Source organism: Cebidichthys violaceus, unplaced genomic scaffold, assembly GCF_023349555.1.
Source record: "Cebidichthys violaceus isolate CVI_PGR_0920_01 unplaced genomic scaffold, fCebVio1.0.p SCAF_28, whole genome shotgun sequence".
NCBI classification, from domain to species: Eukaryota; Metazoa; Chordata; class Actinopteri; order Perciformes; family Stichaeidae; genus Cebidichthys; species Cebidichthys violaceus.
In genome coordinates this window covers 1,407,501-1,612,500 of record NW_027176461.1, presented here as the reverse complement: position 1 = coordinate 1,612,500, position 205,000 = coordinate 1,407,501, and the positions used below count along the sequence as shown (strand labels likewise).

At 40.3% G+C, this 205,000-nt stretch overlaps 17 protein-coding genes, 3 long non-coding RNA genes and 1 other non-coding gene across 30 annotated transcripts in view; 7 read left to right on the top strand and 14 right to left on the bottom strand.

Annotated features, from left to right (window-relative positions):
* tmx1 (thioredoxin-related transmembrane protein 1) overlaps window positions 1-712 on the top strand; it is a 6,358-nt gene extending 5,646 nt beyond the window's left edge. The window contains exon 8 of the mRNA XM_068721835.1: window positions 1-712. This exon is cut by the window's left edge and continues 1,436 nt beyond it. The gene's annotated coding sequence lies outside the window, so the exon portion shown is untranslated.
* A 12,745-nt stretch (window positions 713-13,457) lies between these two features.
* Window positions 13,458-17,208, bottom strand: LOC137880423 (uncharacterized). The gene is made up of 2 exons (XR_011103808.1): window positions 17,095-17,208; window positions 13,458-15,290 (listed from the first exon to the last, which is right to left on the bottom strand). It is a non-coding gene; the product is annotated as an uncharacterized lncRNA (long non-coding RNA).
* A 23,046-nt stretch (window positions 17,209-40,254) lies between these two features.
* Window positions 40,255-65,336, top strand: frmd6 (FERM domain containing 6). The gene is made up of 14 exons (XM_068721815.1): window positions 40,255-40,392; window positions 50,192-50,487; window positions 50,964-51,054; window positions 53,213-53,292; window positions 53,659-53,735; window positions 53,874-54,060; window positions 55,570-55,725; window positions 56,000-56,065; window positions 56,404-56,472; window positions 59,609-59,783; window positions 60,244-60,552; window positions 60,851-60,982; window positions 61,281-61,372; window positions 62,070-65,336. The coding sequence occupies exons 2-14, from the start codon at window positions 50,389-50,391 to the stop codon at window positions 62,379-62,381; spliced, it is 1,845 nt and encodes a 614-aa protein (XP_068577916.1). The 5' UTR covers window positions 40,255-40,392; window positions 50,192-50,388; the 3' UTR covers window positions 62,382-65,336.
* Window positions 65,337-71,055: 5,719 nt separating this feature from the next.
* LOC137880353 (guanine nucleotide-binding protein G(I)/G(S)/G(O) subunit gamma-2) lies at window positions 71,056-86,224 on the top strand. The gene is made up of 4 exons (XM_068721681.1): window positions 71,056-71,337; window positions 80,625-80,701; window positions 84,491-84,609; window positions 85,287-86,224. Exons 3-4 carry the CDS (start codon window positions 84,523-84,525, stop codon window positions 85,413-85,415), a joined length of 216 nt encoding a protein of 71 aa, XP_068577782.1. The 5' UTR covers window positions 71,056-71,337; window positions 80,625-80,701; window positions 84,491-84,522; the 3' UTR covers window positions 85,416-86,224.
* Window positions 86,225-87,849: 1,625 nt separating this feature from the next.
* On the bottom strand, window positions 87,850-87,932 carry trnal-cag (transfer RNA leucine (anticodon CAG)). Its single transcript has one exon. It is a non-coding gene; the product is annotated as a tRNA-Leu (tRNA).
* A 163-nt stretch (window positions 87,933-88,095) lies between these two features.
* dusp23b (dual specificity phosphatase 23b) lies at window positions 88,096-114,101 on the top strand. 4 transcript variants are annotated; one of them, XM_068721619.1, is made up of 3 exons: window positions 88,096-88,275; window positions 112,217-112,496; window positions 112,974-114,101. In XM_068721619.1, the coding sequence occupies exons 2-3, from the start codon at window positions 112,227-112,229 to the stop codon at window positions 113,157-113,159; spliced, it is 456 nt and encodes a 151-aa protein (XP_068577720.1). In that variant the 5' UTR covers window positions 88,096-88,275; window positions 112,217-112,226; the 3' UTR covers window positions 113,160-114,101. The 4 variants fall into 4 exon arrangements, with proteins under 4 accessions (XP_068577720.1, XP_068577719.1, XP_068577717.1 ...); XM_068721618.1 differs by lacking the exon at window positions 88,096-88,275 and adding an exon at window positions 90,943-91,031; XM_068721616.1 differs by lacking the exon at window positions 88,096-88,275 and adding an exon at window positions 111,242-111,321.
* LOC137880308 (coiled-coil domain-containing protein 106-like) lies at window positions 89,875-92,689 on the bottom strand. The gene is made up of 6 exons (XM_068721615.1): window positions 92,605-92,689; window positions 91,744-91,812; window positions 91,543-91,608; window positions 91,167-91,286; window positions 90,850-91,050; window positions 89,875-90,304 (listed from the first exon to the last, which is right to left on the bottom strand). The coding sequence occupies exons 2-6, from the start codon at window positions 91,772-91,774 to the stop codon at window positions 89,997-89,999; spliced, it is 726 nt and encodes a 241-aa protein (XP_068577716.1). The 5' UTR covers window positions 91,775-91,812; window positions 92,605-92,689; the 3' UTR covers window positions 89,875-89,996.
* On the bottom strand, window positions 113,480-124,164 carry LOC137880305 (afadin). Its single transcript, XM_068721613.1, has 23 exons — window positions 123,978-124,164; window positions 123,547-123,653; window positions 123,327-123,454; window positions 123,118-123,221; window positions 122,877-122,951; window positions 122,583-122,782; window positions 122,337-122,482; window positions 121,772-121,866; window positions 121,372-121,643; window positions 120,942-121,085; window positions 118,449-118,647; window positions 118,244-118,335; window positions 118,071-118,157; window positions 117,897-117,962; window positions 117,705-117,778; window positions 116,805-116,923; window positions 116,554-116,712; window positions 116,333-116,427; window positions 116,037-116,177; window positions 114,707-115,606; window positions 114,118-114,196; window positions 113,975-114,023; window positions 113,480-113,657 (listed from the first exon to the last, which is right to left on the bottom strand). The coding sequence occupies exons 1-23, from the start codon at window positions 124,147-124,149 to the stop codon at window positions 113,564-113,566; spliced, it is 3,597 nt and encodes a 1,198-aa protein (XP_068577714.1). The 5' UTR covers window positions 124,150-124,164; the 3' UTR covers window positions 113,480-113,563.
* LOC137880310 (uncharacterized) lies at window positions 119,661-127,713 on the top strand. Its single transcript, XR_011103805.1, has 3 exons — window positions 119,661-119,734; window positions 126,948-127,050; window positions 127,624-127,713. It is a non-coding gene; the product is annotated as an uncharacterized lncRNA (long non-coding RNA).
* On the bottom strand, window positions 126,561-130,617 carry slc22a3 (solute carrier family 22 member 3). The gene is made up of 11 exons (XM_068721614.1): window positions 130,219-130,617; window positions 129,959-130,062; window positions 129,701-129,855; window positions 128,695-128,863; window positions 128,142-128,280; window positions 127,944-128,032; window positions 127,634-127,848; window positions 127,385-127,493; window positions 127,175-127,287; window positions 126,940-127,039; window positions 126,561-126,647 (listed from the first exon to the last, which is right to left on the bottom strand). Exons 1-11 carry the CDS (start codon window positions 130,615-130,617, stop codon window positions 126,605-126,607), a joined length of 1,635 nt encoding a protein of 544 aa, XP_068577715.1. The 3' UTR covers window positions 126,561-126,604.
* An 831-nt stretch (window positions 130,618-131,448) lies between these two features.
* LOC137880503 (uncharacterized) lies at window positions 131,449-132,201 on the bottom strand. Its single transcript, XR_011103812.1, has 3 exons — window positions 132,113-132,201; window positions 131,833-131,926; window positions 131,449-131,671 (listed from the first exon to the last, which is right to left on the bottom strand). It is a non-coding gene; the product is annotated as an uncharacterized lncRNA (long non-coding RNA).
* Window positions 132,202-132,962: 761 nt separating this feature from the next.
* txlnbb (taxilin beta b) lies at window positions 132,963-138,561 on the bottom strand. The gene is made up of 10 exons (XM_068721936.1): window positions 138,461-138,561; window positions 136,544-136,780; window positions 136,137-136,228; window positions 135,878-136,048; window positions 134,703-134,897; window positions 134,354-134,473; window positions 134,174-134,248; window positions 133,990-134,082; window positions 133,677-133,772; window positions 132,963-133,552 (listed from the first exon to the last, which is right to left on the bottom strand). The coding sequence occupies exons 2-10, from the start codon at window positions 136,764-136,766 to the stop codon at window positions 133,037-133,039; spliced, it is 1,581 nt and encodes a 526-aa protein (XP_068578037.1). The 5' UTR covers window positions 136,767-136,780; window positions 138,461-138,561; the 3' UTR covers window positions 132,963-133,036.
* An 829-nt stretch (window positions 138,562-139,390) lies between these two features.
* On the bottom strand, window positions 139,391-156,994 carry hivep2b (HIVEP zinc finger 2b). 2 transcript variants are annotated; one of them, XM_068721846.1, is made up of 8 exons: window positions 156,806-156,994; window positions 156,439-156,545; window positions 145,786-149,756; window positions 144,883-145,040; window positions 144,532-144,707; window positions 144,040-144,138; window positions 143,167-143,951; window positions 139,391-142,055 (listed from the first exon to the last, which is right to left on the bottom strand). In XM_068721846.1, the coding sequence occupies exons 3-8, from the start codon at window positions 149,650-149,652 to the stop codon at window positions 141,642-141,644; spliced, it is 5,499 nt and encodes a 1,832-aa protein (XP_068577947.1). In that variant the 5' UTR covers window positions 149,653-149,756; window positions 156,439-156,545; window positions 156,806-156,994; the 3' UTR covers window positions 139,391-141,641. The 2 variants fall into 2 exon arrangements, with proteins under 2 accessions (XP_068577947.1, XP_068577946.1); XM_068721845.1 differs by lacking the exons at window positions 156,439-156,545; window positions 156,806-156,994 and adding an exon at window positions 152,160-152,374.
* Window positions 156,995-157,055: 61 nt separating this feature from the next.
* Window positions 157,056-164,760, bottom strand: LOC137880468 (plasma alpha-L-fucosidase-like). The gene is made up of 7 exons (XM_068721851.1): window positions 164,428-164,760; window positions 160,906-161,093; window positions 160,391-160,727; window positions 160,091-160,301; window positions 159,265-159,455; window positions 159,025-159,133; window positions 157,056-157,863 (listed from the first exon to the last, which is right to left on the bottom strand). Exons 1-7 carry the CDS (start codon window positions 164,616-164,618, stop codon window positions 157,726-157,728), a joined length of 1,365 nt encoding a protein of 454 aa, XP_068577952.1. The 5' UTR covers window positions 164,619-164,760; the 3' UTR covers window positions 157,056-157,725.
* A 1,174-nt stretch (window positions 164,761-165,934) lies between these two features.
* On the bottom strand, window positions 165,935-170,861 carry fuca2 (alpha-L-fucosidase 2). The gene is made up of 7 exons (XM_068721850.1): window positions 170,531-170,861; window positions 169,760-169,947; window positions 169,267-169,606; window positions 168,967-169,177; window positions 167,922-168,112; window positions 167,682-167,790; window positions 165,935-166,755 (listed from the first exon to the last, which is right to left on the bottom strand). The coding sequence occupies exons 1-7, from the start codon at window positions 170,719-170,721 to the stop codon at window positions 166,618-166,620; spliced, it is 1,368 nt and encodes a 455-aa protein (XP_068577951.1). The 5' UTR covers window positions 170,722-170,861; the 3' UTR covers window positions 165,935-166,617.
* LOC137880472 (TatD DNase domain containing 3-like) lies at window positions 169,986-174,825 on the top strand. 3 transcript variants are annotated; one of them, XM_068721860.1, is made up of 10 exons: window positions 169,986-170,003; window positions 171,207-171,239; window positions 171,314-171,387; window positions 171,463-171,547; window positions 172,262-172,324; window positions 172,427-172,536; window positions 173,000-173,055; window positions 173,136-173,248; window positions 173,572-173,652; window positions 173,812-174,825. In XM_068721860.1, the coding sequence occupies exons 1-10, from the start codon at window positions 169,998-170,000 to the stop codon at window positions 173,953-173,955; spliced, it is 765 nt and encodes a 254-aa protein (XP_068577961.1). In that variant the 5' UTR covers window positions 169,986-169,997; the 3' UTR covers window positions 173,956-174,825. The 3 variants fall into 3 exon arrangements, with proteins under 3 accessions (XP_068577961.1, XP_068577960.1, XP_068577959.1); XM_068721859.1 differs by lacking the exon at window positions 169,986-170,003 and adding an exon at window positions 171,049-171,124 and having other exon boundaries at window positions 173,575-173,652; XM_068721858.1 differs by lacking the exon at window positions 169,986-170,003 and adding an exon at window positions 171,049-171,124.
* A 663-nt stretch (window positions 174,826-175,488) lies between these two features.
* coq8ab (coenzyme Q8A, genome duplicate b) lies at window positions 175,489-185,403 on the top strand. 2 transcript variants are annotated; one of them, XM_068721848.1, is made up of 15 exons: window positions 175,489-175,721; window positions 176,116-176,312; window positions 177,365-177,655; window positions 177,782-177,848; window positions 179,829-179,906; window positions 180,203-180,328; window positions 182,002-182,087; window positions 182,166-182,306; window positions 182,411-182,492; window positions 182,629-182,722; window positions 183,425-183,623; window positions 183,761-183,868; window positions 183,970-184,035; window positions 184,494-184,580; window positions 184,930-185,403. In XM_068721848.1, exons 2-15 carry the CDS (start codon window positions 176,178-176,180, stop codon window positions 185,221-185,223), a joined length of 1,854 nt encoding a protein of 617 aa, XP_068577949.1. In that variant the 5' UTR covers window positions 175,489-175,721; window positions 176,116-176,177; the 3' UTR covers window positions 185,224-185,403. The 2 variants fall into 2 exon arrangements, with proteins under 2 accessions (XP_068577949.1, XP_068577950.1); XM_068721849.1 differs by having other exon boundaries at window positions 183,425-183,566; window positions 184,930-185,402.
* A 37-nt stretch (window positions 185,404-185,440) lies between these two features.
* Window positions 185,441-190,848, bottom strand: LOC137880469 (proton-coupled zinc antiporter SLC30A2-like). 2 transcript variants are annotated; one of them, XM_068721853.1, is made up of 8 exons: window positions 190,761-190,848; window positions 190,443-190,651; window positions 189,676-189,822; window positions 188,811-188,964; window positions 188,475-188,697; window positions 187,581-187,686; window positions 187,360-187,494; window positions 185,441-186,025 (listed from the first exon to the last, which is right to left on the bottom strand). In XM_068721853.1, the coding sequence occupies exons 1-8, from the start codon at window positions 190,814-190,816 to the stop codon at window positions 185,931-185,933; spliced, it is 1,125 nt and encodes a 374-aa protein (XP_068577954.1). In that variant the 5' UTR covers window positions 190,817-190,848; the 3' UTR covers window positions 185,441-185,930. The 2 variants fall into 2 exon arrangements, with proteins under 2 accessions (XP_068577954.1, XP_068577953.1); XM_068721852.1 differs by having other exon boundaries at window positions 185,451-186,028.
* A 160-nt stretch (window positions 190,849-191,008) lies between these two features.
* On the bottom strand, window positions 191,009-197,268 carry dnajc5gb (DnaJ (Hsp40) homolog, subfamily C, member 5 gamma b). The gene is made up of 6 exons (XM_068721861.1): window positions 197,104-197,268; window positions 196,039-196,168; window positions 195,496-195,709; window positions 195,231-195,384; window positions 194,183-194,251; window positions 191,009-193,269 (listed from the first exon to the last, which is right to left on the bottom strand). The coding sequence occupies exons 2-6, from the start codon at window positions 196,149-196,151 to the stop codon at window positions 193,217-193,219; spliced, it is 603 nt and encodes a 200-aa protein (XP_068577962.1). The 5' UTR covers window positions 196,152-196,168; window positions 197,104-197,268; the 3' UTR covers window positions 191,009-193,216.
* A 585-nt stretch (window positions 197,269-197,853) lies between these two features.
* On the bottom strand, window positions 197,854-202,408 carry tp53i3 (tumor protein p53 inducible protein 3). 2 transcript variants are annotated; one of them, XM_068721855.1, is made up of 7 exons: window positions 202,314-202,408; window positions 200,717-200,791; window positions 200,383-200,556; window positions 200,008-200,275; window positions 199,068-199,280; window positions 198,534-198,730; window positions 197,854-198,384 (listed from the first exon to the last, which is right to left on the bottom strand). In XM_068721855.1, exons 2-7 carry the CDS (start codon window positions 200,768-200,770, stop codon window positions 198,166-198,168), a joined length of 1,125 nt encoding a protein of 374 aa, XP_068577956.1. In that variant the 5' UTR covers window positions 200,771-200,791; window positions 202,314-202,408; the 3' UTR covers window positions 197,854-198,165. The 2 variants fall into 2 exon arrangements, with proteins under 2 accessions (XP_068577956.1, XP_068577957.1); XM_068721856.1 differs by having other exon boundaries at window positions 199,068-199,169.
* A 2,068-nt stretch (window positions 202,409-204,476) lies between these two features.
* cenpo (centromere protein O) overlaps window positions 204,477-205,000 on the bottom strand; it is a 3,157-nt gene continuing 2,633 nt past the window's right edge. Inside the window, exon 6 of the mRNA XM_068721857.1 lies at window positions 204,477-204,676. Within this exon, the coding sequence (XP_068577958.1) occupies window positions 204,567-204,676 (110 nt within the window). The 3' untranslated portion in view covers window positions 204,477-204,566. The remainder of the gene's footprint in view (window positions 204,677-205,000) is intronic.

Genomic DNA, 205,000 nt, shown 5'->3' with positions numbered 1-205,000 from the left:
CCCAATGGGATATATTGTTTTATTTTGTGTTAGTCTACTTGTGATTCTCTATTAGGGGGCGTTTACTTAAATAACCCAGATGTGTTGTCGACTTGTCAGCGGGTCTACAGAACAGTATTTGCATGCAGTAATATAATTAAAGGGGAACAGTTTCGGGACACCCTTCTCTGAATTGTTGAAGTCTGGCTCTGCTTTGTGGAACAGTATGAGGACCAGGAAGAAGCTCCGCTCGACAAATGGAGGCATAACTCAGCCTTCTGTTGTGGACTTGTTTTAGGCTCAAAATGTAAAATTAAACCTGAACTTTTGAGGTTAATTTATCTAAATGTGTGATATTTTGTGTTAATTGGTTTCTCATTGAGATCTGGAGCAAATTATTACTCTTATGCGTATTCTTAAAATATTCATGCCACTCTCAGCTCAGCCTGTATCCTTTTCAGTCCTGTAAAGCAAAAAGGGGAAGTGTGTGTGTGAGTGTGTGACCAGTGTTTTTAATACACATTTCACTCTGTTTTGATCAGGCTTATGACTGGTATAGACTTTGATTTCTTTTTTTGTTGCTGTTTATTCCAAAAATAAAGCTGATTACTCATTTTGGTGACGGTTCATATTTTTACCTGACCATTATTAACGGCTTGTAGCATTCACTCTTTACTCTGAGCTTTTATTGTTTGAACATTTCTTTTGAATAAACGGTTAACTCTGGAAAAAAGTCTCACTTGTGTTGTTTACATTAGCACAAATATGCACTTACAGTATTTATATTCATTAATTCACAAAGGAAATAGAATGTTTTTTCTTAGCTAAAAGATGTTTTAATTGTAAACTGTGCTGAATCCGCTCCAGAAACATCCTGAAAAAAACAAATATTTGGAGAAACATCTGCCAAGACATGTCATAGTAGTACACAGAACATACTGCAGCAGTGGTGGGAGAAGTATTCAGATGAAAATTCTAATACAACAATGTAACAGTACCCCAAGTAGAAGTCATTATTTCAAGTAAAAGTCCTGCAATTAAATGCTACTTAAGTAAAAGTATGTAAGAAAAATGTGCTTTAAATATCAAAAGTATTAACTGCCTCGGCAGAAAAAAAATGTCCACTAATACATATATATTTTACACATTACAATCATTTACGCTACATGATATTAGATTGACTCTAATGTGGATGCATCATTGTGTCAGCAGTATTTTACTGTTGTATCTGCTCGTAACAAACTCAAATTCAGATTTTGTTTTATTAGCATGACTCTCATTAAGTTGTAAGCAGGTTCTACAAAGTGAACAATGTAGGTATGATCATTCAGAATTTTTAAGACACAGGACAGTAAAGGTTATGTACATATAGTCTAATCATTGAAAACTAAATTCATAGAAATATTAATATAAATGGAAATATATTCTAAACAGCTCCGGTCTGTGCCAGCAGATGTCACTCTTGCACTCTTTTTAGTTGATGTTCAAACAACACAATAAACTAGAAGGCAAGTTTATTGTGTTGCAAGTTTCAACAACAAAGCAATTCAAAGTGCTTTTACATAAGATATGAAAAGGCATTAATAGAAGAAAGAGGCAACATAAAAATACACATTTAAATAGGATTTAAAAGAGTAGAAGATTAAAAAAAATAAAGAAGAAGAATAAAGCAGCTACCAGTTATTAGTCACAGCGCTGCACTTTATGGAGCAGGTGACAGGAAATTTACAGTGGCACTTAATGTGTGTTGTAGCAAATGTAAAGCTACAGTTCATTTGTTCTCCTGGGCCTTCCCGTTTCCTCCGTGGGAGCTACATCCACCCTCTACATCTCCCCCTGGATTAAGAGGGGACCCGGTCTCTGGAGTGGATCTCTAATCAGTCTTTGCAGCTTGAGTGGCCTTCTGCTCCTGCTCTGTTAAGCAGAGTTTAACCTCTTCGAGGGTGGAAGGTGTTTCCACCTCCTCCACCCTCCAGGGATTCCCCCTGCTGTAGCGGCCCGCTGCAGGCCCTTCTGATGGTTCAGTGTGGTGTGATTGTAATGTGTGTGCGTGTACATGCAGAAACACTGAGCAGATGCAGCCTGGCTTTGATTTATCAGGCGCATAGATTCATCTGCGCTGGATGGGCAGTCGGCTGTTTTTATGTTCTGCAATGTAAAGTGAACGCAGATGGCACCACTGCTGCGTTAGTGGTTTATGTTCTTGTTAGTTTAGCTCACTCTGGTCCATGTGGTTTTCTATTGTCTTTGTTTTCACTTTTAACAGCGAAGTTTTGAAATGTTTGCATCGATGGAACGCTTGTTTTCTGTATAATAACACAATCAAGCCTCATTTGTAGAGAAGAATTTTATCTTTGTTAGCCATGCTAACGTGGCTGTATAGACGTTGGACCACCACTTTGTTCCAGACTGAAATATTTCAACGACTTTTTGATGGATTGCTCTAAAATTTTGTTCATACATTCATGGATCTCAAACAAGGAATCTTGCTGACTTTGGTGATCTCCTGACTTTAACTCTAGCGCCACCATGAGGGTGATGTTGGTGGTTCAGAGTGAAATATTTTGGCGAGACTCAAATGGATTACCAAGAAATTTGCTACAATTCTAATCAGTCTGTGTGAGCATGTTCACATTAGCATTCAGCTTAAATTACCATAGAAGTGCAGCCTCACAGAGCTGCTGGCATGGCTTTAAATCCCACCAAACAAAATATCATTGAAAAAACATCTTTTCATCAACTCAATTTGGTCAAAAATGAAAGATGAAAAGGTTGTTTCTATGACTTATGAGTAACATTTTACACCTTAAAAACATTCAAACATTGTTAAAGTTCCAGTTCAATCACTAGCACCACCATTGCCGCACTATAAACCGAGCAGTTTATATAAACTATAAATTTCTTTGCTGCTGCTATCCATCTCAAGCCAACTGGCACACGATCTTGCAGAGTGCTGGGTTTCATTATTTACCTTCACTCACCTTTCTGTCTGTGTCCACATCAATCATGTGCTGTTGTTCTGACCTCTCAAAATGGAAAAATGTAGCTGCATGCTGACATTTCACTATTTACATTGAGCCAGTTTGTTGGGATCAGAGAAAGTGTGACTAATGGCCCTTGTTTGGGACAAGCATGTTGTCCAAATGCATGCAATTCTAAAATAAAATGTAATAAAACCCTTGAACCCACAGAACTTTATCAAATCCTAGTTTCCAAAGTTACCAAATATAGCCTGAATTTTGTGAACATTTCTATAAGACGAACAATATATCTAGAATATGTTTGTTTGATGGAATGGTGCCGCCATAAAAAAGATGCCTTGGGTACAGAAGGATACAGAATAAACAGTACATTATATGACTTATTTTAACTGCTTTTAAGCTACATACGGGGAAGCGAAAAGAGAAAACTGTCTGCATATTGACGAGTTAAGATTCCCTTGAGGCCCGTGAGATGGAAATGAAGAACTATCCCACTCTGGAGCTCGATGACAATATCAGGTACAAGATCTACAGTCACGAGTGGAAGAAGTATTCACATCCTTTACTTAAGTAAAAGTAGCATTAGTACAATGTAAAGATACTGCGTTATCTTTGGAGAGCTCCTGTCAGTTTTCCTCTCATACCTGTGCAGGTCTAATCAGCCACATAATTGAAAACACCTATGCAGGTGCTGGTCCTTTAATCTCCAGACCTTCTCTTGCAGCAGACACAGAAAAGCACAGGTGAAAACGATAACGTTAACGATGGCTCCGTTCCTTTGAGTGTCCCAGTAAACTATCAGTGAGCCAGCACCCACAATACCAGGAATGCCCTGAAGTGGAATGCAGCACAATTAATGTTGTTGAATTAAATCTATTGTGATGCTTGAAATTTTATAAACAGAGCACGTGTTTATATGCAAAATCAGGGAAACTAACTGTAAGTAAAAAGTACAATATTTATCTTTGAATAGCAGCTGTTAATTCAACTTGTTGGTTCTTTAATGCATTTTACTTTATAATCTTATTATATGTTGTTTTAATGTTAAATCTTAATCTGAAAAGTAACAAGACAGATAAATGTTGTGGACTAACATTTATCTCAAAATGTAGAAGAGTAGAAGTACAAAGAAGCATAAAATGGAGAAACTCAAGTAAAGTACCTTAAAACTGTACAGATGTGCAGTAGTTGAATACTTGTATGTGGTTACTGTGGACCACTGTCTGTGGTAGAGACATGACCTGAGAGTCTCTTTATCTGCTGACATATTTTCCACCTCAGCAATGTGCAGCCTGCTTTCCCACACTCCTGTTTCCAAATCCATGTTTCTCAGCGTAAATCAGATTTCCATTTTGGCAACTTCATGTTTTGTTAAATCTCATAATGGTAATGGGGGGGACGTACTCTAACAAATGATGAATTATATAAACTTGATTGGCAAAATGCCTTATCTGCTTGAAAGTTTTATTATATAAGAATCGAGCGACTCTTCAGTATGTAGGACGAGGCAGAGACATTTTTGGATTGAGGTCTTTTTTAAAAATGATTATTTAAATCCCCGGGCCAGCGGCCGAGAGGGTTTTTCCTCAAACCACAAAAATCCATGAGAAAAACAAGGCAGTGTTATATGATCCGGCCTCGCTCACTGAGCTACTGGACGCCGGCGAGGTGCGAGTTTGAGCGTTTAACAAGGCAGCACTTGTTCTCTGAGCTGCTGTGTCCCCTCAGTGTCCTCCGTGTGGTTAGACCATTAAAACCTATAAAGGAGATGAAGAGATTGAGATTCCTCTGTTTGGGCTTGTAACGATGATTTATTCATCAGTCTGAAATGCTGCTGGAGATAACCAGGGGACTGGGACAATGAGTTTTGTTCTGTCTGTCTCCCTTCCTTCTAAAACTTTTCTTCTCACGAACAAGAACTCACAACATTTAGCAGATCAGTCAAGTTGGTCTCAAATTATGTATTAACAATTATGCTGCAGTTCAAAATTAATCAAATCCTTCATATGTTCAGCAGTCATCTAAGGAAAATCTTTCATGCACTGGAAACAAATAAAATCATGTTAATCGCCCTGTTTTTAAACTAATTTAAATTTTCAACTCTTTAATAGTTTGTTCATAATTTCAAAGATATTGTACACCATCGTTTGACCGGGACCAACTCATGGCTAAAACATGCAGAAAGTCTAAATCTACTTGTAGAATTATTCAAATATTTTCTCTATTTAACATGAACTACATGCCCTTCCATTGTAAATGCGTCAAACTTAGCAGAATAGTTGAGTGATTCCGAAGAAACTGTTTACCCGAACAAATTGGAAACCTTTGAATTCACCTTTTTTTAACCTTCATGACTAATGTAGAAGTCTGGCGCCATATTGCAGCTATAATACCTCTTTCTTCATGTGTCCATCCATCAGACTGTGACTGTGTAGTGACTAATTGTTTCTCCACCATGATTACAGTCCACCGAAATGATTTTTTTTCTTCCATAAACACCGCCCTCTGCTCACCCCTATTTACATCTATGAGCTGTGTGTCACTTCCTCGCAGGTCAGATAATTACATGGTGGCTCAAACAGAAATAAAGAATGAACACAAAGGTTTGTTGTTGTGTCTCCCCTCCAGTCTGCAGCAGGTACATTTTCAGGAAACCGTTGTGGTCATGCCAAAGAGAAAAACCCTGTCTCCTGTCTTCGCCTGGATGCAGACGTCTCTCCTTCACTGTATGCAGGATACTAAAATAGCAGCACATGATCCCTGAAGTATAAACACAGGAGAATATACTGGCTGGGTTTGCAGTGTGTCGGCTAGTTCAGGATAAGGGCCGAAGCAGAGAGCGATCCCATCAGAGCAACGCGGTAAAAACACACTGAGGTCCATTTAAAGAATATTACATTTTAATTTTGACTCATGCGCAACTGAAACAAAAGAAGGTTTCCTCTGGTTTAATAAAACCATCTAAAACAGCCTGCTTTGAATAAAAAATGTAATAATCATAACTGCATGTGTGAATTATAAAAGAGGGGGCTTTCTCAACTTGCTTAATCAATCAAGAGCTGCTCATAAATAAAACCTAATAAATACATTCGTCATCGTTGGAGATACATCGCATTTATTGGGCTTTATGTTTATGTATGTGCTTTGTGGTTTGGATCGGTGTAAAGACAGAAGTCCTCTGGTCAGGAGGAGGTTTACTCAAATCTCAAAACTTTAGACTGAACTCAATGAGTGGTGCAGCCGTTTCCATGGATCTCATGGTTTGTTTTGGAGTGCATCACCTGATGCGAAAACACACATCCGATCCTAAAAAGTCCCCAAACTAACACATGAAACACACTCACCAGTTTGAACATTATCTCAGGTCAGCAGAATGAGCTTGGGAGTGAGTGAGTGAGTGTGTGTGTGTGTGTGTGTGTGTGTGTGTGTGTGTGTTTAGACAATTTGCGATTCAGTTTTATACGTATTAAATCTCCTTACAGGAAATGGATAAATGGAAAAAGGAAGGGACGGGATGTGGGTTTGCCTTAAAATGTGACAAGTGATAACTTTAAGCTGCAAATTACCTCGTGTATATCCGTAGTTTGTCATGCTGTTAGCTCCAGTGGTGTAAGAAGTACTCAGATCCTTTACTGAAATAGAAGTGTTAATAAAAGATTGTATACATAATTAATTAAGTATAAGTCATAAGGGGTTGTGAGATGATTAATGGGGTAGGAAAGAAGAAAAAAATAAGTTATGAAACAGAACTGTAAATATAAAGTATATTACTCTGTTGCAAGTAAAAGTCCTACATTCAAAAGTAAAATGTACATAAAGTATCAAAAGTACTTATTATACAGAATGACCCCTTTCAGAGTGTTATAAAAAATATACATTATTGTATTACATTATTGGATTTGATGATGGCCTTAACATGTAAGCAGCATTTTAACTTTGAAATCACTTTGTTTGCTGTTGGACGGTTTAGTCTGTAACAAACCATCATAATGTGTTATGTTGAATAATAATGAATCCCCAAAGTAACTAACTATAGTTCTCAGATAGATGTAGTAGAGTACAAAGTACAATATTTCCCTCTGAAATGTAGTGGAGTGGAAGTATAATGTGGTATAAAATGGAAATTGTACAGTACTTGGTTACTTTCCATCGCTGGTGAGGTCCTGTCAGGTATCTGAGTCTTCAAAGCTGATTTAGAGACGGACACTGCGTCAGTTTGACAGAAGCTGCATGTCCGACCCATTAAAGGCTGATATCTGTGGCTCTTGAAGAACAGCAGCTTACTACAAACAGCCAGATAACAGCCGGGTCAGAGCCTGGAGCATCGAGCCTGGCATGACTCTGTGAAGGTTAAGTCTCTGCTGTCGGTCAGGGTTAGCATGTTTCCTTTCAGATTGAGTTTATATGAGTTAAACTGTGTGCAGCAGATCATCATATGGTAATGAAAACAAACTTACTTCACTGCTGCAGAAACAAAATGTCACAGTATGGATATTTTCTTATTTATGAGCACCAGTTACAGCGGTTACATAATACGGGAAATAGTAGCGATGCCCCTAAGCGCTTTGTGTAATCGGCATGCGTGTGGCGGTATTATGGTTGCACAGTTAGATGTGACATCAAAGCGTTTCCTCTAACCAGTTGTGACAGGTTATTTTGGCCTTTAGCCAGTAACATTACAATTACCTTACCATGAATAAGAGGGTACGTTGAAGTCTGAGAACTCATCGAGTTTTAAAACCTTTAGCAAGAAAGAAATCCACCAAAAACACAATGACATCATAGAAAAAGATTGACAAGAAAGTCTACATGCACTCGTTGCTGAATATCCTAGTAAATTAATTAAAACAGATAAATCTAAATCCAGATCTGAAACACATCAGGTATGCTGTTCATGGGTAATATAATTTCCAGTGGATGAGACCCAGCGCGACCATCATTACATACAGTTGTGGTCAAAAGTTTACATACACTTGTAAAGAACATAATGTCATGGCTCTCTTGAGTTTCCAGTTATTTCTACAACTCTGATTTTTCTCTGATAGAGTGATTGGAACAGATACTTCTTTGTCACAAAAAACATTCATGAAGTTTGGTTCTTTCATGACTTTATTATGGGTTAACAGAAAAAGTGACAAAATCTGCTGGGTCAAAAATATACAAACAGCAACATGAATTAGCAATTTTGGTGACTTAGAAAGTTGTGTCAATGAAATGAGCTTCATAGCATGGCCTCTTAACTTCTTGTGAGTGATTATGAGTGACTACAGCTGGTGACTTCTCTGAGGCCATTTAAATAGGGCTCATTGGATACAAACACCCACAAACGCAACAATGGGAAAGTCAAAGGAGCTCAGCATGGATCTGAAAAAGCAAATCATTGACTTGAACAAGTCAGGAAAGTCACTTGGAGCCATTTCAAAGCAGCTGCAGGTCCCAAGAGCAACAGTGCAAACAATTGTTTGTAAGTATAAAGTGCATGGCACTGTTTTGTCACTGCCACGATCTGGAAGAAAACGCAAGCTATCACCTGCTGCTGAGAGAAAATTGGTCAGGAGGGTGAAGAGTCAACCGAGAACCACCAAAAAGCAGATTTGCCAAGAATTAGAAGCTGCTGGAACACAGGTGTCAGTGTCCACAGTCAAGCGTGTTTTGCATCTCCATGGACTGAGAGGCTGCCGTGCAAGAAGGAAGCCCTTGCTCCAAAAGCGGCATCTTAAGGCTCGACTGAAGTTTGCTGCTGATCACATGGACAAAGATAAGACCTTCTGGAGGAAAGTTCTGTGGTCAGACGAAACAAAAATCAAGCTGTTTGGCCACAATGCCCAGCAATATGTTTGGAGGAGAAAAGGTGAGGCCTTTAACCCCAAGAACACCATGCCTACCGTCAAGCACGGTGGTGGTAGTATTATGCTGTGGGGCTGTTTTGCTGCCAATGGAACTGGTGCTTTACAGAGAGTAAACGGGATAATGAAGAAGGAGGATTACCTTCAAATCCTTCAAGATAACCTAAAATCATCAGCCCGAAGGTTGGGTCTTAGGCGCAGTTGGGTGTTCCAACAGGACAATGACCCCAAACACACATCAAAAGTGGTAGTGGAATGGCTAAATCAGGCTAGAATTAGGGTTTTAGAATGGCCTTCCCATTGTCCTGACTTAAATCCCATTGAGAACATGTGGACAATGCTGAAGGAACAAGTCCATGTCAGAAAGCCATCAAATTTAACTGAACTGCACCAATTCTGTCAAGAGGAGTGGTCAAAGATTCAACGAGAAGCTTGCCAGAAGCTTGTGGATGGCTACCAAAAGCGCCTAATTGAAGTGAAAATGGCCAAGGGACATGTAACCAAATATTAGCACTGCTGTATGTATATTTTTGACCAAGCAGATTTGATCACTTTTTCTGTTAACCCATAATAAAGTCTTGAAAGAACCAAACTTCATGAATGTTTTTTTGTGACAAAGAAGTATCTGTTCCAATCACTCTATCAGAGAAAACTCAGAGTTGTAGAAATAACGGGGAAACTCAAGAGAGCCATGACATTATGTTCTTTACAAGTGTATGTAAACTTTTGACCACAACTGTATATATCAGCTAAATGAGTACTTCGGCCATTTAGCACACAAAGTTATGTAATATATGCAATAAAATAGATTAAAACAAGATTCCATGATGCAGAGATTGAGATATGCATATTTAAATCCTTGCTATAGAAGTATTGATCAATCTCCCAAAGCCCTGGTCCTACCATAGACTGTATTTAAGGGTCCTACACTTCCCATAATGCAACTCTGCAGTGTCTTTCGTCAAATCGCCCAGTTTCACCAAATTTATCTGTGTTTTGTAAAATATGTGGTTCAAGAAGCTTGTTGACTGATAACAGGGCTAGTTAGTTTGTTGGCTAATAGTTAACTATTCCCCTGACTTTTTGTTCTCAGTTCTATTGTACATAATTTTATTAAATGAGTTATTGAAGAGGGAAAAAAGTTCTTTGAGCAAGTTTAACCGAGTTAATAAGCTAGCTCACTAGCTAACGAGACTGTAAACCGTTCACAGTAGAACATTTGCTGTGGCTTGAAGAGGATCAGAACACACCTGGCTGAACACACCTTTGTATCGCATGAAGCTTTTGTTTAGTCAAACAAAACCTTTATGCTAACTCACTGTTGGTGCAGATTAAAGAGATCTGACAGTGTGTTGTAAAAGAGATGTTAATACAAAAAATGAGTGTCAGCAAAGTGTACATGTACAGGACTTATCTCACTTATCTGCAACAAATATCAATCAGGTCGATGCAGAGACCATTTCTCTAACAGTCCACATCTCTTTAGATGATGTTCAAAAGAATAAACGACTATAACAACATCTCTATTACCCACTTATCCACCATGTAGAACAGCCAAATCCTCTGATCCCAACCTCATCAAGGTGGCCTCGACACTTCCCCTAACCCTTCACAACACACTTCCTGGCGCAATTTCTGCCATGCAGCTCCCACATCCTGTTTACGTTTGAGACACAGTGTCAGGAAAATGGCTCGAGTCGCAGAGCAGGACCATGACTCCGGTGTTTCTCTGGAAAGCTGCAGCTGTTGGCGGAGGAGGAGTAGAAGGAGGAGGACGGACTATTTCTGCACAGTCCTGACATCCTCGCGGAGAGAAGATGCCTCATCACCATGAGGTAATTACAAGGTTTATATGACAAGGGAACAATTATTGAACTTCGTCAGCAGTCACTGTGTCTCAGAGGCCATTTAATTGCAGGTCTCTGGTGTTTGTCAACACGTATTTTTAGTGGAAGGCTCAGGAACAATAGAGGGGTTCATGTGACTCTATCGGATGTTGAAAATCCATAACTTGTTGACCCCCTGCGCATCAGAAGACAGTGCCTGTGTCCTTTTTTGTCACTTGTGTCTTTACAGTGATTATTTAGCAGATAGTCAGCAGATCTGAGGTCAGATAATGTAATTAACCTCCGAGGGGCTCATGCATAAAGAGTCCTTCGCTGCATGTGAACCAGAAACACTTGACGCTGAGTCATTCGACACAAAACAAACTGCTGTCAGCTGTCAAAAATCTGATTAATTTAAAGTGTAACACACTGCACACCATCGTTCTTTACACTCAGGTCACAAATGCATAGTATCGTAAATAAATAAATGTTTTCTTCTCCTGTTTGTCAATGAAATACTTTCAAACGGCCTGGTAAAATTTCTTTTTTTAAGTGTTACGTATAATGTTTTTTCCCTGTGCTGATGGAGACCATGAGATGCAGTTGAAAGATCTGGGACAAGCTAGATATCAGATCACAAGTCAACATTATTTGTCAAACTACTGTTTCCAAGGTAAATAAACACAGAATAATATCTGAGGTTTACGCTGCACTGGAGCCACGGAGAGTCTGAGCAGGATACTGTGAGATAGTTGGACTACACAGGATGAAATGTGATTACAAGTATAATAATATTATCTTAAAATGTCCACTGGCCGACAAGCTGAGACTGTCTGACTTTGAAGGGAGGTTGGAGTCCACAGAAGAAAAAAAGGACATTAGGAATCAGTCGTCCATGACCATGAGGGAGGAGAGATTTTATGACCTCCTAATCATAATTCAGGGGACGAACACAAGCCTTAACTCACCTCAGTAATGAACTTATCAGAGGCTGCGCTCATGTTTCATGTTGTCTGAACTCTACTGCAAGCGGTCAGCTGATGAATATTAAAATGAACCCATTCTGTCTTGTGACATGTTCATTACTTTCCACCCATCAAGTATGGATTGAACCCTGTGCGAACACGAGAACGGGTCACGACGTCGTCTTTACATTTTTCGAGTCCTGTTTGTCCGCTGAAGGACGCTGCGTCTCTAAGTTAATCAGTCGGTAGGTGTTTCAAACTAATGTCCTTTGGAGGATTATATTAATCAGGTGGCAGTTAGCGAGCTATTCAGTTTAAGTATACGATACAAATAAAAGTCCTGCATTTTCAATCCTAGAAAAGTTTAATCAGCAAAATGTAATCAAAATTAAGTTTAAAAGGGAAATGTCGCTTTGGTGTTGCTACTAACGACTCATAGACAGCCAAAGTATTACGAGGAAAAGATACTGATTTAACCGTGAATAGATTTATTTTATTTTATAAGCTCATGTGTTTTATGTGAACTACGAATCTGAAATGGAGCTAGTTAGTCCATCTGTCACATAAAAGTAATAGAGTAAAAAGTACAATGTTTCCCTCTGAAATGTAGTAGAGCAAAAAGTATGAAGTAGCATAAAAAGGAAATACTCAAATACCTCAAACGTGGTCCAAAGTACAGTACTTGAGTAAATGTACTTTCCACCATTATGACAAGTGAATGTGCAGCTCCAGGAAAATGATTCAGCCAAACATTATGGATTATATAACACTGTAGGATACTGTACAGGCTGTGCTTATAGCAGAGAGATGTGAGAACACAGTGTGACTGCAGCGAGAAAAGATTTTTTAAGTTTGAAAAATATTCCTGGCAGAAAATTTGCCATACAAAGCTATGGTGCAGCAACTGAAAGTGCTCACATGACTCTCTTTTTGAAGTAAAAGGTCTGTTTACTCTTCTAGTTGTTTCTCTCTGTACTTGTCTTGTGGTCGACTAAATGATTTATGATGTAAGTCAAACAGTTAAATGTTCACACTCTCATCAGCTACTTTCATCTCTCACCAAAGCTACTGCTGTTCTTTCAATATTTGTTTATCACCACCATCTTTTCTGGTTTCATAGATCACAGCTTCCTCTTTAATCTTCTACACTGGGGCAAAGTGCAAAAAAACTGTTTGTAAGGTGATGTGTCTAACCACTGGCTTTTAGTGCAATTTTTCACAAGATTCAGACCTGCACCATTTGATTTGTGGTTAGTGCAACAAGCTGTAAATACTTGTATATTTTAACCCTATATACTTAATATGGTGAACATCTTAGCAAATAATGTCTCTCCTCTGTTTTTGGTCTCCACCAACTCCTGAGTGAAACATCTGGCTCCTGCTAAATGCTCCACTACAGTATGTACACCAGTTTGTTGCTGAGCAGGTAGTGTACGGCAGGTTTTTAGAGCTTTTTTTCCCCTCTAAAAGCAGTCGTCCGTTGGTTGTGTTTGAGTGCATACAACTATTTCTGCAGAGACCTTTTTTTTCTCTGTTGTCATTCATGAAGTGGAGCCACGCTGCTTCAAAGGTTTTGCACACACAGATTATGAAATGTGACACCAACACGTTGTCCGGGCTGCAGGCACAGTTGACACTGATTCGACTGTGCAGCACATCAAAAGGGTCCAGTTTTGTCGTCCTGTGAAGTTCACAGACTCTCCTCTTTAAACTCCAACCACTGTTCTAATATGAAAAAACTACTGTAGTCTGAGGGCGATAAAACTCTGCTATGGTGTTTGATGTGGTTTATAAGGTGTTTTAAAAGATCCCGTGTGTTTTCTGGAACACTTGTGCCTTTCATCACATCTTACACGTTCATTAATTTACACTCACTTACATTTTATTGATAGACACATACTTACATATGTTCTCTTTTAAAACTGTTCCAGACCGACATTAAACCATACAGGAAAATATTTCACAGCAGCTTAAAATATAAGCTTTTAGTGTTTTTTAGTTCTATGGATAGAAAAGTCGATTGGTCGATCCACTGCTTTTGTCCTGACTGATATATCTCAACAACTGTTGGCTGGATTGTGATGTACACATAAATCCTACTCAAATAAACCCTTTTTTTTCTCTCTAGCGCCATCATGAGGTGCACATTTGTGATTTTAAGCGAAATATCTCGACAACTATTTGATGGATTGCCATTTGTACAGACGTTAACTTTTCATAGTGCAATCATCAGGTCTTTCATTTAATTAGTCCAATAATTTGGTTAATGACCAAATAGCTGCAAAACTAACGACATTCCCATCAGCCTCAGCTGTTTTGTGCTAATTAGCTAATGTTAGCATTCTAACATGCTAAACAAAGACGGTGAACATGATAAACGATATACCTGCATGTTATTGTCATTGTGAACACGTTAGCATGCTGATGTTAGCATTTACAGTATGTATATTTGCTGGTACATTAATACATACTTTTACTGTATGTGAAAAAAAAAAAGTTGTCTAGCCCCAGCTTATTTTTTGCTATGGAAAAGAGGCCGGTCAGTGACATAAAGGCCTTCACACAACCCAGCTGGCATGACGAATAAACAGCACGAAAATGCAAAATACTCACATACAAATATTATATGTCTTGGACTTTCATTTTAAAAGAACAGAGCAGTGGATCTGGTCTGCACTTTTCTCTCTTTTCTTTAGACTTGAAATAAAGACATCAGTACATTAAAAAAACGTGGTGAATTAGTGTTGATGGCTAATTATCTGTCGATAGCAATGCGCTTTCCTTAGCTGTGACAAGAGTGTGTGGACGAAGCGTTAAGTGGTTCAATTTTACTCATTTAAGGCCTGGTTACTTAGCTAGCTAGCTTTATAATTCCAGCAAGCTTACTTACTTAAAAATGTAGCCCACCTTGTTAGCTAGCACGCTTTTTAGTATGATTATAATTAGGTTAGTGCTGTTAAGGGTCTATTATGGTGACAAATACAATATAAACTCTCACAAACATTTGTGGATTTGAGTTTATATGCAAGACTGGGATATGTGTATACTAATCATTAGCATAAGCTATTCAGAGGCTAATTGAAAGGCTAACTCTACTACTCTAACTCTACATATACAGCCTCACAGAGCTGCTAGCATGGCTGCAGCTAGTTTGTGATACAAGGTGATGAAACCTTAACTCAACTTTTCCTGCATTACATTCAGTCACTGTTCGCTGAAAGTAATTCACATCCATTTTTAACTAAAAAGAGAGAAAAACTACAAACAGATGGTGAGAAGGTGGTTTTCACAGCTGCTGAACACCAAACACATGTGGAAAACCTCATTGATTTGTTTTTCCCTCGCATGAAAGACAAATCAAACATCTTCCTATTCTCTACTGGAGGTAGGGAATTAGGAGGGTTGACGCCTCCACTGAAGAGACTAAAGGGAATTTCACAGGTGCCCGAATTCCTAAACTCCCAAGGGGCAACTCCGGACTGTCTGGACCGTGACATTCCTCCTGCTGCATGCAGAAAATGAATTTCTCCTGACTAAAGGGGTTCGCCTCCAGCCCTCTGGTACCACAATCGACTCCACAGCAGCCGCTGAGGGTCAGTCAGGAGGTGAGAGGTTGAGTCCCAGGCAGCCGAGGTCAGGAGGGTTCACGCCACGATGACTGCTGTTTGTCTCCTCGAAGGATTCCCTTCCTGTCTGATGGAAAGAGCAACTTTTACACTGAATCACTACTGTTCTGGCTTTGTTCATTAATAAGAGATTTCCTGTCATAACAAAACCTATTGTCTGATGTGTCGAAGAAGCTACTGAAAGTATGTGAATGCTTTAAACTTCTTGTGAATTTTGAGGCTGTTAAAGGCTTATTTATATTCATAATGTTGGTAAAATGTGAAGCATACCTATAGGCTTTTGTTTTGTAAACTAAGCCCAATATAGAATTAACACAATGAAAGAAAATGTACGTAAACTGTCCAATGTAGACTAAATACAACTAAATATTTTTAGTTTGGTTTTAGTTTTTCACTTGAGAATAACCTGGACCTTGTGATCACATGATTTGAGTACTATATCACACCTGCAACCTGTTCTCCTGATGAAGCGTTCAAAACATGATGCCCGCCCCTCAACTTGCAGAAAATGTTCATGTTTTAAATTGGAGTTTTTTGTAAAATGAACCTATGAAGCTAGTACCCCATTTGCAGTATTTATGAGGTGAAACTCTGAGTACATAATATAGTAAATATAGTATATATCTGCTTATGAAACTGAAAGTTTCAGTGGAATTTTTGATATGTTTAAACCGTATTTAATGAAAACAGGAATTCTACAAATGACAACAGCAAATGAATAAATCCAACTCAAATAACATATTGTGAAGACATCCATAAACTTTAAGTTTAACGAATCCAGGCCTGAATCTTTGAGAAACATATGTTCAAAATCTCACACTGACGTCTGTTTATTGTTCTCTTTCAACATACCTGGAATTTAACTACCACAGTCACAATATTACTACTTAAAAATAAAATTTGAGCTCTTCACGCCACACAAATCGAGACTGTTTTTTTCATCTTTTGGTCATCGTGTTTGAGCTTACAGAGCAGATTGCATTGCAGCGATTTCACGCTCTATATGGAGACACATTCCTTCATGTCAGCTTGGATCCAGCGCTCTAAATGCAGGACAGGCCGTAACCTGTTCACAGCTCCCCTGACATCCTGCTACCTCCCTCACAGCAGCGTAACCCAATCACCCACCTATGCTCTTTTTACTTTTTACTGGTCACACCAAACTGGCCTTGTTCCACCCAAAAAACAAAAAATTCTGAGATGCATAAATTCCTCTTTTGAGCTTTGACCTTTTATCTTGACTAGTTCTTCAGCATCCCATTTAAAAAAAAAATTTTTACGCTTGTGAAAGAGAACCAGAAGTATTTAAAGAAGCTCAAGTTGGAAGAATCCCAAATGAAATACCTTACAAAAGAGTCACGAGAGATTAGCTTATTGGTTTGTCAGAGTGCCTGTGTTTGAGGATGCGGCTCCGTTCACTCCTTCAGTAAAAGTCATCTGCAGGTCCAGACATGTCGAGCCAACATACAGGTTAAACAGAGTGCCGGATTTGAAAGATGCACTTTGACAACAGTGTTTGTCTGACAAATATCAGTCGTATTGTCTGTGTGTCACTGACATGTCTTTGCACAAACATTTACTCGCTGAAACAAAGCCTGGGTCAACATTCATACAACAAGAATGTTCTTCCAGGTTAAGAAACAGTTTTGTTTGAGGCGGAATGTAAATTATGTTTCACTGAAAGGCATGCTCTTTCCTACCCTGAGAACTTGGGCATCACTTTAGCTAGCAGCAGATTCTTATCCCGTCTTAATGCTTAATTAAAGGAACAGTGTGTAACATTTAGGGGGATTTATGGGCAGAAATGGAATATAATATTATTAGGTATGTTTTCTTAAATTTGAAAATAAACTTTGTTGTTTTTGACTTACCTTAGAATGAGCCGTTTATACCTACATATGGAGTGGATGCTCCTCTCGAGGCCGGTTGTTTCCACAGTAGCCCAGAACGAACAAACCAACCTGTTTCGGCTTTCTGATCACGATCGGAAAACACGGGGGGGGGGGGGACACCGTTGTTTTGGTCTCTAGGGCCGAAAAACAAAACACAGGAAACCTTTGTTGGTCTTGAGGAGCTGCAGCATTTATTTCTGCACAAACTGCAACTTCCACTGTACATTCACTTAATTCACTGATATCCTACGAAAAGATACTCCTCAAGAGTTTTCCTACAAAATTCTTCTCGTCTTTTTGTAAAACATCCCATCTGGATAACTCGAGAAGAAGAAGCAACTAAGAAAACAGTGTAAACATCCTTCTGACACTAAATATAAAATGGAAATCTTCCCTTTCTGACCACTTTGTTTTTACCAATGTCATATGTTTATGTGCATTCCCACATTAAATGACATGTGGGGAGTTCCCACTACTGCGTCTCCTCAACAGAGTGCAAATTTAAACATCATCTACTTTAACAGCCGGCTATTTTGAGAAAAGGAATCTGGTTCTCTCTGCGGGCGACTCAGAAACTATCAAAGCCTCAGCATGGACGACAGATGCATGAGATGTTTGGGGCGCCAAACGACTCTTGTTATTTTTGTTGTTCTGTGGGCCGTGCCAGCGCGTCGGAACGATAATAGAGGGTTATTTGAAGATTTATACGCCAACTAGTTTGGTTGGAGCGTTATCACAGCACAGTGGGATTTGTACAAGGCTAATTATTTGGCATCAGATTTGCATTCTGGCCTTTCAGCTCATGGCTGATGACAGACATATTGGCTGTGGTGGGGAACAAACTCGTGACCCCTCTTGATGTGGGACGATGTACAGTATCAACGCTGCCGCAGCTATATGAATTCACTCGAGCGTTGTTATTGGTGGTTTGTGTCTTAACGATTAGGGGAGAACATGGTGAGGACAAATGGAGGACAGCGTTGAAACTGCGGGAGGCTCACATTCCTTCACTGCACTTACAGCTTGGCTTGTAGGACTCTCTATTTGACACAAGATACGCCATCAAAAGCTGATTTCCCACAGTAACCATAACCACACTTTTTCCTTCCCTTGCATTGCTTTGGTGTCAAACTTTTAACAAATTTCACACTTCCTGGAAACTCATAAAGCTGCGCAATTGTCACATGTCATCCAGACGTCTCTGTCCGCTTGGAAACCTCTGTACATCATACACAAGTTCAGTAAAGTCAGTTTTAGTCTGAGTCTAGTGAAGGAAGAGCAAGCCTTGGTAACTTTGCTGTACAGCGGCCAGTGGATAAATATGGTATGACTGGATAATTGTATAATTTTCAAGTCAGTTACTTTACTCATGAAATTTGTTCCACAAATCATATTGTACTGACCTTAAATACAGGCACCCCAGTGGGGAAAAGCGTAGATATTTGTAACAGAGTGCTGCAGGGATGCTGTATTTTTGTAGGCCAACCAGGAAGTTAAAAAGCCAATGGGATTTTTCCTTTGGATTTTGGATTATTACCACGTTTATGATACCTACACCTTCTGTTCATCAAGTTAATCTTCACAAATCAACACCTTTTTTTATTATTTTTGAAGTATAAATGCATTCGCCAGAAGTAAAAAGCTAACTCATGACAACTTGCTAGCAACCGCCTTTTTAAAGACATGTAAAGCCTTTAAAATTCACGAGAGGGTTTTTCACTGGGCATTTATTTTATGTCTTTGAACAAAATGTTAAAATCTCTTAAGCTTGAGTAATCCACAGACCTTATTTCAGGCATCTAACCAAAAACGCATTCAAAGAAACCCATTTACTTCCTGATGAAGGACCAGGCAGCAACCTCAGGTAACAATGTGTGTTATTCAGTATTCGGTTGTTCTTAGCTCCACCCTCTTGTGTCAAGATGGCGACGGCCAAAAATCAAGATAGCGACACCAAAAATGCCAAACTCAAGGCTTAAAAACTGTAGTCCAGAAACTAACGGGTGACATCAGTGACTACATCCACTTTTTATGTCCAATTTTTTCGAGGGAATGAATGTGAACTTGGAAAATCTTTTCCATTGATCCATTCCATATGAAGTACATGTGGCATGAATATACTAAACGGAAAAATTTAAATATGAACATGATTGCTACACAGCCACATGTATGAGTCACAGGGTTTGGCTTTTGCTGAGAGCTGATTCTTCATCATTTACTGTAGCATGACAAAGCTAAAGTTTTGTTTTTTACTGTAACTCAAATGGAATTCTGTACCACAAGCACAAATGAACGGCTTCATTTTGAGTCTAATAGATAGTCTGTGGGTTTGGAGGCTGAGGTTTGACCCGCGGAAAGTGCTGCGTATGTAGTTAACATCAGCATGTCCGTATGCTGCTTTCCAACCCACCAGTTGTGTAACAGCAAGCTCGAAGCTGCGGCTCTAAATCTCAATTTGAAGGGAATGGAGGCGGTTTCCTCCCAAAGAACGAGGGTGGATCCAGTCAAGTCTGTACAAACTGGATGTTCGCTTTATTTCAAAACTTCATCCTGGAACAGAAAAGAAAACTGAACAAAAAAAAAAAAAGCCAGACTCCACCCAAGAGGAAAATAATTTGCATCATCTAATAATCATCATCTAATGCTTGTCAGATGAATAAATGATGCTGCGGAATGTGAAAATCTGTTGTTTTCAGAGAAAACATACATGGGCCATGGAGACTAATCCCACAAGGTTGTTGCCTCTCCAAAACTTCCCCAGCCCAAGTTTTGAGTTACAACAAAAGCATGTTTCCCCTGCCAAGAAAGCCATCAAGGTTTTCATCTCAAATCTTTTATGGACTGTCATTAGAGCCTCAGGTTCACAGTCTTATAAAATATCAAGGGCCTTGTTGTCTCCTTAAGACAATAATAACTTTAAACTCCTACCAACCCTGTCTCCCAGAAACATTTAAATACTACGAGGAAACTTTGACTCCTGGAATACATTCGACGTTATCAAGTCCATAATCATCTGCCAAAAACAATCAAATATTGACATTTTCAATAATTAATATTGAAACTAACTCAAGATCCTTCTCTCACCATAACTAATTCATTTGAGTTAACTCAACACATTAACACCCTAAATAATGATCAGTTAAGCATAATAAGTAAGCACAAGTTAAATATGTTGTCAGTGAACATTTTGCTGATTTTCACCTTAACTGACTGGATGGCAAATTTAGTATGGTTGGGCCTCAACTTTGGTCCAGACTGAAATATCTGAGCTATGGATGGATTGCCATGAAATTATACGTGGCTCCTTAAGGATGGATTGTAATAACTTCAGTGATCCCTTAACATTTCCTCTAGCGCCACCAGCAGGTCAAATGTTGTTTATTTATTTGTCCAATACTTTATGACCAAATACCAGCAGAACTCATGACATTCCCATCAGCCTCAGTTATACTTTGTGTTTAGCGGTAACTAGCGAATGTTAGCATGCTAAGACGCTAAACTAAGATAGTCAATATTGAAAACATCCTGCCTTTACCGGTCTTTAGCATCATGGGCGTGTTAGCATGCTAATGTTAGCATTTAGCTGAATGCACCACTGTCCCTCACTTACTCTTAGTCTCCTTTCTTTCATTCGTGCGTAGGTTAGAATCTGAGTTTGTCATCCAGCAAATATGTCGGTCCAAGTAAAAGAAATAATTGGAGACTACAGCTCAGGCCACTTAAAGGCTAGTTACACACTTCTACTGAAGTAACAGACCCTGGAGTCAACAGGTCACTTCAAAGATACCACTTCAGTCGCTCACAGCATTAATATCCTCTAAATTGAATGCATAAATCGCAGAATAAAGGGCCTCAGAATAGGAATAGTTGCTCATGTGAGGCACAGGAAGAGACCTGTTTTGCTAAGGCCTAAAGCTGGAGCTGGTTTGCCTCGGTGACGCTGGGGAACAGCCCAACCCAGAGCCGGATCACAGCGCTCTCCGCTTCATAGCTGGAGGAACATCTGGTTCTGTTTAGGAGCAGTGTTTATTCCACGCGTCCTTCCAGGGGCTGTTTGTAAGGCGTTCATGTGTCTGTAGAGTCAGCGAGGTCCCAAAGACGGGAGTTCAGCCATGAGATAGCAAATGTGATGCAGGATTGTCCCTGAGCCTGGGTTGAAATGGAGTTAATCTGCCCTATCCTTGACCATCAGATAAGATCTTGTACTTTCTACCCTCAGTCTGCAGTTTTTCCTTATTGTCTTGTGGCTGTGTTTAGCTTACAGGCAGGTGGTTTCGTTCTGCATTTAGACGGGGAATTTCCTCATTCAGCCAAGCAATCAGGACCACTAGCGGATAACACTACCATTTAAAAGCAGGCTTTCGTTTTAGGAGGAGAAAATTGCACCGTTAAAGCCCTGAAATAGAAAGTGGACAGCATGACACATCTATTGCTCAAAACCTATTTTCTGTTTGCTTCAAAAAAATAAAGTTACAGAGCCATAAAAAGAGCTGCACAGTTTATTTTTAAGCATTGGAACTGAAATGTGGATAAGGAAACCAACAACATTCCCAATGCTATTACCACCATCTCCACCACCATGATCATTTCCACCTCCAGGCCTAACCATATTCCCAGTCCCCATTGGCTCCAGCTCCACTCAGAACTCACAGTCTACCAGTTTCCTGTCAAAGTTTATCACAACTACCACACTGATTTCCCTGACAATTAGCAGGAAGTGGATGACCTCAGCCGGCTTCAGATCAGGCATTGTGACCTGCGGGCCGATTATCAGGAGCAGCATGGATACAATGAAGTGTGTTTTTTTTTCCTGAGGAAAAGCTGTAAACATATCTACAGGCGAGGATTGTTTACAGAACCCTGTGGTGTCCAGATTTGGTGCCAGACTGGCTGAAGTAAAAACCTCGACTAGTGTTGCCTGGAGCAAACAAACAATACTCTTTACCACATATTGAGTTGAAGTGATTGAAAGGAACCATTACAGGCAACGGTAGCTAAACTGGTTCTGTAACTGGTTCATGGGCCTGTAATGTTCCAGTAATCTACGACAAATTTCCTGGACGGAACAATGTAATCTGGTAGCCTACTTATTTTCAAGAAAAGAGATAGTGCTTGATTAGAAAACTTCTAATTTATTAATTCCAATTAATTACTAGCAAGAGTCTTTTAGTCAGAGCATAGCCAATCAGTTTAACATATATATATATATATACAGTAATAAATGAGTTAGAAATGATTATCTCTTTTAAGAGATTCTTCTGGAAATCAACTACACAATCCAACTATTTACCCTACAATTAATGGAATATTAAATCAAAATTATGTAAAATATAAACAAACATTACCAGTCATTTTCATGTCTATCTTTCCTTCCTTCTGACCTTTCTTGTCCTCCATTTCTTTCTTTCACTGATCTGAAATTATGCAAATCCTAAAAGAGAAGCTGAATGTAACTCATAATTTGAAAGCATGACTTTTTTTGTTACGGATGGTCTTCCACATGTGTTAAAGGTTACTTAAAACATAAATGGAAGTAGATTTTAAGAAACTGTTGTTAGGTGTTACAGTAGGTAGGTTGTTTTTTCAGACATCAAAGGTTCTCATTAATACTCACTGGTTGAGAAAAAGAGTCTGACAGCCAGTAAGAATCAGTTTTCAGTAGGGACAGACAGGTTAATGTGGTTGTGTGGAGGGGGGAGTTGGTCTACAGGTGCTTTGAAGCCGAAGGTTTGATCACTGAAGTATTATATTGATGGTGGGAGGAGGAGGGGGCCGGGCTGAACGCACAGCACGAGATCACACAGCGACAGCCAGAGGGGGGGGGCTCCCAGAGAGGAAACAAGGCCCCAGCTAATCATTGCCTAACCTCTTTAAAGAGGAGAAACTACAACAGGCCCTTAGAGTGACAAATCACAAGTAAATATACAATATACAAGTTACCTCAGGTGTTTAGATTCACTTCTGATTAAATTCAACTTGAAAAACAATGTTTGAAAAACATAGTTCACTTTTGGACAAGACAAATAAATATAACCAGAACTAACAGAGAAATAAATTAAAGAGTATTTGGCAAATACACAGAATGCTAGTCCTCCTGTCTTCTGATATTGTCGCACAAAAGTTACTGCAAAAATAAAGATGATTTTAGTAAATTTCGACAGAATCAGTAATGACGACAGTAACAATGATGTTGCAGCTGATGCTACACTGTAAATAATATCCAGAAATTCACAGAATTTAACTGTAATATTTCACAATAAATTACACCTTCACAGGCTTGAAACAATCTTTTTTCATAAGTTTTTGCTTTTGCTAATTAACATTAATTAACCCATTTAAACTGAGATCACCCTTTCCTAGTGGCGTCTAATTGATAAAGATTATTTTGGAAACCTGACCCAGCAGTTTGTTCAACGTCATCAACATTAAAAAAAGAAAAGTCTTTGAAGCATACCTCCTAATATAGACAACAGGTATGGTTCACACAAGGTGGGTGGCGCTCCCGCGGGTTACTGTTGTCCTTAATTAGCCCATTACTGGATGACAGAGAAACAGGCCGACCTGCACGGGATTAATAGCTCACAAACTTCCCTTTGTTGATCTTTGTATCCCACCAACAACCAGCCTGCCAGATACCGTAAAGCACATTTACAATGAAGGACAAAGCTGTAAAAAAAAACAAGCCTTTAAAATGAAATAAACAGTTAGCAGGACTATAATTACAGCCTGCCACACATCTAAACTGGGGTGTGTGGCGGCAGTGTAGATGCTTGCGAAGCATGATTGATCAGCAAGGCGGGTAAACATCCTTATCACCTGCTTCGTCCTAAACTTCATACCACGCAGGAGTAACTGATTCAAGTTAAGAGGAATGCGTTGTCTTCTCATGTCTTGTCATGTTGATATTAAGTCAGAGGAAGGCCACTCAAAGCAGCGTCACTGGGACAAATAACCTGGAGAGCCAATCAAAAGCCAGGAACTCCAGCTTTGGTGATAAACACCTGACGAGCCTGCAGCGCTGACTCAACACCAGGATGCTGTTTAATCACGTACGGGGAATGTCCCCTCAGGTGTGTTTTTCTGTTTTGAAACAGGGACCTTCCTTTGGTGTTTTGCTTCATCGTAACTCAGTCGTGTGCCAGGGTTGTCCCAAAGTTTAGACTTGTTTTAATGGGAAAGGAGAGGATTTACAACTGTAATAAACTCTTAGAAAGTCTTAAAGCCTGCGATCAGTGCTCTAAAAAAAGTTTCTCTGGCTTTAAAATGGGCCATATAGTGCTGAATCCACCAAGAATTCTCACACATCTCTGCAGTTCCCCTCTGACCTTTGAGGTGTCTTTTAGCTATCAGTCTCATTATTAGCATCGTTTTCATGAACAGCAGGCAGTTGTTTTCAGCAGAAAAAAAGAAAATGAGCCACTAGCTAGTGATCACAGTGGAGCATTTAGCAGCTAAAGAGCCAGATATTTCCCTCAGGAGTTGGTGGAGACCAAAACTGAGCTAAAAAGAGTGTATAATGGACTTATTTTCATCAGAAACATGATTTAAAATGATATTGTATTGCATCAGCTGGATGTGAAAATACACTGCAAAACTGTTTGCTAACAAGTTTGCCATATCAACTTTATAAGGTTATAATATGTCAATGTTGTGTTTACGCCTTATTTCTGTTGCCCCCTAGTGGTAAAACAAAACAGGTAATGCAGGTTTGAAATTACTAACTGGGGCATTTAGAGGGCCAGTGGGTCGGATTTAGCAATATCTTGGTGGTAAGGTTGCAGATTGCAACCAGCTTCTTCTGTGTGAGTGTAAGAAGACTACAGGGGCCTGCACAAAAATGGGAAAGGCTCTCTCTGAAGCCAGTGTTTGGGTTGTCCGTTCTGGGCTAATGTAGAAACATGGCGGTGAAAAATGGCAGACCCGCTCCCTATGTAGATATGAAGGGCTCATGCTACGCTAACAAAAACACAGCAAGTTTAATTTTCAGATGATTATACACTAAAGAAAATATTCGTATTAAAATTATATTCCATTTATATCAATAGATTCCCCTAAATGCTACACTGGCGGTTTGAGAGAAAAAACGTGAGTTTTTGACCATTAGTTGCATGATATTAACGTCTGGAGGTGACTTGAACTCAATAGTAAGAAGTTTTTAAATATCCTCTATGGATACATGCTTAATTTCAACCCATTTGTTATATGAATATGTAACTCATCCTCTGAAAAGACTACAAGACAATTTCCCTCCCAAGAAGTTTTTGGAAAGTTGGAGCTAATCTGCAGGACGACAATATGTCTTCCTGATGGATTTTAAAAACATAAGCAGTTTGTGGTTGCGTACAGCGTGTTATAAATGTTGTTTAGACAGAGAGACAAGCAGCTGCTGTGCTGGGCGAGCCTCCTGCTGGCTTCACTTATGGAGGCAGAGTCACAGCATGAGTCACACAAAGCTCATTTCATTCACTTGGAGAATCATAACTCTTCACTTTGTTCATTGCGTTTGACGAGCAGCCAGGAAACTTCCACTCATCAGTTTCTTAATCACGCTCTGTTGTCATGAGCGTCTCCGCTCTTGTCTTCTGAAGCCTGTTGCTCATTTGTATGAAGCACAAAACCTCTGAGAGATCAAGTCGATCAATGGGAAGGTCTTCAGATGTGACGTGACATTGAGTTTCTTTCAAACAGGCCTTTTGGGAAATTTGAGTAAACGGGGTTATAATGAGGGTAAGATCAATGGCATTCAAAATTAAGTCCGGATTTATTTCTGAGGCACTTTAAACAAACATCAAAATGTGTTTTTACAATGAACAAAGGCTGCAAATAGAGATCAAGGCCAACGATAAAACCACAAGACAGAACAGGACCATCACAAACTCTCTAGTAGGAAGTCCCAGTGTGTGTGTGTGTGTGTGTGTGTGTGTGTGTGAGTCTCTAAATGAATGAAAAGGCAATCTTTTCCAATCATTAGCTCTAGTTTTTTTTTGTTCTAATAGAGGCATCCGGTGATGGAAATGCAGATTTAACAGGGAATTCTATTTGTGAGGGTAATGACAGGTGAAATGAGAACTGAGGACAACAACATCCCACGTATCACCATCTGGAACAAAGAAAAGTGTGCTGTTCCCCTTCCTGCGCCTCCACCATTTTGTTTTTCCAAAAGGCTAAAGAGGCTTCTGAAAGCTGACTATGAATAATTTAAAAAAGTGATTTCCCGATTCTAGTACTTTCATTGTTTGATGACATTTACTGCAAATGATATGAACACAATTATCTCCCACACTGAACCGTATAAAACAAATTAAAGGACCAAAACAGGACGATGAATTATTCTATTTGCTCAAAAATGTCAAGCCGGCAAAACAGAGAATCCCTGTGGAAGAAAATAACAAAAAAAGTTATGCTGAAGATGAAGTTGTAGTAAAAAAACATCAATGAACGCAGCTGTAAAATATTCCGTTTAAACAGATAAAGCTGTTGAACCACTCAAAGCAGAATAACTTAACTCTGAAATCTCACAATTAGCAAGTGCAGTGTTTGGCTGAACAGTGGAGCTCCAGTCTGACTCGTTGCATACAAAGTGCCTGTTTATGCCTCATTCTGTTCCTACAAAAAAATCCCCATTTCATTGTTTGGTCTGATAGTATGTGCATTTGCTGTATAGCAGAAAAGCCATTTGTTTCTCTAATTAAAATAGAAACTAATCTTGGCCAGCGTGGGATAAACGCTCTGGTGTACCTTTTCACCTAAGAATTCATTTTTAGTCAAATGACAAACTTAAATGTTGCCGTGTTGTCATGTGTTTAAAGATAAGGTTGGTGTCCCCAAAAAAGTCCATCTCTCAATACTTTCTGACTTCACTACTCTGTCTGCCGCACTAAACCCAAAGCCCATTTGTTCATGCTGACGATGTAAATCTATAAAGACAGATTACAAATATGTAGTTTCATTTAACTCAAAATAAATGATGGTAGCCCCGTTAGTGGCTCTGAAAGAACATGCAACCCACTACAACGGTGTGGCTCCCCGATGTGTTTAGCCATGCTAGCGGCATGGTCACGACTGATATATCTCAATATCTATTTCCCACAAAATTCTCAGTGCTCAGACATTCATGATCCCCAGAGGATGAAGCCTATCGACTTTGATGATCTCCTAAGTGATCCTGTTGTCCCACCATGAGGTTTGGAGATTGTGAATGTCTCAAACTATTTGATTGCCTTGAAACATTTATATTTGTACCTTACCTTTGGCTTATGACCAAATACCTGCAAAGCACCTGCACAATAACACACTCGGCTGAACATCAGAATGTTAATGCTGCCTGACATGACATCTAAGCACCTTTCAAAACCAACAAGCTTAAATAAAAACCAGCTTCATTGATAATGACGTTAATCATGCTCAGATGACCCGTGCGTCACCATAGCGAAACACTCTGGGGATGATTTGAGCTTATTACATCCCACTTAAGTAGGTGAAACCTTACCTGGAGGGTAAAAACAGGCTCAAAACTATGCGAGACACATGATCAAAGCTCGGCTTCTTTAACCATTCTTGTATTTCATTGCTTCAGTCAATCTTAAGATTACTGTCTGCAAGTTAAAGCCGTTAACTTTGACTGAACTCTCTTGCAGTGTTGTTGAATTTTAACCGTGACAGTGGCAGATACAGACAGACTCAGAGACAACAACGGAGGGGGAGGTCTTTGCCTTTTCACAAAAGCTCCACAGTTTATCTAACGGCAGCTTGGACTGCGGCATGGACAGGATGCTACAGCAGTGGACCAATCATGAGGAGACGCTGGGATGTCTCACCAGTCCCAGTGGGAGATGATGTAATCAGATGGTGATGTAAATGAGGGGCAGCGGGGTGGGGTGGGGGGTCCACAGTGTAAACGTTAACCCCCACCACCACACCCTGATGTCAGATATGAATGAACCTGCACTCTGTCAATGTCACATCGCCTACAATTACTGAGTGTAACAAGCCATCAAGTCTTTAGCTCACTAAATGTATAGACAGTGAGCGTGGATGACCTGACTTATTTATTCACTCAGTGTTACGCCACATGAAATTCCCAGTGAAATGTGAAATCCACTAAACCTTCCGTGGAAGAGATTTAACTTCTTTATAGTTAGATGTAGTTTTGACTCGACACATTGCAGGAAAAGCTCAGGTGTAATGAGTTACAACTGGTAAACCTGAGTGGAACGCAGTTGTTATTAAATGTATTAATTTTACTTGTGTTTGACACAGCAATACATTTGCTGTGAAAAGCTCATTTGCGTGTAAAAAATAACTAATTCATTAAAGACATGATTTTGTCTTTCTATTCTTTCTATTGGTATCTATTTGTTGTTGAGTTTGATTAACTTGAAATCAATAAGAAGCAGACCTGCAAAATGTCTTGCTTGCTGCTGAAACACCATTAACTTGAAATGACAATTTACTAATTTTTCAAAGCATATCTTAATCTTTTTTCGAAATAATTCCCCTAATTCTAGGCAGACATTGATTCTCATTTTATTTCAACCCAGAATGGAAATCAACTTGGAGTTACTCAGACATGATTTGTTCTCTCATCATATGTAGAATTTAATAATCTTTCTTAGCTTTGTTTTTAAAATGTTGTTTTCCTTTCTGAAGTCTGACCTATCGGAGCCCTTGAACACACAAAGAAGTACGATTTTTCTAAATTGTCTCTGCTCACAACTGCATTACCGTACTAAATAATTTAAATAACTACAGCTGAATAATGTTTACTCAAATGAATAACTTCATGTAATAAAGTTTGAAATTAAATTTCATGCTAACTATGCATAAACAGAAAATAATGCCTGCCTGGAAGGAAAGAAATCAATCTGAAAATACAATTTGTTGTAAATTAAAGTATGGAAAAAAACATTTGCACTCATTCACCTCACTGGTAAAGCTGTTCTTCTTGTTGTCCTTTTTTATGCTCTACACAGTGTTCCTCATATTATTGCTGTTTCATGGGAAAAAATAGTACAAACCTTTAAACCTTTAACAGGGAGCGCACAGGAGGACCAATGTGCCTCTCTCGCACAACCCCGAGGGCCTTGAAACATTTCATCCAGCCTGCTATTCTTAGCTTCTCTGTGGACGGGGTGGGACGCATTCAGAGGGATGCATAAGATGCAAACATTGAGCCTTTGTGTGAGCATACGATGCTGCAGAGAGCAGACCGGACAGGACGGTCCCTTCACTCAATACGTCCACTGTTGACCTCTGCTGTCATTTTTTCTGTTGAAATGTCCTATAAACCACATAATATCTTCACAGATAATTATTATTAGTATAGCATTATGGGTATAATGCAGACAAAATCATTTACAGTAACTTTTTGTATTTATTATATCTCCTTACTAAACTCTCTACCCTCCCTCTTTCAGTGTTTAAAGTGTTTTTTTCCTTTGTACTTCGTATTGCCTCAGCCTGCTCCCTCGGTTTTGTCTCCTGTCATTTTTTTTTTTTTTTTTTTACCAGCGTTTTGTTATTTACCTTTTGTTCATTTTACCTGCCTGCCTGGTGTTTTGCATTTGGGTCCACCTTTTGAACTGAAACCATAACAGAACAGCTCTATCCTGCTCTTTATTGGATTACGGTGAAATTTACACTCCAGCAAACCCAAGCCAACATTACCCATTAAGTTTACCAAAACAAACCAGTTATAGTCCTGCTCCTCAAAGCCTTTTCCCTTTGTTGGGGTTTATAGAAAACAAATATCTAAGCTTATGGGTTATGTTACAACAAAATAACAGTCTGATTATAATTTTTTTTCCTTTCCTTATTAAATCCCGAATAACTTTCATACCTTGATTCATCATCTGGATGCTAACTGATAAAATCTTTTAGTAACAGTACACCTCGCAAAATCACAGATCGCCGGCTAGAGACAAGAACTCTGAAATCAAAGAATTTCAAAGGTGTTTTCACTGTAAACTCCATCATGTGCTAACAGCATGCTTGAATGGATGGGAACAGTAACAGTGTTTAGCGGGCGGTCAGTTGAGGACATACTTCTGTATGTGCACTACTATCCTATATTGTACTGTGTACTATGTACAGAGTATGAAAAAAAGTTTCAAATAGAGTCAAGAATTCAGTCCTCCTAAGAATAGCACTGAGCAGTGAAGATTAAAAGCACTAATATTTCCACTTAGGTGTCATATAAATATGACAAGTGTTATATAAATATAGCGCAGCAGTATTAACACTAGGACTTAAGAGTTGTCTTGTATCAGTAATTGTGCTGAGTCATTGTGTAATCCTTGAAGACGTCACACACCCACACATCGAGCTCGTCCCAGTGAATTTAATCCAGCTGGCACTGCCGCTATCTCTGCCTGTGGAGACACAACACACGGGGAGTCCAACATGTGGGAGGACAGCGGGTCCGTCTATATCGGCTTGCGTCGCATTTCTGAGAGGGAGACGGTGGAGAAGCTTTCCCAGCCTTGACGACATGCGTCAACAGGATTTATAATCCTCCCCGCAGACAGTCCAGGCATCATAATCTTTCTTCATTCTAGCAACAAAAATGACATGCATGTATAGGAATCCAAGGTCAAACAACACCTGTGGGGCCAGACTTCTCACTTGGGGCTTATGTTTACACTGGCTGGTATTGCCTGTTTCGGTTTCGACTGGCAGAGAGAGTTTGGGGAAGTGAAGTTTTAAGTTTCTGGACTTTGGACACGAGGTGCTCGAAACCCAAACAGCTCTCCAGTGAGGGTAAATATTTGCCTTTACTCTTTTTCCTTTTCCTCTACACGGTATTCTGTCTACAGCCTCTTTGTCTATTTACAACAGCAACATGTCCTCTATTTCATCCTGTTTTGTCCTGTAGCGTAGATTGTGTTATACTAAAGCTTTTAGTTTACAGGATACAGTCAAGGCCTCTGATTTAGACTCAACACAGATAATAAAAGCCACCATGCTCAAGGATGTTGTGCCCTACGAGGCCTCTTCTGAGAGCGTGGGGTCACGGCTCAGCGTAAGCGAGTTAAGACACGAAGACGACACGACGGGATTTAAGCTTCTCGTTTGATATTGTGCAAATCATGTCAGCTTTGCTACCGCAGCGGAATACAACGGGACAGATGGAAGCGAAAAGGAGACAGAAAGAGACAGATTTACAGCAGAGCTAGAAGCATCAGATCTGATCTGATGTTATAGTGTAATGTGTAAAAAAAGACACAGTCTGTTCTTTTCATTTGTGATCTGATCACATGTGCTTCAGATCACTGTCAACTGAATTCTGCATGGAAAACATAAAGAAATTGTTAAATTTAGCCACGATAACCAAACGTCAGAGATGATTTCAGGATTATAGTCAGTGAAATGGCTTTGGCTGTTTTCTCATCTCATCTCATCTTCAACCGCTTATCCGGGATCGGGTCGCGGGGGCAACCCGATCCCGATTTGGGGTCCCCTGCTCCAGCAGGGGACCCCAAACTTCCCTTTCCCGAGCCACATCAGCCAGCTCTGACTGGGGGATCCCGAGGCACTCCCAGGCCAGTTTGGAGATATAGTCCCTCCACTTGGTCCTGAGCCTCCCTCGGGGTCTCCTCCCAGCTGGTCGTGCCTGGAACACCTCCCTAGGGAGGCGCCCAGGTGGCATCCTTACCAGATGCCCGAACCACCTCAACTGGCTCCTTTCCACGCAAAGGAGCAGCGGCTCTACTCCGAGTCCCTCACGGATGACTGAACTTCTCAGCCTATCTCTAAGGGAGATGCCAGCCACCCTCCTGAGGAAACCCATTTTGGCCGCTTGTACCCGCAATCTAATTCTTTCGGTCATGACCCAGTCCACATGACCATAGGTGAGGGTAGGAACGAAGATTGCCCGGTAGATAGAGAGCTTTGCCTTGCGGCTCAGCTCTCTTTTTGTCACAACGGTGCGGTAAAGCGACTGCAATACCGCCCCAGCTGCTCCGATTCTCCGGACAATCTCACGTTCCATTGTTCCCTCACTTGCGAACAAGACCCCGAGGTACTTGAACTCCTTCACTTGGGGTAAGGACTCATTCCCTACCCGGAGTGGGAAATCCACGGGTTTCCTACTGAGAACCATGGCCTCAGATTTAGAGGTGCTGATCCTCATCCCAACCGCTTCACACTCGGCTGCGAACCGATCCAGTGAGTGCTGGAGGTCACAGCCCGATGAAGACATCAGGACCACATCATCTGCAAACAGCAGCGATGCAATCCTCAGCCCACCCAACTGTAAACACTCCTCCCCACGACTACGCCTTGATATCCTGTCCATGAATACCACAAACAGGATTGGTGACAAAGCGCAGCCCTGGCGGAGGCCAACCCTCACCGAAAACGAGTCCGACTTACTGCTGTTTGGCTGTTTTCATAACTTAAAATATGAGTGGCTTAAGTTTCAGATGACACATATTTCACTCTATAAACTCCACCTATAAGTATTATGCAAGCAGTTTACAGTTTTGTTTTGTTTCACCCAAGTCACCAACACAGAATAATTTATGCTACTTTACAGACTACATTTACATTAATGTGCATCAGACAGCCTAAATCCTTTGTGTTCACATATTTCCACAGTTCTTGCATTTGGCCTGAGGCTTTGGATTATCCAGTCACCTGTAAAATTGTTTTGCTCTTGATCACTCCACCTGATAACCCGAACTAATGCCCTGTGAATCCTGCAAGACTGCAATGAGCAACGTAAAACATTCTAGTAAGGGTTTGCACATTTGTAACCCAAACTGGAGCTGCTGTTCAGGTGTATAGTTCTGTCGTTCTGTCCCCACTCACTTTGCACTCAACCCCCAACTCACATATTCAGAGAATGGTTTTATTGCAGTCGTAAGAGTGTGTGTGTGTGTGTGTGTGTGTGTGTGTGTGTGTGTGTGGGGGGGGGGGGGGGGGGGGTGTGTGTGTCATGCTTCAATATCCTGCAGATACCACAGAGCCATACTGACCTACCTGTGTTCAGCATGCAGGCACTGGACCATTAACCTGCGCTTGTTGACACTCATCCTTTGGGATGATACACTAGCCGGTGCAACATTTTGTGGTGCAGACCCTGAGAGTTAACAGCGGGGGTCCGGAGCAAACATACATGCACATTCCATGCAGTGGGGGTGGGGAGGAGATGAAAGGGTGTGTGTGTGTGTGTGTGGGGGGGGGGGGGGGGGGCGCGCTGTTTGTTTTGTTGCCTCTGCTCGGCCTCCTGCTCTGTGACCTCTACGACCGGGAAGGATCAGTGATTACAATCAACACTAATCCCTGATACACACAACAACAGATATTCCAGTCCTCGCTGTGACTATCCTGGTGCGAGATGTTGGACGAGGTGATTTATAACTCGGCAACAACCAGTGACCTGTGTTGGGACAAGACAATAACCCGCTGACGGAGAGCTGCTGATTTCACCAAAAGGTAAACATCTTAATTCACGTTAATGGCCTCCGGATGTGCTGCTCAGGTGAGGAAGTAACAATCACGTCTCGTCTTTCAGAGAGCAGCTAATCGCCCGTGTCTTGGGTAACGGTAGCTGAGGCAAAAAGGGTTTTCAAGGTGTGCTGTGTTTCAGCGCACAACATCAGTCACAAGGTATCTGCTTGCTCAGGAGCTTTTCACTGACACACTTTAACCTTGACTGCCAGACACACATCATTTTAAAATATATTGTCATTATTAATAGCACAAGTCACGCCCTGTGCACCCGCCCCAGGTGTTGAGATCTCATAGTTCAGATGTGTGCTATTTTTATTCTTCTGTTCAATACATTTTTACAATAACGACATGCTGCAAGGACGCATACCGACATGGAGGAAATTTATTGTCAGCCCAAGCAGAAGTGAAAATCTGTTTTTTTGGCCGTAAACTCTGTTGAACTCAGCTTGAATTTTGCCAGAGGAAAGCCACCCATCCATCCGTTCCTTCACTGACCTTGCTCAAAGGCACAAAGACCAGCTGTGACGGACTAGCATCAAGTCCTCGATCTCTGGCTCTGGCTAATCGCAGCGAAGTTGAACCAGCACTGACAGGCGGAGAAAATCAATAATTGTTTACGATTGTTATAAAAAGGTCCATTAGCCATCTATCTCAATAGCTCAATACTCTCTTGTCCTGATCGCTTAGTGGTCCGAGAGGCCACACATCGGGCAAAGCACATTTAAATCTTCCATCACGCAATACTCAGAATTGCATTACCTGCAATTTATAATTTAGCACATAAACCAATCAGTGATCTGGTCCCAGTGCCAAGTTCCAATCAATGTTTGATTGTTTGAGATGTCACCTACTCTGACAAAATGAACCGTGGTAAAAAAATGAAGGCAAATGTTACAAAAGGTTGTTAAATACACTATTAGAAGTTTAAGTGAGCCTCTTAAGACCTTTTAATTGCCAAATTATTCTTCCAACTACAGACTGGATTGAGATTTCAGAAGTATTAGATTAGAAATCTCTTAAAATGCATGCTGCAGGATTTAAAAACAAATCTCTTAAAATGTTTTATAAGGATGGAAATGTATTCAAAGTGTTTGTTAGAATTCAATGAATACACACAAGTCTCTGGGAAATGTAGTGCAAGAACACCATAGTTTTACTTCAGTGAGTAAAGATGTCTCCATAACTGATTTCCTTAAATTAAGAACATGTAGCGATCTTCTTTAAAATAGACGTTGACCCTATGAGGGATGCAGTGTCCCCAGCGGAGCTGACAAAGTGCCAGGTGACTGTGTGAATGCACGGGGCCGAGGCCAGGTATGACAGCTGGTGCTTGGATCTGGCCCGTATTGACTCACAGCACCTAGCACGACCCCGTGTTGCTACATTAGCCACGTGGATGGCATTTCAAAACAAAGCAGCATGCCTTTGCACCCAAAACATGCACAAGACATTTACTGTGTGTTGTATCCTGGCTCATATTTCACACTTCAGGGCACACGGTGAGATGAAACACTCAGATGATTCTGTGATGACAGTCTGCAAATTTACAACGTGGCGTCGGTATGAGGACAAGGTAGGAAATATGAGAAAATGTCTCTTTTGTATCAGTGGGTTGGATGCTGACAAATGTTTTATCCTGACGCGTTTAGATTGTATCATTCAGTACAGTAGTAGAATATGGAAAGAAAACCTCATGTCATGTCTCAGCATTTTAGACCAATCACCATAAAGACCAATGACAGAGACCCACTAAGAGAAAACTGATAGAGGAACATAGGCTAGCTAAAAGAAACTGTCTTTTTGCCGTATTTCTGATATGCTTTTGTTAATTATTGTGTACTGATAAATCTGATGTTGTGTTTCTTCTTCACAAGAATCTATATGAAAAGTGAGAAAGAGTGAAACATTTGAGACGTGCCTATCTTTAGTTAACTATAGGATCATTCTTGTTTGTTACTTAGATTTTACTTCTTTATGTTCGGCCATCTTTTCTATGTCCGTGACGACATAATCACCAAGTTAATGGCTGAGCATCATGACGGTATCACTTAAAGACAGTTCAACAATCATGGTCAGATTATTGGTTTTGAATAAAGATCCAGGTTGTCCAAACTTAATTGGAGGTGACAGTGAAGATGAGCGGTAACTTTATTACCTAGTGTCTGTTAAGGTTTACAGACCGACCTTCTGTTTAAACTCACTGTGCTGTACCCACCGTACGAACTGGAGTTGCACTCATGCATTCTTTTTTTTATGCAATGACGGATTATTAGATTGTTAACTTTCTCTTTTATGTCCAAATAAATTGGTTTAGATGATATGGATAAACTGTTGGCTTGTTTACATCTGGGCTGATCATCTGACTGCTGGCGTTTCTCGTCCCATTGGACTTCATCTCAGCTTTGCGTTAACGGACCTTACTGCAGCATTTACTTTGGTGAATGCACTATTATCATGACCAATAATAGGAAAAGCAACGCACATTAGACCCAAATGGTTTCAGGCTTTTTTTTTCTTTTAAAAAAGGGTACTAAAATATTAACATAAAAATGTTGGATTAATACAAATATCTCCTAAACCCATTGGCCTCCGATACTGAATGTCAATATACAGTATCTCTTTATACATGTTAATAAAATGCTATGATGATACCAACGTAAGGCTACATTCTGCATCTGAGCTGCGCGTACTATTGTATTGGCTTACATAAACACAGTGAATGAAGCCAGTGTAGTGTTACCATTGTGTATTCTTTTCACTGTACCATCTGGTGACTCACACTCCTCCACCCACCCCGTCCTTTACTCTCTCACTCTCTTCCTTTGTCTATGTTTTCCTCTCTCTCTCTCTCTCTCTCTCTCTCTCTCTCTCTCTCTCTCTCTCTCTCTCTCTCTTGCTGCCTGTGCATTGAGAAACGAGCTGGTGACCGTGCAGATGTGCGTGTGACTTGAACGTTGTAGCGGCGAGTGCTTGGCCATTTTGTGTCAGCAAATACAGCCGCTATTGTTTCTGCTAAACAATGAGACAAATAAATAAATAAATAAATACAAGTGCTGTTGGTGAATCACATTTTATTAACAATGAGAACAAACAACGTTCAAATCTAGAGGGAAAATGGGGAAAAATTCTCAGTGAGTTACTGACATTTGTTATCAAAAGCTGCATCGCAACAGTTTTCGTGTGTATGATAATTACACAATAGAACAAGCTGTCTAATCACTGCTCCATTATTTCTGCTTACTATGCCATTTCTGGTGCCACAGAGAAATTAATGGATTCTCAGACCGTATGTGAAGAGGGCTCTGGCACAATAACTCAGATCAATGCCCTCATCTATCTGCCTGCCTGCAGGGATCTTCCACGGTACTGTTCTTCAGATAGCTTTATAGCGCACCAGGGCTTCAGAATTACGACTGCCCTTACCTGACAATATTGCAAGATGAAGAAGTTCATTCTAAAAAGTTTTAAGTGACCTGTTTCATTATTGCTCTCCAATAGAATTACTGTTCTCTGGAGTGTAGACTTCCTCTAACTATAACACTTTGTAATTCACCCTTCCCCCCGATTCCCTGATATTTCCCTCAGGGGTGAGGATATTGAATCATGCAACTGACCAGCCATCTGCCTTAACGGCCTCACAATGGATCTACCTTTAAACTCGTTCAAAGAAACTATATAAAATCAACATGACCAGCAACATCGCACAGATACTATAGTACTTTTTAATCACTCAAAACCGAGAAGCTTCCACCTCTCTTGGCCCGACATTGCTCAGTAATTTTGGTATGTAAGCACCAAATGAGCGCAATGAGACAACATCTGCCGCGCTTTGACTGAATGCACGGCTTCTTAGATTTCACGTCCAAGCTCCAAGGACACTCAAAAACACATGCTTGTTGTCAGATTTAAACTTTAGCAATGTACACGCATTCTTTTGAAGGCAAAGAAAGAAAATAAATAATTAAAAGGTTAGGGTCATCAAGTTCAGTTCAGATAGGCATAATTGTTGTAGTGGGCAAACAAAATAAAGTTTCCAGTACATCTGAGGAACGCATTACTTCCAACAACACCTTCCAAATGCAGTAATTGTTGCCACAGTATATACAATTAAGTTTGAACTGAATAGATGATGGGTTGCAAAGGGTGCAACATGCTCACTGTGATCTCTGCAGTCCGGTTCCAAAATCTTGTGAAAAGCAGGAACCAGAAGAGTGAACGCTGTGATAGCAGCATATCAATGCTTCTTTCAACAAAAATATATACATGGGTATAATGTTTGGGTGGCCACGTGCTTTTGACCGTATAGTACACGCTGCTTTCGTTGAACATTCTTGCTGCTGTGTAACATAGAATATTTCCTCGCTGTTTTTTTTCAGCTTTTGTACATAAATGGTTTTAACAACTTCTGTGTTTCTATCATGCAGTGTTACAGTGCAGCAAAACAGGAAGAAGTGTTGTTTTTACCTCGCTTTGGGGGGTTGGAGTAGCTGCATGTGTCACATTAAGCTAAGAGAAAGGGCTGATGGCAAGGACTCTCCATGATGACTGAAGTCTGGTGAGGGGGGGGGCAACTCATCTTCCCCTGGGGAGACAGAAACACAGAGGGAGTTATTTCAATTAGTCAGATACTGCCACAACCAAAAGCCCACCCTGATCCCCGCTGCACCTCCACCACCGGCCAGAGACAACTAATCAAATCAAGACCGGGGAGATGCAGACAAAAGACTGGAAGCACTCTGCGGTATGAGAGGGAGGAAGAGGGGGGGAGGTGTAAGCTGTACAACATGTCACATGTGTCATATTTGGAGTGGCATTCTTTACAGTGGTTTTGGGTTGTGTTGAGAAAAGCTTTTTTGTGTATTTTAGCGGACAACGAGCCTTTATTTGAACAGTCCACAAGGAAGTGGTGGGCAGAGTGAGAGAGAGCGGAGAAAACTGCTCAAGTATCCAAAATGATGAACAACGCTGTTTTGAATATAATGCGTTAACTTTATGCCACTCCCAATTATCCACTATATGACATTAAGATTTATATTTCGACTCTTTTCTGAGCTTCAAACATGACAGTAACCTTATCAGTTCGATGTCTGTCATGGATTGTGGATTTGTGGACTACAGTTTCTTTTCCTTTTTTTCTTTTTTTGAAGATAATGGTCTCTTGGTAAAGCTTTGTTGTTCACAGGTCCCTTTCTGATGTCACTTCAAAGCCGTGTGCAATGCCGGCCAGAGGGGGTTTATCCTGACTTGACCAGGCACACTTCCGCGCCCCTTTTCATGTTTGGCACTCCATTTCTCTCTCTGACAAGCAGTTTTGAGCAGAGTCCCGGCCCCCGAACACTAATTACAGGTCACCATGTCAACTAAGAGGGGTGCTCCCCGCTTTTAAACCAATGGCTGACATCATGAATAGGGAGGACGGGGCTTTAGGGAGAAACATAAGGGTCCACTCTGATTAATCTTAATAAACATGGAGATGAGGCATGTGTTCATTTGTTATCAGCAGGTGTCCACTCAGAGCCTTACTTTCTTCAAGGTTGGTGGCACTTTAATATTAGAGCATCCTCTTGGATTCCCACATTCCTAGTTTTCCTAACTACTTGCTGGCTTACTACAGGTTTTAATTAGAAGCACAAAAACACAGTCTGCAATTGCTTGTTTATTCTAGACCATCAATGATTCAGTAGCCTTGATGTTGTAATACTGTACAAAACAGACTTTTACAACTTCTTCATATTTCTTATAATATTGCTATTTGATTCATGATTCTTGACTTTTGTAGTACTTGCTTTTTCTTTTTAATATGTTCATTGTTACGCAGCAAAATACAAAATCCTTGTATGTGAAGCATACTTGGCAATAAACCTGATTCTGAAATAAGCCAATCAATAATAGCAGATTTGATGTGCTATCATTGTGAAGTTCCGTCTCCTAATTGATGCTATTTAAAAGCATTTAATTTGACTGACATTTGGTTTAAAGTCAATTTGACTTTGACCCATCAAAACTCACTTAACCTGCTACAATATTTAGGCCTTTACATAGGCAGTTCAACTTTTACTTCTCATTAAGTTCAAAGTCATCTTTTGGTATTATGATAATTTCATGTCTTATGATATCATATGATTGGGTATTTTATAATGGGGACTTGGTATCCTTCCTTTACCCTTGTTAAAAGATGTATTACAGAGGTTACGACATTTTTCATAATGGTCCCGGTCAAAAAAGGGCATATAAAAGAAACCCAGCTGCAGACGTTAAAATAAACTGCCCTACATCTCAAAACTTTTAAAAATACATACGCATACGGTTGACGCCGTTACTATTTCTCCCCGCCGACTTCCAAAATGAATGCGGCAGAGTTCCAGTACAGCACAGTCTGGAGGAATGGAATGAGAGGCAGCCGTGGGCGATACCAAGTGTGGATTTCTTTAGGGAGGGTGCAAGGCTATTCTCGAGATTAGAGGGCATAAATACACACACTAATAAGGTGAAGTATATTAATGAATAGGGTTATTCTGTATGAAATTATATTTTTTGCCTTTAACTATTTTATATCAGCGTCGTTGATCTAAAATCTTCCTCCTAATCCCGGTTCCCCCTCCCCCGCTTCCACCCACCGCACATGTATTCCTATCTACTTGTTACAGCTCCAGCGGGGACAGAATGTGGCTCCAGTCGAAAAGGCGACACTCATCCGAAAGTTGTTGAGCTATTTCCAATCTGTGGATTTCTGTTCATCCTGTTTTCTGAAAGAACGCCAAAGTAACCAGTTCGGATTAACACTTTTTAAAAGGAATAGTTTGTTTTCTCATTAAAAAAAAGGTGAGTTTTGCTTCACTGGTTTGATACTTTATATCCCGTTTTTTTTTTTTAAATCCTTCACACTCTTACTGGTTACGACAGGGAATGTTGCCATGAAATATGACACATTGTTTTATTCTGCTAGTTGAGGCATTTTTCTCTTTGCATGGTGTGACACAAACATATTTAACGGGTAAGCGACTTACAACTTTAAATGTTTGCCCACTTCTTTTTTTTATCGTGTTTCCTACGGACTTCATCAAATACCTTTTGCCCCAAAACTAACCTGCTGCCCTCGTGGAAAAAGCGAAGAATGTCGTGTTAGGGTTAACATTATTCTAAAAAAGCTAAAGTAAGGAATTATTTAAGAAACGTACCATGTTATTGTTGTGTAATTACCATGCCAGCACTGCCCTGCTCATCCACCACGTCAGCTTCATGTCTTGATTGGCACAAAATGATGCGTAACCCATGCGTAACGACCCTGTTTGGAGCTGCAAATCCCCCCTTTTCTTTTCCTTTGCGCAAACTGCAAAGTTGTTTTCTTAGCACTCAGGAATGTCAACAATTTCCCCTCTTGTTTAATATTAGACCAGAGAGCAATCAGGAGAAAAGGGGGGGGGGGGGGGGGGGGGGGGGGGGGGGTGAATGGGTCTCCTCACGTTTTTCTACAAAGTTTCAGCTTATTTTAGGGAATTGTTTGGGTCTACCTCTTTTCTATAAGATTGGATTGACCCATGCTGTGCATTATCACAATACTTTTACTCTCATGGAAATGTATTCTCTCTCCAGAGATGTCAAGTGTTAAGCACTCCTTGGGGCTATTGGAGACGGTGTGTCTTGCTCAAGGACACTTCAACAGAGAGGATGCTTTGCTGTTTCGACTTGTGTCCCGTGGATGCTTGTTTTAATTACCATGTCACTCAAATGCCCTTTGCCAAGTCATAAAGAGGTTAATAATATAATATAGTAATATAATAAAAGTTGCACACTAGATGTTGCCAAAGATGTTTTTTGCTATTTACAAATGAAATCAAAAGAATTGTCCAACTCAATCAGTCGAGGGATCCCCCTGTATGGATTGGTCACACTTGAAGCTCATCCAGTACACATGGTAGGCTAATCAGCTACCATGTGTGGCCCATTCCCACAGCATACAGTGTGTGAGATGTCAGCCGGGTCTCTGCCCCCAGCTGTGGGGCAAAACGGAAGAAAAACAACTTGTGTCTTCGTGATTGCGACGCTGTCCTGGCTCTGTGTTGAAACAAAGTGAATGGGAGAGAGAGAGAGAGGGGGAGATGGTGCAGGTGTTGTCTGGACAGGAAGAACACTGCCTGAATAGGAAACAAAAAGGAAACGTGTGAACAAAGATGGTTGGTATGTCGGTGACTCATTCAGATGCATCTGTGTTGGAATGCCCGATGGGATAGCCCATAATTGCACAAGGCAAACCCCCCCCCTCCCACTTAAAACTTAATGTGAGTAACGACTGTGTTTTGGTGGCACTTTTAACCTTCATTTAATTGTACTTTCACTCTTGAAACCCCCCCATGACATTACTTGTTACGTCCACGTTTCAGTGAGTGCTGGATCTGTTGTTCTTTTGAATTTATCAGACTTCCTCTATTAGACTCTGCATCAAAAGCTCAACTGAATCCCTTGCCTGGGGGCTGGCTTTCTCTGATGCTGGAACTACGCCGTGAATACAAAAACTATTCGACACGGTACCTGAGCCGAAGGAGAAAGCATCTGTGGTGCTTTACGACTGGAGATAACCCGTTATATTCCTTTTACATTCTAGTCTCCACGACATTCAAATTCTCCCAGGAAAGCCTGATACACGCTAGGAGGGGATTTTCACTTTGTTTCAGATCTAGTTTATAAAATGCTCTCTCCTGATTTTATCGCTCAATCTGCCATGCTGCTAGAAGATAACGTGTGAGAGGAAACATATTATGAGAAGCGGGACAATGTCACAGAGGAATGGTGATGGATGAGATTACTGTTATTGCCATAAAGAAGGAGAAACTCTATCTCCTACCGTCCGATTGCATGTGTTATCTCCACTGTGTCTACTGTATGTGGGTGTGTACACATACTCTTGGTGTAAGGCATACAGGTGCCCTGGGCTCTCCACTCGTATCACTCCACGCTATCTAGTCCATGTAGCTGCGTTTGGATGCAAACCTTGTTTCTCAGGAAAGTCGGCTTCTAAATAGTGGAGGAAAAACATGCACATTTCCAGAGAGGTGGCCATGTGTATTTAGAGATTAACCGTGTGTTTTTATGGGTGGAATGCACAACATCATTGCTGCATGCCTTTTCTGCAACTGCGGGGATGTTGCATGACTCCTCACATCCATGTCTCAAGTGCACCAAAGGGGACAGAAGAAAGAAAATGGGTCAGTTCTTCCTGCATTTGTCTCCCTTTCTCCCTTTTCCTGGGATTGTATTTTTCCCCTCCCTCTGCTAACTTGGTCTTCTTAGTGAAGCTTGAGTCCCTTCAAGGAAGCGGACCAGAGAGATTTAACCTGCCAGCTTCCTCCTAAGGAAATTATGGGCTTATCTTGCGCTTCTTACTTCAGCTCTCGATGCTTCCTGTGGGATATTTTGTTGATTTTGGTCGGATTGGTTGCAGGTAGGCGTGTTACTGACACCCAGGATCAGTCCTGGGTCAGTAACACCAGATACCAGAGTTTAGGAATAGCTCCGCCTCCTTGCAGTATATTTATACCTTAGTATCACAGCTGTTAGTCCAATTGTAAGTCTTTTTGGATTTTTGGCCAAATTATGGACTTGCACTATCTTTACTTTGTCTCTCCTTTGAGGTCATTTTCAGGCTGTGACTAAAGTAAATGGTAGCTCAATACCAAGTAGCATCTGTTGAAATGCTTCAGTTAACTTTATGCACACAAAAAAAGAAATACCACGTTTCAGTGTTGTGACTCTCCTCAGGTTTGACAGCACTGTAAACGGATCGAATCACCTGCAACAATCCTTTTTTGCTCTGTCAAAGCGGAAGACACAAAACAACAGGGTTTGGTTGGGGTTTGCTGTAATTGCAGCTCATTGTTTAACCCTCTCCTTTAAAGGCTGCTCGCTCTATTTCCAGCATACGTAATGGTCGGGTTGACGAGTCCGTGGCGTGTTGCACTGCGATTGCTAGTTTTGTGGAGTTACTCATGCTCGGTCCAAGCCTGAATGCTGGGCGGGGAGGGAAGGGAGCGACTGCTGACTCTGTTCTAACATGTCTGGCAGTGCCGGCGGTTGTGTGTGTGTGTGTGTGTGTGTGTGTGTGTGTGTGTGCGTGCGTGCGTGCGTGTGTGCGTGTGTGCGTGCGTGTGTGCGTGTGCACGCTCACTCCACATGGAAGCCAGATGTTGAAATAATGTATTCCATAGGTACCAAAGCTTATGTTGTTCTTCACTGAGTTCTGAACTTTGCTGCTCGAGCTCTCTGATACATATTTGTAACATATTTCACCTGATCCTTCCTTACATAATAAAGAATGGGATTATTTAAGAAAAAGGGCGCGAGGACGAAGTTGATTCTTACAGGCAGAGGTCACCACTTTAGAAAAACTTCCAGCCGGCTGTGATCGGACATAAAATAACTCGGTCCAAACTGTTTTACTTCCAGAGGACCTGTACCTTTGTGAATGTCAGTTAGTCAGTAGTGGTGATCAGTGTCGCCATGCCGACTGGAGCCTGTTAAAATCCTAACGATACCCGTCCCTAATGGTTTCACACTGGTATAAGAGGCTGAAAATAGTGCCTCTTTTTTCTTTATTGAGCAGACAATCCATTTTTGAACCCACAATAGATGAAAGATTCCCATCCTTTATTTGAACATTTATCAGTCCATAAAGCCTTTGCCAAGAACGAGCAGTGGTGTGTCTTCTCTCTCTGCTGATGGCTGCTGCCGTGAGTCTTAAACAAACGGCTCATCTCGAACAGTTGGCAGGGAAGCTGGTGTGTTGGCTTATGGAAGGTTGTCATTGAGTAAGACTTTCGCTGTCACTTTCATAATTATATCTCCATCGAGAAGGAGAGTGATTCATCATGCACAAGGCGCTGCAGCTTCTCAATCCGGAGTAATTCCTGGTTAGAGGATGATTGAAAGTCAAAAAGCTAAATGATGTGAGGAGTCTTCAGAACTCATTTCCAGTGAGATGGCCTCTCCAGAGAATTCAGATGATGTACATTTACTATGCGAGTTGTGGTTCAGCCCAAGGCCACCCACCATCCAATTCTCTGACTTTTCTTTGTGAATTACGTAACACCATTACAGAGCCATGCTGTGTGCAGGCCTGACCTTCAGGGGTTAATGAGCGAGACATTTGATGGAGGAGGACATGCAGGCATTTACTCTTCAGATGTTGGATTTGTATGAGCAAACATCTCGATTATACTTAGCGTGAAAGAGTATATTATTTTTTACTGGATCTGTGTTGAGGATAATTACCATAATTCAGATCCTACATTTCATCAAGTTGAGATAAGTCGTTAAAATCTGGTTGAGGTTCTCAGACTTTTAGTTTGACTCTGGGCCAGAAACAGATTGTTTGTCCTCCCTGTCAGCTCAGTGGAAATAGATAAATATCTGTTAGATGATCTTATGAGCAAGGGATCATGGGAATCAAGGTCCTAAATAGTGCAGTGTGTTTTCCCTCTGTCTCTCAGATTAGGCTTAACGGCTAAAAAAGACACACACAGAGCATCCAGGTATTTATGGGGGAGCAGCTAAACATGCCTCCAGGCTCTATTAATATCAGTCACAGTTATTTGTTTACACCATCTGTCGACAGTCAAATGTAAGACAACATTATCGGAGTCAGAACAGCTTTATTTACCGAGTGTAACACACGTACGAGCACGTTTCCGGGAATGACAGCCACTTCCAGACAGCACGAAGAGCCAGCCAGAGTCCAAAATAGACATTTAGACGATCCAGAAGTTATCGGTTTGGGTGGTCAAGCATGTCGCCCCACGCTCGTGGCTTTTCCTGTTTATTTTTTTAACACTCCGCTCCTCCTTTTAGTGTATCAGTAGGTTAACCAGAGGAGGCTAATTCCATCTTGTGACCAATGTGATTTAGGAGCCACTCGTCAGCTCAGCAACATTTCTCATCAGCTGAATAAACGGATCTCTTGGCAGCGGACTGAGGGCGCCGAAATTCCCATTCAGTTCCAGTCGTTGGCACTATTTATAAAAAGTCGTGCCCTTTGAAACGGCGCCCTTTAAATATTTCACCAGGGCAGTTTGTGTCAGCGTCTGTAGTCCATGAACCAGGCTTCCTCCCATATGATTGTGCGCATGAAATTAGGATTTGCTCTGTCTATTTGCTGAATACACCCGGCCCATTGTAAAGTCTTTTTTTTTAGCTCAGTCAGTACCATAACTTTTTAGTTTTTTTGTATTCTTTTCATCCGTCAGCAGGAAGTGTTAAATGCTTACAGGTGCTGTTCAGAGGTTTGGGTGATGTATTAGCTTCCATTGGCTGGCATCAGGTATCCCTACGCAGCCAAACAGTTATTGCAGTAACCTATTTTTAGTGTTCTTTAAAAGATCTAAATATAAGTATTGTTTGGTTAGTTTTTAGTTCAGTCTGTCTCAACGATTATTTTCCCTGTCACTTAATGAGCTGATCATTTACTTGATTAATCAATTAATAGATTTGTCTGAAAATGTCAAAAATACTTAAATAAAGGACCAGCACAGGTTCCCAGACTCAAAGTAAGAAATTCAGAGGTTTGTTTTAGGTTTTAGGGTAAAAAAAACAACAAAATATGGTTAAAAAAGCAGCAAATCCTCACACTTGAGAAACTGGAATCAGCAAATGTTTGACATTTTTACTTTATTAACAGATTCATTTAACAGGTGATCCAAAGTAGTGCTGCAACTAATGATTATTTTGATTATTAATTAGTCGCTGTAAGACGAAGACTAACAATAGAGAAGCTTGAACCAATCTATTATCGGAATAGTTACCGATTATTCTACTGTTAATCGATTATTAATCTATCTTGCTGGTCCATGCAGTTCTCAAAGCAGGTGAAGCCAAACAAAACCGATCAAGACTTGTGCACAAACCCTGTTCAGCCCCAGATCGGGGATCACAGTGCACGTGTGCTGTTCCAGCTTTTTAGGACGCTGTCAGAGGATGCAGTTTGTGGGCGCATGGAGACGGCGGCGGTGCTGCTCGTTGTGTGCATCAGGAATCAAAGGCCACCATTGTTGGAATGAGAAGCAGATGTTAGTGAGGAATTCTCCTGACTGCAGCAGTTTTTTTCTCTTTTTTCGTGCCCTAAGCCTTGAAGCGCTGCCTCTCTCCATCTCCCTCGCTCCTGCTTTCTCTTCCTTTACTCTTCTCTTTTCCTCTCTTAGCTTTCACACAGGCTGTACCTGAAGCTATTCTTAAATCAGCGTGGTGACAGCTGCCTTCAGTTCCTTTTTTCAGCTCCAAGCACAGGAAGTTTTTTTGTTTTGTTTTGGGCTCCATCGACCAACAGTTGGACGCAGAGACTCTCCACCCCTCTGATGTCAATGGAGGAGGGAAAGAATGAGAACGATAGAGGTGCAGTTGTGACAGAGGGCCTTTCTCTGTATCCCACTGTGGGATTTGGTGGCTCTGAGGTTTGCCACGTTGACAGAATCACTGTTTAAAAAGGCCGGAGGACGCTCAGTCGGCTGCTCTTTGTGCGTGTGCTGCTTTAGATGGACTTTGGTGTTGCATCACACTTTGCACGACAGCAAATGGGGGGGGGGGGGGGGTGGACAGCAGCAGTAATTTCATTATCCAGCACTCTCTTCCCTCGCACAGTGTGTAAGAGAATCAACCCTTTAATTTCACAGTGGACATATCCTCTGTGGTGATGTCTCATGTTCAGACCAGACATGACACAATCCACCTTGAAACCCATCAATAATGACTCTACTCGGTTATGTCTGAGTCTCTACCAGAGAGCAACGCGGGCGTCCACTTTCCCCGTTAGCAGTCAACAATGTAATAAACGAGTCGTAAGTGGGAGGTATGCGTGGAAGTCAGGAGTCATATTTCTGGCTGAAAATGCAATATGATATGACTTCAGCTGAGCCCACTTCAAGGGCCATTAACTCTTCTACATCGATTTCCAAACCCAGGCAGAAAAAAAATCACCCAGGAGAAATTGTTCTTAAAATGCACCTTTACAGCTTCAAGTATTTTCTCAAAATGCCTAAACTATAAGAAAGTGATTAAATCTTTTCTTCATATTCCTCTTTTCTAACAATAGAATTGTGTAGCACAGCCATCATCAGGTAAGAAGTGAGGCAGACTTGGTTTGCTGAGTCGCAACCTCCGTTCTTCCTGCCCACCATCATCACTTAAAGCAGTTATAATATAATATAGCCAATATAAAAGATGACATTAATCAAGTTATCTGTCCATAGGTTACAGTTGTTTAATCTGTGCAAATACATTGCTTACTGTTTAAGGAGGAGGATGGAGTATATGCTGGACTAAAGTAGAGTATTTCTACACTTCGGCACGATACGGCCAGATACATACAATACACACGTCTAGTGTTGCAGCGGTGCAATCAGCTGGTGAAATCCAACGCTTAACTATGCTGTAAATAAAATGACTTATACACCCTGAGTATCCATGGCAGTTTACCCGTTGCATCAAGTCTAAATCCAGCTTTAGTCGGGACATTCATTTTTCCAATATTCTTTATTGCTTTTCTTTGCCAGACACCATCAATACAATTAAAAAACTATGTATTTTCTGCAAATACTATATCTCTCTGTCAGTGATGTAGAGAAGTGACCCAATTAGATGGATCTCCCTTCTAATTAACCCCGCTACCGTCACACAGCTGTTTTGAAGGAGCACCTGACATATGGTCTTGGCTAGAGAGCAGGAACACACCGAATGTGCTCGTGGATATCTGTGGGTCTGATGCACGTGTGTTGTATTGTGGTCCACATATGTGTGCATGTTTGTCTGTCTGTGTGCTCACAGTGCAGCGGTGATGTGTTTTAATCAAGGTCAGCCGCAGAGGAGGGAGCCGTCGTGGCTCATCAGCAGACTATGCTGAGTGGCTCGTTGTCGGCCACACTGCACATCCAATGAGCAGCTTTAATGAGAACTGATGCTGTACGTCAACAGCATGTGTATTTATGGCCGCTCTGCCCACAATGCTCCCTGTCTCTGCTACAACAAAGCAGTGTTATATGTCGACAGCAGGCGCATTGAATGGGTACTTAGTCCGAAAAGCACTTTGTGACTTTGCAGCAGAGGTCCAAGCCCACAGTTAAAGGTGTTGTTTATCGGTATCACCGCGGTCAGTAATTCTGGTGTTGTTTCCACTGCTGCATGCTTTGTTAAAGTAACAATTTACTGATTTTACAGCTGGTCTTTCACTTTCATGATTATTCTCCTAGTTCTTAAAGGCAGAACAAACAATGTTTGACTTGAATCCTCTATTCTAACAGCTGCCTGACTGCAGTGAAACCAGAATTTTCGTAGTTGCGTGTGGCTAAAGCGGTTTACAAAAACTGACTCGGAACTCAACTCAACTTTTCTATGTTGTGAATAAACTGTTAACTCTCTAATGTAATCTTTTCAAATGCAAATGGATTCTCACTCTGTAATGTGGTCCGTCCTATCTGTTTGTAATGACAACATGGCTGCAAGGTGAGTGACTTTCAACAGGAAGAAGTGATAATCTAGATTGATTGTTACTTTACATTCTTTTGTCTGGTCTGAGACTTCTCACACCCTCAGAAGGGCTCACACGTCCTCAGGCTCAGTTCATGCTGTGAGCTTTCTGCTGCTCACAGGACAACTGGTTTGAGGTGTGTGTGTGTATTCTCTCTCTAGTGTGTGTGTGTGTGTGTGTGTGTGTGTGTGTGTGTGTGTGTGTGTGTGTGTGTGTGTGTGTGAGAGAGGGAGCGGTAGAAAACAATGGGAACACATTGCTGTCATGTAACAGAAGCAGAATTGTGAATATTTAACCTGACTTGGGCTAAGGTGCGGGATAAAGTCTAAATTTCTAAACACAAAAATTCAGTGTGCAGATGTTCTTTCACATTCTTGTAACACTGCTTTGACAATAACAGATTCTATCGTGTGAAAAAAAAGTAAGCATTGCTTACAAAACAATGCCACCACAAAAGAGAGGATCAATTTAGTATAGGGACATTTTAAATACTTGCATTTCCCAAACTCAAAGCCACAGTCTGACTCCTTCCAGCAGACAGTGAAGAATTCAAATCAAACAGCCAAAAGTATGTCAACAGAACTGAATGAGTTGACTAAACCCAAAGCCAGGAGGAATATGTGGAGCTGTTTGGTTTACAGAGCCAACAAAGTCACACCCAGTCGACATCTAAACCCTTGTGCACAAGTGCCTCAACAGCTGTTAAAGTCAAGCTTTGTTTTGTTTTTACTGCATTGTTTTATTTCTGGTTTCTTCAAGTCCCCTAAAGTTGAAAGTATTTTAAGAGAAAGTGGTTATGAGTCACTCGGTGTCTGTGTTTTCTTCATGCCATCGTTGCATTTCATCAGTTCTCCTCTAGACAGATGTTCACTCAGGAGTCGCCGACATTCCCCTGAAATCATATTCATGAACACAAACAGGAATGCTGCCCTTCTTTTTTCTCTGCCTTTTGTTTTCCTGATCCTGTCAGACTCTTTTAGTGAGAACATATTCTTCTGCAGATTTGCTGTTTTTAAATGATAATTTAGATCGTCTAACAAACTCATCATTTTAATGTCAACCACGCAGTGATCGCACATCTTCATATGCTTTATCTTCTCTTGTGTGTCTCCACAGTGGCTGACTGCCGCTCGGGTCCCCATGCTCTGCCCTGTGAGGGCTGCTTGGCCTGCTGAGCCCATAGGTGCTGGTGTGTCTGTACTGGGCTGCAGCTGAAGCAGGGATACAGTGACTGGTGTTGGTGGTGGTGGTCATCAGAGGGCCCAGAGCCCCGGTAGCAGGCGGAGGGCCTGTCCTGTCCGAGCCACACGAAGATGAACAGACTGAACTTCCACAACAACAAAACCATGCAGGACCGCCGCTGTGTCTGTGTCTTTTTGCCCAATGATGACACACTCAATATCATAGTCAATGTGAGTGCAAATGTAAACCATATTCATAGCAATGCTGCTCAGTTCAACTTTACATCAAGATATGAAAAAAGAAACTTGAAAAAGTTAAAGAAATAGTTTTTGAAATGCACTTATTTTGCTTTTTTTATTTACTGTCACATCCACTTCCAGTCTTTATGCTAAGCTAAGCTAAGCATTGAGAGGTTTTTCATTTCATAATAAATTGTGGTCGGTGTTTCTTGGCAGCTGTCAGCTGCTATTTATGAAACCGTTCTTTGTAGAAACCATAGGAATTTATTTTCATTCTATAATAAGTGCTCCATATTTAATTTTTCATCGCTGGCTCCTTCTTACATTAATTGAAATATGTTTTGTGGTTTATAACAACATGAGATACATACCAGACATTAGCAGTGGGGTAGCTTGTGTGTGACTATTTATGTTTGTGTGATTAATATAATGGCTAACAGATGATCCTCCTCTTCTCTCCTCCCCAGGTGAAGACCTTGTGCCAGGAACTGTTGGTCCAGGTGTGTGACCTCCTGAGGCTGAAGGACTGTCACCTGTTTGGACTCAGCGTTATTCAGAGTGAGACTTCTCATTTCAGGGATTCATTTCGGGGGAAACAAACAAATCTTGTGCAGTTCCGTATGTTGTTTTTGTGATATGACGCACACAGTTTATCTATAATTTAACTTGTTTACCTGTCAACTGAACGGAACGGCTTTTATTTTCTGCCGCTTCACATTTCCATCAAGCGTGCACAATATAAATTATATTCGCTTTTATTTCTTATTATTATGTATAATCAAGTGGAGACTGAACATTCAGTTGAGTCATTCAATTTGTGGAGTGAATGCAGTCCCATAGAGTGAGAGAGACTCATAAAAACACTGTAACTAGGCGGTTGCTTTTCCTCAGACCAATAACTTGGCTGAGAAACATGAATCCACCCTAAACGTAGCATCTCTCACCTACATGTCATGGCTGTCTCCCAGGAACCAGGGCCTCCTCGTCATGACTGACTCCCATTGTGCAGCGAGGCTAGCGTTGTTTTTATGGTGACGGCGCGGTGAGGGTCGTACGCATAGAATGAGTCACTGCGTCGGCAGTATGGCGAGGCAGACAGCGGGTGACAGTCGTAGGCAGCTGCAAAGAGAGAGTATATTGCCCAGGCAGTGTTTTCAGACAGCTGGCCCCCAGATGAGCCAACGATGGCCCAGCAGGTCAGTTGAGCAGGAGCCAATGGGTCTGATTGTGGGACATTCCTGAAGTGCTTGTCTGAACAGCGTGAAATCCCCAAGGCAAACAGAGGCCACCCAGTCCCTGTGTGTCACCCACTGTCCCCTGGACCAGAGTGTCCACAGCCAGGGCCATCACACACGGGTTCAAACATGTCTTTGTTTGCTTGACTTTTGGAGGATTTAACAATATATCCAGCGTTGATGAGTGCAGAAGGTGTACACGGGTGACCGTGGCTAAGTGGAGAGCAGGGCTGCCTTTCAATCAGAGGGTCAGTGGTTCGATCTCCGGCTCCAGCTAGTCTCATGTCAATGTGTCCTTGAGCAAGACAGTTAACCCCAAAAATTGCTCCCGTAGCTGTGCCTACGGTGTGTAGATAGATACTGAATTGTAAGTCGCTTTGGATAAAAGCGTCTGCTAAATGACGGTAATGTAATGTACTTTTCTGTAACTGTTTAGCGGAGACTGTGGCTAAATGGCTAGCGGAAGCTGTGTGGAGCTGAAAAGATGAATCGATTAGTCGGTCAATGGAAAATGAATGCAACTATTTTCAAAACCAATTAATCGTTAAAGTAACACAGGTTCTAGCCTCTTAAATGTCAATGTTCAAAGTATTTTTAGACCCAAAACAAGCAAGAAGACGTCATCTTGGTCTCACTGTTTTTTGGCTTCTACAAACCAAATGATTAATTGATTCATCAGGATAATAATCGGTAGATCATCTGTTAATGAGAATAATGGCTAGTTGCAGCCTTAAAGCAGCGTTGGATGCTTCACTGTTGTTGCTCTGTCTACTTTTCATCCAAACATCTCATGACATCCCTCCACATTTTATAGCAACTATATAATTTAGTAGTTCTTTTCTTTTATTCTTCATGCAATCTGTCAGAATGTATGTGTCCGTCTTTGTAAATTGACATGATGCCCAATAAAACCAAAACTATCTTCATGGAAAGAAATCACGCTGCTTTTTGTTTTTAACTGAACAAACAAAAACAAGCATTAACACAAATCAGAATATTCAGGACATCATAGTTATGTGTCGCTACTTTTGTCATAGTAAAAGTCTTCATTACTGTTTACTAATGTGATTTAAAAAAAAAAAATGCATTGATGTTCAGCCAGAGGGCTCCTGCTCCTCATTTTCTTTCGCTTTTCAACGGGTTTTCATTGTATAGAAACTCCCGAGTTGTCACATCAGCAGGCCCGCAGCTCATGAAAGGCGTCACTTCAGGAGCAGATTAATGCATGACAGAGTGAGGTGTAGAAATGAGAAGGAGCACCAGAGACTCTGAGTACAAAGGGAAGTGCAGACGGAGGCTGTCTGATGTGACGGCTCTGAGTCTTGAGTCTTTGAACAGGACGCATTCAGGGGGGATTTCTCTCTGCGCTGCATACACATGAAGGCCCTTATACATCCACACGTATACACACACACACACACACACGGATGACACGCAGAATGAGTTTCAGTACCTAACGTGTTCCTCTCCTCCTCTGACAGATAATGAGCACATCTATATGGAGCTGGATCAGAAGCTATCCAAATACTGCCCCAAAGAATGGAAGCGAGAAGCTAGCAAGGTGAGAAATGATGTGCTGGATTATTGACTTTTAGTCAACAGTTCAACAGTGACAAGATGACCGTAGGTCTCCATTATTAAGCTTCACGAGGCAAGATTTAGTGTATCACATAACTTGCCAGCCTAAACTATGAACCTGGACTTAAGATGCAACTGGTGAAAATAGTGAATAGATCTCTCCAACACTTCTGTGCTGGGTTTCAAGCTAAAGACCTCACTGTGACGTCAAAACTACAGGAAGTCACTGCATAATCACCAGTGTCCAGCTCGAGACGGAGACATACAAAGTTTCCTAGCTGCTGATATAAATGTTAAATTCTTCCTGTTTTAGAAAGTAAACACGGATTTCCACATGTTTCTTTTCCAGGGCATCGACCAGTTTGGACCTCCAATGATCATTCACTTCAGAGCTCAGTACTACGTGGAGAACGGGAGATTAATCAGGCAAGTAAAGCCCCTCAACTGTAAACAACTTAGAGTCACAGCTGACATTAAACACCTGTACAAACTGCTCTAGCATCAAGCAGTTTAACACCAGTTAACCTATAATCTGGTTATTTTTCTTCTTCTTATGTCCTGCAGTGACCGGGCAGCCAGGTACTATTACTACTGGCACTTGAGGAAACAGGTGCTGCTCTCACAGTGTATCCAAAGGGAGGAGGCCTACTTCCTCCTGGCAGCCTTCGCCCTGCAGGCTGATCTGGGCAACTTCAAACGTAACAAGCACTTTGGGAAGTACTTTGAACCCGAAGCCTACTTTCCTCCATGGGTGAGTGTGTCCAACGAGTACCGTATGTGGGCCGAGCCCTCGCGTGTCAAACTTTTCAGATGAGAAAAGATGATTTATGATGGCTGACCGCCATCCTGCGCGTTCCTTTACCTTCCTGTTCACACCAAACAGACTCTGGATCCTCCCTGTTGTGCTGCGCCTGCACCTGATCACATCTTGTTTTAATATCACATGGACATATTTTCTCTCTGGCTCTTATTTAAAATAGCTTTGTCTGGGTGCTGTGGCTAATGTACACTTGCTCTCCTGGCTTTGGGTTTTTATTTTCTTGACTTATTAGGCTATAGCAGGGCTTCACAAGTAGCTCAGATGTTTAACTTGCCTGATCACCAAACTCACTTGTCCAAAATGTAAAATGTAGATCTATTAAAAAAAATAGATAAAATCAACACGGATTTCCACAATTATTAAAAGTTATTAGCGTACAAAACATACAATTAATATGCTCTCCTCAAGTCCACAAGACTCCAACGACAGAAAATTTTAACTCGACGATTGCAAAACACACTTCAAGTGTCTTGTTTTTCATTATGATACATAATAGAAAAACGCAGCAAATCCTCACTCTAGAGAAGCTGCAATAAGCAACTTTTGTGAGGAAACACAGGCATATAGATAGGCTTATGACTGTTATGTGGCTGTTATGTGGCTGTTGTACTATATTTTGATTGCTTTCTGGTGCGGCATACATAAGAAGCTTAAAAGTTGTGTTAAGTATGAGTATCATAAAGTAAACATATTACTGTATTAGACCGTTAAATCCTTCTGTGGTAAGTCTGTCTGATACTCCGGTGAGGCACAGTGACATCAGTGACTTAAATAGGTCTCAGCTGAAAAAGACCAAAAATACAGTGCTGTATCACTGACTGAGAAACAGTGTGCTTTAGGCCGTCGGGATGTGTTCGGTGTCCTGGCCTGCGGTGTACAGTATGTGGGTCTGTAGCCACCTTCCATTAATCACACTGGCCAAACACTTAACGACAGCTCCACAGCCGAGCATGTGGAATAGTGAGAACTGGGACACCACGTTTATTTTTGTCCCTGGAAGGAGCGCATGCTGTTGTTGTTTTATTTATTTATTGAGAAATGCTCCGACTGATGCTCAACTCCACCTCTCTGGCTACGACTGCCACACCCGTCTGATTGCCCCTCACTTCCTGTAATTAGCCTCCTTATCGCCACTTGAAACCGGCAGGGACAGGAAGTTGTTTGATGATGAGCGCTACCCGACAGTAAATCTTCCACAGATTTAGGTGCTTAGAAAGCTTTCTTAGGAAATCCTCAAAAGCCACATGCAAGGCTTAGCGAGCGCGTTTCCAGTTAGCGCCTCTGGCTCTCGTTGAGTCTCTCCAGGTTGACATCTGTCTGCCCTGCGGCAGGAAGCTTCATTAGCCTCATTGGCAGACTGTCCTGCCAGTCTGCTGTAATTGTTCTGTACGACTTCAGGGCAGCCGATCGTGACTCTTCCCTCTTTCTCTCCCCGCTCAGGTGATAGCCAAGCGCGGCCGCGAGTACATCCTGAGGCATATCCCCAACATGCACAAGGACCAGTTTGCTCTCACGGCTTCAGAGGCGCACCTTAAGTACATCAAGGAATGTGCCCATCTCGATGACGTCACTGTCCACTACTACAGACTCTACAAGGTGAGATATGTGGAGTACAGGATCAGATGTACTGTAGCTATCACTGGTTATTGTCTATTCCAACACAGATCACATTATTGTTTCGGTCCAAGACAATTTATCTCTGCGTGAAGATGTCAATACTGGCGCACAAATTTGGTTGCTTTGCTAGTTTTGTATTTGGCTAAGAGAGCATTTGATGCATTAACTGCTCATTAGATTTCAGGTTATTCTAGTATAACCGATGTGACTTGATCTCTGCCTGATATTTATTTGATCTTATCTCTTTCAACAGGACAAGAAGGAAGTAGAGGCATCTCTTACATTGGGACTGACTTTACGTGGTATCCAAATATTTCAGGTAATCCACGTTTCTTACGTAACAATGGAGGTTGTGTCTAATGTGATGAGTCTTGAATGTTTTGCTGTTTGTTTCCTGATTTATGAATTTATGAAAATAAGAGGACTGCTATCTTATCAAGTAATGTTTGTCCATTGTATTGAATCATAAAAGTCTTACATTATTATAAGAAGTAAGTCTCTGTTTTCTAATGTAAACATTGTTATTAAACAGCAACTTAAACTGAATACCTCTAAAGTGGGCAATTTCTTTTGCACTGTGTTGCAGCAGTGTTGTCTTTTTACTCAGCTGATCACCTGTAATGATTGACTTCATGTGTCTGTGCTTCTGTGTTGAAGAATGTCGGGTCTGTGAGGCAACTCTTGTACGACTTCCCCTGGACCAACGTGGGAAAACTGGTGTTTGTGGTGAGTCAGAAGCACCACAGCCTTTTTTTAATAGTTCGTTTTTTTTTTACTCATTCCAGCGATGACAAACCCAAGCATCCCTTGACTAATGCCGATGTTTTTGAAAGCCTAGCTCTTGCTCAGGGTCGTGGAAATTTTTACGCAAGGCTTCCTTTCTCCACACTGCCGTTTTATCTTGGCCCCGCAAGTCCTCTGGAACTAATCAGGGATTTAGGAAGACTTTCCTTATGCACAGACACACATGGGCAGACACTGTATACTGTATACATACTTTCATGTAATCAGGAGCAGTATTTTCTCTTATATGATATACGTATGTCTTGATTTATTCATTTTGTCAATTATCACTGGTGTCCCTCTGCCTTTTTAAAGGAAATCCTGTTAAATCTTCTCATCTGGGCTCTGAGTCAGCCTGTCGTTAAGCTGAGCACAGCAGTCGGTTAATTTGATTCCATAGGGTTTCTGTTATCGCAGAAAGGCAGAGAAGCTTACTATATATCTGTTTCACTCTGACGGCTTCACGTTCACCGCCAGTCGGCTATTAATCACAATCCAGAGAGGTCGTTATTGCTTATCACTGCTGTTGCACAAAAACAAGCCCTTGCAACTCTATTTTTGGCTACTTTTTATTTGTATTCAATTGAAGGGACTTTATAAGCAGGTTTCATGACTGCAAGCCCCCCCGAGAAACTTGCTTTGTCGTCCCAGAAGGTTTTGTGGTCGGCTTCGGCCTAATTTTGGTGCAAACTACCGTCGCGTCTCCCACACAGTCCGCGCTAAAGACATCCTGTTTTCCTCATTCTTGTTTTTTCGGTGGTTTCCTCGCGTCTGCCGTCTGCAGCATCGTGAGACTGAACCGCTGTGGTTTCACTGTGGACGTGAAGGGCCTCTCGTGGCCCTGTCCCACCCTTCTCCTGAATAACAGGCTTTCTGCTCCACCCCACCCACCAGTCACGTCATCCAACACCGCTGCCACCACGGCTGCAGCTACGGGCCGAGCGAGCCGGAGCGAGGAGCAGGGCGGAGGGATGTGTGGGTCAATAAACACCAGATGTTGCAATGGTTTCAGGGGGATTTTCTATTCAGGATATTTGGCCGGGATGACTTAAGCTCGCCTTTAAACCAAGGTTTAAGGGAAGGACGGGATACATAGAAAAGGTGTGTGTCAGTGTCTCTGATGCTAAAAGAGAAAACAAAGTTGCATATATGCTTCCATGAGCCTGTAAGGGTTTGTTCTAATCCCACTGGAAGCTGAAATGAAGTAGTCGTCCTCGTGTCCCGTGACGTCGGATCTGAGACTCGACCTCGCCAGCGGCCTCTCTGGTTGACGCTGTTCTTTTTGATGGTTTAAAAAACGGCAGTGTGGGTGATGTGGGGAGTTCTCCAATGTGTGTGGCCTCTTGGGGAGGTCTTGTTGGAAGGGAGAGAAAGTTGTCCAGCTGTCCTGAGCAGAGAGCATTGATGGAGTGAGCATGTGTACTGCATGACACAAGAAACTTTTCTAAGTGGCGTCTTAACACCTTTTAATAACCTGCCACTTGACACCAGTCTGCTGCTGGGTGTATTTGGTCTGAAATAGAGTTCCCACCAGCAAGGAAAGCCATGGTTGAATTTTAAATTATCTTTAAATAGTTAAACCCTAAGAGCCTGATAGATGTGGTTGCATGACGGGGGAATTAGTTATGTGAGGGTTGCAGATACTGTGCTTTGCCAATACTGCTTTATATCCATAACATTTGGGTTTAATTTCCCTTAATGATGGAATGTGGCTCATATGAGTCATCTATGTTTGTTTGGTTGTCAAGCAGGTCCATATTGTTTGATTTATGACTTGGATGTTTAGATTTACAAGTCAGAAACTGATAATTACTGCAATTGTGAAATGACATAAATGTGGCAGAAGGATCAAGGTAACTGGCTCGCTTTCTCAAATCATATTTTGACGACACTAAGACTCATCACCATTGTTCTTTTATCCCTGGAACACCGGACATTCTCCTCTATCCTATATATATAATAATATCATTTTTAAACATGCAAAACAATTTAGAAATGCATAAAACCTACATAGAAATGCCCTAAAACATGTTAAGTACCACTCACAAGGCCGGTTATGACATTTCTGAATAGTGTAACTTATCCTGAAAATAACAACATAATGTACATGCATATAACAGGCTAAAACATGCGGTAGGTAAAATTAGTGTAAACCAATCAAAACCAGCCGAGGGTACAGAGAGTTCAGATCACCAGGGACAGTAGAGATTTCCTGCAGCAGTAACCAGCCTTGCCTCATTCACACTTGGTCGCTGCCCAGTATGGTTTTTACTGGTGGCCACTAGAAGCTGCAGGGAAGCAGTTTGAGGTTGAAGACAAATACTCAACTTTATTTTTCCCACCCAGAGTTTTTCCTGCAGGTCCAGGGATTTGAACAGGAAGTCTTTCAGCCTCAAGGATACTTCTAACCAGAGAAAATTATATTTTATAGGAAAGCCACTGTCAATGAGCAAATGTCAGTTGGTTTTTGTGACTCATTTCCTGATAGTACAAAGCTGAATACCTATGATATACTTCCCTTCCCATGTAGGCTTTAAATACTTGGATGAGGCAGGTTTCTTTTTTTCTGGTTAAGTAAAACGAAGACTCAGTCTTGTGGTCCGAAATGTGCAGGTCTTTACATTTTCCACGGCTTTAAACCCACCCGTTGCCTTTGAAAGTCCAAACCCACGCACAAATGTTTATAGGTCTGTATAGAAAGCACCCCGCTGACACTAAAGACAGCTGTTATTGGGTCGAGCCTTTGCCAAAGCGCGGGAGAAAGCACAAAACCACCATCTTAGTTTTTCCGTGCGTTCAGCCAACATGTCCTCTCCCTGGAAAATCATCAGAAATGCTCAAAAATGTTCAGTTTCAGTCTCTGTTGGAAGAAATGAAGAACAGACACATGGACTGATTGTTCCATTGTGTTTGGCTACAGAATATTTTTCAAGAACAGACTTCCCTCCCCCTGAGGTTTGCATTCGGGCCTGTCTGGCACTCAATCATGATTTGAAATCCGCATTCCTATTTCATAATCTTATATTATTAACTGCTATAATTCCTGTAATCAACATTTTTTCTCCTTCGACTCTCGCAGGGGAAGAAGTTTGAAATCCTTCCTGACGGTCTGCCCTCGGCCCGTAAACTCATCTACTACACAGGTTGTCCCGTCCGCTCCCGCCACCTCCTGCAGCTGCTCAGCAACAGCCACCGGCTCTACATGAACCTGCAGCCCGTTCTCAAACAAGTCCGCCGGTTAGAGGAAAACGAAGGTATTTTATAGCAATTTTATCTTGTTCTTGCATTTCTTATCATTGTGTGTCAAAACACAATTGCATTTTGGAGTCGCTGCTCATGGAGCCAAAAAGTAGTCTGACACAAAACCCTCTGCAAAATGTCAAATTGTAATTTTACTCTTTGTTTTTTGTACTAATTAAACAAAAGAGACATACGGTGTTAATTATTGAGCTTTAGGGGTGCTGGTAGGCAGATTTTGTTTCCTCTGAACAGAGACAGGCTAGCCGTTTCCCCCTGTCTACAGTCTTTGTGCTAAGCTAAGCTAGCCAGCTCCTGTTTCCATATTTTTAAGACAGATATGAGAGTAATATCGATCCTCTCATCTAATCCACCAGAAAATGTAGAACTCTTGCTTTAAGGGTTATAATTTAAGATAATATTTCAATTTTTCACACATGGAATTCTTATTTTGAACTCTATCTGATCTGATCTCAGAGAAGAAGCAGTACAGGGAGTCGTACATCAGCGATGCTCTCGAACTGGACATTGACCAGCTGGACAAACGTTCCCGAGCCAGCGGCAGCAGCGCGGGGAGCATGTCTCATCACAAACGCCTGTCCCGCCACTCCACGACCAGCCACGGCAGCTCTCACACCTCCGGCATCGAGGCGGACAGCTTCAGGGCCTCGGGTCAGGCGCCACACAGACCCCTCCGAACCTGCAGCTCGTCCACGACCAGCCACGGGAGCTCGCACACCTCCGGCATCGAGAGCAGCGGCAAGGAGCGCATACTGGACGATGACGGTAAGAGCGGGGAATTGATGTTGAGTTAATGATTCATCCCCCCCAAAAAAATATATATGTAATAAGAACTATACAACATGAGGGGTGTTTAACTGAAAAATAGACAAAGACACTAACATGTCTTATGAGTAGAAGTAAACACATGGTGGTAATATTATGTTCTTAATTCATTGTTTTCAGTGTTTAATTTCCCACAACTGTTTCATGAAATTTCTGCTTTTCTAAAGAATCCACATTAAGTGATGTATTTGACAGTTGTGTCAACGGATTCAGCAGTTTGTTCAAAATCCTCCTTCAGAGATCGAGATGCTTGTGGACGACCCCAAAGACTACGAGGAGCTTCACGAGATGGTTCTGGACCAGGAGCTGTGTATCCACATCACTGAGGACATGTTGACCATGTCGCCTGATCAGACCAACGGATACTCAGGTACAGATGCTGTCTCACTGTTTCTGCTCTACTTTTATTTTACACTTTGAGTGAAGTCTCTTGTTCTACAATATCATGAGTGAAAAGTATTTGGTGAACAACAGTCAAACCCATCGTGTACAGACAGAACAGAAAGCAGACAACCATAAAGAAGGGGTTATAATAAACCCAGAGTGAATTATTTCTTTGTCTGTGGAGTTATTTCTAATGGCTACCATGAAGCAGGTGCACACTGAGCCGAGTGAAGATGAATAATTATTTCATTCTGTGGCTGAATGTTATGATCTGTTCTCCCCAGGGCTGATAGTAAAAGACGTCAGCTCCTCCACCTCCAGCTCCTCTGAGACGGTCGTCAAGATGAGAGGACAGAGCATCGAGTCTCTGCCACAGGTAACTCAGATTTAACTTATGGCTTTCACAACAGCATGTGTACTTGTATTTGCACAATACACGAAAACATCCAAAGACTTCAAGTAACTCTTTGAGAAATGCATGTAAGAAAAACTGTGGTTAAAAAAATGCTGCATGATCTATGTTTATTTTATCTTACTCATATTAATAACTGGTCAAACGGTAAATGAAGTTACATGAATGAATGAATGTCATATAATGATATTAACTGTGTAGCTATTTCATCAACTGTTTTAATGGTAAATGTCAAGTTTCTGCAGGATCAAAGAATCAAATTTGTAGTGATGTTCAACAATTATACAGGGAACTGCTTCTCAAGAGATCAGAATGTAAATGTTTGGTTTTTTTTACAATTAATTATAATTATAATATTATAATTAATATTTTAGGAGTCGCAAAGGATTTATACTTGAGACGAGTTTCCCCCACTACAGATATATACCGCTTAGGTTTTGATTCATAGTTCAGCATGGGATTGACGTTACCACCACGACACTTTGTTCATTCATTCATTCATTGAGACTCAAGCAGCACGTGGGACAGTCTGTCTCGTTTCATGACTGAATAGGAAACTGTTAATGTTACATTGTAGCTGCCGTAGTCATGACACGTTGTTACATTTTAGAGGAGGAAAAGCTTCTTTCATAACATTTGATCTGTTGCTTTCCACCTGCAGACTTCTGTGTGCGGGAAGCCTCAGTCCTCGACCGACCGACACAGCCAGTCTCTAGACGACGTCCGGCTCTACCAGAAGGACTGCCTGCAGTGGGCGGAGCTCTGCCAGGACACCGCCCACAGCTACACGTTCGGCTGCGCCCAGGAGCTGAGCGACGGAGGCGGCGGCGGAGGCGGCGGCGGCGGCTATCAGGGCCTCGCCGATCAGCGCGCCGGCATGCTCAGCGAGCAGCACCCGTTTCCCATCAAGAGAACCAACAAGTACTTCTCCCTGGATCTGACCAGCGACGAGGTCCCAGAGTTTGTGGTGTGAAGGCAAGGAAACGAGGCAAGGTGACCTTTTTTTGCCCCGACGTAGAGATGCTTCAGCCCTCAGGGAACGAGACGAGAGAGAGGAGCGTTGGAAGAGGTGGTCGGCTGTCCCTTCACTTACCACAAATAACACATATTAAACGAACAAACATGGAGGACTGTGGCTCAAAAGGGAACTGAAAGAACCTTGGTTCAAAGAAATCTGCATCTTCACAACGTAACCTGAGCTGCTCCCCTGTGGGAAAGGAAACAAAAGGGATCGTGTCATCTTTTAAAACAACATTTTTATTCAAATCTGTCTCCTCCAAACTGGTTTCAAGAACCACATGTCGTGTTTTGCCTGCTTTATAAAGTCATAAACAGACTGTGTGTGCGTGCACGTGGGCTTACAGCAGACAGAGACTCGTGCACAGACATGAGCAGCATATCAAAGATCTTCTCTGGAGGACACAGAGGACGAAAATCACTCTTGAGCTACGAACCAAAGACAAGAAATGGAAATGAACTATGTCCAACTTTTTCTCAGTGTGTAGCCATGATGAAAAACATTTCAAAGTCCTGCTGGGAGGGAGGAAGAACCCATAATCCTTTGAGAGGAAGCAGCCTTGGTTTCTTCTTTAAAGCCACTTCATTTGACCTCAGCAGGAAGTGCAGTGTGCCAACTCCCCCCCCCCCCCGCTCGGACTGGACTCTCAATCATGTGAACACACCCCCGATGTGCCTTCATCACACTATGCAGGTGTCAAACCGTCGCCTTGACAATCACACACCCTCATCACCTGAGTCATTTTTTAAAGATTCAAACATTCAGAATTCAAAGCTCGACATTGTTTTTTAACCATCGCACACACACCACAAGATGGTTCTTCAGCATCTTAAGTGTCAAAAAGACTCGATTTTAAACTGTTTCATGTCCTGTGAACTCCGACGAGTTTCCCGGGAGGAATGAGGTCGAGTGAGTTCCAACATGTCCTGACTTGTGTCGAGTTTGCAGCCACAAAAGCTTCCCTGTAATCTAAACTCAAAATGGAGCCCGGTTGGCTGCCGGCCAAAACAAAATGTACATTTTGATGCATACATGTGCGTCGTCCTTTCTGCTCAGTGGTCTTTCACTCTTGTTGTCTTCTGTTTTTCGTTTCGTGCATCATTTTTTAAACTGGAATTTGTTAAATTTTTTATATTTTTCATCCTCTCGTTTGACCTGAAATCTCTTCACATGTTGTATTTTTGTATGAGCTGTCCAGATTTGTGTATGTTGAACAGTTAATCTGCGTGCGGTTGATGTCATTCAGTATTACAAGCAAATATATGTGACAGTATTAAGGACAGGTGATGTTTGCGGGACTGAACAAGAAATACTGGTTTTATCTTTTTTAATCTCACAGTAAGATTCAAGAGAACTGAAGCCTGTTTTAGCTGACTGGATGATGTGTTGCAAGCTCTTATTTCATGACAGGAGGTAGTTGCAGGTTAAAACAACCAACCTGTTTTTTTTGGGGGTTTTTTATTCCTAAATCATGCAGCTCAGATTCAAAGTGCCACATTTACCGCTTTGTCTGATTTAAATCAATAATCTCGTGCTTTTTTAAAGATACAACCATAATATTTGTAACTTATCTGTGTTGAAAACAGGACTCTTCCACTCTTTTTTTTTAATCATGAGGAAAACATTGCACCATGACCTTTATCATGACCACAGAATTACAGTTAGTTATTTCTCAAGATGATTACAACTTTTCAAGTGGTTAAAATGATCCTTTGAGTTATTGGGAAATAATAAAAATAGACTGTATTCTGCTGATATTAAAGGATTAGTTCATAATTTTGGGAAATACTTTAATTACTATTTATTTGTGCCGAGTGTTGGACTAGAAGCTCAATACCTCTCTCGATAGCATGTAGCTACAGCCAGAAGACGATTAGCTTAGCTTAGCATAAAGACTTGAAACAGGGTTTTTTTACAGATCAAACAAACAAGATTTAACATGATAAGAAGTGCTGTTTGGTGGATTTTGTTACCTCTGGACAGAGCCTGGCTAGCTGTTTCCCCTTGTTTCCAGTCTTTATGCTAAGCTAAGCTAACAGACTGCTGGTGGTAGCTTCGTATTCATCAATCTTCTCATCTAACACTTGGCAAGAAAGTGATTTGGCGCATTTCCCAAAATTCCAAACCTTTCCTTTAAATGTTTAGAGTTCACTGTGTTACATGTCCTTTGCAGACAGGACGTCATACTTTAAAAAATGTAAACATGTTTTTGGTTGGCTGACATCTTGAGCTCGCAGTGTTGTTTTACAAGATGTCAGTCAGCAAAAACAAATGACGTGATTAAATGTAAAGTCAAACTCCAGCTACTTTTATTTACTCGCCAACTATGTAGCTGAGCTGATTTTATCATTTTAGATGTTGTTTTATCCATGTAGCACCATGTCCATTCAAACCCACAGTTTTTTACAACCTGCAATACCATTGCAATAACATCTGATCAAGGTTTTAAAAAACACAGTACAAATTCACAAAGTTGATACTGCTATGTAATTAAAAACAACTTCTATGTTTCTTACAGTTTTTTTCTTTCACTGATTTAAACTTGTAATTATTTCTACTCATTAATGGAAAATGTCTAAAGTCATATTTTGATGGACAATGATGTTTCTTATATTAAAACAGTATGTGTTAAGGTACATAGCCATACAGTCATAACCCATGTCCTTAAACGTCTTCATAAGTTGTTCTAACTTTGTTTTCTGACTTCAATATATGGTCATACTTACTTCAGTATGAGTCTGTATGTCTGTGTCCATAATCCTTTCTGTGAAAGGATCTCCCTCTAGGAAAAAGATTTTTTTTTGTCCCCCTATAGTTAAAAAACATGAGTTGTTATGATGAAGTCTGGTCCGTGCCTTCTTGGTACTAATGCCCTCAATATCCAATAAAAAGGTACACTTATTTGCCAAAGTTCTGCTGTTTTTGTGGTGTTTTCAAAGTGGTGCTAAATAGCAGTTAATTTGCTTTTTTGGCATTATAAAAAATATTAAAGGATGTGGATTTTCCTTTTCTCTTACCAATACCAAACATAACATCATTATCTGTATATTGCGCACAAAATATTTACCAAAACTACTACTAAAATATAATCAATGTGGTTAATAAATAAGAATACTTCTGTTGGTTCTGAGTGAAGGTACTATAGCTCATCCCTAAAATGTTTCCTTAGTTTGTGCTGCCCTCTGGTGTTCAGACACGTCCATGTAAGTATCAGTTTGGCCTGAAGGTGGCGGTATTGTCCGACACATGAGACATCAGCAGAGGTGTTCTTGTTTCCAGTTGTCCTTTTGACTTTTTACCACCTGTCCATTTTAGATTGTATGTATCCACTCAAACACACAAATAACTTTATTAGGTCAAAAAACAGAAAATATGTTACATAAATATACATATAACTTAGATACTATGTAAATGTGGTATTTAAAATCCTGCTTTTGGACAATAAAGCACACATTTTAAGCGCGTAACCGCTTTCATTTAATCATGGAGTAACGACATTTGTTTTGTTTTAGAAGGTTATACCAGCATAACAATGGAAGGAACAACTCAATGCTGATGAAGCAGATATTATGTTTCCTCGCTGGCCTTGTCCCTAAAGTGAAGTAGGGTTCCTCCTCATCTGTTAAAGTACCTCATAAATCTAGGTGACACTATTGACCTGGCATTGACTCTTGATTTATCCCCGTTAGCTTCTCTAGCAGAGGGTCAACATCTGGCTTATTGTGTCTCTCAGACAGAGATTCATATTAGTAAATGTGCTTTTATTTCAGTCTAGACTGGTTGTTTTCTGTCAACCCATCATGGTAAACTCAAAGATCTGATGTGACACCAGGTCTTCATCAGTAACGTTAAGGTTGAGTAGAAACACCATTAATCTGCTGAACCACAATCAATGATGGCAGGAGTAATGAGGCTACTAATCAATCATCAATCTTCAGCCATTTATGTTTGGAAGAAAACTGTTAAGCAAACCTTGTATTAAGATTTTTTGTAACAAAACAAAAAACATGCACATTGAGGAATATTTATGAATGTGAAATGGGCAATATCTACAAAAAGGCGATACAACCCAAACCGTTGTAATCGCACTCTGACATAGTCAAGTAGCCTTAGTTAATATTCTAGAGCTAAAACAAGAGCTAATGCTAGCTAACCTTTATTAACGTGATAAAGGTTAACGCTAGCTAAACTTTATTAACATGCTCAAAGTGAACGCTAGCTAATCTTTCTCTAGCTAGTGCTAGCTTACCTTTAATAAGCTAACGCTAGCTAACCTTTAATAACTCGATAAAAGTTAACGCCGTTAATATTTCGCTATTTAACGCTAACTAACCTTTCATAACTTGCTAACGCTAGCTAACCTTAAATAACTTGCTAAAAGTTAACACTAGCTAATCTTTCGCTATTTAATGCTAGCTTACCTTTAGCAAGCTAACGCTAGCTAACCTTTGATTTGTTTGTTTGTTTATTTATTTTTGCAGGGACAATGCACACCAATCAACAGTGAAACTGTAAGTAAGCCAGAGTTAGCCAGAGAGGCCAGTTTTCATCTGCTGTCCCCGGCCAGATGTTTGAAGGCTGCCTAAAAATTACAAAATTTCAAATAAAAATTTAATTAAAATTCCTAGATAGACAGTAACGTATAGACAAAACCAATACACATATAAGCAAAAGAAAAGTGTATGACACTAGAGCAGAGCAGACATAACACAGGCTGCAGCATGCCTCAGGCAGAACAAACCTACCTACAGTACAAGCACATATATAACACTGAGGCACATAACATACATGTCAAAAATGGAAAATAGCAACACTGAACAAGACAAATGCACATATAGGCAAAACAAGCAGGCACGACAGACAGTACATCAATGCTTGCACACACGATTGGCAACAAGCCATTCCTTAAGGCTGTGTTTGAATGTTTTGTATGTGTTTTGTGTGAGTATATGTGGTGGCAGAGCATTCCACGAGTGAGCTGCCTTCACAGAGAATGTAGATTTGCCATACCATACCATGTAAAAATGAAAAACCAGACACACATCAGAATTTGATGAGGTTCTCCCAACTCAAGATATGGTGTTTGATGAGGATGTTGCAGTGATGGTGACTTTTGGGTTTTTTATCAAGTGTTTTTAGAGCTTGTTTATGGAGAATATGAATAGATGTTAATGTTGTGTAATAACTTGCTAACGCTAGCTAACCTTTAATAACTTGCTAAAAGTTATTGTGTTAACATTTTATTTTTTATTTTTATTGTACTTAACGCTTACATTCTGGCCAGTAATGGAACAACAATTTAGATCCCTTACTTAAGTAAAAGTAGAAATACCATAGTATAGTAAGTACTCCACAAACGAGTCTAACAGTACAAAAGTATTGTCAGTAAAATACACTGGCTATACCTTGAAGGCCCTGGCATTTTGCCACTGGTAAAATAAAAGTATCTATTATACAGTAAAAAGTATTTATTATGCAGTAACACGCCTTCCTGTCATATCATTACATTGATAATACCTTGTATTATTGGATTTATGGCCTAATGTCAACGTATTTTATACAATAATGCTGAGTTTAAAAATATAGAACTGCTTCGTATTTCATAAGCTACTTTTTTGCATTTAAAAACGTGATCCGTCAGATGGAGTAAAAGTACAGCATTTTTCTCTGAATTGTAGTGTAACTGAAGTAGGCCTATAAAGTGACATAAAATGGAAATACTCCTCGGTAGTCCCTCAAAATTGTACCGTACATTTCTTGTCTAAATATACTTAGTTACTTTCCACCACTGCCTCTGGCTGCAGATTGTAAACAATAACATTCCAAATCAAATAAACAAAAAGGCAAAAAACACACTTAATAAACATGGAGGCAGAAAACAGGAATGACTAGAGAGAGACTGATGATGTACAGTTTAAGAGAAAACATGGATGCCTTCCTCAGTGAGCTCCACCTCCTTCCTCCAACACAGATAACGTGCCCACCCCCCTCCCCCCCTCCGAGCTGCACAGCTGTACAGGAAATCAGTCATCCACCATCCACTGCTGTCGCCATGGCAACACAGAGGGGGGAAATCCATTCTCTTTCTCCGTCACCTCCCCCCCTTTCTTCCACTCTCCTTTCCTTTGCCTTGTTGAATTAGGTGTTCAGATAATGTTCATGTGACGTTTTTTAAAATTTAAAACAAGCTGATGCTTAATGATAATTTGTTGCATCAGCATCGTTTTTAATTTTTACACTCCTCATCTTACAGTGTTCGTTCTACAGGTTTCCTTCCTGACACCTCCATGTATTTTATGTGTGTGTGTGTGTGTGTGTGTGGGCGATCATTTGAGCTGATTGTTTGAGAGTATTAGGTGACAGCGTGTCTCTAGCAGCAGTGGTGACCTCTCCGTAAATCCCATGGGGCATCGGGGCGGCTCTGCTCGGCTCGGGCCAGCGGCTGCCTGGAGGAGCCAGATGGTTGCAAATCAGAAATGAAATCCAGCCCCACCCCCCCACAACCCCCCCTCAGCCAATCTAAATAACCCCATCCCTCGTGCACGCAAACACACACACACACACACACACACTAAAATAAACGCTGCTCTTACTCATTCAAACAGCCTTCATCCTCCTCCGCCTCTCCTAAAATTGTGTGAAAACCGTGTTAAATATGGTCATGTTTTAACGTAACATGAAGGATAACGCTCTCTTGTAGGTGAAGCAAAAACACATTGGCAGTTCTCCTAGTTCCTGAAAAGCTGACATGTATATCAGCTCCACCCTTATACTATTCATCACACTAGGAAAGTCAATTTAGTTATTCCAAGTCACCTGGTCTGCTCGCGTCCTCTTAGAAGTGGATTAACAGCGCTTAATAAACCAGCCTATTAAACAAAACAGCTGCACCGACACCACAAGGTTCAGAGATGATCCTCCAGAGCCGATAATAAAACGTAGTAATCAGATTACAAATCTCTGGATTTATCTCATCTCCAGTGAGTGTGTTGCTGTCTCTGCTGAAGCACAACGAGGCCACAACATACTGTCGACGTACACGTGAACAGTTGTGTGCGTGGCGACTAGTTAGCAAGTGAGCAGAGAAGTTGAAATTGCTAAAAGTAATGGGTAAACAGTTCAAATATTAAGCTTGTAGTAATAATAAATGGTTGAAATATTAACATTGATGGATGAATGGTGAGTAAATATATATCTGCAACAATAACCCACTCTGTACAATTAATAATCCTGTTTATATTCCATTCATAAGGACGTATTTGGATCATGACAGATGACGGTGTACTTGAGCTCATCCGATCGGCCTGTTGGAGGACGTCAGGCTCAAAAGGGTGGACAGCACTGGCTTAGGGGACCCAGGAAGGGCTTTCACAGATCACTGTGGTATCCTGGTGACAGAGGCTTCCTGTGTTCGCCTCCACAGGAACCATGACTCACTCATTCTCCATCTTCCTCCTCCTGTGTCTCTCCGGCTCTCCTTGGATGCACACCGTTGCCGTAAGTTTCATCTGCCTGAATGAAGCCGAGGAAAATGTGATTCACAGAAAACGTGACGTTCAGCTCAGACAGTAGGGCGAAGATGAGTAACGGGAGCTGAGTTTACCCTCAGGCGAAGCACGCACGTGCATGAAAAGCAGATGTACAGTATGCGCTTACAAACACGAATATGTGAATACAGAAATATACAAGACAAACTAGAAAGCTCTTTAAAGGAGTACAGTCCTCATTATTTATATAAATTGGTCTTCTTGGTGTAGATTTTTGAATTTGGTTGCAATTGTTGTAATTTATATTATGTTCACCCGTTACGTTTATTAGCATTCTAACAATTGCTAATTAATTTTACTGATATCTTGCGTCATTAATCAAAGTATTGGACAAATTACAATTTTGACCTGAATATGGCGCTAAATGAACATGAATTGTCAGTACCAAATTTCCTGACAATCCATCTGATAGTTTTTGAGATATTTCACAAAAAACAAGACACATAAACATACGCATACAAACATATGGGACCAAAACACCTTTAGTCAAGGTACTACCACCCGTTCTCACATACACACCAGCTGCATGTATACACTCTTGCCTTTGTTGAGTGGATCCTGTACATGCAGAAAAATCCAGATGTGTTGGTGCACAGTTGCGGGGACGGTCTTTCTTTTTTAGTTTTAATCTTTGATGGTTTCACTGTAATACACAAGTGGTTTAAAGATTAAAAGCCTCAACTCTGGCAGGGCACATGTCGTGTGTGCAGTGCAGCATGTTGTTGTTCTCGTGGGTTGAATTCATTTTTGTTTTGTTCTCATGCAACAAACACAGTAGGCTAAAAAAAAACTTAAAAGTGAGTTACGAGGAGGGAAAATGAGCAGCTGAAACGTATGTAGGGAACAGTATGAATATTTATCGGGACAGAAATCCAGCTATTCCAGACTGTCCACTGTCCTGGTATGCATTTGTTTACTGTAGGTGTTTAGAGAGACAGTCTAGGCTTTTCCTGTGGACCTTTGGGAGACGGAGGGAGTGTGTCCTGAAAGCAGAAAAGAGATGGAGGGAGGAGGAAGAGGAGGAGGAGGAGGAGGGTAGTTTCTTGCAGCCGGTTTGGCTGAAGGGTGGAGACTCAGAGCAGCAGTGAGGAGGGAGGCAGGGAGTATCTCAGCTGGAGCAGAGAGAGAGAGAGAGAGAGAGAGAGAGAGCGAGAGAGAGAGAGAGAGAGGTGTACAGAGAGAGGAGTGTGTGTGTGGATGTACTCCTGCCTCGCTGACTGACTGACTGACTGACTGACTGACTGTGTGTGTGTGTCTGTGTGTGTTTGTGTGTGACAGAACGAGGGGAGGACGCGTGGATACTACTCCACAGGACTCAATGTGTTTGGCGTCACAGAAAGAGACCACGCATACACCCAAAAAAGGTAGGAATTTTTTATATTTTCTGTGGGGTGCGTGTGATTATTATTATTTTTTCTCCCTGTTTTGGTGCCATCTGGGTTAATGACATCAAAAACAGGGTGTGTTCCAGAGGAGGAGGCTTTTTTTTCCATATCAATGCTGTCGTTTTGTCAGCGCTCGAGGGGCGAGATTGATGCCGCTGGCTGGTTTACATCATGGAATCCCCTGCTCCCTCTAAAATCTTTAAAAACCTTCGTGCTGTCAGGTGAGCTGCTGCTTTTATCCCCCCCCACCACCCCATCTTGCACCTTGTTTCATGTGAGGGGAAAAAGAGAATGGACCTTCTTTTTCTTCTTCCTTAAGGATTGTTCAGATCTTATAATGTGGAGCCAGAGGAATTCAGGGCATCTGTTTCGAGGGGGGGGGGGGGGGGTATTTTCACAATGAAGAAGAGACAGAGAGCACGGGATGAAAAAGGGGGAGATGTGGAAAAGGAGACGGAAAAGACAGAGGCAGCAGCAAACCGGAGAGGAATCCCTCATGCCATCCATTGTCAACTCTCACCCTCCATACCGTGAGGAGAGAGCAGTTGACCACACACAAGCTCCATGTAGCGGTTGTATCAGGCAGATGGCCGGGAGAGGAGGAGGAGGAGGAAGAGGAGGAGGAGGAGGAAGGGGGGTTTGGTGTTTTTATGTTGCTCATAGAGAGATACAGTCGCTGACAGCAGCATGCGTTCACAGAAAAAACAAAGACAGACGTGCTGTTTTTTTTCCCCACTCTTAACTCGTCACACGCAGGCATCGTCACGTACAAACTCAAATTAAATCGTCCAATCATGTGCGTTGCACATCCAGGCCTGTTGCAAACGCACACAACGAGTCACAATTACGCAAGAGCTCAACGTCCGGGCGTCTCGTACTGTATCTCTTGGGCAAGCTGCTCCAAGGCCACAGATGGTTTCACGCACACGTCGAGGTTGAGGCAAGAAGAGCCGGCGATAAACAAGACACATCAAAAAACCTTGACGGAAACCGTTGAGTTAAACAGATAGAAAGCAGAGAGGGAGTAAGGGAGGAATGATTGAGCAGCCTTATTGACCACTTTAACCTCTCCACTCCCCTCACTGCCTTCTCCCTAAAAAAATCCATCCAACCCTGGGCCGAGCTTCCTAAAAGCATGTTGGAAGTAACAGGAGGTATGAAGGATGTTGTCGTTCTTAATGCCTCGACCTTTGTACTGCACCGCACTTGTTTGCTCACAGTGTTGATTTTGGGTTTCAAGCTTTTTTTTGTAATCTTTTGGAGACAGCCAAAGTTAATCCAAATCTTGTCAAACCAAGTCTCCCGTGAAAGAAAGTCCAAATCGAGTCACAAGTTTCCAGTCAAGTCTTTAGACCAAATTCATGTGGTTGGACATAGTTGTTTTCAAGTCTTTCGGGGCAAGTACAAGTCAACCTTGAAGTCCAACCAAGTCTCAACTAAAGTCTCCATTCCTTGAAGTCAAGTCTCCCAGCTGCCATGTCCAAGTGAAGGTCCAAGTTCTCTTTTTTGCGTGACTTCAAGTCAAGTCTCCAGAAGTGTTTTTAATTCTTTTGAGTCAAGTATCAAGTCTTGTCCAGCTTACTCTCAAGTCAGGTTTTAAGTCCCCAATGGCCAAACTTTGAATGTTGTTGTGAAGCATTTTGGGAATCAAGTCTTACAAAAATTCCAAGTTCTCTTCTTTGTGATTTAAGTCAGACTTAAGTCAGTATCTCAAGCCTACCAGAGCTTTATTTAAAACCTCTTGCCATGAGTCTTGTCCAAACAAGTCTCAAGCCCTTGAGGGTTAAGCATGAGACTTTTTTTGTTTTTGTTGTTGTGTTTAAGGCTTAAGTCAACTCAAGCCTTTAGGTAGTCTTGTCTCAAGTAAGATAAGTCTCAAACCAGGCAAGTTTGACTTAATTTTGAGTGAAGACCCAAGTCTTGTCCAACCAAGTCTTTAGACAACCTGCAGGTCCCTGATGTCAAAACATGAGATTTGAAATGTTTTTGCTTTGAAGTCCCAATTCAAGTATCTAGGAGTCAAGTCTTTTTATAACTTGAGTCTGACTCAAGTGCAAGCCTCAAGTCCATGGTGCGTCTATGTTTTTTTTTAGTCAAATCTCAAAGACTTGAGGGCAAAACATATACCTTGAATGTTCCTGCTTTAAAGTCTGTAGTTCTCACAGCACTCAGGAGAGAGTTTTATGTCCTCCATGACTCTTAAATCTTTAGGGAGTCAAGTCTTCCAGCAGTCAAGTCAGAGTCAAGTCAGCATTTTTGTGACGTCTGGCTCGAGTCCAACTCTCAAGCACCGGCTACTAATGGAAGTTTCTGACAGCTTGAATGAAATCACTTTTATGACTTTCGGCCAAACCTGCAGTTGGAGAAACGGTCCGAGCAGCTCACTCAAACTCTCAGCAGAATCCAAACAAGCCCGGATGTTTGTAATATTGTTAACAGCCCAGGAGTCTGGTCGTGTTATTCTTGGCATGCTGATTGATTCCAGAGGAAAAGTATGTTTATGCCTCCTCACTCAAGGCAAATGCAGAAATCTTGCTGATTTCTCACAGTTGAAGCACGGAGAAGAGAGCTTGAATGAACTTTAACGCTCGGTAAAACTACCGTTTGTGACACACGGGACGGGAAGTTAACCTTTTAAATTTGGCGGCCACTTTTAAATATGATTTCCAGAGTGGAAAGGAGGGACCACAGGATGGCCAATTTCCTGCCAAAGTGTCCAGGGGAATATAAAACGGCCCTTTCACTGCACAGCCAAATGTCACCAGCTTTATATGGCAGGTAACATGAGTTTTTATGTACGCTCCTAAAGTATGTCGCTGTTCCTCTGACAGCCGTGTTGGGCATCGTTTCTACCCCAATAACCACATTGCTGTTACATAACACGCATTTCAAAGGTTTTAAATGCAAGTCTTTAAACGTTTGAGCAAAAAAAAAACACTCGGCCACTGCTTTAATCTGACAGAGAAGAAACAAGCCGGGCCTTGATCGTTTGATTTGATAAACATAATAGACCACATTTGTGCTCCCTGGAGCAATAAGCCTCTTCCCTGCTGCCTCCTTGACTCCCAGAGGATGCATCATTTCCTGGGCCACTGCCTTCACCCCTCCCCCCCTCCTGGGACCTAGATTCAACCCCAACACACACACACACACACACACACACACACACACACACACACACACACACACACACATATCACACCACAATCTCTAAGATGGCAGGATGGGCAGGGCATGCTGAGGGTGGCACAGATGTCCGGGCTAATCGAATATTCACGGGTGGTGGTGGTCTGACCGAGAGGCACAAGGAAGGAGAGAGGAGGGGAGTTATGGTTAATGAACGATTTTATAGCGGCTAATACATGGAGAATCAAGCGTTTCATGTCAAACGTCTACTTTAGGAAAACAATTAGAAACACACAATGTGAATGTGAAATAAGTAACATGGTCGTACAATCCAACTGTTAGAGGCCAAAATTAGAAAGACGCTGATCCTGTGAGTTTTGTTTCTGGTCTCTTCTCACTGGTTTGAAGTGGGCGGGCTCTGTTGGAAAAACAAACAGCTTGATAGTTGAGCTGAATTGACATTTAATTTTACCGAATTCATTCAGCCTGACATCATATTCATGTAAGCCTATTTCTTCTTGGGGGACGGGGTTATTTTGTCTTGTTTTGTCCCGACCAGTCAGTAGCAGCTTACAAATCTGTCCCATCGAGGAGCAATCGATGCTTCTCATGAAAAAGAAAAAGACGATTTAAAAGTTGTTATTTCTGTAAGTTCACTTAAAACAACATCCACACTTGATAACCATGTTTTTGTCATGTGTGTCGCGAGGTAGCTAACTACTTATGTGGGAAGATAATTGCGAAAAGCATCAATGAGCACAACACCAGATCTATTTTTAATGCTGCACCGGACTAGAAAACAACTGATCTCAGGTTGCACCTTGAATAGATGTTCCAATAATCAGCATCTGATAACAGAAATATATTTGTCTAAAACTTTTGTTTTGTGTAATTTAAACTTTAACTGTTTGTTACATATTTAGTCACAAATATGCCATAATATAGAGACATACTTTTATAATTTTATTTAATTATCAGTAATTTAAATAATAGTGGTATTTAAAGTACATAGGGTTAGCATTTTTAAAAGAATCACGAATGAAACAAAACCACAAACCTCCCTCTCACACACAGTATGGATACACATCACTGAGTATGATCAAAACATATAAAAACATGACTCTCAAGGTAGTCGATGCATCATAATTACATTAACATGCTGTAAATACTAAATGTACGGCAATGATAACATTTTCTCCTGATGTATGTACAGGTTTATTTCAGGGATAAGATGCCAAATAATTAATCTCACAAAGTAGTAGTTGATGGGAGTTTTAGTAGCATACTGATACAAGTTGGCAGAGACAAAACAAATAAGTTATCTAGATAGTTTGACTACACAGGATGAATTAAAATAAGAATAAAACAAGAGACAAAGTACGATGATGAAGAAACAACCTCTACCTCTTCTGTTACTAGCATTATTATTAATGATAAACATTATTTTTGACTTTTCACTATATTGTACGGCATAAAACAAAGTCAATGTTAAACAGATATTAGATCTGGTAGTTGTCATAGAAGTAGCATTATTGTATAAAATAAAAAGTATAATTGAAAATATGTACAGAAGGATTTATTTTGTTTTAACTTCTAATATCTATTCTTTTGACATGTTTCTATGTTACTAGAACATACTATTGTGGGACCAAACTGTTTGATATTCCTGTATAATGCATGTTAGAGGCTGTTTAGAGCCTGGAGGTCGGCTCCAGGTCTCTAACAGAAATAGTGATGGAGAAGGACGCTCAGCTGTCACATCGGCGTCATCTCCCCAGACGACAATCGCCTGACAGCTCTGCTCTCCGTGTCCCATCTCTTTATCTGTGTGTGCAGAGGGAGGGCCGTCCTTTCTCCTATTCAAGGGCAGGGATCCGTGCTATATCACGTTCAACTGTCAATATCCATCTTGATTGTCTTCATTAATAACTTCGGAGGTCAGTTTTATGTTACTCCTCCTTTCCTCGCTGTAAAAGCCGCTCTGAAAGAAGATATTACCGTCACACCTCGGCCTCTTTAATAAACTTTATTCCTATTTATTTATACTCTGTGCAACCTCTCCAGTCAGTTCACGACTCTGTTTGCTGAGCTGAATGTGCCCTTCACTGCGTCCTGCTTCGCGGTGACATCGCAGCCTGTACCTCATTGTCCGATGACACACTGAGGACGGTTACAGTCGCTCGCTCACACGGTGACAACTGAACTTTCTGCACGCGTGCGAGTGCTTTTGCATGTACATGCAACCATGCACCATTTAGTTTTGTAGTAAAAAAAAACACACACAGAAAAGAAACGACTAGCACAGAAACGTATCATGTCAGCTTTTACAGTTACAAAATTGGAGTCAGGAGGGTTTGTGTGATAAACAAAGTCGCATCCCGGTTTGTTACTGGAGCGGGATCTCATTCAAAGAGTCAGTTCACCCAAATTACAAGACAGACATCGTCTCTCAAGTACAGCCAGTGGTATTTAGTCATGTCCTTGATTACAAGACCGGAGATCTTTTGAGTGGTAAATTTGCTACTGTTGTCATTGAAAACTTGACATGCATAGGAACAGTAACTGAGGGGGGTGGGGATTAATGGCCTGCAAAACTTAGCCGGGGTTATCTCTGCGCAGGGGTCCCATCCTGTCTCCTCGCGTCCCTGCAGACCCTTGCAGGCTAATCACTGGCTCGCCAGACTCCAGATGACTGAGCAAGGGACAGATTTTTAATTACCACGGTCTGATTTCACACCCTGGGCCTCACAGAGGACAGAACACTCCCTGCCTGGCCACCTTTATTTATCTCTTTGGATGGTGTAAAAGGCGATAAGGTGTGCACTACAGAAAGGGAACTGGGGAGAAAGGGGGAGGGAGAACCGAGCTGGGAGTCAGCGTATGTGAGAGTACGGTAGAGATCATCACTCTCGACAGGCCAGGAATGATATTTTCCTCCCCAGGATGTTTCCCGTGGCGCTTAATCACCCTTTAAGTCAGCGACACTCAGAGTCGAGCATCAACTATAATCACATCTGTGGAGGGCCCCGTCATGAACACAGACCCCCCGAAAAGCCGGAGGACAGGTGTTCAAAACAGCTCCAAATGGCAAGGGGAAGGATGGTGGAGGGGGTCAGATTGATTCGGTGGTGTTAGCAGCAGGACGGCGCGTGCTGGAGGTGTTTCAGTCTCATCACTGAACACCTGTCAGCCACAGAGGGAGGGACGGGAAGCAGAAGGCTACAACACAGGAGAGAAATGGATCAGCAGTTACGTCCCATAATGCACCTCCAACCCCCCGACAGTGCAGTTCAGTTCAAGATGCCGAACTTGCATAAAAGCAGAGAACAATATTGCCAAAGCATTAAGACAAGTTTCAACATTCACTGTCACTTGCTGCTGCTCTGCAACATAAATATGATGACACAAACAGTTCATGGGGAAATCTAATTCAGCAACTATTATTTTTTAAGATCTGTCGGCTTTCTTGCCCTTTTTGCAGCGTACAGTAAACTGATCTAAAAATGGAGAGAGAGAAAACAAAAAGTAGACAGTGAAGGATGGACTTTGAATATAACACGTTGACACTTTGGTGCTGCCTCAGTACACAACCTTTTAAATATCACAGTCCTACTTTTTAAAGCTTCATCTTCTTGGATCAACTATATAAATCATAAGGAATATATATATATATATATATATATATATATATATATATATATATATATATATATATATATATATCATAATTCATTAAATATAAGCGATTGTTAAGATTTCTTAACTTACAAATAATGTTCCCTTGGTCAATCTAATGTCAATTGTTGGCCACTTGGTGGCAGCAGAAACAAGCTATAAACAAAACACTGACATATCACCTTTTAAGTTGATATTTTAGAAAAAGTGTCTTTCAGTTCTGGTTGGTCCCAACAAAAATGCTAACGCTAACTTTGTCTGTCTGTTGTTTGGTGCTGAGCAGGTAGAACAGTGGGTTCTTAGAGTTTTTATGAACCAGACCAGCAAAGTTTCGGGCTGTAAAACCAAAACAATGAGATGAAAAACCCTGAAATACCCCGTAGAGCTGAGAGGACACCTTTCACACACATGAAGTCACTAGATGCATTAAGTTAAAAACATTGATAACAGCGCTTTAAACACAAATCATGTATAAACATTTTTTCCCGTTTACAGTTTTTGATTTTCTGATGTACTTTTACAGACGGCCATTAGTTTCTATTACTTACGTCTTGAGTTATGTAAACTTTCAACAGTGTATTAATAGATTTGTATATTGTGTGGCAATGATCAGAAACCAGCACAAACTGCAGCACACACAAAAGTGTGGAATCACTCCAATATTATAAAACTTTTAACCTTTACTTTCATGACCAGTAAGACACAAACAGCTGATGAGTGCGTAGTTTTCCTGGGAAACTCCCAGATGTAAATGTGACTCTGATGAGTGACAAGCAGGATGCTCTGAGCAAATAACACGCATCTTGACACAGTCACAAGATGCCGGTCATGTGACTCTGAAAGGTAATGTCAATAATGGAGGTTAGTTGTTTTTACTGAGTCTTACATATTAACCGTCTATAAGACCCAAGAAACGCCTCCAGGGCCTTTCTGGCAAAGAAGTCATGCAGGAATATGTGAGTAACAGACACAATGTGAGCAGATGCTTTTATTTTCCATTTGGCACATGAAACATTATATATTAAGTACTGACAACATGATTGATGAAGGAATTCTTCTCTAGTTCCTCTGGCAAAAGTCAACTTTTTCAGCCTGAAACCGAATGCAGGTTATTAAGCCTCAATACATTTATAGTGCTGACCGAAATGTGTCTTATCAGCACCATTTATTGAAAACTGTCAGGTTCCAAATGGTAACAATTTTCTTATGAAATTGTTCCAGATTTAAATCAAAATATTGCCTATTATAGGCAGACAAATTTCTTTGGCATAATGTAGAAGAATAACCCTTCCAGAATTTAAATTTATAAAAATAGATGCTTTTGTTTTGTGAAACACCCCAGCTGACAGTTAAAGAGTCACTGTACTGATAAAGCGATTATACAGCTTGCATAACACCGAGTAACAGTGTAGATTAATGGCTCCAGTGAATCAGGAGAGGTGACAGTAGTACAGTAAGATCTCCTGCTCCGCTTTGGTTCGTTTTTAAAACTTGAAGCAGTTTCAACGTTGCTAAAATACTCTGTCTCAGGGGTTTTGGCTGCTGTTGGCGAGTTTTTTTTATTATTGGATGCCTTACTGTAACGTTGCTTTAATGTTGCTCGCTGCCATGATTTACGATGGATGGAATTCCCTTCCTCTGCAGATCTGCTCATGCAGTGTAATTGGCCCATTTATCAGAAGCGGCCAAAACTGAGCTGCAGAGTCAGAGACAAATGAATCTATTGAACCAGAGAAAGAGAGAAAAGGGGGAAGATAGTGAGGAAGAGGAGGAGAGGTGAATGGGCCAGCACCAACAGAAGCTCAACATAAAGAAATAGTTGCAATAACAACAACAATTTGCAATAACAGATATGAGAGTGCTATCGATCTTTTCATCTAACTCTCTAACGCCAGAAAGTTAATTAAGCTGCAAATGTGACACTATTCTTTTAAGAACAGAACTGAGATAAAGTTTTTGGTTAAAACATTGCCATTAACTGATCTTGAAATAGTCCCACAGATATCCTCCCCTTGGTTTTTTGCACAGATTTAAGACATGTTAATTAGTGAGCCTTAGAGGAGCTGGTAAGTAGATTTTATTAGCTTTAGACAAGGCCAAGCAGGCATTTTCCCTTCTGCTTCCTGTCTTTATGCTAAGCTAAACTAACCAGCTTCTGCCTGTAGCTTCATATTTAGTGAATCAATCTTCTAACTCCATCTACCAACATGTTAAACTATTCCTCATTTGTCCCCTCAATTATCTTTCACTTACTTCTCCTTCATCAGTCCGCTGTGGTGTTTCTTCTCAGTGAGAGTTTGTAAGAGCGAGCTGTGACATTCTGACACGCAGTGATCAGAGGACACGAGACTCGGCGTAATTTATCAGGAATGCGGGAATGTGGGAATGGAAGCGAGCAGCGCTTCGGCCTCTGATGCTCATTCTTCTCTTCAACCTCTCTTTATCTCTTTTCTGTCTGTTTGCAGAGAGTTGGGCGGACACAACGTGTTGACTAAACAGCAGACAGACACCAGGGCAGAGTGCGGAGGAGTAAGCAGACAAGGTAAGTCAAGACAAGTAGAGGAGGAGGCATTGGAGCGTGTTAACATCAGCCACTTTCACAATATTACAGCATGAGTGGTGTTACAACTTTCCCAGAAAGCTGTCGACAGCCGACACAGTGAAGGCCTGCGTCCATCTGAATGTATTATTTATCAGCGCCTGTTGGGATGTCACCGCTATCAGCATGTGAACACCATGTGCAACATCTCAGGCAGGGTGGTATTTTGGGCGGCTGACAGATAGGAAGAAAGGAAGCGCAAGAGGTTCCGTGAAATACAGAAGAGCAGAGTAGAAGCACTAAAATGAGAGGAAACTATTGACTCTCATTATTATTGCCTGTAAGGAAGCAGCTATTCTTCCTGGATTCACATACACGTGGACATCCTCTACATACCCCTCCCCCTCCAGATATGAAAATGTCAGTGTGGCATTTTCGAGCGCTCCAATGACAATAAGCAGGACAATGACTTTGTCGACACAGTAACAGCTCTGCTAAATAGCTTATAACGTCTTTTGTGTTCTGCTTTTTTCACATATTTTGCACAACCAGATGAAAATATAAGTGAACCTAACACAAAATGAACAGAGGTGTCGTTTAGATGCTAACGCTACACATTTCTGGAATGATTTATTTTATTTTATTTTTTTTTGCCATTCTAGCACCTCTGGGAATGGCAATATCTGTTTGTTAGTATGCTAACATGCTAAGACTAAGATGGTGAACATTATACCGGCTAAAACATCAGCAGGTCAGCATCGTCATTGAGAGCATGTTAGCATGTCAACGTTAGCATTTAGCTCAATGCAAAGCTGTGCCAAAGTACAGCCTCACAGAGCTGCTGGTATGGCTGTGGAGTATTACACATGAAGCAGTGTGTATAAAAGAAGTGTGAAGTCTCTCATGATCACAAGTATTTCATTTCAAAGGAGTTCAGCAGGTACGGCAAATCGTTCTATGTGCCCAAGTACTGGGCCAACTCTCTAAAGTCATCAGAGGTAACACAATCAAAATTGGATGTTTCGTTCTTTCGTCTTCCAGAGACACATTTGCTTTTATGGTATTTATTTAGAAAACCATCTCTCTCTCTGACAATTCCACTCAAACTAGGCTATTGTGTCACAGTGTCTGATAATTTTTTTGTAAAGAACAGAGCCCTACTTTTTGCTTAAACATCCCAGAAACCTTAAAGAGTGACATCTCTTCCCATCAATAGTCTGGTGATGTACGCTGGCCTGTTTTGACGTTTCCCCCGAGTGTTGAATATTATGGCCTCGATACGAAAGACACCAAAGACTAATTTCTACTTGTCAATCACACCTTTGTAGTAACTCTCTGGCCTATTTCTATTTTGCTGAGGGACGAAAGTGAGGTTTGTGTGAAAAGAGTCCCAAAATATTTGTACATAACTCTCGCTTAAAATGTTTTAAAAGTACACAATTCATTATTATCTTGACATACATTACAAAATATGCTGGACAGGTCTTAAATAATAACCAGATAAAAAAATATTCATAAAATGTCCAAAAATAAGTTAAAAAAACCTGAAAATATGTAACATGTTCAAAATATATTTCGTAAAATGTCCAGGAAAGAAAATAATTTTTTATGTAACGTTTGGGCCTGCCACTTACTTTTCTAGTCAAACTACATGAAACTGATTTCCTTTCATTACTGACACCAATAATGTTTTTTGACTCCCACCTGAGTTTAAATTTAAACACCTTAAAAGGTGAAGCAGTCCTCAGAGTGAGAACATCCAGGATCTCTCAGCTGCAGTGACTGTAAAACATAATATTTATGTTACACTGTTTATACTGTGCAGTGTGCAGTGTGCAGTGTGCTGCATAAATCCTCCTCAGATTGTCCTTTGGTTTCATCTGACAGTGTCGAGATCTTCCAGACCAGTTTGGAGGAAATCAGTCCTGAAAATGTGTGAATTAAGTGAATACTGTCGATTTTCACTTAAACCTGTATTTTAAAACTATAAGCGGTTCCCACTGTAACGTGTGAAGATATCCCCTCCAGCTCTGAGAGAAAGTGATCTTGCTATTTTTATGTAATTTACTGATATTTTATGGAGTACGCAATTATGCAATTAATCTACAATGTATGTGTCAGTAACGAAAGAAAAGGGAAAAAGACGATTTTAAACCCGATATATTGTCACTTCAGAATCTCCTGGTGCATTTGTTTACAGTTAACACCAATAAATTAAATTATCATGTGAAACAACTGTAACCAGTGACCCTGTGCAGGTTTTATTTGATGTGGGTTCAGGTCGGTGTGAGCGCAGCAGTTCGCCTGATGAGCAGGTGTGCCACCGTAGACCATCAATATTCATGCTGAGCTCCAGCACCTCGCTGAGATCAGTCCTAACCCCACACTGAGTCACTCCACAGTGCGTACAGACGGATGACGGAGGGAGAGATTGATCACACGTTAAGGAGGACGCCGTTATAGAGCGCCCACAGCTTGATCCATTTAATCAAAGAGGTTATAAAAGACACAGGAGCATCCGAGGACACCGAGCTGAACCTGTGTACCGACACAGACAGGTGACAAAGCTCAATAGATTGGTAAAGAAATGCAGACACACAGAGATCACAAAGAACTGTTTGATGAGGATGAAAACATTTAATAACAAGTATTAGTACTGAAATTTAAACCATCAAAAGTAAAAGTACTAATTCTGCGCAATGGCTAATTTAAAAAAGATATGTATATGGTATATTATTTGATTATAATTATTGATAATCTAAATATGCAAATTAACTAAAGCTTTATACCACCACTGTAGAACAGACAGTTTTACAGCACATTACAGTAACAAATATGGAGACTTTGTGACATCGGCTGCCTGTGAGGTGACCTGTCTTATTCCTCACTTATTCCAGTCTGTTGATTTATCGTCCTTCACACAATGTCGAGGGAGGTGTGGAAAAGTATGAGAAGGCTTAAAATGAGCAGTATTTAACACTCAAAGCATTAATAAAACAGCAAACAAGTATTTGCTGCGTAAAGATATAGTGGAGTAATGTCTACCTGAGTAGAGAATGAAGTCACTCTCCCTCTGTTGTTGTTCAAGCATCTTCTTGCTTTGGCCTGCCGTGCGTGCTTTTAGTGCATGTTAGTGCATGTTAGTGCATGTTAGTGCACGTGACTCCCATGTGCCCCAATGGGCTAGCTCATGGCCGCTGCTCTGCACAGCTCTCATATGGTGATTCAATTTAACTTTGTCATTGCACACAGGAAGTACACAAAATACAGTTTAGCATCTAACCAGGAAGTGCAAGTGCTCTAAAAATAACTTCATGTACTGAATGAACAATAAGACCAATGAAGTAGTGATAGTAAGAAGAGATCCAACTGTGATGTAAAAATGTTTTAAATATATTAAAAATGTATATTTCTCAGATATTGCACCTTTAAGAAAACCAGCAAAATGCATGTTTTTCTACTGTTGAAACCAGTAATGTTAGTTATCTGTTTATCTATTTTTAATATGGTGCTGGACAAAGCAGCACCATCCTCCCCCCTCACTGTCATGGGCTGCCTAGCAACTGACACCATAAATAATATGCTTTTGTGTGTGTGTGTGTGTGTGTGTGTGTGTGTGTGTGTGTGTGTGTGTGTGTGTGTGTTCACAGGCATGTGATAATCAACAGGGTTATCTCTTACTAGCACTCCTCTTTGCATGCTTGCTATATTTTAGCGCTGGTCTTCATCAGTGGCACACTGTGGACCAACTACAATGTTCAGGATTTCTGAATGTCTTTCTCCTCTTCGTAGGCAGAGCACACAAGACCTGACCGACAGCGGCCATGGCGAGCAATAACACAGCCAGCATCGCACAAGCCAGGAAGCTGGTCGAGCAGCTGAAGATGGAGGCCAACATCGACAGGATAAAGGTGAGCAGACACACGGCATCAATAACAAATTCATTTTCTTGTTGGTTTTAGTCCATTAACTGTCAGTTGCAAAGCGTTTCACACAATTTCCCATCATCCAAGCAGACATTGGTTACTGTTTAGGCCGGTTGCAACTTGCATATTTAAAACTTTACTGAGATACTACATGTAGTCAATAACAGTGAACATTCAATCACTGTTCATTTACGCAAAAAGCGACAGTTTGAGGTGTTACATGCTTCCAATCGTTATGCTAAGCTAGGCTAATCACTCCCATAGCTCTAAATCTAGACGCAAAGGAAAAGTTTAACTTATTAGGAAACATTTAATATGCACTTTCTTGCAGAGTTAGATGAGAAGATTGACATCACTCTCATGTTTGTTCCGTTAAATATGTAGCTGGATCCAGCAGGCCGTTAGCTTAGCTTAGCTTAGTGTGCAGATTGAAAACAGCGAGTTTGACTTTGCCTCATGGTAAAAAAAATCGGCCTACCTGCCCTGATAAAGCTCACTAATAAACATGTTACATCTCTTTCATTTAACCCGTACAAAAGGGGTGTGTGAAACAGATGTCCACTTTAATGGCATCCTCCTCGGCTGAGCTGTTTCATGAACTCCCTTTAGCTTTATCTTCGTATACTGACGCGTTGTACCTGCGTGTGTCTGTTTGATTCCAGGTGTCAAAAGCAGCGGCAGACCTAATGTCCTACTGCGAAGCCCATGCCAAAGAGGACCCTCTGCTATCACCGGTGCCGGCGTCAGAGAACCCGTTCAGGGAGAAGAAGTTCTTCTGTGCCATCCTGTAAACTCGGCATGGCCCTTCAGCAGTCTGCTCAGTGTGGGACTTTGAACGCGGACGTTCAAAATACGTAGAAATCTTCTAGTAGGAGGGCACGGCGATTATTGCCTCCCTCCCCCCTTTTCTCGGACGGCACCTAAATAGTGCGAAAATTAAAACCCACAGAGTTTACATGTAACTATTAAAGGGGTTGTGGTTGTGATTTTTAAAGGGGTGTTGCAGCATGTTGAAGGGGTCTGTGCTTTTAGATGACACAAAATGAAAGGATGATGATGATGATGATGATGAGTGTGATGATAACTCAGAGACGTGACGGACAACCAGTCAACCTACCAAGTCTTCAGGCTGTGATGTGTACAAAACAAACAAAAAAAATAGATTCAATAAAATGATTTGTGGTTCTTTTTGGGACTTCCAAATGTTCTGTTAAATGGTTTGTGGATGGGTCGAGTGACTAGGACAGCAAACCCAAATACGCCTACCACTAAATGCCACCTGATTATTGTTTTTTTAAGTTGTTGTTTATGTTTATTTCGACTTTACCTATCACCTAGATATCTTTCTATAACTGTACGTGGAACAGCTCTGTTTACTTTTTATTTGTTGTTTTTACACCAACAGGTTAGTGAAAGCTTTTTAATGGGATGTTTGAAACATTCTCTGCGATTCTTCTTTACAAACACCTGTCTGAATATCAAGCCTCTGTGTATCAACATCTATCTGGCAAATGTGATGCAGTTTGTCTCCTTCAGATACAAAACCCTCTTTCTACCGTTTGTATAAAATGACTAGCAAGTAAAGTGTGCTGTGCTGTGAGTTCTGAATGTTTGTGTTTGTATCATTAACTATTGCATGAAATGGACAAACAGTCTTCTCTATTTCCATTCATGTGGAGATTGTATAAAACAGGGGCGTCCTCCATCTGGAAGTGCCAAAACGTTATTAAAAACAAGAATGATTCAATATGGACTCAACAAGGACATCTCTCACATATAAATCATTCTGGAAACATTGTATTGCAGGCTAAGAAATCACATTCGGGTACTAATTAAATATTTAAACATGACATCAGATGTTTGGACTGATTTGGTGAAGGTTGGTTTAGATATTTTCTGATATATTTATATGTACAGTATTTATGCAATCTAAAAAACTTGAAATATTCCCTTATGTTTTATGGTATGGGGCAGTCTGAGTCCCTGTAACACTGACCCAACAGGAAAAGCAATGATTTTACCATTTTATTTTACTTTTTTAACCGCCTAAATTAATATACCGGAAAAATTAATTAGGCATAGCTCCTCAAATATATGGCTTATACACATATATCTGGTCTCGTATGAAAGGTAAGAAGTTAAGGAATATGATTCTACTATAGGTTAACGAAACAGGAATTGCCATTTCAGTGAAAATAGAGAAGCAATGAAGAAAAAAATTACATTTTTATCCTCACCTAGTTTAAAATTCTAAATTCCAGAGGCAATAACATAATAATGCAACTGAATGTCTCCTACTCTTTGACTTCAACTGTAACTATATAACACATAACTAGTTCTTACTTTAGTTATTGAAGTTAGTTAGTTAGTAAAACGCACTATTGGCTGCATCCAGAGTTTATTTCCTTCCCCCGTTCAAGTGAATGAGCCCAAGAACGAGGCTGAACAAGTGTGCCAGGAAACGGGGGTAATGAAAACGCTAGTGCGCATGCTCTGTGGGCCCATACATGCGAAAAATCCGGGTATTTACATCTGAATTATAAACTCGGAGGTTTTTGCTTCATATTCCTCCGATGAGGAGTCCACTTCTCTTTATTCATTCATCATCGTGGAGCCTCTCCATAGCTCCCGGAGGAGAGCAGCCAATACTTTATTTTAATGTAACTGAGTTCATAAATGTATAGCAGTAATCTCCTCTCTGTCTGGTAATCCAAATTACCACTACTGTTTTGGCAATAAATAATAAAAAAAAAAAAGTGACAAGACTCTGTGCTCAACTTGACAAACTGTGAAAAATGTGTTTTTTCAAAAATTGTGAAAAATATTGAGTGAGTAGAAAACTGTGAATTTAATTTGAATATTTGATTTGTAAAGTAAATTAGATTTTCAACAGGATATTAGGAACTGTAAAGTCCTCGAAACTTGGGCACCGTTCAACAATGACCTTTTTTAATATACAGATCTGACAGAACAAAGTGTGTCTGTGACGTCCCTGCTCTTTAATATAAAATGTGAATTTCAAAATGTGGTTTTGGGGTTTAGTTACCCTTTAAAATCACTGAAAGCAAAAGTGATGACATTTATTGTTGATTTCTACACACAATAAACACACAATCCTTCAGTAATAAACACATGCATAATAATACATTGAAATCATGATAATCACAATTTAAAGACATGTAAATGTCGTGTAGATGTAGATAACAAAGAAGAAGAAAAAAACTTTGTCAGAAGTGGGATTCGAACCCACGCCTCCAGAGGAGACTGCGACCTGAACGCAGCGCCTTAGACCGCTCGGCCATCCTGACTTATTCTAATTACGTCGCCGAACGTTAATATAAACCTCTCTGCTGTTGCAGGTACTTCAGACATTTTTCAGATTTTCTGATTTTTAAAGACAGCTGGTTTCCACCCGGATGAAAGGTCAGCTAGGATTAACTGATCGCCCCACCTAGTGTTGCGACAGCTAGCGTTGCTTATGTAAAGACTGCTCCTCGTACTGTTCCTGCTGTAGGGCTAGTCAGTTAGCATGCTGAAGCAAACGGGTTGTTCTGGCTCCGTTAGCAGGAAGCGTAGCAAGTAATTGAACGGTTAGTAAGGTAGCACCAGCTCGACAAGTAGCGGAACGTCCCGTCCTCTCAAAGAAACACTGTAAGTTATTAGGGCCCGAGCCACCGACAACGTCGGGCCGCGAGGTCCCTATTGAAACTGTAGGAATTATTATTATTATTATTATTATTATTATTAGGGCCCGAGCACCGACGTAGTCGGAGCAGAGGACCTATTGTTCTTCTAATGTTTATTATTAGGGCCCGAGCACCGACGTAGTCGGAGCGGAGGACCTATTGTTATTCTAATGTTTTTTATTATTATTATTAGGGCCCGAGCACCGACAACGTCGGGCCGCGAGGTCCCTATTGAAACTGTAGGAATTATTATTATTAGGGCCCGAGCACCGACGTAGTCGGAGCGGAGGAACTATTGTTATTCTAATGTTTTTTATTATTAGGGCCCGAGCACCGACGTAGTCGGAGCGGAGGACCTATTGTTATTCTAATGTTTTTTATTATTATTATTATTATTAGGGCCCGAGCACCGACAACGTCGGGCCGCGAGGTCCCTATTGAAACTGTAGGAATTATTATTATTAGGGCCCGAGCACCGACGTAGTCGGAGCGGAGGAACTATTGTTATTCTAATGTTTTTTATTATTAGGGCCCGAGCACCGACGTAGTCGGAGCGGAGGACCTATTGTTATTCTAATGTTTTTTATTATTATTATTATTATTAGGGCCCGAGCACCGACAACGTCGGGCCGCGAGGTCCCTATTGAAACTGTAGGAATTATTATTATTAGGGCCCGAGCACCGACGTCGGGCCGCGAGGTCCGTATTGAAACTGTAGGAATTATTATTAGGGCCCGAGCACCGACAACGTCGGACCGCGAGGTCCCTATTGAAACTGTAGGAATTATTATTATTAGGGCCCGAGCACCGACGTAGTGAGCGGAGGACCTATTGTTATTCTAATGTTTTTTATTATTATTATTAGGGCCCGAGCACCGACGTAGTCGGAGCAGAGGACCTATTGTTATTCTAATGTTTTTTATTATTATTATTAGGGCCAGAGCACCGACGTAGTCGGAGCGGAGGGTGAGCGGAGAGTCCAAATAACTCTAAATTAAGTCTTTGTTACTTAGAATATGTTCCCCATACTAAAGTGACATCTTGATCATTACTAATTCACTAATAGTTGAACACTTATTAACCAACACATGTTCCCTTATCTAAAGTTGCCTCCTTTTCACAATTGGTTAATATATTATAGCCCATAACTACTGCAATAAACAAGTGATGGGTTACACCTTTGAAAAAATGGATCTATCTATAGGTTCCCTCTCATTCAGTGGTAGAATAACAAAGACAGCATAAGTACAAATACCTCATTTATTAAACCACTGGTTCAGGTTTTCCCAAGGCTGACAACAAATACTGCTCGAACAGGTAATGGGGTCATCCTGAAATTTCAAACACTGACAACTGTATCAGTGTATGTAAATATGTCATACAATATGATATCAAATGTATAAGCAGGTCATACTGTATGATAATACAGGTACTCTATTGTTGAAAAACACTGCACAATATAAAGTACAAAAAATTGAAATATAAAAAATATAAAACTTGCACAGCTCAACATGACTTGTCAAAGATTAGAACAAATGTACTGAACTGTACAAACGTTGCACTTCCACAGCCTAAACTTGCTCTATAATTACTGCATCAGGTGATTTATTCCCCTGTGCACAAATATTTCACTTTTCTCATACAATATAACAGAATTTTAACTGAACAAAGAAGCTCACTTAAGTCTTAATATTTCATCAACAAGGGGAGGAGTTGACATTTGGCCTTCATGACCTCTATAATGCTCTTCTTCTCAGGGGTTATGTGCGTTGCACACCTCTTAGCAAAGGACTGCAGGGTCTCAGTTGCAGGATCATACTTCAGGGTGTTGAAGGTTACAGGATCCACAATGTTGAGCTCTGCAATTGCAGCAGTCATCTTGATGGTTCCCCGGTCCACGCCATTTATTCTGAAGGCTTCGGTCATGGTGCGGACTTTGCTTAAGCTTTTCAAGACTTTTTTATATCTGCTGATAACCTCAGCTGGCCCTTTCACTGAAAAATATATAAACCAAAAACAAAGAACACGAAAAATGAGCACAAACCACGGCTTAAGGTCAGCTGAAATTGCTTAAACTGGTCACTTCTCTTTTGATAAAAGTATGAAGCATATTCTCGGAATTGAAGAATCTGCTCATCTCCTGATATGATTCCACGCACAATATGTGGTTCAGAATTCAATACAAAAATGATACTCTGTAAGATCTGTTTAGTTGGTAAGTCTTATGGTTCCGAATTATGTTTAATTCTGAGAGACAACTCTTTCTAGCAATACATTTAATGATGGATAATAATTAGTGTGAATGCTGCAAAATAAAATGGAGCTTTATTTTTGATGAAAGCCAAATTTTTGACTTTAGACATTTAATTTTTATTTATCATCAGATTCCTAGTATATTCAGAATCTAGAACTGAAGATCTGTATTTTTGCCTCATAATTACTTCAGGACATATTTATAACAGCTCTTCCAACGCTTTTATTAATACTTATTTTTCATAACCGCTAACAGGGCAGGTGGTTCAAGTTATGCCATTCTTACCTCTTACATGAGCTTTTCCAGGCACAGCCACAGTTGCAGATGCAGGTGTCTGTGTCCGACGTTTCTTCCTTCTTTGGATGAGAACATCACTGTCCGAGGACTCACTGATGTCTGGAGAAGATGGGGGAATGACGTCATCTTCATCCATGTTGCCATCATCATCCTCCTCGTCGTCCTCCAAAGTAAATACTTTAGGTTGAGCTTTGATCAAATAGAGGATAGATGAGACAAAGATCAGATTGTTATGAAAATATATCACACCGTTCATTACAATTACATTATATTTTGCAGATACAAGTTGCTCCCAAATCACTCACATGATCTCTTCTTTCCCATGATTTGCTCACGCAAGAAATTGCGCTCTTGCTCAAGATCCTTTATTATTTTTTCTTGCCATTGGATCCTGGCTTCCAGGAACTCCACTTTGGAAATTGATCCTTAAAAACAAGAGAGCAGGATACAAAAAAGATTATGATTTGACAGTATTAAATGAGTGAGACAGAGAGAGAATGACATGCATGCAACAAAGGTAGTGGACCAGATATGGTGTGTGCCTTAATTTGATTTGTAAGCACACACATGTATACTGACAAAATCTGCCAACAACTTTAATCTCAGGCGGAAAAATCACGCAAGAAATGAAACTCATTTTAGACAACAAAGATACACTGCTAGAAAATGAGAAATCATTACCTGATCCAATGCTGCTTATGCTGCTGCAACTTGGAGCAGAGCCTTTATCTCCATTATCTTCAGGACCTACAGTATGGCATAGGTACAACAAAATGTATACATATAACATATGAATAGATGACTTTAAACATTTAAACACATTTGGACAAGATAATTATTTAAGTATTACAGTTCCTTGAAAGTTAACAAAGAAAAATTTACCATCCAGATCATTTTTGGTCACCTCTGTCATCGAGTCATCTTTAGGGACATTTTCTTCTTTGCCTTAGGCTGTAAAAATATAAATAAATTAATGTAACTTAATAATAATCTACACAAGATTCAAAAGCTCTTCTTGTTCAATGACTGCATAGTGCATAATTTATTTTTCATTATAAAATGTGGTTCATACCAGAGATGGGACCAACTCACATGTGCAAGTCTCAAGTAAGTCCCAAGTCATTTTTCTTTGGGCACGTCAAGTCAAGTCCAAGTCAAGTCCTGCATAGGTCAAGTCAAGTCACCTTATTATTGCAAATTCACCCGCAGAATCTAATCTAAATAAAGTGTAGACAATATATTAGAATAGAAGAGAAGAGAAAATCTATTCTATCATGACAACACCATTCTCAGTCTGTACTCATACCAAGTAGTTTTAGATAATAATTTTATATTTTATATTCAATCCCCCCGCTCCCTCTCTCTCCCACTCCCTCTCTCTCTCCAGCGGTCCTTTCAAAATAAATGCATAAAAAGTCCGAAAAAAAAAAAAAAAAAAAAACTGAGCTGGTGCCTTGCCGGTGAGAAATTCAGCGGTGGGCCGGTGGCGTTATTTTTTGTCAAGTCAAGTCAAAAGTCATCAAAATAGCGACTCGAGTCCCCATCTCTGGTTCATACTAAGTTAAAGCATTACGCACCTGCACTCAGCTAGCTTAACATTACATTAGCTAATTAGCCTCGACACTGCAGATAAACGGGAGGGTTTACTATTCTTTAACTATGTAAACGGCCCGGGGACGGGTGTGATGATGTGCTTACAAAACTCAGGGGGACTTTCAATTAACAGGCTAGCGCTTAACTTACCATTTTTGTTACACGAATTTCCCTCTTCACTCTCCAAGCGGTGAACGAAACGGCAAACAGCCACCTCTCACCTTCTCCGAGACTGACTTGACTGGTGGCTCCCTTTGGATGATTGGATGAGGATGTCACATGACGGCAGAGTAACAGTCAATGATTGGATGAGAGCAACACATCGGAGGAGCACGGCTACGGATTGGTAGATTCTTATGTCAGTCATTACTCTACAAAGTGGGTCACTTTGCGCCTTTTTTGAAGCAGGACTGCGAGGTTGAAACCCATTCCATATATAATAGGAAGAAAAAAAATCGCCATGGTATGAGATAAAAAACAAATGAAATTAAAGCTGCAAGCAGCATTGATCGGGCCCTCGCAACGTCACACACGTCGAGGGTACTGGCAGGACTCTGGTTGATGCGGCAATGCATTTCTGTGACCATCATACACTGCATGCACAAGTTAGATGATATTTCCTGCGTCGACCAGCAGCATAGCAAGACCATGTTGCCAGGTCTTAAGCCTCAAATGTTTTGAGTGTACCTCCGATACAATCATAAATGTAAGCCTGTTAAGATCATTACGAAAATGAACGTGTGAATGTGCTTCAGTATTTGTAACATAACAGACTGTCAGGTTACTGGGATGGAGTTCAACTCTCTGCAGTGTCCTACTGATTGTATTTGGACTTACATGAAAGTTAACAGAACAGCAGTGTCATTTGTTTTTACTTGAACACTTTAATTTGACACTGTTTTCATTTTAACCTCTTCTGTAACTTTAGATTGTAGTGTGAAGCATTCATTGTAACATTTAACCTGATTCTCATGTAGAAGCTCTAGACAGATCATTTATACTAATGCCCACTGACATGGTTTGAAAAACACTGTTGATTAACTTTTGTTCTCCAAGCATCTTAGTTTGCACATATTTAGATCAGAGAAGTCTTTTTCTCATGGTGTGCCCACAAACCCTGTTTGGACCACTGTTATTATAGAATTCTGTTTACGTCCGTGGTTGCCAGTAGGTGGCGCTATGACTATGAGTTAATATTGGCATGCAGAAGTCCTAAAATCACGACAGCAATCAAGCATGTCAAGTTTGGGGCAGTTTTGACAAAGTAAGGTTGAGTTACAAAAGCTTGATGGATGATGGCGAATCATGTAAAATTTCCGCGACACCAAGTCCATGTTTGATGAATTCTAAACTTTTAATCACAAAGGTCTTTAGATTGTTCTGACCAAATTCTAAGCTGATCTGATTAATTATCTAGGACTAGTTCGTAGTACAGCACCTGGAAATGGGAAAAATACACGAGAAATTCATACAAAATTAGAAATGGCTGACTTCCGGTTGGGTTTAGAGCATGGACCCCTACGACTTTTTTTTAAATCCACATGTGATACATCTGCTTACCAAATGTTATACATCTAGGTGAAACGTACTGCGAGGGCTGCATCGTCAAAATATTGTAGGGGGCGCTATCGAGCCGAGTTGCCACTCTGAAGCATTAAAATCACATCAGATAACTACATTCAGGATTTTAAATGTGTGTGACAAGTTTGATTTTATTTTGAGTATTTTTAGCCCCTCAAAAACACCTTTGTTTTTCATGGCGAGGAATGCGTTGCCACGGCAACGGCATTTCACGAAACAACAAGCTTTGAGTAACTTTTAATCACAAAGGTCTTTAGATTGTTCTGACCAAATTCTAAGTTGATCTGATTAATTCCCTAGGAGGAGTTTGTTAAAGTAGAGCACCTGGAAATTGCAAAAACGACACTAGAAATTCAGACTAAATTCAAAATGGCTGACTTCCGGTTGGGTTTAGGGCATGGCCCCAAGAGACTTTTATTTAAGTCCACATGTGATACATGTGCCTACCAACTTTTGTTAATCTATGTGAAACGTACTGCGAGGGCTGCTTCGTGGAAATTTTGTAGGGGGCGCTATTGAGCCAATTTAACACTCTGATTGATTAAAATCATATTATAGAACTACATTTTGGCCTTGTGATCTGTGTGTCAAGTTTGCTTGTGTTTCAAGCTTTTTTTAACCTCTCCAAATGACCATCGTTTTTCACGCCGAAGACTGCGTTACCACGGCAACGGCGTTCGACGAAACATCAAAAGCTTAGAGAACTGGCATTATGAACTTCTTACATTTGTGTGGAACAAATTTGATGTTGATCTGATTTTCCAACTAAGAGAAACAAGCCAAAGTATAAAGACTTTAACTTACTGTTGCCAGTAGGTGGCGCTATGACTATGATTCAAAATTGGCCTGCAGATGTCTTCAGGCCTGGAGTCTAATCAAACATGTGAAATCTGGTAAAGATCTGATGATGTGGAGTCGAGTTACATCAGTTTATTCGTTCATGGCGAAGGATCGAAGTTCGCCGAGCCGCCACGTCGCCGCCCTTCGACAACTTCTTACAATCTTCACAATGAAGCATTATCAACATCTTAAGGCTTTTCTGACAAAACTTTAGAGGGATCGGAATAATCTGTGAGGAGCAGGATGTCAAAGTACAAAACGTACAACTTCCACTTGCCACTAGGTGGCGCTATTACTATGATTCTAAATTGTCATATACATGTGTTCAGGGTCAGGATGTTATGACAGCTGAGAAATTTTGAGCGGATTAGGCAATGTACAGCCGAGTTACAACAACTTCCTGTTTCATGGCGAATGGTGTTTTTTTGCCGCCACGCCACGGACACATAGTTCGATAACTTTTTGATCTTTGAGTATCGTTTCACTGCCAAGGTCTCAAGAGCATACTGACCAAATCTGAAGGCAATCGGGTTTAATCTCTAGGAGGAGTTTGTTAAAGTACGGCGCCTTGAAACGGTCCAAAAACGTCATAAAATTCAAAATGGCCGACTTCCTGTTTGGTTTAGGATATACCTCCTTTTGACTTTTTTGTACGTCCCATCACGTTCCACATACCTACCAAATTTCATACAGCTAGGTGAAACCCAAAGTTGGGGCTACTCTGTAGGTGGCGCTATCGAGCCAATATGTCATGCTGCAGCTGGACACCTCAATAATACTGGAATTTTCACCACGACTGAATTTTGTGCCAAATTTCAAAAAATTCCCAGTCTCCCAAGCACCTCCTTTTTGCGATGAAACTGGTACGATAATAATAATAAAAAACATTAGAATAACAATAGGTCCTCCGCTCCGACTACGTCGGTGCTCGGGCCCTAATTAGAATAACAATAGGTCCTCCGCTCCGACTACGTCGATGCTCGGGCCCTAATTATCAGAAGAAGATGTTGGGTTACGAGTTTTTGAGTCGAATACATTTTAGACAGTGCCCCAAAGAAAACTACAAATTCACCAGATGGTTAATGAGAGAAGGCCTACTTCGAAAATGGATGAAATGCCCCTCTTGCTCTCATGTTATGAAGTTGAAACGGACCTACGACAAAAAGGAGGCAGCATGGTGAGTAGAACAACTAGACGTGTGCCTTATTTATTCATTTTCTGTGTGTAAGCAAAGGGGAGTGTGCAGCATGCAGCCATCCAAGATCTGCTAGAATTCAGTGCCAAATCCTATATTTTACGACAATGTTTTTAATACAGGAGCTATGAGTGGTGTACACACAAAATAAATATAAGTCACATCTACAAAGTCACAATACAAATCACACACAGCTGCAAATTTTTAAGTAAGCTACTGTTTATTAGGTAGAGATAGGGGTGCTCATGTTTCCACAAAGTTCTACATGTGTACAACATCTGAAATGAAAAATGCCTCTTTTTTTTTAACAGTTTTAGATCACGTTCCTGGTCATATTGTTCACCTATTTATTATTATTCAATCAGCTTGACTTTAAACTTGTACATGCACAGGGATTAATTAATTGATATCACCCTTTTCATGCTGTGGCACAGTGACAAGTAGAGTAGAGTAGACACAGCTAAATTTACTCAAATGTCTAACCCGATTTAAGGTGTAACAGTTGTAGATATTACTTGTCATGTAGGCCTAGAAATGGGACTGTTCTGTTGTGCTTTGAGATTGCATGGGGGGAGGGAATCACAAGGGCTACTAAGAGTACAAGTGCACCTTGTCCAATCCCAATCTTAGCTGTTTCAACACTTATACGTAAATATCTATGTCCCCCTCTTCATCTTCATTTATGTTACATTTTTTATTTAGTGAAATCAGTACAGTATCATGGTTTTTATTTTTATAAATTAACCTTTGGATTTAATCATCAGGATTTGCCGAGATTCCTGTCACAAAGGGAAAACGGTATCAAGGTCCATCCGAAGTGGCTCCATATTTGAGAAATCGCACCTTCGACTTCATACGTGGATGCATTACATCTACAGGTGCGTGGTTTTACATTGTATAATAACAAAAGCCATCAAAGACAAACTCTAACTCGGACCCTAATGTTTTCTTTCAATGTTCTCACTATACTGTTGCTTGGGATGGGTCCTATAAGAGCCAATGCTTACAAGACATGAGTTTATACAGTATATGGGAAGAATTCTGAATATCAGTCGAATTTATCAAGTATGTGTAATTGTATAAGTGCTGGGTTGCGAAGAGTCCAATGTAGTACAAAGGTCTTGTGGATTTTTAGATTTTAGGTGGTTCCTGGAAATTGTCTCAAAAGAACTTAACTTTTTTAAACAGACACTTCACTGTGCTAATTTACTCAGTATCCATTTTTTGTTTTTTTCTTTAAACTCTTCAAAGATACAGCAGATTTAATTTGTTTTGGGGTTTTATTCCATTCCTCCCCTCATATAGGGAATGTTCTTCACCCTACTTTGCTTTTGAAATTTGTTGTTTCAGGTTAAATACACTCTTATATTCAGGCTATGAGTATCTGCTGTGTCTGCAAATGGGACTGCAAATGAGAAATTATGGTTATAATCAGGGTGCGATTTGCCGGTGGGGATGGTGGGGATTTTCCCCCCCTCTGGTTTACACGTCCTACCCTCTGCTGAATTATTTTTATCCTCGGTGGGGACAAAATGTATCCCCCCCCACCCAAAGTATTTCACTTTTTACATCGTAATTATTAACAACCAAAATACAAAGGGTCCGTGTTCATTTTGATTGTGCTGTGATTTTGATCTACCGGGGCGAGTCAGAGGCGTCGCGCTCGCAGAAAGCAGTTGAAAACCAACTGGATTTTCTTGCGTTTCACAAGTCCAACTTCCTGTCTGCGTCATCCGCGCCAAAACAAAAGCTTAAATCAAATGGAGAAAAAAATTAAAAGAATCCAGAGCAGCATATCGTCATATTTTACAGGACTACAACAAAAAATTCAAAGAAAAAAATATAACAGAAGATGAAACAAGATCTGACATTGCTGATCGGATGGTGGACAGCAGCATCTCCCTGGCTGAGGAGAGCTCCCAGGCCGCGGGGTCACTTGCTAATCCCTCGCCCCCCGAAACTATGGTTGGGGGCTGCATTGAGCCGGGTCGCTTCGCTAAATGGCGAGAGGGTGAAGTGAGTCATCAGAGCAGACTGTTTTCATAGTCTGACCTATAGTCTATCCGATTAACCATTAAAAAAAAACAAAAAAAAAAACCCATCTTGACAGCACATTGTGGTATTTCATGTTTTCTGTTGAACTGATATCGGGAAAGAATTAAAATTTTATTTTTATTTGGCAAATTTAAAAACAATATATTGAGAAAATATTTCTGCAAATGCAGTGGTTACGTTCACGTTCAAAATAGGCCTACCACCTACGTTATGTAGCCTAAGTGTAAGGTTTATCTACACAAGAATCAACAGTTTTCATGTTTTCACACTGTTGTGTGGTAATTTTTTGAATAAAATGTTTCTCAAAATTATCCCCCCTCTGGTTTTTTCACAAATCTCACCCTGGTTATAATTATGGTTATAAAAAGACTAATGACAACTTAAGAAATTGGTTTTAACCACCCACTTCTAAATTGTGTCATTGAAATATTTATCTGGTTGATCTATTACAGATTTGCCCAAGGCCTTCGACTGAGGCAAGTGGACATGCTGCAGGAACGAATTACTCGGAGTTCTGCAACTCTGAGTAAACTTGCAGACAAGCTGCAGAGAGTTTGCAAATCAGGAATGAAAAGAATGAGAAGAGGCAAGCAGACTGTTGGACAAAGAGCAGAGATTGTTATGATAGATGAAAGCAAATTTGGCCATAAAAGAAAGGTATGAAAGTTACACTTATGAGTATTACTTTGATGCCAAATATATGATTTTGTGTCTAAAAACGTGTATTTGATGTTTGTTAAGTCTGTGCTAAACTCAGCTACTGTCACTAGAGACAATATACAATATAAACCTGTTTTTGCCTGAGGTGCTTGGAGGTGTACCTCCTGTATCTCGAGAAGTAACTACTGCATTATGGAATAAGATACATTGTAGTTCATTGATGCAATCGAGGGGAATGTCGGTTTTAAGAAACTACATTATTCCTACACCCCAGAACAGTTCAATATTTGTAAACATGCACCACTACTCCAAAGCTAAAGAGAACTTTTGAATTTTTGACTTATGATTTATTCTCTCCCATTTCCCACCATTATTGCAGAATCATTACCCTCATTTTTAAGTATTTTAAGTCTTGTGAATTTCAGTACAACAGAGGACGGGCAAGCAACAGGAGTTCCTGGGTGTTCGGAATGCTAGGGATTAAGGATGACAGGAGGAGACCCATTCTTAAGGTTGTGCATCACCGTTCAGCCAGGCATCTCTTGCCTCTAATAAAGAAGCACGTTCGTCGTGGAAGCTCCGTCATTTCAGATGGGTGGAGATCTTACCGCCGTCTTCAGGATGAAGGTTACAATCACCTGACTGTCAACCATCAAGATTTTTTTGTTGACCCTGTTACAGGTGCACATACACAAAACCTGGAGAGATTTTGGGGTATTTGCAAGTCAACTATCTGGAGACAAAGAGGGAACCGCACACAAAAACTGTTGAGGGATCACTTAGATGTAATTGAGTGGACTTATTGGCGTGGAAACCATCACAGTAACGGAACACTTGGAATGCTTTTGCATGACATTAGGAAAAAATATCCAGTATGAAACCTGTCTGAAATGTAGATAAAGATATCAAGTTGATATTTATACTACCACTCAAAAGTTTTGACACACTAAATGTACTGTTACCACTGAGAAAAGGCTATTATCATGGACATGAAGGCCAAATGCCAACTCCTTCCCTTGTTAAAGTATTAAAATTCAAGTGAGCTTCTTTGTTCAGTTAAAATTCTGTTATATTGTATTAGAAAAGTGAAATATTTGTGCACAGGGGAATAAATCACCTGATGCAGTAATTATAGAGCAAGTTTAGGCTGTGGAAGTGCAACGTTTGTACAGTTCAGTACATTGGTTCTAACCTTTGACAAGTCATGTTGAGCTGTGCGGGTTTTATATTTTTTAGATTTCAATTTTTTGTATTTTTGTACTTTATATTGTGCAATGTTTTTCAACAATAAAGTACCTGTATTATACAGTATGACCTGCTTATACATTTGATATCATATTGTATGACATATTTACATACACTGATACAGTTGTCAGTGTTTGAAATTTCCAATATGTTACTAATTTGCATGTTAATAAGCAACTAATTAATGGTGAATAGGTGTACCTTAAAATAAAGTGTTACCAAAGTTACTAAAAGCTTGATGTTTCATCGGATAACATGGACTTGGTGTCGCGGCAATTTTACATGATTCGCCATCATCCATCAAGCTTTTGTAACTCAACCTTACTTTGTCAAAACTGCCCCAAACTTGACATGCTTGATTGCTGTTGTGATTTTAGGACTTCTGCATGCCAATATTAACTCATAGTCATCGCGCCACCTACTGGCAACCACGGACGTAAACAGAATTCTATAATAACAGCGGCCCAAACAGGGTTTGTGGGCACACCATGAGAAAAAGACTTCTCTGATCTAAATATGTGCAAACTAAGATGCTTGGAGAACAAAAGTTAATCAACAGTGTTTTTCAAACCATGTCAGTGGGCATTAGTATAAATGATCTGTCTAGAGCTTCTACATGAGAATCAGGTTAAATGTTACAATGAATGCTTCACACTACAATCTAAAGTTACAGAAGAGCTTAAAATGAAAACAGTGTCAAATTAAAGTGTTCAAGCGGAGGACCTATTGTTATTCTAATGTTTTTTATTAGGGCCCGAGCACCGACGTAGTCGGAGCGGAGGACCTATTGTTATTCTAATGTTTTTTATTATTATTAATATTAGGGCCCGAGCACCGACTGCTCACAGATTAATCGGATCCCTCTCAAATTTTGTCACAAAAGCCTTAAGACCTTGATAATGCTTCATTGTGAAAATTGTAGGAAGTTGTCAAAGCATGGCGACGTGGCGGCTCTGCGAATTTCGATCCTTCGCCATGAACGAATAAACTGATGTAACTCGACTCCGCATCATCAGATCTTTACCAGATTTCACATGTTTGATTAAACTCCAGGCCTGAAGACATCTGCAAGCCAATTTTGAATCATAGTCATAGCGCCACCTACTGGCAACAGTAAGTTAAAGTCTTTATACTTTGGCTTTTTTCTCTAAGTTGGAAAATCAGATCAACATCAAATTTGTTCCACACAAATGTAAGAAGTTCATAATGCCAGTTCTCTAAGCTTTTGATGTTTCGTCGAACGCCGTTGCCGTGGTAACGCAGTCTTTGCCGTGAAAAACGATGGTCATTTGGAGAGGTTAAAAAAGCTCGAAACACAAGCAAACTTGACACACAGATCACAAGGCCAAAATGTAGTTCTATAATATGATTTTATTCAATCAGAGTGTTAAATCGGCTCAATAGCGCCCCCTACAAAATTTCGACGAAGCAGCCCTCGCAGTAGGGCACATAGAGTTTCACATAGATTAACAAAATTTGGTAGGCACATGTATCACATGTGGACTTAAATAAAAGTCTCCTGGGGCCATGCCCTAAACCCAACCGGAAGTCAGCCATTTTGAATTTAGTCTGAATTTCTAGTGTCGTTTTTGCAATTTCCAGGTGCTCTACTTTAACGAACTCCTCCCAGGGAACTAATCAGATCAACTTAGAATTTGGTCAGAACAATCTAAAGACCTTTGTGATTAAAAGTTACTCAAAGCTTGTTGTTTCGTGAAATGCCGTTGCCGTGGCGATGCATTCCTCGCCATGAAAAACAAAGGTGTTTTTGAGGGGCTAAAAATACTCAAAACAAAATCAAACTTGTCACACACATTTAAAATCCTGAATGTAGTTATCTGATGTGATTTTAATGCTTCAGAGTGGCAACTCGGCTCGATAGCGCCCCCTACAATATTTCGACGATGCAGCCCTCGCAGTACGTTTCACCTAGATGTATGAAATTAAGTAAGCAGGTGTATCACATGTAGACTTAAAAAAAAGTCTTATGGGTCCATGCTCTAAACCCAACCGGAAGTCAGACAATTTGAATTTTGTATGAATTTCTTGTGGTTTTATTTCCTTTTCCAGGTGCTGCACTACGAACTCCTCCTAGGGAATTAATCAGATCAACTTAGAATTTGGTCAGAACAATCTAAAGACCTTTGTGTTTAAAAGTTACTCAAAGCTTGTTGTTTCGTGAAATGCCTTTGCCGTGACGACGCATTCCTCGCCATGAAAAACAAAGGTGTTTTTGAGGGGCTAAAAATACTCAAAACAAAATCAAACTTGTCACACACATTTAAAATCCTGAATGTAGTTATCTGATGTGATTTAAATGCTTCAGAGTGGCAACTCGGCTCAATAGCGCCCCCTACAATATTTCGACGATGCAGCCCTCGCAGTACGTTTCACCTAGATGTATAACATTTGGTAAGCAGATGTATCACATGTGGATTTAAAAAAAAGTCGTTGGGGGTCCATGCTCTAAACCCAACCGGAAGTCAGCCATTTCTAATTTTGTAGGAATTTCTCGTGTATTTTTCCCATTTCCAGGTGCTGTACTACGAACTAGTCCTAGGTAATTAATCAGATCAGCTTAGAATTTGGTCAGAACAATCTAAAGAACTTTGTGATTAAAAGTTTAGAATTCATCAAACATGGACTTGGTGTAGCGACCATTTTACATGGTTCGCCATCATCCATCAAGCTGTTGTAACTCAACTGTTCTTTGTCAAAACTGTCCCAAAGTTGACATGCTTGATTACTGTCATGATTTTAGGACATCTGCATGCCAATATTAACTCATAGTCATAGCGCCACCTACTGGCAACCACGGACGTAAGCAGGATTCTATAATTACAGCGGCCCGAACACTGAACTTAATAAAAGGGTTTGTGGACACACCATGAGAAAAAGACTTCTCTGATCTAAATATGTGCAAACTAAGATGCTTGGAGAGCAAAAGTTAGACAACAGTGGTTCTCAAACCATGTCAGTGGGCATTAGTATAAATGATCAGTCCAGAGCTTCTACTCGAGAATCAGAATAAATGTTGCAATGAATGCTACACACTACAATCTAAAGTTACAGAAGAGCTTAAAATGAAAACAGTGTTAAATTGAAGTGTTCAAGTAAAAGCAAATGACACTGCTGTTCTGTTAACTTTCATGTAAGTCCAAATACAATCAGCAGGACACTGCAGGGAGTTGAACCCCATCCCAGTAAACTGACAGTTTGTTATGTTTCAAACATTGAAGCGCATTCACGCACATTAATTTTCTTAATGATCTTAACAGGCTTACATCTATGATTGTATTTGGGGTACACTTAAAAACATTTGAGGCTTAAGACCTGGCAACATGATCTTGCTACGCTGCTTGTCGACGCAGGAAAAATCATCTAACTCGTGCACACAGTGTATGACGGTCACAGAAATGCATGGCCGCATCAACCAGAGTCCTGCTAGTACCCTCGACGTCCGTGAAGTTGCGAGGGCCCGATCAATGCTGCTTGCAGCTTTAATTATTATTATTATCGTACCAGTTTCATCGCAAAAAGGAGGTGCTTGGGATACTGGGAATCTTTTGAAATTTGGCACAAAATTCAATCGTGGTGAAAATTCCAGTATTATTGGGGTGTCCAGCTGCGGCATGACATTTTGGCTCGATAGCGCCCCCTACAGAGTAACCCCAACTTTGGGTTTCACCTAGCTGTATGAAATTTGGTAGGTATGTGGAACGTGATGGGACGTACAAAAAAGTCAAAAGGAGGTATATCCTAAACCAAACAGGAAGTCGGCCATTTTGAATTTTATGACGTTTTTGGACCGTTTCAAGGCGCCGTACTTTAACAAACTCCTCCTAGAGATTAAACCCGATTGCCTTCATATTTGGTCAGTATGCTCTTGAGACCTTGGCAGTGAAACGATACTCAAAGATCAAAAAGTTATCGAACTATGTGTCCGTGGCATGGCGGCAAAAAAACACCATTCGCCATGAAACAGGAAGTTGTTGTAACTCGGCTGTACATTGCCTAATCTGCTCCAAATTTCTCATATGTCATAACATCCTGACCCTGAACACATGTATATGACAATTTAGAATCATAGTAATAGCGCCACCTAGTGGCAACAGGAAGTCACAGGTTGTGTACTTTGACACCCTACTGCTCACAGATTAATCGGATCCCTCTCAAATTTTGTCACAAAAGCCTTAAGACCTTGATAATGCTTCAATGTGAAAATTGTAGGAAGTTGTCGAAGCGTGGCGACGTGGCGGCTCTGCGAATTTCGATCCTTCGCCATGAACGAATAAACTGATGTAACTCGACTCCGCATCATCAGATCTTTACCAGATTTCACATGTTTGATTAAACTCCAGGCCTGAAGACATCTGCAAGCCAATTTTGAATCATAGTCATAGCGCCACCTACTGGCAACAGTAAGTTAAAGTCTTTATACTTTGGCTTGTTTCTCTTAGTTGGAAAATCAGATCAACATCAAATTTGTTCCACACAAATGTAAGAAGTTCATAATGCCAGTTCTCTAAGCTTTTAATGTTTCGTCGAACGGCGTTGCCGTGGTAACGCAGTCTTCGCCGTGAAAAACGATAGTCATTTGGAGAGGTTAAAAAAGCTCGAAACACAAGCAAACTTGACACACAGATCACAAGGCCAAAATGTAGTTCTATAATATGATTTTATTCAATCAGAGTGTTAAATCGGCTCAATAGCGCCCCCTACAAAATTTCGACGAAGCAGCCCTCGCAGTACGTTTCACATAGATTAACAAAATTTGGTAGGCACATGTATCACATGTGGACTTAAATAAAAGTCTCTTGGGGCCATGCCCTAAACCCAACCGGAAGTCAGCCATTTTGAATTTAGTCTGAATTTCTAGTGTCGTTTTTTCAATTTCCAGGTGCTCTACTTTAACGAACTCCTCCTAAGGAATTAATCAGATCAACTTAGAATTTGGTCAGAACAATCTAAATCTTGTGTTTAAAAGTTACTCAAAGCTTGTTGTTTCGTGAAATGCCGTTGCCGTGGCGACGCATTCTTCGCCATGAAAAACAAAGGTCTTTTTGAGGGGCTAACAATACTCAAAACAAAATCAAACTTGTCACACACATTTAAAATCCTGAATGTAGTTATCTGATGTGATTTTAATGCTTCCGAGTGGCAACTCGGCTCGATAGCGCCCCCTACAATATTTTGACGATGCAGCCCTCGCAGTACGTTTCACCTAGATGTATAACATTTGGTAAGCAGATGTATCACATGTAGACTTAAAAAAAAGTTGAAGGGGTCCATGCTCTAAACCCAACTGGAAGTCAGCCATTTTTAATTTTGTATGAATTTCTCGTGTATTTTTCCCATTTCCAGGTGCTGTACTACGAACTCCTCCTAGGTAATTAATCAGATCAGCTTAGAATTTAGTCAGAACAATCTAAAGACCTTTGTGATTAAAAGTTACTAAAAGCTTTAGAATTCTTCGAACATGGACTTGGTGTAGCGCCCATTTTACATGGTTCGCCATCATCCATCAAGCTGTTGTAACTCAACTGTACTTTGTCAAAACTGTCCCAAAGTTGACATGCTTGATTACTGTCATGATTTTAGGACATCTGCATGCTAATATTGACTCATAGTCATAGCGCCACCTACTGGCAACCATGGACGTAAGCAGGATTCCATAATTACAGCGGCCCAAACACTGAACTTAATAAAAGGCTTCATGGTCACACCATGAGAAAAAGACTTCTCTGGTCTAAATATGTGCAAACTAAGATGCTTGGAGAGCAAAAGTTAGACAACAGTGGTTCTCAAACCATGTCAGTGGGCATTAGTATAAATGATCTGTCCAGAGCTTCTACATGAGACTCGGGTTAAATGTTATAATGAATGCTTCACACTACAATTTAAAGTTACAGAAGAGCTTAATATGAAAACAGTGTTAAATTGAAGTGTTCAAGTAAAAGCAAATGACACTGCTGTTCTGTTAACTTTCATGTAAGTCCAAATACAATCAAAAGGACACTGCAGGGAGTTGAACCCCATCCCAGTAAACTGACAGTTTGTTATGTTTCAAACATTGAAGCGCATTCAGGCACATTCATTTTCTTAATGATCTTAACAGGCTTACAGCTATGATTGTATTGGAGGTACACTTAAAACATTTGAGACTTAAGACCTGGCTACGCTGCTGGTCGACACAGGAAAAATCATCTAACTCGTGCACGCAGTGTATGACGGTCACAGAAATGCATGGCCGCCCCAACCAGAGTCCTGCCGGTACCCTCGACGTGCATGAAGTTGCGAGGGCCCGATCAATGCTGCTTGCAGCTTTAATTAGGGCCCGAGCACCGACGTAGTTGGAGCGGAGGACCTATTGTTATTCTAATGTTTTTTATTATTATTATTATTATTATTATCGTACCAGTTTCATCGCAAAAAGGAGGTGCTTGGGATACTGGGAATCTTTTGAAATTTGGCACAAAATTCAATCGTGGTGAAAATTCCAGTATTATTGGGGTGTCCAGCTGCGGCATGACATTTTGGCTCGATAGCGCCCCCTACAGAGTAACCCCAACTTTGGGTTTCACCTAGCTGTATGAAATTTGGTAGGTATGTGGAACGTGATGGGACGTACAAAAAAGTCAAAAGGAGGTATATCCTAAACCAAACAGGAAGTCGGCCATTTTGAATTTTATGACGTTTTTGGACCGTTTCAAGGCGCCGTACTTTAACAAACTCCTCCTAGAGATTAAACCCGATTGCCTTCATATTTGGTCAGTATGCTCTTGAGACCTTGGCAGTGAAACGATACTCAAAGATCAAAAAGTTATCGAACTATGTGTCCGTGGCATGGCGGCAAAAAAACACCATTCGCCATGAAACAGGAAGTTGTTGTAACTCGGCTGTACATTGCCTAATCTGCTCCAAATTTCTCATATGTCATAACATCCTGACCCTAAACACATGTATATGACAATTTAGAATCATAGTAATAGCGCCACCTAGTGGCAACAGGAAGTCATAGGTTGTGTACTTTGACACCCTACTGCTCACAGATTAATCGGATCCCTCTCAAATTTTGTCACAAAAGCCTTAAGACCTTGATAATGCTTCATTGTGAAAATTGTAGGAAGTTGTCGAAGCGTGGCGACGTGGCGGCTCTGCGAATTTCGATCCTTCGCCATGAACGAATAAACTGATGTAACTCGACTCCGCATCATCAGATCTTTACCAGATTTCACATGTTTGATTAAACTCCAGGCCTGAAGACATCTGCAAGCCAATTTTGAATCATAGTCATAGCGCCACCTACTGGCAACAGTAAGTTAAAGTCTTTATACTTTGGCTTGTTTCTCTTAGTTGGAAAATCAGATCAACATCAAATTTGTTCCACACAAATGTAAGAAGTTCATAATGCCAGTTCTCTAAGCTTTTGATGTTTCGTCGAACGCCGTTGCCGTGGTAACGCAGTCTTCGCCGTGAAAAACAATGGTCATTTGGAGAGGTTAAAAAAGCTTGAAACACAAGCAAACTTGACACACAGATCACAAGGCCAAAATGTAGTTCTATAATATGATTTTATTCAATCAGAGTGTTAAATCGGCTCAATAGCGCCCCCTACAAAATTTCGACGAAGCAGCCCTCGCAGTGCGTTTCACATAGATTAACAAAATTTGGTAGGCACATGTATCACATGTGGACTTAAATAAAAGTCTCTTGGGGCCATGCCCTAAACCCAACCGGAAGTCAGCCATTTTTAATTTAGTCTGAATTTCTAATGTCGTTTTTGCAATTTCCAGGCGCTCTACTTTAACGAACTCCTCCTAGGGAATTAATCAAATCAACTTCAAATTTGGTCAGTACAATCTAAAGATCTTTGTGATGAAAAGTTACTCAAAGGTTGTTGTTTCGTGACGCATTCTTCGCCACGAAAAACAAAAGTGTTTTTGAGGGGCTAAAAATGCTCAAAACGTAACCAAACTTGTCAAACACATTTAAAATCCTGAATGTAGTTATCTGATGTGATTTTAATGCTTCAGAGCGGCAAGTTGGCTCGATAGCACCCCCTACAATTTTTTGACGATGCAGCCCTCGCAGTACGTTTCACCTAGATGTATCAAATTTGGTAAGCAGATGTATCACATGTAGACTTAACAAAAAGTCTTAGAGGTTTATGCTCTAAACCCAACCGGAAGTCAGCCATTTTGAATTTTGTATGAATTTCTCCTGTTTTTTTCCATTTCCATGTGCTGTACTCCGAACTCCTCCTAGGGAATTAATCCGATAAACTTAGAATTTGGTCAGAACAATCTAAAGACCGTAGCGATTAAAAGTTACTAAAAGCTTGAGGTTTCATCAAACAACATGGACTTGGTGTAGCGGCCATTTTACATGGTTCGCCATCATCCACCAAGCTGTTGTAACTCAACTGTACTTTGACAAAACTGTCCCAAACTTGACATACTTGATTACCGTCATGATTTTAGGACTTTTGCATGCCAATATTAACTCATAGTCATAGCACCACCTACTGGCAACCACAGAAGTAAGCAGGATTCTTTAATTACAGCAGCCCATACACTGATTTTATTTAAAGGGTTCGTGGGCACACCATGAGAAAAAGACTTCTCTGATCTAAATATGTGCAAACTAAGATGCATGGAGAGCAAAAGTTAGACAACAGTGGTTCTCAAACCATGTCAGTGGGCATTAGTATAAATGATCTGTCCAGAGCTTCTACATGAAAATCACGTTAAATGTTACAATGAATGCTTCACACTACAATCTAAAGTTATAGAAGAGCTTAAAATGAAAACAGTGTTAAATTAAAGTGTTAAAGTAAAAGCAAATGACAATACTGTTCTGTTAACTGTCATGTAAGAATGTCAGCAGGACACTGCAGGGAGTTGAACCCCATCCCAGTAAACTGACGGTCTGTTATTTTATAAACACTGAAACACATTCACACATATTCATTTTCTTAATGATCTTAACAGGCTTACATTTATGATTGTATCGGAGGTACACTCAAAACATTTGAGGCTTAAGACCTAGCAACATGATCTTGCTACGCTGCTGGTTGAGGCAGGAAATATAGTTTAACTCGTGCACGCAGTTTATGATTGTCACAGAAATGCATGGCCGCGTCAACCAGAGTCCTGCCAGTACCAGGAAATACTGTTTAACTCGTGCACGCAATGTATGATGGTCACAGAAATGCATGGCCGCCAGAGTCCTGCCAGTACCCTCGACGTGCGTGAAGTTGCGAGGGCCCGATCAATGCTGCTTGCAGCTTTAATTATTATTATTATTATTATTATTCTGATTTTTATTTTTGTACTTTGGGCGCATATTTGGGATACTTGCCATGCATGAAAACTCACCAAATTTTGCAGACTTGTCAGGCCTGGTGAAAATAGAGGTATGATATAGGTTTCATATATGTGTGAAAAGAAATGTCTCTCTAGCGCCCCCTCAAAGTTGGACCGGCGACGCCCCTCGGCCAGTATGTCCGATTTACTCAAAATTCGACACACATGTCCAGATCCACTAGCTCTACAAAAAAGCCTCTCAGACCCCTAATCTCCGCCTGGAAAATTTTTCCACCATCTTCAATTTTGTGAAAAACACATTTTTGAGAACTCCTCCCACACACTTGGTCCTATTGCTACCAAATTTTCTGTGGATCATTATTGGATCAACATCACATGAAGTTATCAAAAGCTTGTTGATATCTTAAAGCGTTTAGAAGATACGGACCAATGAACTTCTTTGGGCGTGGCTTGTTTATCAATACACATAACTTCTCAACCGTGTATCCTAAAATCACCAAATTTGCAGTATTTGTGCATATTGCATGGTGGAACATACCCTGCAATTTTCATTCCATTCAACCCATAGCGGGCGCTACAGTAATTCACTCAATTTCAGTTTTTTGGTGATTTTTCGCGTTTTCAGCCTTTGTATTTGAACGAACTCCTCCTAGAGAATTCAAGCGATCGACTTCAAATTTGGTCGGGATGCTCTTAAGACCTTTGTGATGAAAAGTTATCAAAAGCTAGAGTTTTCATCAAAGAACCTTGACGTGGCGGGGCGGCCATTTTGCCTCATTGGCCGGGAAGAAAGATGTTGTTATAACTCCAAGGTACATTATTCAATCTGCAAGAAATTTCTTATGCATGATGCTACTTCAACTCTTAGCACATTTCAATTGAAAAATGTTCAATAACTCATAGTGCCACCTACTGGCAAAAGGAAATGTCATATTTTATACTTTTATTTACTCCTCCTAGCCAGTTCACCAGATCTGTCTGAAATTTTGTAAAGATAGTCTTAACACGTTGATGATGCACCAACATGAATATTGGGAGTTTTCGTTGAACGCTGTTGCCGCGGCAACGCATCATTCGCCATGAAAAAGTAGGCTGATGGATCAGTGGCTTGCGATGCTCAAAAACTCATGGAACTTTATACATGTGTTATAGGTAATGGGAGGACATATTTTATATGGGTGTTTGGCTTGGCCATTTTAAATTGCCTCCATAGCGCCCCCTACAATATTTCAAAAGAGCAGCCCCAGCGCTACGTTTGAGGTACCTGTATGAAACTTGGTAGGATTATGTATCTCAGAGAGACTTACAAATAAGTCTATTGGGACCATGCTCTAAGTCGGCCATTTTGATTTTTGTGTCATTTTTCAATGGATTTAGGCTCATTTCTAGTCGCTATACTTTAACGAACTCCTCCTAGGCACTTTGTCGGATCCACTTCAAATTTGGTCGGTGCAGTCTCAAGACCTTTGTGATTAAAAGTTATCAAAAGCTTTACGTTTGACAGAATGGCTTAGCCGTAGCGGGCGGCTACTTTACGTGACTCCCCACCAAAGAAGCTGATGTAACTCAGCCGGACTTGTTCCAAACGCTCCTAAACTTCCCATGCTTGATAACACTCATGGCCTGAGGATGTCTACAAGCTCATTTTCACTAATACTCACAGCGCCACCTGCTGGCCAAAGTAATTCTGCGTTTTTTGACAACTGGCATCCGATTTACATGACTTTTACACAATGTCGTTTACAGTTGTTATAGAGCAACATAAAACATGTTTGTGCATGTTCTGTAGCACCACACAGCGGATACAGGATGCTGTGGACTATTTGCATTGCATCATTTCCTGCGTCACGTGGTCCAAGTAGAAAAAAAGCATGGGACTCCTAAGCGCGTTGTCCGACTGTCGCAGACGATCTCGGCTGCATACGTTGGAGTCCCACCAGCACCCCCGACGTGCGGGAGGAGGTGAGGGCCCGTTCATCGCTGCTTGCAGCTTTAATTTTGCGAGTAATTTGTGGGAGAGACGGGACATTAATGTGTGCTAAGATAGACGGTGAATCACTTCAGCTAACGTAGCTAGCTAGCTAAAACTAGAGACTCAACTCTAGCATTATTCTTCTAATCCTTCAGTACAACTAGGTGGAGTCTGGTGAGGCCTGCACATCAGGTCACATCAGGCACGCCCTATTATGTTGAAATATGTAATGTTATTATTAATGTTAATCTCATGGTCCTCTGGTCTAACCAGTGTGCTGTTGTTGGCAAGACAAATAGCCTTTATAGTCAATGTACTTTCTGCACTTTCTTATGACATTTGAAACCAATTTATTCAACCTGTTGGATAGGTAATATGTACTAAAATGATATATATATAATATACATTAAATATAATATTTATATAATACACACATCTGCCAATTTACCTTGTAAAAGTTTTTGTTATGGTGCTCTTGTACAGTTTCTATTTTTTACTTCTATCTTATTTTAGTACTATATACCTCTTAGTATGTATGCTATTTATCTGTACTTATTACTCAGTAACTCTTAAAAATAATGTTTTTATATCTGTTCTCTGATTCTGTCTTCAATGCAAATCTTTTCTGATGTCTTACTCCTCTATGATAGAAAACATCGTTGAATTGTGGACAAAACAAGATATTGGAACAACAGATCAACAATGAAAATAATCATTAGCTAAAGCCCTATATCCATGTGTGTTTTATTTTCTTTTACCAAAGAAGAAGACATTTTCATGGCAGGTTTTCACTGTTTTATTTGATGTAAAGCATATCAAGAAATAAAGTAGTTTATGCAAAGGCACTGGCTTGACTTCACTGGTGTCCTTCTCTCCTCTTCTCAGCTTGACTAGCATGGCTTCCACGCCGCCACACAATTTCTCCTGGGTCGATCCAGGCAAACTGGCCGGACTGGCGCTACCCAGGATGACATCAGAATACCAGTACCTGCTGGACAACGGCGTCAAACACCTGGTGTGCCTCTGCGAGAGAAAACCACCTTGCTATGACTCGTGCCCAGAGTTACAGCTGCACCACATCAAGATAGTGGACTTCACTCCTCCTTCACCGAGTCAGATTGATAGATTCCTCTCTATCGTGGAAGAGGCCAACTCCAAGGGAGAGGTAAGCTATAGATACTGGATAGAGTGTGCTTTATGGATGGTAATGATCATAAAATACTTTCAGGACTCTCACAAGCCACAAGTACTGAAATCTTGTTTGGAGTGTCTGATTTTCTTCTTCCAGTTGTTAGACAGGGTCAGTATTCCTGTTTATTTTTCAGCAGTTCTTGCAAAGACAGTTGCAATTAATGATAATTTTTACTATCCATTAGTCTGCCGATTATTTTATCAATTATAAGATTCATCATTTGTTCTATAAAATGTCTGAAAATACAAAAAAAAATCGTAAAATCCAAGATGATGCCTTCAAATTGGTTGCTTTGTCTGATTAAAAGTTTAAAACCCAAACATATTCAATTTAACATCACAAAAGACAAAGAAACAAAATGCAAATTCCTGTCTCATAGCAGTAACACAGGATGAGTGTGCTGTGTTACAGCTGAGTGAACTAAATAAACACTGTATTGTTCCTCTTCAGGGTGTGGGAGTTCACTGCATGCACGGTCACGGGAGAACGGGGACCATGCTGGCCTGCTACCTGGTGAAGACCAGAAAGATGTCCGGGATCGACGCCATCAATGAGATCCGCATTCTGCGGAAAGGCTCCATCGAAACTCACGAACAAGAGAAAGCTGTGGTGCAATTTTATCAGCGCACAAAGTAGCTTTTACAGCAGGAATAAAGTCACAATGCTACTTCTGCTATGAAGCAGAAGTAGCAGTGTTTACTTTTTACAAATAATAAGCATGAAATAAGTGGAAGAAGTGCCTCATCTTTATTGCTAAATGAACAATTTATTATCTATGAATAGAAAAATACAAGCATTTAATTAATGTTTAAAGAGGTGATTAAAAAGAACTGAATGTCCTGGAAAACAATACTGAACCCAGCACTGACATCACGCACCGGATGCCTCTGGGACGTGTGACAAACATTTCTACGGTACATCATCACATTGTCTTTTCACATGGTACTACTGTATACTGTCATTTTGCTTAGCAAATGATTACTCTTGTTTATAAAGACATGCGCCTCCTCTGAGGCATCTGTTGAATCTTGAACCTTCTCTTATGCACTGGACGCCAGAGAAAAGAGACGCTGACGCTCCTTGAATGTGAGCTTTTCGGGAGCCGACGCCCTCCTGGTTTTCTCCTCCTGGTTTCTGTGAATGAACGATGATATTAGATGATATTAGCATGAATACTTGTGTGGTTTTAAAGGGGAATCACTTCCGGGGACACAAACAGTAGCCTGTATTATTTTCAAATGTATTTATAGAGTAAGTAAGTAAAACTGTTATTTTACTCATGGATCTCTTTCAAACACTTTTTTTTGTAAGAATTAAATCGCAATAATTTAACTATTTTAAAAATAGACGTAATTAAGAAGCTTGCACTAAGTCACTATAGGTAGAAATGCTGCATAAATAGCTGCTTGTTAGATTTAATTGAATTTCAATGTTTTACAGTTTAAACTCACACTTTTGATGACATGTTAAAGTCTTGACTCCGTCCATTCTGTCTTTGATCTGCCAAAAACATGGAAATGTTTCAATGTACAATAAAATAAGATGTCTGATGAGCACAGACTCTTTTGAATAAATGAAACCGACAAACAATTACCTGTCTTTGCCTTTGTCTCTGCCGGCTTTTCAAACTCTTTCAATTCAGTGTTGACGTTCCCAGCAGAGCTTCTCTTGTTCTAAAGATGGGAAACATGAATAAATACAGGTTATTATGACTTTTTAAATATCAGCTTCATCATTCAGATTGATCTATAGTTCACACATGCCATATGTTTCCATTTAGTTTGGCAGAAACTTTACATTTAACACTTAATTTTAAGCAGACGTACACACATTTAGTGTTTCAAGAGAAAGTAGACACATTTATATTTATTGGTAAAACACTACAATGTGGTCCAATCGTGTAGTAATAATCTATAGCCCAAAGAGTGTTGTAGGTGTGGTCATAATGTCCCACAATCATAATTATTAGTGTTTGTATACAGTGTTTGGTCGAAATGTGTACTTTTTATCTGTTATATATAATTTATATGTGATCATGTACCATGTTTGTTGTACTCACTTTCCTTCAACCCACTCAACCTACTGTAATTAGGGATTTCCTTAATTTCCCAGAATGCCTTTTGGTAACATAATTTCATTAGGATCTTTAAGAATTTAGTGAATATATCTTTCCTTTAACTTACACCTGCATGGGTCTTCACCTGTGCTCTGTTCTCCAGCTGCTGTATTGTCACCATCATGTCCAAATCCTCATCTTCCTCCTCATCCTCCTCATCCTCCCCTCTCTGCTGAACCTCCTGCAGCCTCTTCTGAAACTGCCACTCCAGGCTGAGCCTTCGGAGCCGGTAGCTCTCCTCCACCGTGCGCCTGGCTTTGCCCTGGAGCTCCTGCACCTCCCGCTCCAGGAGCTCCACCGCACGGAGCCTCTGCTGCTTCTCCAGCGTCTCCTGGGCCTCCCTCCTCCACGGGTCGGACCGCTCCTGGGGGTCTTTCGGCTTTGCGGGACCTGCGCTCTGCTTCTGCTGAGTGGGGGGTTCTTGGAAGGAGACGTGTTTTGTCGGAGTGATGCTCATCTGGGGTTTGGCAGCTTGACCCCTGTGAGTGGTGGACCTCTGCTGCTGCGAGGGCTGAGGCAGCTTCTTGGTTGCAGTAATGGCGCATGCGTAAATATAATCCGCTCTGTTTTTATGTCCATGTACTTTAAGGGTTTGGCTCATCCTCGCCGCCAGCAAAGATGAACTCTGGAAGGTGGTGAGTGGAGGACTTGTGTGTGAGTTCACCGCTCTGGTTACAGGGATGTCGATGCGTATGGGCTGGTTGGAAGGTGTCGGTGTTGGATGTTGCGAGAAAGGAGTTCTCCAGACCCCGGCGCCACTTGTGCGGCTGCCCTGCTGCTGTTTTGCAGGAGAAGAATAATCTGAGAGGATGTCGTGACTAGAAACACTCGAGCGAATTGGGAAAGATGAATAGTGGCTCATGGTTTGCTTTGCACGCTGCTCCTTCTGCTCCCACAAGTTCTGCCTTGTGTCCAGCAGGGGGTCTCCGCTGTCCGCACACAAGTCCTCCTGGGACAGAGCTTGGCGCTAGAAGGATAAATATAGAGATTTTTGTACCATTTAATGTCTTGCATTGTGTGTATTTTGTCATTTTATGAACAGTCAGCAGTGGAATAATCTCCCACATCTATTATCTAAAACCCTAAAAGTATTTAGTTAAAGTACACAATACCAAACGGTACTACAAGTACTGTATAAAGAGTAATTAGCATTACAGTTAGTACAGGTAGTTTAATCCTGTGTTTCAAAACCAAGGGGTCAGGCCCCTCCAAAGGGTCAGAAGATAAATCTGAGGGGTTGTCAGATGATTAATGTGGCAGGAAAGAAGAGAAAACAAAGTTCTGCAACACAATTTTGTATGTTATTAAAATAAAAGCATACTGAAAATTGTCTATTCTGTAAAACTGCTACAAGGGAAGAAGGGCCACTGGATCAAGACTCTTTAATGAAGACTTACCATGAAGGTCCTCTTACTGGAGTACTGTCCATCTAAAGGCCTCATAGACACTTTCATTGTTTGCTGTGGTCGACTGGTTTCAGACACGTTCTTGTTCTGGGATTTAGGGGTTGGAAGTGTCAAGTATTCCCTGTGAACTGTCTAAATACGGACATAAAAAGGTAATTTTGTCACACAAATTCAGTTAAAAAAAACGATTTCTTGTTTGAATATTTACCCAACATTTGTTTTTATAGTGACTGAATGTTTAACAAATGTTACAATGAATTAAATGGAGAAATCTAGAATAATCTCACATCAGCACAAAGGTTGACACTGGAGACAGCAGCCGTGTTGTTTGCTCTCACATCAGCTTCGACAGGTTCATCTCCATCCTCGGGGGAAAAACACGCTGAAATAAGGAGAAAATAAAAAGTTGTTCTTATGACTCACCCTCAAGCATTAAGCATATTTCATATCAAGGTATTTACTTTATGAGCCCAGCAATGATAAGTGATGATAATAGAAGTGCACCCACTGTTCATCTTGGGGTTGGAGCGATACAGTTGTCTGTTTCTCTGCATTATCTGGTCTTTCGACCTTTTGCTGCCTCCATGGAGCCGTTCTGACGGACCAGGATCCACAACTCTGTACAGCATGAGCGCTTTACCGTTTGGCTTGGTGTGGCTCGTAACGTCTTGGGAAGCAAGAGAGGGCCTTAATTAAATCATGGAGAGCAGAAGTGAAAAAAAAACAACAACAATGGTTGACGTTTTATGGTGTTTTCACCTGTTGTTCTCTCTGATGTCGGTTCACTCAGCAGAGCTCCCAGTCCGTGGTGGCTCGCTCCAAACTTTGCAACCTGTAAGGTCACAACGGGGCCGGTTTGCATCATGATCGCTGCTGCCCTAAATCATATAAGGATTATGTTTTATTATATATTAAAGACTGTATACCCTTTCATACTTTTTATTAGATCTCTTGATCTGAGAGTAAAACACATAACTCTTTCATGTTGACTGAGTTTTGAAAGTGAGGATTACTCCGCTATCACTTGGCTATTTGAAAACTGTTCCATGCAGAAAAAATACTTGGTATTGGTTCAGTATTTGGACATCAAGATAATATTGTACAACCAAATACACAGTTGTGTTTTTTATCACTTAGAAAAACAAGAAGAGTCTACAGCAGCTGTGCTAGCTGCTCTGTGGGGGTGTATTTAGCATGTTTACCATGTTCACCATCTTAGTTTAACATGCTAACACATGCTAAACATGTGCATTAAACACGGTACAGCTGAGGTCGTTGGGCATGTTACTTTTGCATATATTTGCTCATAAATCAAAGTATTGCACACGTTAAAATTTTGACCTGATGATGGCACCAGATGAAAAGTCCTCACCAACGTTATTACAATTCATCCTGAGGAGAGCATGAATGTCTGGGACAAATTACATGGCAATCCATCCAAATGTTGGTGAGACTTCACACAGAACCACTAGAGGAAAAGTCGTGAAAGTTATTACGATTCATCCTCTGGGGGAAATGAATGTGTGTTGCAAAATGTCATGGCAATCCATTAAATAGTTGTTGAGATATTTCTGTCTGGACCAAAGTGGTGGAACGCCAGACTAACAGAACGACAACATCACAGAGTCATACTGATCACATGGCTAAACCTTTATGTACCTTTCTTGGCTGAGGCCGACCACACTTTGACCATCCACACTCAGCAGCTGGTCCCCAGCTGTTAAACTGCCATTCTGCACAAAGTAGAGATTTTGTCTATCAGTTCAATCAGTCCTTGTATAATTCCATTAAATTATTCTGTACACTGCACATCTCAAGGTAGTATGATGAACAAAATATGTTAGATCTCACCATCTCGGCTGGTCCTCCCTTGACAATGGATTTGATATAAATCCCAAGGTTTTCTTGCCCTGCTCCCTGTGACAAAATAAGAGGGAGGGCATTCATTCGTTGAGACATTTAGCAGATAGTTTTGGTATTTAAAGAGAAAATTTTTCCCTTTTTTTGCAGAATCGAGGCACTCACCTTTGCAGCCACAATGCTGACCCCCATCCCACTATTCAGAGGTTTGTTCAGTGTGATAGTCACAATGTCTGGCTCTCTGTGTGCTGCCTATTGAGGGAAATTCAAATAAATTACATGTATCCTCCAAAAATGCTTAATTTGATGTTCAAATTAAATTATACGTTTTTGCTTACCAAACATGTGCTCTCTGCAGAGGAAGTTGGTTCACTGAAGTATACGGTCCAGTCACCTTTAGAGTTTGGCTGGGATGTCAGAGAGCAGAGACCTGGAAGAGAAAGAACCGATTTTAAGTGTGTTTATCTAAGATACACGCTATTCCTGGTATTCTACAATATTTTCACATTTTGCAAATATGACAGACTATTCAGAATCCCAAACCTTTACGGCAAATTGGCTCCAAAAATTCCCTAAACCCCAGCGGGATTCCTCTCACAGTGTCACAGGAGTATCCTCCCTCCGGCAGCAGGAAGGGCAGATGTAGGTCGAGGCTCTCTTCCAGCTGGACGTCCCGTCCTTCGCTCCGAATCAGGTTATCTGCTGAGGCCTTCGCAGCCGTCACTACGGCATCGATCAAATCCTGCAGCGAGGATGACACGTGGATCAGACGGCGGAAATATTTCAGGAAAAGGTCGTTCTAGTGTATGGATTGGCATTTGTCATTCTGTGACAAGGCTTCAGGGAAGCTACATCCAATCTGCCTGCTGTGACCCTGAGCAGAATACTGAAGACCTTCCTGCAGATGATGCTGACCTCCCTGGAGAGGTGGAAAAGTACAACATTAAAGTAATCTTGCACTAATATTGTCCCTAATATTGCAGTGGTACCAGTTGAAGTAAAAGTTTCAGTATTAATGTTGTGTAGTGTAGTAAAAGTCTGGTGGAAAGTACACAGACTTTCTCTCAAGGACTGTACTAGTAAAGTTTTGAGGTACTTTTACTGTGCTTGCCTAGTTTCACTTGTGATACTTTACACTCCTACTTCAGTACAATTACTTTCCATTAATTCACTTGAACTCAGCTATTAATTTAAAGATTTAACTTACAAAACTTATGATAATTTTATAGAATATAAAACTTTGTTACTGCTGAGACTAACCAAGAGTATAATGTAGCCAAAAGCTCCACCACTAAATATTATTAATATACATAGAACATACATAGAAATGAATCAGCTTATAGCCAATAATATATAATAATAATAATAATAATAATAATAATAATAATAATAATAATAATGACATTCTGCTGCATATTAAGTACTTTTGCTTTTGATACTTAAAATAAAATGTGTTGATACTTTTAGACTTGTTATTAAGTATTTCTGGAGTGTATTGACATATTAAATACTTCCTGTCATCAACTGGAAGTAGAAGTTTGCTTGTAGTAGCAGTAAGGAACATTAGTAGTAGTGATATTGTAACAGAAGCAGTATCTGTACTCTAGTTGTTGTTGCAGCAGTTCTCTTAAAAGTAAAGTTTAATAGCCCATTGCTTTAAATATTTTTAGGGGTTCAACTTAGCTTTTACACAACTTGCTAGGAGGCTAAACTCGCAGCTAGTTTATCTTTATTCACGTCGACAATGCCCCGCCCACCACAAAAGAGGAGTCTGGAGTTTCCTGTCCTGATGTCGACAACCTGTCTTCCGTTTTACTTCAGAAAGCTAAGTATGTGCAGCTTGCTGCTAATATCAGTTAGTTATTGTTTTGGTTGATAATGTCGTTTCTGTTGCACCCACCTTGCTGGCTGCTTTATGCTTTTATGCTAAAGTTACTATTTGCACCTAGTATTTGCATTGATATCACATGCGAATCAATTTCTTGCTGCGGCTGAGCTCATTTTCGTTTTGGTTGTTTGACACAAACCAAAAGAGTGTCTTTTTATTCATCCATGCTATAACATTAGCTTAATTATCTTTAGCATGAGCATGAGTAACACTGTTTTGAAGGTATTACTCAGAGACTTGTCCAATTAAGGTAGTTGTTAAGTGCATACAAATAGTTTTAATTTTGGATTGTATTTATTTGTATATTTCCCAAGTTACAACTATTTCCTGAATCAAACAAAGATGGTAGCTGGAAATGAATTGGCTTTCTCCTTGCTTGTTTTGTACGACTCAAGAAACATACAAATGCATTATTGTGTTTGTTCACTATTGAAGTTTAGTACAATTAAGTCAATATAAGAGACTCTACATGAGAGGCACACAGTGGGGACTCATTTTAGCATGTGCACAATGGAGCTTTCATGCTGATGGAATTCATAGTGATGAAATATGATGTTTCTTTGAGTATATGTTATGGGCTGAGTTGGTTTTGAGGCATTTGTCCTACTCAGTTGTTGCTGTAGTTTCGGATGGTAAACCCAGGCTCTACTAGAGGGCAGTATTGTAAGGCTGTGGTTTTGCACACAGCCCATTGACAAAATTAATTCCCTGTAATATTGACTTAATGGGAAACTCAACATGTCTTTTGTCACACAGAGTAGGTAGTCTCACACACACACACACACACACACACACACACACACACACACACACACACACCTCATATCATGCAAAATATAAGAGAAATATTTCACTCAAAGGTAATGGGTTTATGTGACAACTCACTTTACTATTAGTCATCTATAATTCATGATCCTATTCATCATAGTTAATTATTCATATTTTTAAATCTATACTGCTGAGCTCCTGTTCTGTAGTTGAGGCTTGTTCCTGCTTCAATGCAAACCATAATCCTATATGCTCTGATTAATAGTAGTGCTTACATTTCGACAGGCTATTTGTCAGACAGGATTTTACCCAAAAAGCAGCACCACAGTAGTAGTTTCAAGAACAACAGAGGCGTGGAAGAACGGATGAAAAGCACTCACAGTTGGAATGCGAGGTTCATTGGTTGCATAGAGGTAGCCGGATAGCAACGTCTGCAGCTGCAGTGAGTTCATCTTGAAACAGGTATTCTGGACGGCCTTCACGTCTTGCATCGAGTACTTGTTCATGGTCAGGAGCATGGTTGCCTAGAAACAGCCAGGCTATTTTAACAGCTTGTACTGACTGAAATATGTCCACTGATACGTAAATAAAAGCTGAGATAAAAACTGCAAACCATAAACAAGATCAGAAATATATTATCTTCTAAAGAAGCTCACATTATACATATAGTCAAAATGGTAATTTAATTCAGTTTTGAGGTAGAAACTTCTAGAAAATTGGTGGTAGAAGACACTAGTTCCATATTTCATAAAAGCCCATTCTTTGCTTTTTTAAATTTGATTTGGACATGTAGTGCAGGAAGGGACTGACCTGGATGATGTGTCCGAGGTGGCAGTCCGCAGCCAGCTCCAGGCCCTGCCTCTCCGCCCAGGCTTCGATGGCCATGAGCCTCTGGCGGAGAGCGGCTCCCCAGTAGTGGGAGCGCAGGCCTGGAGTGTTGGCCTCTGGAATCATGAGCTGGTTGAAGAGCCAGACACTGATGAAATGAAAGAGTTGGGAGAAGAGCTGGATGGTGAGGGCAGGGTTGACCCGACAGCGCCGTAGAAGAGACATGGTGTTCATCAACGTGTTCAGCACCATCTCTGCAACAGGCAAGACAAAACGTTTACAGTATGTGAACAGGGAGGCAACATCCGCTCTTCCAAGAGTCTTAAATTAAGTGGTGAACTCAGTCAGATAATTATTACTGTACTAATAAAGAAACATTTACCTATTCCAGCTGGCAGTGCGCCATGTTGCTCAGGATCAATCAAAAAAGTTGGCAAGTGCTTCCTTAACTCATTCTGAAGACACTGTAGCAGGCAACTTAGGGGAATAAAACACACACAAACAAATTTACGGTTGGATGCCTTTAGCCAAAAAGCTGCGTATTTCTATTCATTGGATTTGTTAATAGTTTGTTCTGTTGTTGCATATCTTATAAACACATATCTGATATATCTGCAAAAAGGGAATTATCGGATAAGACATTGTCCACAGACAATATTTACAGACATAATAGAAAGAAGAAATGCATGTGGAAGTAACACAGTGTTGAAGTCGTTCTTGTATCTGTATGGTTGGGATTTGGGAGTTCAGGGTTGCTTTGCAGTGGATAAGAACCTATTTTAAAGGGGTTTGTTTTGGTGGCTAAAGATTTGTAGTGTTTCTAAGAGGTCAAAGACGACTGGGTAGATGTGATTTTAGCTGCACTTTTGAAGACATGTTTGTAGTGCAGTGACTCTGCTTGGATTCACAATCTCTGAATCTCTTTGGTCAGGTCTCGTCGTCTGTACCTGTAAGCTTCGTGCACCAGGCGGGACAGATCCAGCTGACTTTGCCGTGTTAGCGAGCTGAGGTCTTTGTCGTGCTTGAGGAAGTTCAGCAACTCAGAGGAGTTGGCCATCCAGAAGGCGAGAGCACCGCCGATGGCCTGCTGCCTCTGCAGGGCAAATATAGCAGCAGTGTCATGTAAACTCACAGAAACAGAATGTTTGCTTAATAGATTATATATTTTATTTAATGAGGTTTCTTGTGCTTGCCTGGATGACCTTCGATGTCATGGCCACCATTTTGCTGGCAGTCGAAGTAACACTGTGACCACAGAGGAATGTGCCTCGCCTGTAAGGTCGTTGCAGAGCAAAGCGTCCCACAGCATAGAGGATGTATGCAGGGGAGAGCTTGAAATGAACTGTGGAGCTGTTGGTGTAATTTATGACTGCGGATAGGAAGGCTTCCTCGGCTGAAATGTAAAAGACGCCAGCAGGGGGCAGGAGGACATTATGACAAGTATCGAAACAACACTGGAAGAAAAGCTTTTCTTGTTTCTTACTCACAGCTGTCACAGAATTTAATTCCAATTGGTAATCCGGGTTGATCTGAAAAATCTGGATTTTCTGTGTGCTTTCCTCCTGTGTTGTAGCAAACAGAAGTCATCAGCCACCCTGTTTATATCATATAATACAGTTCATATTGATTGGAAGTTAAATATACTGACTGAATGGGAAGTACATGGTCTAATTCATGAGACTCCACTGGTCATCATTTCTATTTTTCTATAATTTGCAGATGACTTACCCGCGGCAGCCTGCCTCTGTTGCTTTTTGTTTCCTGTGCAGCTCTTTTTCTTCTCATGGCCAGACACACGAATGCTGTTGTTGTTTAGTAGCTTTTCAGTTGACCTTGATATTTATTTGAAAAGAGTAGATTTTATTTTGACCATTAGGCCGGCCTGAAGCAAACCGTCTGGACAATAATAAAGTGATTGTGAACATTGAACATTTTACCAATTCTCATCAACTGAAATCCTGTCCGTTGCTTTAGTTTTGTTCTTTTCTTTCTTTTTTTCTTTTCTTGACAGTGTCCTCTTGAAGCTTTGGATCACGCCTCCCTTTTCCTTCTCGTGACAGTTTTCCTTTGTAACACACATTAAGTATAATAACATAGCTGTGAGATTATGTGAAGAGAGAGGGAAACTGCAGGCTGAGTTAATGGTTTGAGTGGTACCTCCAAACTCTCCTTGTCTTTCTTCAGCACAAAACGTCCTTCTCTGTTGTCTGTGTTCCAGTTTAATTGTACAACCAAAGGTCTCTCGTCCGGATCCAGTTTACGTTCTTATTCAACATGCAAAACAAAAAGAAAACGGTCAGAGCATGTTCTTAAATCAACTGGACTTCCAACACCACCAACTAAAGATGTGACTAACAAGTCTTTTCTATATCAAGTCATCTTAAGAATACTTTAGGTGTAGTTCAAAAGCCCCCAAATATTGAATTTGTTAATAACAAATAACACAGTAAAGCATGACATCTTCATATTGAAGAGGATAGAAGCAGCACATTTGGTTGAAAAATAACTTGAAACGATTAATTGATTATCAAAGTTGTTGTCGATTTAATTAATTCATTAAGAATATACAGTATGAGTCGAGTGATTACCTTTATTTGCGTGGATCTCATACAGGGAATAAGTAGTAGTCAGCATTTTCATGTCAGGCCTGAACTTCTCTGAAAGAGTTTCAATCGCCTCTTGAGTTGAAGAGTTGCTGCAGACTCGCAGGCACTTAGTGGCCACATTTCCTCCAGCACGATCCTCAAAGTAGAAGCGCATCACTCCATGAAACTCCAAGTTCTGCCAGAAAACAGGTTGAGTTTTTAACTGAGCCCAGTGTTTTCTGCTCCTTTCATTTCTCCCTCTCATAAAGTGTGGTGAGACCATATCTCTGAATAGGCTTTTACAATGAAAAGTCCAATCGTCCCTTTTTATAAAATACTGCTTTGAATTTAGGAATTTATTAAGCTTTCAAGAAGTCCCTAAAAGACCTAAAAACAGGAATGCAGATCAAAGTGGTAAGGAATATGTAACTTGCACCAAACACTTAAGTCAAGACCGTTAACTAATAGCTTCCTAGTATTCAAAGTAGTAGTATTTCTATTACTACTCTCAGTTACACACCTTAAACGCTGTCCACAGTGCCGTGAGTTGATTTCTGTAGGGCAGCAACTAACCTCTAACTAATATCTTCATTATCGACTAATCGCTGCATCAGTAGATTTCTGTATTTACGTGTCAGGATAGTGGTGGAGGTAGGAAGGGAACATAATGTCGCCCTGTAATTGACCCTTCATGTTGTGCAGAACTGTAGAGGACTTATTCAAATGATACACTATAGTGTACAACAACAAGGAGGCTCTGTGCTCCGTTCCAAGATAGCAAACTTTACTCCTTTCAACTTTGCCAAAGCAGCGCATACCAGATCAACTTCTTACGTTCTTACCTTTCACAATAAAAGCCCTAGACATATACACAGCATAATTATTTCCCACCCGAAAATTCGCACTAAAATAGCCAACAGTGGTTTTGACTATACAACAATTTGCCTCAGACACTGCGGCCTGTATGAATAGTTTTGATGCAAAATATTCACAGGCAAGTATTTCATATTTTTGTGTTGTTAATTTGTCAAAAACCTGGTACGTAAAAGGCCTTTAAGCTACATCTAAATCTGTGGAATTGACATTTTTAACAGAGATTAAGGTTAATATAAAGGTAAACAGATAATTTGTATGGCGTATGAACCCTGTCTGATGTCTGCAGGCGACTCACCTCATCAGGTTGACTTATTTCAAACAAGTCCAGTCTGTTGTTGTTCCAATGTCTGATGACTTCGGCTAATTTCTCCCGTTCGGCCTCCTCCGGCATTTTTCACCAATTAACCTCAAAGTTTCTACCCGACTGGCTGCTGTAGAGTTTCTCCAGAAAAAGACAGAGAGGAAGATTCTGTGACAGGAAAGTTTGTATCTGTCTTGGGTATTGTATCTATTAGGACCCCACCCCTTCTTCAATTTATTCCCCATTAGTTATAAACTCATTGTACTGCGCAGTGAGTTCTCACACATAATTGCCTGCTTCGTCCCCACATCCACATCCCCTCTCCAAGCCCCCCACACCCCTCTTGCCTCATTTAACGGGTCAGTGGATCTCCGTTATGTGAGGCAAACAGTTTTTCTAATCATAATCCGTCCCAAATGATTCCCATCTCTATAGTCCACAACTAAATTAAATCTGTCATTTTCTTTTTAATCTTCATCATATCGTTTCCATGAGCAAAAAGTGCATGTTTTGATTTCTCAAGAGGGCTTACTTGCACAACTTTTTGCATGTATTTTATTATAGTATATTTTAACCATGCTGCAGAAGTCATCATGCGATGCTGACACCATGAGAGATTTCCATCCTCAGCAACACAGATATTTACGCTTGAGGTAATCCAACTTCTCATGCATACCAGTGATTTTCAACACAATTTATGGCTACATGTCTTCCCATTCAGTCAGTCCTATGAATGTAGGGCAGCTTTTGTTGGTTGCTGTGATGCTTTCTGGGTGAACATACAATGGAACAAAAGCCTGACCAAAACCAACCCTCAATTAGATATACAGTATACCATTTAAAGATCTTAACAATCAAGGGTATTGTTGTCTGGATGTTGGGCTACAGCCCATCCACTTTATTCTTTTTATTTGCATCATGAAGTTGAAAGAACTCCGAGAGTGCTGTGTCAAAGTTACATAATCTTCAACATTTAGTTATAAAAGAAAAACATTTTATATGTTTTATAAAAGAAAAACGGTTGAGAAATCTTACAGAAGAAAGACAGTTAGACATTTTAAAAACAGCATCTGAATCTGCATTAAATTGATTGATGTGGCCATGATTTCTGGAGGATGAGTAACAATAGTTATGGCCATTTCAATTTAGCATGCTGCTGTAGCGCTACATACTACAATGAACATCCTTGTGAAGTATGCAGGGTTGCTCTGAGTTGATATGTGCATGTCATTTAAGTTTTGGAAACATGTGCATGGTGTGTTGTTGCAGTTGATGTCAGACCTCAGGTTCGCCTAAAAAAATCTTTCTCAATACTTTTGGACTTTTCTGCTAATGATACTGATGCTAAGGATCGGTTCAGGACATCCTACTTGTTAGTAGAATCAGTTCGTTTCACAGGATTTGTATATTTATTTGAAAATATGTACAAAAAAGTAATGTTCCAGGTCTTCAATCATATAATGAAGCCCTCTGCATCCTTGGACTTGTCTTTCCCTCTGTCAGAAAACAAACATACGCAAGAAAAACACATTAAGGATTAGGCATGAACCTGTCTAATGCACCAGTCCAATTGTAAATCTATGTACAAGCATATTCTTCTCAGATTCAGAGATATTCCCCTTTCCCTCCCCTCTCTTGACTCCTTCCTATTGTGTCATAACACTTTTCTGCTTGATGTATTTACCTCTTTTCTGTCATATTCAAACCTTTTTGAGAAATGGGGTGTTATATTTGTTGTCTTCTTGTTGTTTTTGCACTAATAACATGATTTTGAAATAATCCATTTACCTTCTTAGATTCTCCACATCCTCTATGGTCTCTGGCAGGGCGACTCCGTTCATCTCTGGCAACAATGTCACCAATCCGCTGTACAGCACCGACATCACACCTGGAACAAAGGTAAGGCACTTTTTGCTATGGAACTGAAAAGGATATATCTTGGTAAGTTTGAATTTTCCCTATGTATTGTTTGAGAGAGCTAAGAGTATTGAAAGAACATGGTTGCAAGTATACTGAAATTTACCGTAAAGTAAAAGAGGCAGATCCTGCCAGATACTGGCCAGTCTGTAGAGCAGAAATGGGGCCACAATTGCTCCGAAGTCGCTAGCTGATGAGCACACGGACACACCCAGATTTCTGTGAGAAATTGAAACGCAAATCAAACCACAATCAGGTAGGACGTTCAGAATTTCTTTTCCTTTTAGCAGGCAGATATTGATCATTGGATTCGCACCTCAGAGATGTCGGATACATCTCAGTGTTTGCAAAGTTTAAGGTCTCAAATCCAATGGCAACAGCAAGCCTCCCAAGGATCGCAATCGACTTTTTCAACCAAGATAAATCTGTAGGGAAGACAAAATCCAAGTAGACGCATGGTCACTTCACCAACCAATAACTATTTTACCTATGATGGATCAGAAATGATCACAACCCATTTACATTTCTCTCACCTGATGGCACCTGCACCTTCAGCTTTACCTACCCGTGGAGATGAAGGGGATTACGAGGCAGGCGATGCCACCGGTTAAGTTGGCGATGGACATGAGGTAGCGCCGACCGACTCTGTCGACTAGCAGGTAGAAGATGAGGCCGGTGGGAAGCTCCACCACAGCAGAGATAAAGAAATCCAAGAAGACGTTGTTGCCTGTGATCCCCAGCCGCAAGATCAGGCCTTGAAACACAATGGTACTTGTAAACCTGGATGAGAGGAATATTAAGAAAATTTGAATTAGCAGCACATCCTCCAGGAACGAGTATCATGCAGCAGGAAGTATCTTATCAAACCAACTTACCAGGCATATGTTAAGATTAGTGTGTTTTTTCTTATTCTTGGTGTCCTATACAAATCCATAACTGATACAGGATTTACAACTTTCTTTTCCTCCAGAAGAAATATCTGAAAAATAATGTATTTAACGGTTAATTCGATTTCCAGATTTGCATTTGCATTGACAAAGGCAAAGGTGAAGACAGATTTAAGCAGGATATACAGTGATGACAAACAGTTGTACCTCCGGAAGATTTTGTGGTAAAGATCTCCCGTTGCATTTTGCAATTTCCGCAGCAACTTTCATGGCCTCTGTAGTTCTTTTTTGTGAGAACAGCCAACGTGGAGATTCAGGAACAATCCTTTAAAAACAAACGCACGTCTGTTGCTTTTGATATCATCATCAGAGCTACCTGCCTATTAATACAACTGGCATATGACGCTATACCGATTCATTCCGTATACGTTTTATTTTATTTCTGTATTCTTTACTATGCTGCAGTTTGCACAATAAGAATTGTTTCATGCATTCAGATGTCTTTGTATATTGTATGATTTTGCGGGGACAAGCAAAAAGTTGAGTAATTAAAGCCTTCAGTATAAACATATTAAAATGTTTTTTTTATATTCTATGTACTCCTGAATGTAGAACAAGCCACCATAAACCTATATTAAGGCCCAGCCATGCAAAAAAAAAAAATATGATAAACTGTGAAACTTTTTTTTGGCCATACCGCCCAGCACTACTGGCATATTTGAGGTAAATGTAAGTATACCAGTGGTATAAGATAAACAGGATGCAGGGAAGACTCATGACCAGCTGCAGAGTCCTCCAGGAGGACAGGAAGTAAGCCAGACCTGGCAGGATGACCATACCGGTGGAGTAAAACGTCCGACTCACCATGGACACAAACTTTCTGTTGTTTGATCCAAAAAACTCTATCACTGTAACAAAGAAAGATTTTAGCAGACAGACCAACCTCTTCCATATATATATTTGCCATAACACAGATGACAGACGGTGGTTATAAGATGTTACAATCAGGCAGTATGAATGACATCAGTGAATAGAATAACAGGGTTTTTCCTGGCTCAGAATGGGCCTTTGGGTGAACAGTAAGCATGATTGGTCAATGTACAGTGAAGGCAACGAGTCAGTTATAGAGCCCGGCTGATACTGGACATTAGGGGACAATACAAACATTAGGGAGGTAAAAAATCCCAATATCACTATGTATGTATATAGATAATTATAAAAATGGGCCCAATGACCCATTTTAAATAATATATAGAATAGGCCTTTGGATTATATTTATTGATACATAAATGCGTTTATCACTTGTTGCAGCTGGTAAAGGTAGAGATAATTTTAACTACTTTGTATACTTAATATTTATGATATAGACTACATAATGCTACATTATATTATATTATATTTAATTCGTTGATTCATATTTTGTATTAAGAATCTTAATCAGCAAAGTAACCTAACTAGTAATATTAAATATATAATATGTAAAAGTAGTGAAGGTAAAAGTACAATATTTCCCTCTGAGATGTAATGGACTAGAAGTATAATGTTACATAAGATGGAAATACTCAAGTAAAGTCCAAGTACCTTAGAATTGTATTTAAGTATACTACTTAAATAGCCTAAATGTACTTAGTTACATTTCAACACTACTAGAGCTCAAAATTGTTTATAGAGCACAACGTTCTGCATAGATGTTGCCTCTTATTTTGCTCTCAAAGTGCACCAGAATGATCCATGTTTAAACATACCAAGGACATAGGTGGCCGTCCATGCTCCCTTTCCGCAAAACCCTTGTAGAAATCGAAAGACGAGCAACAGCGGGTACCATGGGGACAGCATTACCCCTATACCTGAGATACCAAGGCCAACCATCGATGCAATGAAACATGGCTTTCTGCCAAACCTGTGGAGAGACCAGTATTAGTATTATTTAAACACATTTAAAATGCTGGTCAGTGGAAATTGTAAAGGGGGGACCTATTGAAACTAAACCGTGCATAACAAACCTGTCCGCTAAGTAGCCAGTGACAAAAGCTCCAATGAAATATCCACATGCCAGGAAAACTTGATTCAAATCAGCGAGCCAGGATTTCTCACAGACCAATGAGAACTAAGAGGAAAAAAAACGTAAAGACATTTCTTCAAAAAACAAATCTAATCTTAATTAATTAGAAGAAAAAAAATCTATTGACATTATAAAATTAACCCCCATATTTCATATTTCTAACACTCTTTATGTTAGTAGGTAAAAAGGAAATAGACCTACCTCAGAAACAATAGTGCTGTGGCTTTTATCAAACACCACTCTGCCATCACAAGACTCCAGCTGGGTTGCATTATGATCCAGCAGCCAATCAAGTTCATTGCATTGGCTTTGGATTTTGCTCCAGTCCACTTCAAACCTCTGACAGCTGCTGAAGGATCCCGACTGTTCAGACTGGGGAACAGTGACTTCTCGCACCTCCAAATCTGTCCAGCCACATTGCTCCTGGAGGAGCTCGGATCCAGGACTCCAACACCAGTGATTTGGAGTGTGCCCAAGGAAGACAACCCCGACAAGTGTGAATGCAAAAAGTATCAATGGAATTGAACCAAGTGTAACAATCTTCTTCTGAAAAGGCCCAAAGTCTCCTATGTGCTCAATGAGTTTGTCTACATTTGCCATATCTGCTAATTATATAATGTCTAAAACAAGATGCTGAGCCTGTTGAAGCAGCTAGGAAGAGACGGGTCTTTAAAGAGACGAGTGGAGAAAGTGATCAAAGTCCTTCTTTCTTCCTCACTTCTTGAGTTAACTGATCATCTATTCAAGTAACTGAGCAAGCCTATCTTACTTTATGGACCCTGTGCCTGCAACTCCAGGAGTTTACATACATAATAGATAAAATACATAAGCTATGAAGAAATCCAACTGTGGCACAAGGGTTTGTTTAAACTAATGCACCTTCCAAAAATGCTTTGTCCTTATTCCTTTTTTCTTCTCTTTTTATCTCCATTGCCATGACATTTTTACAAGCATTTATGGTCCACAGAAGATGAATCTTAATGACTTGGTGAACCCTTGACATTATCTCTAGCACCATCAGAAGTCTGACACTTTGATTTTAGGGAAATATTTTGACAACTAATTGATGAATTGTGATGACATTTGGTACAGACCTCCCTGTTCCCCTCAGTATATATTATAATAACTTTGATGATCCCAACTTTTCTATGTCGCTCCATTATCAGGTCATTTTAATATGTCCAATACTTGAGTTCAGTTCATAGAAACTGAGTTTTTTTTTTTGATGAATGCATGCACAGGGGGTTTATTGTTGCACAATCAGGAATACTCTCATCAGATTTTCACTACATCAGGGTGAAGGTGACTTCATTGAGTCAACACCCTCTCTACAGTAAAACATGCTGAAATACATTTAAAAGGCAGATAACAGAAGTTTAAGCTGTGTATTTTTAATGACTTATTGATCACACATATTTTAACAGTCAGTCATTTCCTCACTTGTGCCAAGAAATTTAGTTTTCAACAAAATGTTGATTTATTATCACACATGACAAAGAACAAATTATCACAATTAAGATGCTGAAATATGATTTGAAAAACAATAAATTGCTAAATATTTTCCTGTTGATCAACGAATTGTTTCAGCTTTAGCTCTTACTGATATTTTTTTCTCCAGATGTCTTCTGCATCTTTGTTCTTCTTCACAGACAAACTGTGAAATTAGAAAGAAAAAAAAATAGAAGTAAACAACTCATCTCTGCATGTCTAAAAATGCCAAGCTGAATCTGTGCTGCTATGAAGCTATGTTTGCTTTTTATTTGAACAGAAATTATATTTATAGACTGCTCATGTAATGTGTGTATGGCTCATAACCTTCTGTACAAAGCTGCACCAGCTTCAATCAGACCCAGCACAGACTGTTTTTGCTCTACGCGGATTTTCTGCCAGATGAATAGGTGGTGAGAGCCTGCATGAGATAAAGTAAATGTAGTTAATGTCTGACAGTCTTTAGCTTCATTCTTTAGACCTAATGATTGACTGGCCTCCTGCTTACTCCGACTCATGGTACAACCATAAATCATGAGCCAACTGCAAAGCACGCTCTCTGCATGTTCTTATGTGCAGTCCTCCGTCCCCACGAAATGCTGCCTACCTTCTCTGCTCTCCTTCTCGGCGAGGTACAGCAGAGTGTTTCCTTTTTTAACAAAAGCTGTGAGCGCTTTCACTGCAGCACGGTCTGCTCTTTCAGCCATTTTTGGTCTTTGTTTGGTTTGTAATAGTTTCATAAGGTATGCAGCTTCTTATCAGTGCACAGTGGTGAAATAGTCTCTGCTTTCTCTCAAAGTCTACTCTTGTTAAAAGTGGAAACAATAGACTTTCTGTTTGAGCTCATTTTAAAGGGTACACCACTGTTTTAAACGTGAGGATCAGTTACCTAGTCATAAATATTACAGTTCGTGAGAATGGTTGTATAATATTTTATGTGGCTCTGGAAGGAGCTTTGTCAGGTCTGAGAAAGTTAATGATTTGATAATACATCTACTACACAGAATCGATGTAAAAAAAAAATTGTGCAACACAAAACCAGCTTGTTTTAGCTTCACAAATTGTGAAAGTGCAGTGGTCTTTTGGGGTAAAATACCTCAACCAGAATAACATAAAAATGGAGCTGAGCAGCTATAAGTCTTTCCCCACATTTTTGCATTGTCATTTCAATTTTTTCTTTTAACAGTAATCACAATGTTATTTTGAAAAATTCCCCTTGGGAGTCGTAGTTAACTTATTACATTGTGTTTTTAACTGCCTTGCACCTTTTTACTTTTTGTATCATAGAACCAGATATTTTCTTCTACAGTTGTTAATCTTTTGTATTGATGATCAGTCATGACAATCTATGCAGTGGAAGTGAGTCAAAACTTTTGATCTGTGAGTTAGAAAAGAAATAAAACAGTTGGACTTCTCTTAAATCTTGAGATATCTGGATCAAACACTGAAGACAAAGCCAACATTGCCATTTTTCTTTTTATTGCTGTGAATCTCACACGAGCCAGATTTCTTTACCATGTTAGTTGCAGCATTAATCAACTGACTCCATTTCCAAATCCCTCTGTTCTTGGCATCCGTCCTCCTCGACCTCCTGGAGGTGTTCGCCGTTGATCTCCTCTATGTGGTTCTCTTCTGGCTCCTGGACGCCCTCAGAGAGTCCTTGTGATTGGCTAACGACTGTTTCTGTGGGTATAACGTGAGAGATCGTAAAAGAGCTGGCAATCTCCTTCAGGCGGCCCTGCTCAGCCTTCAGTTCAGCCAGTTCCTTTGTCATTGGAGTTTCGGGTGTTGGTGTCCCGGCGGGGGCAGCAGAGGCAGGAGCTGCAGTTTTCTGGACGGGGTCTTCGTCTTTAGGGACTTTAGGGGTCTCCAGCTCCTCTGGGCCCTCCTTCTCTGTTGGTTCAGCACTGTTGTTGTGTGGTTGACTTCCAACTCCCTGCACCTTCTCATAAAGACTCTTCCTCTCCTCTTGCAAAGCCCTGCACAGATTCTCAAGCTTTTGGTTCTTGCTGGTGATGAGCTCAAACTCCTTTTCCTTGATTGTTTTCTGTAAAGGATTAAAATGCATGCAAAGCATTTGTAAAACTGGTAAGAACTTTGTCTTTTCTTGCAAAAAGATACCAATGACCAAATAATTGTATTGGGCTATAAATGACTGAAATGTTTCTTACATCTGCCACCATGTCAACGAGACTCTTGTTGCAGCTATCAAAGCGACTCTTCCATGACTGGCACTCTTTATCCAGCTTTTTCATTTTCTTGGCCATCTACACCACAATAAAAAAATCACGTTACACAGAACACAATCAAAGCCACTTCTAAAAATAGCTGCCACAATAGAGTGTAGGATCATACAGTTTGTCAGATTTAGTTTCAGCGTAAATCTCATGGGAATTTCTTTTCCTCATTTCTGTTTTTACCATGTTTTTATTCCCAGATAAACTAAATAACATAACCAATATCATGAAGCTGACTTTTTCTTACTTTGTCCATGTCCTGTTTGAAGTCGCTGTAGACACTGTTACTCTTTGATACCGTGCCCTGGAATTCATCAAACTTCTTGGAGTACATCTCGAGCTGAGGAGAGATGGTGAGAAAAAACATTATGCGTGTCTCTACAGAGGTCAAAAATGTTATCAATTTGGCTCCTGATGCCCTGTCACTGTACCTGGATCCTCATATCATTTTCTTGCTCCTTCATGACCTTCACTTTCATTTTAAATGCTGCCAACTGTTTTAGCAGCTGTGGAAAATTAAAATAAATCGATGAAAATGAGCAGATAGGGAATCAAAAATGCAGATATATTCTTAGGAAATACTTAGAGCACATGACAAATCTGATACGTACAAGCTCTTTTTCCAGCTTGTGCTTGTCCTCTGTCTCCTTCAGTATCAAGTTGGCCTGCGTGAGTTTGGTGTCCAGCAGCTTTTCTTTCAGGTCTCTGTGTTTGAAGACCTTATCCAGGTTCTGAAAGGCAATTTATTAGAGAAAGCTGTTTCATTTCTTGCTCAGGGAGGCTACATGAAACCCAAATACTGTAACTAATAAATGTAAGACCTGTGAAATGTGCAAATATTTCATGTGTTTGAAACTGACACAGAGGCCAAGATGTGTGAGATTTTAGCTCGGTTCAGGTAGAATTGCATGAAGACCTGTTTTGAACCCATGTGTGCTCAGCATGTGTCAGGATCCATACCGCCTCTCGCTGGTCGTATTGTGAAATGAGCCCCTTCAGTTTCTCTGCCAGACCGCTGTTCTCCTGGCACAGCTTGGTGTTGCGGCTGCTGTGTTCCTCGATTTGGGCCTGAATCTCACTCAGTGTCCCCTGGAAATGGGTGGTGATCTCTTTCCTTTTCAGGTCGTCCTCCCTGCACCTCTGCAGGGTCTCTTCCTGCATTGCAGAGATGGATGTTTGAGCTCAAAACAACCTGGTGTATAATACAATTAGTCCAGTGACAGAGAGCTAGGGGTCATTTTTAGCTTGTCCTCTGATTTTATACAATTCCCAGCAGTCCACGCAACAGTGGAATCTGTAAAATCTCTGTGGTTATACCCACTGTTTCTTTCCCACCTACAACTGAACAGCCTGAAAAATGGGAAGATATTAGAGCTGCAACAAATAATTTTAATTATCGATTAATCCAAGGATTATTTTCTCAATTCATTGTTTGGTATATGACATGTGAAAATGCCTTTTACAATTTTCAGATGTTGATGATGTCTTCAAGTTGCTTATTTTTCCGACTAACGGTCCAAAACCTGAAGATATTAATTATAAACTATAAGTTTATTGTCGCATTAGACAAAGAAAACAGGAAACGCTCACAGCTCAAAAGCTGTAATCAGATCATGTTTGAAATTTAAATTTAATGGTAAATCGATTATCAAAATAGTCGCTGTCGATATAAATATTACATTACATTTCCTTTTAGTTACACATAGAGCAACGGAATTTTCAGTACGTTTGTTCTCAATTAAATTTGCATCATGCGTAAAGCTTGGAGGGAAATGTCTGCTCCCTTTCATGCAGTGTAAATATATTGTAGATGTCATTCACTTTGTGAATTGGGACGATCTCCACTAGACGAAGACATTAAATTATCTTGGCTTCACAACATGAGTTGTGGCAGCTTGAGAGGTCAAACCCTGATCTTTGACACAATATTTGATCTTTGGTGCCAGCTGATGTCACCTCCTGTTGAGCACAACATATGGTCACAACAGCCGGCACCGAAAATCAACCAACAACAAACGGCAATTTTAGTAGCTCAGGTTGGATACCGTGCTTTTAAGACATTTGGTTTTTAGTTGTTCTTAAATATTACTTCCACTACTGAGCATGAGGAGCAGAAAGGACAGGAGCTGCAGTACCTTTAAGGTCTTGTTGTGCCTCTGCAGCTCTCGGCAGAGCCCCTCCAGTTTACTGCGAGCCAGCACGGCCCGGCTGTGCTCGCTCTGCAGCTGGTCCTTCTCCTTCATCACCTGGAGCAACTTCTTCTGCAGAACTTTAAGCTGCTTCTGGTCACTCCGGTGCTCCTCCAACTGTAGAAATGCACAGAAAAATAGGGTGAAGATGCACACCACTTCTGTTTTCTCTTTCTATTTAATTTTTTAATATTCATCCACTCACCAGCTCAGCGTGCTTCTTGATGATGGCTTCCAGTTTCTGTTCTGGAGTGTTGAGTTTGTTCAAACTTTGCATCAGCAGCATGGCTTCTTTTCCTGAACAGCCACAGATAATTAAACATCACTAGTCAGTCACAAGTCAAGTTTGAGCTTAAATCATTTTGACAACCCTTGTATTGAGAATTTTTTTTGGTATACAGGATTAAGAGAAGTCTGTCGCCGATTATAAAAGGCATGTGGAAATACTATTTTACCTGCTTGTCTGTTGCAGATGGATGCACTTACAAGCATTGCAGCTCTACTTACAGACCTATCGGTTTCAGTGCAACTTGGACTTTTGCTGACGGAGCTGAATGAAACCCACCTCAGCTAAAATCAATAAAACATTTTGAGATATAAAAAAAGAAGCACCTAGGTTTTTGAGCATCTTCTTCTCCAGTTTCTGGTCCTTGCGGGTGCCTGGTTCTTTGATGGCTGTGACCTCCTCTGTGTCCTCTGGCTCAGCGGGAATCTCGTCAGCCTGGTAGGTGCTAATGATGTCCTCCAGCTGCTGGGCCAGGTCCTCTGTCAGGTCAATGTGCTGACCCTCGGCTGGCGACGCCTCGGGACCCGTGGGTGCAGGACAAGCCTCCATTATTCTGAGCCGTACTGAAAGGGAAACAGTTGGTTTCGCTCTATGAATTCTGACAAACCGGCGTCAATCCTTATACTGCGTCCTGGTTACTTTTTGAAGGACAATCTTGAATAATACGAAACTCAGTGAACTTCTGTTTAACTGAAAGACAGATTTACACTTTTCATCATGCAAAAGCTTTAGACTTTTTTCACAGCAGACATTTCGACTTCTCATAGCAGGAAAACACAAGTGTGCTACGAATAACATTAACGTTGGCTGTGTTCTCTTAAAGTGTCCCAGTAAGTGACAGCTTGCACAATACCAGAACCCTGAAACAGAGTCATTTATTTATTATATACACAAGCGCCTTTCCTACCGTAACCGTGAAGAAGACCTAAAAATCCAAACTGATACATCGGCTGATATATAGGGCGATATTAGCCTTTTGCTGATTAGAGCTGCAGCGATAAGTCAATTAATCGAAATATAGAAAATTAACCAGCAATTTTGATTACCACTTTAATCATTTTTCAACCACAAAAGCAAAACATTTGCTGGTTCCAGCTTCTCAAATGTGAAGATTTACAGGTATTTCTGTAATATATGCCAGTTAACTGAATATCTTTGGGTTTTTGACTGTTGGCCGGACAAAGCAAGGAATTTGAACACGTCATGTTGGACTGTGGAATTGTAATATAGGAATTTTTCTCATTATTTTCTGACACTACTGGACAAAACGATTAGTTGAGAAAGTTATCAGCAGATTATTCATATTTTTTAATAATGAAATGCATAATATCATATTTTTTTAATCGCCATGTTCCTCAGCAGATACCACCATGGTGCCTTTTAGCAAGGAAAATTAAACCAGCTGTATATTATGTGCTGAAGGAGCTCAGTGATACATATTAGATGCCTTTTTGTAAACAATTGTAGCTGTTAAAGACAGCAATGCATGGTCTTGACAGCACCTAATGTTTTTTTCTCCTAAGACAAGTTTAAGAAAATGTTTTCTTTTTTTGACTAAGAAATGATTCAACCCCAGTCATTTAAATCGATAGCGAAGCTTATTATTGTACCACAGTGATTGTGCCTGTCTTACAGGCTCACAGCCAGAGCCTGTTTACGTGCATAAAATTAGTGCAGCCTTCACACTGCTTTCACAAGCAGAGCGCATGGCACCTGTTCCAGACCCCACAGGCTATTTTAGGAACTTCTTAATATGGGCAAGTTATTTATTTATTTCCAATCCACTCTTATTGATGTCAATGTCAGTGGTTGTGCGTACAAAAGCTGCATTTCCAACTGTGAAAAATATCTGTATTACATAAGTGACCTCATATATGTTCAATATTTTGAAGGAGACAACTTGAAAATTCAACTTGAAATAAATAACAGGAAAAGATAGTGATATCTTCACTGTCCAAAGAAACAATAGTGGTGGTGCACAATCAGAGAATCTAAACAAATATTAAGTATTGTTGCCATTCTGTTAACAAATGACCCGAGCAAGTCTCAATTGAGTCCCTCTCCTTCTCATTTTCACAAAGCTTCAGAAACCCATCAAATTCAAACAAACGGTTATTAGTAGCTTTTAAGAGTAAGAGAAGGTTTGAAAACCACTTCAAGCACAGAATTAAATTTTGTTTTTAAATGCAATTCAAGTGTAAATGTCCCTGAAGAAGCAGGGTAGCGAGCAAACAGGGTCTTACCAGGACCAAGGGCCAGAGTGGGAAAAGGAAGAGTGTCGAGGGGCTCGGGACAGGCTGCCACCACAGATACAACAGCTGTGATAAGACCACCTCAAAATAAACCAGAGGAGCAGAGCTCACTCTGAGCAGAGAGAGGGAGAACAGAGACACTGTATGGCTCTGTCCAGGACACCCATAGTGCTCTGATTGTAATGCAAGCAGGAAGTGAAACACAGTCGCCATGTGTATGAATACAATCAAAATACTTCATCATTGAAAGGTTTTTTCCTGATCTTCTGCAGCCATTTTGTGCGATGCCTCTGCTTGCTTTAAGCCGTCACAGCACTAACTTTATTTTAAGCTGCGATGCTGTTAACAGCCATATAATTATTCTAACAAATGGGCCTGACAGGCATAGTCACTGAGCAGGATAGAAAAAAAAAAAAAAGATCTGTCTATGTGATTGGCCAGAATTAGAACATACCTCCTCCCAAACCCAGAGAAGAGCTGGCATAATGCACCACAAAGATCACAGTCATTTCCTCACTTAATACATGGTTCACACATGCAGTCGAGTGCAGTGCACACTGAATGTGCCGTCAGCATTTTGCTGAATTGGACGCAACCTGAAAGCGGTTGAATACTATCTACAAGGTGAGAACTATTTATGGAAGCATTCATTTATTTCTCTTGTTCCTTGTTATGACTGCAGTAATCATTTTTCACCAGAGGATGGCACTGGTAGGAGTCTCGAATTTTTCACTCTGAAGAGATTTCTTTTTTTTTTGTGTCCACACTCTGCCTGAAGGTAAAATGTGAATGATTTAATCTGATTCCCTGCGTGCTCTAATTTAAACAATCCTGAGTTATGCAGGAGGAAAGGCATGGAGGCCATTTCGAATAATAAAGCAAAAGAGGAAAAAACTGTGAAATAAACTGCAACACACATCCTTGGGTTAGAAGTATATTCTTTTAAAACAATTTTGAATTTAATCTGAAAAAGTAGAGCACCAAACAATAAAGTCCCCATAGCATAAAAGAGGCACTCCGTCCTGACTAACCAGTTTTGATGCAAATAGCTAAACAACGGGTTGGCTACTGAGGTTTTTTTCCTCAAAAGATCTTAGCTGAGAGGTAAAGTGATTTGTCCTCTGTGTGTTTTACAGGGAATTTCATAGACATGAGAGGCACAAAGCAGTTCAGTAAATATAAGTACACAATAAAAACAAAACACAAACACAATCTGAATACATACTGTATGCCAAAGCAAATGGAAGGCTTCACTTTCCCTTCACATTTTATGAGCATTCTGCACCGTCACGACAAATAAAATTACATGAAATCAAAGCTACGTACATCTTCAGAAAAGGGAAACACAGGATTAAAGCAGTGCACCTTTTAAATTCTTTTATGTAAACATGAGTGAACAAAGTGTTTTCTGATTTTTGAAATTCATTTTCAAACTGGTAACATAACCACTTGAAGATGTAAATACACTTTATATATTTATTTTTTTAAAAGATGAGACACACGGCGTTAGCGATCAACACTGTGCTATTTTTCGCCCTCGTTAAACCTCCGTTACGTCAACTGCAGACTTGTTACCTCTTAAAGAGATATAAAGAATCCACATAAAAAGTTCTCAGAATTCAACACTGCAAAAATAGTTTAAATCATAAAAATACACATATATGTACAGAGAAGAAGTAATGCATTTGGTGAATGATTACTTACATTTTGAGCCGAAGCACAGTAATAGTCAACCAACTCACGCTGTTAACATCATTACTTTAGTATTACTTACAGTAAAGTGATATTGATTCATCCAGTTACACTTGAAATGCAAGAAAACATACTATTGACTGATCATCATAGCCCCTTGAATTAGTGTGCAACATGTTTCACAAAATGAGAAACGTGAAAAAACGACTGGAATGTTTCAAAAACCACAAGAGAACATAACATGTTTTACTCCCTTATTTCCACTGACCACGTCAGTTAAACATCAAAGATGAAGGATGAAAGTGCATCGTCAAAACTCATAAAATGCTTATGGTCATCTGTATAAGAGAGAGAGAGAGAGAATAAACGCTGTTTAATCAAAGCAAATACATGAGATCAAAAGCAATGCCAGCGTGGCTCACTGCATAACTGCATCACTGCTGCATAAGTACAGATATACCATATAAATAGTAGTCAAATATTTACCAGTATCAATAAGTGCTCACGTTCTAATATATAAATACATCTTACAGTATTCATAATTACATATTAACTTCCTCTATTTTTGTGCAATAGCAAATCCCATGCATTTTTACCAAGATAAAAACCACAACATTTAGAAAAATGCAACATAAGAAACATTTTTTTAAGATTGTTTCACATAAATCAAGCTGCATCCGTCTGTCAGCATAACTGATGGAACAAGAAAGAAAAAGCTTTTCTTTGAGCGAACTCTTTGACAGCGCTGACACTTCTGAATAAAGCCTACCTCGACATATTTCCTCATTCCACAACAACCTTCTCATAACAAAATGATGAAAAGCAAAATAAAGGCACAGACCCTTGCCGCTTGATTAGAAGCACCAAACTGCACAAGAAGCGTCTACTTAAAATTTGGTCAGACTGTTTCATAATACACATACTTTTCCCCTTATAAATAGTCTTTATTTACTGCACTACTGCATCACACCTTGATATGATTACATTAAACAACAGTCTATTTTCAAAGTACACATACAGTAAAATACACTGTTTGTATGCATCTAAGAAGGAGTATATGTTAAGGACATTTGTACAGAATCCATAAATATAATTTATGTGCAATAGTACGCAAACTACTATGTCAAACAAAGGCATATTAGCATAATATCTTTCCATATTGCACCTGCACCCAATAATGATTCTCCACCTCGCAAGACATCCTGCTGCTCGTCCAATCATTTCAAAGAGTCTCTGAAGAGAAGAGCACATCAGACAGGGTGGGTTTCTTCTTCACTGTGAAGGTTTGATCTCCACTCAGATCTAAAAGGAGCTGTCTGGAGTATGTGCAAGACCCCGAGGAAGTGTTATTATATTGCCTCTAATTGGATAAAGATGAGGTTATGTGCCTAAAGGGCTGAGGACGACAAGGTTGCAGGTGTAGCGTGGGGAGGGGTTGTCTGTTCCTGGGTCAAATCAAGGAGACCGAAAAAAGGGTGTTTCAGTGAGGGTCCTCTGTGGTGATCTTCAATGAGGCGATGGCTTTCAAGCAGGTCTGGACGTTCTCCTCCTGTCCGCTGACGCCGGGGTCGAGGCTTTTCTCCTGAGAGGCCTGATGGGTGGACAGCTGGTTCTGGCCTCTGGTGTCCTCTCCTCCAGACTCGGGCCCGTGGACAGATCCCTCCCTGCTGCTGCAACGCTGGCCCTCGCTGCTCTGGGGGCTCGGCGCCGAGGAAAGGGTGACATCAGTGCTGGAGGAAGGCGGGGAGTGTAACATCTGGAACCCTCCGACAGGAACAACGGGGAGCAAACTGTGGACCTGCTGCTGGGAGTGAAGAGGGAGGTGGCTGAGGATGTTCTGGTGATGAGAACTGGCAGCACCAGGCAGACTGGAAGCCAAGCTGCTCCTTTGATCCTGAAACGACACATTGGCAGCGTTAGGAGCCGTTTCAACATTGCCAGGATCATTGCTCATGTGAAAATATATTATAGTTAGCAAAAAGGCAGAAATGTGAGAAATATGTGAGTAAACTTCGCTTTGAGAACACATAGCTCACCACGACTGCACATCCATTAAACCATAAGGATTGTGGTATTCTATATTTCTGTTATTGTCAACAAATCCAAAGAAAAGACCAAAACCAACAATATGTTGGTGTCTCACTTCACAACTTACCTTGTCTGTGTTAATCAGCTCCAAGATGGTAAATGTACTTGTACAGCGCTTTCCTAGTCTTCCGACCACTCAAAGGGCTTTTAACACTACATGTTCATTCACCCATTCACACCCATTCATACACTGATGGCAGGAGCTACCATCTGCCCATCCGGACTCTTTAATCATTTATACACATCGACATGGACTAGCGAAGCCGGGGATCGAGCGGGAACCGCTCTACCACCGAGCCAAAGTTGCCCCAATTGAAAAATTCCACTTGAAGAAAGAGTCATGAATAAACACTCTCATTTTTAAAAAGGGCTAAATAACTTCCTAAAACAGGTGGTCACGATAGTATTTAACAAACGTGACTCAAACAGAGCTACAAATTGTATTTGTTGGAGACTATTTTCAGCTGCGGATGAATACATATTTGGTGAAATATCACAACCAGCAAGCAGCAAGTTGATGTGTTAAAACAATGCAGCACTAATGCATAGAGGAATACTATATATATATATATATATATATATATATATATATATATATATATATATATATATATATATTACATTACAGCTATTCATAATTTATTGTTGATTTTGGTCTTTTCATGAGATTCGTTGACAATAACAATCACCAGACTTTTTAACAATCATAGGACGTATTTTTTTTTTTTTCAGGTATGTTTGGCAGTTCATAAGAACATTGTAAAATTTAAATCTAAACAGATCTATCTTCAAGTATTCAGAAATCCTTTAAATATTGTGAATCTGTACCAAAACATTGTCACCTTTGCCAATGGCCGACCCATCAAATCTAAAACCCTATTTGGTAGAGGTGCAGTTGAACACTTCATGATACGTACCATCTCCATTTCAAAGGCTCCATATTGAGCCATCTCCATCTTTGCCTGGTGTCGGGTTTTATCACCACTCCCTTTGTGTTGGTGCGAGCCTCTCCGTGGCGAAACCGCCCTCAGCACGACTCTCTGCCGGCCTCTGACTGAGGACTCTCGCTTTCCAGCCAGCTCTGTTCCAGGAGACACGGGTCGCTCAATGGAGACCGGAGAGAGGTGCTGAATGGGTGTGAAGCCGGGCGAGCCAGGCCGCAGCGGGGAGGTGTCCCATCTGGAAGAGGAGCGACCTCGCGGAGAGAGTTCTCGCCTCGGGGACGGGTAACGCAGATGTGAAGGGGAAGGCTCCCTGATGGGAGACTCCCAACCAGGAGAGAGCAGGCAGGAGGAGTAGGGGTCAAATAGGAAGCCAGCCTGGTCTGGAGACAGCATAGTCAGAGAGTCTTCATCCACAGACTTCTCTTTCTGGTCGGTTGCAAGGACGGGTCGATGATCGGAGCTGGTCTGCCTGTCAGAGGACTGTTGGCGGACATCGGCGCCGGGCAGAGAGGTGAGAGAATAGACGTGGAGAGCGGCGGTGGCTGTGACTGCCAGAGAAGTAACTCCACACGACTGAGGACTCGAGCTTCTTGAACGCAACTTTGGAGTGGAGTCGCCCTCGTATTCGTCGTCCTCGTCATCGTCTTCGTCAATTTCATCGACGTCTTCGTCCATGCCGTCAGAGTCCTCAGCGTCCGAGAACTGGTGTTTGGCTGTGATTACCACTTCTGTCTTGGACTCTTGTTGGCCGTCGTCCACTTTAAAAGAAAAACGCATCTGTTTAGTCTGATTTGTTCTGCCGTCGTTTATGAATCTGCATAGATATTTGATATGCTGGTATCTTACCATGTTCCTGTATCTCCGTGTCATCCATCGTCACTGACACTCCCAGTTCAAGACATTTCTTCATGTGTGCCTTTGACTTCATATGTTTAGTCAGGTTTCCTGTGAAAGACGAAAGAAGTAATAATTAAGTTACCATTTCTGACTAAAAAATAGCTACAATTTTATTACAAATAGCCCAGGTTTTATTTTATGTTTTTACTAGTGAACATGCCAGCCAAGTCCAGCTCAGAAAATTTCCCCCAGAAATAATAAAGAGGAGAAAAGGAGGAGACAACTGCTAATTTTGCAACATTCATTAGTGGCTCTAAATAGCAGTAAAAACTACAGAGAATTCACTGCTGCAAATGTTTTTTTCAAAATCTGATATGCACACATTTTAAATATATTTATTTAAGTAATCTTGTTTAAAGCAAACACTGTAAATAGTGAGTCTTTTGTATCATCTATAAAATCTGTATTTTTTTATTCTATATAAGCTTAAAAAATACTCACCTTTAGTTTTAAAAGCAAAGTTGCAGACCCTGCAGATGTACGGTCTCACGTCTGTGTGGGTCCTGATGTGTTTTTTCAGCATGCTCGGCTTCTTACAGCGAATACCACACTCCTCACAAATGTATTTACCCCGGCCTCGACCTCTGACATACACGTAGTCTTCATTGGACTTGTACCTGAAAGACAGAAACAGTATTCTAATGAACAAATACATAAAACAGGCCTCAATAGCTAAAAACAGCATTGACAGACAGACAGACAGACAGTGAATGCACTAGCATCCTAATATAGCTGCTGTATTTGCTGTCAGCAGAACTGACAAGTGTTATGATAACTAATATCTTGACTGACCCTCCCTCGAAGATCTTAATACGTGTTGGCACTGTTTGGGTTGTGGAAGCCTCCCTCTCTTTCCACTCCTCCTTGGCAGTTTTCACTCTGCAGCTGATGTCTTTCACCTTCTTCCCGTAGGTGATGTCCACCTCTTTGGGCTCCGGTTTCCTCTGCAGCTGAATCAGATGAACAAACATTTTGTTAACATCCATTTTAAGTCGACACCGTATCGACACCGTAACGTGATGCTTCCAATATTGTATGTCACACATGGTGTTACACAGCATGTTTTGGAAACATGAATTATGCTGCTGCTACTGGTGCCTGGGGGAAAACGGTACACATAACTCAAATTTAGTGGATTTTCATGTTTCTATTCTGTGAAAGCTACACTAGGCATGATTTTTTTTTTAAGTCATTATTCATCAATCTTATCAGGCTAAATCCAATGCAACAGGGAAAAAACATCCCTTTGCCAAGACACGATATTTACTTGAATATAATTTTGGTTTCTGGTATTTTCACTGCGGAGACATTTTTTATTCAAACTGTAAATGTAGAACAAGTAATGAATCAAAGCTTATAACATCATAACTAGCAGCAGGCAAATGATTTTCAGAAACCTGCCAATAGTGAGTGAACCTTCTGCCAAACGATTCAATGTGAGCCAAATTCTGTGTAATAAGGTCCTTTTAAACTTTCTACATTTCAAACATTTATCTCTCACTGACACGACGGGCTACCAAAGTGGAAAACTGCACAGTGCAGCTCGACTATATGTATAGTGATACTTGCAAGACCAATTAAATATGTCATCGATAGGGCTTTGCTCTTAAGGGCCAGAAAAAATCTTTTTTTTTTTTTATGTTTTAGACAGTGGTGTGCTTTAGAAACGATGCAGAGATGGGATTCTTTTCTCACCTGTTCCATGGTCTGCCTCCACAGGATGAGGGATGACACCAGTTTCCCCGTGCCAGGCTGACACATAGCTGCCACGGTGTATATAACCTTGTCTCCCCTCTGTTTGGACCGCAGCAGAGCCAGAGCAGTGCTGGTACTCAGCTCAAGAGGGTTCGGGTTGTGGGAACTCACACACCAGGTGGTGTACACGGAGGAGAAAGGGGCGTTGCTGTGAGAGCAGCTCGGCTTGGTGTAATTAAGATAACACCAGCTCACTCCTGTCGTCGTACGGAGACTTGGAAACTGAGATAGAAGTCTTGAATTCTCTGTGTCTGAGATCAGGCCGTCTTGACTGGTGACCAGCTGTGACACCATGTCCATCTGCACTCGTTTCTCCATGCCAACTTCTTTCACTTCGCTGAAGTAGGGAGGTGAGCTGGTTTCCGAGGAGCTACTTTCCATAGCTGACTCAACGCCGTGTTCAGAGGCCTCTGTCACTTTCTGTTGAAGTGTGATAAATTTACTCATACGTGAGTCATCCTGAGCATGAAGTGTGGATGCGCCCTGCATCTCTGACCTGTGCCCCTTCTCTTCGCTCAAATTACATTTTCCCAACTCCACAGCACTCAGCTCCTCTACTATCTGCCCAAACATTCTTTCCTCTTTCACCCGTTTTTGCTGCTTGACCTCCATGAAAAGGTCCAGGCTGCTGGCAGGGGACAGCATCCGTTTGTTGGTGCCACCACTGGAGGCGTTTGTGGTTGAGATAGTTCTGGAGGTCAGGGAGAGCGGGATGCCTGTCTTGAGCTTAGCTGAAGACAAATCAAGGGCTTCTACACTGAGGGTGTGCGTCGAAGGTGGTCTGGTATAAGCTAATACGTTATGAGAATCAAGATTTCCAGACAAACGGGAAATCTGATTCTGAGAGGAGGACGTGGTGGAGCTAACACTGTCATACTGATTGTCAAAAATCTGTGATACTGAAGTGTATGTGATACTGCCGTAGGATGGCACATGAGTCTGTATTCTTACGGGAACTAAAAGGCTCGGATGTGACAGCTGGGGGAATGTATTCCCCGTGGAGAATATTGGCAAAGTCTGTGGCAGAACAGCAACTGCTGTGAATGGAGGGGAGGTGCTGCTGAGGTGCTGCGGAAACACTTGTGATGGGACTTGTGTTACCTCAGTGTCCATATTCAATGACTCCTGCCGCACCAAGTTTCCCCTCCTTCTCTCCCTCACAGCCGAGAGGCTGATGTCCACCGGTCTAACTTTGGATGTTGGAGAAAGGCTGCCATAGTCAAATGATATGCTGCGTACCTCTGGGAACTCCTTGCGCAAGTTACACGGCGCCTGCTCCGAGGAGGAGCGTCTCATTTCATGTTGTTGACGCTGGCTGAGCACAGAGAGGGAGTGCCCACTCCCTGGCACTGCTAAGAGCTCTAGCGGTTTGCCAAATTCATCCTGCCTGGCTGGAGAGACTGACTTCAAACTCTCCTCCCTGTCAAAGGAGAAGGCGGAGCAATAAGATAAGTTGCTGTCTTGGCTCGGGCTGCGGGAGAGACTAGTGCAGGCAGACTCGAAACTAGATTCACCAGAGGAATGCTCGATATCAGCTAAGCGTAGCCTTTTCTTCTTTGGAGGGAGCTTTTCTGGAGGGAATTGTGCTAACGTTTCACTCCTTTGAGGCCACTGAAACTCCTCCACATGCTTCTCTGGCTCCTTCACCTGCACCTCAGGAGCTTTTTCTGGACTGTCAGGCTCTACTGTGACCCTGATTTCAGGGACTTGTATGTTGGGCTGTCGCACAAGTTTGGGGCCCAGTTGAAATGATTGCCTTAGCCTGCTATCACTCCTTTCCAACTCATATGATTCACTCGCCTCCATAGCTTGAAACAAAGAAATACTATCCTGTCTCTGCCCATGATACTTGTATGATTCTGACTGTTCAGAGTGGGGCCTGTTTATTGAGTTTGTGTGCTGGATAACAGAAATTACATTCCCTAAAGTTTTCCTACCAGACATTTCAGGGCTCACTGATATGTCCATGTCACACCTGTCCAGCTGCGTTAGCATACTTGAAGAATGTCCTTTTCCTAATGCCATGAGGCCCACAGCAGCTTGTTTTGAATCATAGTCCTTACTTGAGTCAAACATTTCTTCACACTGTTCATGATGGCCCTCATATTGACCTGGCAAATCTTCCTCCTCCCTCTTCTCTTTCCGACGCTTCCGCGTTGCCAGTTCCATTGCGTGTCTCTGATGGCTCATATTAGATGCCATGGAGGGGTAATTTTCCATCTCCAATCCTGAGGGTGAAATGCCACTCTCGCTCATCTTTCCGTGGCTGTCTGCGTCTGCGTGGCCGTCATGTGCGGAGTGTTCGAAAGCAGCTTGCCGCCTGAGCCTCCTCATGCCCCCGGTGCTTGTTCTCTCATCAAAAGAGTGGCTGCCTCTGAGGGCTTGAGGCATAGTCAGACACACTGCCGAGGATGTTGGCATTGAGTTGCTTCTTATCAGAGTCCCTACATCAGAGCCAGCGTCTAACTGCGGTTCTTTTACCTCCTCCCTCGAGAATGATTTTGTGTTTATTTTGATTGGCTCAACGGTGTCTTTTTCTTGGGTGAAAACACGGGAAACGCCTCTCTCCGAGCGTCTCCCTGTGTATTCATTTGAGTCAGTGCTACAAGCCACAAAAGCTGCTGTCTGTTTAGGGCTTGGCTTGTAACACTTCCCAAACATGATTTCTTGATAGGACTTTGCGTTAGTGTTGGGAGGACCGGTCTGGTGCTCGGTACTCTCGGAGCGCGAGAAGTAGCCGGAGTCCGTGCTGCCCTTGCTAGACTGACTCGGGAGGGACAGATTGTGGTCCGAGTCGCTGCTTCTTTTTTCAGACAGCCGAAGTGCAAGCCTCTGTTTGATCGTGCAAGATTGAATTGCACGGCTAGCCTCGGTAGCAGCTGGAGATGCATTGATTTCTTGGGGCTGGGATGAACCATCCTGAGCTGAGATCGACGTGGCTCCCTTCTTCTGAGCAATGAGATTTAGTACTTTTACAGCAGTGTTATCTGATCCGTCCACTGGAGAGTCCAGCAGCAGCAGCGGGTCGTTAAGAGTGTCCTCATCCGTGTCCGTGCTTTGCTCAGCATCAGAGAATAACTCTCCTTCCCCTTCAAAAGACCCCTGGTCTGTGTTGGCATTGTAAGAACCAAGTTCTGAGAGTGGCACTGTTCCAGCTTTGACCGAGTGAGCGTGGGACTTTCTGTGTTTGTATAAATTACTCTTCGTTTTGAAGGAGAATCCGCACGGGACACATGGATAGGGCCGCTCTCCGGTGTGTGAGCGAATATGTTTTTTAAGCACGCTGGGTTTGGCACATGCCCTTCCGCAGTAATCACAAACATACTTCCCAGGCTTTTGTGGTTTCTGCTCCACCTTAGACGCAACTTCTGACAGCTGATCCATCCCTGAATGGAAACACTGTTGTTGGACTTCAGGTGAACTGGTGGACTTCCTGTGAGACACAGGTCCTGGGGACTCTGCAGAAACTAAGTGACCTACAGCTTTCTCTCTGCCAATGGGAAACAGTTTCGTGGGCTGTACTGGATACGAAGACACCTCATGGTCTTGCTGGCTTGTGGACTGAGTTTGGGAGTGCTGATCTTCTAATTGCAGTGATTTCCCTGAGTCAGACATTTCTTTAAAACCACATGTGTCTCGGCTCTGACCTTCTTGCAGTTGTTGGTGCCACCCTTTGCCTTCCAATTCGACTGATGGACTCCTCCTAGTCTGTGCTGCCTCCGAGGTGCATTTTGTCTGTGCAACAACATTTCTGTCCTGACCCTCAGTGGAGCTTTTCACCCCCGCAGTAGTTTCAAGTGACTCCATAAATCCAATGTCACTTTCTTTGGGATCGATTTACAAGGACACTACCTGTTATGTAACCGTAGTGATATTAACATACATGTGAACTGATTGCCGGGAAGGGTCACCTGGAAGAAATCAGACAGAAACTACAATTAGACAAATATGGATGCATGACAAACAATCACCTAAACTAGGACCACATACAGATGCACAAGAGGGTAATCTAGTTATAAAACTTCTCCTCCTATAAATCCTCTCCTTGAGAGGGAGAGCGAAACTGTTTCCCAAAAGTCCTTCAAATAAAATTGAAGTATAAAATTCGTAACGAGCTCCTTCACAGCAGGAATGGAAAAAACATTATTTTCTCTTTAACAGCCTCTAAAAAGCCAAAGGTACCTCATGTCAATCGTGACAGATGCCCATGTGAAAGTGTAGGTATTTAAGGCAAATGCTTTTACTGTAAGTGTGTCATGAATGGTTGTATATGCTTATTGTGTTAGAGTGAGAGAGAGAGAGAGAGAGATAGACAGAGAGAGAGAGAGAGAGAGAGACAGAGAGAGCTGAATAGGAATCAAATCCTTTATCACAGCAGCTTCTCCTTTCAACAAAAATTCCCTTCAATGTGAATTCACTTTTATTAATATATTTCGCAAAACAACAAGGTAAATATTCACAATATATCACCCATTTACTTTATCCTATATCACAGATTTAACTTTTCAATTTCACTTGTTCAGTTTTTGTCAACAAGGCTTTTGCAAATGCCAAAAAAGTGAAAAGTATCTACACAAAAGAAACTTGTAAAACTCTGCAGAAGATGGGGGAATGTCAGAAAAAAAAGTATGATGGTGTGTATGTGTCGCTGCATGCCAGCACACACAAGTGGCAGACAGTTACTGTAGATCATGTTCAATGAGTCCGCAGCTGCACCCCTTTCGATGTGATATCTACATAAAATATCAAAATATTCTGCTCACGTCTTTATTCCAATGCCAGAATCACAGTATAACACCTTCAGGGTTCTCGTCTCTGGTGGGATTGAAACCCTTAACCTGTCTGTCTCTGTAGTGTCATCATAGTTTACACACTGAGCTGCATGGGACGACGTGCCGTCCTGTACATAAACACGCTGGACTCCAAGAAGAAACCTCATCATCCCCCGCGGTTAAAGTGAATTGCTTTTGTCGCTATACTTTCGCTTCATGCCATGGGGATGGGTCTCTGAGGGCACATCATTTCCATCTTCTCAGTATCAAATGCTGTGTCCTCCCTAACGAGGTTATGTAACATTATCTGGTTCAAACCCTCTGAGTTCCCCTTAATTAGGACATCCTCCGACTCTCACTCTCTTTCTCTCACTCCCTCTCTTTCTTTGTTAGCGCACCACACTCTCCTCAGGCATTAACCAGAGGATACGAATCCAAGGTGACTCAAGAGATGCTTGAAAACAGATGTAATCTGTAATAATCTCCCCTTTGTTGTTTTTTGTTGTTGTGCAAAAGCCCATTGCCTCTTTTGGCTGTTTATGGTTTAGTAGCTCTGCTTTCAGACAGATTTGAGGGCTTCTTCCAGAGCAGGATAGAGGAAAGATAATGAAGGATGGCGAGCGCCGCCTCAGATTGGAATGATCCATGTTTTAACAGGGAGGTTTATGGAGGTGAACTAAGTGGGGTGCCTGGGGGTAAATAAATTCAGAGGCCCGGTAGGGAGCTCCCCTTCAAGGTCGGTCTGACCTCATTGCTTAGTTTTCCATCCTCGGTGTGAGCTCCGAGTGGAGGGAAGGGGAATATATGTGCAGAGTGACAGCGAGATAAGACCCTCAGAAACAATGCATACCTTTAGACTAAGCACGATAGAGAGGGAACAGAGCCGACATATTCAGAGTCTCATTGACAAATCTCTCAACAGATTCATACTTTTCTTATTTGGATATAAAGGCTGTACCAGCAGACATTTTACTGCAAATTTCTCTCGCTCCCAGCAACAAGCACTAACCTATACGAAAATATATGACACAGCAGCAATGACGTGCAACAACAGGAGGCAGGTGGGAGGCAGTAGGTGTGTTTCGGGACGACTGTGGGCTGACTGTGGTACAGTATGCCCGCATGGATGGAGAAATGACTTCATTGTGAGATTTATTTGAACAGCAGACATTCGTAGAGCACATCCCTTACTGCTTTCCACACACGAAAGAGGACAATGAGAAAACAAATGCAGGCTATGGAGAGCACCACTATGCCGCTGCATTACATCATATAGAGGCTAAGTTGGCCATTAAAGGGAACAGGCGTGAAGCCTCACGCTGACAACAAATCCATAAATATCATACGGAGATGACTTCAGAGACGCTGGATGGTAAAACCCTCTGTGGTGCTCTGACAGCAACGTAGCACATAGCATGCAAAATCAATCAGCAGCTCTCACTGTGATCAGAATGACATAAAGCACACGGTCTGATGGGGAAAAAAATCCTCAGCTCATACGGCAGCTGACATTCAGATATCAAATATAATCCTCATACAAACCTGACATTTGAATAGTCCCCTGTCCCATATCGACAGTCACATGTGACATTCCTCATGCTGCATAGTCCGTTTCTCCATTCTCCTCATGCCGGGGTAACAATACTGAAATAAATTAGCAAGGTATAGTCCCATCAGTCATGAAGCTGCTGGCTGACTGGGTGTACATTAGAAGATCTATTGATGCGAGCTAGTCACCAGAGAAAATACCCAACCGTGACGTGCGGACCCAGGCACAAAAATAGCAAAGGGGCCCTGGGAGGGATTACACAACAGCCCACGTTTAAGGACGCTTTTCCTCTCTCTCTCACTCTGTTTCAAAGCACAGCGGGAGCTGCCTCACTCTACACACAAAGTGGGGAGTCAGATATTGTGATGCAAAGAGCTAAACAGCACCTTTCTTAGATAGCAGGAGTCCATTCATCCCCAGATTCAGTCGTTTATTTTAGCCCAATATTGTGTGATCTGGATGAAGACACAGGTTCATTCAGGTACACAGAATATGATCTAAATCAGTTGGACAGAGTATGTGAATATATGCAGAGCAGAAGAGCAAAAGTGACAGGCGCTTTGAAAGACACTAATCACATGGTGCAGCCACTCTGAATGTACATTTCCTACAGCGTGATCCTATTCATGTTGTATATAGAGAGGAACTCAATGAAAAGACGGCGTGTGGCTGGGTGTAAGGGTGCTGCAAAAATTAGACATGTTCTCCGAATCCTGAGACACCCACAGTCTGTTCAGAGCCAGTTCTCTCCCATCACGACAGGATTCGCTTTGTGAATGGAGAGAGTCGTGATGAGGGTGTCATTAACACGGCAAAAAAAAAAAGAAACTAGGACAATACTGCAGATTATGTGCAGCTGCAAACCTCATCCTGTGAATTAGATGCATGAGTTCAGTGTGACATGGTGCCATTACAGCCTCTACATTAACTTCTGCTCAGTAAATACTTCCTCTTTACATAACTTTACCAAAAATGAAATGCAAATGTAAAGATATTACTTTTTATAAGCTCAAAGCTCAAAAAGTATTGTTTGGTCATATTTTATTTCTAACTGAAAACTCTCCACAATTAAATGCATGTTATTGATGAGACTAATTACATCATTAACATTTCAATGAAGTTGTTAATTTTGTTTTCTATTATAGTTTCTTACATCTACATATATCATTTATTTTATTACAGTAGAAAGCCTCTGATACTTCCGGACCAACAAGTTATTTCACACATTTCAAGTTATACAGCAGTCAAAGGAAAAATGAGCCGGACAGGCCACTAAAAGATTTGGAATCGTTAAAATACACATACTCAAATACTGTGTTTTGGTACAATTTACTAGGTATTTTTACTTTCTTTGAGTCTTTACATTTTGTGGTACGTTGTACGTGTACTCCACTACATTTCAGAGAGAGGAATTTAATAGCTAAAGTTACAGTTACGTTTCAGATATTTTATATACAGTACAAACTGTATAATTAGCTAAATTACTGTGTATATTAAAACAAGATATTGTAATGTTTGGAGTCAAGGTGATTTAACAATGTTAAAGTAAGAAGCAGGAGTCATTAAAGTCTGTAAACTAGCTCAGTAATGCAGTTATACAACAATGTGTTGGTATTAGGGTTAGTACTTTTACTAAAGTAAAGGATGTGAGTACTTCTTACACCACTGCTACTGTCGGTACATTTACTTAAATACTACTTTAGGGAATTGGCTTGTGTATTACATTTTGTATTTCTTTGTACTTTATCTCCATGACATTTTCAGAAGAAAATATTGTAGTGTTCACTCCATTACATGTATTTGACTGCTGCAGTTATTCTACAGGTAAAGATTTTAAATACGAAACTTGATGCTAGATTAAACTACTACAGACTGCTATGACTTAAACAGTCTGCCTGAGCACCACCTGCAGCCCCAGGTAGAACACAGGACACACCACCAAATTTGTTTTGATGTTATGTGACGGCTGGACACATGCCAAAATCTATTTCTATAATAATATGTTCAGAAGCTGCTCTGAATACAACAAACCGAGTCTTTCCCCTGATTTTAATGGATTTATGATCGCTCCTCCACAGTCATTTGTGGGAAACTTTACAATTTACACGACTATAAATACTTCACCCGCTTTGACCATCCTCCTCAGTTTCACTCTGTGCCATTGGGTGAGAACAACTGGGTGCTTCTATGAATAGGAGTCCTTGGCTTTGAGCTACGGCTAAGCCATATTTATCAGAGGTCTTTCTCTTAACATGAAGCTTACACAGCAGAACAAAGGCTTTAAACTCACGTAACGACTTATAGTTGAACTTCACCTCTAAATTCGAAATCCTGCCCAAATGGCAAGCCTTTATTTTACTGCAAGTGAAAACTGTAATTTCACAGTGCAAGTCCTTTAGATATTCTGTGTGCCAAAAAAGCAGTGAATGCAGAGACTGTCTATTGACAGAGTCCGTCCACAGTATGGAATTGCAGAAAGCTATTATTAGCCTCTAACAAGCCGAAGATGAAGTTGAAGCTAACTAACTGCACTGCAGCTGAGATCCATTATGCTGTATTCGGTATCTAGAGGAGCGGCACTAAAATGGCTGATACTCAATGTGCAGTGAAGGTCAAGTCGCCCATCTCTATAAATATAATGGTCTGTCCCCCAGGATGTTCCACACTGCTTTGGCATTTCCACCATCTAAAGCTCCACCACGGCTCTGCTGACCGCCTCAAATCTGCCACAAATTTGCGTGTGATTGAATGCCACACAGGCACCCGACTACTAGCAGGCCTCTAATGATATTAGTGGTGAAACCGATGGGAGGAGGGGTGAGACGGAGGGGACAACACACACACGCGCACACACACACACACACACACACACACACACACACACACACACACACACACACACACACACAGAGAGAGAGGGGGGTGTTTATGAATGGAAGGAATGAGGTTTTCCTCTCTGCTGGCTGTAGTGGCTGTCATGTGGCTGACTGCGATATCATTTACAGGGGACACTGAACACTGCAGGTTGAACAAAGCGCTGATACAAACACCCATAACTATTATACAAACCCTGAATCCTGCAAGTCTACAATTCTCACTTGAAGGCTCATTAATTCATTCCAAAAAAAAAAAAGTCACTTTTGATCAGTCAACCATCGTTTAATTCATCCGCCAGCTCTCTCAAACCAGGCGTACTTTATGCCATTATCACAGCAGTACCTGAAAAAAAAATCTTGACATGATTGTGTGTTTCCATGGCAACCATGCCAATGTCTGTAGCCATTTTCCCGGTTCCTGTCTACATATATAATTACCACCACACATTACAGCACCAAGACTGCAGAAGAAATGAGCACACAGGCTTCAACCACACAGTGCGTCATTATGTGATCATACAGGTCATAATTCTTGTGCTGATAGGTATTAAAATAGAAATACTTGCAGTTTAAATTAGAGTAAAATCAAATATAAAGTAAAGGCAAATATTCTCTGGGTCTTTTAATATAAAACGCCTTAATTTAGGTCCTAGGCATTTATCACAATTTGACAAATACTTGCAAAATTGGATGTCACTGTGCACTCTGTTTAATTAATGCCTACAATATGTAGCCTATTATACTATACTAGAGCTGAAAGGCTTAGTCAGTAAACATAGTAACTATTACTATCAGAAACTATATTGATAATTGATGAATCATTTTTTAAAGCAAAAAAAGCCAAAAATAAACTCGTTCCAGGTCTCAAATGGTAATATTTACTGTTTTTTTTTTTAGCCTTCTAGAACAGTAAACTCAGTATTTTGAGGTTTGGACCAGTGCTCAGAGAAAATGATTTCCATAGACGATTAAGCCAAACAATTAATAGTTTAAATAGCATACAAATTAATAGATTAGTCTTCTGTGCCATTAAACACAGTTTGAACAACTTTTAATGGTGCACAATTTATCAATTAATCTAGAAAATAGTCAACAGATTAATATTTAAGGAAAAATAATAATTAGCTGCAGTCCTTAATTAGAAAACAAATATTGAACTTGTTAGTTTTACTTTGTTAGTGTATTTTTTATTTCCCTAAACTCTTTAATTTGGGCAACATAACACACAACTATGTCATGGTGTGATCAAATCACGATACAATTCAACATTGTATTAACCAACAAACCCTAACATGGGATACATTTGTGAGCTTAAAAATGAGTGGAACTTGCCAACTTCCACTAAAATATGGCAGCTCTACTAAGTGTATACAGTCCACTGTACATTTGTCCTCACATGATTTGCATCCTCACGTCTTTCTGTTGTCGTTGTTGTTGTTGTTGTTGTTGTTGTTGTTGTTTCGGGGATCAGCTGGCATACGGGGTCCCAGGCTGGGGGATAGCCTACCGAAGGGGGAAATGCACGGACGTGAGAACCCCTTACAAACCCCCCATCTGCACGTCATGGAACATTTGCAGAACAGGGACCTCCCACCTCAAAGGCGTGCAACACAGAGCAGACACAACAGTGAGACCTGCCTGCACCGGACTCACCATCTTAGGTGACTAAATACACCTCTTTGTATCGCGGATCGGCGGCGGCAGGAGGCACATAATTACGGCTTTAAAACCCAGTATGGAAGCAGCTGGGAGCAGATTCTTACCAGTCATTGTGCAGCGCGCATATCACTTTATTCCACAGACATTTGTTCTGATGCATGACAGGGAGTCTTGTTTTCCTGGCTCGTCCGTGCACAGCAGGGGAGTAGAGATCAGTTTTGCGCCGTCAGCGTTCTCAAAAATGTCACGCAAGGCCGGGGTGTTATTACAGATGTGGGCTGCAAGGGGGCGCTAACGGGACGCCATACATTGTAGTAATCCAGGAGTGAGAAAGTCTAGCTGATACAATCAAAAGATATCTTGAAGACTTTATTAAAACATCCCCTCACATCTAAAACATTCACCACAGCACTGATCAATGCAGCAGACTGCATGAAAATCACATACAAATATTTAGGCGTCAAAATAATCCCAAAGTGCAGAACAATTGTAAATAAAATAGGTTTCAAAATGTTATGCCAGATGTCACATGTTGAATGATGCATATACTATTGGTCAACCTAAAATTACTTATATGTCCCCCAGCTACTAATAGTAAAAGCAGCAACACCATGGTGTAAAAACACAAGTAAAGGTTTGTAATCAATAAGCTGAATCTGCAAAGTAACTAATTGAATAATGAATCATTTGAAATACAAAGTACAATATTGGTTTCCAATATGTAGTGGACTAGAAGCATGAAGTGGTATAAAATTGAAATACTGAAGTAAAGTACCTCAAAATTATACTTAAGTACAGTACTTGAGTAAATTTACTTCATTACATTCGACCATTGGAGCTAGAACAAAATACTTTAATCATAAAAGTTAACTAGATCAAAAACAATGATCATGTGTTATTTTTACATGTGCGACTCAGTACACCAGATTTTATGTACGGTGTTCAGTGTTTAAACAATAAAGCGTTGGATCCTTCTCTCGGCCTGCAGCTCTGTCAGTTCCTCTTGAGTTGATCTGGTTTCCCTTTAAGTGGCACCTGTCAGCTTCAGTGTCCAGGCCCACTGGCAAGGCATCTGGTTGACGGACAGCTGGGGGAGGAGAACCCGCAGCCCGCTGGGCTTAACAGGCTCCCACTTCAGAGACCCATGGCCGACAAGCACCACCTTTTTTTTTTTTTTTTTTAGAACAAAAGCAACACATGAACAACGTTGACATGTTAACAGAACGAGAGAAATGGATAGAGCTGCTCTGTGAACGAAGTCAACCTCATTTCCCAGGATGCAGTGCGGTTATTGGAAATTCCAGCAGCATTAGACCGCCATATTGAGCCTTTAATTAAATACTGGCTCCGTTAATATGATGGAGGTTCTTCTCTGACCACAGCTACACTACAGTCTGAAAAACCAGCTATCCATTTGTTTGTTTCTTTGTCGATTTTATTTATTTATGTCATCAATTTATGCTATTAGATCTGGAACTATTAGTAAATTATCTGATTAGTCAATTGTTAACTATTTAATAAAATTGGTTAAATGTTTAATACTTTTTAAGCAGTTATTCTTTGGTTCCAGCTTCTCCAATGTGAGGATTTGCTGCTATTTCTCTATTTTATTTCATAGAAAACTGAATTATTTTTGTTTTTACACTGACTCTAAAAACAGTTTTCACTGTTTCCTGACATCTCATTACTTATTTATGAATCAATTAATTGAGACAATTATTGTTAGATAAATTAGCAATGAAAATAATAATAATTTGTAGCCTTATGTGCTAGTATAATTCTTTATGTAAACTGGTGACATGCATACCCAGAGCCTCTGTACCACTGAACAGGACAGTGAGTTATAGTTATAGCGTTAAGCGGCTGCTAACTCTGCATAGAGAATGTAGTTATTGTGAGGTAGGCTGGAGAGCTCTACTGTCCTAAACATATGTAATATATGGCATTAAAATAGTCACATTTAACAAATATTATTGACTATCAGCAAAAATAAGTATGCTATTGGTGACTTAAAAACATAAGTGGCTGCCTTCAAATACCATTTAAATCAAAGCCTAATCTTAGCCGATACTAAAAAAACAACACAGAACATGAACAAATATTTTATAATAAGGATCCCTTAAATATGGCTTTTTAAAGAATTAACCAACATTGAACTGGGAAATCTTGCCGCTAAAAGATAAACTTATTGGTAAACAAAGTATGTAATGGAGATTTCTAGATGACCTCAAACATATCTTTGGTATTTCTGTGCTGCAATTTCTTGTTACTCAGAAGTCATGATATTATAACAATAATTACTTGACCAAAGCTCTCGTCTTACCTGAGTCTGTCCTTGAGTAACCACAGGTTCATTCAGAATCAGAGATCCATTGTTGGGCCACTCCAGGAAAAGAGCAAAGATGCTCTTTTCCTGTGGTCTGCAAGTGTACCTGTAATTACATACTTATAATTATTAACAATAATACAAGCCTCTGTATGAGCTTAGAAAACATCATTAACAGTATCTGATCTTATTTCACTTTAGGGAAAAACTAAAGTTATCTATTCCAGAGAAACCCACCAGACAGTAGGAGTGACGGCGTCCTTCTGAACCCGCCATGCTGTTGTGTTGTAGATAGACTCCCCGTTAACCTTCAGCCACTGACCCATCTGCCTCAGACGCTCCTCAAAGATGGGAGCAATCCTTCCGTCGTGTGTCGGGCCGACATTCATCAGCAGGTTTCCCCCACAGGACACCGTCTCCACCAATGTCTAAAACACCAGGTTGGATTTTATAAGTTAAAATTTTATTGCACAAAGCTTCTTTAAAAGCTAGAGGACGCTGATCCCTCAGAGCAAACAAGACTAAATCCTAATTCTATAGTCAATTTTGAATTAAAAGAATTTAGGTTACAGCTTCTGAAATGTAAATATTTGCTCATTTTCTTTGTTGTGTAAAATAGTAAACTGAATATCTTTAGGTTTTGGACATTCTCCGTCATGTCATTGATCATAATAAGCAAAGTTGTCAAAGAAAAAAACAAACAATTAACATAATCATAGATTTAAAGGGACAGTGTGTAGGATTTGGTGGCATCTAGTGGTGAGGTTACAGATTGCAACCAACTGAATGCCTTTCCGCTCACTCCTCCCTTTCCAAGATTAAGGTAACGTGAGCTGTTGAGTGCAAAACCGTAGTAACACCGTACTGTAATAACACTTTTCTGAGCTAACAAAAACACAAGGAGTCTTAGTTTCAGGAGATTATACACTAATTCAAACTTAATTATAGATATTTTATTCCATTTCTGCTAATAGAATCCCCAAAATGTTACACACTGGCCCTTTAAGCTAAAACCTCAATACGTTTAATCAATCTTTACGTTATAAAACTATTCAACTCTCACCGCTACAAGCTGCTGGGTGGTGAGGTAATCACGGAGATGAGCGTTGCGTCTGTAACCCCAGGACTGTGTGTCGATGGTCATGCAGTTTTCCCACTTGTGTTTGATCAGGTGTCCTGGCTGGTAGCGATCAGAACAGGTGTAATACCCACCGTGCTTGCAGGAGGTGCCAATGCCCCAGCGATCATTCGTCACCACCGTGTCTCGTACGGGACTGTGAAGACATAAAAGTTAATATCCCACTGGCTGTGTAAAAGATACAATCTAATAAAACATACACTCACTGTATGAATTCATAACTACCTGTCATTATAGAGCCAGGCTAAGAACCCTGTGCTGTTCCAGTACTTTTCAGGTGCAACGTCCCCATCAGACCACAGCACCTCCGGTTTGTACTTGAAAATGAGCTCATAAAGCTCAGGCATAGTTTTAGTGGTTGGAAAGTAGTTTGTCTTGAAGGCATTGTCATGGTCCTGTTCATAGAGCGGATTATACCACTCAAAGAGAGAGTGATACAGCCCTAAACGCAGGTCACTGTTAGCACGGAGGGCACTCGCCATCTCCCCTACCAGATCTCTTTTCGGTCCAACATCCACTGCGTTCCAGTTCCAGGAGTTTTTTGAGCCCCAGAGTGTGAAACCTGAAAATATAAAGATAAAACAATACATCTCCTGAACTGCAGAAAGGATGCAGCGTGGCACTAACACTCAAAATATGTGGACTCATGTCCTTGTTTTTTATTGCACACTGAAATGATCTGACCATAAAATAACTTAAACTAGAAAAAATAAAGGCAGGATGTTGATCATGTCCTGTACCTTCATGGTGTTTTGCTGTCAGGACAATGTACTTGGCCCCCGATGAGGCAAAGATGTCCGTCCACTCTTTGGCATCAAAGAACTCAGCAGTGAACAGCGGCGCAAAGTCTTGATACTTGAAGTCTGGAGGATAATTCTTCTTCATGAAGTCAACATACGGCTGTAATTTTTGACTTCGCAAGTTGTACCTGGAACAGGAAACAGACACAAAACAGACTGAAGGAAGACGAGCCACTTCATGAAGGTGAGCAATTTGTTTCCTTCGATGTAATGCATTTCATGAGGAGGCCCACATCCCTGGTCGGGATCATCAGCCCTCAACACACGGGAATTTTGTTTAAAAAGTTCTGCAGCCAAATTCACAATTATAAAGCATTTATAGATCAAGAGCCAAGTTAATAATCATAGTTTATGATGAATAAGCATCCAGCTATATGTGAGCAAGTGTTGTTCTCACCAATAGGAACTGGTAACAATAACTGGTAATAGGAGCTGTTAACTGGTAACATGAGCTAGTAACTGATGGCAATCTGAGATGGTTGTCAAAAACCTTGAGCTGAAACTGGTCTAGCTGGTTACCAGCTCATGTAGAATTTTCCGGTAAGGATGTATTTTACACGTTATTTTATGTACACTCTAAACAATTTCACCGTAAAATAACAGTAACTTACTGACTTACTACTTTTTTATGGTGAAGCTACCGTAACTTACTTTTATGGTATTTTACCATATACTGGATTATGTTTTGTGATAGTAGGATAACTGGGTGTTACGGTGGTTTTACGGTAAATGCCAGAATGTTACCATTTATTTACAAAGGGTAATACAACCCAATATTTTTTCATTTAATTCCCAACAAATTAAACTTAACTGAACTCATGAGGATAACTTCAGACCAGTAGCATCAAGATCGAAAAGGGGCTGATAGTATGCTACTGTTGTTCAGTAGTAGGTACCTATCCCTAAAGTGGTGTTGTTCAGCATTAGGTACCTATCCCAAGAGTGGTATGCTACTGTTGTTCAGCGGTAGGTACCTATCCCTAGAGTGGTATGCTACTGTTGTTCAGCGGTAGGTACCTATCCCTAGAGTGGTATGCTACTGTTGTTCAGCGGTAGGTACCTATCCCTAAAGTGGTATGCTACTGTTGTTCAGCGGTAGGTACCTATCCCTAAAGTGGTATGCTACTGTTGTTCAGCGGTAGGTACCTATCCCTAGAGTGGTATGCTACTGTTGTTCAGCGGTAGGTACCTATCCCTAGAGTGGTATGCTACTGTTGTTCAGTGGTAGGTACCGATACCTGGAGTGGTATGCTACTGTTGTTCAGTGGTAGGTACCGATACCTGGAGTGGTATGCTACTGTTGTTCAGCGGTAGGTACCTATCCCTAAAGTGGTGTTGTTCAGCATTAGGTACCTATCCCAAGAGTGGTATGCTACTGTTGTTCAGCAGTAGGTACCAGTACCTGGAGTGGTATGCTACTATTGTTCAGCGGTAGGTACCTATCCCTAAAGTGGTATGTTGTTCAGCAGTAGGTACCTATCCCTAGAGTGGTATGCTACTGTTGTTCAGTGGTAGGTACCGATACCTGGAGTGGTATGCTACTGTTGTTCAGTGGTAGTTACCGATACCTGGAGTGGTATGCTACTGTTGTTCAGTGGTAGGTACCTATCCCTAAAGTGGTGTTGTTCAGCAGTAGGTACCTATCCCTAGAGTGGTATGCTACTGTTGTTCAGTGGTAGGTACCGATACCTGGAGTGGTATGCTACTGTTGTTCAGCGGTAGTTACCGATACCTGGAGTGGTATGCTACTGTTGTTCAGCGGTAGGTACCTATCCCTAAAGTGGTACGTTGTTCAGTGGTAGGTACCTATCCCTAGAGTGGTATGCTACTGTTGTTCAGCGGTAGGTACCGATACCTGGAGTGGTATGCTACTGTTGTTCAGTGGTAGGTACCGATACCTGGAGTGGTATGCTACTGTTGTTCAGCGGTAGTTACCGATACCTGGAGTGGTATGCTACTGTTGTTCAGCGGTAGGTACCTATCCCTAAAGTGGTACGTTGTTCAGTGGTAGGTACCTATCCCTAGAGTGGTATGCTACTGTTGTTCAGTGGTAGGTACCGATACCTAGAGTGGTATGCTACTGTTGTTCAGCGGTAGGTACCTATCCCTAAAGTGGTACGTTGTTCAGTGGTAGGTACCTATCCCTAGAGTGGTATGCTACTGTTGTTCAGTGGTAGGTACCGATACCTGGAGTGGTATGCTACTGTTGTTCAGCGGTAGATACCGATACCTGGAGTGGTATGCTACTGTTGTTCAGCGGTAGGTACCGATACCTGGAGTGGTATGCTACTGTTGTTCAGTGGTAGGTACCTATCCCTAAAGTGGTATGTTGTTCAGTGCTAGGTACCTATCCCTAAAGTAGTATGTTGTTCAGTGCTAGGTACCTATCCCTAAAGTGGTATGTTGTTCAGTGGTCCTATCCCTAAAGTGGTATGTTGTTCAGTCTTAGGTACTGTGACGACCCCTCCCTTCCACTATGAGTCTGTGTCCTTTTTTTCTCCTCAGTTTGTCTTTCAGGATGTTAATCGGCCACTGATGGGCAACACCTGAGCCTGGTTTGGTCCCAGCTATAAAGGCTGCCCCTCTTCTTTGGCTGGGTCTCCTCTCCTCTCTGCTCCGCTCCTCCCTGCCTCCTGTTTGGAGGACCTGGCTGCTGTTTTGTTTTGGATTGTTTGTTTAGTTTAGTTATTGGTTCCTTAAATAAATGTGTATTTATTACTTTTAACTCGTCTTGTCTCCCTCATGTTACGGCCTTTTGAGCCGGGTCGTGACAGTACCTATCCCAAGAGTGGTATGCTACTGTTGTTCAGCGGTAGGTACCTATCCCTACAGTGGTATGCCAGTACTTTTCCAACGGCACACTGTTTCCTGAAGGCAGGTGCCGCTTGACAGTTCATATTAGTGGTATATGCCGTTGAATCACAGTGGTATGCCAATCATATCAGTGGTATGTGTATATATACATATATACATACATACATACATTGGACATAATATCAGTTTCAGGGCACATCAGTAAATACTAAATCACTTTATTGGCATTTAAAAAGCCTTTCATATATCCAAACAAGAAGATGGACGAGATAAAATAGATACATTCCTTTATTTAAAACGCTGTTGCGCTACTTTTTCAATAAAGAACTGAACTTGTATAAAGAAGTGTATTTTCACCACTTTACAGAAAATACTGTATTATGCTGATAAATTACAGTAGTCTGCTGTTGTGGTTAATTGACAGCATTGACTGTTAATTTACATGCGAGGGATGAACATTTAACTGTATGTTACAATTATTATGAAATACTGTAAGATACCGTTTTGAATCCACTGTAAATGTACAGCAATTCATTACATTGATTAGGTTACCTGGATATCAGCAGCAGTTCCCTAAACTCCCCCTGTCTGTAAAATTGCAACCATAACATGAAAATGTGAAAATGCAAGAAGACCAACAAAACTCACCAGAACCACTCGCTGCCGAAGCTCGGGACAGCGAAGACCCCCCAGTGTATGAAGATGCCAAACTTGGCCTGATCGAACCACTCTGGCAGTGGTCTAGAGTCGATAGAGTCCCAGTTCGGTTCATATTTTGTTGTTCCGCCGGTGCCGATAAACAGCATTGACAATAGGAAAGAAACTGTTAAACTTCCCATTTCACAAAACAAAAATCACAACAATCTCGAGAACCGTGTGTGTGCATGAACAAGCTCAAAGCTAATGGTAAAAAAAATCACATGATGAACTGAAAGTGCATAACAGAAACAAGACCCTAAACATCAGGTGACAGTGAAGTGAGAGTGTTTGATTTGTTCACCGTCGTCGGTGCACAGAGGAGGTTCCACCGTTCAACCAGTCAGACTGGATGGAACGCCTCTTCCTCGGGTTGCTCCATGGCAACCATGGCAACGTCTGTAGCCATTTTCCCGGTTCCTGTCTACATATATAAAAACCACCACACATTACAGCACCAAGATTGCAGAAGAAATGAGTACATGGGCTTCAACCACACAGTGCGTTATTATGTGATCATACAGGTTATAATTATTGTGCTGATAGGTATTAAAATAGAGATACTTGCAGTTTAAATTAGAGTAAAATCAAATATAAAGTAAAGGCAAATATTCTCTGGGTCTTATAAAATGCCTTAATTTAGGTCCTAGGCATTTATCACAATATGACAAATACTTGCAAAATTGGATGTCACTGTGCACTCTGTTTAATTAATGCCTACAATATGTAGCCTATTATACTATACTAGAGCTGAAAGGCTTAGTCAGTAAACATAGTAACTATTACTATCAGAAACTATATTGATAATTGATTAATCATTTTTTAAGCAAAAAGCCAAAAATAAACTCGTTCCAGGTCTCAAATGGTAATATTTACTGGGTTGTTTTTTTTTTAGCCTTCTAGAACAGTAAACTCATTATTTTGAGGTTTGGACCAGTGCTCAGACACAATTATTTTCATAGACGATTAATTGATTAATCAAACAGAGAGCAGACACAACAGTGAGACCTGCCTGCACCGGACTCACCATCTTAGGTGACTAAATACACCTCTTTGTATCGCGGATCGGCGGCGGCAGGAGGCACATAATTACGGCTTTAAAACCCAGTATGGAAGCAGCTGGGAGCAGATTCTTACCAGTCATTGTGCAGCGCGCATATCACTTTATTCCACAGACATTTGTTCTGATGCATGACAGGGAGTCTTGTTTTCCTGGCTCGTCCGTGCACAGCAGTAGAGATCAGTTTTGCGCCGTCAGCGTTCTCAAAAATGTCACTCAAGGCCGGGGTGTTATTACAGATGTGGGCAACAAGGGGGCGCTAACGGGACGCCATACGTTGTAGTAATCCAGGAGCGAGAAAGTCTAGCTGATACAATCAGATATAAGATATATAAACGTGACTTATTTCAGATATATTATATTTTCCCCCCACATGCAAATATTAAATGATAAAAAAAATGGTGCTTGAAGACATTTATTTTATTAAAACATCCCCTCACATGTAAAACATTCACCACAGCACTGATCAATGCAGCAGACTGCATGGAAATCACATACAAATATGTAGGCTTCAAAATAATCCCAAAGTGCAGAACAATTGTAAATAAAATAGGTTTCAAAATGTTATGCCAGATAACAGATGTCACATGTTGAATGATGCATATACTATTGGTCAACCTAAAATTACTTATATGTCCCCCAGCTACTAATAGTAAAAGCAGCAACACCATGGTGTAAAAACACAAGTAAAGGTTTGTAATCAATAAGCTGAATCTGCAAAGTAACTAATTGAATAATGAATCATTTGAAATACAAAGTACAATATTGGTTTCCAATATGTAGTGGACTAGAAGCATGAAGTGGTATAAAATTGAAATACTGAAGTAAAGTACCTCAAAATTATACTTAAGTACAGTACTTGAGTAAATTTACTTCATTACATTCGACCATTGGAGCTAGAACAAAATACTTTAATCATAAAAGTTAACTAGATCAAAAACAATGATCATGTGTTATTTTTACATGTGCGACTCAGTACACCAGATTTTATGTACGGTGTTCAGTGTTTAAACAATAAAGCGTTGGATCCTTCTCTCGGCCTGCAGCTCTGTCAGTTCCTCTTGAGTTGATCTGGTTTCCCTTTAAGTGGCACCTGTCAGCTTCAGTGTCCAGGCCCACTGGCAAGGCATCTGGTTGACGGACAGCTGGGGGAGGAGAACCCGCAGCCCGCTGGGCTTAACAGGCTCCCACTTCAGAGACCCATGGCCGACAAGCACCACCTTTTTTTTTTTTTTTTTAGAACAAAAGCAACACATGAACAACGTTGACATGTTAACAGAACGAGAGAAATGGATAGAGCTGCTCTGTGAACGAAGTCAACCTCATTTCCCAGGATGCAGTGCGGTTATTGGAAATTCCAGCAGCATTAGACCGCCATATTGAGCCTTTAATTAAATACTGGCTCCGTTAATATGATGGAGGTTCTTCTCTGACCACAGCTACACTACAGTCTGAAAAACCAGCTATCCATTTGTTTGTTTCTTTGTCGATTTTATTTATTTATGTCATCAATTTATGCTATTAGATCTGGAACTATTAGTAAATTATCTGATTAGTCAATTGTTAACTATTTAATAAAATTGGTTAAACGTTTAATACTTTTTAAGCAGTTATTCTTTGGTTCCAGCTTCTCCAATGTGAGGATTTGCTGCTATTTCTCTATTTTATTTCACAGAAAACTGAATTATTTTTGTTTTTACACTGACTCTAAAAACAGTTTTCACTGTTTCCTGACATCTCATTACTTATTTATGAATCAATTAATTGAGACAATCATTGTTAGATAAATTAGCAATGAAAATAATAATTTGTAGCCTTATGTGCTCGTATAATTCTTTATGTAAACTGGTGACATGCATACCCAGAGCCTCTGTACCACTGAACAGGACAGTGAGTGAAAAACAACACAGAACATGAACAAATATTTTATAATAAGGATCCCTTAAATATGGCTTTTTAAAGAATTAACCAACACTGAACTGGGAAATCTTGCCGCTAAAAGATAAACTTATTGGTAAACAAAGTATGTAATGGAGGTTTCTCGATGACCTCAAACATATCTTTGGTATTTCTGTGCTGCAATTTCTTGTTACTCAGAAGTCATGATATTATAACAATAATTACTTGACCAAAGCTCTCGTCTTACCTGAGTCTGTCCTTGAGTAACCACAGGTTCATTCAGAATCAGAGATCCATTGTTGGGCCACTCCAGGAAAAGAGCAAAGATGCTCTTTTCCTGTGGTCTGCAAGTGTACCTGTAATTACATACTTATAATTATTAACAATAATACAGGCCTCTGTATGAGCTTAGAAAACATCATTAACAGTATCTGATCTTATTTCACTTTAGGGAAAAACTAAAGTTATCTATTCCAGAGAAACCCACCAGACAGTAGGAGTGACGGCGTCCTTCTGAACCCGCCATGCTGTTGTGTTGTAGATAGACTCCCCGTTAACCTTCAGCCACTGACCCATCTGCCTCAGACGCTCCTCAAAGATGGGAGCAATCCTTCCGTCGTGTGTCGGGCCGACATTCATCAGCAGGTTTCCCCCACAGGACACCGTCTCCACCAATGTCTGAAACACCAGGTTGGATTTTATAAGTTCAAATTTTATTGCACAAAGCTTCTTTAAAAGCTAGAGGACGCTGATCCCTCAGAGCAAACAAGACTAAATCCTAATTCTATAGTCAATTTTGAATTAAAAGAATTTAGGTTACAGCTTCTGAAATGTAAATATTTGCTCATTTTCTTTGTTGTGTAAAATAGTAAACTGAATATCTTTAGGTTTTGGACATTCTCCGTCATGTCATTGATCATAATAAGCAAAGTTGTCAAAGAAAAAAACAAACAATTAACATACTCATAGTTTTAAAGGGACAGTGTGTAGGATTTGGTGGCATCTAGTGGTGAGGTTACAGATTGCAACCAACTGAATGCCTTTCCGCTCACTCCTCCCTTTCCAAGATTAAGGTAACGTGAGCTGTTGAGTGCAAAACCGTAGTAACACCGTACTGTAATAACACTTTCTTTGGAGCAACGCAAATCTGATGGCGGCTGTACCACGGTTTTGCACTCTACGGCTCACATTACCACAATTTCACAAGGCTATCAGTAATCTACGGTGGCCCTCAGGTAACACAAAAAAAAAGGTTCTCTCTAAAGCCAGTGTCTGGTTTGTCCGTTCTGGGCTGCTGTAGAAACATGTTGGTGCAACATGACATTAAGTAGATATGAAGGGCTCATTCTGAGCTAACAAAAACACAAGGAGTCTTAGTTTCAGGAGATTATACACTAATTAAAACTTAATTATAGATATTTTATTCCATTTCTGCTAATAGAATCCCCAAAATGTTACACACTGGCCCTTTAAGCTAAATCCTCAATACGTTTAATCAATCTTTACGTAATAAAACTGTATTCAACTCTCACCGCTACAAGCTGCTGGGTGGTGAGGTAATCACTGAGATGAGCGTTGCGTCTGTAACCCCAGGACTTTGTGTCGATGGTCATGCAGTTTTCCCACTTGTGTTTGAGCAGGTGTCCTGGCTGGTAGCGATCAGCACAGGTGTAATACCCACCGTGCTTGCAAATGGAGCCATAGCCCCAGCGATCATTCGTCACCACCGTGTCTCGTACGGGACTGTGAAGACATAAAAGTTAATATCCCACTGGCTGTGTAAAAGATACAATCTAATAAAACATACACTCACTGTATGAATTCATAACTACCTGTCATTATAGAGCCAGGCTAAGAACCCTGTGCTGTTCCAGTACTTGTCAGGTGCATTTCCGTCTCCATCAGACCACAGCACCTCCGGTTTGTACTTGACAATGAGCTCATAAAGCTCAGGCAGAGTTTTAGTGGTTGGAAAGTAGTTTGTCGTGAAGACGTTGGCAGCGTCCTGTTCATAGAGCGGATTAAACCACTCAAAGAGAGAGTGATACAGCCCTAAACGCAGGTCACTGTTAGCACGGAGGGCACTCGCCATCTCCCCTACCAGATCTCTTTTCGGTCCAACATCCACTGCGTTCCAGTTCCAGGAGTTTTTTGAGCCCCAGAGTGTGAAACCTGAAAATATAAAGATAAAACAATGCATCTCCTGAACTGCAGAAAGGATGCAGCGTGGCACTAACACTCAAAATATGTGGACTCATGTCCTTGTTTTTTATTGCACACTGAAATGATCTGACCATAAAATAACTTAAACTAGAAAAACCCTACCTTCATGGTGTTTTGTTGTCAGGACAATGTACTTGGCCCCCGATGAGGCAAAGATGTCCGTCCACTCTTTGGCATCAAAGAACTCAGCAGTGAACAGCGGCGCAAAGTCTTGATACTTGAAGTCTGGAGGATAATTCTTCTTCATGAAGTCAACATACGGCTGTAATTTTTCACCCTGCCAGTACTTCCTGGAACAGGAAACAGACACAAAACAGACTGAAGGAAGACGAGCCACTTCATGAAGGTGAGCAATTTGTTTTCTTCGATGTAATGCATTTCATGAGGAGGCCCACATCCCTGGTCGGGATCATCAGCCCTCAACACACAGGAATTTTGTTTAAAAAGTTCTGCAGCCAAATTCACAATTATATAGCATTTATAGATCAAGAGCCAAGTTAATAATCATAGTTTATGATGAATAAGCATCCAGCTATATGTGAGCAAGTGTTGTTCTCACCAATAGGAACTGGTAACAATAACTGGTAATAGGAGCTGTTAACTGGTAACATGAGCTAGTAACTGATGGCAATCTGAGATGGTTGTCAAAAACCTTTAGCTGAAAATGGTCTAGCTGGTTACCAGCTCATGTAGAATTTTCCAGTAAGGATGAATTTTACAGATCAGAAAATGAATTACTATTCCAAAATCTGCGATCGTTTTATATGATTAGGTTACCTGGATATCAGCAGCAGTTCCCTAAACTCCCCCTGTCTGTAAAATTGAAACCATAACATGAAAATGTGAAAATGCAAGAAGACCAACAAAACTCACCAGAACCACTCGCTGCCGAAGCTCGGGACAGCGAAGACCCCCCAGTGTATGAAGATGCCAAACTTGGCCTGATCGAACCACTCTGGCAGTGGTCTGGAGTCGATAGAGTCCCAGTTCGGTTCATATTTTGTTGTTCCGCCGGTGCCGATAAACAGCATTGACAACAGGAAAGAAACTGTTAAACTTCCCATTTCACAAAACAAAAATCACAACAACCTCGAGAACCGTGTGTGTGCGCATGAACAAGCTTAAAGCTAATGTTAAAACATATCACATGATGAATTGAAAGTGCATAACAGGAACAAGACCCTAAACATCAGGTGATGGTAATGAGTAATACTTCTTGATTTGAACAGTGAGAGTGTTTGATTTGTTCACCGTCGTCGGTGCACCGAGGAGGTTCAACCGTTCAACCAATCAGACGGGATGGAACGCCTCTTCCCCGGGCAGCGCTGCGTTCTACATCGCGCGCTCTTTCGAGTTTTACGCATGCGCCTCACTTTGCGGAAGTAGGTTAATGTTTTGAGTAATACGTTACCCATGCATGGCTACGTTGACTGCCACTGTCATATCTCTGCGGGGGATTTTGACAGGGTATGCTCACCCTTTAAATGAAACGAGAGGATTTTGTATCTGAAATATCTTCTAACGCGTTTGTTTCTCTTTTCGTTGTCAGGACATAGAGGAGGTGGTTGAGAATTCAAAAAAGGTGAGCAGTGTCCGCTGAGAAGCATTGTCCAGAAGAGTTATTGTGGTTTTAACTTTTGCTTTATTATTTTTAAGGCTGGGTTGTTGGCGTTATTAGCCGTGGCCGAGCATGCCGGGGAATTTGACAAGATTATTGAGTTGTCACAAAGGTAACTATTGGAGTGACATTATTTTAATTTCACTTGTCTCTTTGTTTTCTGACTCTTTTCACTTTATTTCTCCAGGTTTCCAGGTTTCATTTTTCCCTGCCTAGGAGTCCATCCTGTTCAAGAGGTTTCCCCAGAGCAGCAGAGGGGGGCTTCTCTCCAGGTGGGCTCGAGTTTAAAGGGTCAGCTCACCCAAATTATTACAAAGAAAACATATTTACTCACTCACCTACAGTACAGATATGACGGTCCTGAGACCCTCACTGATCCATTTTGTAATTCTACTAATGTAGCGTTAATTTATATACTGTATTTTATACTGTATGTCTTTTTGCATGTTCTATTAAGATTTTTTTGTTTACCCTAACTTAAAAACAACAGTATAGAGATGATGGGAGACGAGGGGAAAGCCCTGCAACACAGGTCCCCATTCAGATGTGAACAGGTTCTTTATCTGAATAGAGGGTCTAATAGTTTTATTGTAAGGCCAAAATCATGATTTGGGGCTTTATAAATAACAGTGGCTTGAATATAATTGAGCAGCGCTCACAGCATTGAAATACAGCAACACCTCCTTCCAGAAACAATGTCCTCATTATTCTCTTTCTTTAGGGAGTTACGGTAAGTAGCTCCAATGAAAACTGCTCCAGAGCCACATTGTTTCTGGAAAGACGTGTTGCTGCTGCTGATATTTTTCTAAATGTAATTTTCAATGTGCAGCGCAAACACAAATCCAATCACACCCACAGTGTTGGGATGGTGGCAGGGAACCTGGACGCTTCCATGAGGGCAATGTTTTTTAGTAATTTGGATGAATTTCTGTAGTTGTCACATTATAGTGAAGAAATAAAGGATGTTTTTTCTTTTCTCTCTGCAGGATCTAGATGCAGCTCTACCCATAATAGAGAAATACAAAGACCACATTGTGGCCATTGGGGAGGTAATAATCAGTATCTCTGATGTGACTTAATCGAACAGCAGTTTGCAGTCCTGGCTTTCTTTTGTGTTAACCGTAAACTCTTTTTACCCTCTGTTGCTTAAGGTTGGTTTGGATTTTACACCCAGATATGTCAGTGGTGAGACTGACAAAGACAGCCAAAGGCAGGTCCTCATTCGTCAGGCACAGATAGCCAAGGAACTGGATCTCCCTCTGTGAGTCATACTGTAGAAGATATACAATTTTAATTTCAGCTCAACAAGTTAGTGTATGTCCAGTATGTCCCGATATTATATCAGGTGCACAGGTGAAAAGGCAAACGCAATAAAAATAAAAAGGCGCCCGTACACTGATTTAGATGCTCCCACAAAAACATTTATGAGTATCATAAGGTCTTCATCAGGTGATTCAGGTAATTCATGTCATAATGTCGTAGTTGTACTGAAGTAATCTTTTCAGGAGCGTCTAATCCACTCACACGCAATCCTTGACTTTGAGAAATCATTTAATACAAACAAACAAATTACTATTGGTGGCGTTCCCTGAATCTTATCAAATGTGCAGAAGTTTTTCATCAAAATACTTTTTTAAGACCTTTTTAAGAAAAAACATAAAATACATACTATGTCCTCTAACAAACAGACATCCATAATATTTGTATGTTTATTTTATTTCTAGAAATGTTCATTCACGGTCTGCAGGAAGACCCACCATCCACCTCCTGAAGGAGCAAGGTAAACATTAACGTTTAGACTCTCCTGTGTTTACTTGAGTGGTTTAGAAGTTAACCGCAGTTCCTCTAAAATGTCACTAGGTGTTGAAAAAGCCCTGCTTCATGCTTTTGATGGGAAACCATCTGTTGCCATGGAGGGAGTGAAGGCTGGATATTTCTTCTCTATCCCACCGTCCATCATACGCAGTGATCAGGTACAACAGAGCACCTGGTCTGGTTAAATGTACTCTGTATCACAACCTGTTCATACCCTCAGTATCACTAAAACATACTGTTTACTCTGACTCATACATATTCTTATTTGTCATTTATGTGTGTAAATAAGCAAATTTAATGTGAAATTTGATTTTACAGACACTGTTGCAAATTGTATGAATGAATGTCTTTGTTGTTTGTATATATGAGCAGCTAAACTACTTACAGTCTCATCAGGCAGCACTGACATGTTGGCTTGTTTGACTTTATCACACTGAATGTTAATGATTGATGATGGTTATTTTGTGCGTTTTCCACCAAGAAGCAGAAACTCGTGAAACAGTTGCCGTTGGAGAACATCTGTCTAGAAACAGATTCACCTGCTCTTGGTCCAGAAAAACAGGTAAAATGTGTTTTACTCATTTCAGATATTTGCAATATAAAGCTTTATATGTAATATACATATTTGCAACTAAACTACATTCTCCTTAATCATTAAAATATCATACGTTTTAGTCACACACACATGTCTTATCATTCTTGTTCTGTGTCCTGAATGCAGGTGAGAAATGAGCCAAAAAACATCTGTGTCTCTGCCGAGTACATCAGTAAGATTAAAGGAGTGTCGCTGCAGGAGGTGATGGAGGTGACGACACAGAACGCTCTCCGACTCTTCCCAAAGATAAAGTCTGCCATCAGACCCTGACAAAGTCTTAAAAGTTTATTTCAGTAGTCTGATTGTCCTGATTGTTCAGATGTCCTGAAGTGTAAATTAAGACGTGGTGTAAATCAGAGTCTTAAGCTGAAACACCTTCATGTGAACTATATAAACTTACTTGAGTGCTGAAAGCTATTTATTTATCTCCATTTACTCTCCAATAAAGGAAGATAAGGTAACAATTTAACACGCATGTTGGATATTTTTCATGTGTGTGATACATCTGAAACATTCAACATTTCATAAACATGTTACAAAAACAACAGCTGACATCCGTCATCATTTAAACATTCATATAATTGTAAAGTGAATAATCACGATATGCCACTGTTATTTTTTTATATTTTCCATCAACAGATCTAAACAAAGCAGTGATATCATTAAGTTAATCATTTCACTGGTCACTTGTGCTATTTATTTCAATGTTGCTGTTCTTTCTTTATAATTAAAAGGTGATTCGTCATTCACTTAACATCAGCTGCTATAGCTAAACTCTAATGAATGGATCAGTGGCAGTTCACAGCTGGATGGGGTATTGCTGCCTTCAAGTGCTCCTCATAAAATCTCACCTTTGAGCTCAGAGTTTCACTTTACTGTTTGGTGCTTAAGTTGTGTTCCACTGCTGCTAAAACTCGTTTTAATTTGTTTTATGGAAAGTTTTAATCCCATAGAATGATCTCAAAGTTGATTTAGGGTCATTTCCAATTCGACAATAGTTAAAAACTGGGTGAATGTTGATTTTTTTTTTTTTATACATATTTAATTAGCATCGCTGGAGGAACCTTGAGACCCAATATTTTCATTGACAACTACTTTTATAATTGTTGTGCATTTGATATTAAATAACTTGAATCTTGATGTCTTGTCAATTCCCACCATCAAACACATTGACAGCCTCACGTATCAACTGCTGGCAAGTATTGTCTTAAATATCTCTGTATCAGCTCTCAAAAGACAAAGTAGAAGCAGTAAGTCATGTGCTTAATATAATAGTGTACTTAATTATTTATTCTAAGTCTTTAACTCTCTCAATACTTAAATGCTACTGCATTTCCACAATAACATGTATGAGGTAGTAAAGGTTTGTTCTCAAACATAATTATTTAAAATAAAGTTAACATATTTACATAAACTTTTTTTTTACATTGTATTAGGTTTCACAAAGAACTGCACATGTATATATTTATCTCTGTGTAATATATACCACACACGATTTACTGACATAAATGCAAGGTACTTAAAGTTATTGCTGTCATATGACTTGTATTTCTACAATTAAATCATACATATTTTTAGCATTACATTTCTATATTTAAAAAAAGGAAATGTGTAGTTTTGGTTTATCTATTTCTGAACAAAAGTCTTAGTTAGTTTTAATTTCGTTATTTATTATTTCTATTTTTTTACAAGTTTATTTGCTCGTGAACGCAGCATGTGTGCAGTTCACGCACCGCCCTTTGCGCGCATGTCAGCCGTCACACACTTCCCTGAGGAGTTAACGACAGTTTGCGGAACCAGTGCGCAGGTCTGTTGATACCCGGATCGAGCGACTGAGCTTTGGCCGGTTTGTTTGTTAAACTTCGTCTCGAGGAAAACGGACATGTCCTTCAGCGTGTCGCGAGTCTTGCTGCGTTGAGGTGAGGTGTTCACGAGAAGTCGTGTCAAGTCAAATCAAGGTGAACGGCGGCTCGTGCTGCAGTTGTACGATGCTCACTGCTTGCTCGTGGAGCTAAGAGGGATCTGTTGTGAAGTTGGTGAGTGAAGTTCCCTTGTTTGTCACTTTTACTCATTTAAAATTCTGAGTAAAAGTTAAATTTCCTAATTTGTCATTGTTATTCATTTTTAAAGTTGTTGTGTAAAAGTTAAATGTCCCTTATTTGTCACTTTTATTATTTTTTCAGTGTGAGAATAATTTGAATCATTATTTAATGTATCGTGTTTGTTTTAAAACCTTCCAGTGTGCATGTATTTTTGTCTTTCTGCTCTCTTATCACACACAGCCAAGTTAATATTGCACTTTTATCAGTGTTTGATTAGGTTGTTTTTTTAAGCATGCTGTGGATTTGGAGTCGTGCTTTATTCTACAAGTAACCTGATGATCAGACTCCGATTAACTCCTCACCTTCACTCTTCCCTCTCACCTCACAGCCCAGAAGCAACCTGTTGCAGACACCCTGTTGTTCCTGTCTTCAGATCTGAACATCAGCGCCATGACGGGTGACATGGTGGTCTGGAGGGGTCTGACCTGGATGAAGCAGGCGGCCTGCAGAGCCTCACCAGGACGCCTGCACGGCACCGGGAACCAGAGACTGGTAAACTTCCATCATGCTGCCGGATCAGCAAGGGTGAGCAAGTCGGCCGTGATTTGACCATCATGCAGCCGCAAAGCCAGATAGAGTTTCACCAACATGCCACCCAGATACCTCCTGAGTCAGTTCCTGCCATTATCACCTCATCAACACCAACAATAGTGAGCAGGGCTGTGAGGCGGCCCATGCTGGAGTAGAAGACACAGTCGAGAGGATTTATAAAGTCTGTTTATGGCAAAAAAAACCCCGCAAAAAATACAATTGTGCCGTGTTTTCAACATAAATCTTCCAAAACAACATTGGGACTCGTGGTTCTCCACCTTTTTGACTTTGACCTCTTCAAATGTAGCAGTGTCTACTTGTGACTCCTCGTCCAACTAGTGATTTTACCATTTAAACCTTTCTGATTAGTTTTATTTGAATGCTTAATAAAGGCATGAAGGGGTAAACTGTCCCATATTTCACCAAAGAGTGAAAAAGTCATTTTTCAGAACAATTCTTTTGTCTTATTTTATTTCCCAATTTAACATCTTGTAACCACTGATTATGAAATACAACAAAAAATGTGGAAAGTTTTACTTCCATATTTTACTGATTGCCGCTCCTGAAATGGTAAAATGTATTCCTTACCTTCCTCAAATGTCAAACGTGTCCCAAATTCGGTGTCATGCTGTCATGGCCGGATTAAGATGGAAGAGTTCAAGTTGTCAGCTACTTTATTTCCTCCAGAATCCAAAAAGTAATCTCGAGCTGAGATTAGTGGATCAACACTATAAGAAATTAATCGGCAACAATTTTTAAAATCTAGTGACATTTTTAAGGAACACTTCAACGGCATCATTTTTGTCCTTTTTTACACTTTTGTTTTCTTGCAGATTAAACAAATCAGATGTAACGTGTAAATAAGGGAAGTTTAGAGGTGCTGGTTTTTCAGATTTTTGCTGAGCTAACCAACTGTTGGCTGTGGCTTCATATTTAACGGTCAAGAGTCTTCTCATCTAACTCTCAGAAAGTGAATCAGCCTATTTCCCAAAATGTTGAACTGTTCCTTTAACACCTTCTCTTATGAATCATGTTTTCCCGTCCAGGAGACGTTCAACAAACCACGAGAAGTCTGCGTCCTCAGAGCCACGGCAGCGCAGCAGCACAGATATTCCACTGTTTGTTTCACAGGAAGTGTTACCGGCGGACAGGCGACCTGCCGTGGACGACCCAGCACTAAGCACATGAGGTACCAAGGGGACTGGTCCCGCCAGCTGTTCTCTGGCCATACAAGGTTATTTAACCAGGACAACTCCACAGTGGGCCGTCTGACGCCAGAGGACGTTGATAAAGCAGGAAAGACCAAGAAAACCGACATCAAGCAACATAAGCAAGTGGTATCCACTCTAACACTTTTATATCTGTGTGTGTGTGTGTGTGTGTGTGTGTGTGTGTTATTTATAGTGTTGTGAGTTTTATTTGTATTTTGTCCTTTTGAGTTTAGTGCTTTTCTTGTATTTCAGCTCAGTGACAGAGCCAGAGAGAGGAAGGTGCCCGTCACACGGATAGGAAGGCTGATGAATTTTGGAGGTATGTGTGTTTATTGGCATTCTGGTAGATGTTTTTACAAGAAAAGTGACATTAATGTCATTATAGTCCTCAGAGAAGAAACTGTAGTGAATGTAAATATGTAAAACTTCTGCCAATAAACCCTTCAGCAACGTGTCGTGTGTAAACTTGCGTGGAGAAAAGTTTCTTCCTCATAAAACATTTTCAAAGCACATGTAATTCAGTGGAATAATGTGAAACCATTAACATGGAGGTGTGTCGCGTCACTCGAGTGCACGAAAACACTGCTCCATAACGCTACTAACGGTTAAAAATAAACACAGGATACCTTCAAGTTCTAGTTCATTTTCAATGTTCAGACTAGGTATTTTATCTGTTAGAGCTGAAGTTATTAGTCAATTAGTTGGTCAATGGAAAATACCAAAATGGAACCTGCTTAATTGTAATTATTTATGTTTTCCTGACATTTTATGGAACGATTAATTGAGAAAATAGGCAGCAGATTAATCAATAATTTAAAAAAAGAAGAAAAAAACATTAGCTGGAACCCCTCTCTGTATGTTTCTTTACTAACCTAATGTTGACCTCACTTGTTTTAAAATATAATGACTCATAATCTGAATTTGCTGACTCGAGTTGTGCGGATGACATTTGCAGCTCTGGCACTTCCTGGAGAGCAGTGGTGACGTCAATAGCTTGAGAAAATGTTTCGGGGACGTGCCAGAGTCCTGACTGAGAATCCAGCTGGTATAAAACATGTCGTCATCAAAAGAGCATCACACTTAGTCGTTTAGTTTGTTGTTTAATCCACTTCTGTCAGGGACTTGAATGGCCCCTGAACTCTCAAAGGCTCCGAGTGTTGCCCTGAAATCAAACCCACCTCTGCTTACTTTTTCTGTTGCTGCTGTTATCAGATGCAGAGGAGGGCATCACTGGGCATTTATAGCATTATCAATTTGGCAATTGTTTTTGAACATCACCTTTCTAACGGTTCCTGTCGATTCAAAGAGTTTGTGAATCACGTTGTAGTGCAGTGCCTGTTCAGAGCGGCCTGGATGCCGCCTGTGGTGCTGTTGCTTGCCGCTCTGTCGAGAACCGCTCACACAAACGGCTTCACACTCGAAACTGAGCTTCCTTGGGTCCTGAACAACAGACCTGCCGTGACATAGTTGCATCACACACCAAGTTACAGCTACTCAGTCAGAAACAGCGGAATACACTCTGGTTTATTGAAAAAAAACACCAGGGGCTGACTTTCCTCTTGGGCAAAGTAGGCAGCCTGGGAGCCCGACTAAAAGTGCCCAACACATCTATAGCTATATTATGATGTTAAGATAAGAAGAGTAGTGAATTATGTAACTATTCTAATTCATTGTACCCTGAAATAAATCACAAAAGGCCCTGACGCACGTAAAAAAAGTATGCAACTCAACTGTATTCTACTTCATTTCTGTGTACTTCTACTTCAAAGGAAAACATTGTTCTGTCATACTACATATACCTGGCAGAGAGATGTTACTGGTTACGTTGCAGATTTGATTCACTAAATATAACAATTGAAATATGATTCATTATTCATTAACCTATCCAGCGTCATATTAGAATTGAAAGATCCACCTTGAACAGACATTAGTTGTGCTGATATTGCCTCTCTTACACTCTTCACTTGAAATAGACACGTTTACTTTTACTGTACAGTATTAATAGTTTTACTTCATAACTTACTTGTACTTCTACCACTGCTTATACCAACATTCATTCAATACAGGGTTGCCAGGGGCCCAAATCCCTAAATCCCCGCTGAGAAACACACCCAACTCACCATTAATCACTGTCAGAAACATCGGTGGAAACCGCTTAGCGGAGGTCATTTTCAAACAGCGCGGTTATAAAGAAGAACATGGATTTAAATGGCAGACAATAATAGTCATTAGTGTGTTGAATACAGGTCAGTGAACAAGAGTTTATTAGTCACCTTTATATATTCTTTTCTTTTTGCAGGTCTGGCGGTTGGACTCGGCATTGGGGCGATCGCTGAAGTGGCCAAGAAGAGTCTAAAACCCAAACAAGGAGGGAAAGGTAATAAGAGGACTAGAAAGGCGAACATGGTCACTCTTCTTGTTGAGGCTGTATACATTACTCTAAAGTAACTCAGTCTACGTTTTGCCTTTCATAACATTTAAAAAAAGGGATGGAATTAGCTTCAAATTTTAGATAATGAACAGTATATTTATACAGTAAGTTCCTGTGCTAATAGATAGTGGTGTATATAACCGTTACTATTAGATTTAAGTAGATGAATATCAAAAATAGAAGTAACAATCTTATTTGCAGCTGAAATACAAAATCTAATAAATTGTTGTTGTTTTTTTTAGGCAATACAAAATCCGTTCTGGACTCGAGTGCCTTCCTCTCTGAAGCCAACGCTCAAAGAATCGTCCGAACACTTTGCAAAGTCCGAGGTGCTGCTCTCAAAATTGGACAGATGCTCAGCATTCAAGGTGAGGTGTCATCAAAAATGTCTCGTATTCAGAAACTGATCTCATTCCAAACCGATCTCACTCACTGCTAAGGTATGTTCACAGTGAATGTGTATCAGTGTGCCTGTAAAGATTCAGCTTTCACCAAACACAGACAGCAAACCGGTGCTGCGGCTTCCCAACAAGACTTCGTCATGTCTCTTCCTTTACCGAGAGGGAAATGTCATCACCTAAAATAAGCATCGCGTGAGCTGAACACAATAAGTATCATTCCAGCCGAGCTATTGTAGGCGTACCGAGGCTCAACTGACACTTTATACAGCTGGATTTATACAGAGTCATCGTGCTCTCTAGTTTGTTTTCTCATGTATTATCATTACAGTCGAGTCACCTACATTTAAGTACAGTGCTTGCGTACAGTTTTAGGTACTTGTGCTTTACTTGAATATTTCCATTTTCTGCTACTTTTTCCTCCACTACATTTCAGAGGCAAATGTTGTCCTTCTTACTCTACTAAATGTATTTGATAAGTTGAAGGTATGCTATGCACATTGTCGTTTGTTTACAAACCTTTCAAAGTTGGCCCTCCTCCCATAGAGACGATGCAGTACTATGATACTGTTATAACGTGTTTTATGACATGCTATATTATGACATACTATTATATTTCTATGACGTTTTTGTTTAAATACTACCCGATAAAATTATATTGCATAAATAGACTTTTAATTAATTAGAAATAAGACTTTAATGAATGTTTTATGACCTACTAAACTGACATTTTTACACAACTCGTGATTTTTTTTTTTTTTTTTTTTATGACATACTATGTATTTTTCAAGACAATTATGAGACAAACAATTTTATAAAATGTTTATGTCGACGAGTCCACTTGGTCTTCAAGGATGAACTGATTAGACTTTAGTGGTCAAAGCAATATTTTAGAAACACCTTGAGGGGATTTCATTATATTTGGCACAAACATCCACCTGGACTCAAGGATGAACTGATTAGAATTTGGTGTTCACTGTGACTTCACTAAAGATATTTTTGGCTATAATTCAAGAAGTCATATGCCAAATTTCACAAATGTCTAATAGGATAAAGTGATGACATTTTGGACAGATAAAGATGTAACCTACCTGAAATAAGTTTGTTTTTGCCCCCAAAAAATTGGCTGCCGGTGCTTTGTCTCTTTAGTAATAGGCTGTGGACTTTAAATTAATTTTTTTTTATTTCACCTGTAAAATGTCATAATTTCCTATTCAAACGATTAATCGATAATTGTTACTTAATACTGAAATTGACTGTTAATTTTATTTCTAGATGTTCAAATAATTTATTCTCTGAACACTTTAAGAGCTTCTTGTCCATGTTGATATTGTCCATGGTCAGTAAACGCTTGTTGAAGCCAACAAAGACATGAAGTCCTTAAAGTGCTCAAAAACTCATCCTGCTGATTATGTGACATAATTGATCAGAACAGCTACCAAATTTTCCGTTATTCAAGCTAATACTTTTATGTTTTCACTTGCACTGTACAAAATGACCAAGACACTTCCAGCTACAGCACATTTTTCTGTTTTTGAAAGATTTTCAGGGATTTATCTTTCACTGTTGAATGTAATGAAAACACAAGAGCATGCATAACGGTTAGTTTTCACTCTGTTCCTCTCTTATTTTCCTCCTCTCAGATGACGCCTTCATTAACCCTCAGCTGGCCAAAATCTTTGAGCGTGTTCGACAGAGTGCAGACTTCATGCCCCCTAAACAGATGATGGTACAGTTTGGAGCGTCATAATAAACGACACAAACTCGCTAAACTCAAGTTCATAGATGTTTTATCTTCTCTCTGCAGAAAGCCATCGACGGTGACCTCGGCCCCAACTGGAGAGACAAGCTGGAGTACTTTGAGGAGAAGCCGTTTGCGGCGGCGTCTATCGGTCAGGTGCATTTAGCGAGACTGAAGGACGGCCGAGAGGTCGCCATGAAGATTCAGGTGAGAGGAGCGTTTGGACGGAGATGAAACACAGAAGCCAACTATTACAAAATACAGCAAAAAAAAAAAAAAAAGAAATCGCACAATGAAATCTGCTCTTTCAGTACCCTGGAGTCGCCAAGAGTATCGACAGTGACGTGAATAATATCATGACTGCTCTGAGTTTAAGCAACGTGCTGCCTAAAGGTAACATTGTTGGAGAGCTTTTTATCATATCTATAACGGCTGCTATTGTCTGGTGTTGCTAACCTCTTCAACATACTCTCCCACATCAGGAGCTTTCATGATTTTCAGCTTTCTAACATTTGCCCTCCTTTTACAGGTCTGTTTCCTGAGCACCTCATTGAGGTCATGAGCCGTGAGCTGGCGCTGGAGTGTGATTACATAAGAGAGGCCAAATGTGCCAAAAAATTCCAGTAAGTTGTTCACACTTGTTCTTTGTGCACACACTGACTTTGGGATTCAGTTCATAGTGTATTCGTGAGAGCCTTTACAACCTTTTTTGCCTTTTTAACCTCTAAATGTGAAGCAATGCTTTTCTGTGACATTTATGAGTTGTGAGCAGTTCAATCAAAATCGTTTTACCCTCTCAGATTGTTTGATATGATGAATAATTTTTAGAGGCTTGAAAGAATAACACTACATTACGTCACCAAAAAAAATTAAAGTTTCTACCTGGGCCATCAGTTTATCTTGTAGTGGTGCTGTTTAGAGCTGGTGACAGCTGGTCAGTATTTTAATTAAAATGTCCATTCAGGCTCTAATCAAGATAAACACTTAATTTAAAGGACTACTTTGACATTCTGGGAAATGTGCGTATTTGCTTTCTTGTGAAGAATTAGATGAGAAGATTGGCTACATTCTTCTCATCTCCCCCCCCCCCCCCCCCCCCCCCCCTTTCCAGTTTTTATGCTAAGCTAACCAGCTGGCATTTACTTATTATTTATCCCACAACCATTAGCGTGATATCAATCTTCTCATCTAACATTTGAAGGAAAGAAAGAGAATAAGCGCATTTCCCCAAATATTCATTTTAAGAGCCAAGTTTGAACTTCAGCTGTCAAGTTGATGATGGCGCTGTATTTGTTATTGCTGTGTTGTTGCCGTTTGTGTGTCAGAGAGCTGCTGAAGGATCACCCATACTTCTACGTGCCTGATGTGATTGACGAGCTGAGCAGCCCGCACGTCCTCACCACAACACTGGTGCCCGGTTTCCCTCTGGACAAGGCCACCGACCTCTCCCAGGAGCTCAGGAATGAGGTACGAATTCAGACCAGTGCACTGCCAAATACGACGACCCCTTTGGAAGTGTTCAAGGTGATGTGCCAAATGCAGAGACCTTTTTTAAAACCCTGTCGTCATGTCAGCACAATATTTGAGTGTCCGAACACGCATAATAATACAGTACTGTATACAGGGAGCACTATTTTTTTCTCCTCCTTTGCTTCTGCTAGATTTGTGAGCAAATCTTGAAGTTGTGCCTGAGAGAGCTTTTTGAGTTCAGATACATGCAGACCGATCCAAACTGGTCCAACTTCTTCTTTGATCCCCAAGCTCACAAGGTCAGTTTGTCTCGATCCTCTCATTTGATGGGTACACTGTTGGTCCGTTTGGTGTTTCCCCCTTCCTCACTGACGTCTGTTTTTCTGTTTCATGTTTCCAGGTTGCACTGTTGGATTTTGGAGCTACGAGGGGATTTGATAAGAGTTTCACTGACACCTACATCGAGGTAAGAAGCTGTAGAAATGTGTAAAGTTTCTTGACACATCATTACGACATTATAACTACATACCAAATTATTGTTTTTTCAAGAGTTTTCTAAATACAATTTAGGCAATCATTGACTGGTCAATCTGGTTTGTTTAAGTTTGTAATCAGATATGGTGAAAGTATCATTTATCCATCATATAATGTTTTTAATAAAAACAAGATCATTTGATATATAGTAATAGCAAGAAAATATGTCAGAACATGAAAATGTATCTTGGTACGACATGAAAGGGAATTTGTTTTAATTAGAAGCTTCTCAACTTATGACTAAACTTATATGAAATATATTTTTGTCATGGTGTCAGCAATACTGTTGGCTTAAAATGACTCAAAACCGTAATTGAGACTCATAACATGTTTTATTTTCCTGCAGGCATTACATTTTAATCAGTTTTTCACTTTAATTTCTCATATCAGATTATTAATGCAGCTGCTAATAACAACAGAGAAGTTGTCCTACATAAATCCAGAGACATGAAGTTCCTCACAGGATATGAGTCAAAGGTAATAAAGACAAACCACAACATGCATTTTTTGACAAACTATACTATGACCTTTTTTGGCATTTATTCAACATATTATATATAGTATATTTTTCTGATGTACAATACTATGCCTTTCTTAAAAAAAAAAAATTACAACATACTATACTATTTTATGACACTTTTTTTTTTTACTTATGTTTTCGACAAAATGTACTATGACATACTATTCAAACGCATTATTTCACAGAATACAATTTTGGAGATGCTGGCTGGAAGATTTTGTTGTCTAAAGTTTGTAAAGTGAATATCCCTAAATGTAGAACTTTTGCTTTAAAGCCTCTTGATTAACTGCTGTTTCCTAAAATAAGGTGATGGAGAATGCCCACGTTGATGCGGTGATGATCCTCGGAGAGGCTTTCTCTTCTGAGCAGCCCTTTGACTTTGGCTCTCAGAGCACCACAGAGCGTATCCACGGCCTCATCCCTGTGATGCTGAGGGAGCGACTAACGCCGCCCCCCGAGGAGACGTACTCTCTTCACCGCAAGATGGGTGGTTCCTTCCTCATCTGCTCTAAACTCAAAGCTAGAATACCCTGCAAGAACATGTTCCGGGACACCTATGAGAACTACTGGAGAGATGGACGCCCTGCAGCAACAAACTAGCTTGAAGATGGGTTTCCAAAACCATATTCCATTGCTCATTTTGACCAGGACTCTCATCCAGACTAACATTGCTTTTCTAAGTAATGTGTGACGGTCTACATTTTGTTTGAATGAATTTGTTGTGTACAAACTAATAATCTTGTCTGTATGGTTGGAACAGTTGAAATACATGTAAAAATAAATACAATTTATAAAGAAAGAAATGAACAGCAAATGATTGACAGATTCTGAAATTATGTTTTTTTTATCAAAGGTGTAAGACATAAGCAACAATTAATGAACACAGAATATTATCAACCTGTTATACAAATACTGAATGTGTCTAGTCACATGGAAATTTAAACATTTTCTATTTGTTGCATTTATACAGGTGCAAAACATTAAAACCAATCACTCCACAGTAAGTTTGTAACAGTAATAGTCATAAATATATCGGGGAAGGATACTGTAGATACAAATGAAAACATTCAGCTACTTCATAAACATTTGTGTCAGTGTAATGACTGCAATAAGACAACTTATTTTTTTTTTTTTTAATCAAATGAATAAGCAAAACTCACAAGTTTTATCAAAGATTCACAGCTCTAAGATCTTGAATATATTCAGAAGTATAGCTGTGCACCTGGTAATTATCAGCCTTGTATTAAAAATTGTTGCAGAAATCGATGTAAATGTAAACCGTCATGATGCTGTCAGCAGTCTTCCTTTTAATGCTCCACTTGGATTGTTACACTGGAGAAGCCAAACTCAGAGCGCAGGAGCTTTGTCGCCTTCATGAGGACTATCTGTGCATCAGCGTCTTCTTCTGAGGACAAATACAGGACACTTTCTTTAAGTTCTTGTTTACAATCATCTTAAATATGAATTATTTTACATTGAACGCTTGACTCATAGTATACATTCAAGAAAAACATGGTTAGTATGCATTGACAATATGAAAAGCTACAGTAGTCACAAAAATGTCACAATAGTATGCTAGAAAGTATTTGTGTACAATGGCATTCTATAGTAAAGGATACAAATGCCTTAAAGTCATAGTAGCATGTCACAAATTTGTTTTTAAAAATGTCATAATAGTATGTCATCAAAAAGTAAAAAAGGAATTAAAAAGCTATAGGATAGTATGTCCCAAAAAAATTATAAAAGTCATAGGATAGTATTTAAATAAAAGTACAAAACAAAAAGTCACATTAATGTAAGCCCACTACATTAAAAGTGTAGTATGTCACAAAAAGTCATAGAAAAGAATATTGAAAAAAATCAGATTGAAGTATGTCGAAATTGTCATAGTATAGTATGTCAGAGTCAGAAAACAGTTCTTCAAAAAAAGTCATATAGTATGCCGAAAGTCATATTATAGATTGTCTTTTGTATGTGGAATAAAAATATCTTGAAAAGTTTGTGTAGTATGTCACAAAAAAGTCATTGTATAGTTTGTAAGTCATATTATAGTAAGCAGAAAGAAATCCATGAAGTCATCGTATAGTTTGTCACCAAAATATCACAGTATAATATTTCAAAACAATCATAAAAAATAGTATAGCGTGACAAAAAAAGTTATAAAAAAAAGTAAAAAGAAATCCTAAAAAGTCATAGTATATTATATTGAAAAAAGTCATAACAAATGCATAGTTTAGTATGTCAAAACATGTAATAGTAAAGTATATCAAATTAAGTCATAAAAAGTAAAAAATATCAGACTAAAGTATATATAAAAAAATCATAAAAAAGGTAATACTTTAGTAATCTTGGGAAAAAAAGCAAAAAGGTCATAATAAAGTATGTTGAAAAAAGACCAAAAATGTGAAATTTGTATGTAGTTTAAAAACTTTTTGCTGATTGTTTTTAAGTCTGTTATTTGTGTCTGTTATTGGAGATTTTATGTTGCCGTCAAAGACATGACTTCCTTTGAAAATAGATTTTTAATCTTAACCGGATGATCCTGGATAATTAAAGGTAAAAATAAAATAAAAATAAAAAAGTCTTGAATTAAGATATCAGATGTATTAAAGACTTCCCCCCCATTTCTTCCATGTATATATTAGCAGATAAATGTTGTGACAATAGTCTACAACAGGTATTAAACTTCAGGAGCATCTACTTCCGTCACCTACACTCAGACTCTATTGATTTTACCTGTGGCCATGTGGACAGAGAGTAAAGAGTGAGTCATGTTGAGGCTCCACATGTGCAGACTGTGAACCGACACGACTCCTCTCACAGACAGCAGCAGCTCTCTCACAGTGCTGAAGTTAACGTCCTGAGGAGCGCCTGCAGAAAACAAAGACGACACTGGTTCAAATAAAATGTAGTCGATGAAACGATAACGTCGCCACAGGCACAGAAGATGTGTTTACCCTCCATCAGGATTCTGAAAATCTCCTTTGTGACAGGAAGTGTTGTTCCAAGAACAAGAACCGAGAACAGGAACGTGCAAATCGGATCTGCTACTTTATATTGAGGCTGTGGGGAATACACAAATGTGATTAAAACAAATAATAAACTATATAATTGAGCTTGAATGTACAAACTGTCTTGTCTGGGCCTCCGAGTTGTCACTCATCTTGCACCCAGTTTCAGTAAATTAGAGGATATTGATACATTGTTCTTGCCAGTTTGTCTTCTTATAACGTACGTGTTTAAAGGATAATACTAGTGTTATTGGATATTTTTCTTCTTTTCAAGATATGTTATTAAAAAAACCCAAAGTGCCAATATGTTAGTCTATCTGCCAATACTGTACTCATGTTGTTCCTCACCTCAGTTACACTTACAAGCTTTTTTTGAGCTTTCAGCAGGATCTCATAGTGTCATCATCAGCGCTCAGAGTTCGCTCAGATCTCATGAAATAAAATTGACAGTACGTTTACGGAGATGTGATGTAACGATCCCACTCCACACACGACCACCTGTTATAACGTGACTGAAGTTCCCTAATTGATGACAACTTAGCACAAGACTGTGACATGTGGTTGAAAGCTCTGGAAAAGGCTAGTAAGTGGACCTTGAGTGAATCTTATGATTTTTCATCCATTTTGTCCAATACTTTGGTTCACGACCGAATGCCTGCTCGTCTAACGACATGCCCATCAACCTCAGTTGAATGTTCAATTAATGCTTATTGGCAAATGTTAGCATGCTGAACTAAGATGGTGAACGTGGTAAACATTATTAAACATATTAGCTTAGCATCACTATGTTAAACTTGTCATTGTGAGCATGTAAGCAGAGCGCTTTGGGCCGACGCTGACCCAGAAGTGGATGATGGTGGCAGCCAGCAGGACTCCGACACTTTGCACCAGATCTCCCACCACATGGATGAAGGCCGCCTTCACACTGGCGTTGCCGTGGCCGTGATGGTGGCCGTGATGGTGGCCGCTCCCCCTACGCCGTTTGTGCGTCTGCAGCCGGCTGGCGGGAAGCGCGTGACTGTGGCCGTGTGAGGCTCCAGACTGATGGAGGATCAGGACCATCCTAAATAAAACAAAGTCAGAACTATTTGTTAAGGAGACGCGTCTGATCACTGCTGACCAAATGGTGGTGGATGACATGATGGAATGACATGACGGTGAGCTCCTCATACTCACAGGACGTTGACCCCCACAGCGCAACCTGAAGTTATGAGCATGATCTGACTGTCGATGTCGTAGTCTCCGTCAGAGACCCTCTGAATGGCCGATATGACCAGCACCACTGTTACAGCCCAGATAGACATCACTGACAGCAGCATGCCCAGAATCTCTATTAAACACAAAATAATGACACAGAAAATGTGTAAATGATATCATACATTACATATCATACATTATACACCGATAAACATGGTACAATTCTCTAAAAGTAGACGTTGCAGTCATTCAAAGAAAACCAGGGCAAAATAATCACATATAAATACATACATATATTCATAATAAGTGTAAACAATTTAACAACTCAAACACTATAAATATATGTTTTAGTAAGTAGTTTATAACATGGCAGACAGTAAAAAACATTAATATCAAACTGAAGGAGAGTATAAAAATATACAGTACTTGAGGATAGATTAAAAAGACACCAACAATTAAGTTATTAGTATTTTTAATTGTTCATTAATCTATATATTTACTGTAAAAAAAATAATCTCAGCCCTGAGGTTTAAATGCTGTTTCAATTCCTTCTCCACACCCCTGCTGGGGATATAGTGACTACTATATGTTTTTGTGCCTTAAAATATAAATATGCTGTATCTAAAAATACTTGAATAAGGTTATAAAATACCCTGTAACTGTAGAGTGTAAACTCCCAGAAACAAATTCAGTCGACATGATGTCAGTTTCTCTACAATTTGATATATATACGAATATAAGATTCACATCGATCTAAGAAAGAAAGCAGCTCAGGGAAGTCACCAAAATGTCAAAAACTATTCCTTTAAACGAATGATTCCAACAAAGTGGGTTTGGATCTCACCTGCTCGATGCCATCCAAAGGTCATGGTGTGTGTTTGAGGCCTGGATGAGATCCACAGAGAGAAGATGCTGATCACGATGCTGCCAAAGTCAGTCAGAAGATGTGCTGCATCCGTCATGATGGCCAGACTGTGAGCAGCGTATCCACCTGCAGGAGACGGAGATACGCGTATGTGAGTGTGTGTGAGAGTGTGAGTGAACTGAGGAGTGTGTACCAGGTTAGAAAACCCTAAGATACATTTTAGGGTGTATATAAACGTGTTCTTTTTCTTTTGTATATTTTTGATGAGCTTGTATGATTAACTGTAGGTCTCTATTGTACTGAGGTGTGAGAAGTTCCCTTGTGTTGCCACAGACTCCCTGGTCTTCCTTCCCAGATTTGATGATATTTCCCATTACTCATATAAAATGATCTGGAACAGATCTTCAATAAGCCGATATTGGCTGATTTAGTAAGCCTTTATATGTTGTACCTGGTCATATTTATACAATTTTCTCCATCTATAGAAGTGATCGCATCTTTTAAGTTATGAAATCTTTATATGCAAAGTCACAATAAAACCATACCTCTCAGATAATAGTAAAAAGTTCAACACCAAATGTTGAAGTGCAGATGTATAAAGTAGCAGTAAACTATTTCTCAAGTAAAGTAAAAGTATCTCAAAATTTGCAATTTAAGTGAATGACAAACTAAAGTGTAATATTCATATCTGACACATTTGTGGCAGATTAAAATCAGATATGACAATGATTTTTTCTTCATCTTACCGACCACCTCTCCGGTCATGAAGACGAGGCTGACAGCGCAGGCCACGTAAAGCTTCCTTCTGGCCAAACGTCTCTCGTCCCTCTCAGCCGCCGACATGGAGCCCGCCTCCTGGCAGAGCCGGTCGGGCTGCCACAGGCCGTCCACGCTGGAGGCGTCTTCACTAGACTTTGATGCAGAGTCTGAATATTTGTCCTCTGGAGAGCTCGCCCTGAGAGAAGACAGAACTGTATAAAACATACACTTATAATAGATTTAAGAGATTAATTAAATTAAATCTGACGTTGAGCTTATATGAGAATGTAAAAAAAATAGCATACAATCTAAGAGGCTCCAGATGAGTCTCAATCAGAGGTTTCTCTGTTGATAACTCCATATCCTCAGGTGACTAGACTTCAGGGACTCCCTTTTACTTTAACTGATATTAAAGTGAAGCTGGACAACTCGCCAGCTGCTGTAACACGCGTTATCTCTCAGAGGTGGAGCACAACAGGAGCCAATGGCAGGTGACTGAGCTCAGAGGTGCTGGTCACTAACGGCAAAATGTTCAAATTACGAGACAACTGTATGACACTTCCAGTATCACCAAAGTTTATTTGATCAGACAGACATTACTTTTACAGAAACAAATATTTTGAAAACATGGAAAAGTTGAAAGATTGGAAAAATACCTGGGAATGTTGAGATGATAAAACTAAATATATGATTTATCTTTTTTTAAAGTTTGATCAAAATAATTCAAACCTGAAGAAAAAAAAATAACTCATACTAAAATATATTCTGGCACTTTTGTGAAGTTTTCTCAAGTATACAAAACTGACTTTACATACATTTCTGGGTTTGCTTAAAATGTATATAAACACAGTCTAGTCAGACTGTCTGTAAAAGTCACCTGAGAAAAACAATTCTAAAAATAATGCACATATACAATTTAGGTTTGTAATAAATGTACAAACCGTACATCCCTACACCGAGCAGAAATACAAAATATAATACAAACATGACAAAAGACAATTTAAGGCGTTCTCTTAATATACACTCAATTAGTCATAAAACCTAGACTGAGTATATCAAAAATACACCTCTGAATTTACACAAAAACATGACTCCTGCATTGAGCATCATTTCACGGCACATACGGGCAATAAATCATCTCATGCACCACAGAGAGATCATCGTCATTAAAAGTAGGCCTCGACTCGTCTGAAAACATTCATCAACATGTAATATTTGGCAGTGAATCAAATCAGTAAGTGGTTGGTTCTAGATTCAAGTGCGGGAAAGTGTTTTTCAGAAAAGTTTTATAAGAGCTTTCTCAGTACCTCAATAAGAATTCATTCCGTGCGTTTGTTTCTTTGTACAGTGAACTAACCAACAGTACTACTATTATATCTAAGATTTAGTTCAATATTTTGGGAGATACGCTTATTTGTTTCCTTTACGACCATTAGACGAGAAGATCGATACCACTCTCGTGTCTGTGCGTTGCGTTGCGTTAGTGTGGAGCTGGAGCCAGGAGGCGATTAGCTTAGCTTAGCATAAAGACTGGAAACAGGAAGGAACAGCTAGCCTGACTGTGTAAAGGTAACAAAGTCTGCCTATGAAAACCTCTGAACAAACAACACACAACGTGTTCATAAGTGAAACTCAATCCATCTGTGGTTTTGTGGAACTAATTATTAACAATAACGTATCCCTCCGCCCAGGACTTCTTTGTCGGGCGTGTCAAACTAACGCAGGTTTGAAACCTTATAGTGACGAAACAAAGTTTGCATTAGAGGTAGATTTTCGAACCAGGCTAGCTTTCTCCCCTGCTTCCAGCTTTTATGCTAAGCTAGGCTAATTACCGCCCATTTCCAGCTTCTCACCTACTGTCACATTCATGTCATATCTGGCTTATTCTGACTTGTCAATGCTGCTCAAGTCAAACAAAGTCATAATTACAAAACAAAACCTCCAATTAGTGCTTAACATGAAAGTGCCTGAAAAAATCAAACAGATATGGACACTTACATTAAGTCTTTTGTTTAAACCCAACTTTAGGAATATGGTGCTTTATTGTCAATTCATAGATATTTGAAGGACTCACACAGGGAGCTCTGCAATCACACAACCGCCTTGAGTCCAATGATGTAAAGAGTCACGAGCCGAAATCTAACTTTCACAAAGAAAGTGAATGAGCGTTTCTCCCAAAATGTTGAATCGTTCCTGTAAAGCCTGTCATGGAGCTATTTACAGGCTGCCACGCAAATGCACAACAGTGAACACAAGTTGAAGTCCAATATACTGTACATCATTTCAATAAGCCCTTTGCTTCTACAATATGCATCTATGTACAGTGTGACTGAACACCGCGTAAGTCTCCGAGTGGTTGGCCTCTTAAAAACTGGGAACCAGCATTTTATGTTGCTTTAAAAAAAAAAATGATTAAAACCTTTCTGACCCAAGAGCCACCTTCAGCCAAAAATATTCTCAGACCGTCATGGCAGCTTTAGGATTTTAAACACGAACTTAAGATATTAAAGTGCACATTAAAAAAACTAATTATTCCAGAGCTTTGATCTGCATGGCTTTGTCACTGCAGTCCACGTACAACCCACTATTTAAAAAGTAAAAATAAATATGAGATTGGATCAAAGACAATTGGCACATATACAAATAAAATGGCACAATCAAATCGCTTTTTTCTGCATGTCTGCCACATTCAAAGCCATAATTATCCTCCTCATCTTTCGCTGATGATGATGTGGTTTCATCAGGACTCCACTCACTTAGTTCACGAGGCGTCGTTGGTCGCATGAGGCTGAATCACGATCGGTGCATTCTCCCCTGGAGGTGTGAAGAAAAAGGGGAATTTTTTAAGTGTCTATACTTTCATTCATTTCCCAGAGAAAACCCCAGCAAAACAGAGCAAAGCTTATTACAGGTATATATTGTTCATTTTCTACTTTCACTTAAGTAAAGGATTTCAATACGTCTTCCAGCAACGACATCGGGTGAAAGATTAACAATAAAACAAACCCTTTCTGAAAAATAGCATAGTGGTGAAAAGAAGCATGTCAAACTAGGACAAGTTCATGAAAATATTCTCAAATACCGGACATTAGTTTACATATTGTACAGCATAGAGGAGAAGGAGAGTGAAGCAAATATTAAAACAAAAATAAGCAGCAGAATTGTTTTTCGGAGCTTCCATAAAGTGCAGTCACTCAAGATCAGTGGTTCTCAACCTTTGAACAGTTCAAAGGAAAGACTGTTTGATTAGTTTATTGCTTGAATATTTATATAACTGCCAAAATAGGGATGATAATAGAATTATGCATTTCCCTTATCAGATTAATAATTGTGTGGCTACTCTGAAATGATCTTAACTCTCAGATTGAGAACCACTGCTCTTGATATTTAGCAATAGCATTTTAACCCACCATTTTCCTCCACTGCGCTCAACATCGATAACATTATCAACAGTGATAAGTGTAAGCAAGCAAAGATATTAATAAGCAAGCAAAAATATTATTAAGCAACCAAAGATATTAATAAGCAACAAGGGAAAGAAGAATAACAGCATCCTGCAGCACTTGTAGAGAGAAATGTTAGTGCGTTATGCGAAACACACAGTCCACGCCCGGGACAGAGCCGTTAGAAGCTGCCGAAACTCCTCTGAGAGGAAACAGAAACGCCGACTCATGTTCTGCCAGATTGGTGAAGCGGCACGGAGCAGCTGAGGACAGGTGAACTTTACCTGAAGAAGAGGTGCCAGCGCTATCTGAAGGCTCAGAGCTCGGCTGAATAACTATTACATGGTCTCCTGCTGTGAAACAAAATGTGACACTTGAGCAAACCCACAAACAGGAAGACGCAGGTTCTCTCTTATATTCAGTTCAAAAAAAGATCGTCATTGTTCTCTGTGAAGTTTGCCGTCAGTAAATATTTGGTGGGGTGCTAGTTGGTAGAATCAGCGTACAATTGGGTCATTTTCTTTTGATGGTGCCAACATGTGGGTTTTGCAGTGAACTAATACCTCTTGTCATTCACAATGACAGTCTGTTTACATAAGCAACTGTTATTTTAAGACTGCTAATCTCCATTAGGCATGAATGTTCACTATAAGGCTCACGGAGCAAACAACAACACTGAGAAATCAGAAAATAAGTTGCTGATCAAAGATCTAGCAACTTTAATTTGTCACCAGATCCGTCCATCACTATTCACTTTCCAGCAAAGAATTGTTTCCATCAGTAATCTTACGATTTAAAACACTTTCTGCAACTGACGACTCATGCATCTCCAAGTCTGTGCGAGAAAATAATACGACTTTGGAGGACATGCATGTGTTTGGGAAGTAGTGACTTGGATTATACTGCACAGGTTGTGTGACAGTTTGTAAAGAGTCATATAGTTTTGAGCTTTTTAAACCTGGCCTCCATTTATTTAATCGTAGATCTACTCCGTTTTCAGATTCTCCATTCATCGCGGAGTCTTGCGAGAAAAACAACGTGATTGACAAATTAACAAAAAAGTATTCCTTTAAAGGATTTTTAAAGTCAGTTTGCTGGTATTCACAGTAAACACTATACATGGAATATTTATAATGCATGATCAGGTCACTGTGACGCGTTAGTCTTGTTTCAGATTATTACTGTATCATGTATTATTACATTTTCATATTGACAATCTTTAATTTCTCCAGGAAATATTTTAAAATACTAAGTTAAACACTTGTGATTTCCCACTGATTTAGCTTCTTATGTAAGCCGGAAGATATCCATCAGAAGAGCAAAGTTCCTCACCTGCATCCTGTTCTCTGATCTCTGCCTCCAGGTCCTCGGGGTCCATGTAGGCAAAGTTGTCCTCTTCTTCTGAGGATTTGCACTTCCCACAGCAGAAACAGCAGCAGCACAAACAGCAGCAGCAGGTGAAAATACTGCAGCACACCACGAGGGTCTGAACACCAAAGAAAAGGGAATGAATACTAAACACACAATTACAAAAAGGAAAAAATGTTCATTCAGACAGTCGCTCAATTTTCACTTTTAAAACCACGTCGCCTCTCACCTTGAACCAGCACTTGGACATGAGGAAGTAGTATTTGACACTGTCGTCCCCAAACTGCTCGGCCACGTAGAGTCCCATGGATCCATACTCGTCGTAGATCTTCCGTTTGTTCTCGTCACTGAGGATGGAGTTGGCGTTGTTGATGTCCTTGAATTTGTCAGCAGCTTCCGGGTTGTCTGGGTTCTTATCGGGGTGATGCCTCAACGCCAGTTTCCTGGAAACAAGTGAGTGAGGGTCAGAATAATATGCAGCCGCCTTAGAAGCTACTCCACAACTCAAGACATTATGAATCAATCTAAACCACATGAGTTGTACATCAGGACCTCAGATCCCTTTTTCAACAACTAACAATGGCTGCCTATGGTTACAATCAGGAAACATGCACTAATATCTTATCGTAATATACGTCATTGGTAGAAGAAACTGTAATTTTATAAATAAATATATATTCAATTAATGAAAAAAAAATACTTATGACTTAATATAGTCCTGGATACCAAGCGTCAGCTAAATAGATAGATTCATTTATCTTTATGAACACACCTGTATGCCTTCTTTATGTCTTCCGGAGTTGCTCCTTTCTCCAGTCCCAGGATTTTGTACAGGCTGTCTCCTGCTGTTGACATTTTACGCTGAAGTCTGTTTGGGTCCTCCATGTTTCAGGATTTGGAAGCTGAGAAAAATAAACACAAATACAATATAAAGAGTTTCAATACAGTATCATACATACTATTAATACATAGTAAGTATAAAACAGGTATTTCACCAAATTGTCCCAAATGTAAAACTCATACAGGTACTAAACGGCATTGCTTACGGGAATGCAACAAAATACTGTTAATCTGGGGAGCATAATGCAGAAATTGTAGTCAGGTGTCAGCAAATCTACTTTTATATCTGCTCGTAAAGTCTTTAACAATACAAGGAAGTGGTTCAATCGCTTATAATGCTGGTGAGGAAACTAGGCCACCATGGTTATGTGGGTCGGGGTTGACCTTCCTTCTACTTCCATGTAGAGATCTCTGATCTCTGGAAGTAAAGCACACTGTACCGATGCAAAGACTCTTCTTCTGCAGAAATGGAAGAAATTGTTCTACTTGAGTGGATAATAACTGTGGGGAAATGGCTGAATTAGGGACACTGGGCATGGATCAGATCCATGTATACAACAACTATCACATCATAATTTCATTTCAGCATAGTGTGTCTCTTCATGTGAAAGCTGTGCCTCATTTCTTCATTTTGTATCTGTTATGTGCCAGTCCTGTAACATTATGGTATGAATGCTTCTTAATTAAAAAAAAATTTAAAAAATGGTAAAAGTAAAATAAATAAATGAAAGCCTGCAATTCACTGTACTCACAGGTGGAAAGAAAACACAAATACATCCATAGTAAGAACACACAACTACAGTACTTTTTAATGGCGTGAAGTAAAGCAATTACGCTGGGAGACATTGTTGATTATATAATTATAGTTAACGTTAGTTACGTAAGGACTTAGTTACAGGACTTTACTTGTTAAACACTGCGGGGTAAAGTCACCACAAACTGCTAACTGACTTAGCTAACTTTAGCATGAGGAGGAAGTTAGGTGTTTAAATCTCACCTCCAGGACGAATGAATATCGTTGTTTTTGGTCGAATCATAGAGTCCGAAGTGTGTCCGTGTATTGTCTTGAAGTTTGATCCATGAAGTGAAAGCTGGTACTCAGTCTCCTCTCTTAATGACCCGCAGCAAATCCCATTAGGAGAACTTTAGCAGCGAAGCAGGAAGCTCGAGACAGGAAGAAGTCTTATTGGTGCTATGACGTCAGTTTGATGCGCGCGGTGCTGCGTTCCAAATACGCAGGATGTAAATGTATTAATACATAATGTGTAAAAGGTGGTAGATCTATGATTACAATATATAATTATATGATATCATTAACTGTCTTTTTTGTGTGCGCTACTGAATGTATTACATAGGTGTAATTACTTTAATACCAATGTTTACTCAAGTACTGTACTTTCAATTTTATGCTACTTTATTCTTCTACTCTATGCATCTACTACTGCTACATTTTGGAAACCATTATTTTACTTTTCACTACACTACATTAATTTGACAACATTAGTTAAAATGCAAAGATTCAAAGCTCAAATTGTAAAAGGTTCCTCTACTGGGGATTATTAAAGTAGTTTATAAAGATGGGAAATTATGATTTATGGGATATTTGGAAGTGTTAAAATCTGTATGGAATTTAAATCTGTATAGAATTTGTAAATTGTACGCATTCATTTTTATGTTTGTTGACATAATACAACTGCAAATGCTTCAGCGTGCCTTCATTAAATAATTTTAATATATTTGACAGGAGAACAACTCTGCTTTTACCACAGGTGTCTTTTAATGGTTTTCTGTAATATTTAGTAAAATATGTTATAGCATTATTTTGTATAATATATGTGAAGAGGAGAGTCAGTGTCGGTCTCCAGTATGAACACAATACTAATAAACATTTAGCAGTGGTTAGTCGTGACACTACAGAAGAACTATTTTTGACTATAAGGCATATTTAAAATCATGATCAACATTTGTGTTAGACAAATTGTTTGCAACTAACACTGTGCTGTGCTGTAAGATTCATTGACATAAATCAAATGTATTTCAGAGCATGTTACATTTCTGTTCAAATTACTGCAGCTGTTAATCGCTGAGTTTCCTGATTCGGTGGAATCACATTGATGACAATCTTCCCCGTGTTCTTGTTGGCCTCCATGTGCCTGTGAGCTTCTGCGATGTCCTCCAGGTTGAATGTGCTGTCAATCACCGGCCTCAGGGAGACGGGCTGGTCTGAGAAACACGGTAACACTCTGTGTGAGAAAGCCTTCACCAGGTCTGCTTTGTACTGTGAATGGAAAATACAAAGCAGGAATCAGACTCAGATACACAAATGCAAATACAGGAGGTGTGTCAGCACTTTTGACATGAGTCAGCATGTTCACAAGCAGAGACGAAGAAGCACAGCTGGTGTGTTGTTTCTGCTTGAATTCTCACCTGAAGGCTGCGAGAGCGCAGGAGGCTGCAGAGCAAGTGGCCTCGTTTGGAGAGCAGTCTTCCCTGCAGATCTCCCTCGACTGCCCGGCCTCCCATGGTGCCGTACAGCACCCACCGGCCATCGGTGGCTAAAGAGCTCACATTTTGCTCCCAGTTACAGCCGCCAATGCAGTCCAGGATGACGTTTGCTCCCTTGCCTGTGAAATTATAGTAATTAGTGAACTGAATTGTGCAGGATTCAGATATTTAATCTGCAGTTCTGGCTTTGACTTTAACCTCTGACCCACTTTTTGGTCTTCTTTATTCTAATATTCTAATCAGTATGATGAACTCTGGCACTGTAGCACTGCACCAAATATGTATTCATTCATAGTCCCCAACAAATCCATGATTTCCTCCTGTTTGAGTAATGTTTATTTGTAACTTTTCTTAAAAAAAGATTTTCAGTCCCCAGAGAGTAGGGAAGTCAGAAAGAGATTAACTAACACCTTGTTCTTAATTGGATTGAACCATCTATACAGTGACACAATTCACCTCCTGTAAAGTCATGGACTCCCTGCGCGAAGCTCTCCTCTTTGTAGTTGAACCCCACTGCAGCTCCCAGGCTCTCAGCCATCTTCAGTTTTTCGGGGCTTCCTGCAGTAACGACGGGCACGGCACCAAACAGACGGATCAGTTGAACAGCAGCTGTTCCCACTCCGCTGGCTCCAGCGTGAGCCAGAACTACTTCACCCTCCTTCACCTGAGCTGTGGCAGTGAAGACAGACGGCAACAACACACAAGAACAGAATTTATTATTTACCTCCTTGTTAGTTATAGAGAGAGGGAACAGGTATGGTAACTAACAGAAAATAATACTTCACCATCTTCACATTTATTTGTTTGGATAAACATGTAATTGCAGGTATTTTTTGTATTAGTTTTAACTTGCTGAGAGCAGCACATGATGAGTCTTGTTTCTTTCAGGAATGTCAATTTACAACTTAAATTATTTTAATTATTATGATGCAGTTTTAAACCCCATACATTTATGTAAGGGGATTTAATAAGAATATATACTCAATAGATTAAATAATTAAAAAGAAACACAAACAGACATTTAGACTAAAAATAATACAAAAACTGAGATGGCATAATTCCACTCTACTGTAAAGTATAAAAACTATTATCCTCAGGAATCTCTCATGTACGCTGTGGTGTTGGAAGAACTGGTTTCAGGTACTATGCAACTTGGAATGCTGCAGAGCTTGCATTTTAAAGAGATTTTAAAGCTTTATTAGCTGGTGTTCTTTTATGATTCTTGTAACAGTTTATTCCTGTTTATTGTTGTGTTGTTTCTGTTTTGATGATTGTGTTCTTGTGAATGTTTCTTGTTCTCAGGTGTCTCTTGGAAAAGAGATCGTAATCTTAACGAGACAGTCTGATAAAATAAAAAAACTAAATAGCAAACATGGTTGTGTGTACGTGTATGTACCTATGAAAACCAGCAGCTGGAAAGCAGTGAGCCAGGCCTCCGGGATCGCAGCAGCCTGGCAGAGAGTGAGATTAGGGGGGATGGGCATTAGAAGCTCCTCAGGCACAGAAACATATTCTGCATATCCTCCTCCAGAGAGCAGGGCCATGACCCGGTCAGCTGGCCTCCAGCCTCCTTTCACCCCCGGACCCAGAGTATCCACAGTACCAGCTACCTCCAGGCCTATGATGTCACTCTCACCCGGGGGAGGCGGGTACAATCCTCGCCTCTGTGGAAAACAAAAACATTATTGCACTATGTCAGGTGATTGTGACAGCTGGAAAATAGATATGTTTAGGAAGGAGATTGTGCTGCGCTTGTACATTTGTATTGTACCTGCAGTAAGTCCGCCCTGTTGAGGGCAGTTGCATGAACTTTAATTAGGACTTCTCCACCTTTAGGCTGAGGTCTAGAGACAGTTCGCAGCAGCAAATTCTCTGGTCCTCCCGGTACGTCAACACACACTGCACGCATCATCTTGGCAAAGCTAGAGCAACACTTGTGCCGGGCCCGTAAAAGGAAAACAGAAAATATATAGAAAATGTTTAAATGCTACAATGTAGTGATGAAACAAATGCTTGCTTTGCTTGCGTAATGCTGGCTGCCAAATGAAGGTAACCTATATCCACTTTATACAAGCTACTTTATTTCTGCTGTTTCGAACACTCACTGTCTGGTAGCTGTTTCCTCGTAAAAATCTTCCAGTGTGCAGGATGTGATGCATTTATGGTCCAAGCAGTGGCAACTGTGATTTAATTGAAGAAAAAAAAATACATACATCAGCATCAGCAACCACATTTGAACAGACCGAGAGCACCAGTTCTTACAGAAATTACAGCCTATCTTCATTTATAATGGCCCATAATGCATCAGTGTTTATGTGCTATTTTGATATCCCATGTCATGACTAATATAATGTTTATTCTGTAAATGCATTTCTGTTTATAGACCACATCATTTTGAAAATGCAAAAATGCTTTAGTGCCGTTTTCTTTTGTCTTCACAACAAAAACAAGAACACACAAAAAAAAAAAATCACAGATAAACTGTCAAACTAAATGAACTAATCAAACTAATCTATTCATGTCTAGACTGCAAAGTATTGTCAGTGGACCACCAACACAATCCTGCTAATTTGTGCATAATGTGCTAAGTAAAACAATGGGGGGAAAACACTTGCATATAGGGTTGTCTACACATGCAGATAGTTCTGATCTTATTTGAACGTATTTCATAATATCCATCTCTAGCACTTACAGAGCAACCCCAGTACTAAAGAGGTGCATGCAATTTTAGTGAAACAACTTCTTCCCAAAGGAATGTATTGTCACTGCATGCAAACAGAGAAACAGGGACAAAGGATTTGTAAGCAGCTGTTGTTAAATGCTGTTACACGTTTCAAGAGACACTTAATATATCTGTGGGCACCAGTATCTTGGTAATATCATCAAGGTGATCGAGGGCCCAAAGAACCATTGCTAATGCCCATTCCGATCTGCTAGACGTTGCGGTGTCCAGGATCAGTTGAACCGATATGCTATGTGGACAATTGCTAAAAATGCAACTGATCTCGTTAATAAAAAAAATCCCAAGAAGACTTTTTTCTGAATTCTGAGATAATAATCTCAATAACAAAAAAAAAGGCAAATATTTTTTGTTCTCTAAGTGAATGCATTATGCTTCCATTCAAAGCTGCATGGCCACATATCTGCATATAGCTAATACGGTCATAATACATATTATAACGGCTGTTATTAACATGATGTCATAACATTTAAAGCATGATTATATATTAAGAAAACATGCAGATGAATTATGGGCCATTTTGCTTTCCATATAGATGCAGAGCACAAACATGTAAACTAACCCAGGAAGCATAACTGTGCGTGTAGGGAACATGGGAGAGAATAAGAACAAAACTATTTAGGAGAAGCTGGAAAACGGAAGAAGAGGGAAGAGGAAGCAGTTTCAAAAGTACTGGAGTTCAGTAGTGATTTGACGGAGGGTCAGTGAACAATTCCACGATTACGTCATACAGTCATGACCCGTTACGCAAAGCGCCTGCACTTTAAAGTCAAAACTCTCAGCTGTCTTCTTCTTAATCTTAGATTAACGCGTCTACAGGTATACAACAGTATGATTGGGTTGTATTACAGGTACGATAACAAGCATATGCAGTAGTTTGTAGTTTAGGATAGTTGCCAATTTGACATGAAACCGATCTGCTGCCTTTGAATTATGTTAAAGCATCAAAAACAGCAATTTACCTGACAACGATGTCAACAGTCCATCAACTTTGAGATGACTGGGTGAGTTTTGGGGAAGTTTAGTTGAGCCATCATCCAGACTGGGCTTCAGTTTGGCGCGGGAGGGATCAAACCAGCAGAGGGGCAGGCTGTTCTGTCATATGACAGCATATTAAAGGGACACTGCACTAGGAAAGCGGGATTTTATATTGCTTGGTGCCACTAATATCCTTAAATGTGAGTGTTATTAAATACAAGTAAAATGAAGGGATTCATCCTCCATAAGAATAGGGCTGCAAGAAGCAATAATTAACATTTCAGATTGCCAGTTATTTTCTCCTTTGGTTCTAGTCAATGGCAGCAAATAGAACAACAAATATTATCATTAATAATAATAATAATAATAATAAATTCTATTTATATTTCACTTTTCAAAACAAATGTTTCATGCATCACAAGACAAATTAAAGCTATAAACAGACAACTATTAAAGCAGAGCAGCGTATAAAAAGATCCACAACAAATAGTGACATAAAGTGATAAAAACAAAATATGTCCAAACATAAATGTATGCAAACACAAAAACAAAAATGCATACACAGACACGCGCAAATAAACATGTGTGCACATACAGACACTGTATATAGCATCCTAAAAATGAATGTTTTTTAAAAAAGTGGATACAGGTGTTGATGATTGAATTGCTACAGAAAGTGAAGAACATTTGATGGCCCTGAAGGCAAAATGCCCATTGAAACTTCCAAACTTAAAACGTCTTTAAATGTCTTGTTTTGTTCGACCAGCAGTCCTAACCTAAAGAGATTAACTTTACCGTCACAGAAGACAAAGAAAACCAAGACATAGTCACATTTTAGAAGCTGGAACTATATTTGCATAAAAACAGTTTTAATCAGTTAGAATAATCATGTAATGAGATAAAATTAACTGAAAATGACAAATAAATTAATTTAAAATAAAAACATTTGAAATATGCAGATTGTGTGTATACGCTAACATTTTGTGATCTCAGTATTGCTAAAATCCTAAAAATGTATGATTAAAAATATTAACAAAATCTTAAGTATAACTTTGACCCCAAACAATGAAAGATCATTGGAGAGAGTCGTAGCATTATTCAAAAAAGTACTACAGCTGCATAAAGTTAGAGAAAGCATGTTCTTGAAATACTTTGAACAAAGTGAATCATTATTGTGTAACCTGCAAGAAGACCCGTGACTGCACTCGTGCGACATCTTGAAATTGAATCTCCTTAAGGAATGTCAATGTGACAGCACACAATGACCAACAATCCCATTCACTTTCCTTCAAATATAATAGGCTATTATATGACATACAATGAGACGGCCATAGCAGCAGACACACCTGTAGAACACGGCGCTCTGGAGGACAGAAATCAGGTAAGAAAACGACAAACTGAGCTTTAATTTAAACAGAAAAAGTGACTGAATGAGGGAAAGAAGTGGGCTCAAAAACACGTTTCTCCTTCTAGCCCTCTTGTAATGGATCAGTGCTTCAGAAGACCTAGTGTGCTGCCGAGAGATCTGAAAGTGCTGAACCAAAAGGAGGAAAGGGATCTCCAGCGTAAACTGGACATGTTGGACCGACAGTACAGGTACACTCGCAAAATGCTTCAGCAGAGAAGAGACTCCCTGATGAACGAACAGAGACGAGTAGTGATGGTGAAAGTGGTTGAGCCCAAAGCGACAGTCAACATCGCTATGAGAGAAATCGGAGAACACACATTTCAAACATCTGATGGCAGAAGATCGTACTCCAGCAAATCCCAGTATCACAACAAAGAACGTGAAGTTGTGGAGCAGAGTCGGTCGATATCGGCACCGCCGCCGTCGGTCAAACCCGCCGGATCAGTGAGACGCAGAGGCAACATCCAGAGCAGCGTGTCTCTCATGCAGATGAAAAACATCGCAACTATTGACTCAATATCAGAAAAGGAGCTGGCCAGGCAACTGCAGAAAGCCCGAGAGGAAATAGAGAGGCTGAGGCAGTTTCAGTGGGAGACGTTACACAAGAGGGTGGCCGTGTTTATAGAAAAGCTCAGGGACAAAAGCAACATGGAAACACATGTGAAACCTCCATAGAGGAACCTCCACAGTTTGGAGTCTACCGACCTCACATTTGCAACATCAAGAAAGAAAAAAAAAAAGTTGAATGATCTGTTTTATTGTAAACAATGAGAGTGTAAATATTTTGTTCATTAAAATGTAGAAAAGCTTCATTATATTTCTTTATAAACTACACAATATTCCCCATCTTCCTCATGGTTATCAAAGCTTTGTGCACAGGAGTCTCCATGAGAAGGCTGCGATGTTTCTTCCACTCTGGAGAATCAGGAAGCTCCTTGTCTGCAAAAAAACCCCCAAAAAACTGGAGACATTAGTTGCAGTCCTTTACAAAGTAGTTTAAAATAAGCAAACAACTTCAACAGCGTAATAATAAACAAATGATATAATTAAGCAATAGCTCAAGAGAGGCCACAGGGCGTTGTTTGGCCCTAAGCGTAGCAGAATTACACATCATAGCCGTGGTATATGGTTATTATATCACAGCTACGAACCAATCAGATTTCTGGATTTGATTTAGTACAACAGTCACAGGGGACATCTTTCTGCATCGAGTACTTTTTACTTGTGATGTTCTAAAGAAGAATGTCAGCTAAAATGATTCAG

Excerpts from the sequence above, each read along its gene's own strand:
- txlnbb (XM_068721936.1), bottom strand. The coding sequence starts at position 136,766 with ATGGAGGCTTGTCCTGCACCCACGGGTCCCGAGGCGTCGCCAGCCGAG. Across the intron at positions 136,229-136,543 it reads GAAGATGCTCAAAAACCTAG|GAAAAGAAGCCATGCTGCTG; the intron begins GTGCTTCTTTTT and ends GTGGCTGTTCAG. Across the intron at positions 134,898-135,877 it reads GGCACAACAAGACCTTAAAG|GAAGAGACCCTGCAGAGGTG; the intron begins GTACTGCAGCTC and ends TCTGCAATGCAG.
- LOC137880353 (XM_068721681.1), top strand. The coding sequence starts at position 84,523 with ATGGCGAGCAATAACACAGCCAGCATCGCACAAGCCAGGAAGCTGGTC. Across the intron at positions 84,610-85,286 it reads CCAACATCGACAGGATAAAG|GTGTCAAAAGCAGCGGCAGA; the intron begins GTGAGCAGACAC and ends GTTTGATTCCAG.
- hivep2b (XM_068721846.1), bottom strand. The coding sequence starts at position 149,652 with ATGGAGTCACTTGAAACTACTGCGGGGGTGAAAAGCTCCACTGAGGGT. Across the intron at positions 145,041-145,785 it reads GGAGGCAGACCATGGAACAG|CTGCAGAGGAAACCGGAGCC; the intron begins GTGAGAAAAGAA and ends CATCTGATTCAG. Across the intron at positions 144,139-144,531 it reads CTTTGCTTTTAAAACTAAAG|GAAACCTGACTAAACATATG; the intron begins GTGAGTATTTTT and ends CGTCTTTCACAG.
- frmd6 (XM_068721815.1), top strand. The coding sequence starts at position 50,389 with ATGAACAGACTGAACTTCCACAACAACAAAACCATGCAGGACCGCCGC. Across the intron at positions 53,736-53,873 it reads GAGAACGGGAGATTAATCAG|TGACCGGGCAGCCAGGTACT; the intron begins GCAAGTAAAGCC and ends TATGTCCTGCAG. Across the intron at positions 59,784-60,243 it reads CCGGTTAGAGGAAAACGAAG|AGAAGAAGCAGTACAGGGAG; the intron begins GTATTTTATAGC and ends ATCTGATCTCAG.
- dusp23b (XM_068721619.1), top strand. The coding sequence starts at position 112,227 with ATGGCTTCCACGCCGCCACACAATTTCTCCTGGGTCGATCCAGGCAAA. Across the intron at positions 112,497-112,973 it reads AGGCCAACTCCAAGGGAGAG|GGTGTGGGAGTTCACTGCAT; the intron begins GTAAGCTATAGA and ends GTTCCTCTTCAG.
- coq8ab (XM_068721848.1), top strand. The coding sequence starts at position 176,178 with ATGACGGGTGACATGGTGGTCTGGAGGGGTCTGACCTGGATGAAGCAG. Across the intron at positions 179,907-180,202 it reads ACCCAAACAAGGAGGGAAAG|GCAATACAAAATCCGTTCTG; the intron begins GTAATAAGAGGA and ends TGTTTTTTTTAG. Across the intron at positions 183,869-183,969 it reads TTGATCCCCAAGCTCACAAG|GTTGCACTGTTGGATTTTGG; the intron begins GTCAGTTTGTCT and ends TCATGTTTCCAG.
- fuca2 (XM_068721850.1), bottom strand. The coding sequence starts at position 170,721 with ATGGGAAGTTTAACAGTTTCTTTCCTGTTGTCAATGCTGTTTATCGGC. Across the intron at positions 169,607-169,759 it reads GACAACAAAACACCATGAAG|GTTTCACACTCTGGGGCTCA; the intron begins GTAGGGTTTTTC and ends TTATATTTTCAG. Across the intron at positions 166,756-167,681 it reads TTACTCAAGGACAGACTCAG|GTGGTGCTTGTCGGCCATGG; the intron begins GTAAGACGAGAG and ends AAAAAAAAAAAG.
- tp53i3 (XM_068721855.1), bottom strand. The coding sequence starts at position 200,770 with ATGCATCACATCCTGCACACTGGAAGATTTTTACGAGGAAACAGCTAC. Across the intron at positions 200,557-200,716 it reads GAGGAAACAGCTACCAGACA|GCCCGGCACAAGTGTTGCTC; the intron begins GTGAGTGTTCGA and ends TTCCTTTTACGG. Across the intron at positions 198,385-198,533 it reads TGCGCTCTCGCAGCCTTCAG|TACAAAGCAGACCTGGTGAA; the intron begins GTGAGAATTCAA and ends TTCCATTCACAG.
- slc22a3 (XM_068721614.1), bottom strand. The coding sequence starts at position 130,617 with ATGGCAAATGTAGACAAACTCATTGAGCACATAGGAGACTTTGGGCCT. Across the intron at positions 128,864-129,700 it reads GACGGCCACCTATGTCCTTG|TGATAGAGTTTTTTGGATCA; the intron begins GTATGTTTAAAC and ends TCTTTGTTACAG. Across the intron at positions 128,281-128,694 it reads CTGTTTATCTTATACCACTG|GATTGTTCCTGAATCTCCAC; the intron begins GTATACTTACAT and ends TTGTTTTTAAAG.
- LOC137880308 (XM_068721615.1), bottom strand. The coding sequence starts at position 91,774 with ATGACAGAGGTGACCAAAAATGATCTGGATG. Across the intron at positions 91,287-91,542 it reads CATAAGCAGCATTGGATCAG|GATCAATTTCCAAAGTGGAG; the intron begins GTAATGATTTCT and ends CTTGTTTTTAAG. Across the intron at positions 90,305-90,849 it reads TGGAAAAGCTCATGTAAGAG|TGAAAGGGCCAGCTGAGGTT; the intron begins GTAAGAATGGCA and ends TATATTTTTCAG.
- LOC137880305 (XM_068721613.1), bottom strand. The coding sequence starts at position 124,149 with ATGCGCTTCTACTTTGAGGATCGTGCTGGAGGAAATGTGGCCACTAAG. Across the intron at positions 121,086-121,371 it reads ACCTCGGACACATCATCCAG|GCAACCATGCTCCTGACCAT; the intron begins GTCAGTCCCTTC and ends GGCTGTTTCTAG. Across the intron at positions 115,607-116,036 it reads CCAGTAAGAGGACCTTCATG|CGCCAAGCTCTGTCCCAGGA; the intron begins GTAAGTCTTCAT and ends TTATCCTTCTAG.
- LOC137880472 (XM_068721858.1), top strand. The coding sequence starts at position 171,071 with ATGCATGGCTACGTTGACTGCCACTGTCATATCTCTGCGGGGGATTTT. Across the intron at positions 171,125-171,206 it reads CTGCGGGGGATTTTGACAGG|GACATAGAGGAGGTGGTTGA; the intron begins GTATGCTCACCC and ends TTTCGTTGTCAG. Across the intron at positions 173,653-173,811 it reads CTCTTGGTCCAGAAAAACAG|GTGAGAAATGAGCCAAAAAA; the intron begins GTAAAATGTGTT and ends TCCTGAATGCAG.
- LOC137880468 (XM_068721851.1), bottom strand. The coding sequence starts at position 164,618 with ATGGGAAGTTTAACAGTTTCTTTCCTATTGTCAATGCTGTTTATCGGC. Across the intron at positions 159,456-160,090 it reads CCACCCAGCAGCTTGTAGCG|ACATTGGTGGAGACGGTGTC; the intron begins GTGAGAGTTGAA and ends CTGGTGTTTTAG. Across the intron at positions 157,864-159,024 it reads TTACTCAAGGACAGACTCAG|GTGGTGCTTGTCGGCCATGG; the intron begins GTAAGACGAGAG and ends AAAAAAAAAAAG.
- LOC137880469 (XM_068721852.1), bottom strand. The coding sequence starts at position 190,816 with ATGGAGTTATCAACAGAGAAACCTCTGATTGAGACTCATCTGGAGCCT. Across the intron at positions 188,965-189,675 it reads CTTTGGATGGCATCGAGCAG|AGATTCTGGGCATGCTGCTG; the intron begins GTGAGATCCAAA and ends TGTGTTTAATAG. Across the intron at positions 187,687-188,474 it reads CCACCATCATCCACTTCTGG|CCTCAATATAAAGTAGCAGA; the intron begins GTCAGCGTCGGC and ends TATTCCCCACAG.
- dnajc5gb (XM_068721861.1), bottom strand. The coding sequence starts at position 196,151 with ATGGAGGACCCAAACAGACTTCAGCGTAAAATGTCAACAGCAGGAGAC. Across the intron at positions 195,385-195,495 it reads TGTCCAAGTGCTGGTTCAAG|ACCCTCGTGGTGTGCTGCAG; the intron begins GTGAGAGGCGAC and ends TTTGGTGTTCAG. Across the intron at positions 194,252-195,230 it reads GATCAGAGAACAGGATGCAG|CAGGAGACCATGTAATAGTT; the intron begins GTGAGGAACTTT and ends TTTGTTTCACAG.